Source organism: Phalacrocorax carbo, chromosome 24 (assembly GCF_963921805.1).
Source record: "Phalacrocorax carbo chromosome 24, bPhaCar2.1, whole genome shotgun sequence".
In the NCBI taxonomy this organism is placed as follows: domain Eukaryota; kingdom Metazoa; phylum Chordata; class Aves; order Suliformes; family Phalacrocoracidae; genus Phalacrocorax; species Phalacrocorax carbo.
Window position 1 is genome coordinate 1063683 of NC_087536.1, and position 225791 is coordinate 1289473.

General features: G+C 46.3%; 10 protein-coding genes and 3 long non-coding RNA genes across 24 annotated transcripts; 6 read left to right on the top strand and 7 right to left on the bottom strand.

Annotated features, from left to right (window-relative positions):
- The first annotated feature begins 1437 nt into the window (after window positions 1-1437).
- Window positions 1438-6733, top strand: PRNP (prion protein (Kanno blood group)). Its single transcript, XM_064472608.1, has 2 exons — window positions 1438-1584; window positions 4531-6733. The coding sequence occupies exon 2, from the start codon at window positions 4533-4535 to the stop codon at window positions 5289-5291; it is 759 nt and encodes a 252-aa protein (XP_064328678.1). The 5' UTR covers window positions 1438-1584; window positions 4531-4532; the 3' UTR covers window positions 5292-6733.
- A 6695-nt stretch (window positions 6734-13428) lies between these two features.
- On the bottom strand, window positions 13429-24714 carry RASSF2 (Ras association domain family member 2). Of its 5 annotated transcripts, none has more exons than XM_064472603.1 (12): window positions 24599-24713; window positions 23975-24180; window positions 20735-20822; window positions 19430-19505; window positions 19118-19269; window positions 18260-18348; window positions 16491-16642; window positions 16294-16395; window positions 16071-16122; window positions 15845-15966; window positions 15017-15114; window positions 13429-14797 (listed from the first exon to the last, which is right to left on the bottom strand). In XM_064472603.1, exons 3-12 carry the CDS (start codon window positions 20791-20793, stop codon window positions 14728-14730), a joined length of 972 nt encoding a protein of 323 aa, XP_064328673.1. In that variant the 5' UTR covers window positions 20794-20822; window positions 23975-24180; window positions 24599-24713; the 3' UTR covers window positions 13429-14727. The 5 variants fall into 5 exon arrangements, with proteins under 5 accessions (XP_064328673.1, XP_064328674.1, XP_064328677.1 ...); XM_064472604.1 differs by lacking the exon at window positions 24599-24713 and adding an exon at window positions 24305-24512; XM_064472607.1 differs by lacking the exon at window positions 16294-16395 and having other exon boundaries at window positions 24599-24714.
- A 3578-nt stretch (window positions 24715-28292) lies between these two features.
- On the bottom strand, window positions 28293-86433 carry SLC23A2 (solute carrier family 23 member 2). Of its 3 annotated transcripts, none has more exons than XM_064472862.1 (16): window positions 86309-86433; window positions 61507-61796; window positions 60753-60851; window positions 54932-55048; window positions 53605-53762; window positions 49097-49185; window positions 47537-47607; window positions 46206-46387; window positions 43213-43333; window positions 42356-42512; window positions 40650-40797; window positions 39958-40063; window positions 36813-36942; window positions 36522-36659; window positions 34241-34336; window positions 28293-33700 (listed from the first exon to the last, which is right to left on the bottom strand). In XM_064472862.1, the coding sequence occupies exons 2-16, from the start codon at window positions 61636-61638 to the stop codon at window positions 33468-33470; spliced, it is 1977 nt and encodes a 658-aa protein (XP_064328932.1). In that variant the 5' UTR covers window positions 61639-61796; window positions 86309-86433; the 3' UTR covers window positions 28293-33467. The 3 variants fall into 3 exon arrangements, with proteins under 3 accessions (XP_064328932.1, XP_064328933.1, XP_064328934.1); XM_064472863.1 differs by lacking the exon at window positions 86309-86433 and adding an exon at window positions 71314-71404; XM_064472864.1 differs by lacking the exon at window positions 61507-61796 and having other exon boundaries at window positions 86309-86422.
- On the top strand, window positions 85115-98489 carry LOC135317138 (uncharacterized). Its single transcript, XR_010376244.1, has 3 exons — window positions 85115-85872; window positions 87104-87187; window positions 91138-98489. It is a non-coding gene; the product is annotated as an uncharacterized LOC135317138 (long non-coding RNA).
- Window positions 98490-99584: 1095 nt separating this feature from the next.
- Window positions 99585-104831, bottom strand: TMEM230 (transmembrane protein 230). The gene is made up of 4 exons (XM_064472869.1): window positions 104585-104831; window positions 102241-102368; window positions 101636-101758; window positions 99585-100846 (listed from the first exon to the last, which is right to left on the bottom strand). The coding sequence occupies exons 2-4, from the start codon at window positions 102337-102339 to the stop codon at window positions 100706-100708; spliced, it is 363 nt and encodes a 120-aa protein (XP_064328939.1). The 5' UTR covers window positions 102340-102368; window positions 104585-104831; the 3' UTR covers window positions 99585-100705.
- Window positions 104832-107649: 2818 nt separating this feature from the next.
- PCNA (proliferating cell nuclear antigen) lies at window positions 107650-110972 on the bottom strand. The gene is made up of 6 exons (XM_064472868.1): window positions 110678-110972; window positions 110206-110303; window positions 109165-109232; window positions 108789-108983; window positions 108369-108492; window positions 107650-108215 (listed from the first exon to the last, which is right to left on the bottom strand). Exons 1-6 carry the CDS (start codon window positions 110896-110898, stop codon window positions 108133-108135), a joined length of 789 nt encoding a protein of 262 aa, XP_064328938.1. The 5' UTR covers window positions 110899-110972; the 3' UTR covers window positions 107650-108132.
- Window positions 110973-111221: 249 nt separating this feature from the next.
- On the top strand, window positions 111222-140257 carry CDS2 (CDP-diacylglycerol synthase 2). 2 transcript variants are annotated; one of them, XM_064472867.1, is made up of 13 exons: window positions 111222-111246; window positions 125635-125777; window positions 126792-126888; window positions 127291-127388; window positions 128157-128296; window positions 130019-130077; window positions 130815-130897; window positions 132441-132528; window positions 132862-132930; window positions 133592-133744; window positions 134052-134171; window positions 134753-134856; window positions 135521-140257. In XM_064472867.1, exons 3-13 carry the CDS (start codon window positions 126832-126834, stop codon window positions 135648-135650), a joined length of 1101 nt encoding a protein of 366 aa, XP_064328937.1. In that variant the 5' UTR covers window positions 111222-111246; window positions 125635-125777; window positions 126792-126831; the 3' UTR covers window positions 135651-140257. The 2 variants fall into 2 exon arrangements, with proteins under 2 accessions (XP_064328937.1, XP_064328936.1); XM_064472866.1 differs by lacking the exon at window positions 111222-111246 and adding an exon at window positions 111620-111775.
- Window positions 140258-143185: 2928 nt separating this feature from the next.
- On the top strand, window positions 143186-162090 carry ARHGAP25 (Rho GTPase activating protein 25). 2 transcript variants are annotated; one of them, XM_064472549.1, is made up of 11 exons: window positions 143186-143619; window positions 148972-149165; window positions 151388-151475; window positions 151908-152027; window positions 154699-154906; window positions 157357-157489; window positions 158456-158529; window positions 159108-159229; window positions 159997-160196; window positions 160714-161297; window positions 161880-162090. In XM_064472549.1, the coding sequence occupies exons 1-11, from the start codon at window positions 143559-143561 to the stop codon at window positions 162088-162090; spliced, it is 1995 nt and encodes a 664-aa protein (XP_064328619.1). In that variant the 5' UTR covers window positions 143186-143558. The 2 variants fall into 2 exon arrangements, with proteins under 2 accessions (XP_064328619.1, XP_064328620.1); XM_064472550.1 differs by lacking the exon at window positions 143186-143619 and adding an exon at window positions 148857-148880.
- Window positions 153729-174518, bottom strand: LOC135317025 (uncharacterized). 4 transcript variants are annotated; one of them, XR_010376165.1, is made up of 6 exons: window positions 170091-174518; window positions 168779-168848; window positions 164609-164707; window positions 159038-163550; window positions 157400-157623; window positions 153729-154212 (listed from the first exon to the last, which is right to left on the bottom strand). It is a non-coding gene; the product is annotated as an uncharacterized LOC135317025 (long non-coding RNA). The 4 variants fall into 4 exon arrangements; XR_010376162.1 differs by lacking the exon at window positions 168779-168848; XR_010376163.1 differs by lacking the exons at window positions 159038-163550; window positions 168779-168848 and having other exon boundaries at window positions 153732-154212.
- A 1689-nt stretch (window positions 174519-176207) lies between these two features.
- BMP10 (bone morphogenetic protein 10) lies at window positions 176208-182626 on the bottom strand. Its single transcript, XM_064472583.1, has 2 exons — window positions 182142-182626; window positions 176208-178719 (listed from the first exon to the last, which is right to left on the bottom strand). Exons 1-2 carry the CDS (start codon window positions 182473-182475, stop codon window positions 177776-177778), a joined length of 1278 nt encoding a protein of 425 aa, XP_064328653.1. The 5' UTR covers window positions 182476-182626; the 3' UTR covers window positions 176208-177775.
- Window positions 182627-198768: 16142 nt separating this feature from the next.
- On the bottom strand, window positions 198769-210339 carry GKN2 (gastrokine 2). Its single transcript, XM_064472516.1, has 7 exons — window positions 210310-210339; window positions 206911-206934; window positions 201866-201919; window positions 201237-201368; window positions 200593-200703; window positions 199580-199733; window positions 198769-199008 (listed from the first exon to the last, which is right to left on the bottom strand). The coding sequence occupies exons 1-7, from the start codon at window positions 210337-210339 to the stop codon at window positions 198929-198931; spliced, it is 585 nt and encodes a 194-aa protein (XP_064328586.1). The 3' UTR covers window positions 198769-198928.
- Window positions 210340-213505: 3166 nt separating this feature from the next.
- Window positions 213506-215350, top strand: LOC135317040 (uncharacterized). The gene is made up of 3 exons (XR_010376179.1): window positions 213506-213773; window positions 214639-214698; window positions 215305-215350. It is a non-coding gene; the product is annotated as an uncharacterized LOC135317040 (long non-coding RNA).
- Window positions 215351-215385: 35 nt separating this feature from the next.
- LOC135317005 (gastrokine-1-like) lies at window positions 215386-219744 on the top strand. The gene is made up of 5 exons (XM_064472517.1): window positions 215386-215394; window positions 215715-215849; window positions 216065-216175; window positions 218158-218296; window positions 219480-219744. Exons 1-5 carry the CDS (start codon window positions 215386-215388, stop codon window positions 219572-219574), a joined length of 489 nt encoding a protein of 162 aa, XP_064328587.1. The 3' UTR covers window positions 219575-219744.
- Window positions 219745-225791: the final 6047 nt, after the last annotated feature.

The following is a 225791-nucleotide window of genomic DNA, read 5'->3' on the forward strand; positions in this document are numbered from 1 at the left end:
GCAGCTCTTGGCTTGCTGCCAGCAGAAATTTTACCCTGAGATGCTGAAGAAACTGTGTGGCACACGGCTCCGTTAAATAGATGCTGTGGATATACTGGTTTGGGTGGTTTTAACACTGCTAACTTCCACAATAAATTAAAGATTAATTAAAAGTCAATAGGCTACTCCTGCTTGATTTGCAGCTGGGATTTGACAGTTTCTGTATTCTCCAAACAAGACCAGATCTTCCTCTGAAATATATTATTATGGAAAAATCCTAACTTTTTAGAAGCCACGGATTAATTCATCCCAACCACCCCATTCCTGGAGCTGTATTTCTTTCTTTCCCGGCTTTGGATTTTAGATAGCCCACTGAAGAATATTTAAACCAAAACCAGGGAATCAGGAGCCATCTGCGCATTCACACAAGGAATAAATATGCCTGTGTATTGTAAGAGAGAGCTTCGATGGGCTCACTGACCTTAATCCTGTCCCCGTTATTTAATTTTCTCCTTCAGAAATTGGATGGCTCCCCAGCACAGCCAAAGCACCCAGCACAACCCCTTTCCCTGCCAGACAGAAATTACTAGATGTTGGGGTTTTTTTAACATAATCCAGCCAAACAGATAAACAAGTGTGCGGAGCATCGGGGTGGAAATCCTCTTTACAGCCAGATGTGCTCTGCGGTCTGGGGCGGGCGCACTGCCGGGACGACCATGCCTGGCCCGGCTATTTTGGGCAGCAAAACCTGGGCAGGGTTTGGGCTCTATCACGTGGCCGTGCTGAAATCGGTCTCGGGGCAATTAGTTTCAAGCTTCATTTGCACCTCCCAACCACCATGCAAGCATGCTGGGATGCTCTGCACTCAACCCATTTCTTATAGCCCATCCTAAGCCTAAAGGAGACAAATAACTCCCCATCTGGTCTTTGGGTCTCTATAGCCACACATACCCTTACACTCTGGAAAAGGGTGCCATAAAAGCCCCAGCTTGTCATGAGCATCCCATACAATTATTAATTGCCTTCTGTGGCATTTCCTCCCGTTAAATATTGGTGTACTTCAACGTAAAGCACCACTGCTCTTTTCAGGAGTGAGTTTTACTGCACTGGAGCGAGGCAAACAGAAGACAGATTCATCCTTTCCCCTGTAGGTCTGAGCCTATTTTACTTTCTATCCATCAACCCCCAGAGCATCTCTCTATTTTACAGGAGAATGGATTCGGAGCTGCAGCCAGCAACCGCTAAAAGCATCCTTTCCTCTCCCAGAACCCCAACACTGAGATTTCCAAACCAGCCCCAAACCCTGCCAATCCCATTGATATTTCTTGAATAAACCACCCGAGCGCTTTGATTTTCCGGCCACCCCTTTAGTCACCAGCATCACCTCCCACTCTCGTATCTGTGGGAGGGACTATGTGGGGGTTGAACCTAAATTTTGCGGGGTGTGGGCCACGGTTTTCCCTAAAGGATGATGGATGCTGGCCAGGCTGTGCAGGGCTGGGCTGCGCAGGAGCCAGCTCCTCCCTCTCGCTATTTATTCCTCCCCGTGGCTCTGCGGCCGAGGCTGAATCACCCTGAACCGAGCAAGCAACGGGCTTCCAGCTGGTGAGTGTCAGGGAAAATGGGATGCGGGGGCTTCGGGTGGGATAAATCCAGAGGCGAGGGGGCTTTTAACACCAAGCAGCATCTCAGGGGATGGGGGGGCTGCCTCTTCTCTCCGCCATCGCTGCCTAAAAATAGACGTTTTAGGCTCCTAAGGCGAGCGTCCTCCTTAAAAGACAGAGCTCTGCTTCTCACTGCTGCTTGTTTATTCAGGGCTGACTCAAAGCTGATGCTGGTGGGAAATTCTCCCCTGCTCTGAGCCACCTGGACGGGGGGTTTCCAAAAACTAGGGGTGGCATTTTCAGAAAGCAAGCTGCTAGCCTGCATTGCCCTTCCCCATAGCCCCAGCCCTAATTTTTCAGCCCCCCATGAGCCAGGACCTTCCCAGCACTACTGGGAGGGTCTGGACACCCCCATTCCTGAGCATCTTCTCACCCTCCTTGCTGCATTGCTCCTCCACCTTCCCCTACCCCACCTCCCTTCATTTCTTCTCTCTCCCCGGGCAACATAACAAGGTTATTTCCACAGTTATTTTGGCACCAGGGTGCTGGTTTTCCTCTCCCAACCCGAAGCCGCCTTCTTGCCAGCCCTGCACACGTAATTGCTGCTTGCAATGGCTCCTCACATCCTCCATTTTCTGCTTCCTCCTCTGCCTTTAAGGAGCACCGGGTTTCCTCTGGTTCTCCAACACAGGCGGATATAAATCACTCTGATATAAATCACCTGAATTGATTTCTCATCGCCTACATTTGCCCACGGAGAGGGAAAATGGGGGGAGGAAGGTTAAAAAGAGTGGGGGGAAAAAAATACCTGTGAAGTCATTCAATAACATAATTTGATAATAATATTATGGTCATACCATAAATATTATTTCCAAGCAGAGGGAACCGAGCTCCAAGCCCGAGGAAGCAGCTCCCTGGTCCCCATCACGCACAGGGTGTTTGTGCCAGGGACCGCATTTATTCAGGGCGAAGCTCAGCTGCCCAAGGAGCTCCGTAATTAGCAGCGCAAACACAAATGAGCCTTGTTTATCAGAGCTCCTCTCTGTGAAGGCAATTAGAGGAACAGGTGGGTGCTGCCAGGCTGGAACATCCTCTGGGACTTTGCTGTAACCCGTTTTCATCCAGAGGTTGATTTTTTTCCCCCTTGAAACTCATTGTGGAGGAGAGTCATGCCTTAAAAAAAGAATATTTGTGGCTTTTTTAACCTATTTCTGGTGGTTTTTTTTTGTGTGCGCCGTTTTTTTTTTTGACTGCCCAGGGAGCATTCACCCATCCAAGTTTTTGCCATGTCTTTTGGCTATTTTTAACCCCCTGATCTCATCGTAGCTCCCGGTGGGTGGGTGCTACGGGGCAAGGAAGCAACAAACCTGTTTGAAAGCAGACGGCTTGCACCCGATTTTTTTACAAGATGGTGCGGAGCAGGCAGCCTGAGCCTGGCTTTCCTCCCTGTCACAAGGGACAGGCTCTGCATCTTTCCTGCTCTTTTAATTAAGACTTTTGCTAACGATCCCAGTAAAAAAAAGAAAGACATTAAAAGACCTTAATTCAGACATTTCTGGACATAAGACCAGATTTTTTGAAGGGGAAAGGAGAGAAAGAGCATAATTATCTGAACCCAGAGATTAATGCGCTTTTTATGGGCCGTAAACCCATAGCTAATGTGCAACAGAAGAACCTCTGCCTTAAACAAGGGTTTGCTCTGGCTGTTTGTGCTGTTAAGGGCAATATCTCACAAGAGCCTCTCATCTCTTATCTGCATTAAGCATACCTCTGGGTTGAGTGGTGGCTCTTAAGGAAGCCAGTCCATTAGTTGCTGCAAAAAACCCCACTCGGGACCCAACCCGTAACTGTTTCTTGCTGTAACATGAGCCAGCAAGTGCATCCGAAGCATGCAAGGATGCTGCAAAATGCCCACCCACGCTTTGCCAGGAACGCTTTGCTCTCCCTCCCCAGCACCCTGGCATGCACGGGGGTATTTTGGGGGGTAGCTCAGCCTTGGGCAGGATGGAAAAACCCTTCGCTAGTGCTGGACTCACATATTAAACATGAGGGCAACAGCAATTCAGTGTTTCTTGGTGTTGCGGGGAGGCATCCGAAGGGATCTTGCAGCTTGGGAGGTGTTTTCCAAAGGATTTGTAGACCTGGCGTGTATTATATGAGCTGGGTTATACACAGGAAGAGAAACGGCTTGTTAAAATGGGATTTCCTCCTTGCCAGCCCACCAGCTAACGCAGGCGGCGCCTGGCGTGCCCCTGGGATGCCAACAGCAAAATGCTGAGTAAGCAGATAGCTGCAGACACATTAAACTAGAAAAATGCTGTTCTTCAATTAAGGCCTGTTGCTCATAAACAGGGACTTGGGCAAAACACGCTGAATTTTTTTCTTTGGGGGAAAAAAACCCTCTGGGGCAAGGCTGGGTGCTGCATTCCTGGCAGCCCCAGGTACCCATAAGCTTTGAGATTGGGATGAATCTGTTCATCGCCATCAATCCTTGCACATCACAGATCTAATTTACATCATCTGATTGGCTGGAGCAGGTTTGATAAGTGGATTTTTACCTCCCAACCAAGGGAAACATTTTCCCCAAACGTTTTTATTCCACGACTTAAAATTACCGTTACTAGCAGAGGACCTGCTGGGGAGGTGGGGGATATATATAGATATATGAAAAGAAAGGAAAAATAATATATATATGTTCTGGTTTAAATATAAATATATAAATATTTATACACACACATATATATATATATAAAAGGGGTTTTGGGGGGGATAAATATGCATTTAAGTCCAAAACTATTTATTCTGCAGCTGGATTAAAGCTGGTGTGTGTTTTATATGATGCATAAGTAAGGGAGCCTAAGGCCCGTGGTGCTCGCGGCAGGGCGGGTGCAGGGGCTGCGGGGTCTCTGCCTCCACCTGTAACACTGCCTGTCCTTCTGTCCCGCAGCCATGGCCAGGCTCCTCGTCACCTGCTGCCTGGTGGCCCTGCTCCTCAGCGCCTGGACCGATGTTGCCTTCTCCAAGAAGAGCAAAGGCAAGCCCAGCGGGGGTGGCTGGGGCATGGGGAGCCACCGCCAGCCCAGCTACCCCCGCCAGCCCGGCTACCCGCAAAACCCCGGCTACCCCCATAACCCCGGCTACCCCCACAACCCCGGCTACCCCCACAACCCGGGGTGGGGACAGGGTTACAACCCATCCAGCGGAGGAAGCTACCACAACCAAAAGCCATGGAAACCCCCCAAATCCAAGACCAACTTCAAGCACGTGGCCGGGGCGGCAGCGGCGGGCGCTGTGGTGGGAGGTTTGGGGGGCTACGCCATGGGACGTGTCATGTCGGGGATGCACTATCACTTCGACAGCCCCGATGAGTACCGGTGGTGGAACGCAAATGCGGACCGTTACCCCAACCGGGTTTACTACCGGGATTACAGCAGCCCCGTCACGCAGGACGTCTTCGTCGCCGACTGCTTTAACATCACGGTGACCGAATACAACATCGGACCCGCCGCCAAGAAGAACGTGTCGGAGGCTGGTCAAGCGGTGAACCAGACAGAGACGGAGATGGAGACCAAGGTGGTGACGAAGGTGATCCGGGAGATGTGCGTCCAGCAGTACCGCGAGTACCGCCTGGCCTCCGGCAACCGGCTGCACCTTGCTGACGTCTCCCTCGCCACTGTCCTCCTCCTCACCCTCTTTGCCATGCACTGATGCGCCCTGGATCCCGTGGTTTCGAGATGTCACCCATGTCCCTGCGGGGACCTGCTGAACCCCCCTGTTCTTGCTTGCGGTCGTCTTTGGTGAAGAGCCCTTGGGGCACACAGGCACCAACGCTCCCCATCACCTCCCCGGAGGCTCTGGTTTAGACAACTGGATGAAAATATCCTTCTCCACCCCAAATGCGACCCTGTCGTGGCAGGACAGTGATGGAGCTGGATGTCCAAACAAATGGCCTTCACCACCTCCTTCTCCTCGGGGCCACCCTGAGAGGGACCGGGCAGAGAGGAGCTCTCCCGGTCCTTGGCACCCCTGCAAGAGCATTTCTGAAAATCCTTTTTGCTAACAAGCAGGTTTTTACCTGATCCCCTTAGTCCCACTGCCACCAAACCCCCTTTGCCCAGGACACGCTGTGGCATTGCCCCTGAACACCTATACACCCCCCAGGGGTTTTAGGAGGGTCAGAGATGGGTTTTTCCAGCAACAAGCTGCTGGATTGCAATTTTAACCCTTTAATCCTAAAAGCCACTCTTCCTCATGTCCATGTGGACCTGCCCGCTCCGCACTTTGCATGCTGCAAATACCTCCTGCAGCAATACACAAAAATAAAATGATATTTCTTTTTCCCCTGCAGCAAGGCCGAAGCCCTGGCTGGGTTTCGGTTGACCCCCGCGCCACTTCGCTTTCGGCTCAGCCTCGCTGTCCCTCTTAGCCTGTCTAAAGACAAAAAGTGCTGCTGAATGTCCCCAAAAAACCCCGAAGTGGGAATGCTTGGTGTGTTACAGCTGGAGAAAAGGCTATTTTTGGATGTGCTAGAGGTGACAAGTCATGCTCACACTTCGGCACCTTGACCTAAAGGACGTTAAAATACAGCAAAAAGGATGCCTGGGGCGGGGGGGCAAGCACGTAGCAAGAGACTTATATCACCTAAATTGGACGGTTACAGCAAAAAACATCAGGAAAACCAAGCCTGAGGGATGGGAGATGCTAAAAAGTTCCCCAAACAACCACCCCTTTTGCAAGTAATTTGTAGAAGCAGCAGGTGAAATTCTTGCTTCTTGTGTTTGGGTCGATGCTGGGTTGTCTCTAACCTGCAGCATCTGTAAAGTTGCGCTTGTTGAACCAGTCTCCCCGAGTTATATTTAATATCTCTCGTGTTTTGGTTTTTTTTTGCAAGGCACTGAATGACACTATTCTAAATGATTTTTTGCATTGGTGTAAGCTAAATGAAGATATATATATATATATATATTAAAAAAATAGAGAGAAAAGAAATCTTTCAGGATATTCACTGGAAAAGCAGGGCTTTGGGGTAACCCGTACTTTGTGATACGCGAATGTTTTGTAAAGCCGTAACGGTGCATGCACAAAATTTGCCGTTCCGATACTTTTCTAAGTGTTCGATGTCTGGTACAAATTAAAACGGATAAAGCCAAGATGCACGCCAGCCTCCTTCGTGCAAACAGCTCTCGCCCGTCCCCACAGCGCCGCAGACAGAAGCGGCATTTTTCACCCTGTCTGTCCCTGCTTCCCCAGCCTGTGGGCGCCTTTGTTCCCTTTCAGCACTAAATTTGGCCTAAATCCCACAATTTCAGTTAACCTTTCCTCCTCCCCTGCTCCATCTAACAGTATTGCTACCATCCAACAGATATTTTCTAATAAAGCCAATGTGCTGGCTGGGGCCAGGGATTTCTTCTCCCCACAGAAAGTCAACACTCATTTATACCTTGTATTTACTCCAGCTATTTTTCTGTCTAATAAAAGAGTTTTTACATTTGCTGTTTCAGTGGCGTTAAGCCCGATCACCTTCACGTGAAGCCCCGAGCCCTACTTAATGTTGCCAGCAATCCAAATCTCCCTGGTATCTAAACCAGCATCATCATTAGATGACTTCGACTATACAAAAGGTTAAAAATTACAATTAAAAAGACACAAGAATTTGGTCCCTTCAGCTGGATGGTGCTTTTATTTTAAGCTCAAGACCAAGCCTTGGGCCAGTTTGATCTGCGCCTACGCAGGATGTGATTTATTGTGCTGCAAACGCCCTTGCCCACAAGGATACTAAAGAACTTGGGCTTTAAGTGGTGCTCCAGGTAAACCCCAAATATGACTTTTTATCATACTTTTGGCAGAAAATAAAGGGGAAAAACCTATTCAGCACTAACAGGTGATTATTCCTGTGTGCAAGCAACATGCTCCCAAAGCAGGGATCCTGTAGGTGCTTGAAAAAAGCAAAATAAAAGGTTGGCTACCGGGCATCTCCACGTTATCTCTGAATATTGGCCAGTGGAGCAGCAAAGGGGAGTGGGGCAAAAACATAGGTGGCTGGCAGGGTTCGTTATTGGACCTCGTTTCCGAAATGAGGAAAATGAAAATAAAACGTCACGATCCCATACTTCACATCTTCCCTGTGCAAAAACAATTTAAAAACTGGTGACGGAAAGGAACATTTGGGGAATAAAAAGCCCCTGTATGGTTATTGTGTCTGTCCCAAGCATCCCTACAGCTGCTGCTCACCCTACACCAACTCAGCATCCAACTGCTTAATGCATCCCAAAAGCTCTCCGGCTCCAGACTTTACCGGGACATTTTATTTAAGACATTATTTTGCCCTAAATATTCAAAACTGAATCGCTCAGACTTTTCCCCATGTCATTTAAAGAGGGGTGGGGGAAATAAATGCAAGACCCCCCAAAGCCCCCAGCTCAGCTGCCCTGCACGGAAAACCACTACAGGGGGACCCCATTGATCAGCGCTGCAGGGAGGTAGATACAACAGCTGGAGTTTCTGCTGGGTTTATTATTAATTCTAAGCAAGCACATTAAAAAAAAACCCAAACCCCTCAGTGCCCTATAGGAATAGTTGGATTTTTTTCAACCCAAAAAAAAGGTTTTTTCAAGGCAAAACAAGAGCAATTTCAAACTTAAAGAGGTTTGAATGAAGTTACGGTCCTCCAGTGACGGGCTCGGAGGCCCCATCTCCTAACAGACCTTGCGCTGGCGAGCTGCAGCCCAGCGGCAGGAGGAGGAATCCGTAGCAAGGAAGGAAAAACAAAAAAAAAACCTCAACCGAGAAGGAAATCTCCCCCTGCAAAGAAGGAAAAAAAAGCCCACAAAGGAGGACACCCCTCCCAAAAGGGGAAAAAACCCCAACAAGAAGAGAAAAAAACCTGCCCCACACAAAGGAGAAAAACATCCCACCCCCTCCAACCAAAGGAGGGGAAAAAAACCCAATAAGAAGGAACCCCCTTATTTTCCAAGGTGAGCGCACGGCTGCTGCCGGGAAGGTCTTGGCAGCGCTGGCATGGTAAACTCCGCTGGGGAGGGTTTGACCTCCGCAGGCAGCCGAGCAAGAGGCTGATTTTTAGCCCCCCCCCAAACCCCCCATCTTCTCTGCACTTCACCCCAGCAGGGGGAAGCTGCGCCAACCCGCCAAGCAGAGGGAACCACCAACGTCGGTGACGCTCAAAGCTCAAAACCCCCCTTTTTCCCCCTCTCTGCGCACACAGCACCCAATTTTTTTAGCCAGCATGGGGTCCTGCGCGGGTAATTGGGCTTTACGGTGATTATCGGAGCGGTTTCTGCGCTGCTGTGGGGCCGGTGGGGGATATGGGTGCTTTCCTGGCTCTGGGAGCCCTCGAGCAGGACCCTGGGACATGGTCCGAGACCTCGCGTCCTTTAAGGATGGCGGGATCCAATAACCCTGGAGCCCTTTTGGCCCCTAGGAGCGGTCTGTTAAACTAAATAAACTAATTGATTTGCATTAATTAGCTAAAACTGCAGTGTGAGCAGGAGCCCTGCTGCCAAGCAAGGTCGGGAAGCGTTTCTGGTCATAAATACACTCCAAAATACAAACCCAATCATTTTGGGGGTTGTTTTTTTTACACTCTCTCCCAAATCACCCATCCCACGGCATTTTGCATCCCTCGATTCCACAGATAAGCATCCCCATGCAGGCAGAGCAACTGAATATATTTTTCTTGTCTGAAAAAAACCTGCAAAAAGAGGATTTCTGGTGCACAGCTGGGCAGTTTGCAGAGAGCTGGCGGAGAAGTAGTCTTATCTGGAGGCTTGAAATGCAAAGCAAGTGCCCAAACCTCATCGGCAGCTGATTTTGTTCCTGCCTCTGATCTGGGGGCGGGGGTCGGGAAATTGGAGGAGCCGCATCGCCGAGCAAACAGCACCATCTCCCGTCTGAGCCCAGCACCGACTCCCAGGATCAACCCTGCGGATGCTTTTGCAAAGCTGGGTCTCTCAAAGAACCCTCCAAAGTTAGGCTGAGCTTTGCAGCCGGCAGCCCCGGAGGCTGGCGCTCGCTGGGTTGCTGTTTCAGAGCAAAATGCGTGAAAACGCCTTGACTTTGCCCGCAGCTGCTCACCTAGAAAACACGTCTCCGAGGGATCTCGGCCTCTGGGGCTGCTCAAGAGCAGCCCCGCTCCCCCCTCTGAGCGTGCAACCCCAAAACTCCCCAGCACAAGGTGATGAACGAGGACCTTAATCGCTTTTAAGGCCTTTTCCTGCAGCACAGCCCTTCGCAAGGACTGGAAATTAAATTGGGCGGGGGGAGATCGGAGCACGTCCCCATACATTGCATGACAGCGGGAGGGAAAAAAGCAAGAAAAATGTGGGAACGTGATGTAGGGATTGCGGGATGATCATCCCTGCGGCATTTCTGAGCTCAGGCTGTAAATTAGGGCTGTGAGCGGAAGATGCTTGTCTGGATGCAAAATATATGCTGGGAAAATTTGACCTGTGGCTGGAGTTTCTGCTGGGTTTATTATTAATTCTAAGCAAGCACATTAAAAAAAACCCCAAACCCCTCAGTGCCCTATAGGAATAGTTGGATTTTTTTCAACCTAAAAGCCATCCCCTAAGCCAGGGGAGCGACCACAGCGATTTTGACAGCCGTAACAGCGTTGGCCTCGGGTGCATCCTGTACTCGCTGGCTCCAAAATGCTATTAAACCCCTCAGGATCCAAACAACTTCTGTAAAATTTAAGAAGGTACTGTAAAAAAGCCCAGAAAAATCAACGTACACCAACCAGGGCTCCTTCCACCCCTCGATAGATGCGAGACCCAACTCAACTGCTCTCCCGGGGAGATGGTAAGGATATTCATACCCCCAAAAACCCGACTGATTCCAAGGGGAGAGGACCTGCTCACAGACACAGACCTGCTCAAAAATACTTCGCTGAGGGACTTACCTGCAGGAGGATGGTGACTGCGGCTGCCCACAGGCTTCCTGGCGATCCCCACTATTTCACTTGGCACCTCTTTATTTTCTTTGCTCACAGCAATGGTTGAGCTGCTGCAGCTAAACCAGATTTTAGGGAAGGTTTAACCACCCAAGACAGGGACTAGAGAAGAAAATGCAGATACTGGAGGGGAATGCATCCCTCACGACTCCAAGCTCTTCCCAGGGAGGGTTTGCATCCGCTCTGCCACACACGAAGGACCTGCGGGAGGGTCAGCCCCACAGCTGGGCGTGTTTTGGGCTGGGGGTGCTAAAGACTGGGATGTGTTTGATCATACTGAAGCCAGGGAGGTGGGACGGGGTTTGTCCCTGAGCATTGTGCTCAGTCCCTGCTGCAGCATCATCCCTCCGGCTCTTCCTCAGGTCGCGACCGGTGCTAAATACACTGGATTTGGTTAAAAAAGGAGAGGATGTCTCAAGGCCAAACTTTATTGCAAGGCGTAGGGGTCCCATTTCAAGCCCCGCATCCTCCCCGCACGGAGTCCCAGCACTCTTTTGAGGGGAAAGGAGCATTTTTTGGTAAAGCCGTGTAATGGGAAACCAGAGCCAAGCGCTGGCAGGGCTCATCCAGCACCTCTCTGGGTGCAAATATCCATGTGTCCTTGCAGGGCTGGATTTGCTCACATACGTGCTCTTGCAGACGGGGGTTTGCAGGATCCGGCCGGCTCCCGGGTGGCCCCGTGAGCGTGGGGATGGCTGCCCAGCTCCGGCTGCTGGTGCAGGGTCCCGTCGTGCCAGCGGGGGGAAACTGAGGCAGCGGCGGAGCATCTCTTCCACCGCCCCAAGCCACATCTACTCTCCCAGGAAAGTCATTCACTAAGAAAACCCGGCAGGCTCAGCCAGCCGGCGGGGGTCACCCGGGGTCCCCTCCCTGTGCTCAGCGCTGCAGCCTGTGGCTGACAAAGCAGACAGCGGGTGCCAGCAGCAGAGCGAGGCCGATGCCACCGCACCGGTCCCCAGGGGCTCGGCTGGGGGTTCCTCGCTTGGCACCCATGTCCGGCCAACTTGGGGCATGAAAACCATCCGCCAGTGGGGGCTGCCGGGCTGCCGGGACGCCGTGACCCAGGCGAGATGGTCGCGGGCGCCCCAAAAGCCCCATGCCGTACCCCGCAGCAGCACCGGCCGCGATGGCCCCCGCCACCTTCGAGCCGCGGCCGGGGGTGCCACCGCTGCGGGAGACGGCCCGAAAGCCCCCGCGCAGCCCCCCGCTGCCACCTCCTCGCCCGCTGGTTCTCCCGACGGCACCGCGGCGGCCGCTGGCGACATCGCTGAAGAGGGCGAGCAGCAGCATCGCCACCCAGCACCAGGTGTCGCGGGGCCTCATCCTGCCTGACCTGTGAAAGGGGCACAAGGAGGGGACGGTGAGCACAGGGATCCCGGCTCTGTGCACAGCATGGCCTGCCTGAGGCTCGGGCCAACCTACATTAATATAGTTAATAATTAAATGTATTTACTGTATTTAACGTATTATTGTACTTATTTACCATATTCTATTAATAAATATGGAGGGTGGGCACCACCGGCATGGCGCAGTGCAAACGCTCCTGACTTCCCAAGCAAAGTCGCACCTTCATTTTTCCACCCCAATTTCAAGCACCACAACGTGACTCCCCCCCTGCCACATTCCCCACCCTGCAACCCCCCCAGCCGGTGGCTGAGCAAACAGGCTCATTGTACCGAAGCTGCTGAGCCATCGCGGCCCCAAAATCGTCCCAAAAATAGCAGGAGCCGTGTTGACAAAAGCCTTTTGAAAAAGCAGAGCCCCCCTGGCTGGCCGCCCCGGCCGCAGCATCCCTGTGTCAGCGTTTCCCTCCTGCAGCCCCTGCTAGAAGGTGCCAGGCCTGACCCCCCGCCCCTTTCAAAACCCAGTGCTTTGAAAAAAAAGAAAAAAGGGTTTGATTAATTTAATTTGCCTGTTTCGCTGCCCTGCTCCTCCAACTAATGGGGTTTATTTTAAGGAAAACCCAGAGAAATGCATGTCCCCCTTCCAGGTGTTTGCAGCTGCATCCCCACCACTGGAAGCACTGCAAACCCCATCAAAATCCAGAAATGGGGATGTTTTCCTTCCTATTTGACCCCCTTTATTTTCTCCTGCAGTATCCAAGCTTATGGATCACAACCAGGGGACAAGCCCGGTGCGGAAGCGGCCGGGCAGGGTGCAGTGCCTCCCCGGGCGGCTCTCCCCATCCCAACCTCCAGCTCAGGTGCGTGCCAAAACCCCAACACTTTTCACCTTGCCATCTACCCTATTCCTTCTCTTTTTGTCCCTCAACTCCGTGCCGAGGATGCTGCCCTTACCCGTGCACCTGGGGCCGTGCCAGTGATGGTTCTTCCCGTCTGCACCCGCCGGGCTCGACTCGCATCGGGCTTTTCCCAGTGGTTAAAGCTTTGATAAGCAGAGCCAACGTCACTTGTATCCCCCTCCTGCACGGGGAGGGATAAATGGGCTACAATGGGCTGGATAACGCGGGGCCGGCGGCATCGGGGAGAAAGCAAAGCACGGCTGGGGATAACCTCGGGGATGCAGAGAGCTCAGCCTCGAGGAGGAGAAAAAAAGAATTGATCAGGTTTAAAAATTCAGTGTGTTTAAAACAAGGATGAGCAATGAGAGTTTTTCTTCTAGAGCTGAGTTTTACTTTCTAGAAGAGAAACAGCCAGAGGATGGAGCCCGCTGCCCACGGTGCATGGGGATAAACAGTCTGTAAGGGCTGGATAAACCCTACAACAGCCCCAGAAATCCTCCAGCAACTTAGTCAAGAGTCTCCAAAACTGCAGGGCAGGAGCATTCCTCCTTGGGAAACTTCTCCACCAGGATTCATGCAGGTTTTGCTCTTTTCCCTTGTTGCTCCCAGCCCATGCAAAGCATGTTTCACTAACATTCCTATCTGCAAAGTGCTTTATTTTGAACAAACCAGGCTCTGACTCAGGGGTTTTCATTCTGTATTAAGTTGCTACATATTTTGTTTTCATGTTAATCAATGAAGCAATGCCACAGTCATCCTTCAAATACATAAAAAGCTTTTCTCGCTGTACAATACTTTCCCTAACCTGTGTTAAAGGTGGAAAAGGTACCATCAAAATAAAAAAAAAATTACAAAGATACATTGCAAAAACTCAAGTGAGGGGGAAAGTCAGAGTTTTAGTTCACATCGAGGTATAAAATTGATATTGCTGGTTTAGCCTGGGAGGAAAGAGGTTTTTCCAGGTGTGATGATGCTAATGGAGCCAGTCCTGGTCCAGGTGTGACCAGGACCATGTGCCAGCACCGCTGCAAAACCCATTTTCAAAGGAAACCCCTCTTTATTTCTGCCTCTCCCTCCTCCTGCCGCCCCCCCCCCCCTTTCTGTACAGCATCCCTCAAGGGATGCTCAGCGCCACAAACCATTCCTGCGAGCGCTATTTGGCGTGTTGCGGCTACCAGAGAGGTTTGACATCATGGTGTGGTTTGTTTCTCTTTTTTGAAATCCCTAAAATTAGTGCAAATTAGAAACGGGGGAAGGAGGGAGTTACGCGACCAGATGCAGGTTAAGGGAAGGCGCTGGAAAAAAAGGCGATTTACTCTTTCGCTGTAAATCCAACCCTCGGTCCCCAGGTTTGCTTTTGGCAGCAAAAGTGTTAAAAACCTCCCAATTCTTGATTTACAAAAGCTTCCCATCACCTGCGACGTATTGCAATAGAAATGTGCTTTTTTTTTTTTTTTTTTTAAAAAAAAGAGGAATTATTTGTGCTCTCTTGCCACTGAGCAGTGTGTTCTCCGCTGGGAGCCACGTGCGGGCACCGCTGCCGCGAGCATCTTCAAACAACCCAAGTTCTTGCTGTCGATGTCTCGCAGCCCCCGCTCGGCCCTGTCCTCGGCAGCTTCACCCTGCTCACGGATTTCCTCCTTTTTTTTTTTTTAATCCTTTTTTTTTTTAAATTCCCCTTGTTATTTCCGGGGATTTGGTGTTTTGGCTGAAGCTGCCACTTGGCCAGAACCTTGCTGGGGAAAAAAAAACCCATCTGCAGAGGAGAAACCCCCCGAGGAAGCTGCGCAGATGAAGGCGCGGGAGGATGGGGTTGGCTCAGAGCCGGAGCGATCCGGGCGGACCCCGGGAGCGCTCCAGGCACGACGGGGGTTTGGGATTCCGTACGGTACATCCTGCAGGCAACCGGCTCGTCGAGGCGCCGGTGAGGCATTTCACATCGCCGTCGGACCTTCAGAAATCTCCTCCAGCCTTTGCTCAATCATCAGCCGGAGGATGGAGTATCTGCAGAGGCGAGGGACAAGGAAAAGAGGATTTTTGCAGCACTAAAAGGGACTTTTAACCCAAACTGCCAAGGAAACCCTGGAATAAAGCACAACTCAGTGGCTCACGCATGCGTTAGGGATGCAGGCTGTGTGAATGAATTTTTGGTACCAAAACAATCCCCCAACAATGTCCTTAACTCTCAGCATCTCCCCTCAATGTCACCAAGCCCCGGCGTACTTGCGCATTAGCTTCTTCACTTCGCGATCCTCCTCTTCCTCCAGCTTCTGGATGAAACTCCTGAGGACGGGCATCTCAAATTTAATGTACTGAGCAACCTGGGTGGGAGAGAAATGCCAGGCCAGCTGATGAAGAGGGTGGTGCACTGACCCTGGGAGGCTGAAGGTGACCTCGCAGCATCCTCTCCCCAGATTTAACCAGGGAAACCAAGAACCCCCCCCTGACTTTTGCAACAAACCCGAAAAGAAACCGTGTTCCTTTGGCAGGGCATGAACATCAGCTTGTGCAAACGGGTGCTCGTTAATTACCAGGGGAAAAAATCAACCTAAGGTTCGTTTAATTTTACCCAGTGGCTGCAAGACTTGGCTCCTTCATACCCCTGCGCATCCCTAACGTGTCACTGAGTGCTTTGAGCCCAAATATACCCCAGAGGTGCCTCATCTGTGCTCTGATTTAAGAGCAGGGCAGGGCCGGGGTAGGAGGAAGCCGGCAGATGGCATAAATGAGCCGTCCCCCACCCGCAGCCCTTTCCCCGCCTGGCAAAATACCCGTTACACCGAAGAATGTGCAGCCATTGATCTTCTGCCATCAGATTTGGGATGGCAAAATAGGGCTAGGGGCGTTTGCTCTCGGTTGCGGTTTAAAGATGCTCTTTAAGCACAGAACAAAGGTTTTCCCAGAAGATGGGGACTTTTCGCGGGGAGACACGGGAGCAAAGCCAAGCAGTTCCTGCACCCCCCCAGCACACAGACATCCCCCTGGTTTTCCAGCCTGGCTGCATCCCGAGCCCATCCAAAAGCGACGAGCACCCCGCGCTGGCAAACTCACGTCGTAGGTGACTTCTTCCACCTGGTCCTTCTCCATGAGGAAGACCTTGGAGACCTGCTCGCAGGGGCCCTGCAGGATGCGGGCGATCAGGGGGTAGTCGCTGGCTCGCAGCTTCTGCTTCTCTGCAACGCCAAAAGCACCGGCGTTCGGCCCGGCGGACAACGGGGCTTTGCCGCGGCCGACACGCCGGCTGCGCCGGGGCAGGGGGTGGGTTTTGCAGACTCACCTCCGCTGGTGTGGACGATGTACAGCGCAAACTCCTCCGCCGAGTTTTCGATCTGAACAGAGACACAAATCACGGTAAAAGGTCCATGGTTTTATCCAAGGCTTTCCCAGCAATTAAATAAAAAATCCCATTATTTCACTCTTCCACTGCATTTATATCCGTGGGATATAAATTCCCCATGCAGAGCAAGCCAGGAGCGCGGCGGGCAGAATATCTAACATACCTTGAATTTATTGAGCAGCAGTTTGAGGACCTGGGGCGTCGTCATCGTGCTGTTTATCCGGACATTGGTGACAGAGCCGTAGGCTGGCGTGAACACGGATGTCTGCCGGGCGCAAAGGCCATTCAAACCCCGCCCCGGCTTTCCCCAGCGGTCCATCAGGAGAGGTTCTGGGGGAGCCGGCAAGGTTCAGGGCTCACCTTATGGTTGTAGAAGTGCCCGTTGATGGAGAAGCGGTGACGGCGGATGCGCCGCTGCTCGCTGGGGGTGCGGGAGCTGCCCCGCCGCCGGACGCCCACATCGCTCCGTGTCCGCATCAGCTGCGGCGTCTCCTCCGGCTGCGATTTGGCACCTGGAAAAGAGCCGGTGGGAGGACGGGGCTGAGGACTGGGGGCAAGCGAGAACCCCACGGGGTCCTACCCCAGCATCTTCCTGCTGCAAAATAGCTCCTGGGAGTCCCCCCATGGATGCAGAAGTCCCTGTCCCAGAAATACAGCCCTACAAACTTCCCAGGACAGATTTAATGCACCGGTTTAAACTACGGCAGCTACTGGTTTATTCTCTCCCAGCTCCTGAAGGAGGCTATTAATTCAGAATTAACTGCATAAATCCAGGCTGCTACCTGGATAAAGCCTCTCCTCCCGGGGACTCAAGCATCTTTACTTGCTTTTTCATAATTTAACATTTTTTTTTCCTCCTTTCCTTTAATGAGAACAGGCAAATGAGGCCAGCGCTTCAGATCTCTGCGTGAAAACTGGCCGGGGTCCAGATTATTATAAACTAGCTCTTCATCCATTTTTAATGAACCTCTCGGGCTCAAGCTTGGATGTTTTAATTCAAAGCATGTCTGCAGCAAGAAAAATCTCTGGTGTGCGCCGCTCCAGATGCACGCCACGGGCCATGGTGACTAAGCACTCACGAGGAGCCGTGCACGCATGTTATGCACTGATTTTTATAGGCTTTTGGAGAAATATATAATAAAAGAACTTTCTTATGCGCTGGCAGAGGATTAACATCATATGGCTGGCTGAAATAGCTCCCGGTTATTTCTATGGTGCGACGCGTTGCAGATATTGCCTGGGCAAGCTTTAATTAAGGGGGGGGAAGAAAAAAAGTGTCATGCACGGGGAGATCAAAAAGAGAAAGGGAAAAGCTGGAGGAGCAAGGATGGGCCAAAGGGTTTCATGGATCAATGAGTTTTGCAAGTGCTCAACTCCTCCCCGAGCTGGGAAGTGGATGAGCAGCCCGAAGCCAAAAGGATTAGCTGGTTCTTCTCTGCCTCCAGGGTGTGTTACCATAAACCCACCTCCCCCCCACCCCCCAGAAAAAGCCGGGAACATCTGCAAAATGCCCCAATCGAACAGGAAAAATGCATAAAGCAGGTTTTCCCAGTGGGAATTGCCGGTGGGAATTGCCAGTGGGGCAGTTTGTGTCCTGGTCATTGCTGCCTCGTGCTAAAAACAAGGGATTAACGAAGAGCCGGGCGGAAGAGCTCTTCCCCCTCTCTATGGAGAAAAAAACAGGGAGGGGAAAAAAACTTTGCAGAAATGTTGATTTCTCCATGGCAACGGCACTTCCCAAGCCCGTCTATTCTTCTTCCCTAAAAGTGGAGCCGCCGGAAAGGGGAAGCGTCGACATCCTTTTCCCTACGATCCCACGAGGCTCTTTGCTCCATCCCCCTATTTCTTTCCAAGCGCCTCTTTACCACATCCCACCGTGGCCCCTTCCCCGAGCAAAAGCCCTTAGGATGGGTTTCGAGTCATTGGGACTAAGATTTTTTTCTTGCTGCGATTAAATAAATTAAATGTAGGCGCTTTGGAAATGGCTTTAAGTAACCTGGAGCAAGACGGGGACATCGATTTCTACAGAAAAAAGATGCTTGTTTTATATTTTCTCAAATCAGACTGGAGCATAAGGCAGCTGCTCCCAAGCGCCCGGCCAAATCCAGCCGGATCTGAGCCCGGCTCACCTGCGCCGCTCCCGGGAGCCTCTGCGTTTGGCACGGCCTCCGCAGCCGTAACCTGGATGTCCGGCACGGTGCTGGGCTTCAGCACAGACCTGGCAATAAAAAACCCCAAATGGTGGGTGCTCTGTTAGCAGCTGATAACTGGGATAATTTCCCCTCCCAGCCCCGGTGTTGCTGTTTCCAGGATGGGAAGCAGCCTGTTCTCCCTGTGGAGCTGGCAGATAACCATGCCTGGAGGGTCGCAGCACAGGCTAGTGGCAACATAAATCCTGGATCCCATCCTGTCCCCCTCCCAAAAAACCCTTTGGAGGTTCTTATCCCGGCTGCCCTCTTCCCAGGACCCGACACAGCCTTTTTGCAAGCGCCAGCACGGAACCTGCACAAACAAAGCTGAACCTCTCCCTTTTTTCTCTTCACCGACATCTGAAAAACCATGCAAAAACCAGGCAGACCCCACCACGGCCAGGACAGCCCATGGAAGCTGCAGCCCAGGGTCCTGCGGGGGTTTGCAGAGGGCGGCTGGGAACCGGCTGCGCCGGGGGAATTACTTGGGCCTGGAGCAACATCCAGCACCGAACTTGTATTAAAGTTAAAACCCAGGCTGGTTTTGGAAGGAGCTTCTTGCAGGTAAAGGGGTCTTTGCAAAAATGGGGGGGATCTTTGGAAAAATGGGGGGGATCTTTGGAAAAATGGGGGGGATCTTTGCAAAGTGAAACCAAGCTACTTTATTTCAGACTTGGCTTCTTCAAGGTGTTGCATGCTGGAAAAAAATAAAAGGACCCAGAGAAGGTAGCTGGGGTTGTAACCCAGTAAACACTGCCTTGGGGGGGTGTGGGGGGGACTTCTTTTCCCTCTGCTCACCCATGGGCTCCCAGGTTGCAGCCCGAGTGCCAGGAGGAGGAGGAGGGCGGAGGGCGGATGCGCTGGTTGTCGTCCTGCATCTGCAGGCGGATGGGTCGCCGCAAGCCCCAGGAGATGTTCAGCAGCCCCTCCACGATAAGCTCGCCTTCCTCCTGCGCAAGAGATGGGCAGCTCGGTATCCGAAATACGAGTAAGCGCTGACTGTTAATAAGAGGCATGATTTGGCCCTCACGAGTCTGACTCAAACCCGATTTCCTTGCTTTTTCTCTGCTGCCAGAGAGAAGTTGGGCGCCTGCCCCGGGGGTTTCTTACCTCCCGGTGCCGCAGTTGCAAATTTTGCCCTTCATAGTAGATGTTGTATGTCTTCAAGTGTAAGAGCAGCTCGTTTCTGGAAAAAAAACATGGGAAGGACGCTGAGAAACACGGCGGAGCGAGGGGGGACGTCGCAGGCACCGCTCCATGCCCGGCGTGGTACCCCTGAGCCGGCTGGGGGGGAGGGGGGAATTTGGGGGGATCTGGGAGACAGCGGGAGCTGCTTCCCGGCGCCAGGCTGGGCGATGAACCTGCCACGCTGCTGGGGGATCCAAACCAGGCTCACGCGGGGCAAACTGGGGTCTCTCGCCGCCTCTAGACCTCCCTTGCTGAGATCTGCTGCGGGTTCAGCCCAGGGTTGACCTTCGCAACCATGATTACGTGGGGGACACGAGCTCCCTGCAGCCGTGCCCTCCCTAAGCCGCGCAAAAAGATGTAAGAAAGCCCATCACACCTCGGTGGAGTCAGTCACAAGGCTGGAAAACAAGGATATTTTCAGAGCACCCAAGCCCTTGGGTCATGCTGGAGTCACAAGTTATCACAGGCGAGTTTATCATGTTGGCTCGTCGCTCCGGACCCTGACCTCGAGCTCAAATTAAAAGTCTGAGCCCTGCAGCGGTCAGGGATGAGTAATAAAAGTCAAAATTATAAAAAAGCAAAAATAAAAATAAAAATAACAATATAAAAATAGAAATAAAAATTTAAAAATTTTAAAAAAGATTAAAAAATAAATAAATAAAAAAATAAAAATAAACCAAGCCAGGCTAAGCGCAGCTCTGAATGATGGGGAAGTGATGCCTCTGGCATTAACTCGTAAAGCTTCCTTAATTCAGCTGGCTGACAGTTTTAGGATGCTCGGCACCATCAGACAAGTACAAAGAAGCACAGATCACGGGGATTTGGGGTTATGAGAAAGAAAAAAGGGGAGAAAATATCACATGTATCTTTCCTCCAAAAACCTTCCTTAAGAATCCTTTTACTTCTTTACCAAAGCATAAAAGAGCACTTATTGATTGGGATCTTTTCCAGCAAAACCTACATTCACGGAAGTTTATAGACCATTTGGCCGCGCTCCTAATTAAAAAATTTCAAAATCCCATCAAGAATCTCCTTTTTTTCAAGGAAGTTGCAGTTTCTTGCCCCAGAATGGCTTTTCCCTTCCAAATCCAACCGAACCGAGTTAAACCCCAGGCTCGCTCACCTTCTCCCAGCTGGAAGGCAAAACCCCCCCCGAATATTGCAGGTAACTCCCCAGCTACCAGCACCGACCGTATTTCTGCATTTCAGCCCTGCCCAGCATCTTACTTGGAGATGTATTTGCCTTTTCCGCAGGGGACCAGGTACTCGCAGCCGCCGTAATCCATCCTCCCGCTCTTCTTTCATGGGAGCTGAACTGCAAAGGGGGAGGAGAGAAAAGCATCGGCGTGAACGGCCCCGTTACGGCATCCCTGACACGCACCCCGGGATAGCGGGGAGAAAATACAGCCTGCTTGGATTTGGAAGAGCTCTTGGGAAAAGGCTCCAGCAGCCACAGCAGTGGGTGAAGTTTGATGCGGCTCCTCCGGGAAAACCAATGGAGAGGGAGGGGAAATCAGATAAGGGGAGAAACGCTGTAAACTCACTGAAAATTTAATACCGGCAGAGCTATGCTTTCGCTAACATTTGCATTTCGAGCATCGGCAATGCCAGACCTGGAGGTGGGAGGGTTATAAGCAGGATTTATTTCTTTTCTCCGTTTATTTTACTAGGGTTTTGCTACAAAGCTTCAGACAAGCAGGTCTGGATCTGGCTTGATATTTCCTCATGCCGTCCCAAAACCTGGCGGCGGGCACGGGCGCTGACTTTCACACGCAGTGAGAGACGCCGGGCTCGTTCCTTTATCTTTTTTATTTTACAATGTTGGTTGAATTTTTGTGCGCTCCCTGCAGTGCCAGAACATCTCCATCGCTCTCGTGCAATCGCTCAGAAACTCTCCCCGGATCCCACCTTTGGAGTGGACCCAGCTTAAAGCCCGAGAGTGATTTTTGGATGCTTCAAAGCGGAATTAAAATGAGTTTTAGGGTGAAGCCTCCAGGGCCGCTCGCGGGCTCGGGAGTGCTTTGGAAGTCAGGCATGGGAGAGACCTTGAAGTGCAACGTTGGGGTGGTTTTGAGTGATGAGAAAGGACTTCTTGGGTTGTGCTTTTCCTCGGGCGTTTGTGCAAACTCTCCTACAGAGGAGCTTTCATTTTTCCAGGGTCTCTCCCCTCCCTTCCCTTGCCCAGAAAGAGAAACAGAGGAAGAAAAGTGTATTTGATCCACAAATCGCTGTTTTCTTCCACCTTCTACAATTGCCATGTTCTTCCTCCCAATCCCCAGAGAAACAAACCCTTTTTCCTGTCCGTCCCCCCCTCAAAACACAACCAACATCCAGGCAGATAAATGACTCAACCAAGGCCATGTGGTAAAACCTGTGTCGGAGAACAGACTCGTCCCTAAAACCTCCGCGCAGCTGCAGTCCCCGCTTCTCACCCCACGCATTATGATAAATAAAATATATGCCACAGCAAAAATATCCTGCGTCTTGCCTCAAACCAGAGAAGAGGTTGCAAAAGCAAAGCCTGCCTTTAAGCAGGCAGAAACAGGCAGGGGAAGGGCAGGAAGCCAGCCCGGCCCCCAGGGCTCCAGCTCTGCCTGGAGAAAGCAGAAGAGAAACCCGCCGCCGAAAAATCGCACGTCGCAACGGAAAAGCTGACCAAGCTTCGGGTTTCCTGACGAGGCGTGTGAGCATCCCAGCAAAGACCAGCATCAACCGTCCTCCCGCGGCCGGCAGCGCCCGTCCCGCGCCCATCCATCCTCCCACAGAGAATAAACTCAATAATAATCCTATTTATCCCTCAAAAATAATATTGGGAGAGGATTTTGCAGCTGGCTTCGTAGCTTTGGGATAAATATTGGCGCAGCAGCTGCGTGGCACCTGCTGCAGCGGGGACCCAGACCTGGGGGTTACCAGCTGTGGGATACAGGAACAGTAGAAATAAGCATCTCGCTGCGAGCGTCCCCTGAAAGCAGATGAAAAAGCTGCGGGGCAGTCACCGCTAAGGCATCGCTGCGTGGAGGGAGGATGAAACGACACGGCTGCTCGGCCCATGCAAAAATGTTGCTAAAAATACCAAAGTGGCTGAAAAAAAAAAATCCCCTCCAGCGGCGCAGCCCCGGGTGGAGCCTTTAGTATTGCAGGGAGCTTTGCTCTGCGGCATCGCAGCGATATGAAGGGGTGAAGCCAAAGCCCCGCTTCCCTCGAAGGGGGCACTGGGGCAAACTCCAGCCAAAAAACGTACACGATTTGGGATGGAAGGGGAGCCCTGAAATGCAGGTTCATCCCTCTGCGCCGAGGAGCCCGGTTTCCTGTTTACTGGCCCGGCACTGCCACCTTCGCCTCCGTCATCACATCCCCTTCCGAGCAAGTGAGGGAAGGGGCAAATTCTTCCTTTTTTGGGTCTCAAGAGTGCCAGGCTGTGGGTGGAAGGGAGCGGCAGCTGTCTGGAGCTCCCCAAACAGACCAGCAGCCGCCAGCCCCCTCCTCCCCCCGCCACTTTTCTGCCACAGCTTTAGCAAAAGGCTGGAAATCACCAAAATAAAAGGGCTGGCAACGTGCAAGTTGCCCAATCAGTTGCTCAACCTGGGCAGCTCAGCGCCGTCTTCATTTCCTAGCACGCCCCGCGCCTCAGTTTCCCCACTCGGAGCCAACGGATTTCCTTCGTGCCTGGCGTGGGCTGAGCCTTTGCTGCCGTCTTGCAAAGTGTTTTTTTAAAAAAAACCCATCAGATCAAACCAATTCCCCCTGCACACGCGGCAGGAGGATTTCAACCCTCTGCCTTCTGACACGAACCGTCGGCTGCTCCCGCAGTCGCTTCCAGGCCTCACGGGCCCCAGGCTTATTCCCCTCCCTAAAAACAACCTTCCTAAGACCCTTCCCCGCACCCCTACGGCCCCATCGCCCTGCGATGCAGAGCGAGCCTGGCCACCCTCGCAGCCCCTCGCATGGAGCGGGGACGAGCGCTTGCTTTTGCACAGCTCTTAGGGGGATGCACAGCTCAAACGCAACAACAAAAATAGAAAAAAACAGGAAGAAAACCCCAAAGTCATGTTTTCAGCAGAAAAGGGATTGTCTTCCTGGCTCCTGCAAAGAAAGGAGCATTTTTGGGGCAGGATTTTGCTTTCTCAGTCCCCTCCGGCAGCATGCTTTGGCAGCATCCCCACCGCCGCTTCGGCATCTCCCTGCTCAGGCGGGAGACGTGATTTCGGCACAGCTGATGCTTCCCCCCAGCCGTGCGAGGGATTGTGGGAATATCCCGCTCCCCGGGGAGGCCGCGATGCTCCCTCCTGTGCAAACCCTGCCGCTTCCCCGCAGCCCAGGGCGGCTTTTAACCAGCCCAACGGCGCATCGATCCCGATGCAATCGGTAGCAAAGCATCATCCGGAAGCGACAGTTCCTCCCTTGGAGGCACCGAGAGCCTCGCAAAGCTGCTTTACCCCGCGGTGGGATGCGACCGAGCGCTCTCACCCCGTCCTGGCAGATCCTTTGCTTGACCGACGGTGCTCGGCGGACGGCTCCCACGGGCCGCTGCAGCGATAGCTCCGGCCCAGGCCCTATTTTGAAGCCAGGATTTCTTCCGAGCGTCCGTCCGGCGTCCCTAAGCGCGAAGGTGCGGCAGCTCCATTGTTTTCCAGCGCCGCTATTGTTCACCAGCCCAACTGCTCAGCCCCGTCCTGCAAAGGAGAGCCGAGGGAAGCGGTGAGCGGTGGCAGAACCGCTGTCGGGCGATGCCGTCGGGGTGCCGGCTCGCGTGGGGACAAGTGGGGGGATCCATTGGGCACAGTGAGCACGTCAGACCCTCCGAGCAGAGCCGGTGGCCATCAATGGCTTGTTGTGGGCTATGGGAAAGGAGCCGGTGGGTCCCCACGCAGGGTGCGACGGGGGCTGCAGCAAAGGTGCCGTGACCAGGCTGGGGGGCTGCGGGTGCTCGCCGGTCCCCCCAGCCCGTGAGAGGTGCCAGCCCCAAAAAAGAGGGGCGCTGCTGAGGGTGCTCCTTGGGTGCAGAGGTGACCCCCCCGCCCCGGCATAGGGGCCGGATTCCGCCCCCCCTCCCTGCCCCGGGGGTGGGCGCAGCCTTCGCCTCCTACTCACCGCGGACGGGGCTCCGGGCTGGCTCCGGCTCAGGATGAGGATGAGGATGGGGACGCCCCGTCCCGCCGCGCTCTCCCGAAGCCGCAGCCGGCGCCCCCGTAGGGCCGCCCCTCGGCGGGGCGGGGCGGGGCGGGGCGGGGCGGGGCTGCGGGGCGGGGCGGGGCGGGGCTGCGGGGCGGGGCTGCGGGTACCGCCCCGGGTGCCGGGACTGAAACCCCGAGGGACGCCCCCCTCGCCGGCACCGCCACCCCAAGGGACACCCCGCACCGGGTGCCGGGGTCCCCCAAAGGATGCCCTACCTCGGGCACCCAGTTTGTGCCACACACACACACCCCCCCAGGAGTGGGGTCCCAAAAGATGCTCCATCTCAAAGCCCTGGTTCAGGCTCTGGGACTGGGCTCCCAAGGGACACCCAGGTTGCACCCCAGGACCAGGATCCCAAGGGATGCCCATCCTCTGTGCCAGGACCAGGATCCCAAGGGATGCCCATCCTCTGTGCCAGGACCAGGATCCCAAGGGATGCCCCATCCCATACGCCGGAGCTGGAAACTCTTAGGATCAGCTCCAGCTCCACGCAGGGCGCCCAGAGGGAGCCCCGCAGGCTGCATCGCGCAGGCTAAAGTGGTTATTTCTGCCTTAAAACGCCCCAAACGCTGTGATATTCAGCGCCAGAGTCATGCAAGCGTCGCACTCTGCTCTTTTGCCTTCGGGATGGAGCAACAGGGGCGTGCGCTGGCAGCAAGCAGCTCCCAACCACGGCCATGGGATCCCATTCGGATCCAAAACCGCCCCCGAGAAGGGGATTGAAGAGAAAATAAATAATAATAATTATAATAATAAAATAAACCTGCCTGGAAGCAGATGCCGCAGCTCGGGGTCACGGTTACCTCCAGAACAGCGCTCAGCCCCCCGCCTCTGCTCCCAGGCTGCAGGTCCCACCCTGCCCGTGCACCCCACGTCGCTGCGCGGCGGGTTTGGGGGAGCGCAGAGGTGTTAAGTATTCCAGAAGAGCAGCAGCGTGCGGCCACTTCCCTCCGCCTTTGTCTGCTCCTGACCTTTCCCAGTGCTTTGTGGTTTCTCTGGGCTTTTTTTCTTTTTAAGGAATTCGCCTAGAAACAGCCCACACGAAGGGGGAAAAAAACAACCCCAAAAACAAAGAAATAAGCTAAACAGCTGGTTTAACAAAACAAGTCAGTCTTTACAACCGTGGATTGTAATCGGCCCTTCCCCCCCCTCCTAATTTTTTTTTTATTTGTATGTAAAATATGAGAAGTTCAGGAGGAGCCATCTGGCTTGGGGAAACTGACTCGGCAAAAGCGAGCCGGGATGGGGGTTAGTATTTATATTCCAGCAGCATCTCCGAGGGCTGGCGGAGATGAGAGGCCCTTTGTCGCGGGAAGAGCCCGGCCGCGCCACACAATGGCCCAGAGCTGGCCCCGGCCACGCACGCTGTGCAAGCCCCAGCCCCCAAAACCAGGGATTTAGCCCCAAAGAGAGGGAAAGCCCATGGGGCGGATGCCATCAGAGTAAAAGCAAAAGGGGGAAAAAAACCAGAGGGTTTTGCTGTGGGCACCTGTGTGAGCACAAGGAGTGACTTGGTTGCAAAACTGGGGTTAAATCCTGGTTTTGTGACATCCTGCTTGGTGGATTGAGCCTGGATGGAGGTGTTTGTTTACCAAATAAAAGGATTTTGACCCACCTCTGCAGCCTCTGAGGTTGGGATGTGCTGCCGGCTCCTCCTCAGCTGCAGCGGGGCTGTGAGCACCCACCCCAGAGGAACCGAACCTGTGTGGATGGAAGCCAAAGCTTCTGCCCCGCCAGGGTCCCGGCCAGCCGCTGTGAGCCTGAGCATCCCTCCCGGCTGCCAAAAATTGCCCTGGAAAAGACGCTCCGAAGCCAGAGCCTGCACTTGGCAGCGCGGGGATGTTATGGCACCTGCTTCGCAGGTTAAATCAGCGTTTCTGTGCTAAATACCACGCAGGGAACGCGGTCGATGCCTTTTAAACCATCGCCTTTGACAGATTTACATCTGTTTCCGCTCCCGTAGCTGCGCCTGGAGGTCACGGACCTCAGTCAGACCCAAGCATAAGGCACCAGCTCTAAGATTCTCCAAAATTCAAGTATTTCCCCCTAGACTGACCGAGCATCCAAACTCCCTTCTCTCACACCCTGGCAGCTTCCCATTAGTTCAACTTTAGGACCCCCAAGCTAACTGTCAGTAAATACCAAACAATATTACGCATTTGGATACACGTTAGCTCAGGCGCATCTGTTAGCCGTTAAGCAGCCTCCGGGAACCAGATGGGAAGAGACACGGCTCTTGAAAAGGCCTTTGCTCGTACCTAATATGTGTTTCTTCAAAACACGGCCACCGTCACCGTTTGAGGGTGTTTCAGCCATGCTGAAAATCCTCAGGTTTTGAGATTCGGCCTGGGCTAAAGCCCTTCTTATCAGGTTGATGCAGCTGATGCCGAGTTTTGATTCGGGCAAGACACAAGCAGAAAACTCATTCCCAGAGCTCTGACCTAGTAGCACAAGGGATTAATCAGGATTAAGATCAGAGCTGTTTTCATCACGGACCCGAACCCAGCCCAGCACAGGAATGATTAGAAATCCCCCGCCCTGGCCAGGCAGCTGCTCTGCCAGCGCTGATACCAGATCTGCTTTCACGCCCTCTCGCTGCCAGTTTTAGGTGGCTTTTTGCCATTTTCCTTCCCATTGGACTATACCGTTTTTGGACTAGTTGCGGTGGGCTACGCCTAAGTTAAGAAAGGTTCTTGGGTGTCTTAATTTCCCTTAAAATCAACAGTAGCTCAGATACCTCGAAGGCTGGCAGACATCTGAAGGTGCTGTGTATCCTCAGCCAGACATTTCCAGGTCCTAATTCATCACAGGCAGCTACCGCACATCACTGGTGCTCCAGGCTAGCGGTAGGAATTTCATATTGCAGCTCCAGATAAAACAAACGAGTCCATTAAATGGCCAGGGATGAGGCAAAGTGTGAGTCTCCAAATCTCCAACTACACTGGGCCCTGCGGAGCGCTTCGGGCACGCAGCGGCCCCAACACGGGGCCCAGGAGCCCGCCAAAGGTAGGGCAAAAATTTAGACAACCTCCCAATCCTAAGGCTTGACACTAAACTGGAGGTTATTTCCCCGCTAGTAACTCTTACTGCTCTCATTCTTAACCGGGCAGAATAACTCAAAGCCTCTGGCTCAGTGGAAATTACTACGAGAACTTGAAGGTTGTTTTTTATTTTAGTTCGGAAACTAGTCACTCGAGTTCTGCTGCCTGGCCATTGCTCAGAAACACGTCAGCGCTGACCGTGCACAACTGCTTCTACGGGGAGCTTTGCTGCCCTTGGCTGCCCGAGGGGTTGGGAGCTGCGGGAGGAGAGGGGCGGGTGGCGGAGGGGGGACAGGTCCGGAGCTCCCCGAGGTGCCTCGACAGACAGCAGGGACAGACAGCAAGGGGTACGCGGACAGTAAGCAGTGCCTCATCCAAATAAATCAAGGCCGTGTTACGCCCCTGGCGGGGCTGAGAGCTGGAAGGGTCGGGAAGGCGGCCGGGAGTTGTAGTTTGGGGTGACACTTGCTACAAAGATACGCCTGGTCTTCACATCGCCTGGATTCCCGAACCGTCGACTCTCCTTCAAAGGGGATGTTTAAAAGGAAGTGTAACACCACGCTGCCGAGTTGCATCTATGCCCGCGTTTATTTATACTGAACAGCTTTAAAAATACAGAATAAAATAGCTTTATCTACTATTATTCACAACATCTGGTCCAAATATTACATTTTTAAATATTTAAGTGTTTAATGAAGCAATGTTAGAAAAAAAAATGAAATAAAAAAACCTCCAAAAAAGAATTACACATCTCAGAACAACAACATCAAAAAAAAAAACCCCCAAACCAAAACCAAACCGAAAAAACCTCTTGCTGTTGAGCAAAAAAGTTTTACAGCCAAAGTCAGTCACAAAAAGTCGTGAGAAAAAAATATTTATCCCCACTGCCTAAGAACAGTCAATAGTTTGTTACGCCAAAGGTTGTTATAAACAGACAAAGTACAATAATTTGGACTGGCAGCAAGATGATTTACCTGGAAAGATGTAGGAAATGCCAGATAGTACACAAGGCAGTTCTAAATACCTCTCTCATATCAGTACGTACGGATGACAACGCACAGTCACAGTCAAATTAGAACTAGACAGGAGTATTTTGGGTGGCTCTGAACACAGATCCCCAATACTTAAAAGCAGCCCAGCACTAAGCTGTACAGACTCGTGGGCAGAAGCGAAACACTGGCAAACTCGTGGCCTCCTCCAATACTGCAATGAGCTATCGCAGCGATAGAAGCAGGAGAGCACAGAGCCCTGTCGTCCCGCGGCCACAGAGGCCGCTCGCCTTGAGAAATACTGAGGAACGTGCACCGGGTGGGACATTTTCTGCAAGAATGAGTGACCCACCACTCCCCCCCTGCTTAGAAAAAAAGAAAAAAAGAAAAAAATGTCGCTTTTGGTTTAAGAAGGCCACGTAAAAGAAGCGCCGTAGGTTGTGCTGGTCTGTCACGCATGCATTTTCTACATCGATACACGAATTACGTTAAGCACAGGTTGTTTTAGATCGCGCGTAAGCATCCAATGGCTCGCTCAAACCATCAGAAGCCGGCTGTTTTAAACCACGTGCGCCTGGAGTGCTGTTTATACCACGGATGATGTGATTTCCAACGCTTTTCATTAAGGACGCGCTCACCGATGCTCCTTGTGGTATAAATAGTACTGAGGATTTCAGTTTGCAAGCGCCAATTCTGCACTGGGAGTACCAAGATCTCAGTAGGGAGATGAACAATAAAGAAACCCTTTAGTTTTTGGTAGGAACAGAAACATGGGTAAATAAAGTATACACAACTACTATAGATTCGTCAATGAAGAAATTCTACCATCACATGACATTGTCATGACAATCATACCACTCCCTCCCAGGAAAACCACGATCATTATCCTGAGCGGAAATGTTATTTTTAATATATGGAAATAAAATACTGCAATATTCATGTACAAACCAAGTTGCCATATTTAAAGTCAGCACTAAAAGGCATAAAGCAAATTCTGGGTTTAAAGTTTGAACTTTCTGAGCGAGGTACCTGATCGAGTTCCTCCGCCAACGCACTCTAATATGACAACGTCGATCGGCCATAGCCGTTAGCTATGAAAGCTAAATTTCTATAGGTATAATTTGCAAGTATTTACTTTAGAAAACATGTTTCGACATGTTAGCAAGAAGTCTTAATTTAACCTAAAAAAAAATACAATAGAATATCAAAAGTCCCAAGTTATTTTGTTTTGTATACATTGATACCATCTTTGATATGACAAAATGATATTTCTACTATGAATATTTGCCCTTCTGACTTAAAGTTTGGCTGAAACGTCTCATCGCCTCTTAACTCACCTCTCAGGTGTCGTCGTCCCTGGGTGGTTCTGTTTAGTTCGCTGTTTGAAAGGCAGGCAGTAACATACGTAGGAAATAAAACAGTATTACATCTACAGTCAGATTTCTAGATCCAGGCACCCTTACGCACCGAAGCCTGGATGTAACCAGCGAAGAGGAAGTATTTAAAGGCTTTTCAAAACTGCAAGATAATCCTCCGCAACACATCTGCCAGCAGCCGCTGCACGGCAGCTCAGGCTGCGTGCCGTGCTCCCCCTGGCCATGGCATTTCACAGCGGCCGCTAAAAGCCCGATGCAGAAAAGCGGAGGTGGGAGAAGGATTTGAGATCCACAACCGGCTGCCACGACTGCACAAAATGGGGGGCCATTCAGACTTATCTCCCTCACAAAGAAAAGCAACGCATCTTCTTCGACTGGCAGCTCTGGGATGGTTTCAGGCGCATCGGGAAGAGAAAGGGGAGCTTCTCTTTCCAAGGCACCGGTGCCTCGGCTCCATCCTTTGCTCACCTCTCAGCGCTGGGGAGCCGCACGCTTTGACAGCAACATCCCGGCTGCAGCGGCTGCGTGCCCTGGACGTTGAAGGTACTGCCAACAACTTCATCGTAACCCCTCACCACACGTTACAGGTGCTTCAGCGACCTCCTTTGCAAAACCGAAGCTTATCTTTAACCATTTGTGTTTGTAATAAGATGGAGGGCGTTGTCACACGCACAAGATTGGTTACAAAAATGACTGCTAACTACAACTACTTATTTTAGTGTTACCAAGGTAAGCGGCTAGAAAAGCAAACACGCCAGCTGAACGCTGCTGCACTTCTCAGCCAGCCAACAGAATCGGCACTGTAGGACCCAAAGTTACAAAAAGAATTAAATCCAACAGTTAAACAGAGTAATCAGACTTCACCTACTGGGACAGCCTTTCCTACGCTGCCAGAGAGGAGTGGTGTTCTGCTCCGGGGAGAAGAAAAAAAAATATCCTTGGATGCGTTGCCCTGTAATTTGACTGAAGCGCCTTGGCCATTCTCAAGGGAAGGCAACACAGAACATGCAGAGCTTTACTTCAGCCAGAGGCGAGAGAAGACAAATGCTAGTTCTCGTTGCCTCGTCTCTTGTCTGCATAAGCACTGGAGTTATCAAGAGAATACCTGGGGGGAGAAGTTAGAAAAGCCTGGGGACACAGGTGTCACTGCCGTGCTCCGTGCCCAGCGGCATCACTGGACTTCACATGTCTATGTTTCCGAGGTGGCACTGTTTTAAATAAAACAGTTTTACCTCCCTTTCTCAACATTTACAAGATAACCACCTTTGGCATTTTACGTCATTACAACCACCACACCTAGGCGGCTTTTTTTTTTCCTTTATATATATATATATATATTTATGTATATATATATTTAACTCCCCCACGTCTTTGGTTGCACATAAAGTTGGGAAATTTGGAAGCTTCGTGCCACTGAGTAGAGGTCTCCGCACTCAAACTATCTGCAAGTGGATGTGGAAATCTAACACCTCACTACCCGAAGAGGAAAAATTTTAAAATGCTAAAAATTACAAAAATGACTTTGTTTCACAGGCAAACTAACCTTGTCTACTACACAATAACTCTTCCGACCAGCTTTCGAGACAGTCCAATTGACACCAAGACTGCAAACTACTGAAAGTTCCCTGAAGCAGGAACAAACACATGCTTTGTTATGGAAAAAGCGGTATAAAATAGTTTCTGGAAACAGCCATGGCATGCTGAGAACGATATCAATGGAATCATTCCGACTCTACACTATTCAGTATTGATCCGTTAAGCTCTGTCCTCGCCCTCCCCACCCCAACCCTTCCATGCTTCAATAACCAACAACAAATTCACCTGGAAGTAGACTCAGAGAAAAGAAGAGTTCCTGCGCTCCTGTCCAGTAGTCAAACCTAGATAAATATATTAGTGAATTACAGGATCCACTGTTATGTTTTTTCCAGGAAAACAAAACGCAAGCACCGTAGAGCATACTGGCCTTGAAATTACATTACACTACATTTCCCTGATGATCTCCACAGCTTAAAAATGCTTTTGGGGCCACACCGAAGTCTAAAACTAACTTGCAATAGTAAGAACATTAAACATGAATAAAACTTTTAATTATGGATGTATGATGAGCATGAACACCCACATAACATCAGAGCTGAGACTATTCCAGGGAAAAAAAAACCAAAATATCTGAATGGTGCCCTGACTGGACCCAGTACCCGTTAAACCATCCAGTGGATGAGGACATCAGATGTAGTGTCTCTGCCGTTCAAGATCACCTCCGCAGCAGTAACGAGCTTTTGCAGAAGCCCCACGAAGAGAGAAGGAAACGAGGCAATGCAACGCAAGCCGCCCGTAGGCAGCGTCGGCTCTCGATATCCAATCAAGAAAATTCCGCACACATCCACACCAGCGACTGCCGGTGGCGTTCTGACCGCGTGGCCTTCCCCGCAGGGAAAGCTGCGCGTACACACGTGCTAACCGCTTAAAACCGCTCAAATCAGCGTTTTTGTTCAGGAAGTATCTTGCTGGATACAGGCACAGCACTGTAAAAACTGTTATCGGGTCCTGCCTGGAAGTTAAAAGTTTCCCGTCTCTGTAGAACTCAAGCTATGTGTGTCCCTTTAAAGAAATCCTGCGCCTGGACACTATAATCAGGTGGTTAAATGCCAGGCAGAAAAAGTAAACGTTTTTAAGTGTGAACTGACATGAAACGACCGGTTCCTTCCCCAACACTAAGCTATCAGAAGTCGGACATGGTTTTTGTTGGCAAAGTTACTGCAGAAACTTTTCTGCCATAACGTCGGACATCTGACTGAACGAGCGGTAATTCAAAAACACACCCTCATGATTTGCCAGTATTAACTGAGTCTGGTTTGCAGGGGGCTGAAAATACGGAATGTGCAAATCGGTGAGTAGAAAACAACATATATGGGATTTGACGTGACTAGCAGTAAATTTTTTTTCCTTACCCCGCCCCGGCCCCTTCTCACAGGATTCAAATTTTCAGGCGTAACTAACATTGCCAGCAATGAATGCGCCAAAACCGCCAGCATCAAGGACTTAAATAAAATCACCATAAAAAGTAACGTTTTTCAATAGCACCTACATACTTCCGGAACCCAAGCCCTATTTAAAATAAACAGGCTTCGGTGCGCAGGTGTCTATAGCTTTGGAAAAGCAAACAGAGGAGCCTTTGCAACGTTGACCCAGAGACACTAGATCTGGCCACCACCACCCACAACAGGAAAGCTTTTTTTTTTTTTTTTTTTAAAATCCGTCTCAGCTCTGGTTCCAGAATTTAAATGCAGATATACAAAACATATATTTTAATGCTTCTTAATCAGCAAGAAACTGCAAATACGTCTTTTACTACAACTAGATAATATAATTTCAACTAAGGCTATACTGTAGCTTCTGAGTCTTCATCTGAACTCCTGCAGTTACTGCTTTTCCTGAAGCCTTTCCATGTGTAACCCACGAAGGTAGGGCTGATGGGCAGGAAGCTGAAACACCTGTATTTTTTGATAAAGTTCATGCCAAAAGGCAAATCATATGTTTCCATGCCATCCAGTGACTTGCTTCCTTTACCAACCCCTTTCTTCCATTTCCGTATTCCCCTCTCTTCAGGGCTTCCTAGAAGTCAAAATAAAAGAAAAGGAAAAAACCAAATACATTAATATCTTTATGTAAACACAGACATATATAGTAGAGGTTAAGAGAAGAAAGAAAACCTCAAGTCTCAGACACCATGTTCAGCAAAGTATTGGAAAGATCATCTAGACTCCTCAAGGAAGCAGGAAGAGGGGGGAAAAAGTGTTTCTTGGAAACGGCTATGATATTTGGCAACTGGAAGTCGAGGCAAATTTTTGCTCTTAAACAAATGGAAGCAAGTTTGGATCTTAAAATATTTTTACTCTGTCTCCTGAAGGCGGCTATTCTGGTTTGATTTTTATCAGCTATTTTATGTGTTTAATAGGACGGAGAGCTTAACCTGAAAATGATTCAAAGCGTTCTCAAGGAAACTGAGGCACGTGGGTGTTACGCAGCTGCTCTAGGTGTTAACGTAGTCAACAACAAAAGCAGTAGTCTCTTCCTCATCTCCTGCCTCCACAAAACGCTGTGCTATTCAGAAAGGCAGTTATTTCAGATAAAATGACAAGTTCACATGCTGACCTGGAATGGTATTATCCAAAATAAACGCAACGCAGCCACCGACAAACATAGCTGTAGTGAGAAGAACGTTTAATACTTGATCAATGCCCGCTATTCCTAGGACAGGAGAAAAAAAAAATATTTAGAATGTGAATTTTTATCATACGCATACACATTATGGAATCGCACAGAATCCCAGGCTGGAAGGGACCTCAGGGATCATCTAGTCCAACCTTTCTGGGAAGAGCACAGCCTAGACAAGATGGCCCAGCACCCTGTCCAGGTGACTCTTGAACATGTCCAACGTGGCCGAGCCAACCCCTTCCCTGGGGAGATTATTCCAGTGGTGACTGTCCTCACTGTGAAAAATTTCCCTCTCGTGTCCAATCGGAATCTCCCCAAGAGCAACTTGTGTCCATCCCCCTTGTCCTCTCCATGGGACTCCATGTAAAAAGGGAGTCTCCATCTCCTTTGTAGCTGCCCCTTAAGTACTGGTACACGGTGATGAGATCCCCTCTGAGCCTCCTTTTCTCAAGGCTGAACAAACCCAGCTCTCCCAGCCTATCCTCGTACGGCAGCTTCCCAGTGCTTGGATCATCCTGGTGGCCCTTCTCTGGACCCCTTCCAGCCTGGACACATCCTTCTTGCACAGCGGGGACCAGACCTGCACACAGCGCTCCAGGTGTGGCCTGACAAGCGCTGAGCAGAGCGGGATGATTTCTTTATCTCTGCTGGCAATGCCCTTGTTGATGCAACCCAGCACCCTGTTGGCCTTCTTGGCCGCAGCAGCCACTGTTCGCTCATGTTGAGCTTTCTGTCCGCCAGGACCCCCAGGTCCCTTCCCACAGAGCTGCTCTCCAGCCAGGTGCATCCCAGTCTGTGCTGCACTCTGGGATTATGTTTTCCCAGGTTCAAGACCTTACACTTCTCCTTGTTGAACTCCATAAGGTTCTTGCTGGCCCACTCTTCCAGCCTATCCAGATCTTTCCACAGAATAGCTCTCCCTTCTGGAGTGTCTACTTCCCCGCTCAACTTGGGTGTTGTCCACAAACTTCATCAGGCTACACTTGATGCCGGTATCCAGATCACTTATGAAGATATCGAATAACACTGGGCTCAATATCGATCCCTGGGGGACCCCACTTGTGACAGGTCGCCAGTTTAAAAAAGAGCTATTTACCACCCCCCTTTGGGTGCGGCCCCTCAGCCAGTTCCCCACCCACATTCTACTGATTTACATGCAGGTTAACTGGGAAAACTTGCTACTGAGCTCACCAAGGAATTTGCTCAAATAGAATTCTTTAAACCACATAGGAACAGATGTGGAAGAACCTTCAACTAATGCAGTACACCATGGGGATCTCTTCTTCCTCAAAACGTAACTCTGAACTGTCAGTTGCTTATAAAAAAGTAATGAAGTGCCATTTTATTTTCTACTGCAGACACAACTGCTTAATTGAAACTAAATAGAAAACTACAAAATGAAAAAGGAGAATTGTCCATAATGTAAAATCACGTGGATTGAAATGATTCCTTTTATAAACCATTACTTTTTAAAAGGACAAGACTTAATAGCACCAATTCACAGAAGAATGTTGTACTAATATACCATCACTGAACTCTGCTTGAATGATCTGCTTTTCTGAACAACTTAGTAGGTTAGATATGCTCTTAAATCTTGTTCTGAAGCGATAGCTATAAAAGTTAGTTAATCTTTCCTTTTTTTTTTTCTTCTTTTTAAAAAATCAAGTAGAGAGTCTTCCTTCGATGACATGTGCTGCCATGACCACTACTGAGAATGTTGTATTAAAACAGAAAACCTTCTCCATGAATTCACCAAACTCCACAATTTGGCTAACAGTCTGAAACTGAGTTCATTAAAATTCAGATTCAGAACACGTCTGCAGTGACAAAAAATTTCAAAATCCAAAACAAATTCCTAGCTCCCAAGCTCTGCCTTGCTATTTCCCCATGTTCTTTTAACATCATTTACAACTCAGATTCACCCTTTTAGTCTTTCTTCCAGTTCAACTGGCAGTCACCTCCTTCCACTACTCTACAACCGTACCCTGAGAAAGCAGGACCACTTCAGACGTATCCCACTGAAACATTCAATTCAGGTTTCAGCATCTCAATTTAATCCACCTCTGAACACACCTGCCTTCTTATCTACAGCTTTTACTGTCTCCATAATACTTTGCTTTTTCTCTTATTTACCCTTTACATTACTCTGTACTTGCAGGTACTTTTGCACCGGAGTACAAGGCAGAAGTATGCTTTGTGTAAATAAGCAAACACATACCTGTGACCAGTGGATTTTGTTTGAGATAGCTTGGAAGGACAAGTCCAAAGAAAATGGAAAATCCAAGTACAAACAGGTTACGAGAAGAATTTAAATCTATGAACTGGAGGTTAGACAGACCCACAGCTGTAATCATCCCTAAATAAAAATAAAATAAAAATAAAACAAGTCTCAGCTTTCATATAGCTTTTTTCTTCAAAAAAAGATAGCAACATCCATATGAACACAGCACCAGAGTAAAAAGATATAGCCACACAGGACACAAAGAGGAGCAAAAAAAACACACGTTACCAAAGAGAGTGCAGAAGAGGGCACCAAGCACGGGGTCAGGCAGCGATGCAAAGAGAGCACTGAACTTGCCAACCATCCCAAGCAAGAGCATGAAGGCTGCCCCATACTGAATAACCCTGCGACTTCCAACCTGCAGGAAAACAAAACGGAAAGGACACTAGAAAAAGTCCACGCTCAGTCCAACTCCATGCCTTGCATTTTATTTTATTATTCTCTTTTGCATGTAAAACTTCTTTTCAAGCTTCCCTGCAGTGTTAAAACACAGGCTTTACAGAGCCTTTATATACGTCTTGGAGGGCTCAGCTGTAACATGGCTGCGCTCCAATTCTAACGTAACTTTGTTTGATTTTGTTTTTGTTAACATTAAGTTATCTCTAAAACCATCTGTAACTGCAATAGCCACAATAACTATGAAATGTGGTGTAGTCCCGTCTACAATAAAGAAAACAAATGGACCGTAACTAGGAGAGATGGCAAATGGGTCAACTGCAATGCAAACAGGAAAAAAAATTAAAATCCATGTGTCGCTGCCCTTGTACACAAGAATACATGTATTAGTTACCTACTATGCAGTTCCCCTGAAGGAGATGCAGGCTTTCTAGACAGAGATTATAAACTGATTTTATAACATCCCTCTGAGATCAGAACTGAATTAGCTTCATATGCAAATCATGGCTGTGCTAACACTGTGAAACCAAGTGCCTGCACTTCCTTCCCATTTTTATTTTAAGCATTCAAACTTCAGGGCAGTATTTCTCTGGCACTACATTGTAGTGGTAGTTGGGAAACCTGAATGTTCAATATTTTAATAGTGTTATACTTGCATAAGAGGTGCACCAGGTACAAAGAAACCCCTGTTACACTGGTAAGGTGGTTTCCAGCAAAGCCCTTTGTAGGGGTCCTGTTACAGAGCATTAAGCTTCAAAGCGAAGTAGATATTAATTTGTTAATCATGTGTGACTGAGCTAAATGAGTAAATGAGGAAAAGAGATACAGTAGGCATGTTCAGGGTAAAAGTACTTCTTGCGCCCATATTCTTCACTACCTAACTGTTAGGTAAGAGGTGTTCCCCTACAGACAGAAGCTGGACCAGTAAGTTAGGGTATTCACTGCAGTAACACCACAAGTTAGCCTGCACCTTTCTTTAACTTTGACAGAGACACTAATTTTCTCAGGACCACCAGTATCTTGCTTTAAAATTATCTTCCTGCATGAACTAGGCAGAATCTTTAAAAAATCTGCACGACAGTGACATTTATTTATGCAAATGCTCAATCACTACAAGGCAAACAAATCAAGCTCCTTTTGGAAGCTACTGAAAGCATCCTGGTCAGCATTTAGCTCAGACTGTGTGCTTATTCCCAGGCACTTGTACACACACTTGACGTGATTATTTTGGAGTGTGTGGTATGGTACCTTGTACCTTACTGGAGTATCTACTTCATCACCAATGTTATGGCATAAGCTACCTATAACTTTTGCCCCAACTGATCAGATTAATTGGTTTTCCTCTCATCAGTTAAAACTTGCTCACTGACTAGCCCAAAGACTTTGCACTATTTTCTTCTGGTGGAAGCCTCAAATTTAAATTCTAAGCATAATTATATACTGGTTTTAAGGGAGGTAAATGCCTCTTCAAATGTTGCACCGGCATAACAGGATCACCAGGACTACTAGTCTTCGCTCGTGAGCACTAAAGATTTCCTCTCCCAAACAAACAGCAGAGTATCTACATGCCAAAAATCTATTTTGATATAAATTGAACTTGAAAAACTGTTAGGTTTTTAGGAATGAGAATGCAGAGAGGAAAACAAGACAAAACACTGGAGCACAGCCATCCAGCCGTGCCACTCTGGCTAAGGCACATTCACTCTTCCATCGTGTGCTCTGAACAGACTAACTGTAGTTAACTCTCTTCTCTGTAACAGCTGCCAGTTCAACATTCATTTTTTGCTATTCCAAAGCAAAAATGCACACTCATGTCTGTGGACTGTTAATAAAGAAGTATTGTTAATTTGTATCAGCTCCTATAAAATAACAGAAAGGAAGCAGAACAGAATAAACCTTTCTTTAAGGATTTTTCTAACCAAAAATTCTTCTAGGAAATTTCTATCAGTAACTGAATGGAAGACTTAGACAGCAGATGGTGCTATTAGTATTTAGATTCCACCCTAAAACCAAACAGAATCATCCTTTGTGCAGAAAAAAAATGGCTGAAAATAAATTCATCATCTATATTGGATTAAGTCAGAGGGATGAGTTATTCTAAGTGAAGAGCATACATCTTCTATCTTGTATGCATGAAGGAGATTTATAGCTTCCAAGCAAAACACGCAACAAGATGTACGTATTTACAACATAAATTACTCTTACCAGTTTTGCTGATATTCCTTAACAAGGTTAAATTAACAATATCAAGCAAATCCATCTGCAGTCCAAGGTCTCCCACTTCAGCAAGGCAGTCAAGCACAGATTCAGTCCGCATATGAACAAAGGAGCTCCTCTAGCGCTTAAAAATTTTGCTAACACCCCAAAAAATATATAATCCCCTAAGCACGCTCAGTGCCTTAAAAACCTACCATGATGGAAATAAAGATTTAGGGTACCTTTAACTTTGAAGTTACCTTGACCACAGCTCCTGTTCCAGCTGTGTCAGTGTGACGTCCTAGTACAGACGTAGATAAGACCCAAGGACCTCAAGCTACGTTTCATCAAGTGTTCAAGTGAGACATGAAGAATACTCAGTTCTCTAGTGATGCTCTCAGAGGCTAAAAGAGTATAAATTTCTATACAGTTTACAGCGTTTATGGCTCAGCTCAAAACACCATAGAGCCCTGGAATGCCTTTTTGGTTTTCAAAGGGATAACTTATTTAGCACCATCTGCTTTATGTAGGATTTCACTTTACTCCAACGAAAAATAAGATTTTGGGTTCCTTCTCTAGAATGCATTCCCGTTAGATAATGGCTGGTCCAGAGGCAAGTTATGTAAATTCAGAATGCTGTGTTGAGTTTCTCTGCACAAAATACTACATAGTATAGTTTCTAGGACGAGGATTGTGCTGTGAAACATGCAAATGGTGTAAGCCGTCCACCAGAGGAGATAAATATACTCTAGTCACTGAGCAATCAAGGTAAAGCACATACCTTCGTGATGCCCAGGACACCAATGTTAGGGCTGGAAGAAGTGGATCCATTCCCTGTCCCAAATACTCCATCCAGAACGCAGGAGAGACCCTCAATAAAAATCCCTCTGTAAATCACAGACAGAAAAAAATATTTCAAACTTGTATTAGCATAGACTCCCTTCGGGTGGTGCTTTAGGACTGCATGCTACGTGGGGGTCTGTTAAGGCATCTGTCCCACATGAATTATTATAATTCATGTTTCAAGCTCCAACACACCTGGAAAAACAACTTGAATTCTGTTTTCTATGTCTTAGATACCCACATTCTTAAGCTGAGGAAATTACAAAACGATTCAAGTCAAGCTTAGAGCTGCTCTTTATTTCTAAAATTACATTTCAAGCGAATCTGAAAAGCTACCCTGATTCCAGAACCAATTTAGAGTTCTCTCCCCACAGAAACTGTACTATTAACTTCCAAGGACTCCAGCAGGAACAGGAGTAGGTTTCCAATGCCACATTTGCAACAAAAATAATTCAACATGACAGTTACATCTTATATTTCAGATCCTTGGCCCTTGTGTTTGACCAAATTGTAACGTTTGAACTCAGAACGCATTCCTGTCTTATCCCAAGCAAAAAAAAAAAAAAACCAAACAAGTAGTAAAAAAGTAGCTTAACACACTGAAAAATACTACTTTTTTTTTTGTCATACCTGTTTATTGCATGAATAGGTGGAGGAGGAGCGCAAGACAACCTGGCACAGGCATAGTAATCTCCTATTGATTCAATAATGCTAGCGACAACTGCACTAAGCATTCCTATTACTCCAGCGGCTGAAATTGTTGGCAGTCCCCACTGAACTGTGAAGAAAAGAAAACCGAAATCTCTCGTGCCACAGAAAACAATTTAGATATCAAAACATACAGCAATCTATTCATCTTTAATGGAATCAACAAACTCCCTTCATGGTAATATAGTCTGGCAAGTTCAAGCAGATGAAAAGGAGCAAAGGAAAAACTGCCTAACCAACTGCTTTGATCATGCTTGGAAAAAAACAAAGCAAAACAAAAACCCCTAAACTCCACCAAAAAAATGCCTCCTGTTCAGAAGGAAGGAATTTGAACTACTGCTTGTGAAAAAACAGTTCTGATCAGCGAGGTGAATGCCACTTAATTATTATTGCTCTGAAAACTCGGTCTCTGGTTACAAGGTCAGCCTAGCAAAGAGAACGACCAACAACCAGCTATGATCGCTGCACAAGCACCTTCCAACTCCAAATTTTGTACGAGAGAAAATAAGATTAATTTAAGCCTGCAGAAAAGCTTGGCAGGTTTTCCACAGAAATTGCCTTGATGCTTTTATCTCTTTGAAACAGACGAGCCTCTTGCAACAAAAGGAACTAAGTCACACAAACGTGAATGAACAAGGCTTCACAAATAATAAAGCTTTAATCAGGGTGGAGAAGTTTTCCTCTTCTTCTTTCCCAAAAGCTTCTATTATACATCTTGCAAGCACTGCTTTAGAAGTGGTTTCTTTTAAGAACTAATCAGAACCAAAGCACGTGGAAAACCACAACAAAGTTGCCTCGTTGCAACGTAGAGGTATTCCCAACGATTTCTGTTATTCTGTTCTAGTAGAATATTACTCTATTATTACCCCATTAATTTCTGAGCAGCACAAGGGTGAACTAGTTCTGCAACTCCATCTCATGCCGTAAGAAACAGCCTTTCACAGCTTTAAACATAGAAGTGGCCAGCAAAAGAATACAAACATCCAAGATGTCATGTAAAGTGTTTTGTGTTCTCTCGTTAAAGGACAAAAAAAGTATTTACAAGCATTGACTGGCATTCTCTGGAATTCTCAGCCCAATTCCAGGGCTTGTTTGTGTAGTTGTTAACAGTTGTGCTAATTTAAGAACAGGTCTGTTTGGCATAGGGAAGTGAATTAATCTGGATAAAACTCCACAAACTACTGATTCTTTAGATGATGAGAATCAATGAGTTCAGTAGCTCTACAGGAGTTGTAATAACCCATCCTTATTATTGTATAACATTAACAGCAGCTGACCACAGTATCGACAAGTACGGATAAATCAACCATTCCCTGAAATCCATGTTACATATACAGTCACCCCATGTTATTAGAAGTCAAGAGTTACCTAGATAATCCCTGCAAGTGCCTTCTACAAATTCAAGTTTCAGAGACTCGGTCTTTCTTGGGTGAGACATTAAGGTATCAAATTAAAGAGGAAAACAAGAAAAAACCGCATCATCCCCACCTACAGTGTCTTTAGGTCAGTGCATGTTCAAGTGCATCAGAACAACTACTGAAAAAACCCAGCAATGCTTCAGAAAACAAAGAAATGATACTCACAGGCGTATGATTAGAAAAACAGCCCTTAAAACCAGACATACTTACAAGGGTAAGGAACCTTGAACCACGGAGCTACCAACAGCACTCCTCGTCGGGCGTCTGTGCGAGCGTAGAAGCCGTACTTGGAACTGTCAGGGGGAAAGACGTCTGTCACAGTGAAGATGAAGCAAAGCAGCCACGAGACCAAAATAGCTAAAATAATCTGTGAAAGAGGAGAATAAAAACATGTTTAAAAGAAACTGTCATTGGCAATATTCATCAACAGCAAAAAGTTCCTACACAGAATCTCTTATGTATCTTAGTGTGATCTTAAGTGATATTTTAAGCCTGAACAAGCATTAAACCTGTAATAGATCCGTCAGGTGTTTTCCCCCTGGCCCCTAATGAAGGTGCTATTACAAAAGCTTTAAAATTAGAGCAAGCCTCTTCTCTTCCCTAACAAATGGGAAAGCCTCCAAATGGGCACTTAAACAAACTAGTGAATTACTCTCAACTTTACCAAAGAAATAAAAAGTCTTTCATACAGGGGAACAGAGTATCGCTGTCATAAAACTAGAAGATAATGATCTTGCCATCCCTTTTTGGAGGGCTCAGTTTAGGCTTTCACTGCATGCATAAACACACCTTCTTCTCTACCCCCTTCCCTCCCTCTGTGATCTTCATCACTCCAACGAGTCTTCGTCAGAGACGGATACCAGAACCAGATCTGCCAAGACTACAATACGAGACTATTTCCTGTGGCAAACGAGCCATTCATTTAAGTTACTCATAAGCCCATTGAAGCTTTTATCTCCCCTTTGTGATCTATCATATTAAGAAAAATCAAAACCAAGGGAAAAAACCCTGAAACACTCATTAGTTTTATTTTTTTTGCCAACTGAAGAACAAGTTCAATAACTTACAGGGAACATCTTGAAGAGTTGCAGCCTGTATGCTGTCCATCCTTTCTTGGATTTGTAAATGGGTAAGGGAAATTTGACATTTCTGGCATACTGAGAAAACAACAATACTAGGAAAATAGTCCTGAGAAAAAAGGAGGAGGAGGGAAGGACAAGAGACACACGTCATTAGCACCAAGATGTTAAAAATCCTTCTCAGCACAAACCTGTTCAGGCTCTTCAGACACAGAATATAAATGTACGTTTTAAATTTAGCGCAAGACAAAGCATCATAAGAGAAAATATTTAAAATAAATTCTTATTCCACGGAAGCCAAAACAACGTAATTTGTATTCTAAAGTGCTGCAACAACAGCCAGCAGCAAACAGGTAAATGAATGAGACTAGAGAAAGACCTTCAGAGCTAAGCAGCTATTAGCAGAGAGCTGCGCTGCTTGCTTCTTTTTGACTCAAACCCTGAGTGTCCAGGTCTGCTCTGCGTACGAAGCACAAAGGTTGCTGCTGCAAATGGGAAGAACCAGGAAAACTGGAGGCCGCTATACAGTAATTTTTACATTTCAAAATTTGCATGAACTCCAAAGCACTTCAAACATTTCTGTCAAGGGAAATTCTTTCTTCGATTCTTAAGATCCCATTTTTCTGTGTACATGCATCTTTCACTAAACAGTTGTAAATTGAGCAGAACAGAGCCCCAAAAAATCCAAGAACCCATTCAACTGCAGTTCACCTATAACCTAGTTTATTACAGTTTTTAGGTGCCTCAAGCATTATGCAGCTTTGCCCCGCCCCTCGTCAAAACTGCTAAGCTCCTCTATATGTTAAAAACTAATTCAACTCTACAGCTAAAACAAGTATCCACTGCAAGGAAAAATAAAAAGCCAGAGCAGGCTGCTCGGTTCTGAAAGAGCCAAAACCAGTTTTGCTATAAAAAGGCTACACAAAGAGTCAAGCTATCTGAAGATGCAAAAGCTTTTCTGAAATTTGAGATTACGTTTTTATCAGCTGACTTAAGAAAACCAAAAGGGTGGATTTTAAGCTTCCCTCCCTTTTCTGTCCAAGATCAGTTTCAGTCTGTAAGAAACAAAACAGAGCTTTATTCTCCCTCAGCCTCCAGGAACAAAGAGCCCTGCACAAGAAGGGTGTCATTTATAGCTTTACCCCCGACTAGAGTCGAGTGATAAAGGCACCTTTTCCTTGCATTCAGGAAACATTTTGGCATCTCTCCCAAAGCCCATGAAGGGCTCCACTCCCTAACAGTAGCTACCCTGCCCCGCTAGCCCTGAGGACAGGTGGCTTTGTTTTTTATGTAGTAGAGAGTTGTAAATAATGTAATAATATTATCTTATTGTAAATAATATTATATTGGCTACATGGCAGGGGGGCTTACTGCCATTCTGTAGAACACTACCAGATCTTTAAATGCCCCCAAAACTGGTTTTGTTCACCAGGTATACAGGCAAAGACCCACTCAGGAATAATTTCCCTTTTCACAGATCACGATGCGATGTGTTTTCTAATTAAATTATTTCAGCCTGGCACCCGCAGAACAAGCAAGGTCAGAAACTTATGTCAAATAGCATCTGCAGCCAATAGAGGACAATAGCTCTTACGCAGGTATTCTGTGCTAGGCAGCGACACAGTGTTTTCATCTCATCAGAACAGTCAAGACAATTTCAAGCGCCACATCTTGTAGAGATCAAGAAACTTTTGAGTGGCTCTACACAGCTATGGAGTTATTGTCAACAATCTATTGCACATTTTTGCATGGCAGAAGCCAGAAATACTTATTGACTGGGTAATATTTAAATCCTGTTCCTAAATGGATGTATTTTTTTTTCCATCTGCAAAATGTCAACTTTAATTACGCGTTGCTATGTCCAATTCATCAAAGTTCTGCTTGATCGATTTAACATTAGTCCCAACTTGCACAGAATTTTTTTTTACAGGAAAATAAAACGTTCCTTTGGGTCAGCTGCTTCACGTAATAGCATCACAAAAATATTCATGATGCTAACATCCAAGAGAAAACGAGAACGAAACAGCCCTTTTAATCATAAGCTGCACTTACACAATACTTTACATGTTCCAAGTACTGTGCAAGCCGACTAATCAGACCAGAATCTGACCTCATCAAGTCATTCCTTCCGCTTCCAGAGCCAGCACAAAGTTGGTCGCTATACGTTGCATATAGCAACTGCTTCAGCCAATTTCCTTCACCCTAAAATGTGGTTTCCACCCTTATTTGGCTGGTTATCCACAGCATCTCACAGGAAGCTTTTGTCTTCTCTTCATCTTCATCTCATTTTTCTCAGTTATTCCCTTTCATACCACTTATCTCAATTCTTTAATTTCCCTGACGTCTATACCTACAGAAGCATAAACACCATGCCCTGAAATTCACTCTAAAAGCCTTTTAATCTACTAGAGGGAAATCTGCCTATTTATGCCTCATCGACTGATGGCATTCATGGAAACACACATGCTCTCTGTCGTCATACAAATTTCTCTTGGCTATAGATAAGCAAACCAGTACTAATGACAAATGGAGCACTACTACCGATGGTATTTGCTCGCTTTTGCAGAATAAGAAACATACACAAGAGCACCACAAAAACAGAAATATAAATTATTCATTAATCTCTCTGGTGTTCTCCTAAATCATCTTTGCTATAGCACTGAATTAGACCCAGCCGATGGCTCCCAGACCAACTACTGTTCTATAAAATGCCCTGCTCTCCACACCTCGCTTTCAGCTGTTGTCCTTTCCTCCCTCCTCTTCTGGAGTGGCTGCCATCCTCATTCCCCAGCTGCCAGCTGACCCTACCCAGACCCACACACATGCTTGCACACGGTGCATCTCCATGCTGGGAGCACTGCAGTGCGTGTGCTTTGGCAGCCGAGCAGACTCTGGCTTTTCCCTTGCACTCCAAAATTCCTGCATGACAACTTACCACCTGGGACCCCCGGCCTAAGCCAAGAACACCCAGGAGTACTTACAACATAGCGATACCCCAGTGTTTGCCTGCTCTTTCTCCAGCAGCTTGGAAACCAGAGAGGCCGATGAGCGCAACAGTTGGCGTGATGGTCAGAGGTCCAATGTATCGCAACAGTGCGCCGGGAAGGCCAAGCAAACCGATCACCACTTCTATCAAGGAGGACATGATAATTGCACCTTGGATCTGAACACACAAGAACGGGAAAGAGACAGTTCAGTCAAATCTTAAAAGCAAACCCAAAACGTTTCTTTTTCTGCTCTGGATTACAAACTGCAGTTAAAAGAATTCAGTGACACAGAAGAACTCAGCAAATTTTGCGTCATAAAACAGCTCATTATGTTTAAGTGACTTATTGCTTAAGCATAACACTTATGGCTTTCTCCACAAAACTATTACACAACAGACCAGTGGGCCAGTCTGGTAGCTGTGTGGATAGCACATCACACTGTCAGACAGGAGACCTGGGTTCCAGGCTAACCTTTAAGCTCTCAGATCGAACCGGCAAGGGTTGGTGGCGCCACGGAGGTGATGCTCCTAGCTCCTAGGGGCAGAGTGTATGCTGCATTGTTCACAAGTGCTCCTTAGAAGCTGGTATAGAGCAGCGTTGTGGTCTCAGGAGACTGTCAGCCCTCTTGGCTGCAGGGCTCTTGGCGGGATGTAGCTATGGTTTGAACATGGGGAAGAGAGAGGGGTTGTTTTTAATTAAGAAAAAGTTTGCAGCCCAAAGCAACGGGATGGGAGATAAATTCCATGACACACGCCTTAATTTGGACTACGCTATCTACCGCTCTAGTGTCATGCCTGGGCACAACCCTCATCCTGGGCTCTGCAGAGCATGATGAAGTTCAGACTGCAGTGCTGCGAGTGGAGAAGGAGTTTGATGTATTTCAGCAAGTCTCTTGGGAGAATCAATGTCTTATCAGAATAGTCTCCAACCTCAGACACCTAGTGATGAACAGATTTGCTAACTGCATGTTTACCTTCCACGGGACAGCCTACTGAACAGAGCGACAGCAGGCAAGTGGTCTGGTAGCAGCTGAACTGCTACCAGTGAGCACAAATCACAAAGTGTTACAAGAAAAGTATTCGTCCTGCTTGTGCATTTTACTGCACATCTTATGGAATGTAGTAACTAACTCCTTGTATTTGCTGTCCAGCAATGAACAAGTTGAAAAGATGAAGACTTCCGTGAAATGGGTAAAGGGATATATTCAAATGAAATCGCAGTGAATGAAGAAATTACCAACTTAAAGACAAGAACACACGGATGGTTAGGCGAGAAACTTAACTGGAATTGGACAGATCAACAGCTAAAGGCTACTCCTACATTACCTCTCGTATTCGGGGATACCAGATGTGCTCGGTGTGAAGCAGCTCTGTCGTTCCGTTTGTAACTGTTGTATCTCACAAAAAGAAGACAAGAACAAACACAGGTATTTACTCCTTGGCCACTTTGCCATCGTTTAATACAAAATAATTCTCTCCTTAAGCTGTGTCTGACAAATGAGCCTTCATTTACATGGAAGTTCTGCAATGCTACAAATCAAGTATTAACACGCTTACATTCCCCAAGAGCTAACCACTAATCTTACCCACTGTACCGAAGTGGAAAAAACTTTCAGAAAGAAAGGTCAGTTAGGGATTCTTTTCCCACTCCAGTAAACGGATGAATGGAGAATTAATTACTCAGCTGCACACTAGGAAGCAAGTACTCCAATGTTTGCTGTTCACCAATTTAGGTCACTCACTGAATGATGAATTGACCTAAATGGGTTACAACCCCTTCCGACACCTTTTCAAGGTTAAAAGGTTCAAGAGTGAGATGCAGCAAAGGCTCTTTCTGAAAAGCTGAAGTAGTGGAAAAATTGCTTTGCCAAAGGTTATCAGACAGCATTTTCTTTCAACAAGATGAGTATTAGGATACTGGCACATTTTGGTGCACAGAAATATCCCACGCAGCTAGCACTACTAAAGCACACCAGAGTTTGCCTTTACATCTTGGGCACTGAAACCCACGTCCTATTTCCCTGTAGCTGACACCTGACACCCCCAGTGAGAAAATGTGAATGCTCAAAGCTAATTTTTCTACCCAAAAAAACCATCAGGAAAACTAATTAGATGGTTTTAAGTGAATCAAAAGAGATGTATAAACACATAAACAATACAAATGATTACAGAATCAAAAGGACCCCTGGGAAGAACTTCAGTTAGAAGCAAGCAGCCTGTTTCTCTATGCTGCTGTCCTGCACTGCCCACAGCCTTATGACCGGTCACCACACCCCGTTAAAAAACAAACTGCCAGTGCCGTTTCCACTTCAGTTTTCTAACCTAAGAAAAAGCCCCTTACCCAACCAGTTTTACTGTACATTTTCACTCTAAATAAATTCAAACCATTTCAGGATGATGAAGTTAGCAAAGAACAAGTTAAAATGAACATCCAAATATTGTCAAAGCTTCCTCTGCAAAACCTGTCAGGTGTGAGTTAAAGAGGTAAAAACACTGGTGTTGAGGTGACGCTGAACATTGCTCGACCTGACTACTACTCAACCTAGAAGGACTCGATTGGACCTACTATTTCTAAACACTGGAAAGGAACATTTAAGGAATCCTTCTGCCTTTCTCTACTTTGTTGACAAAAGAATTGTTTTATGCTACTGCTAAATTTCTTTTGTCAACATTTTTTATATTAAAAAACCCCAGAAACAGAACTCCACGAGGGCACTTTTAGGAATCTTCTTCCAATGCATGAAGTTTCAATATTGTTAAAGGAGAGAATTTTTCATATTCCCTGATCATTACTTCCAGTTTCCATACCAAAAGGCTTGGCAGTTGCACTATATGTGATCTGGGCCATTTGTCACTTAAACCTGAACAAGCATAAATGACAATTACCTGTGTTATTACATTTCCACTTCTCCAGGGACAGTATTGCTCTAGCTGGTGCTAAGAATGCAAAAGCACTTGCTTGAAACAAGGGCAACCTGGCGGAAAGGGAAAGAAGAGATGCTGACATTTCTCGGTGTTATGGTACTGTATCAGGATATCAATTGCAGTCAGGTGGTTACTCATCCTCAAAACCACCCTTTATTGGGGTTACTGAAAATGTGAAATATGAAAATTTCTTATTAAAAAGAAGACATAGAAATACTAAGACTTCACAAACCAAAGACCTAACAGAAGACACCACATGCATTAAGTTATTAATGCATCGCCTATAACAGATAATTACCAGATACCAGCACGCAGCTAACCAGCCATTGATTTAAGGTTTTGACTCAGCAGCACACCAAGGACACAGATGCACGTTCTGATGTACGTGCCAGCCAGATTGCTGAACACGCAGCTTTTACCGTCCAGCCACACTAAAAAAGCTCTTTGATAGAGCAGTATGCAGTTCTGCATACTCAATCCCTTCCCTCTGCATGACTTGAGGTACAGTCATTTACACATTCATCTTTAAGTGTACGTGTAAACAACTATTAGGTTGATAAGAGCTGATTAGATGTTCCAGGTGGCTACCAGCAATAAATACAAACACTGCAAGAATTTCAAGATGAGATTCTTAGCACTGGTGTTTACACTTCCCAAAAGTTTTAAGATCTAAAGAGCATCCACCAGCACCAACGATGTATTTATTGAATCAAGCATAGCTTGTATAGTATCACAAATATCCAGATGTTACTTAACTACAGAGAAGATGCACTTTGAACTATTTTATAAATACCATCATTAATGATTGTAATAATATTCTCTTTAATAGCAGATCTCAAACTGTAACACGTGGAGCACAATCGCTCACGCGGCTCTAGCTCCTGCACTGTGTTTATGGCTCTTTTACAGCAGCTGTGAAGTGCCTTGATGCCAGTGCAAACACCAGTAAAGGAAAAAGAACTAACCATAGCACATTCAGATAAAGATCAGAAAAGGCACAAAAAAGGAAAAGAAAGAAGTATCTGTGGGGAAAAAATTCCTGTACACACTTAAACACAATGAAGATCAAACTAGAACCATGTTACTAACAGTAGTTGTGAAGTTCACAGGCAGGAAGTCAGAACAGTTGGACTACCATTGGAAAGGAGATTGGGCCACGAGCAATCTAAAAAGCTGACCCACGTACTACAAACGTTGAAAACTACGTTAGAAAGTCAAACTTCAGAAAATACATGAGCCATCTGAGCGCACCTGACTGGCATGTGATTCCCTTCTCAGTTTCTTCAACCAAAAAAATCACAGCTTCATCTTTGGTGAAGAAACGGTTGGTAGCTACGAGTGAATGATTCACCTTATTTTTCAAGGTTTGTTAAGCAAACTGAGCAAGCTGGTGCCCATGGCAAAATATGCAATACCTGTAACAAGCTGTTACTCCTCTATCCCACCTACACAGTACTCTGTCCCCCCGCTAATGATTTTGTAAATACACATTGCGAACACATTCTCCAGCGATGAAGTCAGTTGTAATGAGACTTGGATCCAGATTGTGAGTTTTGTATCACACAAAATACCCTGCATACATATTGCGTAAATAAGGTCTTAGGACACCTCACTGAGCTATCTGCTCAACCTTTATGTGTGAGACAGTTAACGTGGAATATTCACCAAAAGGGCCAGTAGGCTCACAATATTGCTTCCTCTCCCCTCCCCCAGGCAGAAAGATTGCTTTCCCATTGCTAAGCCAGGCATTCATTACTAGCTGGCTAAAGTACCACCGGTTTATGATCAGGATATCATTTTAATTTCAAATCTAAGTTGTGAAGTTGCTCAATTTTGGCACCAGCCCATATGAAGACAGAGCTTTTTACGCAGTTAAAGTCCTCCAGAAGTGTCTTAATTATCTTAAGATGTGACATAGATATAAGAATGCCTAGACAACATAGTGATGGGCACAGCAACGAACCTAAAATGTTTAGGTACATTAAAGCTGTATATGTTTGTCTCAATCATACTAATTACTCTGAATCCTTGCCAAATCTTTTGGCTTATTACATAACCTAATAAATACCTTGAATTCCCAAAATTAGTATGGGTATCAAATTGACCACAACTTCTCCTTATAATTGAGGTAAATCCGTCTTTAGGGACCTTTAAACCATGGAATTTGACCTTTTGAAACTGTAGTGGCTTTATTTGCTGAAATACTTCGCAGTTGACTTGCCAATAAATACTTTAAAATCTCATTTAGAGAACGTCGCTGCTATATCCCATTCCCACCCTTACATAAAACCAGAATCACATGTTAAATAGTTATAAAACATTCAACCGCAGAACTTTTCTCCTTAAATACAAGTTCGCTTATTTTAAGACCCAAATGCAATTGCCTCTTCGGTATATAAACACGTGCAACTGGAAACCACTGAGAAGTATTAAAAAAAAACCCAACCACCATGGAGGGCAGAGGTGGGATTATACAGAACAGAGCATTTCAAACTGATGGGACCACACCAGTTTCTGGAAGAGCCCAAAAATCACACTATAGTAAGTAATAAAGAGAAAGAGCCCAAGATTAGTCAGGGCAAAAAACCAGAATATGGCAAGCTTTAGTTGTGTGAAGAGATACAAGTCTCAGGAAACAAAAAAGTAAGGTGTTTCTGATAAATTTGAGGCAGAAGAAGAAAGCTGGTAGAAGCACAGGAAAACCAAGCTCCCCTTGGAGTTCATCTCCGTCTGCATCTCCGCACTTCCTACAAAATTGGAAGATTTTAAACTTCAGTAAATCCAGGGAGGAGACACTCAAAGTTGAACAATAAAAGACCTTATCTTCCAGTTCCCACCTAGGTCAAGAAGCCCGCGATTCCCTATATAAAGCATAAATATAGAAGATGGGGGGGGGGGGGAATATATCACTCCCATTAAAAGAGAGGTTCAAAACTCCAAAGGGCTCAACTGTGCTCCTCTGCTGCCTTTCAGACGAGGTACCAGAGGATTTGTGATTACAGCTAAGGCAAGCTACCCTAGGAGCAGAGACAGTCAGGCAGAAAATATGATTGCTAACTGCAGGTAGTCTTGACTAAAAGAAAATACATTGGGGAAAGAAAATTTTCTCTTTCAATAACTTTCATTACAGTGTTCTGTCATCAGAATGACCTTTTCATACAAAACAGCGGAGCAATTTTATAAGTTTAGTAAGCGTAATAAAATAAAGGGAAGGGTTTTTTCAAAGGAAAAAAGACGAGAGCGCTAACTAAAGCTAACTAAAACAGCAACTAAAGATTACATTGGAAAACCTGAAATATTTGGAAAGCTTTTAGATGAAAAGCTGATCTACAGCTGCAAGTGATCTACTGTAGGCTTGCCTTCTGCACCCTATTGAGATAACTCTTCCACCCAAAGATTTGGTTTCTTAGATAAATCTTTAAAAATGTGGGGTTGTTTGCCCTCTTTCTATTGGAACGCAAGATTCACATTGTTCTTAAACTGAACTAAGTGACCCATGAATCATTCAAGTAACCATATGAGAGTATACTCTTCAAGCATGCACTTTTCTTCTGGTTTAACTTATCACTCTTGGTTTATTCAAGAAGATGTAGAAGTAACCCTGCAGGTTTTAGCTATTCCCAGCTCTCACAGGCAGAGTCAACAAAAGTTTAAGTAAACATGTCAAGCACTTCTCTGCAGTGTTTACTGTAGAACACACAATTTTAAAAAAGAATTATCTTCATGTTAATAAAACTTACAACATCCTGCTCTTACCAACATCAGATTTTCACAAGTATTTGCTAACACCTGACTTGGTCTCTTGCATCCTCCTAAGGAGAACAGACCAAAGAAGAGGTAGAGGCATCCCTATACACGTTTCTTCCCAACTCAGGGAAGGATCATTACCTGCAACTCAGAGAAACTAACAAAACCAAATGATTTGTTTATACACAAAGGTACCAGAGACACTCGGTTCAGGAAATAAAAAGTAACCCTCGTCATTTCTCCCAGCCTTTTTAAATTGAAAATCACTTTACAGGAACAAGCACACAATTTGCTGTAGGACTAACGACAACCACCTAAATATTGGCCAGAATATAGTATCATTCAAGAAACTAACAAAAAAAAAAAATAATCAAAACTAGTTCCTTTTTACCAAAGGCATATGAATTTTTCCTTTCCCCCAGAAACAATTCTACCTTCTCTGTCCTCATAGATTTTCATCCTCCTTCTTCTCTCTCCCTGCCCCTGCTGTATTTTCTTACCCTTGGAATGCCTCCTCTGATTTCAGATCCACCTTTTTTTGGGAGCAGCTTTCCAAATGCTTTCCCCAACTGCCCTGTATTTGACATGCTATCTTGTGTTTCATGTTTATCCTTTGAAAATAGACTACCTACCTTGTGGATCTCAGACCGTGTCCTGGAAATCCCAATAGATGTCTAGTCTTACCACCATCTCAACAACTAGAAACAAGTCCCAGATCTTACCTGCACCCAAAAGTTGTTTGTAACAATGTAGTGATGCCCACACAGAAGAAAATGGTCCCGATCAACTGGCTGGTAGCCCACTGGTCAAATCCAACACACATGGCATCAGCTAGCAAAAAGGGCACCGCTATAGTTCCACTGAAACACGTTAAGTAATGCTGCGAAGAGAAAAATAGTTTGTTAATACTACAGTCCATATTAATCAGTACATTCATTACCATCTTTTCTTTTGCATTGGATGTTTTTGCTTTTGAATTATCCAAAGCTCTCACTTCCTGGTCCTAAGCATTCTCCTTCCATGTCGAGCTACCCCTAACCTGTCACTAACAATCGTTATTTTTGTAGGATAAACTAGGTTATTTACAAAGCTGCTCCTCTTGATGAGGAGGTATCTAGGTAACTCACTGAAAACAGCTTCTAACTCAGAAAAGCAGACAAATAACTCCATTCACTTTCAACTGCGTGAAAAACCACTACAATGCTTACAAATGAACTTAGAGCACACAAACTAGGCTGTGAATAAGCTCACAAGTACCAGGAACTAGGTACTCATTAACTCTTTTTCACCCCCAATACATTAAGCAATCAAACAAACAAGAGTCACCATATTCAACAACGCAAGTGGAAATATAATCCCTACAGAACTGCTTGAGGAAAGGCAGAAATAAAAAGGATGCTTTGGAATGTATTTGTTTGGAGATCTCAACATACTTACTTCACAGATATTAACAAATTCTCAGCATTCCTGTGGGACAGATATTACCATTTGAGAAATTACAATTTGAGCTGCTCCACTTCACACAAGCAAGTGGCTGGGCTGGTAGCAGGGTCCACTACAGTCCTATTCATAGCAGGAAGCACACGCTCTCACTCCAAGGAGAGCAGAATTTGCCTGCCCTGGTTATTAGCGAGCCAGCATTGTCCTGGACCTGCGATCAAGCTTGCGGAATTGAAATTACTGCAGTAGCAGCTGTAACATTCAAGATTTCAGGACTAAACCATTATTTCTCTCCACCTTCAATTCCAGAGGCACCAAATGTCACTTTCTGACATTTGCTCACTTATTTAGGAGCAGCATCTTAGAAAACTAAATATTTACATCAATCTCAGAAATGCATAAGCCACCAAACAATAATATAGATCATTATCAACACAGTGATCTTAGTGATCAACTTCAGAAGAAACTATCTTAACACTTTTTCTTCAAACATGTGAGAGTGTGGCAACAATAAAACTATGATATACACAAATGCAAGGAACTGCACAGAAAATGCTAAACAAGGTTTAAAAGTTACAGAGAAAATATTATAGCTGTTTTGAAACATACCTGTAACCCCAAAAATATGCAGAGATACCAAGGAGGAACGTCTTCGATAGTGTAAATCATGTCGGTTCTCTGTGCGTCTAAACTGCCACTGCTGTCCAGTGTCTCTGCCAAAGAGCTCTGGTTTGATAGGGAGGATAGAAAGGTAGGGAGGGTAAAAAAGTGGGGGAGGACACAAAGGCCAACAGTAGGTTAATGCTTCATAGGAATAAGCTGAATTTGAACTATCAGGCAATTCCCAGATGCTCCAAGGCTGGTATAATACTCCCAAGCAATGTTGATATATTACATTTTTAGAGCCTTTTACCTCTGAGGACGAGCTCATCTCCAGCTGTAGCTACTGAACTCCTACCAAACACACTCACTTCTAAAGCTATTTCCTGCTTATTCATACTTACACAACAATTGTTCATTTATGATATAATCGATCTGGCAGCCAAAAGGTGCCCAAAAAATAGGATTATCATGACAGAACTGTTTGTTAAAAAAAAAAAAAAAAAAAAAAGGAAGAATCAGAGCTAAGTAGAAGAGTCAACAATGGCTATTTTCAAAGCAGAATGGCTATCCTTGCATAAGAGACCAAAATCCCAGGCAAGAAAGTTCCTTATTATGGTAATTGCTTCCCCACTTAATTCTTACTCAATTTCAGTCTTGGTTAACCTTTTTTAGCCACAAGATTTATTATTTTTGCTTCCACCCCACATTAAAGCGGTCAAGGAAAATGCTGATCATTACAACTGAATACATCCACGGCCAATTTATATCAGTCAACTGGACTTCCTGCAAACCTACAGGAATTTAAGCAAGACCACATTCCAGCCTACCATGTACCCTAATTTGCAGAGAGCTAACAGACAAGTGACCACACATACGCGGATGAAAATCCCTGCAGATTTTCCATTAAAACCAGGTTCAGCTCAATCATTTCTTCTTTATAACTAAGGGGAATCGTTTCATTCAAACTCTCTGGTTTCGAAACTCCTGAGAACAAACTCACGATGCTCCAAAGCCCAAGTACCAACAACAAAAGTGGGAGGAAGTATCAGATTTTATAATTTCAGCTCAACTAACCCCAAAATACCTTATATAACTACTGTTCTGACCTAATCCACACTAGAACATAACAAACTCATGTGAAGTAGCCTTGCACAAAGACCAGGAACTTTGCCAGACTTGTGACTTTGTCTTGAATGGTCTTTACTTCTTCAAAAAAATCACAAAACATCCCCAGATTATGTTTAGGTAATCACCGAATGATCTCATCAATACCTATAAATATCTGAAGGGCGGGTGTCAGGGGGATGGGGCCGGGCTCTTTTCAGCGGTGCCCAACGCCAGGCCAAGGGGCCACGGGCACAAGCTGGAACACGGGAAGTTCCCCCTGAACGTGAGGACAAACCCCTTCCCTGTGCGGGTGCCAGAGCAGGGGCACAGGCTGCCCAGAGAGGCTGTGGGGTCCCTTCCCTGGAGACATTCACCCCCCGCCTGGACGCGGCCCTGTGCCCCTGCTCTGGGGGTGCCTGCTCCAGCAGGGGTGGGACGGGGTGAGCTCCAGAGGGCCCTTCCAACCCCCGCCAGCCTGTGATTCTGTGAAGCCAAACTGACCCACGGTCCTTCCTTCTTACCTCTGATTTCTGTCGGGAAAACAAATGCCACTGAGTTAATTCAAATTCAGGGAGTGTAAATGACCACACCGCTATGGAAAGGTCAAGGGTATTACAGTGGAAAAGCAAAATACAGAAACACTAATTTCAGAAAACTCTTTTAAACAACGGTAAGCACTGAGCAACCTGCTCGCCAGCGTTAGTATAAATAAGGTACAGGTCCTAAACAGAAGAAAATTGTTCACTGCACAACTCCTCTTGCCAATTTGCAGCACCGATGTAATTTTTTCATTGACTGAAAAATGAGAGTCCCCTTTCCTGACCCGATTCTCTAAAAATGACCAAAAAAATCAGGAAATTGAGTTCTAGAGCTTTGCCTCATACTGGTGAGAGCATGCTGAGCAGCAGTAAACCTGTACATGTCTTGTCTCTAACTGGAACTCAGGAAAAAACATGTACATCCTCATGTCAACGCAATTATGTGTAGATCCAAGGCAGGGCAGAAAGTGGCTGTCGCACAAAGACAGGCAGAAGGAGGAAGACTCCACAGCCAATGTAGTTATGGACAAACAGCAAGACATTTATCATCACTAGAGGCTTCTTCTAAGAACCTGCTCAGGAAAACAAAGATTCACCCAAAGAAGCTCCTGTGATACTTTCTGTTGTTATAAAGCAGTTTTGTTAACCCTTCTCCAGAGACTACACACACACATATATAATGTGTCTGTATGATTACCTCACCTCCCCTCAATTTCACTGCAACATATACTCCACCTGACAACTTCGCTCACCAGTGACACTGCCTGTTTATTCAACAGTTCGACTAAGAGGTCATCATACACTTACAGAGATCATGAAGGAAGAGTAAGAATGGTTACAACATCTGCCCGTGAGGTAGGGATGGAGAGAAGTTAATTGTCTGCTTCATGAATCACGTCAACATTAGCTTGCTGAAGCTGCCCAAACAGCAGCAGAGATTCAGGAGAACAAACTGTGGATAGTTCCCTGACTGCAGCGTGAAAAGATAAAACACCTACCACCGCGCACTCAGCAGCCTGCGTGACTCCTTCCAAGGACTGACAGAAATGGGAGATTGTCAAAGTTCATGATGTTCCCATGCAGGATACCAGATTCTCTAAAAATACAGTAAGTGATTTGTGCAGACTGGTGGCTCTGTTTTGGCCCCTACCTTTTGAAAACCCATCTTCTGGCCCCTCTGCTAGCTTTTCTAACATTGCCAGACCGGTATTGCGTAGCTACCTAACTGTTAGTGCCGAACACAAATTCTTCTTCATAGGACCAATGAGGTTGCATCAAGTACGTTCCTTGACTTTTCCACCTGTATTACATTATATCACCTGCTGTTATGTTACGTTATATTCCGTCTCATCTCTGGGCAGCAAAGATCAGAAACGACCAGAAGACCATGGCACATGTAGCAGGTTTATTAGTCCCTTCTGAGCTTTTCATTTGTGATTACATTTATGCTGACATTTGTCTGCAAAGAACAAGAAGATCAGCAGGCACCAGGCCTAGGAACAAGTCGACTCGTCCACAGCATGTGAAAAGCCATTTTTGGGCGCAGACTGACCAATTTAAGCTCTCCTTTAAGAAGTGAAGTTTATAGGTCTTCTAACAAAAGAATTCCAAACTTTAAGGCATAATTGTCACAGCAATGTCTGACCTACATAGCAAAGCGGTCAGATAAAAAAAATCCAGGATACTCCTCCTTCCTCCCAAAAGCCAGGCTTATTCCGCTGTGGAAGGGAAAGCTTTCACCTTCATCAAACCTTTAGCAGATAATGGCTAAAGGGAACCAACATAAAAGAGACCAAGACCAAATGATGAGGAATTTGAGAACCAGGATGAGGTCTGGCTATCCCGCTGATAAGTCACTGGGTAGTCACTGGCCCTTTCATATCTTGAGCATGTGCCTGCTGGTTTAATACACTGACTACTTGCTGGTGCTTGCCCAGTATGCCATAGTGTGCTGTAAGGAACTGCTGGGAATGAACTGCACCTTTCTGAATGAGATACCGATCGGAGACTAGGGTTTTTTATTTAATTGGCCAAAGTTGAGACAACACAAAAATGAAAAAAACAAACAACAACCAACCAAACAAAAAAACCCACACAATAAGTATAAACGGGGGGAAAAACATGGGACCGAGATAAAGGTGAAGCAAAAATACTGAGGGGGGGAAACACCAACAAACCCACCCCAAGATCCAAAGAAGCAAACACCAGCAACAGTGCAAGATGAAGGCTCTGTTATCGACTACTAGTGGGAAGGACCAGAAGAAACCTGATTAACTGCAGGGAATGAGGCCTTTAGAGAAGTACCTTAAAGAGCCAACAACATGTTCAAATTAATTCTATTAAGCAATATGCAACATAGTATTGTTTATTTTATACGGATGCAGCAAGACAGTTATTTCTCATCTGGGCTAATAGTTTATGTTTCAGCTAACAAATATTGCGAGATAATGTAAGCACTGGGCATCCTCCAGCAATTAAGTACATTTCAGTCCCCTTTGTTAAAGGCTTTTTATTCAATGTCTTTCCTTTGGTTTTTTGGTGAACGATCTTCTCAACAGGAACAGAAAGCCAAGAACAAACATGCTTTATGCACACACTTATTTTAAGTGAAAAGTAGGAGGTTTGCCTAGATTACCAGAAATACGTAATACATGAGGCTGCTAATTGCTGCAGCCCCTCCCTTTCACTGCTCATTCATTGTAAGCCACAGCAAAGCTACAATCCAAGTAGATTTGGTTGATTAAAAGCTCATGGTCTCTTTAAGGTGAATTATCACCCATCATTTACAGTTCTGATCACACAGATCAAGTGTAAGGAAGAAAAATAGACGTTTGGTAAAAACAGGCCATGAAGACATGCTTTAATGTCTACAGATCGCTAATCTTAGTTGCACAATTTCATCCCAACACCTTTTGCTCAAGGCTTTTATCAGATTGTTTCTCTCCACGCTAGTCTGAGCATGCTCCAAAAATCAGCCATCTCAGACACATGCATGTCAACAGTTCCCAGAATTTATCCATTAAAATAACAGCATCGTCAAGATGGTAGTAGGATGTATTTGAGACATACAAGCAGTCTATCTGTAACAGACAGTATACGAAGGCACATCATGGCATTCATAAGATTCTAGTAAAATGTAGAGACCTCTGTCAGAATCACCGCTTTAGGGTACATCTTAAATCTGAAACTTAGAAGTGAATTCTGATGTTCAAGTTAGAAAAACTCAACTACGCCCTTTGGTATCACCTCTTTGCACCAACAGAAGTTACAGCCTCAAATAAATGAGCATCATAATGCTTTTGCTTGGAACCAAGAAAGTTTTGTTCATGTTTCAATTAGGACATTTGAAAAATTTGGTCAAATTGAGGCTTGTCAGAGATAAGGCTTAACCACAAAGCCATTTAGATATAAACATATCAGAAAAAGGTGCTGCTCAGATTTACTGTAATCCTCTTCCTTATTTTAAACAAAACATTAGATTCGCACTGTCTCTTTTTCCAAGATTATTACTGAACAGGCTTGAGGAATTACGGGGTTGAGAAAAAAACCTGGAAAAATCACAGTAAAACTCGTCTCCCCTGATGCCTCAACTGGGTCTTTCTGAATAGCAGAACATCTAATCATTGTTATCCTACGGAAAAATCTTCAGGGGTTTTGATGAAAGAACTGAACTTCGTTCACAAAGCTGTCACTAAATAATAACAAGAAGCCCTTTGCTTGAAAGAAGGATTAGAAAAATTAAGTTTATGATGTTGGAGATAAGAAGAAACTGGGAGAGTGGGAAAGATCCCACTGTTGAAGGTGCTCAACACCACCAGTTTGCTTGACTAAAAGCAGAAGTTAAGAACTGAAGAAGGGAACAGAATGACCTTATCAGGGAAATTGTGCCATAAGCCAATGGAAATGAAGAAATCAAAAAATTGCATATTATGAATTTCGGTGGCAGGTCAAAGTGCATTAACTGCTTCTAACATTTGCTGAGTCATTCCCTGCGTTCTGCAACCAAATGCGTGACCAGAAAAGTCATGAGGACAGAACTCCCCCAAGCCTGATCTGAATCTGCAAGTCAGCACGTTCAATTAGAGAAAGAAAATCTCTCAGACAAGTAAAACTAGTGCAGACAAATAAGAAAACTGTAAAAGCAAGAATGAGTTCTCACCTAGAAGGAAACCACTACATACCTTTTCTGCTATGCCATTTTCTGTAGTATAGATGGCCATCAACTCCGTGTCTTCTGTGTCCTGATCACCACTGGATGTTGCTCCACCGTTTATCACGACCTTAAAAAAAAAAAAAACAAACACAAAGTCTTAAAATAAAGATTTTTCTCTGCAACCGTACCTCATGTCACTCAAGTTTTCTCCCTTGGCACTTGACATCTGCCTTTGACATTTTGTCAGAAAATGCTACAAGCATGGCAAGCAATCATTTCTGTAACAGCAGGTCTAGGAATACACAGAAACTTGAAAGACATCGCATGTATGCTCCTCAAAGCCTAGATGGTGTCAACTGAGGGTGGGGAGACGGAAACCAGCAGCAGACTGACTGCAAGAGTTCTTAAAAGGCAGACGCACCACAGAATGATACAACTGAAAATCTGAGTAGGCAGAAGACAAGCAAATGTTTCCTTGCTGTTGCCTGCTACTCTTAGTCAAGCAACTCAGGACACACAGGGGGCCGGTGCATTCTGCAGCAGGACAGTTTAATTATTCTAATGAACTGCCTGGGGAGTCACATGTCCTGAGAACAGCTCTGCTTTGGAGCGCAGCCCGTGAAATAACTACAGACAACATAATTGACCATGTTTATATATAAACAGTAACAAGTGGCTAACTACTTGTGGAAATAAAGGTTTTGTACAACATGGTTAGAGCAAAGCATTATTCACTGATACACACTGAGCTTGACTATGTAGTACCTGAAGGTGTTACTTACAGGTAGGGTGAAAAAGGTGGGATGTTTCGATTCATCCTCGTATTTGCCTTCTGTTGAGCCTCCCGCCTCCACTGATTTTGAAGTGGTATTCTTACCAATGCCCATCGTTTCCAGAATGTCAAGGACTTGCATACAGTACCCAAGAGGATGCTTATGGGATGACAGGCCAAGCACAGAGGGCAATTTCTTATTTAAATAAGAAACAGCACCTCCAGGAATCACAAAAGAGCTCAGGAATCCAGCCGGGACATTAGGGTTTCTTTTTTAAGTATCGTTAGCATCAATGGCACCTAGAATTGAAGGGACAAATTAATTCTTTCCTGATTACCTAAGATATATGTGCAAACACACAGGCCCTGCAGCCTTGGTTCCCTTTCAGGCTCATGACTCACCAACTCTTGCCATTCCTTTTTGATCTGATAATTAGCAGATTACCATTTAAAGATAAAGCTGACTGTATTTTAAATTCTTTCAGGATGGGAATACTGTGATTATCCTCTCATTCTTCAGGTATTAGTAGTATATAGAATCCTTGCTTTTGTTTCAACGTCAGTTATTTCCATAGGACTTTTTGGAAACAAAGTACTCCTGTACTCCAGCTACGCAGCGATGTAGAAGAGCTTGCTATTGAACACCCATTGCGAACAATACTTGTGTTTCTTTGAAGCGTATTCATTTGTAGACCTACTCATAAGTTCACGTCCATATAGCTAAATCCTTCCTATTAAAGTAACTTATTTTGAAATAAAGAGCATCCAGGAAGATTAGACTAGATAGACAGCAAAGCACACCTGACTTTCAGTGAGCCTATTTCAGACAGACAGAAACAGCCCTTTCTGCTGAACACCCTTTACCCAAAATTATCCCAGTTACGCAAGGCATGTTCAAAATAATCTGCCTGATGATGTTGAGGCAACTGCTTCAGGATAAAACTGTGCATTTTAATTAGTATCACTACTATTTTGGCACAGGAACAGGAAAGATTACAGCTTGCTGGTTCTCTTTTGTTTTCCCAGATGGGTCACTACACTACAGCTTTTCACATTTGCTCCTTAGATCAGACCTACCAGGCCATGGTCATCCACACTTTTGCCATTTTGAAGACTAAGGAACATGTATTAACAGATTTGAACCTAAACTCCCCACAGGACAGCACAGAAAACTCTGCAGGAAACCAAATTTTGCAACCTCTGGTTACTGAGCTTCAAAAAAGAAAGTGCAGCTGCAGACAGCTGCGGATGAAACAAGCTAAGCTACAGATGAAAGTACATGATAGAACCTGAAAAATGGCCTTTTCAAAATCATATCAAGTGAAATTTTCTCCAAAACCAGGAACGCAATCAAGCAGCAAAACCCACTGCACGCTGGCGTTACTTCAAAAGCAAGTTAATGACTTTTTCAACTTAATTGCTAGAGGTGGAAATGCAGCTAACGGACATTCAGAAAACAGTTATGTATCTATTAGAAAGCAAAAAGGTAGCGTTTGGGCTTTTTCTTAAGCCTCCCTTCCAAAATTCTGCTCAGGAAAATGCCAGCAGCTTGAATGTCTACTGCAATTGCAATAATAACACAACTAGACAAAGACCCTTCTGCTAGGGGCAATTTAGGACTGTTTGAAAGATTACAAAGTACTAATATTTTAGAATCTCTTAATAGCTGTTAACTACCCATTTGCCAGAAAGTTCTGGTTATTTCAGGTGAAAGAGATTTATCTTTCAAAGCCGTGTAACTTTTCAAGGAGAAAGTATACATACTGAGAAGTACTACTTGGGCTCTGAGATACCTCTGAAGCGCTCCTAATTAAATCAAAATAAAATGGAAAGTAGTGCCTTCAAATAACGCTTTAATTAAGGCTCATTTCTTAAAGTAAATATTAAGGTAGCATAATTACTTCTCACTTGAACTTAAGACTAGAGGAAAAGACTGGTTCAAGTACTCACTGTCACACCATTCTAAAAAAAAAGGCATTCCCATTTTTACAATAACCACAGACTTCCCCTTCAAAAGTGCAAATCTCCAGACACAAACAGCAACTTTAAATTAGTTTGTCTGCTTCTGAGTTTGTGCATAGATAGCTGGTGATGCCTCCTCAAATCTTTATAGGAACGTTTGTCTCAAAGCTGCCTATGCAGGTCTGAGAGGAAGAAATTGATATTAAAATTTGGGGAGCAGTGGAGGTGTCTGGGGTGGGGCGTGCTTTTTTTGAGGGGTGTCATTTGCTTTTACTGTAGAGGCAGGAGGGGTTTTTTAAGCACACACACAGAAAAAAAGAAAAGAATTTGCCTTTTTCTGTCAATGTAGACATATTTTATTATCCAAGAAAATCAGTGATGGAGACAGGCGTAGTTTACTCTGGCAGCTTTATCACCTCGGATTGGAAAGGAAAAGGGAAAGGGCAGAATTACACCTCCCTGACAAATGCAGCCATGCCAATACAACACCAGTGTAAGAGCTACACCAGCAGGAAACCTGCCATTCAGGAGATCTGGTTTAAGGTATCCTGGCACGATAAGCTTCTTAGTTAGCATTAACTAGCATCTCCAGCAATGCTAAAGAAAAGACCATATAATCCTATTTCACTTCGCATTGCAAAACAGTAAGGCTGCTATCTTCTCAAAGAAGATGTGGTCATTCCTCGGGAATTGTTCTTGTGAATTACATCAGGAGAGCACGCAAATAAGCTGTGCCTTGTATTAATTCGTGAGAGCTGAAACACAATAGCTAGAAGGGTAGTATTTGGATGAGGGTTCCCAGATGATGATGAACAAGCAACTCCAATTAACAGGCAAAGCCAGCCTCATCTGCGATTTTTCCTAGAGAGAGGGAACACATGTTTGTGTACACACACGTGCACACAAGCACCACATGCACATGGCGGGGGGGTGATCCAAGGAAAACAAGAGCAAATTTCCAAACTCTTCTTGCTTCTTCTCAGCAATTAAACTTGCACTTAATGGCACAGATGATAACCAGAGATTTTCAGAATACTTTTATTCTGCAATCAGGAGGATCAAATTGAAACAGAAATCTTTAGGTAGGAGGAGATCAGGTTATCTCAAAGACATTCTTCTTTATCAGACCTCTTATCCTACACACGGAGCATAGCTAAACAAGATGACTCAGACATTTTATAGCCCTCCATAGCAAATCTAACTTATCAGAAGCTGAAAAGTAATGTAAAAAGACATAAAACTCATTCACCATCAGCTGGGTACACACCCTACGATGAATTATCTGCCGCCTTGGATCAAATGGAAAGGCTGGATGTGAAATTTCCACTACGACACTGATTAACATTCATCTCTCTCTATACAAAATTATCTTCAGTGCTCCTACATGATTAACCCAGGAAGGCCAAAAGCTGGCATGGGTTTACAATGCTTTAGATAAGATTAGTATCTAGACAAACAGCCTACTGCAGGGGATAGTTCAGGTGCAAGTTCACAAGAAGAAAACCCTCCTAGCTGGGGAAAGGCCACTCTGCATCCTCACCATGCTTGCCTTCTATCCCTCACGCAAATATTCTTCCAGATTTGGTACCAGCGGGACAGGACACACAACTACAGGAGTGTCTGGTTTGACACAACATGGTAGTTCTTACACTTTGCGTTTTCGTAACTACTAATACCACATTTTCTGTTTTACCAAGGGAGCCTCTATTTTGTTTAAAGATGTTCCAATGCATTTCAAAGTTCACTGAAGGAGAAAAAGATAAAGACCATCAGAGATGGAGATGTACAATGCAAAACTGTAACTAAATGTACTTTTCTCCTCCTTCCTGCAGCTCCTGCCTGCAAGTCATTACTCTGGAACCTCTGCCACAAATAAAACCATTCACTGAAGCATACAACAAAGGTTTTCCTACAGAGAAATCTGCCCATACACAGAGACAGGCTGCACAAAAAGCTTCTATTTCACAAGGTACTGAACTGCGTGCAAGTCTGTCTAAAAAATACTTTGAAAACTCATCTCTTACTAGATTCAACAGTTAACTTGGGCAGGGCAGACAATACAGATATACATTAAGAACTTATTACGATGAAAAGGAAAAATGGACTATGAACCCCATTAAAGGAGTAGGCAATTTTTAACATATGGGTACTCACCCTTGTACGCACTGTTTTCTTCAACAGCAGCATTGTTTGATATAGTTTTTGGCTGAACCACGTTAAAAATGTTCCTAACTTTTTTCGTATTAGTCTGAGAATATCCAGTAACAATTACAAAAGACAAAAAAAAAAAAAATAAATTCAGATTTGCTGTGATGGCATTCATCTCTCCAGTGCTACCATCTGAATCCAGAGCTTGGCAAAGCAAAGATTGGGGAAAACAAAAACAATCTGACCTCCAGATTGCACCATGCTTGGGGCAATAGGTTGTTGGGGCTTTTCTGTTTGTTTGGTAGTTTGGGGTTTTTTTAAACATCCATTAGAAGAGCCAACAATCTGTCAGGCACTGTCAGACTGACAGCACAACTGGGCAGCAATGCTGCGTTCAGGATATACTGTCAATACTATAAAGCTCATCGCCCCACATTTGGTTAACCTAGAGGTTAACCCTTTGGTAGAAGCTTCGTCTGGACCTCAGGTTCCCCCATGATTGTCACGATGACTTTTCACCTTTGAAAATTCCTGGTTTTGCAAAGCGTAAGAATGATGCAGGGTTTTCCCCCCTCCCGAAGCTTTAACAAGGAAGCAGCTCTACATATCTCCTTATTTGCCAGACTCAAAAAAACCCAACTTTCTAAAACCATGAGGGTCTTTCCTAATTCCAACTGGATCTCAAATTCCTATCAACTGAGCCAGGCCCACCATGCAGAGACGTTAGCCAAAATACTTTAGACTTTCCCTATTGATTTGTGCAGCTGCTTTGAGAGGACGTGACACAGCTGACCCAGCATAAAGCTGAGCAGATAAACGTGAGCAACGGGCACAAAGTTTGAACACAACCTAAGCGGCCTGATCTAGTGCTTTGCATAATGGGGCCACAGCATTTAAAACTGGTATGAAGTCTCCTAAAACCACACCCGCAACCAGAAGCTGCTGGACAATTACAAATGTTTTACTGCTCTATTACAAGTGGCAGAACTCTGCAAAGACAAATGGAAATTGGCTACCTTATAGTTGTGGTTTGCTGTACAGCTTTCCCTCAAACAACTGAGTTGTGCTAGAGGAGGTCTAGGACACAAGTAAACCAGCTGCTGAAAAAGTTAAAAGGAGCATCCCAGCTAGTCTGAGAGGTAAGTGTATTCCCTACTATGCTAAGAGATAGGAGATGTGTCAGACTGAATTAACCAGACTGAATTAACCAGACTGAATTAACCAGACTGAATTAACCAGACTGAATTAACCAGACTGAATTAACCAGACTGAATTAACCAGACTGAATTAACCAGACTGAATTAACCAGACTGAATTAACCAGACTGAATTAACCAGACTGAATTAACCAGACTGAATTAACCAGACTGAATTAACCAGACTGAATTAACCAGACTGAATTAACCAGACTGAATTAACCAGACTGAATTAACCAGACTGTGGTCTGCCCCTCTCCACCTCGACCGTGGAAAATCAGGAGCTGACCTACATTCAGCTGCTGTGCAAGGGAAATATTTGTAAATGAAGCACAAAGGTGTGGTTACAAAACAAGCTGGTGATGAAACAGCACATACTTTAGAGCACAGTGATGGAAAAGCTCCCAGGAGCTCTAATGTAGGTATGACACCTGGTAAGCACATGTCGCACTGCCCCGAGGAAGGAGTGATGTCAGATCCAGCCCAGGACTTTCCTGGCTTTTACAGATGGCTGAAGAGCCAAGAGAGCTCAGTCTGTTGCATACACTAAGGAGATGAGAAGCAAATTAAGGTGACAGCTTAATTATAATCTTCAATTTATTGTTTGTAATTAGCTGTCAGACTCATGAATAACAACAACTTTCTCCTGCAAGCAGCGATGAACTTCAGCCAGAAGGTGTCCAACCTTACCTCCACTGAGGTTAGCTTCACCTGCATTTTAAATAAATTCAGAACACTTGAGGCGAATATCCCCAACTGCAGCAGTTCCACCACCTCTAATGGCAGTTTCAAGTGTTTGGCATCTCTGTAACTTAAGCACACTATGTGTTTAAATACAAATCAAGGCATCCTCTACATATCAGATTCTATTTTTGGCAACAGACACACGATAGAGATGTGGAAAGGGACTTGGGCTCCCTGCACGTCAGGAAATTTTATTGTTAAAATGTATCAAGTCTGAGCAAAAGATAAAACCAGTTTTAAAATCCACTTCACTTTCTCACACCCAATATTGTGAGCTGTTTCTGGAAAGAGCACGCTGTAGGCTGCAGCTAAAGATAAATTCTCAGTTCCTGAAGTCTCAAGACAGCTACGAAGCATTTCAGCCAGTAACAAATGCACCACACTTACTTTGTTTAGTTTAAGAAAGTGCATTTAGGCCAAACAGCTAATATTACTATACAGCACTAGGGCCATATTGAAGAGAAACTGCATGCTGCGGGACAGAGCTGCTTACAGTCTGGTTGCCAGCTACGTTCACCAAGAGACACAGAGAAGGGGGACAGGCAGACACACTGTTCGGGTCAGCACAGAGTATCCAGGGAGATGCAGATGGCTGCAAAGGGGGCAGGATGGATGCCAAGAGATCAAGAAAGTTTTGAAAGAAACTCCTTCACCGAAACACTGTACCAAACTGATTAGGGAAACAGGAGTGCTGCTGCGCTTTGAAGATCAGCAATGCTAGACAATTAAGGAATTTTGTGGAGGCTCCAATTAGACAAGTTTACTTACAGGGTACAGCTACCCCCAGCCAGACACACAATTCAACAAAAAAGCAAAGCAATTCCCAGTTAATTGTGGAACAGCAAGCTTTCTCCAGATTGCCATTGGCTCTACTTAAGCCTGTTGCACAAAATTTCTGTACTGATTTTGTGCCATTAAGGTATTAAAAACCACAAGACTCCTCTTCCTCTTGTCAGGCACACCTTGTCTTCTGTGCATCAGATGGGAGCCACAGGCACCGTGGTTGGTTTGTGTTTCTACGTGTCCTCACTTTTACAAGTCCTGAGTTATGCTATTTTTAATACTAGAACCACCTTAGACCAAGATTCCCCCTTTCACCCTCCAGCCTGCCTGCCATAGCTGTTGACATATGCTATTTAGCAGCTTAAATACATTAAGCCTGATAAATCGTTTCTGAGAAAATGTTAAAATTGAAAATATACATTATCAAAGGGTTTTAAAATATTAATGTCTAAATTACAAGCCATCAAAAGAGTAGCAACTTTGCTACTCAAAGCTGTCCAAAAAGCTGTTTGATGTTTTCCTACAAAGAAAAAAGGTCCTCCCCAGTTGAAAGAATTCATCAACAAGTATCTCATCAGTGAGGCCAAGTACTTAACATGATGCAATCAAAGTACTGTCTGCAGACCCGCAGCCACAAGTTCAGTTGCTTCACAGTGCTGGCCACGAGTATTACATCTCCAGATTGGTACTCAGATACGGCGCCTGCAAGGTCCTCTACCCCACAAACTGTTCCAGATATGTAGGTGTGCCCAAAGGGCATTTTTTCAACCTTCCAGGGGATTTTGACCATGTTTCAGATGTGAAAAAGCTGCACAGCATCCACACTTAATCTTCTGTTGCTACATGTAAAAACCATCTTCCCACTTTAGTCTTAATAGAGCTTTTCCTCAGGCTATTTTGAAGCTGCGCCTCTTTGGTCCGAAAAATACTCGTGATCTGTCTTTACCAGGCACCTCTTGCACCCAAAGCTCCTTCCCATGAAATAAAATTGCACTGAAATGCTATTAAGTCCTTAAATGCTATAGAGAAGATTTTTCCCCTCTGCTCAAGAGCAAACTACATCCACGCCTGAAGAAAAGTAGACTTCAAATTCCTAAAGCAACACTTCACAAAAAGACATAATTTCCTTTTACCTGCAGTAGAAGCAGACAAAGTACTGGTATTTTAAATATGCCCAAACTTTCTAACATTTAGGTTTTAAAAAAGAGTTGGCAGGCACTTTAAGAAGTTTTGGTCCTGAGTTAGTTTCTCACTTCAAAGCGCAAGCATATTCTTTCTTTGTAGGCACTAATGAATTTTTAAGTAGTTGGTATTTTGACTGCCATCCAGAATAGTATGTCTTAACAACGGACCAACGTTATTAGGGCATGTCTACACAAAGACACGCAGGAAAGTTATGCCGAGCTCAAACCTTCCGTTGATTTAAAGCACATTAACTAAATCTCATTAACTTCCTGTATGAATGAGCTTGTTGAGAGGAGGACTTCAATCCAACTGAATGAGATGTTTAACAAAGGATCTCACAGCTTTCAAAAACTACATGTTTGGTTACTCAAATTATTAAAGAGAGCTTATTTAGGCTGTGATTCTAAACAAAAATATCTGAAATACAAGTATTTCTAATACGGATCTGTCAACCTGAAGGCACGTTTGGTCAAAAACGTTACTGGTCAAGCCATTCCTTGCTCATCTTTCACCCCATTACTCTCTCATCTTATTGTTCCAATAGCAACAGTTTTGCCAGATGTCCGCGCAGCGTGTGCACCCCCTCCATAGGAGATCCCATCAACGTGTCTACATGGTCTGTGTTAACAGAGTTCTAATGGAGATCAAGAAAGAAGTATGCAGAAGAAGCCATAAGATTATGTTTCAAAGACATGCAGGCAAAATCTAGGAGATAACAATTTTACAGCTTGACATCAAGCAACTGAAATCAAATGACACCTGCAGCATTCTTTAGATAGCAACGATGCTCGCAGTAAATAAAAATGAAATAGCGTATCACTGTTCTTTATAAAACACATCACTACTTTATAGCCTTACTTGCAGCTCAGTACACCTCCCTTGCTGTTTATGGTACACATTAACTTGATTTATAATAGTACACAGTCCTTACAGTCTCCCTGTGGAGCATTAATAATCAAAGAATTCAGATACCTCCACATTATTATGGATGTTAATACACAGTTCATTAAGCTCCTTCAAGGCACTCAGAAAGCAACCTGAGCACACACTGGTTCTTTTCTCAGCTTTCTTTGTACTTCTACTTGGCACTTTGATGAAAGCTACTTTTCTTTCCAAGACCTTAATCACATTAAAACAAAGGTGAAGTTAGAGACTCATCTAAGAAAAATTCCATTTATTAAGCAAATGAGGGTAATCTGCCAATTTTTTCAACTCTGAATACGAAGGTCCTTTCCAAAGGTTTGGGCACTCCTACGCCTACTTTTGAAACAGAAGCTCACTCCTTGCTGAAAGAGAACAATTTTAGTCCAGTAAGCAATATAAAACCAGTAACTGATTACACACTTGAAAAAGTTTATAGTGAGTTGATCTATGGAGGCTTGTCTTGAAATAAATATTTCCCTTCCATTTAACATAACTTAGTCCAAGAAACTTTCAAGAACTAACAAAGATGCAGCATTCTTAAAAATCTCTTTTTACTACATAAATCTCATATAAATTTCTCCCATTTTAAAAACTAAAAAGAAGCCAAAGTTTATAGGTAAACAGGAAAGATGGTAAATACTTCTGAGTCTCCCTTTACAGTGATAACAATTTTTAAATAAAAAATTAAGTCCTCAAATCTTTAATCTAAAGGTAGTTAATTTAATTTAACTACCTTTAATTTAAGGTAGTTAAAGATTTAGTTACTAAAAGCCTGAGTTTGTCAGGTTTAAGTTTTCTCACTTAATAACACCCACGCTAAAGCAGATGGATTTTTTGTAATCACCACCATTAACATCTGAATTCAGAGGCTCTTACCTCCAGAAACCTGTACCAACTTCTAGAGACTGTCTCAGCCAAGTCCTCCTCCACCTTTCTTCCAGCCTGTGCTCAGTGCAACAGCCTGAGTCACAAGCCGCAGCCTGAAAGGATGCAGACATCCCGAAGGAGGATTTTTATAATCTGGTCGGGCTCACTACATTGTATAACTGTACTGCGCCCAATCACAATCTCTGCTCGTTACACAACGGCTGAAATGCGGGAAGACACCACATGGTCATAAACTGTTACTACACGCCTCTGCCATAGTTACAAAAAGTAAGCGAACAGAGAGTCTCTCTGAGTAACAGCAGCGTGTGTACAGATCAACCGGGACAAGGAGGTTCAAGTGTTTTACATAACTTGCAACGCTACGGGAGAAAAGCCAGCCGGGGCCCTCAAAATTCAAGTTGCAGAAATACTTACATGCCCGACTCCAATGGCTGGAATCAGGACTGGGATTTTCTTCACCACTTTAGCATTTCTACAAGCCTCTGTTGTGCAACTTGCATTTTTATTAGCAATTAGCCAGTTTTCAAGAGGTCCTGGATCTCAAAGCTCTGTCCCGTAAGATAAGGTTTAGCAATCCATAACCTCACCAAGACCTGAAAACACACAATATAACTTGTGCTGGGCCCATTCACGTTCCTAATGGAAAATGCTGCGGAACAGTGCTGTTAAGCGCGCAGAGCAAAGTGAGATGGAAAGGCATGCAGGAGGGACTTGAAACAACAAAAATTAATTAACGTGCAGTCCTTCCGCATCAATCTCCTTCTCTTCCTGACCCACTTCTCTTTCTTCAGGACAGCACTGTCTCAAGGCTGCCCTTACACTTCTAAACGTCACTTCATAATTCATCGCATCACAGCTCCTGCCTCAAGTTATTGCTCACCATCGAGTCTGCACACCATCCCCTTACCCCACGAGGGAAGAAACTGCCTCTCCATCACGCGCTCGCACTATTAATGGAACACCATCACTTCTTCTACAGCCAATACTGTAAGTGGTAACTAAAATAAGCCACCAGAAAGTAGCACCCAACTACCAGGCGCTGCCCACATTTATACACAGCGTCTCTGCCACCTGCACGCAGCAGAGAGCCGGCCAAGAGCACAGCACTCGAGGGCAGAATAACGAGCAGCACACTTTACCTGAACCGCACCTTTTGAACCCAAATTTGCGGCGGCAAAAGACAGGCCGATGGCGCCATCTAGCTCCCTTCGCTTAACGAGCGAAGTCAGCGTTATGCAAGTTTAGAAGTTTGTCATACAGCCCCGAAGCTTGCTTAATTGTCAAGACCTGAAAGCCGCGCATCATCATCAGATCAGAAATCGGCATATGCTTGTTCTTGCATCAAAGAACCAACTACCAAACAGGGTGTACTTAATTGAAAGCTGACACTTATTACGTGCAGTGCTCTTTATTCATCACTTACTAAGAATGCACGGAAGAAAGCCAATTATCTCCACTGATTATTTTATGCAACGTGTGCGTATATAAAACCACATTATGTTCCAGCACTTAATCTCCACTGCATAGAGATGTTGAAAAGTTTCCTCCTCCACTTGTTCCTTTTCCAATTGTTAGATTCTTTCCTTTGCTCTTTACTTCTGAATTCCAAATGTTTCACAAACAGAAACATCTTCTAATTTCCATGTGGAGAAAGCTTACGGCCCTTATGCAAGCATCACCATATCTTCAGTTTTAAGACCATCCTGTACATCAGGTCCACAGACTGCCTGTAAGGTTACTCATCTACAATATTTTGAGGATTATGTTGGAAATTAGATGCCTTGAATCTTGATGTACTCAGAGGGAGGTACAGGTACTCACAGGGAGCTACAGGACTAAGCAATCAATGGCAAGGGAAAAACAAAGTTTTGAAAGAAATAAGCCATTTGCTTTTTTTATTCCAATGTCCAGAGTTATTTTTTTGAATAGTTCCATTAGAAATGCCAGGGACTCAAATGCTGCTTGTCCTCAACATCAACGTTCACAGTATAACTGAGTTCAATGCAAGTAAAATTACTTAGGTAGCCAATTAAACAAGACTTGTCTATTTACCTTACAATTAAGACTAATCACTAATCACTCCCAAGTTCATCACTGGTGAGTGGAGAATTTTGTCATTCAAAAGATTTATTTCTGATCACTTAGTATTTACCCTCAATAATTTAGTTCAAATAAACCACCTAATAATCTGGATGCCTCCACTTAAAACCCAGCTTCCATGATCGACAGTCTGGACAGATCTAATCGCAGGTTGTTTGGTTAAAATTCCTTGCAGTGAATAGGTACTTAATCACTGGCACACTTGAGATGAATGTTAATTCATCTCAACTCTTGTGACTGCTCTTTCAAGACAGTGGAATATTTTACAGTGCCTCTTCAAGCTCCATAATACTGTGAAAGACAGGCGGGAGTAAGCAGCTGAGAAGCTCTACGCATTGCTGCACTTTATTGATGGAAGCAAAATCACAGCAGACAATTCATCTTGCTCTTTCCACGCAGGAAGCATTGTCATGATGATCCTACATAGCTAGTCATCATTTTTATTAGCTGCTTAATATCTGAAATTTAAACTGATGGGCGCATTTCTCTTGCTTGCAAATGTTACTTCTAGGAGGAGTTCACTCCTGATTATTATGAGAAAATGCAATTTTTGGGTGCCTTCTCAGACATAAAGTCTTCAGTGTAAGGATGAAACAAACCCTTAAAGGTGCCCTAGTCAAATTGCAAACATTTGCTGTTAGACACACATTGGTAAACCGACTGACAATTTACAGGCAACGGTCTGAGTCTGAATATTTATTCTGAGGCCGTCCTCCCTAGTTTTACAGCTCTCAGAGTCACGACAAAATTCTTCTTTGAAGTCACCTATTTCCACCGTACTGAAAACCATGTCCTGTGTATAGGGATGGCACACAACGGTTATCTCACATGATCAAAACTGATAATAATATGACCCAGTGACCGCAACCACCTGGTAAGTAAACACCTCCCTTGAACCTTCATATATTGCCAGGTAATAACAAGAAAAACAAAACATAAAAAGGAAAGTTTGATGCAGTCACCGAAAAACTGTTAAGAGCTCTGTTCTACAACTTATCTAAAAGGAAAAAAAAAGCCAGCTCCAGCACAGCAGATGCCTCACAAGTACTCAGCTGGGGCAAGGCACCCTTCTCAGAGCAACACTGTCAGAAAAAGGCACATCATCTTTGCAACAACATAGGACATCCTGTTTCATCAGGAGGGTTAGGTGTAGGATGCCTTGTTTATGACGGCTAAGTGAGTCCTCCAACTACAGTTTTGTAGCATTCTCCTAATTTAAATGTTCTTCCTACCCAAGTCATAACAAATATGATGTAATATATATATATCATATGTAATACATAATCTTTTACATCAGTGAAGAGATTTAATTTGTATGGCAGACTCCCATGAATGTCTTCCAGAACACACTTAACATAATACAGCAAACACAAGAAAATAGCATCACATATAAGTAGAATAAATAGATCCGCTTCCACCCACAGCTTGGAATAGCAGAAAGACTAAGCCATTAAGTTTGATCTTACAGAGACATTTATAAATGCATGGAATTATAAATCCCTTGAAAAAACACTTACCAGAAGGTATGCTTTTATATGAAAACATCCACTGTTCTTTTCCCTAATGCTGTATCAAATATACACAAAGAATTACTGAAACTGCTTTCAAAGCTTACCATTTACCTCAAGGAGCAACACATGGTCCTGGGTACCACTTATAAGTACCTGACTCAACCCACTCAAATGCACACCCCTCTCATCCAACAGAAGGGACGCCCAGAGGCAGTCCACCTTAAGTGAATACCCCTTTTCCAGGTAAAGAATGAAATGCTTTGTGCCCAACTTCTTTCCTTCTTAAATCCTGAATTCAGCTGCAGCTTGTATTACAGCATTTCTTAGAACTTTCCCTGCAACTGTGTATTTTTAAACACTTGTAAGAAAAATCCAGGGTCTGAGATATACACCAAAGCAGACCAATGATGGTTCTGTGTAAAGAATTAATTACAAGCCAGAAATGCCTTTAAGAATACCTCTGGCTGATTTCTGGGCGAGAAAAATAATTTTAAAGGAAAAACAACAATAAAAGAGTAGGGAAGCCACAGCCATATACTCCACAGGCACAGATCAAAGCGCTTCAAAAATTAATGGAGAAGGAATGTGCTTTTTGTGACCTGCCATTGTATTCACCGTGTCCATAAACTCAGTCAGACACCTATGTCTTTACTAGACCTCCAGGTATGCTTGTAATTAAAGGCAAAAGCTCAAGCCATTTTTCTTCTAAGAACTGACAAAAGCAAAACCTGTTTATTGGTCAACGTAGCACCACACGAGGTTGTAATCCTTAGAGCACCGTCACCTTCACGTATTCCCAGATGCCGGGGGAAACGCTGTCTACTTTAGCCTAGGCTTAGAAGAGAGTGTATGGCCCAAACTCAAGTATGCAACAACTCAGCCAAGGGAACAACACACAGCTGACCTAATAAATCCGAGTATCTAATAAACCTACACCTAATAAGCTGCAAGCTGGATTTCAACAGCTAGACTTCACTTCTCCAACTTCACTCTTGTCGCTTCTCCAACACCAGACCACAGAGGCGCGCCCTAGGTGTGCTCACAGGTTCTAGCCACGAGGGAAAAAACCACGATCATCCCAACAGCTCCAACCTATTCAATGTGGCAGATCACAAACAGAGTGGATATGCAAATTCATATACTAAGTCTAGACTTGAAACATCTGTTGGCGTTATCTGCTAAAGTTGCAGTTTTGTCATTTTTTGGTATTACTTTGGCATTATTTTGCTGTTACCATTTAGTTATCACACCCATATTTCATCTCTATCTATCTATCTATCTCTATCTTATTTTTGTGACCACAGTTTGAAAAGTGTGGGCTAAATCTCTGTACTTTGCCTGTCTGTTTATTTTTTTTCCCCTCTTCTAAAACCAGCAGACAGATCTTGCTACAGGCTGTGCAAAGAACACGGAAAGTTGTGTCCTTTAGAAAGTGAGAATAACGGCAGCTTCAACTAAAGGCAAACCATGTTTACACAAAAAACATTCATACGGTTTTGAACTCAACACATCATTTGCTCAGATGCCTGAAAATATACCTGCACTAAATAGTGAGCAGCCAGGTTAAAAACTCCAGCTGCAAGACTAAATGTTTTGAAATAGGGGGGAAAAGAGCAGGTAGCCATACTTCTGTTCAGTAATCCTGCTACCTCGTTCACGGTTCAGAAAACAAACGGCAAATGTGGCTTCGCAGTACTTCCCAACTGCTCCAGCAGCCGCAACACTTCCTCCTACCAATCCCAACCTCCTTCATCTGAAATTAAAAAAGCCCTTTTAATCTTCAAAGCATGGCCAAAAGTCAATCTCAAACTTAGCACACTTTTTAATTTTCTTTTTAATTATCCAGTTGGGAGAGTTATGCCCTCCTTGCTCAGTGACCTTTCACTCCTTCAAGATTATTTCACGAAATCTTTCCTGGGAATAATCAGCAAATTCATACCACTTGCAGAGGAAATGTTTCAATGCTTCCAAGCACTGAGGGGGAGAGACAGCATGATTCTTTGCGTGCTTTTGTGCAGGCAGCCTTTGCTGCGTTACACAGCACCCTCAGCTCTGCAGGCCAAGTATCTTCTGGCTTTAGGCTGCTGCAAGCACAACCCTGACACATCTGCTCAAATACCTTCTCAGGAGTAAGTTGTCACTGTCCTGGGTTTTAGAGCCCCTGAGACCTTACGTGGAGCCAACCTCTGAAACGGCAAGAAAATTTCTTTCTGCTGCAACTGGCAAAAGGTAGGGCACAAGCAGATTATCTGTCTGTGCCATAGAGCAGTAATAGATGCTATTATTAATTATATTGACAATAACAGATGCTATTATTACCGCCACCCATAACGGCTGACAAACTGTTTGTCCTGTGAGTTTGGGTCACTAAGCATAGCTTGGTTTCCCATAGATATAGGGAAAAATTAAGTCATTATTGCTATTAATGATTTTTAAGTTAAATCAGCGTTTACTCTCTGCCCACATACTAAACAACTGTATGAAACCCTGTGCTTGATTCCCACACTTTAAGCCAACCAATTACTAATTTATTCATTTCACAACGAGCCTGGAAGTGTTTATAGAGACAGGCTTGTGTTTAACAAGACTTGCTGGTTAGCTTCCCGTACTCAAGTTTCAGGCAGTCTTAGGTGAAAGTGTTTACATGCACAGCGATCACCATCTACTTCCTTATAAATGTGCACTTGTACATCTCGCTCGCAGCTCCAGACGTTAACGTGACGCCACTGGTTCAGACCACAGGGAGAATCAGCAGAGACAGGAGGTAACTAGGACCTGTTGGAACCCAGCTGACATCTAACCTGTACGTCATATAACACGTTACCGCACAGAGTTGCAAGACGTAATTTAGCCCAATAGCTTTGAAAGTTTTTCTCCATGCGTAAGTGGTTAATGAAGAATGCATTAAATACATATTAATGCATTAAATATACCTACAAGCAACCTAACTGTTAAAGAAGGCTAAGTGAATTCTTCTCCAACTGAAGTGACAGAAATGGAACTGTCCACTTAATACTGAACTGATTGCTCAGGAAAAGCACAAAAATTATTATACTTTGGCAGAGTTCACATTACTTACAATAATATTTATGCCAACTATAGTTTGTTGAAGGAAAGCTTTTTCTTTTCAGCAAGACACGCCTTTTACAGAGAAGTATTTTGGCAACATTTAGTAGAATACTTTCTTTTGTGATTTTTGCCAGTAGAACAACCCTTTTTTAGCCAATATACTGGGGTTTCAATATTATACCTTACTGGTTCCTTCACCTTCAGGACTCTCTTGCGGACATCTGTGTAGCACTACTTTAAAAAAAAATCACCATTATTCTTACTTAATTAGCATCGCTTAAAATGTGAGAACTCTTTGCTACTACTATTTGGAGTAATATCATTTAGGCATCCATTTTGCCCTCAAACAAAATTTTCCATTTGAATAATTAAGAGTAGAAAAGACCAATACAGATAGAGCCTCCTTTGAAGGTACCCACATGCTGTGCTGTCTCCATGATAAATCTATTACCTGCCATTCAACAAAACACTGTCTGTCACAACAGCCTCCGGAACAAAAACAGTAATTAGACGTGGATCTTCATACACTTGGGCGCACTGCTCTGCGGTCTATATGCAGCAGGTTTAGAAAGCAAGGAACAGGGCACCTACACAAGATTAAAGACTGGGCTAATGCTGATCACAAAATCTTTACCGAAACCTCACAGCCAAGGAGGAGAGCTCAGCTAATACTTTGGGTTAGGCTCATTTATACTAAGAAACTTAATAGAAGGCTTAATGGACAGCTTTGCTTGATTCGATTGTGCCTTATTAGGCATCTTCATGAAAGGCATTAGATGTGTTTGATCCCTCGCAAAGAAGAGGAGGACTCATTAGCAATAGATGTTTACAAGTACCTAGGGCTCAAGATTACAGGAGTTCTTCCCCTTCTGCAGAAGGGGCTTTTTAGATGTATGGTTTTACGAGAAGGATCGCGCATCATCTCCGAAAGAGCTCAGGCTTCCATCCTTTGCTTCTTCTGACATTTGCAAACAAGACAGACACTGAAAATGTCAGCTTGTTTGAAAGCCTGATTTGTAAGAGCCAACTCTGTTTACAGACCTCAGTACGTAACTAGCAATCCAGGAAAACTCAAGCTGTAGGGCCAGTAGGCAATAAAGATTATTATTTATACCAAGCCAGATTTTCTATGTTCTGAAATCCACTGAAATTTTCAGTTTCCGGCTAGAGCAAATAAATAGATACACTATCTTACTACAACAAAAACACGACACTTGGGTATTTAAAAAAAAAAAAAAAAAGGGCACTCCCTCATCCATAAAATCTTTTTGTTTCAGTTTCAAAAGCACCTACTAGTAAGTTGAAATAAACTACAGGTAACCAAAAAGTGTCTAACAGTCTGAATAAAGCAGAACAGAGCCCCATAAAATTCTGTTGCTAATAACTGTTATGCTCAGGGTAGGCTCCCAAAATTCCACACGCAGAGTTAAGTGGTACCCATGCAAATACATACCTCCAAGATCAGCAAATGACCAATAACTGTTATTGTTCTTTATTTCTGAACACAAATTGTTCACATTGTCATACCGCTCAGTGTCCTTTCATATACAATATTGCAATTGTGTCTTGCAGTCTGATCCTACAGAACAGAGACCTGGAGCTACAATTTCTTTCTTGTCAGTCTGAATCCCAATAATGCCTTTGGTTTGGCCTTTATACAATGAAATGCTTACTAAGAAACTGTACCCTTTAAGCTTTTGTCAAAAACTCTGATCTGTTAAAATGGGACCAAGCAAATGCTTCTTGCATCAGGAACATCTACCTCAACTTTCAGAAACAATTCATTTTGTACAAAAATAAATTTTAAAAGGGGAAAAAAAAAAGCTACTCTAACTTGTGGAGCAGCTGGCGCTTTAGAGTACATCATCTGCAAAAACAAGGATGGGTTTTCTTTGGTCAGGTATGGTAAAAGCCTGAATACAGGATTCTCCGCACAATAACAAACAGAGTAGAAATTGTAGAATTTATGAATTTATCTTCCTGCCAGTGGGATTCAAAGACTCCATGGAAATTCAAACCTTACCACAGCACAGTCCTTTAAGTGGTATTAGCTCTGGGACACTTTCATTTTATTCAGCTCACAAAATAAGGAAGAGGTTACTAACTTGCAGTGACACATTTTCTTTCCATTCCAAGCTTATAAATAAAAAGTGAAAGTTGTGACATGAAGTCACAAGCACATTTTTAAGACATGCTCTATACGGCCTTGAACACTTGTAAGAACATATACACACTTTTTCCCTTAAAAGCACAACAAAGTAGAAACACTAGCTACATGCTTAAATACAAGACAATACAGGTTAACTGATAAAAGGAACAAGGCCTGGAAAAAAGCAAAACTTCAGATCACCACATCTGTGCTAGAAAAGAAAGAGCACTCAAAAAAGATACACTTAATGGTAGACTCCAGCACCCAAAGACTTCCAGCATTTCCTTCCCATTCCTAACACGAGGTCAACCACATACCGAGTGCTGAAAGACTGGGATAAATTCACTAACGGCGCATTAACCGCCTCATCATATAAACACAGCTAAGAGCACGCTTGGTAGAACAAGTGTTTAAGGCACCTTCCTATTAAAGCTTCCAAACTGTGCTTTATTCTCTTAACTTTTACAGTCTTACAAGCGTACTAATAGCCAGCACACCACTAAAATAGGCCTTATTGCCCTAGGCTGCCATTTCACAGCCATGCAAAATAGAAGTAAATCCAATTAAAATGTGTTGCCACATTTAGAGGCCAAACTGCTCAAAGCATCCACACACAAGGTTACTGCCCAGGAACATAAGCACATAAAACCCCCCTGAAGTTGCTTTTTACTCACTTTCCTGCTACACCAGCATTGCTGTCCACCACGCACTCTCAAAATGCTTCAGCCAACTGTTCGAATGACACAGGCACTGCAATAGTTTGATTTAAAAATAAATTCCAACAACAAATTTGGGGGACATGCAGCCATTCAAAATCTGTTCGGTGAGTCACTACATTTCACAACAGTCAAAAACAAAATAATGGTGAGTCAATCTCTCCATCACCACTTATACTAATTTGAGCCCATACTTCAAGCAATTTTAATCTAAAGCAAGTGCAAAGGAAACGGGTGCAGAACTAAACCAGTCCCTTTTATCACAAAGGAGATAACAAGCAAATGCTGCTTAAATCCAAACACACATCAGCAAGTTCAGTTATTCCTTTCATTCCACGCAGAGCCTGAAAGTTCAAAAAAATACTCACAAGTAGCGTGCTGCTCCTTACAGCTCCTCTAATACAATTACAACTGGACTAATCTGCTCCTTTCCGCTCCTAAAAAACACAAACTATCAGACGGAGCTTGTTTTCCCAGGAACTTTGTTGACACAAGTACAAGATCAAAACATCACTCATTCAGAGGAGAAAGATTTATCGGTCTTTTACCATACACAACCTAAAATCCAGCTACACCATCATTCTAAAGTGCACGTGACACACTCATACCAATACGCATCAGTTTGATTAGGTGGTTAGTAACATAGGTTTTGGGGAAAGAATAAAATATCCTGACTGCCTGAATGTGGTGAGAAGAAATTTCCTTTCATCAGAATAGGACAGTTCATTCTCTCCTGAAGCAGGTTTTTTTTAAATTTAAAAAAAAATAATATTTAAGACTAGACACTTGGATGCTAAGTGCATTCCCCCCCCCAACCAGCACTTTCATCTTCCAGCCTGAACACTGAGACACAAGGAGATTTAGATCACTGAATTTCTAAATTATAAACCCATTAAAAGACTAGTTTTACTATTACCTCCAGCACAGCCATTCCTCTGCAAATGACAAAATGGAGCTGTCGGATAGGAACAAGAAGTATTTCAATACGTTACCACTGCGCAGGATGGAGACAACCAAAACGTGCGCTTTGGGACTCCCTCACAACAGCCTGGCCGGGACCTCAGCGGCCAGCTCGTCCTTCCCAAAACCAACCCAGTGTTTTCACAGCCCAGCCGGCACAACTCTACCCTAGGGCCACGGCACAGCCAAGGAGAGTCACAGCTCGCTGCAGACTTAAGGCGAACGATGATTCACTATTTACTAGACAGATGACAACATTCAGTACCAAGAAATAAGTTGATCAAACCTCTGAGAGCACACTGCATTAGAAAGCCATGGGACACGTGTCTTGCATCGCTAGGCGCGCTGTATTTCTGATGCCACACACGGTTTTATTGCTATGTTTGGCAACAGAATTTGCAAGGATTAATGCTGAGTGAGAGGAATAAAACTAGAGCAGGAGACTTCTTAACTAGAAGACTAGTTCTCCCTCCTATTTCCTTTCCCCACCAAGTGCCAGCAATGTTTCAACACCCCAATTCCCTTTCCCAAGGAGGTAGTTCTACTCCTTTCATAGCCAAATTACCATGGCAAGAAATCCACATTTAGATTAATCAGTAATAGAAGAACGTTCAAATAGCAGACGTTTCCTTCCCATAACCTGTAAATGGCCAAATAGCATCAGATTTCTTTTTTGCCTTCAAATAATCATTGTCATAAGATGGCTCATAATAACTAAAAATATTTAGCCATAAAGAAAACATGCTCCCCGGTACTGGTAGAAGTATTACGTGCAGTACCAGGGAGTTAGCACAATGTCTTAATGCACTTCACCCCTGGGAATGGCTAGAGAACACGGCAAATAGCTTTCATTTTAAATGATTTATTTTATTCCTGCCTTATACCGCATCATGATGCATCTCTCTCTACTGATCCCGACTGTCAATATTTTCTTACTGCAGCTTTTAAGTAAAATAAAACATGCTGTAACTGCTGTCAGAGCATTTCATGACCGCTAAGGCTTCATAAATAAGAACACTTGATACAAATAAATTTTTCCAGCAATGCATGAACCATCATCTTCAATGGAAGAAAAACCGTTCTGCACAGCCATCTGCATTTTCTCTTGTAAGGATAAATGCGTAAAGAAGTGCTCAAAAGTGAAATAAATCTATTGAAAAAATGGCCCCACAGAATCTTTTCGGGCTTGAGTTTTCTTACTATTTTTCTTATGTGGTTCACACAAAGACACTGATGGGAACAGCTACAGCCAAACAAGATCTTCCAAAAATCACCTTGCACAGGACAGTGGTTTGTAACCTGCTAGGAACTAGAATAGCTCAGGAGGGCACAGTCAGCTGACTTCTGGTACAAACAAGGATCAGAAGAGGTTAACTGCTGCAGTTCAGATTAGGTCATTGCAGCAGTTTAACAGCCACTTCTGGAGGAATCCATACTGAAGATGCGGAAAGTTTCACCCATTTAGTTTTCAACCAAAGCCACTTCAGAGCACAATAAGAAAGTCCATTATATTGAGGAAGTTGACAGATTTGGCTATACCAGGAAGAAAAAAAAACCCAAACCTATACTGACAGAATCAAAGAAAGAAAACTCAGCTTGGTTGAATTCGAAAACCTTTTAAATAGTAAGTGCATACAAACGCAGTATCTTCTACAGGGTCTTTAAAACAAATGCAGGGAAAATCCACAGTCATAAAGTTTTCTGTTAGGAAAAACAAAAAAAAATCCTCAAAAACTACCACGATTTTAAGCTCCCCCTGAAGAAAATACTCTTCAAACAGATTATATCAACGAAGACACAACTTTTATTTCTCCACTGGAATTCAACTCCCTGTTAGTTTCAGCTACAGAAGACAGAAATTCTCATGTTGGCAGTCTTTAAAAAAAAAACTCCATACATATACATCACTCAGCATGGCTTCAGGGGTGTACCCACAGGTCTACCCATGGCTCAGGGAGGGTGAGGAGCAGGTAAAAATTCTCCAGACAAATCTGGCTTCAGTATAAACCCAAGGCTTTTGTGGGCTAACCCAAAAAAGCTCCCTGACCTCACTACCGAGCAGCCATCCGTACAGGGGTACCAGCACCACCAAGGGGTCACTGCAAGGCTGGGAGCGTGCCGCCCGTGATGGATGGGGGCTGCTTAAGCTGCTGCTGTCACCAAAGGAAACATTCATCAACCCGCAGCCCAAATTATGCTACTATTTGAAAAGCTGTTTTTCCTTCAGATTTGTTTCCATACCGAAGATGCAGAATGAGCAAGAGGCCCGTACTTGGAGAACCTTATTTCCATCCAGCTCCTTACGTCAATGTGAGAGCCAGGTGCCTAGAGAAAGCAGTTCACCAAATCTAAGCCTAGCTAAGAGCAGGGCTTACAGACAAGTGACAGACTGGGATGGATTTTAAACCATATGAATGTGGCCTATTAAGGAACAGCAGGAGCACAACTCACCCTTGAGAACTGCAGTCCCTTACCTCCTTCCCTTATCCCCAGGGCTCTGACATTTTCAACTCCTATTTGCATCTTCACTAATGCCAAAGGCTTGTTTAAATCCATGATAAAAATCTCAGGCCCTGTTTAACCTCATTGGTAGCCCAAGGTTGAATTTCTTCCAGTGCATCTCCATGTTAATACTGCTCTAATTTCAAGCTATCTGGATCATGACTGGAAGCCAGGAGTAGGGTTGTAAAAGTTCATCAATTACTAATCCAATTGCCCTACATATCTCAAGGATTATTTTCCAGTTTACTGACCTGAGTTACTTGTTGCAATACTCTTATCTATAGTGAAATCACTAGGTAGATCAAGGTGGGCAGGGTTCACTCTAGCCCTGGCAGTGTGCGGCACATCAGCAGCTAATCGCTCTAGTATTTATTGTGCTTCTCCGCTAGGTTTTACAGCCTGCATCAAACTCCAGCTGCCAGTAAAACCACTACCCAAAACAGCTTTTTTTTTTTTTAAAGCTTAAACTGGGTAATTTACATCTTGCTCAACTACAACACGGTGCTGCAGTGAGGATATACAAACATATTAAGCTCTCTGTGAAAACAGATCATTTGGTATTTTTATTTCAGCTGGTCAAGTTCAACATCGACAGGGAGCCCAGCATTTACCTGGCACCGAACTCATACTCGGAGAGTCCACTACATAAGACAAATGATAAAATGGAAAATATTAAAAGGCGAGGTCTTTACCTTGTCTTAAGTACATCTCAGGATTTCCCTTTCCTGCCAGAATCTTCTACTGGCTCTGCTGGCAGCTCGCTTTCAGGGTCAGCCCCTGCCTGCACTTACCTGGCAAGGTTAAGGGACACGCTGCATGGGACCCGAAACTGTGTTAAGTGTTCATCTTCCCAGTTTACAGAATGACAATGACGGCCCCAGAATGCAAGGATGGGAACGAAACTGTACAAGCCTCTGCCTGCATTCCCATCTTTTATTAAAAAAGCCAAAGCCACTAACAACAGAAACGCACAACATGGGTAGTTAGTCCTTATCTGTTAAGTAAGGAAACCTAATCGAAGGCTTTCAACAAGCTTTGTTTGGGCATTTTTCTGCCCTACCTACATCAATTATTTCTACCCAAAATGTACGTTAAAACAAAAGAAAATGACACATGATACTGAACGGGGTTCACAAGTCAAAAGCAGAAATGAGAAATATTTACTGACTTGATCTGCACTAAAAAAAAAAAGCCAACCAACAACAACAAAAATCAAACAAATAAAAAGGTGAAGGAAAAACCCCCAAAGCATATCACGAGAACGGGATCAGACAAGAAAGCGAGGCCACCCCTTCATGACCAGGGGAGAATTAACCTGCATGTCTCCATCCCATTTGCAAGCTTACGACTCTGCCACCCATTTTGTTTCAGATTAAAGGAAAAAAAAATTTTAAATAGATGATGTCAATAGAAGAGAAGACAACCCTCCACCCCCAGGGTAGATGCCCTCGGTGTCTCTGCCTCGCAGGGCAGGTGAGCCCGCCGCAGGTGCCCTCCTCAGGCATGTCCCTCTCCCGCCGCCGCCCAGGCCATGCCCCAGGTAGGTGCCTGCGGCCCTTCCCCTCCGCCCAGCACGGGCTGGAGGCGATGCCGAGCCAGAAAACACCGGCACGGAAAACACGGAAGGGTTTAAAATATAAAATAAAAGGGAAAGGAGGAGAGGTACGGACAGCGCAGGAGCCGCGCGGCCAAGGTGAACCACGGTCAGGCAACATGGTGGAGGCTGCCGGGGAGCCCCGACCCACCTCGCCGGGGGGAGGAAGAGGCGAGCCCCGGGTGCCTGGGGATGGAGGGCGGCTCTCAGGCGGCGGCGTGGGGCCGGGATGGAGGTGACAGCAGGCGGGAGGCGAGAGCAGTGACCGCGGCGAGCTAAGGGGAGAGCGCCGCGGGGGAGGCGCCGGCGAGGCTTCTCCCTCAGGGCGGACGGGAGGGCGAGCGGCGGCGCCCTGCCCGCAGGAGAAGGAGGACGGGCTCACCTGCCATAGCGGGCTGAGGGCGGTAATGGCGCTGGGGGTTGCAGCACCCCTCGGCTCCGCTCCGCGCGTTCAGCAGCGGCGAGTGCGGCGGGGCCGGGGCGGCCCCGGCAGGCAGAGCACGGGGCGGGCCGGGCCCCGCTCCGCCCCCGACAAGATGGCGCCCACCACCCTCCCGCCCTTCTCCCCTCAGGGCGCGACCGCCATGGCGGCCCCGGGGTGGCGGGGATGCTGGGGCGGGCCGAGGGGACTCCCGGCCCCGCGACGGGGCTCGGTCCCACCGGCGCGCCTCGTCTGGGGCGGGTGTGTGTGTGTGTGTCTCTCCGTGTCTCTCCCTAGCCCCCGGGAAAATGGCGCTTACCTGGTGTCACCACAGGCTGCGCTCACCCTTGGCCCTTACTGGGGTTTGTGTTGGGTGGGTTTTTTTTTTTAGGAAAAATCCAGCTTTTATAATAGGAGAGTAAGCTTGGTGGGGATGAGGAAGGATAAGGAAGTTGAGCCTCCCCCTCCCCTCCCCCCCACCATCAAAGATGACATCTCCACCCCACACACATCCCTCTTCCTAAAAAATCTCACTTTTCTGAGATTTTCAGTTTTCTGGCTGGGGGACAGATGGGGCAAATCTGACATAATCCCCCCACCCCATGGAACTGGGTGTTTTCAGACATACCACAGACGTTTGCTGCTGCGATACCCCATACCAAAGATGGACAGCTCTCATGTCCTCCACAGAACCTGAAATTCCTAATGGATTTGCATAACCTTAACTCGCTTTAATTTGGCTTCTGCCCTTTCCAGTACACGTAGTTCTTGGACATGCTGAGAACCAGCTGGCTCGTGAAACCTTCTGCTGCCCAATGCTTTTCTGGGAAGCCACCTCTGGTAATTTCTACCTTTTCTGCCCCGCAGTGAAACCATGCTACGAACATCAGCCTGCTAATTTGCAGTAGGTGTCCTTGAGATAATATTGACTGATGCTGAGCTTTCTCCCCCACCAGCCCCGTTCGTTATTTGATTAAGGTGCCTCATAGCTGCAAGTCGATAGGAAAGCCTGTGCTCCCCAGTCCAGTGACACTAATTGTAATCCATTGCATCATTTTACCCAGACCTGCAATTCTCTGTTGATTTTTCAGGTCTTTGCCTTAATAGCTGCTGTTTGTGCAGAGTTTGGCTACCGGGAGTGTTTACCGAGTATTTGTTCGCCAGCTGTCCGAACCCTTCCATCCTGCTGCCCCTATAAAGAGGGTTTCTTCAGATCCCATTAAAACCCAGGAGCTTATTTTAAGACCGTAGACCCTACAGGGCCTCTGGAGCATTTGTGCTTCTTATCCTTGTGCATCATTTTTTCCACATTCACTGCAATACCCTCCCTGTTAAGCTTCTAAAAGGCTTTCAAATCAGCCATATGGAGAACTATATAGGGCATGGATAAGTCACAACGCACCTCTTCTGCTGCTCTAGATTATGAATATCAATACCTTAGCATTATTCAGTACCTGGCCTTATCCCAAACATATACATAGAGTTAGTGCAGCTTTTAAATGTTAATAGCCTTTGTTTGTAGGGTAGAGGAGCATGGAGCCATGAGGTAAGGGACATTTTAGTAATGCAAGATTGATAGAGACTGCTGCAGTTTCACTGTTGACAGGAGTTTGTACAGGAAGATGGATCATATGTGTTCAGTGATGCAGGATCCCTACAAGAACATCCTGTGTTCAGAAATCATTGGCAGAGACATAGCTCCTTTCTTTTTTTTGTTACAATTTTCTAACCTGCGCTCCCCTGGTGGAAGATGGCAGAGTGAAATACAGGTAGTAAGCAAGAGATCCACAAATGGGAAGTTCAGACATATGTATCAGTCTGAAGACTGATAAAGAGACCTGGGGTCATGATAATCCCAGGAACAAGGTGGATTTAGTGCTCCAAGAACTGAATTTGAGATAGCTAGACCCACTGGAACCATGGGCTCAAACCCAGCAAAGCATTTTTCAGGCCTTTGTTCCTCCTAAATAGATAAATTACCTTCCAGGTGGCCTGCCAAGCTGTAAAGTTTCAGAACATACCTCAGTACTTCACTTGTTCAGGGGGCCACAGCCCATTTTATGCTATTGCACTGTCCTGATGTAGAAGTAAAAATAATTTTACTGAGATTATTGGCATATATCATTTCTGGTATTAAAATGTAGTGAAGAACTATGAGGTATTTATAAAAATTTTCAGTGACTTTCTGCCTGAATGATTCACAGGACCATTAAAAAAGTTGGAAGAATCAGAGACAAAGGATGTGCCCATGCATATCCTTCATAACAGTGCTATCAGAAGAAGTTAGCAGTCATTAATCATTTCGTGTGCAGACCTTTGAGATCCTAAAGGAGACACCTTCCTTTTGTTGTTTTCTTTTCTTTGCTACATCTAATCTAGGAGATTATCTGAGCTCCTCAAAACTCACTCAGGGATTTACCTGAACAGGTGAGGTGTGCTGTATCTAGACAATTAGTCACAATAGAAGGCTTATTCCAGTCTTCCCAATTCAACCAGTACCTGTCCATCAAAAATATAGAGCCTGAATTCCTCTTGTAATTGCCCTAACTGGCCTAAATTCCTGTAACGCTGACTGTCTTCAGCTAAGACTACAGTCCTGGAGTCCCAGTTCCTCCCTTTGTTTTTTGTACTAATCAGTCATTATGCTTGCTTTCATAATGCAGGATAAATATTATAGTATTAATGTAATCACAGGAATAACAACTGGAGAGTGCACGAGCAAACAGTGCTTTGTGATATTTGCCAGCCCGAATCACTGCAACACATCCACTACAGCGTGCGAGAAGGGACATGATTTTGTGGTGAGGTTGTGCCCATGTGGAGCTAAAAGTTCTCCATAAGGAGATAGTGTCGTGGGACAGTCAAGCCTTTAGCCCAGGTTGTGTGTCCTTCTCCGCAGCCAGAGAACACAACTATTGCGGTAGCCTGGGCAGCCTGTAACGAGTATGTTCCCCAAGCATGCCAGCGTTGTTTTGTTTCTTCATGGGTCTGTGCAAATAAACTGGTAAGGACAGGACTACAGAAGGTCAGGGTTTTCTCGAGATGCAGCATGTACGTTACCGTCATAAATTTAAATGCTGAAATCTTTTTGGCTGACATCCCTTCTGTTTACTCACAATTTCCATTTTAAACCAAAGTGTTGCCTCAACGGGGATGTGAATCATCGATCTGAGTACAGGATCTCCAAAAGACCAAATCAAAACTTCACATCTAGTTATACCCAGGGATGATGGTTTTGGGTCTGGGATCCATAGCTCATTTCCAATTCCTTGTCTTGTTTTCTTGGTGTGGTTTGGTTTGTTGTGGGTTTTTTTTTTGTTTTGGGTTTTTGTGTTTTGTTTAAACAACATAAAACAAGGAAATAAAAAAAAAGTTTGCCTTATATCAGATGGACAATATTTTATGTGAATCCTACAGATAAGAGTCCAGGAGTGAAGAACAACCCAGCACACATGCATGTGGATAACAGGGAGTATCTTTCACTGGACTACACAAAATAAAAATGAAACCCCTGGTATTTCAACAGCCGCCTAGGAGGTGAAAGAAAGCTCCCCACGAAAAGGCAAAAACCCCCCATGTAACTCACCAGCAGTGATGTTTTTGCTTCTTCCTCTAGAATATGAAATAGTAACTGTAAGGGGAAGAGAGTACTGAACTGGGCAGACTGTAAGTTAGAGAAAGCGAGAGTGAAAAACCCTTCTTAAAAAAATGCTGTCTACCACCACCTAGTGGAAGACACCACTTAAGATTCCTTGACCTACATAAATTTCTAGTTTGTCTTGGGGACAGTCATGACTTGATTGCTCCCCTCCCCCCATTATATGGAAATAGAGTTAACAAAAAAAAATTACTTCTCTTTAAGAACTATTTCTAAAACTGAACGACAAATGACATACTTCCTGGTCTGTCATCTGAGCTAAATACTCAGTTCTGTCATCTGCAAAATGGAGGTAGGAAGACCCAGGAAGAATTTTATGCAGTTTAATTAGTGCAAAGTGCTCTTAATAGCAAATGGGGCTTTTAGTCCAAGGATCACAGACTACTTTGGTCCAAGTACTCAAATTACTGAGGCTTCAGTCAGCAATCCAAGAGGCAGATGCACTGCTGTGCTTGCTATATAGGAAGATAAACAGCAGGGGTTGCAAAGTTACAGTTGCCTGCTTTCACATAATAAATCAATAGGTGAGCAGGAGGAAAATCTGTATAGTTGCAGAATTGTTGGATGCCTGCTGTTTGTATCAAGGTGGTTTTACCTCTGGTAGTTTTTGGACAGAGGAGACCTTCCTTCACCTTTGTCTATGCAAAATACTGTGTAAGTGGAGAGCAGAATCTGGCAGCCAGCACAGTACAAACAACCCAGAACAGCTCCCTGTGCTCCTTGCTGTAGGGCCGCTCAGACCACAGTGGCCACGCGGTATTCATCCAAATGTTATTCCCGTGAAGGTAGGGAAGGAAGAGTAATAAAGAACGCTTACAGTAACACTAACTCAACTGGACAGCTCGTGATTTGGACGAGAAGCTAATTTCATTGATGCTGTTATGTCTGGTCCCTCAGGGGCTGTACCAAAGAGATGAGATTTAATGTGCTGAGTCAGGAGGAAGGCCTGCATTTGGCAGAGGAAGGTGGAGATGGGCTTAGTCACCTCTCTGAGTTCATTCTAGTTTTCTTTTAAAAAGCACAGCTCCTGAAACTAACCACAGGAGAGTCCTTACATCTTGGGAAGAGTGGGAGCAGGAGGGGGCTAGGAAAGCAGCACACATTTATCCTCCCTGTTCTCTTTTTCTGCCAGGTTCCAGCTGCCAATACTGCTGAACCGCTGGAGCCACATCCCTGGGCTCTTGAGATGTTGTGGCAGCAAAAAAGGCACTGCAAGAGCCCGCGGCTGACAGCTCCTGACATTTTTGCTTTGTCCATGCACATTGACACTGGTGTTTCGCTTGCAGCTACCCCTCAGCTGAAGCCTGTCACTTGGAGAGATGGTCCCCAACCAGGGATTTGCCACCTTGCATCAAGTTCATGCACGGCTGTTCAAAGCTGGGGCAATAAAGGGCAGCTTCTGTTGACAGATGTGTACAGGCAGGACCAATCTACTTCCAAAAGGTGGTGGACATGGTGCACAAAATAATTTTTAAATCCATTAGAGGAATTTTGTAGAACAAATAAAACAGGTTTTCTTAAGCCACCTCCACTGGGAGTTCAAATGAAGATCCTTTACTTTGCCAAAGAGCAGGCAGCAGCACCCTTGTGGTTGCTTACTCATATCTCAGCAGAAGTGATAGCAGAGAGAGAACCCCTGTTTTAACCTTCCATTGCCTGAACCCACCTGCAAACAGTTCTGAGAACATCCACAATGTGCTTAAAGGGGGAGGACGGTCATTACTTTCATCCGCTACTTCCCCATGACTCATTTAATGCCTCATGTGAACATACAGTAACAGTGATGTCAGGAATGATAGAAAAACGATTGCTGCAGAATCAACCTCCTCTAGCAAGTGGCAAAAGACAAAATAAATGAGCGTGGTGCTGAGGCACGAGTTAAAGGTCAAAATCGGCAGCACCACAACCAGCCCTTTACAAAGCTGCTTCTCAAATCGAACTGTCCGAATCACGCTGGGCAGACGCCGGGAATTGTCTTTCACACACAGCTAGAAAAAGAACTCCCTGAGGCAGGAGGGAGACCTGGGCCCAAACCAAAGCTGAACAGGCAACTCACGAGCTGGAAACTGTCTGTGGCAATACTTTTCAGTTCCTTCTTCCTCCGACAGCTGTACTAATGCTTGTCACAGGAGTGCAAACCAGGCAATTATAGCAAGCATGGATGCCACAGGGCTGGACAGGCTCACTATTTATAGTTCCCCACTGACAGAGCTTTCCCACTGTGCCGCTGCACACAGGTTAAGGTACAGTCCATGCCTTGAAAGGCTCACAGTCTAAATAAAAATAGAAAGAGGAAGGACTACCAGCCCCTTTTATGATGAAAGCCAAGACTCAGCGATGAAAAGATAAAAAGGAAATCCACGGCAGAGCCTGGAACAATGGACTCCAACTTCTCCCCCAAAAATTGCCCTTTATTTTGTTAACTCCTTCCCTGCCTGAAGTGCCACCTCTCCACTACCCATAATTGGAGCCAAACTGTCCAGCACAGTGTCACTGAAGTGTTCTTCCAAGCTCTGCCCTATCTTGCCATGGTTAAATTATCTTCCCTCCAGCAGAGGTGGGAGAAGGGATGCGCGCCTGCTCCTAACTCCCCGAGAGCTGGGCCCGTGCCCCACTGGGAGGGTGGGGAGCATCGGAGCAGGACAGCACCCTGGTACGCTGACCCTGCTAAAGGGATGATAAACTCCCCGGAGTGGAGCAGGCTGTCAGCTTCAAGCCTTCAGTATCTCAGCCGACTGCGGATGCAAGTCAAAGATAGTCTCCTTTATTTCATAGGAGGGATTAAAACGCGAGCTGTCTCTAAGCTGAACTTTGAAGTGTCTTCTTAGCAATTGGAAATGCAGTCGCTCAACAAAGAGAAACCTTTGCAAATAGAGTTTTTTTTTTTAATTTGAAGTTGGAGACCAACCATTGGCCTATTTTTAGTCATACATTTGAACTGGCCATGTTACAATCCTGCCTCTGTTCTCATGCAATAGAAGGCAAAGAGGATTCACTTGACCTGCAGTGTACAGAGAAAATAAGGCATTTGTCTGGGAAAGAACCACCCAAAATAGCAGTGAAGAAACCACGCTGTGACATGAACTGTTAAGAGTTGAGACAAGAAAAATGAATATTATAGGAGGTGTTAGACTTTTTCGGATGACATTAATGTAAACAATTGCTAGAAATTTATATGGTGATGCTAACTGGTATTTGCAGGTTTAAGGACCTGCTAATCTTTCCCTTTTACACTGAATACACTACATGTATGAGAAGAAGAAATAATCCTTGCTGAGGTGAGCTCTCGGCTTTCTTCAAGGATTCTTTCTACATCTACCTGACTTTACCTTTGCTAAATGTGGCTTTTGGCTCGGAAACTGATGCTCTTGCATGGCCAAACCCTCCCTGGGCAGCGGGGTTTTGGCCAATTGGTTTGACCGCTTGCTTTAGACATGACGCAACACAGTATGACAAATGCAAGCAAACATCAGGATGGAGCGCAATGGAAATGCTGCATCCTATCTGACAGGTCAGTGGGAGGGAGAGGAATTATTTGTCCTGGTAATAGTACATGGAAAAGCACAGAGGCGGGGGGTGGGATGCATTTGCAAACATCTCATGTTCCCTAAACTTTTTACGGCCCCCTCATTAGGTTTTGCAATGTCCTAAAGCAGACAATTATTACTATATCCATTTTCTGTCTTTCCCCTCCTTCAAGCAGCTTTTCAAGCTGGGGAAAGAACGCAGAAGACCTGACTGCGGATGTATTAGCTTCCCGCTATCACGTCAGCGAGACTGTGTGAACCACGCATTTCCCACTGACATGGAAAGAAAGGTTAAAACCTTGCATGACAGGTTAACAGCATGATTTGCAGCAACGGCTTAAATGAATGGTTGCAGGCACGAAAGACTAGCAGGCAGCTAATCTTTTAAAGACTTAAGAGCAGCTACTACTTCAGTCCAAGTAAATATTTCAAAACAAATTTAACTAGTGGCGACTAGAGGATTTTTTCCCCCCTTCAACAACCCAGGCTGAAATGGTGATTCCTCCACAGAACTTATGTTTTCAGTGCCAAAACTGCTATTTCACAGGAGCAGAAAGGGTCCTCTCGTGGAAGATTCATCGCAATTTTGTTCCTTACTGTAATTGCAGCAGGGCTGGAAGAGCTGTCTGTGAATCTCATAGGTCCGTGTTACTGTCAGAGAGGCAAGCTCCAAGAGCAGCCTTGATGCGGCTCCAGGGGTGGAGGACAGCATCCAACAGAGGTACAGCATAGAGGAAGGAAGTGTTTGCTTCCTGATCCTTGTCACGAGTAAACTCTGTCCATGCAGGCCACAAAAAAGACCTCCTAATAATGACCTTACTTCCAATTAAAAGAAGTTTCTTAACACTTTCCTAGACACAGGTGAAAGCATGGAAGGAAAGGCCTCCAGGTAAAATGTACTTAACCAGTACAAATCAAAGTCTGCCTGAGCCTGGAGAAGCAAAACAGTCAATGAAGTGATTTGGAAACAATAATTTCTAATCCACAATTAACCTTTTTTTCCCCCAAGATCTCTCCCCCCTCCCACCTCCTTGACCCTTGGCTCCATCTCGGAACAAAGCCAATTCTCTTGGGAGGGAGGAATCTGTTATGGCTCGCTGAACTGTCTGGGCTATTTTTAGTTAAATCCAGCATTCCTAAAAATCTCCAGCTGCTTGTGTCTTAAGGAAGGAGAAAGGAAACGCTGTGAACGTGCACATCCACATTTCACACGGGGAGCGCAGAGCACAGCACGCCAGCTGCCTCGCAGCACGAGAGCTTAGCTGGGCTGAACACAGAGCTCTAGGAAAAAGGCAAAGACGATTTCTTTTCACCAGGTAGAGAAGGCAGAAAATGAAGGCAGGATTGATGACTTCCCCGAGCTGGAAGAGGCAAACCAAAGGTCTCTGCTAGCAGTAGGGAGGCCAGAGAGATCTGAGGGCCAGGCAATTAGCACTTACCCATTAAACTGATGAGCTGTGGCTCCAGAGTACAGCAACGAGGAGAGCGCCAAGTGGAAAGGCTGGATCAGCCAAGGAGCCCAGGAGGTGCTTTGTAGGTAGAGAGCTTGCTGGGAAGAGCAGGACAAACACCCCAAGGGATGGGCCAGGGCAAGCTGAAGGAGCAGTTTTGGGAGAGGCAGAAGATGCGAGGGGCAGTTGTATGAATGGGCTGATGCTTGGGACTTTTAAGGACTAGGCGTGAGGGGGAGGAGTATGGAGAGAGCACAGAGAAACTTGTTTTAGACCACGGCGTAAGTGGAGCGCAGCACAAATCTGATTAGAAGGGACAAAACTGTTGTGCCGAGTCATTTCTTCCTGCCCTGCAGGGTTTTTACGTTGTCTTTTACGTTAAGCAAAATCCATACTGCTGTAAGAGTAGCAGTACAGCACTGAGCCTCTCAGTGGCAAATGTTGCTGAATTTGGCTAATTGCCGTTGACAGAAAGCAAGCAAACCCCGAGCGCAGGGGCTGGTCTAAGTGTTCCTGCATGACGGGTACCAGAAAAGCACTAGAGATGCTGTTGCAGATTGTGCTGTTTGCTCAAACAAAGCATTTGCTTTATGGCTCTATTTATAGCACGAGGGTCGTAGCCAGTGTGCGCCAAGTGAGTCATCACATTTTCTCCCCCAAATCTCCGCAGATGTTTCACACAACTTCTAAGATATGTTTAAGTAACCTGCTGGCCAGCCCAGCCTCCTTACAAACACCCCACACTGCGGACAAACATCCAGCCAGGCCTCGTGGATGAGGTTATCAAAAGAGGAAAATACAAATCACTGCTGAGAAAAGACAAACAAGGAATTAGAAGTTCGTTTCCTCTTGCTACATCACCATGGGACCAGCAATAGGCCTTGCTCTTCTCCCCATCCCTTGAACCTTCATCAGCACAAGCACATGGAGAATCTCAGAGAGAAGGATCAGCAGGGATGCCAAAAAAAAATATATAGCTCAAGTAAAGTTGCTGCCTGGAGTACTTAACACCTGCTTCCCCAGGGCTGGACCGCAGTGCCTGCAGCTGCGTCCCTATAGAGGAATCATGTCTCTTTACAAGGCTTTTTGTATGGACAGATGCAAAATCATGAGCCCGTAAAAAGCACAACATTGCTGGCTCCATGAGCCTTAAAACAAACAAGAATTGAGAGACCAGGATAGGGTGATAAGCGCTTCAGGGCTGCAGCTTCACTTGGACTCAAAGCTCAGACACCATCTCCAGGCTGGTGAAACACCTCACCACTCCCTTTGTCACTTCAAGCAACCTACAGAAGCACACTTTGAGCCTCTTCAAGGGTTTGAGAGCCATTTGCACAACGCTTTGGATAATTCTGGCTCTTCCTATTGCTCCTTTCCACTGCTGAGTTTATCTCCATCCCTCCTGTTTTTGCCATAAGCCCCTTTCAGGCAGGCATCCTTCTACAGATCTCCCAAAAGGGACGTTAGCCATGACCTTGGAGATGCAGCATCAGATGCGATGCTTGCTGCAAACCCTCGCTGTCCTCAGCCTTATGCAGTGCCCGCGTTGGCAGAGACCATCGCACTGCTTTTAGCAGCATCGCCGGGTGCGATGCCTCTCCTGGGAGCCCCCCGAGGTCCCCCAGCCAGCACGTGGGTAGCAGGTTGACTCCTTAGCTCTCCACTTGAATGTCACCACTCGGTACAAGTCTGCTGCCTGACTTCCCTCCTCGGTGGAAGCTGGCTGTGGGAAGCATTAGAAAAGTAGTTACACATGGCATCTTTGAGCCAGGAGCCAGTGGTGGTCATCTCTCTCTCTCAGCTGGTGGCATTTGCACCACCGACAGTGGTAAGGAGCCTCCTGGGGAGGAAAGGACAGGCCCCATTCTGCCTTGGGGAGCACAAGATGCTATGAAAAGCGAGACCTTGCAAGCAAGGAGCAGAGAAAGAGCCATTTTGGATTTAGCATCAGTTTCCAGGGCTTGTAGTTAGTGTCTGCAGCTACCCAAGGTTGCCTCCACTGCTACCTTGTTTGCTCCCCGCAGTTTGTTCACCTAGATGTTTTGAACAGCTTGTCTACAAAAGGGAAGTTTCCTGTGATGTGAGGATTCTTGGGAACTTCAATTAGCTTTGTTCACTCCAGAGAGTAAAAAAAAAATAAAATGATCAAGATAATTACTTAAAATGAGTTTTTGCTTTTGTAAATTATACACTGTAAATTATTTCTCTGGGACTGCTGGTAGCTCAGGCCAGAGGACTCTAGAATGACATTGCCAAATGTCTTTCCAGCAACTTTATGGTATTAAATTAAGTACATAATTGTACAAATACACCCTACAACAGCAACAGAAGAACATCACCGAGGATACATGAATTTAAGCACTCGTAAATAGAGCAAAGCCTAAAATATGGGCGCCTGTTCTTTCACCAGAGCTTCTGTGCATAATAACACCACATCAAGCTATATAAATGCTGACTATTTTTTTCTCCGAGACAGCTGCCTTGCCGAGTGCCCAGAATGGATGATGCTCAATAAAGGAAATAGCTATTCAATATTATCCTCATTCATCAGCGTTCGGCCAGTGCCTTACTTGTCATGCAAGCCCTGCTCTGGAACCAGAAACTTCTTCACAGCGTTTTCCCATCACCCTCGCCACTGTGGTGAGTCAGTTCTCCCCAAACCCACAACACCCATGATCTTACAGAAGAGGAACTGAGGAGCAGAGCCATTAACGGCAGGGTTTGGCGGGACCAGCTGACACCTGGGGTCAAGGGAAGGATACAGCTACAGAGTCCGGGAGCTCAGGGAAGGCAGCCAAGGCAGCCACGCAAAGCACACGCACAGGTCCACAGGGCGGCAGGGGTGGGATGAAAACTGACGAGATGCTATTGTGATGTACCAGTGCAGAGGGACCGGAACAGCAGTGCAATGGCCACAGCCCCATTTGGGAGGAAAGCTTCAGCCTTCTGTAATGTTTTAGCAAATAAAAGAGCCGTCAGCACTGATTACACTCAAACCTACACCAGAGTGGCACCGCTGCTGCAGTATGGACCAGGCTCAGAAAAGCAAAGCGTTTGCAGTAAATTTTTCCTCTCTCTTGAAATAAATGTAAACTCATGTATTTTGCAAGACAAAATTGAACCCTGGCTATTAGCTACACTACAGCTAAACGATTAATAGACATTTGATTATCTAGAGACTTACACTCTGGAGGAAAACCATGCTTAGAATGAAATATGTCAACCTCAAGAATGTAGTTGTCTCAATCTACATTTTCCCAGAGGTCAACATACCTTTTCTTTCCCAGAAGTGCCTCCTGTTGTCCAAATTAGATATAAAACAATCCCTGTAGAGAGAAAAACTTCCCTGCAGCCATCCCTCACACAGAAAGCCCTACGAGCAGTAGGGCAGTGACTGTTCTTATTTATACACTGTGCTGCCCGAGGACTTTGCTTCTGTCAAATAAAAAATAAATTAACTGCTTGCCTTTCCTCCAGAAATGCCAGCACGTTCTCCTGTCCTCTACATTGACTTATCCCTCTCAGTCAGCCCAGGCTTCCCAACTTTCTGCCTCTTATCGGCCCCACTTGAAAGCATCTTCTCCCTCCCCCTTTTTCCATCTAAACTTCCCTTCCGTTTCCTCTCCCCTTTCCTAAAATCCAAACAAACCCACATTCTTATCCCCTAATAGAGCCCAATTCATGGGTTTTGCGTCAGCAGCCACTCTCCTGGCCAGCCCAGCTTTAATGGACACATTTCAGCTGCTGCCAGGCAGCACGTGACATCTGGGAAGCAGGGCTGCCATCGGCCCAGGGGCCAGCGCGTCGGGGACGCGCGACGGGCAAGGGCCAGCGTGACGCAGCAGAGCGGGAGAGAACACGCGTAGTTGTCGCCCTCAGAGATGGAAGGGGAGATCCTGAAGTCCATCCGAGTGCAACACTGGCACACACACAAGCCAGTTAAGTCAAACAAGGGAAGAGATGGATGTTTAAAAAAAAAAAAAAAAAAATCTTGTTTCAGGCTTTGGGTTTAATCTAGAACAGCGGAGGAGGAAAAAAAAGCAATTTTAAGAGTGCTTTCAGAGCAAGGCCTTCATCCACCCTCTCAACATCTCGTGGACCTGCTCTGCTCCTTTGCCTTTCAAAAACTTCCAGCCACACGAGGCACACCTGACAGTTCTGGAGTATCAGTACCAGCCTGCAAGCCACGTTCCAACAGGCACCGCTCCTGTTATGCTGCACAACAAAAGGAACTGGATATTTGAACCCCAAAACAAAGCAATTTGAAGTCTGGCATCTTTGTACATTTAATAAGGACTGCATGTGAGGTTCAAAAAGCCAATCCTGACCTTCTGAAGAAGCACGTTGTCCAGCTGCACCCAGAATTGCTGCGCTGCAGAGGGTAATCCCAGGTCCCCAGCTCTGCCCAAAGCCAGCCGAGGGTCCTGGAGAGCAGATGGAGCTGTTCCAAAGCTGCTGGCTCAGCACAGCCTAATGCTGATTGGAGTGACTACATTAGCAACTGGAAGCAGTAGGCAACAGCAGATTCAGCTAAAGCCTTAATCTGGTCGCCCAGAACAGTTTAGTGCACACTGAGATCTGTGAATGTGAAAAGGACAAGCTTACACAGAATATAGCGGAGTTTATTTGTATTAACTACATCTACTTCCATCACTACTTGTCACATACTTGTGCTCCAGGACACCGAGTTCATTCCCTTTCAGGGGACAGGCAGTTTTTACTTTACATAAACTAGAGCTACCAGTCTGTTTTCCCCAAATAACCTATCACTGAAGCTAGCAAAACAATACAAACGGGATTTATTCAGTACAAACTATACACAGATCTTCTTTTTACTGGTCTAGGGAGTTATGCACAAGGACAAAATGATTCCAAATATACATACTACAGCGGGAATTCAAGTGTCTCCAATATCCACACTAGTCAAAGCCAAGAGATTTCACATTTAGACACGTGAGTCCTGGTCCGGATTCCAATTCTTCTCCCTGCATCCATTTGGTTTGTTTAAAATAATACGCAAAATCCAACGACAGTCCTTTTAAAGGATAAGCAGATTTTGCCAAAAGTAACAGTGGCACGGGAGACAGCTTGCTTCTGAAGAATGTGTTTGCTGAGTAAATAAGCTTGGTCCGCCTGATCAGGGGAGTTATGTAGGAAACGCACTACGTGCAAGTTATTTCACGCAAGTGCAGTTTCCCCCCTCTTGTGCACATCTGATTTTTGTTACTCTAGACAAGCACGGGACAAGTAGGTCGGAATCATTTCCAATGGACAGAGAGCAACAGGAGAATTTAACTATGGTGTTTGTCTGTGAAGGTAAACGCAATGCTAACTGCAAGCTCACCAAAAACTAAAATAGGCTCTGTAAAACAGTTAGAGAAAGCAAAAAGCTTTGCTGCTGAAACTGGCTCATCTATTTTTGGAAAACTGCTAGAATTGCCTTGCCCAAGAACAGCTTCTTCCAAGCAACCAGAATTATTTAACCAAAAGAGGAAAAAGTACAATAAACCACATGTTCTTCCCACCTAATGTTGCAATCCTTTTGGTCAACTCCCTGTTCAAGTCCCCACACCCCCCAACCGAAGAACCTGTAACACCTCAAAAACCAGGAACTGGCATCTTGTGACTGATGATCTACAACCTCACAGGCCCCCTCTGATGCCTCCAGGGTAACTAACAGCTCTTACCGCCAACCTAATTATAACGCAATTAAATACATTGTTCAATCATCGAAATCTGGGATATCGTCGTAGGAATAGCCCCGGTAGCCTTTGGAAGCGTAGTACGCAATGCGCAGGTGGTAGAAGCCTGGCAGAAACACGAGGATCCCGATGATGAGCACGGGGATAGCACGGTCTGTTCCCTGCAGAGGAGAGAGGTGCAAGCACAGTTAAGAGGAGATCTCTATTGGGGGGTTGTCTGTGTGTGCATCTTTCCTCTTTCCTCAGTCCCTGCCTCGGCTGTTCATCCCTAAGGCCTGGCTAGCTGACAAAAACATTCATCTTAAACCAGAAATATCTCCGTTTTCTTCAGGCTGAGCTCTAAGTCCTCTCCCTGGTATCTCCTCCTTGCTACAGGAAACCCTCAAATGAACTTCAGGGGTGGCTCCTCCTAACGCTAATCACCCTGCAAAACTGGCAGCCACGGGCTGGGCGCTGCGTGCCTGGCTGAGAGCGAGCTCTCTCTGTGCCTGGACCGCTTCCGATACAGCCAAAACGCTGCTGCTTCCACGATAAGCAGCAGCTGCCAACTGCAAAGCAATTCTGTACAGCTCAAGGTAAAAGAAGTGTGCCATGGAGGAGCACCAAGTCAGCTGTGAACAACAGATGCCCCTTCAATGGATCATAAATCCTGTTTTTCCAGGACAGCAAGCTGACCGCTGCAAGGACACAGCGCTGAAATGAAACTTGTACGCCAGAGAAACTCCAATCCAGCTATGAACCTGCACCAACCTCGCCAACTGAAGACATCAGAGGGCTCTGCTGGCAGAGAAACAGGGCTGTCAAACACCAGCCAGGCAGCGGCAGGCATTACTTCCTCGCTTATAGGCCTTTTGCTCTCAATTTCTACACTGAACATGATGGTTCATGGCAGGCTTTGGGGAGCAGGCAAGCAATGTAAAACCCCTAACAAGTGTGATCAAACCACTTACGCCTTTGCTGATGTATCCTGCCAAGAGAAGGGCTCCTATGATGATGAGGAAAGTCCCGATCATGAAGAGCACAACAGCCAGTGCAATTGCCTTGTAGGGGATTTTTGGTGGGCTCTTCTTGAACTGGATGAAAAAAAGTCCCAAATTAACACTTAACAGCTTAACCCAGGGGCACAGCTCTCCTCCCACCGCAGCGGAGATGCAAACCCCGCAGCTGGCAGAGGTGACATGGGATAAGCTGCAGCAGCAGCTCTGCTGCAGGGCTCTGACGGCTGCTCTGCGAGGAGTCCCACCCATGGGGACCCCGCTCTGAGCCAGCGTTTACACCCACCGCTTCCAGGCCTGCTCCGATTTTCACCTCCCTCCAAAGAAACGCATCTGTTCCTGTTAAACAGCCAATCTCGTTTCCAGTTAAGCTCTATGGGCTTTCTGGAGGGGGAGAGCTGAAGCAGCGGCTTGCAGCTCGCTTTGTACCCTTCTGAGCTGAGGCTGCTCTGTGAACACAAAAAAGCAGCCTCCCATGCACATGCAAAGCTATAGCAGCCTTTCCTCGGCGTTCACAGTCAGCGCAGCAGCAGTAAGGGGTTTTATGCCCCACTTTTTACCTGCAGGTCGATATATCCATCATCAGTGCTGGAGAGCTTAGAATATTTGACTTTGCTACTGGGAATCCCAGCACTCAGATTTGTACGTGACGGCATCATTACAAGGAAGCCTGGGCATTAGCTAGAACCTGGAAAACAAAGAATAGCAAGAAAAAAAATCAGAGCAGACTGGATGATAGAGTCTGAGAGACACGGACCAGGTTACTGAAGAGAAACAGAAGTGCCAAGCCTATACTAACCAAAAGGCATCTTTGTTGTTCTTTCAAAAGTTAAACCTTTTTCAAATAAAGCTTTGTATTTCAGCCTAAAGTACCAAAGCATGAATATAGCTGCAACAGGGATTTGCCAATATTTGAAAACAAAGCCAAACTGAGGTAAAACTTGTGTTTAAAATGAGATAGAAAATCCAGAATAACATACAATGTATAAACCAGCTCTCATTTCGCAAGGAGATCACACTTGCAGCAGGGAGGTGTCTGAGGTCCGGCTATTTCTAAACAGGGACAGTAGCAAATAAACCCAAACTAGAACAAACAAAGCAGCTTTTCAACCAGCCGGATATTTTGCAATAGATCTATTTTGCAGAAAAACCCACTGGAAACTAGAATCAAATGGAGCTGTCATTCCCGAGAGCTTGAGTCATGACTCAGAAGGAACATGATGAGGGGACGGAGTGGGTAGCGTATGAGGTAACCAAAAAGCCAGCAAGGAGCTAAAAAGCATAGGTCATTTGTCTGTCTCACTGCGAGGGAGGCAGCAGTCAGGGTAGAGCTTTATTTAGTTACACCAGAGCTCTGCCCTGCAATTTCACCACGCTGTGAAGCCAAGCCCTGTGGTTTTGCTGCCAGAAGTGACAGTCCCGGGGAGAGGGCCAGAGCCAGCTTTCTTCTGCACCTTGGAGCCTGACTTCTCAGGGGTTGAAGCCCGGGTCCGGCCTGCCAAGACAGCCCTGGCTCACCGCAGAGCCGTTTGACAGGGCCCGAAGCTGCTCCCAGCAGGACCTATGTGCTAGGTGTCGGCTGTCCTGCCGCCTTGAACCCGCGCTGCAGCCCAGGGCTACGATTCCCGGGAGCGAGGCAGAAACTGGGCTTCCCACACTTTCCAGCTTCAACAGCTTTTTTTATCTTCTGAGAAAGTACGGAATGAAGAAAACAAAAACACATATTCCAACTGTTCCAACAGGAAGGGACGAAGACGCTTTTTCCATAACACAATTTAGCATCTAAGGTAACAGCATCTCCTCAAAATATTCGTCTCCCCTTGAACCAAAATCCTTTGTCTACCTCTTGCTACTTGCTGGCATTCCCCTGCCGTCAGGGTTGCTCCTCCAGCAGTAAATGTGACTTTTATAAAAAACCCCAACGTGCTCTGACCTTAAACCCCCGCAGCTGTAACTTTAACTTGAACTTTAACTTGCTTTTTTTGTAGCAAAACCCCCAGCACAGACAAAACGCTTCTAGCCCCCGACCATGCGCATCCTCAGCTCCTTACACACCAGTTTTCAGGTCACAGTGCTCAAACACCTGCAAGGCCTCCTACGTGCCCAGTGGGGAGATGTGCAAGAGGGGAAGCAGCCAGAAGAAATCAGCACATCAGAAACGCCTCCAGTTTCCTGATTCTGCCCCGTTTTACTCTCAAGTACCACAGGACTTCTTACTGGCTGTCCCATTGTTTACCAGGCTATTCCTAGCAGCTTCCTAGGAATTATTCCCTATTTACACTTGCCTTTCCTATTACCTCCCTTACCAACAAGAGGCTGTTAAGGGCAAATGCAAAAAAAACAACCCCATGAGGTCTGAGAGAGTGTTTTAAGGGCCAGGTTCAAGTCCACTAAGCTTCACTCCCCTTGTGCTCTACATTGGTACAAGGTCAGAAACAAGCTCTGTGCTGTGCTCTTTAAGAGGCAAATAAATAGTGAATCACGCTTATAATCCAAATTTTCTAGTGTGAGGCACCACATTCCTTTTCCAAACACAGGCAGAACCTGCACTGCCTTGGGGAAGGCTTCCAGGGCAGAGCGCAGGCTCACAAGTGGAGCTCGCCAGTCGATGCAAGCACGGCGCTTCAAGCCAAAATCCTCTTTATCCCCGAAATCAGAGCAATATATTTCCTACCCTCTCTGCCCAGGAGTAAGGAAGGAAGGCGACTGCCATTTCTTGCCCTTTCGGGAGCCCAAACCTTGCCCCTAACACGATAAACACAGCCCCCCCCCCCCCCCCTCCAGACCTGCAATGGTTTCTCTGCTGCTAAACAGGAAGTTCACAACATGTCTGGGAACCCCCCAAAACTGCAGGCCCTGCCTCACGCGGCATCAGAACATTACCGAACACCCAGAGCCGGTTACCTGCCGCTTGTGCTGCTGGGCAAGCCCATCTCTCCCGCTGCCACCTCTCTTCCGCGCTGCCCCGGCAGCGGAACAACCCAGGAAGTTTATTCCTATGACAGCAATTTCCTTCCAGGTTATGGCAGCAGCCTCTTGCTGACTCGGCTCCGCTGGGTGATTTTCAGCCCCGCGCTCCAGGTCAGCGGCTGGCATTACGGCGGGCAGGGACCTCGTCCTGGTCGCCCAGGCCTGCGTCACACGAGACCCACCCGAGCTTCTGCCGTTTCAGGGCTGCGTTTGCAGGTGGTTTATGAAAGAGCACATCCATAGGCACGGCTCCTAGGCTTAAAGTTGATTTTCTAAAGGAAAAACTGGACATAACGAAACTGTCAGTCACAGCAGAGCCCTCCGCCAGGGCTGAGTGTGTGACAGACAAGCTACAGCCAGAAAATTATTTCTAGCACCTGGGACAATATTAACACATCAGATGAAACACAGCTGGGGATCTGCTTCCTCCAGCTCCAAACAAGGCACGGCAGGAATCACCACGGTCCCTGTTCCTGTAAATGAATAAAACACACACTGGATTTAGAGCCTGAAAAGCCTGATCTCCTTACAGTTCCAAGAATTCTCCCTCCCCCTTACTTTTTCTCCTTGGTAAGAAAGTCTAAATATATAAACTTCATAGGCTTACTCAAACATGGGGAAACACACAGAGCATTTACTAAGCCTCCCCAGTTTAGTTTTCTTTTTTTTTTTGAGAAGGGAACACCTTAATTTTGATTATTTGGGTATGGCCCTGGCAGAGTAAACATTCAGCTTCTTGAAGGGCTTGTCCAGAAAGCAGCCGGTACACGAGTCAAGGCACAAGTGCCGAGATACTTATGTTGAAGGGTGTTTCTTACAACATGAGGCTACTCAATTTGGCCATTTCAGTTGCAAAAATGAGCAATTAAACTATTTGGTTTATTTTTACAACGTGTTTATGAGTAGAACAGCACAAATAAAAGGTTGGTAATTCCCACTGCAGCAGGAGATTGCGCCAAAATTATTTCCTTCAATCGCCAGCCCAGCTCTGGGCACATCATGGAAACCCAGAGTCCTTCCCGACTTCAACATGACAAGCTTGATTTTGCTGAAGCACATACTCACTTGCGGGTACCACGATGGCGATCCAGTCTCAGAAGCATCGCATTTGGAGTGAAAAAAGCCTCCTGGTTCTCTAAGGTAGCACCAGTGCTGCGCTGGGGGGTAACTCAGCAATTGCTGAAAAACTTTAGGACGGGTAAAGATTGTGTTGTTGAGATGTTTTCTTAAAGGCACTGACTTAATCAGCAAGTTAAGGAGAATAAGCAGGGTACGCTCTGGAGACATAAGAGCTCAGCATGGGAGCTGAAAACCACGCAGGGAGCTGCCTGCAGCACCGCGGAAGGAAACCACAGCCTAAACCACCTCTGCTAACAAAGCAGCGCTGCTACGGGTGAAGAGTCAAGAGTTAATGCCCCTGCATTAAGAAATCCCGTTCCCCAGGCTTAGAGCAGGGACGAGCTTCTATCACAGAGAAGCCATATCGTTCTGACGCAGCAGAATTTGTTTCTTAATCAGTACTGCCACCTTGTGAGACTCTTCTGATCAGTCGGTTGGGGTTTTCCAGCTTGGGTTTCCAAAACTGTCGTTTGCAGGCAGTTCATGCTCAAGATACTCTTGCAGGGCCGACTGGTGGGAAGTGCACAGCCTCCTCGGAAATAAACGCACCCACAGCTCTTCAGAGCCTAGAAGCGCTGCACCATGTCGCGCTGGTCAAGGCAAAGGAATTGCTTTTCAGTGTTTCTTCGTTCGTGACAAAGCGGGGTCACTCAGGTTCCGATGGAGGGTAAAGGACTTACGGCTGGCTGGTACCAACACAGTAAGTGAAGAAAAAAAGGCAGTAGCTGCCTGAAACTCTTTTCAAATCCTCCTTTTTATGATGATCAAACCTTCAGGGTGAAACATCCTGTGAGCCTTGTATCTTCGTCAAGAGTACGACCACGATCACCAGGCCCCTCGATGAGGAGTGGCTGCGGCACAGGTGAGCGCACTACACGTGGCAGCAGAAGCGCGTAAGGCGCAGGACCACGGACGCAACCTGCGCAGGCCTGTGGAGGAGCAGCTTAACACCATCGAGCCAGACATGGCAGAGCCCAAACCCGGAAGGGTTCCCACAGCTCACCGCCAGACCAAGGCGCTTCCAGTCACTGCTACGCCAGTGTGCCCCGACACCGCCGGAGCTCCGCAAGGGCGGGCGAAGGCTGCAGGAACAGCCCCGGCTTCTGCCAGAGCTGATCATCCACAGGGAAAGCTCTTTCACAAACCTCCCCTGCAAAAAGGGAGCAGCATCATGGCTGTTTTTCACGCTAACCGCACCCCTCCATTTCAGCACATCTCAACAACCAAAGCAGAAGCTGGGAACGCCAGGTGTCATGGTTTTAGCTGGGATAGAGTCAGTTTCCTCCCCTGCAGCTGGTGCAGTGCTGTGGACTTAGTATGAAAACAATGCTGATAACACACCACTGCTTTAGTTGTTGCTGGGCAGTGCTTGTACTAGTCAAGGACTTCTCCAGCCTCCCAGGCTCTGCCGGGAACCCGGGAGGGGAGGGGGCACAGCCAAGAGAGCTGATTCACACCGGCCAAAGGGCCAGGAACACCATGCCCAGTCTGTTCACTGGGAGGAGCTGTCAGCAATCGCAGCACAGGGACAGGCAGCATCAGTCAGTGGATGGTGCACAGTTGTATCATTTGTGGTTTTTTTCCCCCTTTTATTACATTATCACAATAATTATAATCCTTACTATTTAATTTTAATTATAAAACTGTTCCTACCTCAACCCATAAGTTTGGTCATTTTTTTCCCCTTTTGCTCTTCCAAGTCTCTCCCCCATCCCACTGGGGTGGGGGCAGCAAGCAAGCGGCTGCAGGGTGTTTAGTTCACCTGGGGCTGAAGCACAACAGCAGTGCAGGAAAGCACAAGCTCACCTGTCGCAGTCCCTTTGCGAGCAGAGCCAGGGTACACAGTGTAGTTTGACAAAGCACCCATTCATCCATCCGCATTTAAACAGGATAAAACCCCATGAATTATATTCTTTATTTCCATTTTCCAAGTTTCAGTTAGAATAGCTGCTTCAAAAATAAATGAAGTAACAAATAGACTCGTGGTGTAACTGAACAGCAACCCTAGCCAACTACAGCTCCGCAGGCGAAACCTGAGGAAACATCTTTACCCAAGTTAAATATCGCCCTCCTCCTCGAACACAAGGCAAGAGGAGCAGGGTATCTCACCTTAAGACAGCACCTAAGATATTATTGGAAAAAAAGTACAGGGACAGAGTAGAAAAACCAAGATTTCCTATTTCCAATGACACCAGCGTAGCAAAATAGTCAGTTGAGAAATATTTACAGAGATATCTACACAACATGCCTAACAGTGCTCGTTCGATGCTCCAGCGCACTGAAACTGCTAACACTGCCCTGCCTCCCCCGACTCGGTTGTCCCCTCCAGAGCCGACCAGACCTCCCGCTCAGTCCCACTCCGATTAAGAGCCTTCCTGCTGGTCTTCAATCTTTGGAGCCAGGTAGTATTTCAAGTGTCCCATATCAGCGATCTTGTACTCCACAACTGGGGGGGGGAAAGAAACAATTCAGTAGAGTTCAGAAGAGAGACCACTGTTCAGAAGGGTCTTCAGAAAAGCCATTCAGTCAAGAGCTTTTAGTGCCCTTCTAAGGCACCAGCATTCTACAGGGTTTTTCAAGTCGAACGGCTTCTACTTACCCAGAGGAACATCTGCAGACATGCTGAGGGTGACTGTAGGTGACAGGGGAGTGGCTTTGGTAAAGAAGTTCAAGTACCTCAGAGCAAAGGTCAGCTGGACCGGCTCATTCATCTCTATTGTAACCTAGAAAACCATCAGCCAGGTTAGGCCTCCCTAAACGCAGCCTCCTCAAGCAGCGCCTTCCTCAAGCCTCTCAAATTCAGACACCTCAAGCAAAGGCGGTCAGGGCTAGTCCCCACCCTGGTCTGCCGAGCACTGCAGGGCCTACGGTTGGCAGCGATTTGTTGCCTCCAGCCTCTAAACTGGACAAACGCCTGCTCCAACGACCCAGCTTTAGCCCCCACTATGTCAGATATTAGTTATATTAGTAGAAACCTCTACCCCAGAGACACCACAGTAGCCACGAAGGCTTAACTTACAGCTTCTTCCTCTTTATCCACGCTACTGGTCTGTGACAGCTTGATGTTTCCGTTTCCCAGCTCCCCGTTAGCTGAAAACTTCACGCCGTCTTTTGCACAGGAGATGACAACCGCGTCACCGATGTGGCTGAGATCTCTGCAGATGCGTGCGAATTCAGCGGAAGGCATTTTCACTACGCAGCTGTACTCTTGCTCCTGCGAAGGAGGCGTCACAACGAAGCTTTAACAAGCAGCTCGGTGTACTCACCACGCTCGAGTTGGTCTCGTCTTCCCAAAGGAAGCTCTGTTACAGGCTCAGATGCCGACTCTAATGCGAATGTGGGAAACCACCCCTTTCTGAGAGGCAGTGTGGTCACTCTCCCAAACCACCACTTACTGGGATTCCGAGCTGCTCCACGTCGAGATCCATCAGCTTCATCTCATAATCAGAAACTTTTTCCTGATCTAAAGAGACAAGGCATAAATGACCAAGTGTTTCTGAGAAGTTATTTTCCTGAAGTTATTTTTTGCCCCCTTTTTCCCCCCCCACAGGTAAAGCCACCTCAATTCCAACAATAAGATCCACCTTGTTTAATTAGAGCTAGAAATCTGGAAGCGACCCAAGCAGCCTTTTGTAGGCTGTAAGGGGACAGGAACCTGCCAAGGTGTCCTGGTTTCAGCCGGGATAGAGTTAAATTTCTTCGTAGTAGCCAGCATGGGGCTGTGTTCTGGATTTTTGTTGGAAACAGTGGGGATAATGTGGAGATGTTTTAGTTGTTGCTAAGTAGCGCTTACACTGGTCAAGGACCATTTCAGCCCCCTGTGTTCTGCTGGGTGCACAGCTGGGACAGCTGACCCCAACTGACCCACGGGATATGCCGTACCATACAACGCCATGCTCAGGATATAGAGCTGGGGGAAGGAGGAGGAAGGGGGGACACTTGGAGTGATGGTGTTTGTCTCCCCAAGTCACCATTACACGTGATGGAGCCCTGCTGTCCTGCGGATGGCTGAGCACCCGCCTGCCCGTGGGAAGTACTGAATGAATGCCTTGCTTTGCTTCTGCACGCAGCTTTTGCTCTCCCTGTTAAACTGTCTTTATCTCAACTCACGAGTTACCTCACTCTTCCTCTTCTGATTCTCTCCCCCGTCCCACCAGGGGGGAGCGAGCGAGTGGCTGCGTGGTGCCTGGCTGCTGACTGGGGCTAAACCACAACACAAGGGCATCCGCATGCGGCCTAAGGAGTCTTTTTCTTACAAGGAAAGTACTGGCCAAGCTGACACCTCTGGACTGTTTCAAGAGTGTAAGTACCGGGTGACCCCTCCCACTCGTGAAGTGTTTCTTCTCCCTTCTCCGCATCTCGGCATCTCCTTGGCCTGCGAATACTACCCGAGAACACCATCACGGCAGCAAATAGCCCCCAGCTCCATCACTCACTCGGTGCTTCAAACACCAGCGCCAGCGTGTCCGCGTTGTCCTCGGCCCGGAGGGTGATGATGTCTTCGTTCCCGGCGCACTTCAGGATTTTGGACATGCTGCGGGGGGGGAAGAGGCAGGTCGCGGTCACGACTGCAGGCGGACAGAGCAGGAGCGGGTGGACTAGAAGTTTTTTCCGCCGCCATTTCCCGCCGCGCGTTCGGCGCCGGCAGTGACGTCACAAACGCCGGGCCCCCAGCGCGCGCGCGAGGGCCGCGAAAAAAACGGCGCGAGAGCTCTGAGGAGAATGGGGGATGGGCTGAGAAGGGGGGCCCGAAGGGCTCTGAGGGGCTCCCACCCGCCCCGAGAGCCGCTCCCCGAGGACGGCGAGCGCGGCCCCGCGGCCCACACCGCCCCCTCACGCCCCCCTCCCCTGCGCCTGGGGCCCGCTCCTCGCCCGCCGCCGGCGGGACCCCCCCGCCGCCCCCGGCACCTGGAGAGGTTGACGCCCATGGCGATGTTGCGGTCGCAGCGGTAGGTGTCGAAGCCTTCGGAGCGCAGCGTGAGCTGCACCAGGGAGACGTGCGAGGAGTCCATGCTCTGCAGGCTGATGCCGCCCGAGCCCAGGTCCCAGCAGGCCTCGGTGATGAGGTCCTTGAGGGCCTCCAGCACCCGCTTGAGCACCGAGCCCTGCACCAGCCGCGCCTCGAACATCCTGGCGGCAGCAGCGAGGGGCAGCACTACAGCACCGGGAAGCGCCGCTGGCCGCCGACACCCGCGGCCCGCCAAGCGGCCCCTTTTATACCCTACACCCTCCCCGCGCCCCGCCCACCGCCGCGCAGGTGTGCCCCACTCTCCGTCCAATCCCAGCGCCGCTTCTCCCCTTTAATCCTGCCCTCTCGTCCGGCGGGAACCAATCGCATCTCCGGTTACAACCTACCCCCCCCACCGGCCCGTGGCGCCAACCGGCGACCCCCCTCGCCGCGAGGCGGCGGGGCCTGGCGGGATCGGCGGCTCCGGGAGGCCGCTCCCGCCCCGCGCCCCCACGGAGTGTCTGTGTCTGTGAGTGTGTGTGTAGGGTCCCTGGTCCCTGCAGCCCGCCCTCCGCCTGCACCGCGGGGCCTGCCCGTAGGGACAGCTGGACGGCGCTTCTCAGACGCCAGTTCCTGGGAGGAACTCCGGGCCTGAGTGCGAACCAGCGACAGTCGCTTCGTTAAGACAAAACCCGTCACGGTTTTGCCACCGAGCGGGGCTTCTCCCGATCGCGCCACGCCGCCGCCCGCCCTCCCCACCCCTCCGGGGGTGGCGGTGCGCACTTCCGCCCACCCATCATGGCACCGTCGGGCACACATCCGGGTACACCTGGGCGGAGCCAAACTCGGGCGAGCCCCGCCCACGCGCCTATCCCTCGCCGCCGATTGGTCGGTAGCTGGGAGGGGTTGCACTCGCCCGCCCCCTGGTGGCCGCGGTGGAGGCGGCGGCGGCGGCGGCGCGGAGCGGCGGGAGCGGGGCCGGGAGCGGGGCCGGCATGAGCGAGCTGCGGCAGCGGCTCGGCCGGGAGCCCGGCGGGGCGCCGGAGCCTGAGGAGAAGGTGAGGTTCGGGCCGCAGAGCCGAGGCGGGAGGCCGGGGAGCGGGGCGGCGGCGCTGCGCCGGGGGATCGGGGCCGCGGGGCCTGCGGCGGGCCGGCGGCGCGGCCTGCAGCCGGCGGGGGGGACCCTCCGCCGCCTCCCGCCGGGGCCGGGGGCGCCGGCGCCAGCCCCGTCCTACCCCGCACCCTGCGGGGCTCCGCCTGCGCCCCTGCGGCGCCGCCGGGGCCCCCGTCCCTTGGTTTATTTGCCCCAAAACCGGCCCCGAAGGAGCGAAGCCCGGCCCCGGGGGCAGCTCCGCTCCGTGGCTGCGCGACCCCTCCCGGGTCCCGCTTTCCAGCAGCGCGGAGAATCTGGGTGGAAGCTGGCGTTATGGAGCACCTCAAGTGGGGGTTCCAAAACCCGGCGGGTGCCCATCGGCAAGACTTCGGTATCCCCCAGGTCACCCCAAAGCCAAACCCCTTCCCTGCACCGGGGCGCGTGGGCTGCACCGGCACTTCAGTGAGGTTTAACAGTTGTGTTTCTCCAAAGAAGAGCCATGAAAAGAAAACCTGACCGTATTTTCCTGTAGCGTCCCTTGTGTTCCAAACCCAAGCGCAGTTGGATGCTCCAAGCTTGGCGGTTGCTCCGTGAGTCATGTCACCCTTGTCATCTTCACTCCTGCACCTCCCCAAAGAGGAAAGGAACAAGGGGAATAAGTGGTCAAAGAAAAACTTTGTAAATAGTATTTGCGGGGTGACAGAGAGCAAAAACCGGAGGGAAAAGCGGTTCTTCGCTGCGTTGGTGTTTAATGCACGTATCTGGGGAGCGACTCCCTCCTCGTCCGTTTGCCCTTAGCACCGTATTGATGTTTCCTCTGTTAATGCATTAAGTGCACAATTTAGAGAAGCGTGAAATCATCGGGCAAAATGTCTTCTGCAATTTAAACGTCACATTTAATGCTGTTCTGAATTCGAGTTTAACACCTGCTAGGAGCTGCACGGTCAGGTTTGAGGAAGCTTTATTGTTCTGATGTGATTAGAGAGGGAACTGGGACAGAAAGCACTGACGGCGTCGAGAATGGCTCTCTTTGGTATAGATCTGAAGTTTCTGCCTTTTTTGTAGCTCACACGAAGCTGTGTGACGTCCAGATTTACTCATCTCTATTAAGAGAGCAATAAGATGGCTCCTATTTTGTTGTTGTCATGCGGAGGGCAAAGCTGCTATCCTCTAGATAAGTATGTTTGTCTCAGTTGGAATTTACTTTGCAGCAGAAAATCTTCAGGGACTTTTATATTCCCGAACTTTTGTGGGAGTTGGAGGGCGTCCCTCAGCAGCCTGGAAGGACTAGGACTGCTTTACCAGTAGGCGAACAAAGTCCCTCAGCCACGCCGCAATCTTGCTTTAGCTTCTTGTGATGCGTTCTTAAAGAAGGTCAGAGGGCCGCTATTTTGAGGGCAATCTTGTTATCTCCAGGCAAGTATGCTTTTGACATATGACGAGCCTTCTGAAGGGCTCCTCTAATAGTACCTTTGAGCCATGACGTGACTTGTCCGTACTAGAGGGAGGGGATGTGTATGTCACACCCCTCCCCCTAAAGCAGCTCAGTTGTATTGCAAAAGAGAAAAAAACCCAAACAAACAAGGAAAAGATGTTTCCAAGCAGTGAAAAACAGCTCCTCTGAGGTGCTGAATGCGATGTCTCTTAACAACTGAAAGCAGTTACGGGAGGCAGAGCATTTCCCCAAACTGTTAAAACCAAGCCCGGTAGGAGGCTACCTGGTGGCAGGAGCCCTGCCATCAGTGAAATCCTACAGCGTCGCGCTTTCCGCGGCAGCAGACCCCAGCGGCAGATTTTTCTTTCCTCCCCTGAGATCGAGCCGTTGTGTCTCGGCGCTCAGCAAATGCCTGGCAGAGCCAGGCAATAACATCGGGATAACGCCGATGCGGCAAAATTGCTCGCGCGCGTCATGTTTATGAGTGGTTTTTGCCTGCCCAGAGTGCTGTCTGCAGGTACTGCTGTCGAGAGGGGAGATTCCCGTTTCTGCTTTGTCATTCGGTTGGCCTTGCCAAGAACAATAATTTAGCAATGCTTATTGTGTTCTGCAGAAACCCTGGTGTCTTCTGAAAAGAGCTCTCGGCATATTAAAAGAAACGAGTTAAAACGGGATGTAAACATGAAGGCCGGTTTTACGATAAGACCTGGGAAGTTGTATTTTGTACTTGTTCCCACTTTGCTGTTTTGATAATGGAAAAGAGAGGCTGGTTTCACTTTCTGGTCCTCTAACCCTTGCACAGTGTCACAGCTTTGATGTTTTCCTCCCCGCTGGCACAGGGCAATGCTTGTAGCTGAAACTGTGCTGCTTCAGTTGAGACCGTTGTGCCAGAGCGTTTTAAAATTGATTTTTGTTAAAACTGTTGTGCAACACACCGTCTTCGTCTCACAGGGAACAAGGCAGCATCTGTTTACTCTGATCGGTGAGCTCCCTCTGATCTCTCCAGTGAAAAAACAGGGAAACTTGCACTGATGTATTTGTGCTCAGTTCCCATTTTCTTAGCCCAGAGGACTTAGATGCTGCTGACTGTTGCTGTTAATGTGTAGGTATCTGAGATTAGGTGACTGAAACAACTTCTACTTTCTCTTTACCTTACAGATCCCGCTCTCCCTTGGTCTTTGCAGGCTCGTTCTGGTGCTTTGTAGGCTCATTCATTGCCTATAACTGGAGGTCAATGCCTTCTCTCCTGAGTTGTGCATCCCATTAAATCACATTTTCTCTTCCAGCTTCCAAAGAGAACAGAAGTGCAGAAGAACATCGTTTCACGATGAGTGCAGAGCTCCTGAACGCTTCTGCTGGTTTAATGGGATTTTAAAATCGTTTCTCAATAGCGGTTCATACTTCTGTTCTTGACAGTGAGAACAGAGGGTTTTTCCCTTTTGCACTCGTAGTTGTGTGAAATCCAGGGGGAGTCTTAGACATCCCATGGCCTAGTCCCATGGAAGGGGAGGAGGGCAGATCTGTTTAGAGGCAGGCTTATCTGGGCGGCAGATCACACTGCTACGTCATTTGTGGCTTTGTTTACCGACCCCTTTGTTGCTGGCACTGGCAGTCAGTGTCTCGCTGGAAAATACCGTCCCTTTTAAGTGAGGTGGCAGCTGCAAGCGCAAATGGAAGCGGCCCCTGCAGCCGCTGTGCTGGCGGGCGTTTTTGTGCGGTGGCCCGTGCAGGTGCCACCGGGCAGCGTTCAGCACCTCGTTGCACCCACAGCAGCTAGGGATGCTCGTTTCATAGGGGAAAGGGCGTGATGGTGGTTGCAAGAGCGCTGCTTTGCTGATACGAGGCCCTGACGAGCAGGTGTGAAGTGTGCAAGGGTGAAATGTTTCAGTATTTACGAAGGCTTCAGTGATGAGGACTCTTGTTCTTTCTGGCCTGGTTTTGCAGTGCACTGATGATGTGACTTTTTCTCTGGCTTACATCTGTGCCGTGTAGTACAAAAAGTGAAAAACTCTGGCTTCCAAACCTCGTGATTCTTGTGCTTCCAGGCATTTTGCAAGACTTCCCTAGTGATCTGAAATGCTTTGAAGATGCTGAGCTAAGTAAATGCCGGGTGTTTGAACGCTGGTGCTGACAGCTAACTGTCCCTTAGGTCTGCTTGGGAGGGTGAAGGGTAGGTGTGAGCGGCTCCCTGGTGTGCGCTGGAGAGGATGCAGCAGCTCTGATTTTGGTGTCTGACTTGGGAGAGGGTGCAGGATGTAGAGAAACAACAGTGCGGGCGCTCTGAAGGTTTAGGCAATTTCAAATCCTGTTACTTCCCAGCCCACAGGAGAGCTCCTGGTAGTTGGGAGTTTGTGATAACAAGGTGAGGTTCTTGTAGGACCAAAACCAATAAACCACCAGAGTGATGCCTCTCTTCATCCACTCTTAGGAGAGGCAGAAGTACAGGTCTGCTTTCAGACCCACCCCAAAGGCTTATTTTCTTAATAACCCTTAATATTATTTTAGGCTTGATACCAAGCATCAGTTTGCTTGGTTTCTGCTGAAGCAGGAGCCTCATTTTTTGTTGAGAGATGGTAGCAATCTCAGGTCTGATGCGAGAATACATTTCAGCCTTCCTTGCTGTCTGATGCTCAGCTTTACGTCTGCCTGCCAACAAGAGCGCGTTTTTATCTGTTACTGTTAATTTCAGCAATGAGAAATTGGACTGATTGCATTTCTAATGGAGCTCCCTAGAACCAGCTGTCAGATCTAACACCTTCGCCAGCTTCTGGCCTGCCGTGGGGCTGATGAGAGAGCTGCAGGCTGCTCCTCATTTCCTTTGGATGGTGTTTGACTTGACCGCTGCTCCTTTTTGCAAAGTGCTCAGGCTCTCCTTCGAACTGCCCATTTCCTCGCTCATTTGTGGCGATGCCGGAGAAGTTTCATCCCAGGGAGGTTCTTTGTCATTTTAAGGGTTGGATGACTCCGCCTTGGGCTGTGAGGAGGTCCTTTCCTTCCCAGCCTGCACGGAGCTGTGTGCAGCACTCGTGCATGATAGAGCAAGCACAGAGACTCTCAGCGCTCAGGTTAAACCCCCCAAATGCACAGTGCTCTTCTGTTACTCAGCCCTTTGGATAGTTCAGAGCTGGCTTGTTTCCTATCCTTATTTAATGACTGGATGATTTATTTCTGCCTGGTCTGGAGGGCCACATTCCCTAAGCATGTGTCTCTCTTGGCGGTATCTGACAAGTCACCGTTACCTCCAGGCAGATGGCTGACCTGTTTTCCGAAGCGTTCTCCCTGGGTCTTGGTGGGCCTGGGAGGTTCCTGCCGAGTTTCCTCGTGCCGCTCCAGCGGTCTGTCCTCGCTCCCGACCGCCTCTGGTTGTGCTGTGCTGTAAGGGCAGGATGGCGCAGGGTGGCAGAGGGAGGCCGCGGCACGTCCCGTTGCAGGTTGAGGTCAGGGCTCTTGCTCAGCGCTCAGACGAGCCGTTCTACACGCGAACGGCGTCTCTGCTTGCGCTTCCGAAGCCGTGTTCTTGCAGTGATGCGCTGGGGGTGATTCCTGTGAACGGAGGGACGTTTGGTGCTGCGAAGAGGGAAGTTGTGATGAGACACTTGTGCTTCTCTTCCCAGCGGGGAGGAAAGCCAGGGACCGATTGTGCTGTCCATCAACCACATACCACACATTAGGTGGCAAGAAAACCATTTTATACTCCTGCCTGCTTTAAATGAGCAGTGGTGTGTGCCAGGGGTAGACTACCCTTGGAGATAAAACCCTTGGGAAACCAACTGACATGAAGGTGCAGTGTTTCCAAGCAGATCCATATCTCCTTTCTGAAAGAAAAGAATGCTGCCACTTTTCTTTGTATTGTCCAGGACACATCTGCAGGAATTTGGGACAGAAAGTTATCACTGTGCCTGTCAATAGCTCTGTTTTCCCCCAAATTTGGTCTGTGTTAGCATGTGTCCCTCCTGGTGATCTGCTTCACATGAGTTTTCTGTGATTTACGTTTTCCAGCATTATAAAGGACCATGAAGATTCCTAGATCTCTCTTTAGAGCAGGTCGTGTGATATTCTGCAGGTTTATCATGATAGCTGCGACTTCTGAAAACTACTGGTTTGGGTTCATCAGGATTACATCTAAACACACTGCTCCAAGTCCCACATGGCTCCTTTCCTTGATTACTTCAAATAAAACCAACAGGATTGACCAGTAGAGAAATGTGAAAGAGATTGCAGTGCCATCCTGTAGCCAGCAAATTTAATAGGCTGGTAAGACTTTTTCCCAATTAGGTTTTGGAAAAAGAACTCCAGAGGAACTGAGGGTCAGAAGCCATCGGCCTTGGCGTGATGCAAGGTCTCCTTTTGGAGGACAAAACCAGACTTTTCCTGCACTAACCTTCCGATGCGAAGAGTGTACCCATTGCTGCAGAGCTGTTTGTTCTCCTTCTTGTTTCTCACAGCTCTTCTGAATAACAACAGATCGACGTGTCTGTGCCAAGTGGTGCAGATGCAGCACCGAGCTGGGGCAGCCGCTTTCAGACACCGGCTCCAAGAGGCGCCCAGGAGCTTTGCTTCCTTGTTTCTGTACGTGTTTCTCTGTCTCTGCGGGGACAACAAGGTCTGCCGGTTTGGTAAACGCCACGGTAGCAGAGGGCTGCCAGTTAGACCTAGGAGAACCCAGCACTGAAGCCAGTCTCCAAAACATCTCTGTCGCGTGTTTCAGAGGGGGAGGCAGGTTCCTTTCTTAGCAGCAGGAAATTCTGGGGGAATGCCAGAACCAGCAACCTATTTTTGTGCTCTTTTGTATATAATAGCTTTTCGAAAGTGCTTGGAGCCTGATGCATTTACCATCTACCTGGAATAAACAGAGCCCAGAGCGGGTGCTGTGTTGGGGGCCAGGCAGAGGATTAGCTTGTGCCGAGTGAGTCACCAGGATACGCGACTTCGCATGAATCACATTTGCTGACACCGAGGTCAGGCTCTTCTATCAGACTGTTGTTCTGCTAAATGCAAACTGTGCATACCTCCGAACACATCGCACTGGCGGGCCGAGCTCGCTTGTGTTCAAAACAAAGCGGGCAGCCTTGGGAACATGAGATGGCCGTGGGAGTTTTCTTAGTTATATCAGCCACTGTGCAAGCATCTATGCTTTTTGTGATGTTATCTGCTAATGGTCTCCATTTCTAGGCATGCCCTAATTTCTGTGCACGCTTTCAACTGGAATATGTTTTTTCAGGACGGGAAAGGGAGTCTCATGTAAACAGAAATGAAAACTGACCTTTGTTTTTTTGAGACAACAAATTAAGCAGTCACTGCTAGCTGCCAGCGTGGTGGGATAATCTTGATGGAGAGACATGAGAAACTTGATTTTAATTGCCCTGCAGATAACAGCACAGCCAAAGAAGTTCTAGCGCTTTCCCCTAGACCAGCACCAGGACGTGAGCTACTTTGTGCCCGCTTGCAAAAAGCCAGTGCTTTTTTGGGACCTTAGTACAAATCAAGCCTGGACGCTTGTTTGCTTCTTCCTTCAACTGTTAATGGTCTCCAAACTTGTCTCTCTTGTTTCACCTTCTGAGCCTGTAAACCTCTAAAGGAGAATATCCTGTAATTAGGGAGTAGCGGGATGATTTTTTGCCTTGATCAACCTTCTGTGATGGCGTGACAGGCTGGGTGAGTGAAGGGAGAGCAGTGGATGCTGTTTATCTTGACCTCAGCCGGGCATTTGACGCTGTCTCCCATGACACCCTCACGGGCAAGCTTAGGAAGTGTGGGTTGGATGAGAGGACAGTGGGGTGGGTGGAGACCTGGCTGAAGGGCCGAGCCCGGAGGGTCGTGATCAGCGGGGCAGGGTCTGGCTGGAGGCCCGTAACTAGCAGGGTTCCCCAGGGGTCTGTGCTGGGCCCAGCCCTGTTCAACATATTCATCAGTGACCTGGATGATGGGACAGAGCGTCCCCTCAGCAAGTTCGCTGATGGTACCAAGCTGGGAGAAGCGGCTGATGCACCAGAAGGCTGTGCTGGCATCCAGTGAGCCCTGGCCAGGCTGGGGAGCTGGGCCCAGGGGAGCCTCATGGGATTCAGCAAGAGCAAGCGCAAGGTCCTGCCCCTGGGGAGGAACAACTCCCCGCACCAGCACAGGCTGGGGGGGACCTGCTGGAGAGCGGCTCTGCTGGGAAGGCCCTGGGGGTGCTGGGGGGCAGCGAGGTGACCCTGAGCCAGCACCGGGCCCTTGGGGCCAGGAAGGCCAACGGTGTCCTGGGCTGCATTCAAAGGAGCGTGGCCAGGGCAAGGAGGTTATTGTCCCCCTCTGCTCTGCCCCAGTGAGGCCACATCTGGAGTGCTGTGTCCAGTTCTGGGCCCCCCAGTTCAAGAAAGATGGGGAACTACTGGAGAGAGTCCAGCGGAGAGCTATGAAGGTGATCAGGGGCTGGAGCATCCCCCTTGTGAGGAAAGGCTGAGAGACCTGGGCTTGTTCAGCCTGGAGAAGAGAAGGCTGAGGGGGGATCTCATCAGTGCTTATCAATATCTGAAGGGTGGGTGTCAGGGCGATGGGGCCGGGCTCTTTTCAGTGGTGCCCAACGCCAGGCCAAGGGGCCACGGGCACAAGCTGGAACACGGGAGGTTCCCCCTGAACATGAGGACAAACCCCTTCCCTGTGCGGGTGCCAGAGCAGGGGCACAGGCTGCCCAGAGAGGCTGTGGGGTCCCTTCCCTGGAGACATTCACCCCCCACCTGGACGCGGCCCTGTGCCCCTGCTCTGGGGGTGCCTGCTCCAGCAGGGGTGGGACGGGGTGAGCTCCAGAGGGCTCTTCCCACCCACGTCAGTCTGTGGTTCTGTGATGCCACCTTGGTGGGTGTCTTGGAGGTGGCTTTGGCCGCGGCACGGCAGCCGCCGGAGATGGGCAGGTGCTGTGTAGGTAGGGCAGTGAAGAAGGGCAGAGGGGGAGGGAGCAGGCAGTTTTCCCGGACATAGGAAGTTTTTTGAAAAACACTGAGATTTTCATAACTGAGGCTGCTGGGTTTGTATCCATTAGACTAATTAGGTTGGCCTCAGTCTGGCAAATGTGCTCAGAGGTGAGAATAGTAGGGGCTTTAGGACAGTTGATTTCTGTTGTTCTAGCTGCCAATTTTATTGCCTGAAAAAGCAACTACATTTTTCTCTTTAGCAGTGTATTACCATTTTCTGTCACAGCTTTTTGTTGAAATCTGGCAGGAAGTCTAAATAAAAGCGCATTGCTTCAAGAAGGGTGCACAAATAACGGGATTTCTTGAACTAATCTAATCTACCAGCATTGAATACTTAACTGTATCTCTGTATTGGGCAGAAAATTTTTGGCAGGGAGATAACTGACTTGTTTCTATGACAACTGAGATCATGTCATGGATATTTGGGCAAAAAAAAACGGGCGCTCACAGCTTCCGCTGCGAGAAAGCCATTTAAAATGTGAGGGCAAATTTTGTACCACATGCTTGCAGGAGTTAAGTTGTGTAAAGAAAGCTAAGACAGCTCATTTCTCCTTGTATCTTTCTTTAGGGTGATTAAATATTTGTTCGCAAATGTTGCTTAGATCTGCTGATTTCAAAAATATAACAAGCAAGTAGGTATCTGGCTTTTTTCCTCCGTCTGCTCTGGTGCATCAGGCAGGAGAAACAGGTTGCACAGAGATCTGTGGGTTTTACTCTTTCTTCTCATCATGACTTGTGTAGAAATGAATGAGTTAGGATAAAATGTATGTTGTTGTCCTGATTTTATTCTTGCATGACTTATTCCTTTGATTCTTTAAGAAGCCTTCAATATTGAGACGATAAGTGGAAGAAGGAGCACTGGGCTTGCCTGCAGTGCTGGCCAGGCAGATTTGCACAGGAAAGAGCCCTTCAATTTAATAACTCCATGTTGGTAACAAAAGCCAGTAAAAGCTACTGCCTCTGATTATGTTTTAATAGACTTAATGCTTACCCTGTAAAAGAAATGGAAAAATAAAGCCCCATTCCAAGGTAAGTGGAGGAGAAGTTTGTTTTGCTCTTACTAAAGGGTTTTAATTGCTTCCCGTCTCTGCATCGTGCATGTAGATCTCTAACATCCTGGCACACGTTTGCACTGAGTGCTCTGTCCTCCTCCTGCCTGGGAGGAGAGAGGCAGAGGGAATAGCAATGACTGAGCTAACAGGAAAAATTGGTGAGAGAATATGGAATAAATAGAGCTGGCGACAGCTCTGTCCCAGCGCAGGAGCACCAGCGGAAAGTGGTGGCATTGCTGAAAGGTGACGGGGCTGCATTTCCATTTGTCTGGGCAGCATCTGCTTCAATGAGACCCCGGTGCAAGATGGAAGCTTTTCGGTACTGGTGTCATGCTGTGGTAGTTGCTACCTCAAAGTCATAGTTGGTTCAGGCATGATCAGATGTGTGCGAGGATGAGCCTGTGGCTAAAAAGCTTCAATTTTAGCAAGAACATAAACAACAACCAAAAAAGGCAGAAAAAAGGTCCATGGAAGATTAAAGGAGAGAGTACGGTCCAGTGGTTGGGGAAGGAGGCAGAATCCCAGACTGGTGTGGGTTGGAAGAGCCCTCTGGAGACCACCCCATCCAACCCCCTGCTTGAGCAGGCACCCCCAGAGCAGGGGCACAGGACCGCGTCCAGGCGGGGTGTGAATGTCTCCAGGGAAGGGACCCCACAGCCTCCCTGGGCAGCCTGTGCCCCTGCTCTGGCACCCTCAAGACGAGTCACAATTTCTGGGTTCACTTGCTGCATGTCTGAGTCTCTCCAGGCTTTTGTTTCAAGGCAGAAATAGGAGAAAACAGCACTCAGGAGGTATCAGAAACCCGCTGTTTCTTAGGGGAGCAGCAGAATTGGTGGCAGAATGACAGCTATTAGACCCAGCTTCCCTGAAATGCTGCTTGAACTGGCATCGTGGGGCACTCTGCAGTCTGTGGCTTAACACAGCCCAAACCTGCCCCTTGCAGTCACAAGCTCTCTGCAGAAGCACTGACTCCGTAATGAGCTTAAATTTTCACCGGCGATAGCCCTGAGCAGGCATCACCCGCTGTCGTCTGTGCCCGCTCGCACTCTGTGCTTGCTGCTGCAAGCTGCTTTGCAGAAAGCGTTGCTGTCTGCTGATTATCCTTCGGGGATGAGGATCTGTCTGGCTCGGCTGGAGGACTAGCGAGACAGCAGTGGAAACGTGCGGGAGCGTGTTACCAAGGCAATGCCACAGCTGGATTAAGTAGCCCAGACCAGGGTGCATCACGCTCAGGCTTAAACAAGTTATTTAGCACCCTGCTCAGCTGCTTAAACTGGTGATTTGTAGGCTGATGGTTGCAATTTGCATAAAAGGTATAAAAATAGTGTAAATTACTGAGTCCTCCATAGCTGGCACAATGTCCTGTATAATCTCAACGCTCCGTTTCAGAAAGAGATCCAAGTAGGGAGAAGAGCTGATTCGCGACGCTGCTCAGTTGTTTTCAAAATGAAGATGTGAAAATGTGTGTTAGCCCTCACTTTGACTGGCGATTTCTTCCATCAGGGAAAATGTTTTCTTCCACCTCCCATCAGGCTTAAATTGAGCAAGAGAGACATGTGGCAGGAAGGAGTCCTACGTTTAATGTTGAACCCTGACAACATCCATTTATCGTGACAAATCTCTTGGTTGCCTTCTTTGTGCTCTCTGGAAATCATGTGGCAACATTTGGTGGAGCTGTGGATATTGCACGTCCGTTGCACAACCTCTCCCGTCCCACTGCTGAGGATGAAGGGGGGAATAGTGGGATATGTGTGCCGTTGGACTGATCGAGTGAGGCTTTGCTCCTGCTCTTGGAGGCCAAAACGCTTTGCAGCATGCAGTTTGGTTTGGCGTTGCACTGAAATCAGTGGATCAGGTAACTGGTGACGTGGTTTACATCAATTTAGCTGCAGCATCGGTGTCAGTGCAAAAAAATCATCGGCTGGGCTATGGCAGAGATCGGGACTGCCCATTCCAGCAGCTGTTAGATGAGCTTGGTTGCAACATCAAATTCCTCTGTCCCGTGAGCTATGCAGTTGCCTTCATCCTTCATGTTCTTGGCCAGGAGCGGAAGGGAGGAGGGCATCAGTGCTCTTTCCCTTTCTTTTGGTCTCTGAGCCCTTGGCAAAACTTCTGATCCTCTGGGCTGCAGGCAAGGGGTAACGTGCCTGCTCTGCACTGAGCCTCGCAATGTCAGTGCTTCAGGGAATAAAATGCAGGGATGCTGGCATGGATCCGCTTCCCCGTTTCAGTGCCGGCTCCTTTTATCGCGTGGCTGGTGACCCTGGGACTTGCATGAGATGATGGATACTTGGACTGCATTAGAAATCTGCGTGAGGTTTTGGGGCTTAGCCTATACCGGTGACGGTGGTTACCCTGAGGAGCTCAGCACGTCCTTGCCCATTTGAGTTGGATCAGCCACATTAATTTTTCTTTTTTAGAAACGTGCAGCAAGGGAAGGAAAGCCCCCGTTTCCTACAGGCAATCTAGAAGACCAGAAGGAGAAACTGAGTTTGGCCAGGCTGGAGCTGGAGCTTTTCTCTGTTATTTAGATTGCTCACAGGAATTCTTCAGAGAATCCCCTTCTGGGAGAAAGCACAGAGAAGGCGTTGCAACAGGAGACGTAGGCTGTAGCTAGAGTGCACTGATCTCCCAAAGCCTGCTCAGGAAGAGGGCCCCTGACCCGTGCTCTGCTATAGGATGCCAAACTCATGGTCTTTAGGGAGCTTTATCATTTGCAGTCTTTTTGCCTGCTGCCGTTTGCAGCTGCCTTACAGATTTGATCTTGTGTGTGTTCCCAGCTAAATGGCACTAAATCTCTCTGAAGTCCGAGGGACAAGCAGATTTTACAGGTCAGTTAAAAACCAGCTGAAAACCGAGCCAAGCTGCATTTCTTTGCCAGCTCTCCAAACCCACGTGAGTGCTGGCAGAGGTGTTTAGTTTTACTTCCCTCTTCCTCCCCAGTCGATGGGGATGGAAGGAAGCAAGCGCGGCGCAAGGCGAGGAGGGGGCGGCGCAGGGTGTGACTGGTGCCATGGCCTGGGCTTCGCTCGTCCCCGGAAGTCCTCTCTGACAACGCCGTCGTATTTTTAGCTGCCTCCGCCTGATGGTATCTAGCTGTCCTCGTCTGTTTTAAGAACCTGGCCCACAGCCATTGGTACATCACAGCTTGAGGAGTAATTCTTTTTTCCTGCCTTAAATAAGGGAACTACTCAAGTCTTACTGCTCCAGTGAACAGCAAATATCCCTCGATTTGGTTACACCAAACCAGTCCCAGCAGATGCTGGTTTTGGTGGGGGTCCCCCCTCTCCAAGCACGAGGCAGCACTGGAAGCCTAAAGGGATGAAGTTGCTTTGTTTGCAGAGCTCCCGGCATTTGTCACCTTGGCTCCCTCCTGCTTTTCCTCCAGATACGCTCTCTTTTCCAGGAGTTTTAAAATAGCCCATGGTCTGAGGCCAAATACATGGGCTCTGCCTTGCCTGATGCACAATCGCTCCCCAGGGAGTGGTGTTTTCCTTCCTTACTTCAAGGACTGAGGAGCAAAATGAAGCTCTGCTGCTGAAATGAGGGGCAAAACATGGAAATTTGGATTAGTTCTCTTCAGGAGCTGGACAGGGGGAAAAACTGCCTTTGGAGAGGGGGCACGGGACTGCCTGGGAGCCAGGAGGTCGTTTGTAATCCTTTTTCCACCACTGGCCTGTTGCAGATCCTTCTGTAACCTCCTGCCTCGCCTGTATTTATTTACCCTCTAAATACAGGACTTTGCTCTAAGTGCTGGAGCAGTACGAGGGGCGGGGAAAGCGTGTGTACTTCTTTCCAGTCCATCAGGTTTCTTCCGTGGCCAGAGAGGATAGTTGGGCCTGAGCGATAAGCCATGCTCTTCCTCTTCAGCTATTTGAGGATGGGCTCGGTGTTATTTTTAGTGCCCACATGTAAAGTCAGCACTTGAAAAGCCTGTCTGGAAGCCTTGAGCCTGTCTACTTGAAGGCCTTTCTTTCTGTCTAATTTGGGCAATGTTGCATACTTGGAGATCTGCCTGAGGATTGGGAGACGTTGTGAAAATTCCTGCTAACAAGCCCGTGTCCCTTAAGCACTTGCTGCACTTGGAGATACTTATTAATCAACTGCGAGGGGTCGTTAACTGTTCAGAGGGAACAGGTCCTTTGCTGTAGCTGCTGCTGAGACTGATGGAGAGCAAACCCCACCGTACATGTCACCTAAAACGCTTGAGGTTGTTACTCGTGGGTATAACCCCATGTAATGCCCAGAATATTTTCTTCTCCTCTTCCTCTCATTTACGCAGAAAGCGAGTGGTGGTTGGCGTTGCAACCAGTGGGCTGGTCTGAGTTTCTTTAGGGAGTGCCAGCACTGTGTCTAATAAAGCTCTTCGTCTCTCTTTACCTTGCAGGAGTCAGAGTCTGAGAACAAGCTGGATGGAGAGACAGCATCAGACAGCGAAAGCAAATCCGAATTTGGAGGATCACCCCCGGTGCCAACATCGGATGATACTCCAGAGGTCCTGAACAAAGCTCTCTCCCACCTGTCTTCAAGGTAGCACTCACTGGGCATCATTCCCCTCCGCTGCCAGGGCCCCTGCGCCTTCGCTGCGGCTTTCCTAGCTCCAGCAGCGTGGCGGCGGCTGCTGGAACAAGCAGCTCTCGGAAGCGCCGCACTCTCCCTCCCTGGCAGGCAAGCAGGAAGGTGCCCCTGAGGCCACGGGGAACAGAAGATGATGGTGATGCTGGCAGGGCGAGCGGAGTGTAGCGCTCAGGGCTGCTGCGTGTGGGAGAGGACGGGGGGCAGGCGAGCGCTGTGGGAGGGCTGCCTCGCCACGCGCTCGCTCTTGGCAGGTGGAAAGAGGCCTGAGTGGGGCAGAAGACAGTTGCATTTAGCTTTGACAGCAAAGCTGAGAGCTTGAGAGCTCTCTGCAAAGACTAAAACTGCAATGGTTTTTAACCACTAGTGTGACCTACTTCTGCAGGAATGCGTGAGAAAAGCATGCTGATAAGGGCAAGATCTAAGAACAAACCAGGAAGGTTCTCTACAGACTGCTTTGGGGGAAATGCATCTTATTGCTATCGCGGGAGAAAGTGTCTCTCCCGGGTGTGCTGCGAGGGTGGGAGAGGCTCAAGGCAGGATCTCTTGGAGAGTAGCGAGGGTACAACACGCCAGGGCCCATGTCTGCTCTTGGGAAGGAGTGCAGAGAGGGCTAATGGTCCCCAATTTATTTGAACTTATCATGCAGCTCATCCAAGGTGTGGGAAACCTGTAGCGGAACAGGAACAGACACTCTGCTGTCCTGTTTCAGTGCCCTTGGAGATGCTCTGCACCTGTGTTCTGCATTTAGTGATGTTTGTATCGGGGAAGACTGAGCAGAGCTGTAGCCTTGCAGCTGCTGCAACTGGGCCTTCATCAGTAGATCAAGGTCTCTCTACAGCACTGAAAGGAAACTCAAGGGTTCCAGGGCTCAGTTTCCTTCCTGTGATGTGCAAAGGGTAGAAGTGTGATCGTGCTTCCTTGTTTTGATTTGACTTTCTCTAACATCTTTCCTTGCCTATGGCCTAGATGGAAGAATTGGTGGGTAAGAGGCATCCTCACGCTGGCAATGATCACCTTCTTCTTCATCATAATCTACTTGGGACCCATGGTCTTAATGATGATAGTAAGTGCTCCAGAGAAATGCCCTGATGTTCCCAGTGATGGGGGGAAGGTTGCTGGGACTGTTGCTGGGGTGGGCAGCTCAGAGCCTCAGGCTTTAGAGGTCTTTCTTCAGTTCGCTGGATTTCTCTCTCCATAGAGGAAACCTGGAAGGAACCTGTGACTGCCTGCCCCGGCAGTCAGCATTTGGCTGCAATTGAAAGTAATACAAGGGGTTGTTAGAAACCTCCTACAGAGGAAAGGGGAGGGCACAATAACATGGTGTGCTTCCCATGTTGGGTGAGGAGACCCCTGCCAGATAGAGACTGCTAAAGTATCCTTTGCTCTGCCCATGCATGTTTATCTCCTTGAGAAAGGAGATGTTTAACCAACATGTGTTACAGCTTCTGGATGCCTTTTTGTGCAGGTGATGTGTGTCCAGATCAAATGTTTCCACGAGATTATCACTATTGGCTATAACGTATACCATTCATATGACCTGCCCTGGTTCAGGACGCTCAGCTGGTGAGTAAGGGGGCTGCTCCCCTCCCCAGACTTGCGTGCAGCAGGAATGCTTCATCTCACTGCAGACAGGCAGCAAGGGGATCATCTGGCTACCTCCAAACCAGAGACCAGGGGATTGCTGTGTGTTGACCAGTGTCATGTGTTAGCAGCTCCTGTAAAGAAAAAGCCCCCACAACTCGTGATAGATAAATATCTTGAAAGAGCCCGTATTGATAAACTTTGTCCTGTTGTTAATGCGCAGAGATTTGAATCCGATGATCTGTGCAAGGGACAGCATTGACAGGCACCACCCCTTGGAGACGGACACGGTTGCGTGGGTGGGATGGGATATTTTAGGTGGCTGTGAAACCGGGCTGGACACTGGGCCGTAAGGGCTGCGGAGAGGGCAGGAGCAATGCTTTCAGGAAGCACAGAGGGTGTACTTTCAAGATGCGCAAGCTCGCCGAGGCCTGTGGAGGAGTGCCACCTAAAGGCAGAAAGGCCTTGTGCATCAGAAGGCCAAAACTGAACCTGGATGGTGTGATCCGTTGTAAAGTGGAGCTGGGTGACACTTCCTTAATGATTCTATGATTCTATGAGCAATGCAGCCACTAGTTTAAATGAAGGTGACATTTCTAAAACAGGGGAAATAAAGTTCTGGCTGTCACTTGAAGATAGCCTGTTTGCAATGTACTGGACCAATGTAAAGACCTTAGGGATCAGTCGCTTTCTGTGTTTCTCCAGAAGCCTTTTAGGGTTCCTGCTAACGAGCATCTGTATCCTTCACAGGTACTTCCTGCTCTGTGTAAACTACTTTTTCTATGGTGAGACTGTGACAGATTATTTCTTCACCCTGGTTCAGAGAGAAGAGCCCCTGCGAATTCTTAGCAAATACCACCGCTTCATTTCTTTCGCCCTATACTTAACAGGTAAAGATAATTTTTTCTGTTGGTTGATCTTGTCTGGGCTGGAGGGAATAAATCTCCATGAACTAGTCTTGTCCTGAGTGTTATATCCTAGAAGCTGTGCTAAGGCACAGGGAGGAGGACGGGGGTGATCTGAGGCAGCCAGCACAGCTTCCCCAAGGGCAAGTCCCACCTGACCAACCGAGCAGCCTTCTGTGATGGAGTGACTGCACCAGTGGGCAAGGGAAGAGCTATGGCTGTCATCTGCCTGGGCTTCTGTAAGGCCTTTGACGCGGCCCCCCACAGCATCCTTCTCTAAACTGGGGAGATACGGATTCGATGGGTGGCCTGTTCGTGGATGAGGAACTGGCTGGATGGTCGCATCCAGAGGGTCATGGTCAACGGCTCGATGTCCGGATGGAGACTGGTGACGATTGGTGTCCCTCAGGGGTCCATACTGGGACCAGTGCTGTTTAATATCTTCATCAGCGGGACACAGACAGTGGGGTCAAGTGGCCCCTCAGCAAGTTTGCAGGTGACCCCAAGCTGAGCCGGGCAGTTGACGCTCCCGAGGGATGGGATGTCATCCAGAGAGACCTGGACAAGCTTGAGGTGGGCCTGGGAGAACCTGGTGTGGCTCAACAAGGCCAAGTGCAAGGTCCTGCCCCTGGGTCGGGGCAGCCCCCGGTATCAGCACAGGCTGGGGGATGGAGGGATGGAGAGCAGCCCCGCGGAGAAGGACTCGGGGGCGCTGGGGGACGAAAGGCTGGACGTGAGCCGGCAACGTGCGCTCGCAGCCCAGAAGCCAACCGTGCCCTGGGCGGCATCCCCAGCAGCGCGGGCAGCAGGGCGAGGGGGGGGTCCTGCCCCTCTGACCCGCTCTGGGAGACCCCCCTGCAGCGCCGCCTCCAGCTCGGGGCCCCTCACCACGGGACAGACACGGGGCTGTTGGAGCGGGGCCAGAGGGGGCACAGAAATGCTCCGGGGGCTGGAGCCCCTCTGCTGCGAGGCCGGGCTGGGAGAGCTGGGGTTGTTCAGCCTGGAGAAGAGAAGGCTGTGGGGAGACCTTATTGTGGCCTTCCTGTGCTTAAAGGGGGACTCTAGGAAGGATGGGGGCGACCTCTTTAGCCAGGCCTGTTGTGACAGGACGAGGGGTGATGGTTTTAAACTAAAGGAGGGGAGATTTAGACTGGATATAAGGATGAAATTTTTTTACAATGAGGGTGGTGAAACCCTGGCCCAGGTTGCCCAGAGAGGTGGGAGATGCCCCATCCCTGGAGACATCCCAGGTCAGGCTGGACGGGGCCCTGAGCAACCCGATCTGGTTGGGGACGTCCCTGCTCACTGCAGGGGGTTGGACCGGATGGCCTCTAAAGGTCCCTTCCAACCCAAACCGTTCTATGATTGTGTCCAATGCAGTATCCATAGCAAGTTATCTCTGCTCTTCAGAGATGCTGTAACTTGGCTGCATGGTTAGAGTAGTGGTGGCAAATCTCCTACATGAGGCTCTGTAGGAAAAAAACCTCCCTAATCTGTACGGGACAGCCAGGCTTGATGGCTCATCTGTCCAAGTGTTACTTGTAGGCAAAGGTATTTTGTGATTTCCAAAGTAGTGTGTTCCCACTCCACATTGCTGCTTGACTCAAATAAAGAACCTAAGGAGCTGTGCAATGTCATGGAAAAAAAAGTATTTCTTACTGTTGAAGATACATTCCCACCATTTACTTCCCTTCTGTCTCTCATCAGGTTTCTGCATGTTTGTCTTGAGTCTGGTGAAGAAACACTATCGCCTTCAGTTCTACATGGTAAGGTTAAACGCAGGGCCTGGCTGCTCCCAGTTGGAGGCAGAAGAATGAACAGTGTAGGCTGCTTGAAAATGTTGCGTAGAAGAAAATGTGTCAGTAGATGCTTCTGTGCTGGTTGTGCATCGTAACGCTGCCTGGAAGAAACGTTACTGTGAGCAGACTGTATTTTTAGGAAGGTGGCTCTGACTGAATTTCCCTGCAAACATGTATTCTCTTCTCCCTGCCCTTGTGGATGCTATTAAGAAACCTTTTGCAAGCCGAGAGGACTGCACAAGGCTATTGGACTCTTGTACTGGGAGTTACTGGGTAATACTTGTACTGAGGGCCACCAGGGTTAATTGAGTACGTCCCACTTCTCCCAAACATCAGTAAGGCATTGCTTGTGTTTGACTAGTTTTGCTTTCCTGTGTATTCTGCACACAGGGACATGGCTTGTATTCTATCAGTCCTCTGCTACGTATGGGATTGGGGTGGGCTAAAGAGCATTTGGTCCAGCAGAAGTCTTCCCAACAAGGGTCACCGCTGGGCTTGAGCTGAAGAACACGCCCGTAAACTACTACGGGCAATTGTTCCCTGCTCTTCCTGACTCTTGGTATTTGTCATGGTGAAGGTGCATGCTAGGAACGTGCATGAGCCGTCCTCTGTCTGAGGGGTAGCTAACAGCATCTGGCTTCTGCCAGCCGTGCGTATGAGCAGGGTCTCGAGGCAGGCTGACTGCGTGCTGTCTTCTCTTCCAGTTCGGATGGACCCATGTGACGTTGCTAATCGTTGTTACCCAGTCGCACCTCATCATTCACAACCTGTTTGAAGGAATGATATGGTGAGTTGCCGTGTGTTCCGGGTTGCTTTGATTCTTTGATTCAGGCTCTTTTTTCTTTGATTCTTTCATGTTTTGATTCTTTGATTCAGGCTCTGCAGCCTGAAACGAATGACCGTGTTTTGAGTTAAAACTGTTCTTCTAAAAAAAACCCAAATGGCCAAGGAGAAGGTGCTTCCTGTGAGGGACCAACTGTTCAGAACAGAAAAGCAAAAGACTGAGTGATACCTCAGCGACTTGCTTTGTGCTGCTTGAGCAATATAGAGAGTTGTAAAGAAGCATCTGAAAATTGCTGTGGGGTGCGGGGACCTTTCAGGCAGCGTCAGGGCTGTGTAGATGCTTTGTCTTTATACCCACATCTAGCAAGCAAATGGGAAAGTGCTGCTCGGCACTTGCCTGGGGCCAGTGTTCTCAGCGTAATGGTAAAAGCAGTGGTGTGAAAGGAAGGAGATTGCAACCTGCCACCGTACTCGAGCTGCTGTGTGGAGGCGAAGCCCCTTCGGTGCTCTTCCCAAAACCAGCAGGGCCAAGAACTAATTTTGGCCGCTTTAAGACTGCGTGTTCCTCGGTGTGCCACAGCCAGCCCAGAGTGCTTTGGGAGCAGCCTGCTTGCAGCTAAAATGCAGCCTCTTTGGGGGGAAAGGGGGCGACTGTCTAACAGCATGTCATGTGTGGCAAGTGCTTAAACCAGGCCATTCTGGGTACCCAACCTGCTTTTCAGTCCAGAGCACTAGAGTGATCCCTCGGATTTCCCTAGGAGCTTCGAGTGCTCCTTGCATTGCATTGGAGGGGGAGATGTTGAGGTGGTGCCACTGCAAGGCATTTTACGAAGGAACTGCTCGTTTAGTTAAGTCGTGGAGTTTGTCTGATCTTGGCACTTTCCAATGGTTTGGTTCTTCAGTGCGCCCAGGTGGCCAAGGAAGCCACCAGCCCCCGGGCTTGTGTCAGCACTGGTGTGGCCAGCAGGAGCCGGGCAGGGATGGGGCCCCTGTGCTCGGCACTGGGGAGGCCCCACCTCGAGTGCTGGGCTCAGGTTTGGGCCCCTCGGGACAAGAAGGGCCTGGAGGGGCTGGAGCGTGTCCAGAGAAGGGCAGCGGGGCTGGGGCAGGGTCTGGAGCACAAGTGTGCTGGGGGGCAGCTGGGGGGGCTGGGGGGGTTTAGCCTGGAGAAGAGGGGGCTGAGGGGAGCCCTTCTCGCTCTCTGCAGCTGCCTGAAAGGAGGGTGTATCGAGGCGGGGGTCGGACTCTTCTCTCTAGTAACAAGCGATAGGACGAGAGGAAACGGCCTCAGGCTGCGCCAGGGGAAGTTTAGGTTGGAGATTAGGAAAAACTTCTTCACTGAAAGGGTTGTCAAACATTGGCACAGGCTGCCCAGGGAGGTGGTGGAGTCTCCATCCCTGGAGGTATTTAAAAGAAGGGTAGACGTGGTGCTTGAGGAGATGGTTTAGGGCTGGACTTGGCAGTGATAGGTTGGCGGTTGGACTCGATGATCTTAAGGGTCTTTTCCAGCCTTAACCATTCTATGATTCTATGATTCTCCCATCTAGGTTCATTGTTCCAATTTCCTGCGTGATCTGCAATGACATCATGGCGTACATGTTCGGGTTCTTCTTTGGCCGCACCCCACTCATCAAGGTTCGTAGCACTTTGGAGGACAAAACATGCATTTTGCCTTCTTTGGGTCTTACTCCTGTGTTCCCTCATCTCTGGTTTTGTGGCTTTTTGTGCATCTGAAGCAAGCCTGCAAATGAAACTTGGTGCGCGTCCCAATCTTTGAGGCTGTGAAGTGAAATGAACCATTTCAGACCGAGGTGTTAGCGTCAGGTTCTGACCGAACACTTATTTGTTGGTTGGTGGCACCAGTTTTTATTTGCCTCAGCAATTCATGAGCGAAGAGAGGCTGCGTAGGTGTGCAGCGGTGTGCGGAGACGTACGGTTTGTGACCCTCCCTCTCCCTCTCTCTGGCAGCTCTCCCCGAAGAAGACCTGGGAGGGTTTTATCGGAGGATTTTTTGCCACTGTTTTGTTTGGATTGCTGGTAAGTAGCAATCGTGGTGCTTATTTCTTTGGTCTTTTCCATTCATAGGGTGACAGAGTTTTATCTAAAAAATGCAGTCACACTTTAACCTCTCCCAGCTCTTGTCAGAAACTTCCCTTTTTCCTTACTGACCAGGAGCTGAACTGGTCCATGGCTGTGCAGAGCTTGCACCGCTTCGTGCTGTGCACAGATCCTGCAGATGGAGGAAGTTTTTAGTCCCTATTAGACTCTGTGACGTGTTCGTCACGATAATTGTCCTTGAAACTTTCTCCTGCTGCTGTTGGATGAATGCTGTGCATCTTTTCAAGGGCTGTGTGGGGAATTCAGTGCTCTTGAAATATTCTTATCTGTTGTGATGATGATCTCTCTGTCAGCCAAGTGGTGCAGCGTGTCTCAGCCTGTTTGTGCGGGGCTCTCATCGCTGCTTGCTGAACAGATGCTCTTACTAACCAAAAATGCTTACTCTGCCTTTAGCCAATTACTGCTTCTCAGGAAGTAAGAGTAAACTTCTTAATGAAGCTGGGAGTGTGGCTCCCTCCTCGCTGTGTCTCCTTGAGAGGCTCCTCCTCGCCTTTTCCCTTGAGACCGGCTCTCCCACGTTGCTCAGGAAAATACTAATCCTGCTTTCTCTTGCTGCATCCCTTTTTCTCTCTTCTTGAAGCTGTCCTACGTGATGTCTGGGTACCGGTGCTTCACCTGTCCGGTGGAGTTCAACAACGACACCAACAGCTTCACAGTGGACTGTGAGCCTTCCGAGCTGTTCCAGCTACAGGAGTACAACATCCCCTTGGTGCTGCAGTCCGTGGTGGGCTGGGTAGGACTCTCTCTGTGTATTGATCTTATTTATGGGGATAGGAACATCAAGAAAAGAGATCAGGGCTTTATTTTTGACGGTCTTTGAAGGAACCTGACAAGGGATGATAGTCCATCCAGAAAAAGGGGGGATTTGGTGGTGCTCCGCATTGGTTGAAGGCCCAAAGGAGGTGTCCCAAGTCTGGTAGGACATTAACCCACTTGAAAACCAACTAACCTGAAGCCTGGAGAGCACAGAAAGAGGGGCAAGCAGTGGACAGTGCTATTCTTGATGCAGATCCTTCTCTGACATGTTTTTCTTTCTGCAGAAGACAGTCCGGATGTACCCCTTCCAAATCCACAGCATCGCACTGTCTACTTTTGCCTCCCTCATTGGGCCATTCGGAGGCTTCTTCGCTAGTGGATTTAAGAGGGCCTTCAAAATCAAGGTGAGGGTGGTCAAGGTAATTTACATTTTCGAAAGGCTAAATGGTTGCTACCACTCCGAACAGCCCTGGTGCTCCAAGGAGTGGCAGGCTGTGAGCTTTGGGAAGGGAGAGGAGGTTTCTTAAGTCACAGGTAAAATGCTGGAGCAGGATCTAGTTTTTCTGACTGCATGGGGAGAGACGTTAACATTTCAACTGTAATATTCTAAACCCTGCTTTGCTGCAGAACTTGAGGTTGAGGAAGAAAGACCCAGTCAGGAAATTTTGCAATCTGAGGCTTCCCTTGATGTCTTGCAGGCTGGTTTTATGTGTAAACAGTTCGTGTTCAGTTAAGAAGCCTTGAAAGGCAAGACAGCATTGCAAGAGATAAACATTAGCCTTCCTTGACCTTTGAGTGACAGATCTGAGTTAAGCGTTGGTGTCCCTCAGGCACTGGTAGTCTTCGTAAAGGAGAAACTTTTAAAACCAGGGAGAGATTAAACAAAATGTCTTCTTAGTCTGACTTTTGCCTTCTGGGAAGAATTAGAGCAAGGGTATGAGTGTCGCGCATAAACTGCTAAATACAATCCCTCTGCTTTGCACAGGACTTTGCCAACACGATCCCAGGGCACGGGGGTATCATGGACCGCTTTGACTGTCAGTACCTGATGGCTACCTTTGTTAACGTGTACATCGCAAGCTTTATCAGGTATTTATTGCTTCGCGGTGAAGTTCGGGGGCCCTGTCAAACTCAAGTGATGTACAGGCTTGTAATAAGAGGCAGTTGTTATCTCTGTTAGATTAACATCTAAAAATACAAGACAAAGAAAGAGAGAAAATGGAGGCTTGAAGAAGGGAAGCATCTTTTAGCAGGGTCATGCAGAGCTGGAAACACAACCCCCCCTTCCCCAGGTCTGCTATTCCAGTCCCTCTGAAACCCCTCCGCGTCCCTCTGCGTCCCTGTGAATCTTGAGCGGGGTTTCCAGAGCTGAACGAGCAGACAAACCTGATTTTGTAGCATGAGCAAGTATTCTGAGCCAAGCATCAGAGAAAGCCCGTAAGAGCATAAAAGATGTACCGAAGGGGTTGAGGAACTGTCTTTATGTGGCTGCCTTGATTTTTGAGGGGGAGCATCTGCTGATAAGGGAAGATGCACAGCCCTCTTTGGGTTTAGGGTGGGTTTTTTTGTTTACCGTTCAGCATCCTGTGCCTTTGAATCCATTTCCACATCTCAAATGGAGTTAAGCTCCTTGGGTAGAACTGGCGAAGGGATGGGCAACATGGCTCTTTATTTCGATGAAGTTGCACTTGGGTTCCCAGATCACTGAGATTTAGCAGTGTGACTCATTAATAACGATGCTTTTGTGTTTCAGAGGTCCTAACCCAAGCAAACTGATCCAGCAGTTCTTAACCTTGCGGCCAGACCAGCAGCTCCACATCTTCAACACGCTAAAAGCACACCTTGTTGACAAGGGTATGTTAGGTAGTTCGGAGGATGCATAGACAGCCCGGCGATTGGAACAGGACTGAAAACAGACAAGCCTCCTCGAGGAAATTCCTGGCTTGCCTGATTTAAGACAATAACAAGGCCTCATTTCACTGTAACTTTTCTTCCTTTCTTGGTAAATGTTTGCATTTGTGGGGTTTTTTTTTGATAATATATTTATATAGCTTTGGTTCAAATGAGCAAATCTTGGGTTTGTAGCTGAATAGGAGTTAAGGCTTGGAAGGACTGTTGGGTGAAGTAAGAGGGTCCTCGTGGTCCGTTCTTAACCTTCGATGCACGTAGGCAGAGCTGAGTGTTTCCTGTGGGTGTGTTGATGCAGGGAACACACGAAGCGTTGTCCGTACGACCGCCTCTGCGCGTGGGAGCCAGCAGGGAAGGTGAAGCCGCGCAGCCCCCCAGCTGTCGTGCCGGGCCGCGTTCACGATGGCGGCTCTGGGGACCGTCACTTTCTCTGCTGGTAACTGTGAATGCGACGTTAATTTTCCCGCAAAGCCACGTTCACGCCCGTGTGCGGTGCCCTTGCCCACTGCGTGGTGAGCACGCGGCTCTGCTGATTGCGAGGTGATCTTGTACTAATCCAGCCATATTTCCTCTGCCCAGCCAGGCACGTGCATCTGTTTCCACTTGCTGTTTTTTGCAGTGCCTCTCACATCCCCCCCCCTTATGGCTGATACTTTGGCAAATAAGATTTTTATAACCAATTAAACCAGAAATAGACCGGGGACAAGGAGTCAAGAAACTGATTCTTGCTTATGGGAGTGTGGGAGGTTCAAATTGCTTCAAAGCCGAACCAAGTAAATAGGTTTTAAAGAACATTGAAATTTCATTGAGAAATTCCTGCCGAGGAAGACCAACTCTTTAAATAACTTGGTTCGTTTTTCCCCGATCAAGTAACCTTTAAGAAACACTGAACCACACTTTTTTCATTTCTCGGCGGTTGGAAACCCCGCACTGGGATATTTTAACTAATTTGGAGAGCAGTTTCCAACTTGGTTTTCTTCTAAAGTTTGCCGGTTGGGGCTCCAGCACGCCGCTGGTGCTGCCCGCTGGCTAGTTTGTTTTTCTTTCAGGGATCACGTCTATCACCTGTTTGTTACTTGAGTTCTAGATGTTGTGCTGCTGAGTTTGTCATGGTCTGTGTTGCATTTCAGTCTGGGTTCATTTACCAGCAGGCTTCTGTCCTGCTTCGCTTACTAAATCTTGTCAGAAATAGTTTGTATGTAATAGTTGCAAGTTTTATCTAAATACTTTCCTTTATTTTGTCATATTTTTTTATTATTTAAAAATGAGAGCCCTAAAGATTGTAAAACTTTTCTTTTTGTTTTTGTTTTTCTTCTTTTGTGATCAGATAGTGAAAATATCCCTGGTTTACACCTTATGCAATGTTCCCAAACACAAGGTGACTCTGATTTTACTTCTTTCCACAGTTTGTGCATGGGAGAGGGAAACTTTACCTTATTTTAACCTGGGGAACAAGTGACAGGGAAAGACAATACAGAAGTACATTGCTGTTTTCAGACAGTTGTTGATACAAACCTTATACACAGACCCCCCCCGATGATGGATACAAGTACATACTGCAAGCTAGCTGAGCATCGATGGAAAATAAAACACCTGAAAATACTTTGTAGTTTATGCTCCGTGTTCAGATCCTGCCATTGCTTTCATTTACCCTGAGTGAGCCAGAGCGTGTGTACATACATTAACAGATACCAGCCCCTCTTACCTTTCTGTAGGACGCTTTCTGCGTGGTAAGCTCTGCTTCATCTCCCTAACACGAGCCACAGGGCAGAATTTTGTGCCCATTGTACTGCAAATACCGGTATTTGATGGAAAGCATAGATTGCAGACAGGGGTCTGTTTCCACAAAGTATGTTCAGCGGGTGCTGGCAGGCGTCAGGCCTGCTACGGAGCCGGTTCAGGACTGCGTTTGGTTAATGCCATGCGTGTATGTAGAGGCTTTCCTGGACCAGTTGTGGAGACTGTTCCCTTCCAGCCTTGAATTAGGCAGGGATTTATTTTCTGTCGACTTAGAGGATTGGTCCAAGCCCCTAATTTGAAAACTGGGAGGGAGAGTTAAGGTGCTTCGGTCTTGCTTTGCCCAGGGAGGATATTTGGTCTGCATTTCGTGACAATTTGGCTGAGTCCAGCTAGGCAAAGTGAGGGCACCTGCGAGGAGAACCCGGGCTGGGAATAGGTGTGCAAGTGGCAGGGTTTTGTGTAGTCCCTGAAAGGTGGTTTGCCCTGTGGGGTGAGACAAGCTGGTGCTTCTCTGGATTCTCGCTGCCCGCTGCCAGCATCTGCCAAAATCCCTTGTAGCGCACTGCTGGGTCATCAGAAGGAGCTGTAGTTTGCTAAATATTACAAAAGTGTACTGCTCTTTCTATTCGGAATGTTTTCATATGGGTCTTTAGTCTCCTGCTCGTCTTGCTTTAAACCTTTTGTACCTCTTTAGTTGTAATTAGCGGGGCAAAAATGGAACGCGAAGCGTTTCTGCGTGCTTTAGATGTGAAGTAGCATTTGGGCCTTTTGGAAGGGTGTAGTGCTGGATGCGGACACTGGGGGGCAAAGCAGTTGCATTTGGTGGCTTCCCAGAGCTGGGAGAGAGGCAACAGTGCCTGTGGGTGCTTTCCTGGCGAGCTCGCAGCTTTATTCTTGCTTCCTTCCCAGCAGTGCAGTTAGAGGGTGGCCTTCCAAGCCTGTTTTGATCCTGAAGGGTAAAGCTACGTGGAAAGGGTTTAGCATTCTGCACTGAAGTTTAGTAAACTGAATGGGAGCAGCGCGTCCCTTTGAGAAACGGAGGAAGAAGGGAGGGAGCTGGGGGTCATTAAGGTTATTTGCAAGCTGTTCAGCTGATCTTGCTGAGAAATACTGGTGAGCGCTGTAGCGTGTCCTCCACTGGGCTGAGAGCGGTGTCTGGCAAACCCACTTCTACACCGCTGGTAGGAATATGTGTGATAGTACTGCTCGGCTCTCAGCGACAGCGTGCTGTCTGGGGAGCGCTTGGTGGGTTTCCCCCGTCAGCCCAGCCTGTGAGTGGCTTTAGTTTGCTGTACGTACCTCAGCTAAGAAAGTTAGAGGAAATGAAAAGCTGATATTACTGGCTTTGCCTGTCCCTAAAGGAGTTAAGGTTGATGCCAAGGGACGTGTAGCAAGACACGCTGCACCTCTTTTAATTACATTAAGCCTTGCAGGACCTTGGTCGTGCTGCAGCTGTCACAAGAATTCAGGGTTGGAGGGAGGCTGACGTAGCTAGCGCTGCTGGAGAGGCCACGCTGACACCAGGGATGTCTGGATAAGGCAACGCGGGGATGCTCACGTGGAGTTTCCCCAGCTGCAGGGCTCGAGCTCAGCGTTGCACAACAGTTTTTGTTCACAGTGGGCTCCACGACCGGAGAAGTTCCTCCTGCTTGTGCCCAGCAAGAGGGAGGTAACGGTGAGAGCAGGCCAGCAAGGGGCGGGTGCTCTGTCAGCTGGCCTATGTGCTTGGATCGGAAGGAAGAGAAAAGTAGGATTTGGCCGATGTGAAGCTTCGGAGGGTGTTGGTGCGGCCTGGCTGGGTACGGGCTGGGGTGGAAACCACCTGTTCACGAGCGCTCACCGCTCTTCCAGTTGGAGCAGGCAGAGAGGGACATGAGCGTATTTAAGAAGCAAAGGCATGGCACGTGGCTGGAAAGCTGCTTTTGCGTAGCGTGAGAAGCTGGCTCCCCTGGTGAGGCGACTCTAAACCTTCCTGATGTTTGTTTGCTGGTGGGTGATTTGGTGATACGGGTCGGATGCTGGTTTGATCCACAGCCTGAGCAGGCAGGGCTGGGCTAGGTCTGCAAACAAGCTCTTGCCATGCTCTGATAGGAATTTGCTTCTCCAAGTCTGGTTGTAGCCTAAATTAGTTTGTAGATCAGGTGCACAGCCAGACCGTGGCCTGCAGTGCTCAATGAAACATCAAAACCTAGTTTCTGTGTACGGCATCATGTCCTGTGCCGGTCGGCATGTATTATTTATATATTTTTTGGGGTGATGGGCTCAGAAGTCTGCTGACACTGATCTGGGGTTTATGGTACCCTGTGCCGCTCGTGAAGCGGGAAATCGGCTAACACTGGGCACCAGGCCATGAAATGCCGGTACCTTGTATTCCAGGGTGTGTCTCCTGTTTCTGATGTGTGCAGCGAGTTCCCCCAGCCACGGTTGCAGTGGGATCCTGGTCTCTTTTCCTTCCCCCGCCTGCTCTGACCAGCTTTGTACAATATGAGGAGGGCAAAGCTGTGGCAAAAGCATCCGTACGGCCCATCCAGAGCCTCCTGGGGACAGGTGTTTGTCACAAAAAGCATCGCACGGAAGCTGCTGTGGTTTCTGCCCTCTGTAACCAGCCCTGGAGCTGCGTTTCGTACTACTGTAATCTTTGTGCGCTCCGGTTCTCCAGATCTGATGTGTTTCTACCATTTGCTTCTTTCTCTGTGCGTTGTTCTTTTGATTAATGTTTTAGCTACACATGTAGAGTTGCCTTTCTTTGACTGAATGTCCGAATGTTATATATTGTATATTTTAAAGTATTTACCCTATTTATATACTATATGTTACTGTTAAATAAATATAAGTTCCATTATCTGTAGCGGAGTTTATTCATCACTGTCGGCAAGCGGGGGAGAGGCTGAAAACCTTTCTGTGCTCTGTAAAGCAGATCGGTCTGTCTTAAACTCAGGTTCCCCCATCCCCGGCCGCGTGGCTCTCCGTCCTCGGGGGTCTCCCGACAAGCAGAGCTGGTGGTGGCAGAGACGCACGTGAGGGCTGAGCACGCAGGCAGGGCTGGACCTTCCGTGTCTGGCAGGAGGGACGCGAACGGCTGCGTTTCCAGGGTGGTTTGCAGTGGAAGCTCGATCAGATCAGGCGGGCCCGTCTTGGTCAAAGGTGGGGGCAGGTGTTGGCCCCGCTGCGCCCTGCAAATCAGCTCATTTTACCCTAAAGATTTCACTGGGAATGTGGAAAATTGTTGGAATTCCACTTAGCGTACATTATTGCTTCATTTCAGCCATTTCTCCCAACTTGCGTGGGGTTAGGAGAGCAGAATCCTTCTGTTTACCCAGCAAAACATACTATTTTTAGCTCTCGTGTTATTTTGACTGTTTTTGACTTATCAGCTAAGCCAAACCAACCCATCAGCAGCCCTCTTTTTGCTTCCTGTCACACTGTGTGGGTGTTTTCAGACAAATTAATCCTCCAACAACAACAAAACACGATGCCCTCTCTTTATAACCACCTTGCAGAACTACTCTAAAGCCCCAAGTCTCGCATCGCAACACATCATCCTCGGAGGAGTCAGCCAGTTAAGCAGAAAATTGCTGAGCAGCACCGTGCCCTATTCAGCAGTCCTATGAAGCAATTAGACGCCGTTACTGAGAGCTCTTGAAAGATCCCTCGGTGTTAAATCTTTTGGAAAACGGACCAGGAACTCTCTCGGCAGGGTGCTGAGCTGCCCGACAGCGGGGCAGCGTGCCCGCCCGTGCCTTGCAGTGAGTCGGACACGTCATCTGGCAGCCGCTGCAGCCGGGCTATCATCTGCATCGCTGCTTGCATTTCGGCGGTGCAGCTGAAGATCCTTCCTTCTTTTTTCTCCCCATCCTGTGCCAATTGAATTAAATCAAACATAGAAGACTGCAAATTCCCAGTGAAATCCTGGTGCTAGCTGTGCTCTGTGCCTGGAATGACAGTAAGCATCAAACCAAGGCTGCTTCTGCGAGCTGGTCTCATGCAGCGCTCTGTCCCGACACATTTGCCATGAGATCCTGATAGAAGAGGGATGCAAAACCAAGACAAGCAACTTTATGGGCTGAGATCTGTCCTTTTTAAATTCCCCTGGGGCATTCGCTTCAGGAACAGGCTGCCCAGCTTGATTGCTAAAAAAAACCACCCCTTCCCCAATCGTGTGAAGTCCTTTCCCAAACCCAAAGGCAGCCACCAGGTACCTGACAGGAGCAAGCAGGAGGCAGCCGAAACAGCTCTCGGGGCGCTTGCGAAGGGCTGTTTCGGGGTGCCCAAGAGGGCTGAGCTGCTGTAGTGTGGCCACACAGTGTTGGGCTGAATTGCACGATTTTGGGCTTGCTGTTTCCTTTCTCAAGGAGGGGAAAGTGCCATGTGACATCCTGTTCACACAGGCAGGTGGGGAAAGGTGGCTGTTCTCAAGCTGCTGCCGCGCTTTCATTAAAAAAAAAACAGGTTGAAGAGAAAAAAAAAGAATCAAAATGCATGACTCCCTAGAAGTCTATAGCTTCCTGCAGAAATTATTAAGAAGAAGAAAAAATTATGTTAAATTCAGGGCTCATTGAGGGTCCTTTGCTCAGGGTACGGCAGAAACGGAGTTAATCCAGGCAGTTTGGAGCCAAAGCAGGATATCGGGGTTAATCTAGTTCAGGCTTGGGTACGTGCCGGGCTGCTCCGTTGCGATAGCACCACTTTCCAAGCTGTCATGTTCCGTGGGCTTTTGGCTGTGGAATATGTGAGCTGGGGATCTCTGAGCTGTCTCCAGTCACTGCTCAAAGCGATAAATTCCTGTTTCAGCTGCAATTAACTCGAATTAACCCACCAGGGTCCACCCCAGCTGTGCTGCAACCAGGCAGTCAGCGCAGGCTCCCGCTTCTTCCCTGAGAGGCACATCCTCAATTTACGCTATGGCACTAAAAAACAAAGCCTTTGCAAGCAGCTCAGTGCATCCCAGGCATGATGCTGGGCAGCAAATCAGAACGGGAACCGGTGGCCGCGTCCTCTTTCAGCCGCCTGCGCTCCCCACATCACTGTTTCTGCTTCTCTTCTGGGCGATTTCCCTCTCTGCAGGGCCTGGGCTTTGCCAGTGCAGGGGGGAAACGGGGCTGGAGCCCCCCGTTAGCCCCTTGGGACATGTTGCCGCGGCTTGCAGCCGCCCTCACTGCTTTTTGCTCCGTTTGGGTGTTTGTGAATGCAACAACCCTTCCTTGCATTTATCCTGTGCCTCGCGAGCTGCATCTCAGTCTAATTGCATTGCAGCCTGCATTGCGGATGCACAGCGTTTCTTTTGAGGAAAAACAGCATTAAATGATGTGCAAGAGGATACACTCGCTGTTGTGAGCAGGGAAAAGGGCTTTGCTTGATCCGGTGGTCCTGGTGGGGTCCGTGCCCACATCCCCTGGCCCTCATTGCTCTGATATCCACAGCCTTTTCTCCACAAGTAGCCTCATTTCACCCCCATTTCACTCGTATCGCTGTTACAAAGTGGGTGTAAAACCCTTAAATCAGCTGTGGGGACTATTCAGCAGTTGCAATAAGAAAATGCAAAAGATGCCCATGTCGTTCCGGCCGTGCACACAGGGATGCGTTAGGCCGTGCAGAGACACATCCTGCAGCGTTTGGCTGTGGCCACCTGAGCCACAGCCTGCTCTGCTTTGCTGCTGAGCAAAATATTTCCCGAAACTCTGTGCAGGGCCTTGTCCTTCAGCAAGCACTTTTCTAGTGCACCAACGGCACCGAGAAGGACACCCACTTCCTCAAATGCAACGAGCAGCGCGCAGAGAGCAGCCCCGGGCAGCCACATTTCAATGCAGGCTGGGGGCAGGCTGCTGCACCTCCGCATCAGCCAAAGGGGGTAGCAAAAAGGGGAGCAAAGCCAGCAGCATCACCTTGGTGTCGTCGGGGAAGCAAGACAAGAGCTTTGCAGGAAAATAGGGCAGGAAAGTACTTTTATGGGGTTGCTTTATCTGCTCTCAGAGGAGGGAGGAGGAAGTACGTTGGCAAACCAACCCTTGCTGAGCCGTCACTCTTCGTGGTGGGGATTGCACCCCGGGCGCAGAATCCCCACGGGACTATCAGAGCTTCGTTTCAGCCCATCTCCTAAGCAAGCTCCCCTTGAAAAAAAAAAAAAAAGCCCTTCCTGATCCAAAATGTCCCTCAAGCTGCCACGGAACTGGGATTTCAACCTGAAAATGGATGCTGCAAAAATAGGTACCGTGACTGTTTCTTTATGCCCTTCTATTTCTGCTTCAGCCTTTCAGGTGCAAGCCGGGTCTGCGGGGGTGCCTGTGGCCAAGCCCAGCTGCAATTTTGGCTACGGCCCAGACCCGAACCCCCTTCTGGCCTCAGTGGGGGGACCTGGCCCCCAGCTACCGCTTTAGAGACAGCAGATGGTTGGCAAATTATCTGCACAAAGTGATTTGCAAAGTTGTCACCGAGGGATGCTGCGGGAGCGCGGGCAGGGCTGTGGCTCCTGGGGTTGGAGCAGCGGCTCTCTTGGTAGGGTGGGGAATGGGGGGATGGGGCAGCGTGGGGCTGCTGCCCACCCAAAATCCAGGTTTTGGTGGGATTCAAGCCACGTGGGCTCATTCTGCTGGCGCTAACCTTGCTGGACGTGAAGTGCAGGCCAAGAGGCAGACGGAGCGGTGCAGGCTGGAGGAAGCAGTCTTGCTCGTGCTCAGGTTTCTTCGCCCACCCCGACGTCATTGGTTTCCTCTCACCGGTGGTAAAGAGGCCTCTGACGCCCAGGCCGGGCTCTGTGCCATGGGACGGCTTCAATGTGTGATTTCCTGGCTTACCTCCTGCCTCTGCCCATGCTTTGTATCCTCCACCGTGGGATCCATCACCAGCATGAAACCCACTTGAGAATGCCTTTGCGAAGGAGTGAGGGATCCCTGCGGCGGGCTCTGAGCCTGAGGTATCATGGCAGAGCCAATGCCTGCCTTTGGGTCAAGCGGCCAGGGAAGGGATCTGGGAGCGAGGATGATGCGGTCGCGGAAGGGGTGCACAAGCCCAGCCTTGCACATGCACTGAGGCAAAGGCCTCCGTGGACCTGCACTGGTGCCAAAACATGGCCAAGGCACACGCTGGCAACTTGATTTCTCCTTGCGGCAGAGAGATTTGACCAAGCTGGTCTGCGGTGCTGAGCTCTTCTTCCCCGCACCTTGCGCCCGCTTGTAAGGTCATTCTGGCTGCATTTTCTTGCAAAGGCAATTGGGATTTCGGTGTGAAGCGGCTTACATTGGGGTGGCCAAACCATTCGCTTCGCACACGGCCCCAAACAACGCACCGCTGCTCCCCGGTGGCCACCGCTGTGGGTGGGCTTGGCGATGCGCAGGATCCCTGGACCACCCTGGGTGGTTCAGAAGTTTGCAGGTAGACAGAAGAAACAGTGCCCTCACCTGCACTCCTCAGTTTGCAGGACATTAGCGGAGAAATCCCCACCTGGTTATCATAGACGCAGTCTGGATTCATGCCCGTTCTTCGGATGATTAACATTTTTTTGCACAGAGGCTGCAGAGCAGTAAATTTGATCGAAAAAAAAGCTTGGAAAAAAAGGCCAGGGGACACCAAGCCTCCTGGCTGCTGGGAAGGGGAGAGGGTGGAGATGAGACACAGGCTTCAACCTGTGTGGTTACCAGGAATTGCTTTTTTCCAAGAACATCTGCTTGTGATGAAATTTTGGGTGCTTTTTGCAGCTTGCAGCTGCTGTGAGCCCGTGAGACGAGGGCTGCGTGTGTGCAGAGACCTGAGAGCTGGGGCACAGCTCGATGCAGCGACTCTTCTCGTGCTTCGGCGCTCCTGGCTGCGGGGACCAGCAGCTGCCATCTCCAGGGGTGCAGCAGGGATGTGACCTGCTTGTGGAAAATATTTGCAAAGTAGTCACCACCGCTGTTGGTGGCTCCTCCCGGCTTCAGGACACTTCCCCCTCCTTGTCCGCAGCCGTCGCTGTGGCACAAGCAACTTTTGCAAGGCTCAGGACAGTGTCCCGGCTCCTGTGTGCTTCCTCATGCTGAGAAAAACGCAGAGCTATTTATTTCAATGAAGGAGAAAACTGCATTTCCAATTTTCATTGCAAAAGCTATTGTGGCACTTTTGCTTTTACTGTTTTTTACTGCACATACCCGCTATCCCTCCTGCGGGGCCGGAGCAAAGGGGATGGCCGGGAGGGCTCTTGCCCAAGACAAGGATTTGGGGCAGGAGCCAGCGTCCATGTGGACTCCACAGTGGCACCCAACGCAATTTCCCCTGCAAGTCACACTTTGGCAGGGCTTCTCTTTTCGGGGAGCAGGCAGCAGGGCATGGGCACCCTGCTATGTCTGGTCCCCAGGGCTGGAGGAAGAGTGAGGATGTTTTGGAGGAAATATTCGACTTCAGAGGTGGTTACCACAGGAAACGCTTCGGGGGGCACCGCATTTTCTCTTAGTGGCTCTTTCCTGCCCTGCGAGAGTGGCAAGGAGGAGTGGGGCTAAGTGCGGCAGGGATGTGCTGCTGAAGGAGGAGATGATTGCAAATGAACCACCCCGGTGGGAGCCTGGGAAAAAGCTTTGCCCCAGCCCTGCGTAAAATTTTAAGCTGGACATCACACGTGATCTGGGCAACGCACTGGCCACAAAAGGTAGAAATGTAGAAAAGTGGTACGGGAGGGAGCCGCAGCCTTGGTAGTTCTGGTTTTGTGAATGCAGAAAACTTTCCACTGGGCAAAAATAGCCTCGCTGTCTGCAAAGCCAAGCTCCCCACAGGAGCTCCCTCTTCATGCCTCCACATGAGCCCTGCGGTGGGGACTGCGGTAGGGAAGTGCTCACATCGTGGGTACGAAGGGTCCTGCAGGCTGTTGTTTTGGCCTTAAATGAGCCCAAAGTACAGGGAGCGCTGTCTCATGCGGAGGGAAAATACATCTGCACGTTTGCATTGGTGCATGTGTATGTGCATGAACTAAGCCGTGAGTAAGCACAGGCCTCCGGTCGCACCCTGAGTCTGGCATTTCAGAGGGCTGATGCTAAAGGGAGGGGCCCCAAGCGTACCCCTCTGAATGCACAGCCTGGGAAAGGATGCAAAAAGGGAGAGAATAAACCTTATTTCCCAGCAAGGACTGGGCAATTTAAGCTCAAGGCTGAGAGGAGGAACCCCCGGGTAGCGGTGCCCACCGGTCACTTCATTTCCGTGGGGCAGAGCCCTGACGCAGCCGTGACGGGCTTAGAGGGAGATTAGATTCTCTGAGAAAAGGTAGTAAAATATTGCATTTTACATAAAAGACACAATTTCTCGTTCCAAGACTTGTGCCGCTGGAATATCAGCGCTGCTGGGCTGAGCTGAGCTCTTTGAGGAAGGCTGAACACAGAGCTGATGGATGGAGACGCATCCTTGATTTCCACCCGCTTGGGTGTGAGTATGGACCCTGCGGGCTGCATTGCAACAGCTTCCCTTCAGATTAAGCCCTTGTGGTCAAGCCCCTTGGGGCTTGGTACGGAGACCTCACTCTGCAAATTAAACAGAGCGAATATCAGCATCTCTGTTTCATCAAGGGGGAAATGAGGTCCTGTGATCGGCTAGGAGAACACACAGCAAAATTCAGGAAGGCATCAGCACGCTGGTTCGTGGGAGGGCCGCTTTCTGCAGAGCGGGGCCGCTTTGGAGGCAGCCCACTTGGGATTTGCTCTTCGGCAATGGGCTGCGGATTCTGCAGAGCAAAGCCTTCGCAGGAAGCAGGCAGCACCCTGCACCCAGCAGCCTCCATGCGCCCAGTGGCTGCTCCATCCCTGCAGATCATCTTCCAAAAATCCTTCCCCCCCGAGGAGTCGGTGGCAGCCGCAGGACATGAAGAAACATGACTTAGAGAGAGGAGCGATGCTGCTCGTGAGCAGTTTGCTGAGAATCATATTAATATTTATAAGATTTGAGTAACGCAGATGTTTTGGCAAAGAGCAAAGAAGCTGCCCAGAGCTTGAGGTGCAATTTGGAAACCCTGTTTTGGTTTTTGCACCCGGGTAATCCCTGGTACCAGCAATTTTCAAGGGAAGCTGACTGGCAAATCCCTTTCGAAGGTCCTTGCTTACCAACCACATCCTCTGCAGGGGGCATCCCACATCAGCACCCACAAGCAACATCCTCACTGTGTTTTGAAGGCTGCTTTTTGGATCCACAATCCTTTTTGATTTTTGGTAAGGGATTTGCAATCCTGTAACAGGTTTGCAGTGGAGAAGAGAGCTCAGAGTGCCCTACCCCCGCCTGGCTCTGAAGGATGAAGGCAAAAACGCAGCAGGGTTTCTTGCTCCAGGGGATTTCAGAAGGGGAAGCTGGGCACACTCTTGAACTGCATCACCTCTGACCTCCGAAGCAACTGTGAACTGCTCGACACCAAGTGGAAAATATTTTGTAGGCTGATGCTCCCTGTGGGTGTCTGCGTGGTGGGAGCACCCACTCAGGCGTGAGGTGCCCTCCGTCCCAAACATCACAAGGCAGTGGCGGGTGATTTTTAATTTTCTCCTTTTTTAAGCTGGTCCTTTGCCCTCAGGTCCATGCCAGGATTCATCACCACTCACATCTAACGCAGCTTTTGCAGGTCTCTGCTCTGTTGAGCAGCTCGGGGGAAAACGGGCACCTAGAGGCAGAGATACGGGGCTGCCGCAGCTTCTCCCATCCCACAGCACTGCACAATGCCTCCCTCAGGGCCCTGGCTCGGCTTGAATGCCCTCTGCCAGCAAATGCTGTGGGGCTCAGGGCCTGAATCCTGCACCACCCTCACCGCCAGGACCCAACCAGGTGCCATCAGCTCTGCTTTAGCAGGAGAGACATAAGACCTCAGGAAATCACCATGTGCAGAGACCAGCGAAGCTGAATTCCCCTGGAGTCATATAACTGTTTTTGCCCTGCAACCATAAATGCTAACTCCACCCAGCTGGGCTGGCAATGGGCTCCTGCAGTGCCCGGGCCAGAGGCAAATATCCAAGCATCCCTTCTAGAAACGACCCCTCCCAAGGCATTTACTGTCACAGAAGCACTTGGAGATGCCACAGGGCCATGTTGCCAGTCCAGGTCAGTGGCACCAGCAGGATTTGTCTACGTGATGCAAACAGGAGACAGGGGACACTGCTCTGCCCAGCCGGTAAATCCACACTGGCACTTTTTCCCTCCTTGGAGGATTTCCAGCCTCATTGTTTGAGAACTACCCCATTGGAAGCATCAGGCAACATTTTCTCAGAGCAAAACTGCCATTTCCAAACAGTATTTTTCAAGCCAGGCTGGGTCATTCTGCTATCGCCGCTGCAGGCTGTTTGGGGTGGGTATAAAAAACCCCTGCACACTCCCATTATAAAAAAAAAAGCTAATGATTTTCTTCTCACTTGCAAGACAATTACTCCCACGCAGGAAAAAGGAAGCACATACTGACAGATACTGCAGCCACTTCCTTTAAAACCTCTAGCCAGTTTGCTCAGCGCAGGCGGAGGGGCAGAGAGCCGCCCTCGCTGCTGGTAGCTTAAATAAGCCCCGGGGACGCGGGTCTGCTGGCGGCTCGTCTCTGTGCATCCCCTGTGCCAACCCGTCCCTCTCCTTCCTTGGCAGCCCGCTCCAAGAGCGTGATGAGCGGTGAGCCAGCGGGCGGCCGGCCGGCCTCCCCCAACCCACTAGAGCGGCCCCTGAAGATCGGCTGGCTGAAAAAGCAGCGCTCCATCGTCAAGAACTGGCAGCAGCGGTACTTCGTACTTAAGGGCCAGCAGCTTTACTACTACAAGGACGAGGATGATGTCAAACCACAGGTAGGACGAGGCCTCTGGGCTTTGCCAGTCCTCAGCCTCCCCCTTCTTGCAACTTTGCTCATAGGGAAATGGTTTGGGCTCAGTCAGGAGTAGGGTATTAAAGAGGTTTTCTGCCTTCGGGCAGTAACAGAAATGAGATGTCCTGATTGGGATCATCTATGCACTTAAATTTTTAAAGTGCCTGCAAGCCCTGCTGGGGACTCGGTCCCTCTGTGCCCAAGCAATGGGGTCCTGGAAAAAACCCACCCAAACAGTTACCAACTAGAAAGCTGCTATCATTCTCCGAGACAACAGAAACAGGCCGGGGAGAAAAAGAGCTCGGGACACCACCGATTTTGCGATGGCAGCTGCAGCAATGGGCGCGCAAGATGGTGGGAGCTTTGAGAGAGGTGCCAGCCACGCACTTGGTGGGACAGGCGTCCTACAGGATGCTTTTAGGAAAAAATAAGCAGGACTTTCAGCATAGCCTGAGCGTGAGGATCTGCCCAGGACAGACCCCACGGCAGGGCTGTGGGCTGGACAGATGACAGAGAAGGGCCACAGGAGAGGGTAGCTGGAGGGATAAGGAAAGGAGGTCTCTCTCTCCAGCCCCGGGCTTGCATCCCATCATGGCCCAGCCCCATCCTTTGCAGGAGGCTCAGTGGTGCAGATGCAGTTTGTGTTATTTGGCTGCTGCCCTGGTCCACCCTGCACAGGAAACTTGCTCTGCTGCCTTTTCCTCTAAGGGAAAAGGCTCAAAATCTGCTGAGCGCTCTGGTGCATGTCAGTTCTGATGGTTTTTGGGACCCCCAGGACAGCACAATGTGCACCTGGCCCTCTGCACAAACAGGCGTGTGATAGCCTACTTGGGCATGACTTAAACATCCGCGCCGGTGCCTGACGTCCGCAGCCCTCTGGCAGCATCATCCCATCTTCAGCCCCTCCAGCTTGTAACAAGCCCTCTGTCTCACCCATATCAACCATTTCTCAGGGTATGCATTGCAGTACACTTGCCAGGAAGAAATCAGGTTGTTTCCCCAATTTACATTAATAGCTTGTTAGTTTTTCAACCATTTTCTCCATACTGTAACTTAGTTTTTGAATATCCACCATCCTTTTCTTCATTTGAGAAATTTCAGGGAAAGGTCCTCCCTGTTACTGGAAAGGCCTTTATCTGCACCAGTTGTTACTGGTAGCAAAACTAATCTGAAGATAGAAAATGCTTATAAGGGGAAGGTGACCCGTAGGTCCTTGGGGTCGCCCCAGGGCTGAGTCTGGTGGGATCCAGGTCCTATTTCTGGCTTTGCCCCATTCCCGGGGTGACTGGGAAGAGCAGTCTCCCTGGTTGTAAATGGGATGTAGAAACAGAGTGCTGTAAAAAGCTTATTGCTATTCATGGTGCTTTTGGCAACTCTCGCTGTGCTCCTGATGAACCATCCTGGGTCATTTTAACCCTCTCTGATCCCATCAACAATTCTGACTGATATTGCAATTCCCACTCTTGGAGAGCTGAGGGTCCCCGCTGCTCACAGGAGTCCAGTGGCTTTCAGGAGGCTGAAATCGCTGAGAAACTTCATTTCTGTGGCACAGCCTCATTTCCTGCCCAGGGAGGCCTCTGGTGCTGACTCACACGCCTGCTCGGCCCCCACGTGCCTCGGCAGCTCCCCACCCGTCCTCTCCAGCAGGGACCGAGCTGTCCCAGTTCACCATGACAGTTGCGGAAAGGAAGGTCTAGAAGAAATGGCTGTCTTCCACTTTGCATTTTTATTTCTCCTCCCTTTTTCTTCTTTTTCTCTACTCCTCTCCTGCAAACTTTGGGTTTGGATTTTGGTTTTAAGTGACGCTGTGTTAAAGGAACAGTTTCTCCTGTTCTGGTGCAGCAGAAACTGTGTGTTCCAGTGTTTTGCCCATTGTCTTCTCCATTGTACTTTCTTCTTCCACTCCCAACAGGGGTTAAAAAAAACATGAGAAGGGAGGAAATAAAAGAAAGAGTAAACTAACCAGTTTTCTTATTCTGAGAATCACTTCGTCAGAAAAACTGGCATTTAAGAAGCATCCCTTATTGTTTGAAAAGTCATTTTTAGCATATACACACACACACACACATATATATAAAAAGAGGCCACCAGGCCCTGCAATCTGTTTGAAAGAAGGACTTCGATCTTCAGTGCTGGCACATGGCAGTGTCAGCCTCGCAGAGATGGGACACAGGTATTTGCAGCTCCTGCTCTGCTTTGTCCTAGGGCTGCCTGTCTCTCCAGGGAAGCACCATCAAGGAGGTGGCCAGCAACCCAGAGGAAGGAGGGAAATTTATCTTCGAAATCATCCCAGGTAAGGATGCTTCACTCCTCTTCATTGCATACTTTTGGGTTGGACTGTTTACCCCAAATCATTTGGGCAAGTCATTTTGCCGGTCCTTTTGCTCCCACTTCTTTCCAAGGTCCTACAGTGCTGTGTTGCACACGAAAACTAATGTCTTGCTTTCAGTATTCACACGTCAGGGCTGGAGGAGGGCCCTGTGCCTGGACAGAGGAATGCCCAGCCCCGTGCTGAGAAGGCTTGCCAAGCTGCAACGTTAAGTAGTTTCTGTTCCCCTCTTGCAGACCTTCAGCAAGGGTGAAATGTAAGAGCGCGGCTTCGTTTCATGGCCACAAAGACATTAACAGGGACATTTGGAGCCAAAAGCATTTAGCAAAGAAAACAAGAATGTGTCTTTTCTCCTCCAATCCTCTCTGTAAATGATGCATAAGCATTTTTTTTCAGGGGTCTCCGGAGACCAGAACCGGACAGGGCAGGATACCTGCGTGCTCATGGCTAATTCCCAGTCTGAGATGGAGGAATGGGTTAAATCCATCCGACGAGTGCTGGGATCGGGGTCAGGAGGTAATGGGGAGCGGGACGGCTCTTGGAGAGGCAACTTCCTACCACCTCCTCTGCTCAGCAGTACTTTTGTGTGACGATTTCAAAGCTGGGCTCATAAATCCCTGAAACTGGAAAAGGGAGCTGTAATGTGACTGTAACCTGTAATGCCTTAGAAACCTACTTCTAGGCCAGACCCTGCGGAGCTGGGTCTGCTGCAAACAGGGGCAGTGTTAAGGAAATGGCAGCCAAGCATGAATGAAGATTTCTGGGTTTGTTTCAACCTCTTTTGCAAACTTCCTCATTGACTTATTGACCCCAGAAAATGTCGTTCTTGAAAACGACTCATATTCAGGGATAAAGCACTGAAAAATCTTGCCTTTCACCTGCCAATTTCCTTGCTTTGCTTTTCTTCCAGCTTTTCTTGCTCAGCCCAGCCCTTCTGCCCACATTTTTCTCTGCAGAGGCTGCCTTGGCCACGCAATCGTCCTCCCCACACTCGGGCAAGGCTTGCAGCGACAGGATCCTTGCCTCCAGCCCCCTCGGGCATGCTTTTATGCCGTTATAAAACTGTGGTCAGGGAAGTATCAAACACAAATCAATCAGAAAGGAGCACATGCTAAATTTGCCACCACAGGTGAAGCCCGCAAAGGAAGCAGCAAAGGTCACGCTGGCCACTTCTCCTACAAGGATGAACCATCCAGACTTTTCCTATAAGGATGAATTCCTATAAGCAAGATCCACCAATGAACCAGGGCTGGGACTCTCCTCAGCTCTCTTCCAGAAGAGCCCTAACCTGGATGGGCATCCTGAGCCTCCCCTCCCTCCCTCTGTCCTTTGCCCTGACTACTTATATAATTTTTTATAGGGTCCATGCCCTCCAGTGTACAAGAAAATCATGATGGAGTTCTGGTCTCCCATTGCTCCTGTGTTAATATAAATCACAGCAATTCAGAGGCAAGCAGGCGCTGCCAATTTGAGCACTTTCGCTGTGACCCTGCCGTAGGCACAGATAAGCTTCACCTCAGTGATGACACAGCTGGTTTTTGTCTGCAACTCTGATGTTTTCTGCCTCTAAACTGAAACATGCTGTGCCCTGGTGCAGGCAGCATTACTCATCTGGAATGCGGATTGCATGAGCCAGAAATTTTCAGGGCATTGCCCCACCTGGCTCTAATATTTAATAACAACTCCGCATCTGATCCCTGCTTAAGCTTAGGAGGCTGCCAGTTTCTTCCAGCTAGATAAAGTGACCTTACATGGCAGAAAATGTAGGTTTATAGTAGTACAGAGAGCCCTGAGGATAGCAGAGAAGTCAGATACTACGCAGATGCGTTTTATGCCAATGCACAGGTTAAGGGACCCCAAAGCTTCACGCTTTAGAGTTTTGGCTTCAATGCAAGCTGAGGCAACATGTGCTGCAACGCAACCCACTGCACGGTGGAGGTTTTGGCAAGAGCCCACCTGGCAGCAGCCTCATATGACCCAGCTAGTTGTGAGCTTGTTGTACACCAAAAAGCAGAGCAGCTGTAAAGTGTGAAGCAACAGCAAAAGCATCTCCAAAATCTCGGAGGGGTTTTGCAGGTCTGGCTTCCCCCCTACAATGATAGCCACCTGCCGGGTGGGCACCACATTGGCCTTGGGGACGTATCCCCAGATTAACAAATCTGCCAGCTTGCAGTTAAATACGCAATTCATTATCAGCTACCAAAGCAGATGGGGGGGAGTGGGGAGGCAAAAAAAACCCCAAAAAGCTATTTGCCTTTACTGTGCACAATGACAGGTTTATATTCATTATTTAAAAGTGTAAGCAAGTCATAAATGAAAAATCCCCATGATCAGGCAGGTGGAGACAAGCCTCGTTGTTCCAGATGAGAGTGTTTATTTGCATTCTCCTGGTCTGGAAGATACACAGGAATTATTTCAGCCTTCAGAGCATGAGCTGAGCACATCGCAGGCACTGCTGGGGCAAAAATATGGTAGAGGACCATAGGATCCTTTGCCATTAATATCCCAGAGCCAGTCTGAGTTGGGATTTGTCTGCTCTTACCATGCCCCAAGCTCCAAGGAGGAAGAGCTGGGATGCAGGCTGCTGCCTTCCCACATTTGAGCTCTTCTTTTGCTGCGAGTTCAGGAGGAAAAAGCCACTGCTTCGAAGGAAAGGTACCTCCAGCTGCAGAATACTGCTCTTCTTTGCATAGGCGAGTTTCTGGAGGGTGAGAGGAGAGGGGAGGGGGAAGAAAAGCAATTGAATCAGTAAGACTTCCAGCGCCAAATCTCTGTAAGGCCGCTTTTCTTTTTTCTTGGTGGTCTCCCATGCTTTCTATATCTTTCACGTTTGTGTAATGAGCTCGCCTTCTTTCCCTGTGCCCTTGCATCAGCCCTTTTGCTCGTTGTGTCTCCCTCTGTAGCAGTACCCCACTCCAAGGCAGGCAAGCAGCATGGCAAAAACCAAGGCTCACTGCTTGCTTTTAGTCATTTTGAGAACTGTTAATCATCTGGAGGAGAATCAGGGTTTCGTTTTGCTATTATTCTTTGGAAGAAGTGCTGCTTTCCCCCAGTTTACAGACTTCTTGTAGCTCCTGTGCTATCAGAAAAACAGGTACTCCTGTTGTATTTGCATGATGCACTTTGGCAGGTAACATGCCTTTAGCAAAGCTTTGGGGCTCCTCTAACCTCTCTGTCCTTTTCCTAGTGGTGTTCGGACAGCGCTTGGCAGAGACCATGGCCTATGAGCAGAAATTTGGGCAGCACCAGGTCCCCATCCTGGTGCAGAAGTGTGCTGAGTTCATCCGGGAGCACGGCATGAGTGAGGAGGGCATCTTCCGCCTCCCCGGCCAGGACAACCTGGTGAAACAGCTCAGGGATGCGTTCGATGCTGGGGAAAGGCCGTCATTTGACCGGTAATGCTAGATTCCTCCTCTCCTACCGGACTAGGTCTCATACACCCCAAAATCTGGGGAAAAGCAGCCCCAGAGAGCCCAGCAGTGCCCTGCAGGAAACTTGGACCCTCCAGAAGGGCTTGACAAGGAGAGAGGATTCAGCAGAAACCCCCAATGGAGACGAAGGCAGAATCAGAGGGCGCTAGATGAGATCCATGGAAATAAAGGAAAGCATTTAGGAACACCCTGGGCCCATGGAGCAATTATTATTTGCAGGAACAGCCAAGGGAAGAGGCAAAGGGAAGTGCCTACATAACCCATCAGCTAAGAGTAGAGGTTTTGAGGAAGGAGAGCAAGTAGAACATGACAAATAAGCTCTGAGAACACCCTGATGGACACAGTAGAAGTTCTTTCTTTCCCTGCCAGCCCATAGACACATTTTCCTTCTGTTCCTTTTCCCTACAACACCGTATAGGGATGAGAGAGAGATTTTGGCTGCTGCAAGGCTGCATCCTCCTTACTCCCTTCCTCTGCAGAGCTAAGAGGAAACGACAAATTCCCTAAAGCTGAGAGAGGTGCCTGTAGGTCTCAGAGAGGCTTTGGAGAGAGACATTTGCTACTGCTTTGTCTGTCATGCCCTACACAAAACAAGAGAAGAAAGACAAACCCCATGTGCATCCCTTTATAAAGCCCTCCCTTGACAGCTCACAGACGGGCTGCCCCTGCATTATCCTAAAGGTCTCCCACCTGTCCCCACCCCCAAGTCAGAGTTTAACCCCTTGCTTTTGGCCCCAGTTGCGCGAGGCATTGCCCAGCCTCCCCTGCTCACTCGTACAGGCTGCTCTGGGGCTTTACCCGATGGTTTGTACTGGTGAAAGCAATGACCCCTGTGGTGAGATTGGGGAAATGTGGGTCCTGCCTTTCCACAGCACCTAAAGTGAGGTTTTTTGGTTTAATTCCTGCCCTGCCCTGTCCACCCTAATGGAGACAGGGAGTGCCCAGGATGCTGCACGTGTACGAAGGTGTTTGATACCGGCTGTGGTGATGCCCTGTCCGTGCGGACCTGGGGAGCTGCCCTGTAGGGCACCACCTGAGCTCTGAGAGCCGCCGGCAAACGCCGGGGTGCCTGTGGGAGGGGAGCACCCAAACGCAGGAGCTTCCCTGGACTTCTGCGCAAACAGTTTGCCTAAGCGGCATGCAGGGGCATTGTCTCTGTATTCACAGGCCTGTCCCTAACCGCAAAACTTTTCCTATTTTTACCTATCTTTGTCATGAAAAACCGAAGCACTTTTACCTAAATAATCCCTGTGCCGTGCAAGGTAGAACCATGGCTGCTCTGGAGACGTAACCGCCCTGGCTGTTGGTTTTGCAGCTGAATATTTCTTGCTCTCTGAGTGCCAGGGTCCTGCTAGAGCTTTCCTGTTGTAACCTGTATGGGGGTCATAGGAAGGTGAAGCCTTTTTTTTTTCCTTCCAGAACTGTGTTTTGCAGCAGGGCATGGCGAGAGAGTTTGGCCTTTTTCCCAGCACCCTGAGACGTTAACCCTGTGCTGCAGGGTTTGGGCTGAGCATTGCTGCAGGGATCTCAGGGTGACTGCAACCCCCCTGCCCTTCAACCGAAACATTTTCTTAGTGAGGGGTTTCCAGTGACCTGAATGCTTCAAAATGCTGGCTCGACCCTCAGTGGCATCGTCGCAGCCTGTCTGGGTTTGCAAAGGCATTCCTGCATGCACAAGCATGGCAGGATTGACTCGGGAGCGTCAGAAAGCTGCCGTTGCAGCCCAGGCATCCAGGATGGCTAATGGTGTGTATTTATAGGCCCTACAAAAATACAGCTCTGAAAAAATTCCTCTATGGTTATGTGCATTTGTTAAAAATAATAGTATTTTAAAAAACCCAACCAATCCTAAAAATAAATGACCTGGGGGATTTTTGCCAGAAGTTTATAACAGTTTGGGGACTTCAAGGTAGGTCAAATTAGAGGCTTACGATCTTGACAGTGTCCTTTTGACATAATGTAAACTATATGGTATGCAAAGCTGCAAACATCTGTCCCGGCAGAACATCTTCCGTTAATTGCTGTTAATCTTAAAAACCCCAGGCAAGCTTCGCCAGCTCCGCAGAGTGGGGAGTGCCTGCCAAACATGTGAGCACCAGACAATATTTGCATGCAAATCCTCATGAGTCAAATGCAGGCTGGGAAGGCTCAGCCTGGGTATGAACACTGGGGACCTGCCAGCCCCACCATGGGGAAAATCTCCACCAAGCATTTATTTTCCTGCCAGTTGGGGCTGTTCCCTGCCTTGGGGTGCCCTATGGATTCCCCCAGCTTGGTCTGACCTCCCTATTTATCTCTCTCTGTCTCCTGCATCGATACACAGAGCTTAAGTATGATCTCACACTCCTGGAGCGGCGGCGGGTTTGCACCAGCTGGGTGTGAGTTTGACGTGAGTGGCTCTTTGCACATTGCAGGGATACGGACGTGCACACCGTGGCCTCTCTGTTCAAGCTCTACCTGCGGGAGCTCCCTGAGCCAGTTGTTCCCTGGATGCAGTATGAGGATTTCCTGCTGTGTGGTCAGGCGCTGGATGCGGATGAGGGAAAGGTAGAGATGCATTCCTTGCTTTCCTTCTAGCCTTAAAATTAGCTGTGTTTCAGTGCCAGGGCTTTGTGAGCAGAAGATGCCAGGTGCATATATAGCCGTGCGTTATAAGCTGTGTAATTATTGAGTTTTGAAATCTGGAAAAAAAAAGAAGGAAAAAAAATTAAAACAAGGAAATCTCCCAAAGCCAGTGGGGTTTCCCAACTTAACAATGTGGGTTTGTCCATTTTAAAGCTTAAATTTCTGGAGCAGATCTAAGAGCTGCCCAGCACCTCTTTTTTGTGGAGCCCTTGCAGCAAGCAGCGAGTATGAAAACCAAGAGAGGAAGGAAACACAACCTCCTGCAGCCTCCATCAGCCCGAGCTGAGAGTGGAGCTGCAGAGGGCTCTGAGTGAGACCAAGGAAGGAAGTGGGGATTGGGAGAGGGAGGACAGATGGGAACTGTCTTTTCCTAACTACATACTTGGGAGGAAAAGCCCCCCCCCCCAAAGACCCACTCACGGATGCCGTTCCTATGCACAAACAATAAGGCAGATACCCCCAGTAGCAAGAGCCCTGGGAACTGCAGTGTTCAGCCCTCTATTTCAAGGGCAAATGTTTCTTGTAGGTTGTTTCACTTTAGGATCTTTGGGGTTAAAAACGTCCTAAATGTTTATACACAAGAAATGCAAGGAGAGTAGGCATGATCAGCTCTTTCCAAAGAGCTCACCACACACGTGCTGGGCTGGAGGGGAGCCTGCTCTTCCCCTTGCTGCTGTGGCAGCAGCAGTGCTGGGCAACGGGCTGCCTCTTCTGGCTGAGCCCTGTACAAAAACTGCCCCTGCTGGTCTGCCAGAGGGATGTCATTTCCAAGGGGAGCAAACGCCAAGCGGTGAGACCGTACAGGGATGGACGGAGCGACCAAGAGCCGCTCCGGAGTCCGTGTACGTCTGTGAATCTTCAGAGAGCTATTTCGTAACTTGCATTTAGGGCCATCAGGAACTCCTGAAGCAACTGTCCCTCCTTCCCAGAGACAACTACAACCTCCTCAGCTATATCTGCAGGTCAGTCCTCTGCGCAAGGTACAAACAGCTCAGATTCGGTGCTGGTGAGTAGAAATATCATCCCAAAGCTGAGGCTGCTCCTGTAGAGAGAGCCCTCTTAAGCCGTGCTTTGGTTCCCCTCGAGGCACCAGATGCTGACTTTAGTAAAGGGAGAATTGCAGCCATGGGGATAAACAGGTTGATGATGTCTGAGCATAAATGTCTACCCTCAAAACTCACTTATGAATCCCTGAGAATTAAAATCAAATGTAGTTTTTCTAGACAAAGCCTTGTGCAGCAAAACTGCCGGGTTTCCCCCAGCCTGGGTGATTTTTCCATGGTCATTAAATATTAGATGGGTGTTTTCCCTTCCTTTTTGATTTTTTTTTTGGGCGAGCAGCTCATCACATGGTGGTTTTTCTACTGACACCAGTAAGACCCAGCTGTAGTTCACAGTTATAAGGCAACCATATGTTTCTGTCCTTGGGACTTAGAGGAAGAGCTGGATGGATTAATCAGGGTTTCATACCAGTGGGTGTGTAAGGCTTTTTGCAGTCTTCCTTCTCTGACTTGAAATGTTTGCCCTTGGATTCTGGCAGGTTTCTACACGAAATACAGTTGAACTCTAGCGTCAACAAGATGAGTGTGGATAACCTGGCAACAGTGATAGGAGTGAACCTCGTCAGACCCAAGATAGAGGATCCTGCAATTATTATGAGAGGTAAAAGGGACTCCTGGAATAGCTGGCATAGGAGCACCTGATATGCTGAAGTACTCAGCTGCATCCACAATCTTGAAATTAAAATTTTTCTATGGTAGACCCATGGATATAAGCCAGACACGTGCCTGGGCACAGTAGGTACAGCAGGGTAGAGTAAAGCCATGTGTTAGTTCAGCTATAAACGTGTTAATGGTGACAGAACCCCCCTGGGAGTTGCACTGTCTGTTCCCTCCGTAGATTTCAAACTAGTCAGGAATTTGGCAAAGTCACCTTTCTTTTGCTTAGAGCAGGAAAGTGTGAAATTCTTCTCAGAGAAACAAAGGAAACTCAAAGAAATTACTCTTCAGCTGAGCAAAACTGTAATCCTGTGGGCAAGGACAGATGCGGCACAACTAATAGAAGAAATATTTTAAGGCCAAACACTGCTCTGCTCTACAGACATCACATGCAAATGGTGCAGACATTCATACACCTGTTCGTACAACTGGGACCTGCAGTTTGCTTGTCAAGCCAAGGGAGGCCAATCTGTGGCTTGGGGCAGCTGAGCAGACTCCCATCTTCGTTGCTCCATGCTCTACTACTGCTGTTCTGGAATGGTATAAAAATCCCTGCCTTTATTTGGGTTTATGATAGTGTTCCTTGTCTCTCCTTTTACTATGTGCATCTCCATTTTGGACACCAGAAAGGCCAACCAGAAAACACAAGTGTGGGTGGAAGAAAGCCCAGCACATTGGGTTTGCCACTGACAGATCTTGAATTTCTTCCAGGCACGCCACAGATCCAGAAAGTGATGACTGTGATGATAAGTGACCATGCAGACCTCTTTCCCCCGTCGAAGGATGTGCCGCCCTCCCCACCTGCCCAAAAAAATGACAAGAAGAATCCTGTCCCGCGCAGCTCCGTGGGCTGGGACGCTGCAGAGGACCCTGCGGTGCCCAGGGCACACAGCTTGATCCAAAGGCAAATGGTAAGGCTAGGTCCTCAGAGAAATAATAAAACATAAATTTAATAAATGTGCGATTAGTTATTATGGAATCTAACAGGTCGGTGAGCCACTAAGAGCGCTTGCTATTAATAGGGTAAAGAGCTGTAACTGTCAGCCCTGGAATATCTACATCAGGAAAACGATGTAGATAAATTTTCCACTTTCCTGTGGAAAATCTTCTGTTCTGGGAAAAATGAAAACTCCTAAAGTTTTTTAGCCAAAAGGCAGCATAGATGAAACCTTTTCAGTTTGTGCTGGTGAAGTGAAAATATTGAGGTTTAAAGGCTTTTCTCAGAAAGAAGGAATCTCTGCAAAAAGTTCTTCTTAATGGAAAACACGGTGCGACCCAAAATATTTTTTTATGGAGAACTTGTGGCCATTCCTGTTAGCATGTTAAAGCGTGGCTTGCGTAAATACTGCAGCCACAGCGGTCGCTGCAACCTGTCTCTGCTCACAAAGCAGGACGAGGCTGTCCTAATGCCACGGGTCTATTTTACAGAGAGATGACCTGAATTCCAGCAGTGCCCCCAGACCAGCCGTGAGCTCAAGTGCACCCAGAGAAGATAACGGGTCCAAAGATACACTGGGAATGTGGAAAATGCAGTCAAGGAAAAGAACTCAGACTTTACCTAACAGGAAAACTTTCCTGACGGGTGCTGCTCTGGGGGAGAAAGGCAGCAATGACAAAAACGACATATTTGACAGTGACTTTTGGAAGAGCTCCCCCGGGAGCACCACGTGCTCCGTGGCCCCTGATGGGCATAAGAGAACGTTGTCTCATGACCTTTTTAAGCTGCTCGACCTTCACCGGGCTTCGACCTACGATAATGTTCCTGCCTCCCAGGCAGAAGGTGGGGAAGGCAACGGCTCCAGCCCCAGCCCTTCGAGCAGCTGCTCTGACAAGGAATTTCTACCCTGCCCCAGTCTCAGCCATCAGCCAAAGGAAACAGCCAGTCCCACCAGCAGCCCTGCCGAGGTCTCCAAGCCTGATCAGGAGAGCAGGCAGTTCCTGCAAAACATGATCCTTAAGCTGGAAAAAGAAATGGAGGTACAGAAAAAAGACTACGAGGAACAAATTAAAAGGTAACACACTGCACGGTGCTGCTTCCCGGAGAGTATGAAGCCCTCAGCTCGTGTTACTACCACACTGGTGTTGCACAGATTTGTTTGCCGGTAGTACTATACAGTGTGCAACAGTAAAGACTAATGATAAAATATAGTAGCGTAATAGGCTAAAAGTCTCATGTGCTGTACTTTCATGACAGTTGCTCATGTTATATCACTACAATATTAATACTCTATAGTTCTTTTTACATCATTGTAAGGCTCTATAACAATTCTGCAATAATTTCACTGTCACAGTTCTTGTTGTTACTGCAATACTGTGCCGTTACCCTCTCCAGAATTCAGTCGTAGCATTATTACATTATTAGTTGTAACCACGAGTGTTACTATAGCTTCACATATTGTTATCATACTATTATATATCACGTGTATTGATTTATTGCACCGTGTTATGTGGCCATTGAGGGTCAGGGGATCAGCACAGAACCTCTGGCTTATTTTATTGCTTAATAACACAGAGGACAGCCTCCTTAAGAGCCAAATGATGACTTCCCAGCACTCTTCCGATGCAATCCTTTCACACTCCGTTTTTCTTTGCAGTCTCGAGAAGGAAAACTATGAAGTCTGGGCCAAAGTGGTGAGGCTGAATCAGGATATTGAAAGGGAGAAGAAGAAGTCTGAGGAACTGGAGCTGAAACTGATGAATGTGGAGCGCTCACGGGAGGACATGGAGAAGAAAAACAAGATGCTTGAGGAGAAGATAAAAAACTTAGCTAAATCCACGAGCAAAACTGATGCCAAAACCAACTAGGAGAAGACACCTAGCTGTGCACAGACATAAAATGGAGCTGCATTAATCCAGAGGAATTGCCAAGCAGATTCAGAGCCCGGGCCTTGTATCGTCCAGTGTTCTGCTACTGACCCCGGGCTGGTTTGGAGGAAGGAGCCCAGAAGATAGAGGCTGGTTTATGCTCTGAAACAGGAAATTTCAAGAATATTCTTTAGCTTTTTTGGTGTGTTTTCTTCAACTCCTTTTTCAGCTGCTCAAGTTACCTGTGGAACAGGCTAATACTTCTTGCTGCTCAATCAGAATATCTTGGCACTCAGGAGTTCAGGTTAAAGACACATTATGCCTTTACAAAAATAAACCAGCAAGCATCCCTCCTGCCAGCTGGCTGGCTCCTTGCTGGATCCACCCACAGTGCTTCTGAGTGGAACAAAAAGTCCATAAATCCTGGGTCCGGGGACACAGAAAAGCCCCAAGGTCTGCGGTGGCACAGCCCGTCCCACAGTGTGCCTGGATGGTGGGCTGCAGATGCTGTCACCACCACGGCTGAGATGTTCACGTTAACACCTACAGTCTGTTATTGCTCTTATAGAGCAGGAGAAGCCCAGGCAGCGCGGTGGGCCTGCTGAGAAGAGGTCTCATAGAGCATCACTAGCTGCACTGTGCCAGAGTCATCGATATCAAGGCTCCAGGTACAAAATCACAATATCATAAAAAACTCTTCAGTTAAGTGGCTGTTCAGTTATCTTAAACCCCTGGTCCTTATAGCCATGTGTATATAAATCCAGCACAGCCACTGGCGAGGCTTTGGAGAGCACTTTCACGCATCCATACACGGAGCTCTTTGTGCAGAGGGAGTCTGCATCAGCAACTTTACCCAGTACAGAAAATGGGGCTTCTGCATTTTTCACGATGGACAATTTTCAAAGAAAAACATATCAGGACTTACCGCCTCCGCTTTTGTTTCTCATGATTTCATCAGCATAGAACAGGATTTCCTCAGCCACCTTGGTGGCTTGGCGATGATGCTGGGTCTCTCCCTGTCACTTGCTGCCATCAGCATAAAGACTAACCAGACCCACAGGTCTCATGGTGCCAGTGTGGCTATTTGTAAACTTGTCTGCTTTTTTTCCCACTCTCTGCCAGCAAATCGCCCTTCCAGCAGTACCATGATGCTGCTGAAGCTTTTGGTGTAGGAAAGAAAATAGCAGAACTCTGCAAGAAAACCTTTCACTCCTCATTTATGTTAAGAAGGCAGAACAACAACACACAGCCTTAGCCCAGCCTAGAGCCTTCACGGGAACAGAAAAGGGAAAACCACAGAGATCTGCAGGAGTTTTCAAGCAAGATGTCAAGGACCAAATGCTTGCCTCTGTGCCAAGCATGGTGAAGTTAATGCAACACTGGGTTACTGCTACTGAGGACTTGGCTTTGGGGATACGAAAGTTCAGCTCAAGACAGGCTGCAGACCTACTTGGCGGAGCCTGCAAAGAAAAACAAACTGGTGAGAGGAAGGGATACAGAGGAAACTATGTGAAAAAAGGGGAGATGGGAGCAGGACAATGTTATCAGAGAATAAAAGTCAATATTGGCTGTGTCAATTGACAGCACTTGCCGCTGTCAGCCTTGCTGGGGGGGATTTGTCTAGCCCTAAAACCGAGCCCAGACTCCTTAGTCTCAAACTTAGATTCAGTCTGATGTATTGAATCCACCTTTGCTCAGGGTGGAGATAAAGTACAGATAAAGGAAAGGTTTGTGAAAGTTGAGCTGCATTTAAGAATCTGACCCATAAATAGCTCATTCGACCTATAGGCTCTGACTCCAGGTGGTTTTCCTTTCCCGAGGGTCCCCAGAGACTACACAGCTCCTCACTGTCCTGCCCCCAAACCTTCACACCAGGGAATTAATTTTTTCGGGAGGCCTGCACGGGGCTACTGCATGGGGCTACTGCAAAATCACAGTGCCTTCCAGAGGACCCACAGCCAAGGTCCTCTGCTCCTGCAATGATCAAATTTGATTGATTAAAATGCTTCAAATTTGAAACTTGGTAATTTGAAATCTCAGTACTCCTTTGCACTGGCCTAGCAGGCCTGGACCTGCTGGTGCAGAGCTCCGCAGCCCACAGCCTTGCAGAGTGGTGGGCATCGTAGAGAAAACCCCCAAGGAGGGCAGCGCGGCCCCCACCAGGCTTAGCCACCTTCAAAGATGAGCTACCTAAACCTCACCTTCCCCATCACCTGCATGTCCCACACCCGACGGCATCCTGAGGTGGCACATTTCTTGCCTCCTGAAATGTCTTTCAAGCACCACTAACTCCATTGGTGCTGCAAGTCATGGTTCCCACCATGTGCCTATGGGATCCGCATCTTCCTGAGACTCAAATCAAGAGGTTTCCAAAGTGCCTGCGAGATGCATTTTGCCTGCCGTCATTTCAGAGCAACTGTTCCCATCCACGATTCTTTTCTGTGATTTCAGATGACCTTGACTGAGCTGCTTCAGTGTTTATTTAGTTTTTTACCTTTACAAGTAATGCATTACTAACCTGAGCATGAGGTTCAGGAGTCATTTAGGGAGAAAATTCTCCATCAGGTCTAGGAGAAATGTTGTGAACATCTGGGCTGGAAATGCCACATGCTCCTTTCTGCAAAGATCAAGTGTGAAGAGGCAAATAATTCCTTCACAGCCCACAGTAGGCTGTAATGACGTGACAAGGCTTGGCTGAGGCTCAGAAATCTCCACGATTAGGACAAGTGCGTGTTATTTTAGTATAAACTGCACATTCCGCCACTTCCGCTGCAGATAGGCAAAACAACCTCTATCAAAGCAGGACTGTTTCTGAAGATCAGAGTAACTTCTCTGAAGATATCTTCCCATTAAAATTTGGAGTGTTTACAGCAGTCATATTTAAAAGACAGACTTTCCAATAGAGGTCAGGTGGGCTGTAAATTCCTAAGTGCATGGGGGGAGTGAACAGCCTCAGGGAGCGACACGGGCATCTTATGAGCTGGTATTGCTGTTGGGTGCTGTAAGATAAGCAGGGTTTACCTTTTTAAAAAAGCTATTTTTTCCAGAGCCAGAAAAGCATGGATCTGCCCATGCCAGACCTGTAGAAACTTTGTGCCCTTTTCAGCCCCGAGGCTATATCCTCTCGGCTCAGCCACGCAAAGGCTGGAGCTGCACCTGAGTACTGGCAATGCCCAAATACTGCTCTGGATTTAATGCACCTTCAGATCTTCTGTTGGAGACACCAGAAAATGAGATCTCAGAAAACTGACTGATGCAAGACCTACATTTCCCTCCTCCCTCTCTTTTTGCAGCCAAGCCATGAAGCTTTTTGGGGAAGGAGCAGCAGAGAAAGTTTCTCCTGTTCCTGAAGCAGGGGCTGCTGTTCCAGTGTGCTGCAAGGGACATTATAAATGCACGGCGGGTTGTTAGGTGTCTGCTGTTCAGCTCAGCAGGCTTTAAGCATCGACTCTGGATATCCTAGAAAGTGTGAAACCACTACTATCATTTAAAAGTACAACAGATATTCTGATAGAGAATAAAACATAAACTCTGTAGAAAGCTCTTTTTCAACCCTGTCCTGGGCACTGGAGGCTTGGAAACTGCCAAAAAGGCAGTTTTTCACACACATACACACCCTGCCCTTAACCCTCACACTGCACAGCCAGAGGACACAAAAGCATCCTCTTCCAGGTGATGGGAAAGTGCGTAGGATAACCCACAAAACATACTGAGGATCTTCCCCTCCCTTTAAATGTGATATGGTTTTCCAAATTAGAGCAATTAATACCACAGATCTTAATGCATTGAAAACTGTTAAACCATGTGTTATGGGGTGAAAATATGACCTCTTTTAGGCTATAATTTTAGTCCGGCTTTCACTGTCTAGCATTCTTTGCATTAAAGTGAAAAAGCTGTTTTGCTCTTTGTAGGTATTTACTGCATTTAGGAATTCACTTCATTGTATCCAGGCGTTTGGTAGGCGTGAGAGGCAAGAAAGTAAAATTATCCCTCCCACATTATTCTCTTTGGATCTCGAGCCAGTCACGCTTATGCCGACTTATCCCCTCATATTTTATCCAAGTTGCATTTTTGGCATGATAGTAACTTTCCTTTTTTAGCTTGGCTACTGCATAAAATAGCGAGTTGCTGTGGGAGGTGAGGTGGACGTGCAGCAAGTGTCCAGCCATTATTTAGGGTGGCTTATACAAACAGAAGAAAAGCAGTGAGAACATGTTGTTCCCCCCAGGGATTAGAGTAACGCAGTCCAGCCTTCCTCTACAGGGGAGCAGAAAGACACCCTGAAACCGGGCTGCTTTTAAGAAGGAAAGACTGCCAAATTGAGACTTCTTGTATGAATAATTGTTCACCAAGGTGGGGAGAAAAAAAAGTCCCCAGACTTTCAGCCAAACCCTCCCTGGAAGCAGTCCCACTGCCCTGCTTTCTCTGGGTTTTCCTGCCACCTTGCTGCAGCACAGGGATGCTACGAAGCCAGGCTGTCAAACTGGCCTGGAGGAAAAATATCCCGGCAAAAAAGGAGCATCCTGATAAAACAAGAGCCAAGATGGGGGCAGGAGGAAGGAAGATGGGTAGCAGTGACAGGAGCTGTCTGAATAAGCACTCCTTTGGAGAAAACGCTTGACCAATCTAGCACAAAAAAAACCAGTTTAGGGATGCTGCAAGTTTAGGAATTCTGAGTTGTTCAAGGAGATAAATGCCCTAAGCGCTTGCATGGTGAATACTGCGCAGAGGCTCCTGCTGGGAGAACCTCTTCCCTGGATAATTCACATTGCCAACAGCTCACCGCATGCACGGTCTCCACTGAGACTAGTTTACCCTTCTAGCTGCTCTCCTTTACAAGAGTTTTGTCAGTAGGTAATTCCCATGAACAGAAATGCTCAGCAGTTAATTGGGAACTTGCTTTCTTAAGAAATAAGGCTTAACACCCCAGCCCAATACAGCAACCAGGTGAGCGACATGAATTTGGGTGCAATTTTCCTAACTGTAGGGCTGTGGGGCAGAGAGAGACCTTAGTGGTGCTGCCACTGCAAGACTCCAGGGTGTGCTCAACCTTTAGCAAACATCAGAGAATTTACCAAGCTGAAAAATCCAACAGGCAGAGAACTCAGTGAGAAGGAAGCACCCTGTTTACCCCTTGAGTCCATCATGTAAGAAGACTTCACAAAAAGCCATTCACTTTTCCTGCACAACCCTGTCCAAAAGGCCTCCCTGCGCTCCCGTGCCCAGCTGGCCCCGGTGAGTCCGGCGCGGCGGAGGGGAGTGACACTCCCAGCCCCGTCAGCGGCCGCTGGTGTGGCTTGTGAAAATTTGCTTTATCACGCGTAAAAACACGATGTGATATTTCGGCCCTCTTAACACAATGTACCGATAACAGGAACTGGCAACAGGGGAGCGTTCCTTTAATCTCACCAGCTGGCCGAAACGCTGTTTGCAGCATCCAGGGAGCTATTTCCAAATGAGTGCATTTTAAAACCAGCCAACGAGGCAGGGGCCAGGCTTTGACCTCTTATTAATGAAATGATGATAAGCATCAGCTTGGCATCTGCTTCCTGAGCATGTGAGAGGTAATTTTTCCTTTCCCCAGCAGCATTGCCTTCTTTCTTTCCTCGGCCCCCCGATAAGGACCAGCACAGGCTGCCATCCAGCCGGAGAGGCTCCCCTTGCACGCTGCGTGCTCTGGATGAGGTCCACACTCGATCCCTCGGCCAGTGCAGGTTTTGAGTCTTTTCAGTGACACCTTTACCCTGTGTGTCCCTTCTTGGGGCTCAGAGAATGGATTTTCTAATGCTGCCAAGTGTTCCCTGTGCATGCATCCACCTTTCTGATGCCACTAAGAATCCAGTGCTCATTTTAAGTGCTGAACTCTACGGAAATGCCAATCCAACAGGAGTCAGGAGGTCAACCAAGCACCCCAAGGACAGTTGGTCCCAACACAACAGCTAGAGGCAGCACCAAGGAGTGAAAGGTCGAACGCCCACTGGAAACTGGAGTGTTTTCACACCCTGGGAAGGGATGTTTCTGCTGGGGGAGTGGGAACATCCTGCTCCCTTGCTACATTCCTCCTATCCAGTGTAAAGAAGGCTGTATAAAGAAGTCTGAAATGGGGATAAATCACATTTACAGTTTGCAGAAGACCTGGGATACAGGTTTAGAAACTCAGTAGCTCCATAAGACAGGATCTTTCCCCTAGCTGGCAGTGGAAGGGCATTGGCTTAGGGTCAAGGATAGCACAAGAAGTTATGGAAAAGTAACAGCAGATTACATTGCTGTCATCCGCTCTGACCTGCTTCTGCTCACTCAAATATAAAGCCTCACTGATAACGGCAAGCAGGATGGCTTTTAAAAATAAAATTGTAGGAGAGTCTTCCATGCTGTAAGGCTGCTCAGAAATCACATGCAGGAATACCAGCTGGGGCGAAGCACCCTGGCATCCCATCACAACGTGGCAACGGAGCTTTAACGTGTTTTGCATCTTTAGCGGCTTTTTAGGACACTGGTGTAGGGCTCGGATGGTTAGATTGCTTTTTGCCTGACCCACCCCCTGTCTTAGCTCCCCATCTCCTTTTAGCTTCAATACGAGCAAGAAAGGAGCCCATTGCCCATGAAGGTGAGCCTGCACCAGTGCAAGCCTTGCAGTGCCTTGGCCAGCCGAGGCACACGAGCTTGCAGCAGCGTCCTCAGCACTCACCATTCAAGCCAAACTAGTTAGGTCTTCTGTCCCGATGAAAGTCAAGCCACCAAGGTCACAGCTTTTTGCTCTCCAAAACACAAAAGTAATGAAGCCTTTGAAAATGTTTGCAGAGCACATATGAAGCAGAGCCAGGAAAAAACTCAGGAGTCCCGAATTCCAATCTACACTAATTTTTGCGATAATAACTAGATGGCCAGGCCTGCTAGGTAACCCTTCCTTTTATTAACTTCAGGCTAGGAGTTTTAGGCCAGAAGTGTTGACAACATTGGTGTCAGTGATGAAGACACTGGTGTCTTCCCTGAGAAGAATGATGCAAAAATGTGAGAATGATGCAAAAGCGGGATGGTTATTGAGAGAAGAACAGCTGAGAGCAGACACAGAGGTGCAGTTCATTTGCTCACAGAGGTACTGGTGTTTCCCAGTGGCTACCCAGTCTCCCATGTGCGTGCCGACTACGGCGTGCAGCTGGGTCCAGCTTAGCCAACAGCTCTATCTTAAAAGTTACTCCTTTCTCTTGCAGTAAGTGCAGGGGTTAATGCAACTCTGGGGAGCTCACTGAGGCCCTTGTCTAAATTGTTTGCCTGTCCTGGAGCTCATTAGTGTTGCATGCAGTGCCCTGAACAGTGTCACGGAGGAACGCGTGTGGCAGCCCCCATCAGGAAGGACGCATGCCCCATGAAGCACGGCCTGCTCCCTCTGCCATTAGCTTGCTGCTCAGGGCACTTTTCTTATCTCTAATGCACTAATTAGGGCGGACAGAGGAAGCACAAGACGTGCAATCAATATTATTGGGCCAAATTTGCAGCTGGTGTAAGTTGTCGATCGGCAGAGGAGTGCAAAAGAATGAGAAATGATGTGAGCTAGAGAAACCCCAAGCGACAAGGAGGGAGTTCAGCAAGGAAAGCAACTGTGGTTGAGTTTATCCCTGCTTTCCCTGCAAAGATGACTTCAAAACTGGTACAAAGCTATGAGTGAAATTCTGGATAGCAGGTTGTATTTGCATGACGTCATGCTATTTTGCGTCTGCTTCAGCAGCAACCAACTGATGTAAGCCAAAGTCAGATCACTTAAACCGCTTTAGCACTTGGATCAGCCCATTAGTCTCCTAACCATGTGGGTCTCAGTTTCCCGTGGATCCTCCATCTCCTTATAACCCATGGGGGAATTCGGGTTGGGATTTCACAGTGCGGATCTGATGAATAGCAAGCACAGTAAGCAGGAACTGGTGAACAGTTATGCCAGCTACCAGTACTTGTAGCAATGGTAAAAGGGCTCATTTTTCCTACAGCAAGATATTTGCTCTGCTTACAGTTCAGCTGGCTCGTGTTTCAGGCTGCAGGCTTCTCTGTATCAGTATCTTGAGTTGGGCATCTAAAATCTGGTAATGATAAAAGCAAATAGGGCACGTTCAGTATTGTAGGGTAATGGGTTTTGCTTTCCCACTCTCCCAAAGCTTTGCATTGCAACTTTGCCTGATTAGCCAGCGGTGACAGCTCAGGAAATGGATTCCACCAAATCTCGCAACAACTGATCTAAAATGCTCTAATCTCTGGAAAGATAAGGAGTTGCTACAGCAAAGCCAACATAAACCTGAGAGCTATGGAAGGCTGGTCTGTTGTTTAGCTGCTGTTGCTAGTTAGCTACTGCACTTGATTTCAGAGACCACCGTGTATTTAAACCTTCTCACTTAACTCGACACGTATCTTTTCAACACCATCAGAGCTCACATCCTGGATAGTCTCAATCGCACAGAGCTGAAGGACATTGTTTGGGGAGCCCAAGCGCTGCAGTGAGCATCCCCTCATCCTAAAGTCGCTGCAGATACAGCAGGCAGCAGCTGCTGTGAAATCTAGTTATGCTAATATTGAATTAATGGCACTGCAGCTGTCCATTTAAAATAAAATACAATGCATTGTCTTTGTTGGCCATATCTTGGGCCACCACAGAAAATGCAATATTTGGAGGCAGGAAAAAATCCCACCCCCTTTTCAGGAAGCATTACTCTATGTCACGGAAATCCATTCCTTTCATATCATTTCCTTTATTGCAGCCACGTTGATTGCTTTTATCCCTCATATTTCCTTTGTTTACGGTGAAAAAAAAAGCAATCAAAGGTCCCGCTAAGCCCTTGAAATACTGAGCAGGAGGCTGATCAATTTGCGTTGTGAACAGAATCACACTGGGCACGTATCCAACAGCATAAAACAAGTAAGCAAACTTCCTCTTTCCAACGTAAGCTCACTTGTCCTGAGCGGGATATGTTGCAGTACATATGTTAGCAACACTCTCCTATGTTTTCTGGCATTATCCACTCTAAAAAGGAACTCAGTTTGCTGGAATAATGCAGCCCTATCCTCACGAGTTTCACCAGCAACGCTGTGCGGTGAGATGGGGTTGGAAGCAGAAGGTTTCACAGCTAATCACTAGCTCGAATTCTGCTTATTGACATCTGAAGTGACTCGAGAGGCAGGAGAGTAAATTGGCATTTACTAGCATGCATGTGGAAGCAAATGGGCTCAGTTGCTGCAGGAGATGTTACCAAGACCTCAGCAGGGAGAGCTGGACCCCCTTCCACTATTCATCTTCTTGACAAGGGTATCAAAAGGTGGACTTTTCCCTCCGTTTTTATCTGGGAGAAGAAGCAGCGATTCTAACGGCTGCTCCTTCTACTGCTTTCAATAGCCTTGCATTTCCCCAGCGAGCCGCTCCTCCGGGAGAGGGGCAGGCACGCTCCGTGCCTCGAGTCCCGCTCCCTGGGGAACAGCTTGTAGAGACGTGGCCTGACAAAAAGCGTATCTTGCCTGTGTGAAAGCAGATGGAGAGTGATAGAGGGCTGAAGGACAGCAAGGCAGGGGTGAAGGTGTGAAGGAGAGTGAGACGAGATGCCTAGCAGCCAGATTTGTTCCCCAAATGTGCCCAGGGTTCGGAGGTCATTTGAAAGCCTGCCCCTGTAGTGGGATGTGCAAATGAGATGGTAACTCTGATAACCTGCCTGCCCTTTTGAAATTACTGGTTTTATGGTTTACACAAAGAGAGTTTGGTTTTGTTTTTTTTTAATGTATGTCTCTATTTCAGTGGACTGTAGTGCAAAATTTAGTTTTTCCTTCTTACTGAGAAGACGATTTTAAAGTTCATTTGCACAGCAGCAGGCTTGACAGTCTGCTTTCATTAGGAAATGTCCAGGGGTGCTAGGCCATAAACTCTGGTCCTCATTGGGTTACAGCTGTGCCAACTAAATGTGTGACCAGACCTGGCTGCTTTTCACTGCCAGCTAAACCGGCTTACCAACAGGCTGTCGAAAACCTGCCTCATTTTGTCTGGAGGATGGTCAGGGTAGATACGTTTGGGGTGGCCTTCATCTTTCTCATTTAGGCATCTAAACTGTAGAAAATCAAGTGCACACGTGTTGTCCTTTACTTGCAGGTAAGAGAAAGGGGTATCGCCCTGCACTGCCTCTCCCTCTGCAGTGTCAGTGCCAGAGTCACCCTGGGTGATTTCTATGCCACGTCAAGGCTTAGCCTCAAATGTGTCCCTTTTCACACCCAGGGAAATCACACCCTGCCCTGGGCGGGTCAGTACAGGAGAAAAACCACATTATTTCTCCTTAGACTTCAAAGCAGTTTAGAGTAAGATATGGGTCACATTTTGCTGCTGATTGCTGATTTCTGCAACATAGGCACCTCCCGGACCGCTCCTCACTCCCAGTGTTGCTTGTGCTAGAAATACACAGCTCTGGCCAAAACGCCTAGTCCCAGCACTAATATTCAACAATAATACACTCCATATAATAAACCTCTCCTTCCAAGGGGTGCTGATAATAATTTCCATTTTTAGTCGAGGGCAAATGAACCATTCAGCCTTTATTTGTTGCTGTTGCAATTGAAGAAGGAGCAGAAGCTAATTTTTTAACTTTTCCTGTAAATAGTGCATTAATGAAGACAGATGGGTCAGCAGTATAAACAAAAACTCTATCTCAAGCTAGTTTTGTTCTGGCTTTGTTTCCCAATATAGTAAGCAAACCACCACCACTCCGGTTCCCATCCTATTAACAGGGTTTGCACTCCAAATGTTGAACTGGGTTATAAGGAAGTTTAAATTAACACTGGGCTGTAGTTTTTCAAATGCTTGAAGAAGATGTTCAAGTGCCAGGAAATCTTCCTCTATTTTTTTTTTCCTTCCCCTAAAAAATTTATAGATTTTGCTGGGATTTGCCTCAGTGAGTTTCACAGAAAATACTGAACTGAACCTCTCCTATTGCGCTGTAGGTAAGCCAGGCACCAAGCTGCCTGTGGCTGTTAAAAACCACAGGATCTTTTGATATTTCTAGGTTGCTGGAGGTTCTGGCTTGCTTTGCTCTCTGAGCAGTAGAAGAAGGGCAGTGCAGTAGTTGGAGCTTGGGAGAAGATGGACATAGGTTTTGGCTGCTGCTTTGGGTGATGGTTGCTTTGGGAGATGCTTTTTCCTAAGTGACCTCGGTTTTGGGGAGGCAGATCCTCACGCCTCCAGCTCCAGAGCTGCTGCTCGCCTGGCAGGGCCCACTGGCTTTGGAAAGACGTACGTGTCCACACTATTCAGGAATGTTTTTGTTCCCTAACCTCCAAATGGGATCAGCACGAGCCAGCCCCAGGCTGCTGCCATGCAGCAAACAGGCACTGCTAGGGAGAGGGGGTGCCCTGCTTTCCTGCCAGAACAGCGTGGCACTCTGCCCCTTCTGCCCAGGCTCCACAGACTGCCCCAAACAGCCAGTCTGCCCAGAGCAAGGGGGCTGCCAGGGCTGGGGCAGCGGTGGCAGGAAAAGCCAAGCTTTAACGCTCAAAAAGCCAGGAACCTATACCTTCAGCCAGCTCCGCAGGGCACCGCAGAGTGAGCCTGGCCTCCAGGGACCACACCCAAGGAAGGGGTAATGCAAGAAAGGTTTGGAGAGAAATCTATTTGAGGAATTTTAGTCCACGTGCAGAGAGCTAAGAGAGATGGATCATTTAAAGGAACCTCAAACTTCCAAGTGCTTCATGAAATCTGGCATCGGTGCTGAGTGTTTGCGCAGGAGACACAGCTGTCATGATTCCTTCAAAGGCCAAGAAATGAGTAAGATGTCTTGAAGTTCATGCTCTTCTGGAGGCATTGTGTGTGTTGATTTAAGAGCAGCAATCCAAGACTAAAACTCTTCCTGCAACTCCCTCACTGATATGTTATCCAGGCTCTTCCTCTCTTCATATCATTTGTTTCTGCTCCCACCCCCTTGCCTGTCCTGTCTATTCAGACTGCAAGCCCTGCCTGGCATTTCATACAGCCTCCAGCAAAAAAGGGGCTTCACATCTGCTTACGCTTTCTTATACGGATTCTGCTGGAAACAGACAAAAGCAAAAATCCAACTGATATCGATGATTTTGGTGAGGCAGGGTTGCTGCCTCCTTTAGTGGCATGCAATAATTCAGAGATGGATGGATGGATGGATGGATGGATGGATGGATGGATGGATAGATACTTCCATACGGAAGCCATATTCTTCCAAACCTTTCTAAATTCTTTGCGCTTTTAAGTCAAGCATCTGCTAGCATGTTGATATAAAACAGATCAGAAATGAAAGCAAAATCAATGCACAGTACTATTTAATGTGAAAAATCAATTTTTTCAGAAACAGAAGTCACAGTACTAATGTGGATGGATGGATGGAAGGAAGGAAGGAAGGAAGGAAGGAAGGAAGGAAGGAAGGAAGGAAGGAAGGAAGGAAGGAAGGAAGGAAGGAAGGAAGGAAGGAAGGAAGGAAGGAAGGAAGGAAGGAAGGAAGGAAGGAAGGAAGGAAGGAAGGAAGGAAGGAAGGAAGGAAGGAAGGAAGGAAGGAAGGAAGGGAGCAAAGAAACAAAGAAAATCCAAACATGCAGTGGAATATTTTTCAGGGACTTGTCGCTGACATTACCAGCACCTACAGCTCAGGAGCACTGGCTTTTGTCATGCACTCAGCATATTACTTGTGAGTGTCGTATCTGTATGGACAGGTGTATTTAAAGCCAAGCACCTCTGAGTGTGCAGAAACAACCTTAATTTGCCACTTAGGGAAAGCTTTTTATAAAATATCTACCCCCATTTTTTCTGGTGCTATTTTGCCTGATCTCTGCCATCTAATTGCATGAGCACCCAGCAAATGTGTTTGCATAATTATATTCAAAGGTAAGGTAAAAGTTAATGTAAGGTTTTGCTCATAAAGCAGGCATGCAATCCTAACAGACACACATTAATAAATGAAATAGCGTTCTCAGTAGTTCTAGTCCCAGGTTATGAACAGCACAGGTGCAGCTGAAGGATTCAAGAGATGCTCAGGTTTCTCCCAGAATACCTCAATAAGCTACATATCTTGTTTTATGGTTTTTCACCACAAACTCTGGCTGAAATCCTCTTCAATCAGCAGTACAGTCCTTGTTTCTTCTTTATAAAGAAAAACTATTAATATCAAAAGACTGGCTGGCCCCTAATTCTAAAAAGCTATCACTGATATTTTTACTGATCTCGTAAAAATTCACACGTGCAGGTCTACTAACTGATAAAATTACATGCCTACCCGCGTTTGTATTGTACTGTAACACACTGTGTGCTATCTGCTCTACTACAACAACTCTCTGGCAGTGAGAGAGTGTGAAGGCAGCCCCTCGGCTTTGCTACACGGTCACTTGAGAATTTATAGTGATTATGGTGAGTACAGTGGGTTACTTATTGCTTTTAAGGCACAGGCCCTCCTACACGCTGCTCAGAACTGTTGGTACGGTTTAGTAAAGGACAGCGGTGCAAAAAGCGTGCTGGTCAGCTCACTGCCACGGGAACAGTCGCAGAAAAGAGATGATAAAAGCAAATGTCGGATTATCTCCCTAATGCTGGATTATCACTCCTAACAAGGTGAATGGTTTGTCTTGGCAAATGGCTTCATAAGAATTGTGGATAGTTTTGAAAGGGTCTGTGCGGTCACACTTCAACCGTTGGCTGCTGCAGCTCATGTCAGCAGAGCAAAACATCACACCTCTTACAAATTCTTTTAACGTGCCATTAACCACAGACTAAGATTGCAGCGTAGCTCAGGGGAAAGGTCTGTGAGCAGTGTCAGCCACTCACAGGGTGAGATCTGTAGCCGGGATAAAGCAATAGAGCCCACGGCACAGCCCTCTGTCTGCAAACACGCAGCACGAGTGGGGGCTGCGTAACTCTACAATAAGCGACACGGCTGACCACTTAAAGCAGTGATACCCCTGCAAGGGTAGCTGTACATTGGACAAGACCATACGTGCTCCAGAATGCTATTTAAATCATTGCAGTGACTGAACAGTTCTGAAAGCAAGGGAGATAACTGTGGTATACGGTATTTACAAGTATCTAGGGGAGAAAAAAAGATCACCAAGCCCAACCTCTGTGCAGCACAACTCAACAGAAAGATTCCATCTAAAATAGGATGGGTACAAGGTTTTATCCAAGTGGGATTACACACAAGCACAAAAATAAAACATTCTGTATTCTACATTATATTACAAAGGCAGGCAGTCAATAAATAGGTCAATAAATTATGGGAAGCACAGAAGAGTATGTGTGAAAATAGGTGAAACTGGTTTTAGTTGGTGCATGATAAAGTCTTGTGTTCATTCCCATAAAGTGTTAGAGTGATTCTTTCAAAGACCCTTATCACTTCCAGGGAAGATAACTTTCCCTTAAAAGTGTAAAACAGATGCAGGGTCAGTACAGTAGGCTCTGGTACAGGCTAAAAGAGTCAACGTCACTTACACTTTCCCAAGAATCTGACAAATTTGTAGCTTAGTATAAATAAAGTGACGGGTCTATTGTTTCTCAGCTCCAACACCTTCTTATCACCACGATTTGTTGCAGAAGAGTGGCGGAAACATGGCATGTGACTCCATCTTATATAGTTTAAGGGGGGGGGCAATATATGAATCGACAACTTCAGCACATACGTAAAGGAAAGATCCTCTCTATCTAGCTGGCATGGAGGCTGGCTTTTCTGTCTAGCTCTATGCAGACTAAATGCACTACTTGGCCATTTGAACTGGATTACTTTGCTGTGTTGTACGTAATTTACTGGACTGGGTGGGGAACTGGTTTCTTAGCTGGTATAAACTGAACCAATTTCAAGGATTCAGGAAATTTCCTGCACTTATTTCTGCCACCTAAAGCTCAGGCCCTTGAGAGACAACACATGGCCAACACAACAAAGCCAGTGCTGCTTTACACAGGGTGCTTCAGTAACAAACGTGCAGGGGGGAATTTCTTGCCATTGCAGGTCAGAGCACTGCACAAGCCTGGCATTGCTCCTGGGCCCATTCCTTTACTAAGAGAGTCGGGAAAGGGAATGGTTCCCTTCTGCTCCAGATGCCAAATCATCCCTGCCAGTTACCTTTAGCTGAGACAGGGAAAGATTAAAGAAAGGATTAAGAAAAAAGGAAAGAAGTCTAACACCTGGTTGTGCCTTAGTGACATAGGAGTTCGAGAATCATCGGGACTTGAGATCTACAAAGATAAGTTAAAAAAAAAATAATCTGAGCATGTAAAGATCTCTATAAAGATTTTACACAAAACTAAACAATCTAGGTGTGTATTGCCCAGAGTTCACCTGTCTTGAAGAGCTCTGGAAATCCCTATAGATGCCAATCAACATTTATAAAGTACAAAAATATGCCTTTATTTCTGTGAATTTGAATGTGCCTCTTTGGCACAAAGAGCCCTCCCAAATAATCCAGTGATCTGCTCTATGCCCTGATAGGAAGAGACACTCAGTCATAATTCGGACAGCAAAGAACAGCAAGAAGCAAGCAATGGAACAAAATATACATTCCCTACGGTCGTACGACTTGCCCATTCCCCGTAACAGGAAACATACAATTATCTGTACATGCCTCATTAAATAACCTTATTAAATAGGAAATCCAAAATGTACAAATTTACAGACTGAATCATTAAATACTTCCCCTGTGCACTCCCCTGCGCATGCATTTCCTGCTACTATCTGCAGCCACACTCCGATACCACCATGCCTTCGTATTTGAACTTGTAGGTGACCACCCCTGCATCTAAGTAGAGAATAGAGATGGGGTCGAGTTTGGTGGGCACGCAGCAGGCCTTGGAGGCTTTCTGGGGATTCTTCAGGTGAACCAAAGTCTGGACAATGGCATGTTTCGTTGGCGTGACGTGCTCTGTTAAGGGGTAGGCGCACACTCCGTGGCACTCATAAGCTTCATATCCCGCTGGGGCGATGATCCAGGAATCCCAGCCAATCTCTTTGAAATCTATGTAGAGTGGAGTCTTTTTACAGTAGTTGCCTTTTGCGTTCCTCCGGATTCGGGCAGTAGAGTCGTAAATGATGTTGGAGCGCATCTGGAGCAGTGCCTCCTCCCCTGGCTGGCCATGGAAATTGCCGACCTCCAGGTTCTCCAAGTCCAGGAGCTGCTCATGGTCTATCATTTCGTTCAGCTCTTGCTTCTCCTCTTTTTTGTCATTGCTTTGGTCATCAGAGAACACAATCAACAGGGGCACATGCTTCGCCTCAGAGTTGATGTCGATGTCAAGTTTTCCCTCTCCATTCTGCTCCTCCCCTTCCCTGCTCTCTATATGAACTTCCAGCCGGTGCGTGGTCAGCCCTGCCCTTCGCCAGCGCCTGATGGCTTCGGTGACCTCAAAGCTCTCCCACTCGCTGCTCGTGCCATAGATCTGCCTGGATGCCAGCGCCACTGTCTTTCTCTCTTCTCCTACCCCTATACGGTCATTTTCCAGCACTTCAACAATGGTGACCTTCCGGTCAAGCCCATCGTAGAGCATTTGGTCCCGCTCCACCAAGGTGTAGAGCCTAAGCTCTGCCATGGTGATTTCTTCATGGTGAGGGATGGAAACATTGAATAGAAGAGGGTATTTCCGAATTCCTGTGACACCAATAGGGTGGGAAGCCAAGTCTGGAAATGACAGAGATCAAATATTTTAGAAGAGTCAATACATCCAGCAACACATGCACCAAAGTTCATCTGACACGTTTTGCATTGCTTGGTTGCAGTCTGACAGTTCCAGGAGAGTGTTTTTTCACCATTTCCTAAAACCGTACTTGGAAAAAAGTCCAACTTTATTTTAGATGTCTAAGGACAGCAAGATCCCAGCCATGCTAAAGACCGTAAACCTGGATTTATAGATTCTCCTTCTACCCCCATACCTTCCAGGGACTTCCTTCTCACCTGGAAGGATTACATATTAAAAACCTGTCACTTAACACTGAAATACAAATCACTTCTAAGTTGCTGCCCAGCAACTATTTAATAAACAAGGAAAAACATCCATCAGTGTAGGATAGGAAGATGTAAAAGCTGCTGTTAGGAAGAGCAGGTGGTGAACATCCAGTGTGAACCGCCAGTCAACAGAAATCCTGCCCAGACTCAATGGGCTTCAAGTGAGCAGTCACACAGCTGTTCTCAGCCAGGCACTTTTGGCAGCTTTAGTTAATAAAACATATAAGAAGTACATAATATCTGCTTGTCAGTCAGGCTGTCTGTCCTATCTGCATTGTTTGTTTATACATAGGCAATATGCATTTCTTCACACAATGCAGGAATCTTAGCTAATGATCGTGTATTTGTTGCTGAGTTACTGTGCTGTCTACTTGTAACTCAAGAGACAGATTAGGACATAGACACTATGGGTAACATCTCTGCAAAGGCAAACTACTTGCGACCTATTATTGTCTTCATCTCTGACTTCTCCAGTTTTGATATGTTTGTAGAAGAACGACACTGATAAAGCTGCCAGTATTGGCCATGCTCCATCACTGAACTTAAGCAAGCAGTTAACTTCAGCACATGACTTGTCCTACTTCAGTTTGGAGGTTTTGAGGCATCTGCCTGTTTATTTTCTTTTTTTTTTTTTCTTCCATTTTGCAATTCCATCTGATATAAATAAAAAAAGGAGGGGTGATTCTGCTTGTATTCCCCCACCTGTCAACTGAGAAAGCTGGGAGCTGAATATGCTCTGCACAGCGCCAGGGTAGGAGCAGACTGGGAGCTGAAAGACAGTGCTGTTCAAGCTTAGCTATAATCTCCATACTGGAGGTAACCTTTGGGATTTCCTAGACCTTGATATGCTAAAGCAAGTCTGCAGTGACTACACATAATGACAGCGGGAGAAACGTCACCTGACTGTATAGAAGATGAGCACAAGTAATTTGCCAGGAGCAGGGGAAGGCCACACCATGTGTAAGAAGCTGGTGAGCAGTAGCAGGGCATGCAACATGTTCATTCCTAAGTCAGGATGTGACTCTGCTCTTTAGCTAGAAAGTCCATAGGGTGAAGTATCTCCTACTGTTACCAGCCCTAGGAGGCTCAGGAAGGAGGTCTGGAATCCAAAGGAAAAGAAAAAATTCCCTTTTTCCTTTATTCGAGTTTTAAGAACTGATTACAGTCCCACTTACAATGGAGTCGCTACAGTCTATGTGTTAAAACAGAGCTACTTCCAGCCACGCAGCATGCTATATTTCTATATTGTTCTTCTAACAAATTTAATAAAGGATTTAATGGATAATAATGAAACTACCATTACTGCCAATTTTCAGTAGGCAGGTGAACAAAAGAATTCCATGGTACAATCTGTTTTTACTGTCCTGATCATTGCAAGTAATTAATCTCTCTGTCAAAAAAAGCTCTTTAGCATGAAATGGACGGTTCTTACTTATACAGACTTTCAAGACACATAATTAACATTAACTGCATAGTCCCTCTAACTCATGTGTTTATGAAGCTGTGCTAATGTCAGCGGTCTCACTTCGCATCTTGCTGTTTTGGATTGGAAGAGGCGAGAGAAATACTGAAATGATTGAAAGTTAAGCCAAGTTTACTCTATCGGGTGCAGAACTTCTGCAGTGATGAAGTAGGCATCAAACGTCACGGGCACAGAAAGGCACGGAACTGCAAACGGCACACGTGTTACTGGGAAAGGTCAGTCCGTACCATCTGCAATGCTGCAAACCTGAGAGAATTTCGGTTTTGCCCAGGGAAAGATTTCACATTTACGTCACTAAACCACACTGTATTTTATTCCTTAGCATAGTGTACTTGGTAATTTTCACCCCATTTATTTTTTCTGAATAGTGCAAAATGAGAAAAGGACACCACATACTCCTGCATGTGTCTTCATTTACGCTGAGGAGCCGTGGCAGGCATGGCGTTCAGATGAGCAACTGTTCACCAGTCGGCGTAACTGGTTTGCCACCCACCCTTCAATAAGTTTCTCCACACTGGAGAAAAGAACATGTAAAGATTTAAACCACAGTGTAGTGTCTCTTCAAACCAGAAACACGTTGCTGGTGAAGAGTGCCCGGGCGTGGCAGGACAGAGCAGAACAGAGCTTTTGGATTCTCTCCTTGCATCTCACTGCGCTGCAAACTGAACTCACTTGCACGCAGCCTCCCCTTAGAGTTCGTCATTGCGAAACTGCAAATGTTAGAAAAAAGCAATGGCTTCTATACTTCATTAATTAGACTAACAAAGGATGAGACAAGCCCCACGGCAGTTTGAATAGTTGCATGTACCTCTTAGTGGTTAAAAATGAATCAAAGCACTTGCATTTGCCAAGTAGAGTAATCAGTATTTGGAAATGATTAGCTGAACAATGTTTTTAAGATAAAACCTGTATTAGTACAAATTGGTATTGACAAACTATTGAATGATAGCACTGAAACATTATCTTGCCCTTGTTCAACTGAGAGGAAATGCTGAGGCAGAAACGTAGAGGAAACTACCTATGGTCACAATTAGGATTCTTCAACTTTTTTTCTTTTTTAAATAGGAAATATTCTAGTCCTTCAAAGTAGAACCTAAGGGTTGTCCAAAATTCACATATTTCTGTTATTTGCTGGACTATACTCAGTTGCCAAAAGAAGAAAACTTTACAAATCCCATCACGATCAACAGTAAAAGGATATTAACATTAAGCTCATAATAGGAAAATACTGCAACTTGGAACAGAGTAAAAACATTTCTTGCCTTAATTTTGAATATTACTTAAAACCGATCAGGTAATTGCAAACGATGTGTGTCATTATGGGGATAACGAAAATGACGCACCTAAATTGTATTTGGTGCTGCCCAAACATTAAAGAAACCTCTTCCCCAGAACCTCACAGCCTCAAAAGCAAAGGGCAAGTGCTCTGCCTCACAAGAAGTGGGATCTGGGAGCCCTTGTACATGCCGTGTGAGCCACCTATTTCCAGCGCTGTCCTCACTGAAAGGCCTTTTTTTCCCTCGTGCAGTTCATGCTCCATGCCTGGCAAACACATTTCACACTGACTATAAAGACGCTCATTTCTATTTACTTCTCCTAGAGATGCACATCTTACCTTCATTTTTGAAGCTCCTAATAATATTTGCGGACGGCATAGATGTCCTATCAGTGGCAAACCTGTTGTACAGCTCTAGCATGTACTCTGGCGGATCCACCTTGGCCGTTTCATGCAGGGGAATGTCAGAGAGGTTCAACGTCTTCAGAAACTCATTTTTCATATTCTGAAGCAGCGTGTTGAAATCAACACCATCCTGCTCGGAGAGAATCTCATCAAAAAGAGGCACGTCTTCCTCCAAGGAAGAGTGCTCCAAGCTCAGGATGGGACTGCAAGAGGCAAGGTGAACCAAGAGACAGAGGACAGCCCACAGCTGGAGGACCACAGAATCCATGACTTCGCTCGAGCCTCCAACCGCACTCAACAAGCTCTAGCTCTCGTGTGGGCTAAGTGGTGGTTTTATCCCCTGGGTTGTACACGGCTTGTGTCACAGAGAGATGACAAGTTTGGAAGCTCTTGTCTTGAAACTTGTGATCCGTCCTGTCTGCCTCCCCTTCCCCCTCCCCAAAACCGGGTCTCGGTAATTGGATATGGCTTGCTCTCTTCTATGGTCGCCTTGCCTCTCTTATCTCGTGCAGTGTAAGCTGTTCACCAGATTTGTTGCTATCTCGCAATCCCCTTTCCCTTAATGAGCATTTTGTAAACATTCTGCACTAGGACACTCAGAGATAGGGCAAGTTTCTCTTCAGAGAGGAACTGCCCTTTCTTTCTGCCTGACTTCCTTTGCCGCGCGCGAACAACTTTTGTCCATGCGGATTTCAAGCTACCATGTAAATTCTACAGAGCCTCTACCCCAACCTATCAATTTCGCACCAAGGGCAAAGAATAGCTCCCTTAAGGTAACAACTCTGCCCTTCTCAAAACTATTTCAGAGCTAAGTCTTTACATTACACTGACAAAGGAACTTCTTCGGGAAAAGGTCCATTATTCTGTGCCTGTACAGCGCGCAGCACGGGAGAAGAGCTCTGGGTACTGCCGCAAGCCTGGAGTCACAACGCCCCGAATGCAGAGGAGCAGATGAGAAAGGGGAATTTCTCACATTGAAACTATAAAGCTGTGCTTTGCAGGGGCTCTGCTGGAACGAGCGCTTTGAAGAGAGATCGAATCTGAGCCAGAGAGTGTGTCCTGTAAAGCTGGGCCTCGATTTTTTTTATGCAGGCACCATACACCTGCATTGGCACCACATGGTGTGTCATAAGTGACTTTTTTTTTTTCAGTGCTTATTTTCGCTATAAACCACTCTTTCCCGATCTGAACATTAACACTAGCTGAATGCAAGCGCTCAGTGCTGCGTGCCATACAAATGCTCAGAGACAGAGAGGGGACTGGAATATTTGCAAATGGTTCAGAAAATCTTTCCTTCCTTCTTTAACTTATATATGTGACTTTGCAGGGTACAGTTATTCCTGATTTAGTCACAGCACTGCCAAAGCGGCCACCTAAAAATTATTGAAAACACACGAAGGCCAACAGATCGCTCTGGCTGCACCTTCGCATCAATTCAAATAGCTCAGAGGCACAATGGGGGGAACATGGAAATGATTTTGCCAAAAAGATGCGCTAAAATTATTTAGTGGCCCTTTTTGCCTTAGTGTGCAAATTTCACCAAAATGTGAGCATAGGGCATGCAAAAACTGGCCTAGTGCTTATGGAGCATTGCCCGCTCAAATCTCCTTGTTCTTCACAGACATTTTCAAAGTGCCCTTGTTTTGGCAACTGGGCCAGCGCTCAGCTCCTATGCCCGAGTGTTTCAGCACTTGAGATAAAGAGGCATTTCTTCTCATCCTGCAGAGTTTCTCCTTACAGGCACTAAGAACTTGGCCCAAACCCCACCGCTGCTCTGCTGAGTTTTCTGGACTCTGCTTCGCCGTTATGGCTAAGCACACCCACCGATTTGTTACCCCCTCTCTGCAACTTTCTTCTTTCTTCAACAGCCCAAATCTGTCACTGGCACAAATGGCCACAACTTTATGTAAATTACTTTATGTAAGTGGCCAAGCTAACTTAATTAGAACAGTACTCAAGCCACGCCTGTTTTAAATTAATCCTCTATTTTTTTCATAAATATCAGTATCTTTGTGAAAATCACATGCAGCATTGACGTCATGGAACCAGACCAAGGCCTTTTAACCTTGTTTTATTCCACTTTCCTTCTCCTAAACACGGGAAACTTGACAATAAAAGCCAAGTACAAGTTATTGCTACACTACATTAGAAGTAGCTGTTTTTGCTTAGGAAGATTAATTTAGAACTTATGGTGGAGTTCATGGTTATCTCTGCAGGTTTATCTATAAATCCTCTGTGGCCTTGTCAAAGGCTCATCTCTGAATATTGTGGCTTTCCAGAGCTAAGCACAGAAAACTTAGGGAAATTCTGGAGCTGAGTTCAGGTCATTTCTGTTAATTAACTTCAACTGAAAAGCACAATCATCTTTTCATTGGTGATTCACCACCTGACTATGCCGAACTAAGGCCCTTACTGCCATAGGAAGTGAGACTAACATTACACACCACGAGCACAGACTTTGCCTTACCTCTTTCATGCAGCACCATGCTGGCTCTTGTAAAGCAGAACCTTCAGGATGGCTTGCCACAGCCAGCTGTGCAGGTAGGAGATTTGTCATGAGAGCTAGGGTACCTACAGAAGTGGTTTCATTTTTTTGTGTTTAAATATTAATTTCAGAAATGCACTGGTTTCATATCTATAAATGCACATAATGTTAAATGAAAGAGATAAGCACATTGTACAGCTACAGCTTGCTGGAAGGCAGCAGGTGCTGAACCTTCTCAGCACTTCACAGAATATGGCCTTATCCTCAGTCCTCACTCATATCAGGTTTTCCTTCTGAGACAGGAACAAATAATGGCTTGACTGCACAGGCAACAGCACGCAGATATGCCTTGCAGAGCTTGTAAGCACCGGGATCTGCAGTATTACATGGCTCCTTTCTGAGGGTTTGGGGCTTTCTATGATATTTAGAGCTGAAGGTCTGAATTGAAAAGGATTTCTTTAGCATTTGTATAGCTCCAAGGTTTTTAGCTGAGTCTCCTCACTATGAACCAACCGGCTATTTTGTGGACTGCGCCTGGCCAGTGATCAGGCACTGAGTGAAAGTCTTCTCCCTGACACTGTGTTAATCCAGATGGACAATTCTAGAGCCAGAGGAACTTTTCTAGGTTCGCTCCACTTTTAATTCACATTAAAACCTAGTCTGCTGCACAACTCTTGTTTGCTGGGTGAGAAAACGGAACAGCATTACTTTAACGCAGAGCTGACGCTGCCTTGGAGCAGAGGCCGGGCGGGTGACCTCGATAAGCCCTGTTAAGTCCAGACATATATTCTATGAATCTGTAATCTCACACCCTGCAGATATAAATATGTAAAGTAAAAAGTAGTGTGCGCACAGTGATCTGACACGAATTTCCTAACCCTCAAATATGTCATCCTGATTCAGTGGCTCATTAGGGACACAGTTACTGCTCTGACATTCCATCTGTCTTTGCATTTCTGCTCTCGTTTTGATAACTCCTTGAACAATAGCACAGTGAAGGGCAGTGCAGCCTGCTGTGTTACACACAAACCAGCTCTTGCTGAGTTTCCTAGCTTATTCAATGTAGACCCTGCTGGGGATTTGCCAGATGAGGAATACCCATAGAGTACATCCGATATAAAGCAGCTTCCTGTTTCCTTAGGTTGCAGGCTGTTGAATTTAACACATGCGTATTTTTTTTTTTCTGAATTAAATTGTTTAACAGAAGGGCTTTATTTCATGTCATTGAAATTAAGAGGTTTGGCCTTTTTTTCACATGCACTTCAATTTACATGCACAACAAGTATCCTGGAAAGGAAACTGCCCTCAAAAAAAAAATACCTATGCTAAATAGATTAACTGAGGTAAGCGGAAAGGCAACATTAATAAGCATCACTGTATAATTATTATTAAATCTGTAGCATACACAACGACCCCATTTCATTAATGGTGCATCAGGCAGAGTTATAGAAAGGTCTCTTGGCCCTCACTCCGAGGAAGTTTGTGTACATTTCCCCAGTGAATTCGCAGCTGTACATGGGAAAATGTAGGCAGTGAAAACCTCAGCCTCTGCACTGAACCTGACAGAGCCAGGGAACAACATTCAGCGTCGATACAGCTGTCGGAGCTGGCTTCTGGTGGAGGTGGCACTATGGGTTGGACGCTCTTCATTCTTATGCCATGGCAAGAACTAGAGGGGAAAATCAGCCCAGAGAGCAGAGAGGCCTTTCCTACTGACAGAGCTAAGCAGGCTGGGCATGAATACGAGCGCAGTTGACACAGCAGTAGCCGAGGCTATGCAGCAACTCCTGGGAACAGCTCAGCTGTCGAAAGGGTCAGTCCTGAAGATTGTGGGGCTCCAAAATAGACTCTAATCTCAGGCACCCCACAACTTCCTCCAAGCCGATGCCTCCACGGCTTCTTCTGTCAAGAGGCAGCAGAAGAGCACGGGTTTGACTAGGAATGTGTGAAGCAAGCTCGGTGCTGAAAGGCTAGAAAGTGAAGCGGGGCTTTACGAAGTGTCAAGGTCGACGATATACAAGATCGAAAGGGTGTGATGCTCCTCTGGGCAAGAGGAAGTGGGAAAAAAGAATGTGAAGTGTTTTTTAAGCATCCCCATTCTTCCTTAGTCTGATTTTTGGAATGGAGGAACACCTGCTTTCACTAACACATTCAGAGCAGATTGGGATGTGGAACCTTTCCCAGGAGAAAGTGATTAACGGTTACTTGTGTGTCCTGGGCTTTCTGGACATGAATAGTTCCTCAGTGAATAAAAAGAAAGTTTGCCAGTTAGTTATAATGCCACATGTAATTTCTCCAAGTGTAAACTCAGGTGGATTTTGGTTCAGTAGTCCATACTTTAACAAATTTAATTAAGATTTTTAAATGAGATTGTTATTACATACTAGGCTTTTATAAAACACGAAAAAAGTTTCCTGTTTCTTTTTTTTCCCCTTTTTCTCTGATTATTTTTAATGGATTCTATTGAAAGAGTCTCTCAGAAAACACCACCAGGCAAACCCAAAGAGATTAAGGTTTCAGTAGAGGAAAACAGAATTGCTCATGGTTTAAATACAAAAGCATTACTGAAAAGCATATATTCCTTAGAATTCCTGTTTTATTTTTGGAAAATATTTGTAGAGAGCTATTTGATGAAAAAATATTCAATTAAATAATCTATTGGAGGGGGAGAAGATATTAAAATTTTGCCTGTCCTTCTTATGTATGAATCTAAATATCACAGGTAAAACTGTGTCTGGAATGGGGAGGTAAGAGCATTTCAGTTCAGATTTCGCAGGGGAAGGACTCCCATCTGCTACGGGCTTTTGGGGATGTTTCTTACAGATCTTAAAACTGCATTTTCAAATCCTCATATTTAGGGCAGGTGAGACAGGAAACCTAACAAGCATCAAACGTTTCCAGTATCCTCTGATCTGTAAAAGCTTTACAGTTTTCATCGAAGTTTTATGCTTATTTGTCAGCAGCACAGTTAGATGCCTGCGTATGCAGTAGATGAGAAACAAATCCTGTCCCTCAAGAATGCACACTGTATGTAGAGAGACGCACAGGGTAGCAAAGGAAAGCCTCCCTGTTTCATAGGATAAAATTTATTGAACGACTTGCCCAAGGTAGCAGAGGCCATGGATAGGAGAGCCAGCAATCACCTCTCACTTTCCAGAACTCAAAAAGCAATGTCCTGCTTCATCACAAGAAAATATCCTCTCCCATCCTGCTCCTCCAGAGGATTTGCATTATAGCACATGGGAACCTTTGTTTCTGTGCTAAAGCCTTAGAGAAAAAAAAAGTCAAGCCTGAGATTCTTTTCTATGTGACACAGAGAGCGCCATCGTTCTCAGCCACACTAATGCTTTTGCCCATAAGCAATAGAGCACTATAAAGAATAAAACGGTGTGTTTTGATGGAAGAACAGGAGTGCCTCTGGTGACGTTTATCAGCCCTCAGAAACACTGAGATGAGTCTGAAAAAAACCCACGTATTTTTCCACTGCCCAGCATAAGGAGGTGTAAGACACATCTCTGTCACAGCACTTGGATAAATCTCTGTGTCCAAACTGCATCAACAGTCTTGTTGAGAAAATTTTAAAATTCATACTGGGCAAACCTGAAATCCTTTTCAAAAGGTGTGTAAATGCAGGGATTTCAGTTCAAGGCTGCTCTCTAATCAGGATGCCACAGACATATACACCATTTCAGGGAAGCAGGAGAGTGATGCAAGCTAGTGTGCTCTAGCAAGCATCACAGCATGTGATTTGAGGTTTTCCAAAATACAGGGATGAAATTATTAAGAAAAAGCCCCACAATGGTCTCTGTCAGGAGATAGCTGTGGCATGAGGTAACTGTTGGATGTGATATGGGAGATAAAGAGGAGTGTGACACTGACAGTGTGATGAGCTTGCAATGGAATAACTAAAATTAGTTTCCATTCCTGCATCTGCCTAAGTCCTTATTCCTGTATGCCTCGGTCCATGGCTGCTCTGGATTTCCTTTCCATAAATGGGCTGTTCCCAGCAGCTTGCTATTCCGATTTCAGATGTCACTGGAAAACAGAAAGCTGGCATTTAATGAAAGAGTGGGGAAAGAGAAGTGTGGCAATGCATTACTACCACTGCGACTGAGAAAAAGAAAAGAAAACATGGAGAAGAAGGAAAGTCACTGAGCAGCCACAAGGGCAGGGAAGTACCTAAACTCTGTAACACAACCCCTTTCTGACCAGAGGCAACACCGAAATGTGCATCAATAGCTTTATATGGGAAGACAGCGGCACCTCCTCTTCATCAGCTATTTCCAGGCCACTGAAAAGGACAGGGGACACACTAACAAGCAGGGCACCCAAACTACCGGCACTACCGCCGGCAATTCCCTTTCCCTTCTCCTTTTTTCCTGCTGAGGTGGGAAGAGCTCCAGCCTCTAGGACGGGAGTCCGTCAGTGTGCACTTGCTCTAGTGCAACCTGGTCTCAGCAGCGGGTCATTGGCCATGCGGCAGCACAGATAAATAACGATAAGAGATTTTTTTGGGCCAGCGCAAAGCCTGAGCAACTGAAACAGAAAGAAAAGAGCTGGAAATAGCTGGACATCGCCTTCCTGTCAGTGTCCTGTCAGTCACGTGCAGCAATTTCACTGCAAGCTCACAGCCTCATTGTTTCTGTGAGTCCCAGCTCCCTGTATGCTCATTCCCCAAGCAGTTGTTTGGAAAAGTTGCCATTTTCTAGTGTGATCGGGTTGGCTTTGTATTTAATTGGGAAATTTGTAGCATGCACTCAAGTACATAGCTCAGTCCTGCAGTCAGAGAATGGTACACAGATAATTCTTTGATCCTACATGAGGAAGGCAAAGCAGGCCCTTGCTTTTGCACCTGCTTCTGCACATTCCAGCATTTAACCTGTCTTTTTTTCTTGCTAGGCTTCAAAAGGAACTAACACAGGCAATCAAAGTGCTTACATCTAGCACAAGTATTTCCAGGAGCAGTAGGCTAAATATTTGCTTATCACATTTATGGGATGGGAGATTTCTCAAGAAATCTATTGATTTGTCTCCACTCCTATTATCTCAGTATATGTCTCCGTGCAGATTGAGGCCCTAACTAATATCAGAAGGTCTTTTAAAACCTAGTACCCTCAAAGGTCACACAATTTATTAAGTCAATCTGACAATTCGAACCTGGTGAGACACGGTCAAAAATAAATCAATTACTATTTGAGATCTTCACACAGAAAGTGATCGTACTGCAGTGCTAATGAACAGCAGAGTAGGCACGCTGTTTAATACCAGGAGGTTTGACCCTGCAGGCTTCTTATCATACTTGTTTCACAGAACAGTTTAGCAGAGAAAGGTCAAGAGAAAGTTTTAATTTTACATTTTTTAAATTCCTTCTCTCATCATCTAGTTATTTTATGGAGCTTTGGTATTCATGTGGGCGTTAAAACTGCAGGCAACTCTCTGTGCAGCTTCAGTGACGCTGACAAAAGCAAGACTCACGAACAAAACTTTACAGAAATCTCCAAAATTGTACCTCTTTCTTTGTCAGCTAAGTCCAAGCGGGCTGTTTGAGGAATGTCATTCTTTTTCTTAATAAGAACTCCATTTAAACACTCCCACAGCCCTAAAAGAACAAAGTTCTTGGGAACAATTACTAAATGTATCTTGTCCTTGGTTTTTAGAACTATGGATTCTTAATCTTGAACAATAGGTTGGAAGAAAACAGGCTCTGTTCAACAGAAACTATTTTCCTGACAATTTTGATTAATGGCTTGAAATTATTTAATTGGCAGCTTGAGTATTAAGCAGAGACAGAGTATTTTCTGGCAGAGTTAGTCGATGTCTCAGCACGAGATGGTAATTACAAAGCCAACAGCTTGTAATCATATCAACAAAACATGTGGAAAAAATAGACAAGCATGTCTAACATTTGCTCTGTTTATTTGATGTTAGGGTTGGGATCAAAAAGGGAAAGCGTACATAACAGTACGAGAGATTGATGCAGTAAAAAATACTGTTTAAGTACAGCCTTAAAAATTCAAAGATTAAAATGTATTACATTTCAGTTTGTGTAACTTGATGATTGGATTTATACTCGATAAATTAGGGCTGTCAGCAGCCTCTCTCATTTATGTTTGCCATGCAACTGAATATCAAATTTTGTTCTTTCTATCTTATTTTAAGGGAAACCGTATAGATCATCTCATTAATTGTGGCTTCGATTGCAGCAAAAATTCCAAATATGGTCTGGTCCTCTTAGACTGGCTTCTGCAACTTTATTGTTGAGGATGTTCAGAATACTTATGTATTGGTTAGCATTACTGAGGTATTTGATCAAATGCTGTTATTAGCTCACTTCACGAGGCAACTGCTGAATTCTCGTCACCTGAAAATGTCTTACATATACCCAAGACCAACAAATGGAAGGACTAATTGGTGTCCAAATTTAACTGTCACGTCAAAAATGTGACTTTATCTTGGCAGCTTTAAAACAAGAAAATCACAATGGGCAGGGAAAATGAGAGCCCATAGGTAATAGCTCTATGCAAATATCATTACTGCCGGGAAATTTACCTCACCGATACACAGATTGTTTTCTGATCAGCTGTCACATCAGTTTGAGACTATTTTAGTGGTAGCATATGCATACACACAGTACTCTTTCTCCAGGTGCTATTTATACCGTATTAACACTCATGAGGCTCAGGATCATGAAAATACATTTTCACTGGATAATTTTTAATCAATTTCCCACTTTTTAGACTGTAGTACTGCTACCTCCATCATTCTTGTTGTGTCGTAGTTATCTTCTTCACAGCTGTTTAACACCTGTAAGCTATGCACACAGACTCCCCTATCTGAAGGAGCCCACCCCTCTGGCAGTTCCTTGCTTTGATTTAGCAGGACCCCCACATTTAGGATTGTAGCTCGGGGGAGTCTGTAACATGCTTTAAATCACGCTGCACATCTCCCAGTTTTTCTCAGAGCAGCTTGGCAGATAGGAGTGTCTTGTGAAGCGCGGATGGCAGCTTATCTCATTGAGAGCATGGAACAAGCCCCTCGCAGTCCCTGGTGTTAAAGGGCTCGACTTATCTGGAATGAGTGGCAGAGTGTCCTGGCTCAGCTCTCAGTGTATTGCACCCAGGGACATTGCTTAATGTGCTGCTGTCAAACACCTCCCAGTGTGCTCAGGGCAAATTTCAGAATCAGGGCGCTTCTTTAGGTGTAAACAGTCTCTGCTTCCTATCACAGGGGATGGAAAAGGTTATTGGCTACCACTGTTGGCTCAAGCCTTAACATCCTTCTATCTCAATTTAAACATATTTTTAAATGCTTAACAACCCTTACGTGACTATCTGTACCATGGTGCCAGCAGGAGAAAGGGGAAACTCCCGAGCAGGTGGCAGCGTGACTATCGTGGTATATATGGGAAGGGTGGATGTACTGTCTCCTACCTGGGAACAGCTGGGCAGGATTTACAGCCTGCAACAGAGAAAGGCCTTAGCTTCCAGGGCAGCTCAGACTATAAAGGTAGCTATCTGAATTATAAAAACCTCCTCAGAAAAACTTATTGTGCTGCTTTACCCCTCTACCTTACTTTATATCCCCACATCAGCTCTCATCCTAGTACCAGCAATTAAAAAGGATTTTTTTAAGGATGCTTTGTCAGCTCTGAGCATAGCTGCAAAAGGATCAACTTCAGGCTACATCCACTTTTCAATCCAACAAGAAATGGCTGAAGCAACTTGAGGACCCTGTTCAACAGGTCTGAATCACCTTCCTCTCTTTATAAACATCCCCAGAAAGTTGAATAAAGTGGGAACTGCCAAGTCACATGCGTCTGGTTGCCTCTTACTGAGCTGAGAGAAAGAGCAAAGAATAGAACTTGCAGAATAGGGAGAGAGATGCTAAAACCAGCAGAGGATGTGGCTGTGACAAGTGCTAAGAACAGCAGGACCTGCCTGCAAGAAACAGAGACCTGGCTACGAAACTCCAGCCAGACTGCCAGCCCCCTTTCTCCCCTGGTCCCCCCAAACCAAACCAGCCAAGAGCACATAATTCCTCTGTGGGTTATTCATGTCTGAGGGAGGAGCCTGGCTAAACAGGATTGGGCAGGGGCAGAGACAGATGAGGCTGCCTAGATTTTACTTGGTGGCAACAGAGTTGTGATAAGGAAAGGGAGATAAGAAGAAATCAGGAACGTTGGGGCTTCCCCCCTTACCTGTGCTCCTGGTCAGTGTGCCATTAGCGTTTGTCAGATTTATCTTTCATCCATGACTGCATCTCTTTTCTGAAAGGGAAGAGATTTCACTCATTCATATTAGGTCTTATGAATCTTTGCTACTTATATTTCTAGAACACTTTGAAGTCTTTGATAAAGCTTGTGCAAGTGCAATCCCTCATTAGACAATGGAATATGTACACATATATTAAAGAGAGAAAATGATAAATATTAAGGGATTGAAAAAGAGTTCAGTTAGTCACCAAATGGGGCATAATTACACATGAAAACAAATATCCCACTGGTTTGGAAATCTGAAAGAATTCTAATCGCCTGCATCCTGACTCAGCTTTTACTTCCCAGCGATCAGGTCTCAGGTTGACAGGGATTCGTTTTAATTTATTTTTGAGTTCTGGTTTGCTCCTAATCAGTGTTTTTGCTTGCCTAATGACACCAAGATCTCACTTAATAACAAACTTGGATTCAGACTGCAGAAAAACGTAACTGTTGAGATTACTGTAGCAATTTGCCATCTAGTGGTCAATCAAAATCACACTCGGTTCTTAGCTCAAGTAGAAAGCAAACGTACCACCGGGATTGGATTATATGTCTTGGAAAATCAGGTGTGGCTCACTGGCAAAAACATTTAATGATTTTAAACATGTCAACATGCAAAACCCAGCTCATCTCCTCTCCAGACAATAATTTAAACCTGAATATTTAAGATTAGGCACCTGGATTCAAACTGAGCACATACTTTCCCTTTACCGGGATGTGTCGTCTTTTCTTCTTGCACATGGATCTTGCCGTGCTGTTCAGTGCTCAGCCACAGCCATTTGCTCCTGAGTGCTTAGTGGGTAGAGACACACACTCAAGAGGCAAGTTTTTGACTTCTAAAATTAAGAGATTATATTTTTTTTCCTTACAACTATGCATTGTTAGTACAAAGAGGCTGGGAAGACCTAGCAAATGAGGATGCTCATTCACATCTTTGGCCTGCCAGCCCAGACCGTACAAGTTTTGTTTCAAATAGTGGGCTTGATTCTCCAGTCTGACTTCATTTTTCTCTGCTAGGAGAAATTCTGTCCCATAAGGGAAAATTTGCTGAGGTTAATAGCCATCCCTTTTCATTACTTGATGCAAACTGGAAAACTTGTTTTCACATATCAGACAAGATATAAGAAAATCTGTCACTCCTCCTAATTTAAGCAGCCTCTGTCATTTAAATGGTGTTGCTCACCAGGGTAAGAGTTTCTGGGTTAATCTCTGATTTTAAAATGATCACAACTGGCAAAGGTGTCATACCTTGACCTTGGAAAATAGTCTTGTACCCTGGGAAATCTGGGGAGATGGTAGGGGGAGGCTCTCAGTGGAATGGGTTCAGTGGTAAAAAGATCTTGGATTAATGCACAGCACAGGTGACTAGATAAGTTGGTGTCCTTGGCAGTGAGGGCCCATAGAGGCTTCCTGCCCACTGATCCATACGGGGATCAAGAAAGGTTAATTGCACAGAGGTGGAGATGTGACTGGAATGTGTGCTAATTCTGCCCTCCCCAAATGCCTGACATATTTTAGCTGCCTGTCAGTGTGCATCCAATGATACCATTGCTTGGATTCCGGGCATGCCTTTAAACACCTTTCAGGCTTTTTAAAAAAGCTGGGAGAAAATAATCAACATTATTCTGATATCCCAGCCTAGGATAAATATTGCTTTAACTTACAAAAGCTGCCAATGCACACACACACAGATACACACTCAGGCACACCCAGACACACTCCCAGTGTGCTCTCTTCCCCACCTTTTATAGAACAAGCCTAGATGAGAAGCTAGCTAAACTTCCAAAATATGCATATTACTTTGATGGAGAGAAGCTCTTGGAAAGATCAGGTAACTTTCAAGATAATAAGAGTCACAGCCTGATACTCTCTTCCCCTCTAGATGCTTTCTGCCAATATGTCTTTAGGATCAAAGCTTATGCACTGGCTTCTTTCTTCATTTTTGTGATAGATCAGGGTTCCAGTCCTGGTAGGATCACCACAGCCCTGCCCTTCTCCTGATGCAGATGTACAGTTGCCTGTGCTATTTTCAAGGTGTTAATCTTACGCATAAGGCTAGTAAGCCTCACGGACAATTCACTCTGCACATTAACCATAGGCAGTTGTTATTAGGATAAGCACTCTGCTTTGCTGACTGTGAACATAACTCTCTCCCGCTGTTTCTGAAAAGGGTTGCTGGCCGCTCTCCACTGAGGAAGTGGCTGCAATCCTCTGTGGGGCCCTCCCGTGGAAGTCGGGAAATTTTCCATCCATTCCAGTGGGAAATCTCATGGATCACAAGTTAAAAAGATCCTTTCTCAATAGACGACCCATAAAGCTGCTGATACCTACAAGCTCTATGACAGCAGACACTTCATATTATATAGAATACATGTCTAAGTTAAGTCATAAATAAAAGGAAATCTATATATTTACTTCAGATTGTGAACATTCAGGCCAGACCCTTTGCTGAAGACTGTGGATTTAAGATTGAAAACATTTTCAGACTTCAGTTATTTAAGGCAATAGATGGACCATGTCTTCAGGGATACTTTACCTGTTGCTGCTTTTTACTTCCTTGGTGTTTCCCTGTAGTCCAGTAATGACATCCATCACCTTGCAAGATAAGAAAAATAGATGAATTATAGTCTAAGACATGTATGTAAAATATAGCAGAAATAGCACTGGCCGACTACAGCATCAAATACATAAAATATCAACATTCTTTCTCCTGCATACGTCTTTTTCTCTGTTTTTGTTCAGAGGTGGGTGTACATTGCTGTTTGTCCTGTAGTTAGTTACTAAATTCAGAATAAATTTATTTTGCTCTGCAGCCATTTCTAGCATGACCTTTGCAATCAGTGATATGTCGGTGATGCCAACAGGCCTAGCTTCAAGGTCTGGAAATTCAGAGCTGGCACAAGCCCATCCATATGCTCACGTGAAAACAGACCATCCTCTGAAAAAGAGGGGGAGGGAGAAGGTGGGCATATAAATGGGTTGTGTGGTATATGATTTTTCCTGTGCTTCCTCTTCTCTTTGTCGTGAGTTGCACCCCAAAAGGTACAGCAGCATCACAAAAGACGTGCCTCCAGCATGCTCCATTCAGAACAGTTTCCTCTAAGCTGTGCACCCTGGCACTGGAGGTGCTGCAGGAGTACATGGATAGCTGAAGCATTATTCAAACAGTAAACACAGCAGTCAAAACACGAATATATCGCTAACAAGTCTGACTGATACAATGAGACTGTGAACAAAAAGAAAAGCTAGAAACAATCTTCTTCCATGTATGAGTACATGAAGAAGGACAGAAACGCTACCTCCCTAGCTCAAACAAAATTAAGCGGCAGATAATAAGGTATAAGAAAATAGGATATGGTATCAAGACTTGTTTCAGAGTTCTATTTGCTCTAGTAACAAGTGCAAATCTACTGAGCTTGTAACACTGCTTTCAAAATTAGTAGGCAGTATACACTAAAAGCTTATTGGTAAGCTTTTAGATGCATAGGCAGTACTTTCTAAACAAAAAAAAAAAGTAAGAAAGGCCTCAGATATGCTTATAATTTAAATTAAATTCAGTCAGACCACAGAAAGGGATTTTTTTAAACCATCGGTGAAGACTGAAGAGCTGGACTGAGTTCCTGCCTCGGTCAGGGACAATTTCCATCATAGCAGTCAAACCACACAGAGTAGATCGTGCTTCACTCTCCCATTGATAGCATCAAGGCAGCAAAGCACCCCTTATTTTGTCCATTCAGAGTAGTCCTTGTGATCTGTAAGCAACTATGCAAGAGAACAGGACGCTCCTCACATGAGTAACGCTCTTCATCCCTGGGTCAACGGAAAAGTTTAGCCCTGCGTCTTTTATAACCACACATAACCACTCTGTTGTTTTCTTCAGATCTCAGTCGCATCTCAGAACACTGTTCCATTAATAAATGAATGCAGAGGGTTGCTTTAAAGTAACTAATTCTGATTAAAATAGTGGCAACAGGATGAGAGTCTCAAAGAACCCTTATTACACTGCACACAGAGTAAATGTTCAGATTAATCTCTACTGCAGTTGGACAGAAAACCAGATGCATTGACTACTTATTTTAAATAACTTTGAATTAAATAATAGATCTTAGAATAATAAGACTCAGCTTTGTTCGTGCATCTAGTCCACCTCTCTGGAAGCCCTACCAGTTTGTTCCTTTGGGTTCTCCTGCAATCTCTGATCTTCAAACTTTCAGCAGATAGTCAATGTCAGGTCAGCACCCCTAGAGAAAAAATCCGAAGATATATAAAGCCTGAGATAATTAAGGCAGTTATTGTTTAGATTTTTGAAGAGCTTAGCTCACTCGGGGCAGGGGGAAGGGCTTGTCATGACTTCCATGCCCTCTAACAGTGATATCAAAGGGTTAAAACAATCATGATGGTCAGCCTTGAAACCTTGAATAGAAAGAATCTATTTCTCCTTATATGTTCTAGAATATTCTCTTGAATATTCTGTTCTCCTGAAGAGAATTGGAGAGCCCCTAAACCAGAGGTCTGCGAATACCTGCCTTGGGCTAGCCATTGCTCAGGCAGGAGCCACAGCAGGATGTGAGGTGACACCTTAACTCAGTGATACCTGATGGGATGAAGGTATGACCTCTGGTTACCTTAGGTAATTATAACACTAAAAAGCACACCCCTAGGATGTAAATGTGAGCCCACCTTAACATAATGAGCCAAAATAAAAGCAAGACATGCGCGAACAAACTTTTGTACAAGTAACCAATCAGATATTTTAACGTAACTACTTCTTGTTATCGTTTTGTATGAAAGACCCCGTGTGGTTCCAAAAGGCGTGCTGGCTGATGTCAAATGCCCGGCACCCCACTCTGCAGACTGGCAATAAAGACAAATACCTCGACTCAGTGCGTTGACTGGCGTTTTGCACACTGGGTGAAGAACCCTGGTTTAGGGACAACAACAGAAGATACCCAAGGTAACGCTGAAACATGACAGTTGTCACTTGGAAACTAGATCAGGGCTTCCAACTGAGTTTTGAAGGTCTTGAAACAACAGCCTCTCTGGCTACTGCAACCACAAAAGCTTTGAAAGTCACAACCCACTGAGTGCTTTTGCCCAGCAGTGCTCTCAAAGACTGCCTTGAGGTGTTTCACAGCCCCTGTGCATCAGCCAATAACATCACAGCTCCAACTCCTAGCTTCACTTCCCACCAGGGAGCTCCACTTCAAAATACAGTTAGAGAGGCTGTCCTGTATCTTGCACCAATGCTGCCTCATTTTGTATTTTAATCAGCTGCTGCCACAAACTACTCTCCAGCATATGCAGGGCACTCAGCAAGCGGTCACAGCTCGTTTTACAGTGAAAGGATAATTTTATCCCGTGTTAGAAACTTTTTAGGACTGGGACAGCCTCCTGTATCCGCCCAGTACAAAAAGCTCTCTGACTCACCACACCTGTTCAAATTGCTACAAATTTTCACTGGCCTTACAGAATTCAAGCTTCTTTGAAAGGGTTGGTAACATAGATCTGCTCCCTCCCGTTATCTATCCATTCATCTGTTTTCTCCCTCTCTCCAGCAGCCACACATAAGGTGAGTCAGCACCTGAAGAGGCTGGGTGCTGATGCCAAAGGGAAGTTCTCCACTGGAAAAAAACTATTCTGTTACCATTTCTTCATTGGCACGAAGCACATACCTAGCATGAAGCCTAGGTCATGTTGAGGCCTGAGCACAGGAATGCACCAAAGGGAAATGTCTCTCTCCTACAGGAAAACTAGCAAGGCCCATTTTATTTCCGTTCTACTTTTGGATGAAGAAATAAGACAAAGCATTTTAATTACTGCGTAATCTTTATTTGTGTACCATAGGTTTGTTGCACTTGAAGCTTTGGATAGGCAGGCTGGGTCTAACATGGAGTTTTGTTCCAGCTGGAGAACACGGCTACCATCACAAAAGCGTGCAAAGAAACAAGCCCTTTCCATGCAGCAGAATGGACAAGATCCAGCCTAATTGCCTTTTTCACAGATTTTAATGGGCAAAATGCTTGGAATTCCTGCACTGGCACAGCCACGAGCATTTAGTGGTGCTAAAAGAAAGAAGAAAACGAAGATATTATCAGTGACAAGACCCCTGTATCCAGCAAGGAAAAGTCTGTTAAATACACAAATTTCAAATCCCCAATTATGGCCCTATTGGTGGCTCCTGTTGGCCTCAATGGTTATCATGTAAAACTTTTATGCTGTAACTCAAAGGGAGGAAATATCTGTATGGCTTTAGGTCACCTCTGAGCTCCTTCTTTCCCAAAACCCACATGCAGCCGGTAGTGTCTGGCATACGGCAGATGCCTTGTGGGACCACTGATCATCAGGGCATAAACTGGGTACAGCGGCTCACAGTGGCTTCCTCTGCCACCAGGTAACCACTCTGGAACAGCTGGGTCCAGGCGTTTAGAAGCCTCACAATATAAAACAGGGCTTTACCAGATTTTCCAATGTATCCCAAAGCCTTATCCTTTCAATACTGCTGGGTAGCTTACTTCTCTCTGAAACAGGGCAATACATTCCTGCCTCAAAGGTACCACGTAGACTTAGGTTTAAAGGACAGAAAGGCACTTATGCATTGTAACAGAAGCATAATGTTCTGATCTTGCAACTTACGCTGAGTCTTTGCAAGGCGGTAGAGAGGCAGGCCTGCACAGAGTTGTTCAATGGGTCTACCATAGATAAGCCACTCTTTCAGATTCCCAAACCAAGAATGGCCAGATTCAAACTGTACCCACACATTATTTGGAGAGTATATTTTCTTCATAGTCTAAAAAGAAAGTGTTAGACATCATCAGTCCTATAGCTTTGGTTTCATTCTACTGGGACACCCTTTGAGAAAACCCCAAAATCTGAAGTCACCTTCCCTTGCCTCACACAAAGCATTAGCTAAAGCAGCTACATGTTTTTGAAAGAAATATATATTTTCAGTCTATTCAGAAACAAAGTTCACTAGATACTAGTTCTGTCAACACAGCAAAATTGAGCTGTATTACTATCATAATAAGTTTTGTTAATTGGCAGTAAGCTTTGCTGTAAATACACTACTGTTAGGCTGCCATAAGCCAGGCCAGAACTCAAGTTAATCTCCAGGCAATACTTCCAGTCACTGTCATGAAACCTTTGCCTGAGTAAGAAAGTCAAAAGTGAATAGATTTCTAAATTCTGTTCTGCAAAGTTATTTCAAGTTATGTCAAGCTCAAAATGTCAGCGTGATGATAAAAAAAGGAAAAGCCCTCCTGAACTCAAATTGCGATCGTCCCAAAATAGTCAAACTACCCAACTCCCAAGGACACAGGATCTTATAGCACTAGTCACAGTGGCAATCCACTGTCAAACTACATCGTGGGCCATGATTGCTGTGCTCTTCCGAGAAAGGTTGGACTAGATGATCCCTGAGGTCCCTTCCAGCCTGGGACTCTGATTCTGTGATTATCTTAAAATAATGTTCTATATGATACCCCCTTGAAGTTCTGTGATGTCAGATGTGCTTCATCATTGCTAACACAGTAAAAGACATTCCTAAGAACAGATGTTGTCAACGGCAGAATGGAGGACTCCCATCACACCACACAACTCTTACACAGTCGCCTTTCCTCTATACAGTACGTGTTTCCTTACAAAGTCACCTGTCTCTCAAAAGCCTGGCGTCCAATTTCTTGCAGCTCTGGGATGTAGTTCTTATTTATTTTCAGGATAAAGCAGGCCTTTCGTGAAAATAACCTTGTTGCAATATACCCCTGTGATTAAAATATTTAAAAAAATACTGTTAATTAATTAATTTAAAATGGCTACCACTAATATCAGCTGATTCTCCCTACTGTTTGGGACAATCTAGAAGAAACATGAAGTGGCTACTCAGGCTACCATTGCGGAATGACTCTGCGTTTACATCATCAGCTTTGGGGAAAGGAAGCAGCTTGCCCACACTGATGACTATCCGTAAGAGCAGAAGCATCTTTTCTGACAGACTTCTGCTGCACTTGCTGTACACAGGTGATGGCAGCCCATTCTCCACTCTGACCACGGAGAGGTCAGTAACATTCTTCTCACTTTCATTAGCTGCTGCCACAGGTTTCATTACAAGTCTTTTAAACTGCACCATCACATGGGTGAAAAAAAGAGATGGCCTAAGAGGAGGAAAGGTGATGGGAGTCTTCAGAGAAAGTGTTTCAGGACAACTTATGGTGAGAGTATGCTAACATAATTTCGATTTCCAAGTTTAAAAACTTCCTTGGATATTAAATCTAGGCAGATTCTTAGATTTACTTACATGCGAGTAGTCAAAAATGGTATCAGAGGAGTACACGCCTGAACGGACATGGACGTCAACAACCTTGTCCCCATTATGGATAGTCATAGTTCCAGTGACATAGTTATTCTCAGGTTCTTGCAGGAGAAAGGTCTTTGGTAAAAAACACAAAATCATTATTCATCATCTGGCTTGCACCTTTTTCAAGGTGCAATAAAAAACAAATGCTTTCTCTCAAATCAACAGGTATGATTGCTTTGTGTAAACACTAGATCCCTTAACAACCCTCTAGCAGTCTCAGGAGGCCCTTGAGATGGAGATTAATTATGCAAGGGAAAACAACATGGGACATCCCAGTCATCATGGGCGGCAGTGGGGACTGGCAGGAGACTGCAACAGTCTCCAAATTTTAGCACCAGCTAAGGGGATCTATGCCCCACCAAATTTCCTGTTACTCTGCACCTGCACAGAACCGCCTCTTTGGCTGATATGATTGTCACCTTTGACAAATGCTATTTTTCTCTACACTTGGGAATAAGCAGCTTCTTCATTTCTTCTGAGCTTTTCTTATTATTATATTAGCCCCTCGCCCAGGGATCCAATACATTTTAAATGAATACATGCACTGGAAGCCTCATCAGTCTACTCACATCCAACGCAGAAGCCTGAGTCCAAAAGACTCCCAGCAAAATGAGAACTGCAGCCTGTAAAAGGAATAAGCATTCTCACTCCACAGAAGCACCAGGCAGTGCTGTAAAAAAACCCCAGTTCATGAACTGAGGGAAGCAGCTGTAGCATCAGTTAGAAAAATTACCTACTTAACATGTGTATTAGTTGAAAACAATTACGATTCTTCACTGTAAAACTGTTGCTATAAGGCTCTTTTGCCTGTAACTGAACAAGCTGAATGATAACTTAACCATTACATTTTTTGTATTTTTCAAAGGTACCTCCTTGATGGCATGTTACTTCTTGATTTGCCTCTACAACTGTAATTATTAATCCACAACTAAATCCCCCTTCTGAACTGTAAGCAAGTTCTCACTCTTTGCTCAAATGGTGCTTCGGCTGGTTCCAAGGGGATTACTGTACACTCAAGAAATGCAAGTTTCCCACTAAACAACCCCAAGAAATAATACAGAGATCGCATTAGTCCCAGTACCATACAACTTACTTGAGCATCTTCTTCTCTATCCTTATGTTTTTAAAAATAAGGAACTTTTAATAATATAAGTTCAACAAAAATGGATATACTCACGAATCCGTTCATTTTCTCCTTCAGATAGAACAAGAGGCTGCAGAAAGTAAGAATGGAAGAAAATCCCAGAGGCCTTCAACTTTTATATCTTGCTGGAGGTGTGGGAAACACTTGACAGAACTTTTGTTCATGACTTGCACAAGTCCATATCTACATGCCACACTGTGTTAATCCTCATATCTGAATTTTGGGTTGGCACAGATAACCTGACCCGATACGTTAAAAGCACTCTGTAAGTCTGCTTTTGTAAAATTAATCACTCTGCAAATGGCTATTATTTACCAGTTTAAACTTTAGAGGAGTTCCCATTCTTGCTGGTTCCATTGCTTTAAATATTTAACAGGCTATTCTCCCGAATGCAATGACATCAGCAGAACTCTGCTATTCATGCATACAGACTGTGCTTTGTCTTCTGAAATATAATTCCTAACAGCCTGATAGTTTGCAGACAAATCCAGGAAAGAAATACCTATGTCATGGTGGCCTATATGCCAGCCACTGAACAGACCAATTCTTCAGCCATTTCCTCCATCTAATATATGAAAAAACTCTTAACAAGAGGTGCTGCTCGGTTTTGTTCAGTTACCACGGTGCATGTAACACATGCATTGAAATTTGTAACATAATTAGGAATAACAGCTGTGCCTCCCAAAGGCAATTTGGGTAACTTCTAGCCTCCTCAGCATGCAAAAGAATGACCTGAAACTCCAGAGGATGTGTGGTTCACACAAGGTCACAAAACAAAGGGAGCAGGATGGGGATTCCTCCTTTAAAGCTACCACTGCTTTCTGTATTTTATGAAAATGTCTATGGCTGCATGATATTGCCATGAGAAGTATTCCCCTATGACTATGACCTTGCCTGGACTCCTCCTCACCTGCGACTCTGTGTCAGCCAGTGCGGAACCTTAATGAATCACTCTGGTTTCTGCTAGGAAGTCCTAATTGAGGCCTATTCCCTTCTAAACAAAACAAGAACTCAACCTAAGAGCCAACACCTTTCTGTGATCTCAGCCATCGGAAAAAAGGTGAAAGACATTGTAGGAAATCTCTCTCAGCCAACAGACCTCGATGACAAAAAAAAAAGGGAAATTGCATGCGTCTGCTTTATTCCACCTAGCTCCACCTAGAAAACACCATCCCAAGTGTAACAAAGCTGGACTGCTAAGCGATGTATCAGAATATATATAACCAGATATCAAATTGTGACAAGCACAGTTACATTAGACTAATGTTACCCTCCTCTTGAAAGCTGGTTCTGTCCCTTCTTGTTTCTAAGATAACAGATATGTCAGAATTACTCAGAGGAGATTTTAGCAGTCAAATGAGCCCTTCACAGCATTCAAGCACCATAAGCTAAACCAAAAAGCTTTACTAAGTTTTAAATGCTTTTAAAGTAAAGCTTAAATTAACTTTCCATTAGTCATTACGTCTTCACATACTCATTTCTTTGGAGAAACACCCAAGAAGCATGAGCTGTTTCTTTCTTAAGCATCTATATGCTTAGGCACAGATAAGAGCAGAGAAACATGTGAAGTCAACAAGAAGTGGAGAAGAATTACAACAATAGCCACGATCTCATAATTTTCACCTTTCATTGGACTTGTATGGTTGACTTACATGGACTTACGTGATTCACCTTATATTGGACTGACTGAATTTTGCTGCTCTGATCAGACAAGGCCAAAAATCAAAGATTTCTAAATCTAAATATTTCTAAAAATCATCTGATGAATTAACATTATTGTAAGAGAGAACATACTCCTAGTTGTCTCAGGCAAAGCCTAGATATACTTCCAAGAGGAAAGTCTTGCTTTTAGGAGACATCTTCCCCACAGTCAAATCACACATCCCCCAGTAATACACCCAAAATTAGGACGCATGCGCTCAGAGGCCAAAGGGCCCATGACCACACCAGAGTCCTCTAAGCACCCTTAACTATAAGCAACTGACGTAAAGAGCTGCCTAAGAAGGGCTATAACCCTTTTGCCAGTCCTCAGGCAGCGGGAGGTTTAGCTTAAGAAGCCATGACTCAGAACCCCTTGGAGAACACGGAATTTCACAATGATGCCCACATTCTCAAATCTGTCGTCTTCCTTTCAATACTTCTGATCCAAGTGAAGACTCTCAAACTTTCCCCCAAATAAAATCACATTTTCCTCAGCTGCTACCCTTGCGGTCAGGATGGTCATATCAGGGAAGCCTGCAGAAAATGGAATTGCTAGAAGGCTGTGCTGCCATCCAATGAGACCTGGACAGGCTGGAGAGCTGGGCCCAGGGGAACCTCAGGAGATTCAGCAAGAGCAAGCGCAAGGTCCTGCCCCTGGGGAGGAACAACCCCCCGCACCAGCACAGGCTGGGGGGGACCTGCTGGAGAGCGGCTCTGCTGGGAAGGCCCTGGGGGTGCTGGGGGGCAGCGAGGTGACCCTGAGCCAGCACCATACCCTTGGGGCCAAGGGGGCCAACGGTGTCCCGGAGAGCATTCAAAGGAGTGTGGCCAGCAGGGCGAGGGAGGTTATCCTCCCCCTCTACTCTGCCCTAGAGAGACCATATCTGGAGTGCTACATCCAGTTCTGGGCTCTCCAGTTTAAGAAGGACGTGGAACTGCTTGAGCAAGTCCAGCAGAGAGCTACCAAGATGATCGGGGGACTGGAGCATCTCCCTTTCGAGGAAAGGCTGAGAGACCTGGGTTTGGTCAGCCTGGAGAAGAGAAGGCTGAGGGGGGATCTCATCAATGCTTATAAATATCTAAAGGGTGGGTGTCAGAGTGATGGGACTAGGCTCTTTCAGTGGTGCCCAACGCCAGGCCAAGGGGCAACAGGCACAAGCTAGAACACGGGAGGTTCCACCTGGACATGAGGACAAACCCCTTCTCTGTGCGGGTGCCAGAGCAGGGGCACAGGCTGCCCAGAGAGGCTGTGGGGTCCCTTCCCTGGAGACATTCACCCCCCGCCTGGCCGCGGCCCTGTGCCCCTGCTCTGGGGGTGCCTGCTCCAGCAGGGGGTGGGACGGGGTGAGCTCCAGAGGGCCCTTCCAACCCCCACCACTCTGTGATTCTGTGAATTTGAGTAAGTGTTCAGAACAAGTAAAATGCTGTTATAACACAGCAACATTTATTGTTGCAGGAAACTTAATTCTCTGTTACTTTCATAAGGCCAAATATTTTCAAATAAATTGACTTACCCTGATGAAACATGATTAAGCTACAGAATTACTCTTAATCTACGTAAGTAAAACTGCCAGAAGAATTTGATCCATTTTTTGGCACTAAAAATCATTTAAATGACAGAACCTTGAACATTAAATGAGAAGAATAATTGTACAATATCAGTTCAAGTCTGATTACCAAACAGGAATTTTAACACATAAGGGAGATGGATACAATCAAGTTAAGGCGAGATTATGCTATCAAAATAAAATCTCCTGGTGACTCATGGTTTTTTTTCCAGTTAATTTTCCTAAATACTTACTTTATCAGGGAGTGAGCAGGTAGTGGGAGAAAAGTAAAGAATGAAGCAACACCTCAGAAAGTCAACAATGCTTCCATTTGCATTTGGCTGGGCAAGCCACATACTAGATAAATACCAGGTGACACAGCCTAGAAAAATCTATGTGGCACAAGGTCAGATCGAGCAGAATTAATCAGTTAAATCAGGTAGTTAAATAAATCAAGCTTCAAGGATGAATCCAGAAACAATTTCAGCAGTTTTATTCTTGCTAGACAGTAAGGCATAAAAAAGACACATTAAAATGTGTGTGTGCACAAAGTGAAACCCTAATTTAAGAATAGGGTTAAAACTGGACTGGCTCTTAGCTTTGGGAGCTTGCTGCACAGTGGTACAAGAATTTAGTACGGAAACAGAATGCCTTGAGTAGAGCTTTAAAAATGAGACAGAGACAAGCTTGTACTGGAAAAAGAACAGGGTCTTATACAGTAAAAGCACTCCTCCCTGCCCTTTTTCCTGGCTTCTACTATTGTAATTAGTTTCATAAGCTGTTCTTAATGTCAAATGCTCTAGCTGTGTGTTTGCCATACAAACTACTCCAGTAATCAGAAGTTGATGGAAGATTTGGAGATTCAGGCTTCCAAGTGTGACGCATTACTGTAATGGCCAGATTGGCTACGGTTGTTGGAAGAAATGGACAAAACTGCTTTCGAACTCATTGCTAACGACACCACAGGGATTAGCATTACACAGTTCAGTTTCTTGGTGCCTTTTTTGAGGACTAGACGATTAATTAAATTTCCAGAGAGTATGAGAGGATTTTGTGACATACAAAATAAGACTTTTACGTGTATTTTGGATCTCAGAGGCTAAGGACATACTTGCCTCCATTTGGCATCCACAAATCAGTCCGATTAGAAGAACTGTAAATCTTTTCCCCGCATAATTTATTACTTTCATTCAAAGGTTACTATGAAATACACTGAACTTACCACAGCGAGTTTTCTTTCATCTTCCTGTATGCCATGAATTTAGTCAGGCTGGTATCAAAACCTCTTCTTATCAGAGTGCTTTTCCAGGAAACCCATCATGATTCTGTGAACACAGGGCACGTGCCAATAACGTAAACCCATTTTAAGATTTAACTTTGGGATATTGCTGTATAAAGAGAGTCCACATCAGTTACCAGCAGATCTTGCCTCGCCTGCCATCAAAATGAAGTTCCCTGTAAGTATATGTACCACTTTCTCATAAAACTGTTAAGGCTGGAGAGTTTTAAAATTATTTTGAGTCTTTCTTGGCACCTAATGAACTATTACTGATTTATGTAGGGATTAGAGTAAAAATGTCAAATGGGTCAGGACTGCATGGGTGAAACTCCACTTCTGGCAGTGACTTCACTCCATATGCCTTCTCGAAGGCAAAAGAGAGAAGCACTCTGTTACGGGGGTGAGACGCGCATGTAAAATGTTGAAAGGGCAATATTCTTTCATTCACAACTCAGAGGCAAATCAACAGTCTCAGCAAGTTATATAAAGTTATGGCACAGCTGTCTGGTGAGAGCATAGGAGAACCAACATGAAAGACTCCAAGCACATGACTGTGAAGCAAGGGTATTTACAGCACCCTGAAATTGTTGCAGGATAAATTCCAAAGTGTTGGTGTTAAATAGTCTGAGTCACACTTGGATCTTGCTCATAAAAATCCTTCTTTGAAGTAGATGAAATCTATGACCAATTCAATACTAGAGGGATTGTCTCCAAGAGAATAACTGTTGACAATAATTATCACAAAAGATTTTGTCATTGTAAGAATATTAAATTTCTTAAAAATATATCAGTAGTAGTTTTGACAAATCTGAGCAACAACAAGCATGGGAGTCACTGAAATTGTATTATTTTATAAAGGGGTTACAAAGTGTTTAAAATTACATTTTTCTGAACAAAAGTGACTGTGCCTACCCTTATCATATAAACCCTGTGTTGAGCAGTGTAAGATCTACTGTGAGGATGCGCAAGTCTCATTTCTGCTGTGTTCCAAGTGCAGAGCCATACTGGGCACCCACGTTCCAACTCTTCGCAACAGGCACACAAGCACATGGATGTTGCATGGATCTGCTCCCTGGCTGAAATAAAAAGCTCAGGGTGAAAACTTCACTATTTTAAACAAAGTATTTCAGACCACCTTTTCCCGAGGAGTTTACTGAACTGGGGCCGGATATACTGTAAACCCCACTGTGTTTATCTTCTTACCTGTGCAAATTACGCTGCTCAGGTTAAGAGTAACTTACATGAATTGATGATCTGATATAAGGTCATTTAAAAAAAATTCTTCTGCATATTTAAATACTCTTCAGCTAGACCCCACTTCAGAAAAGTGCTGGGTGTGTGCACAAAGTTAAAGAGGAAGTCAAAATCATTTTAAGACAGCAGATAAATTGATTTAAGATAAGCACTCACAATGTTAAAGTGTGGTGAATTCTGAATGTTTGTTTCAGATTGTGATTGCTACTCTTGGAGTTTTCCTGGCTCTAGCTCTTGCTAACAGGGTAAGTAAAGAGCTACCTGCAATTACACACAGCTGCTGTAAGATCCAGCGGTCTCTACCCACAGCCTCTGAAAAATACATTTCTGAAAATAAAGCTGTATTTTAAAGGCTGATACTTAGCAGGAAACTGCATTTTTTTTTAATACCAAAGAAAATACTTTAGTGCTTGATATATAAAGGGAAAAAGGCAGTTGCTAGATATGAAATCAACAGACTGTCTTGAGATTAGCATAAACACTGTGAAAATAACTGTGTGGAGAGAAACAAATATTAGCATGAAGGATCTCACCACAAAATACTGTGAAATACAGTAAATATCCCTCTGCCTGCAAGTTCCTGCTGGGGAATGAACAATAAGGAATTATTTTACTTTTCTTAGAAATTTTTCTTGCAAGTTTGACTCTGAACATTCAGTTTACTGTTTAACTTTAAAGGAAATTCTCCAGTGAAACAATGTCGTCTTTTCCACCCAGTCCAATAGGCATGGTTGGGGGGAACGGAGCCGTAATGTTAAAGCCTGTCTGTCTTCATAAGGTGGATGCACCAGACACATGAAAGCCAGGGCTAAGAAAGCCCGAATGTAAGGTTTGACACAACAGTATAATGGCTTCCCAGCCTCCCCTCTAAGGCCAGAAATTATCTCCCCTTCAATCTGATCTCTAAAAGCAGTAATTTTCCAAAGCACAGTTACTAGGGCTACTTTATCAATTGAAAGACTGCTGGGAATCCACAGACCTAACCCATTACCTACTTTAATCTTTTTCAAAAACCAGAACGGCAAGAAAAACTTTAATGAGCACCACGGTGAAAACTCAGACCACTCTTCCGCTAACGCTGGGGTCAGCACCGACTCAAAGGAATATTCTGAGGCCTGGAAATCTGTCTGGGACATCAAGACTGTAAGTGGCTGCCAATGCGGCACGAAAACATGGAAAATAACCAAAAGGTTTTTTCAAAAACATCTAAGATTCAGCAAAAGTTGACAATATTTTAGAGGAGATGCTTAAAAATGTTCTCATTTAACCTTTTTATTCTATCTGCTGTACTGTATGCTGCACTGATGCTTTCAGCAGTGAATTCCTTCACCGTACTTGGGTGGTGTAACCTATCATACACGTGGCATTACTGGTGAAGGCAGTTCACCTTACCTTTCACCAAAGTCCCTTGTCAGCCTCCAGGACACATTTACCTAGACAATATCATTGAAAAAACAATATTTTCCTTCCCTATGATTATTTGTACTGTGCAAAGCCTCTTTTTTTAACCAGTGCTTCTTCCTGGCAATCCACTTATCTTTACACTGTATATTGTTTGCAACAAAAAGCTTTTTTTTTTATTTTAATAGGGCTACGTTGCAACCAAGGTATTCTCAAAACAAACCTGCATCATTGCCAAAATCAACAAGAGGTTTTTGCTTGATAAACGGTTTCCTGCACCACCTCAGGGATACAAGGTAGGATGGTGAAAGAAAGTGGTGAGAAATCAATTGCCTGCAAAATGTACTCACTCCCTACCCACAAAGAGGAGAAAAGACTCCAAGAACCAAAGACAAGTTTCTCAGAAGGGCCAAGTCACTCAAAGTCTAGTCTTTCAAAAATTGTGTTGCACTTGAATAACCCCTTCTCCACTATCAGAGATGTGCACGCAGATCCTGAACACCATTTTTGGTTTTTCTAAATGCTGTTTTCTGCATTTGTTTCTTTAACACTTAGGGACCTAATCTTCCCCAACTTCCACCCAGAGAGAATCGCTTCATTATCTCAAGAAAAAGACTCCAAAGCTTGCACCCATACGGAAAACGCATTGAAGCTCTGTGCAGAGGAATTCCCTCTTACCTTGCTTACCCTGCTGTTGGTGAGTATACTAGTAACCATGTTTTGTACGCCACAGTAAAGATGAACAAGATTATAAATAAAGATGAAGAAGATTTAAGCGAAGAGGAGCAAGTTGATTATTGAAATTCTGTGGTTTTCCTGATTTTTTATAAATCGGTGAATGTGTACATAAGGAACCAAGAGCAGGTCTGTCACTCTTCTGCATACAATTTGGAGACCAGGCTTTTTCAGGAAGGCTGTGGGCTCTGCTATTGACACAAGTCTGAATGTTTCAAGTAACTCCACGCATATACCTAGCTACCACTCGTCCTGCCACAGCCTGATTTTGAGCTTCAAACCCCTATTTACAGCTTAGATTTGTCTAAAAAGATTGCATTAACAGTTACTTGTAGTACAAGTTTAAAAAGATGCAGCTCAATTTTTAAATAGCATTTCCCGGTGCATTTCCAGCATTAACTCAGAAGAATTTCAGCTACATTGTTCTCTTATTTTCTCAGTCCAGATCTTAAACAGTTTTTTCTTTTCTTTCAGGATCAAACTTCTTAAATCAAGATGTTTAATGTTAGACCAGCAGTTCATTATTCTTAAATCTCTATCACTGTGATTCCTGACACATTTTTGAGGAAGAAAATTCATAGAGCTGTGTACCCATGCACCAGATTTTTCTCCTTGATAATCTTCTCTTGATCACATTTTGAATCTGTCTCTTCTTCTGCCCTGTGTGGAGGCATTTGTGTCTCTATAAAATTTTATAATTAACCTATGATGGTCTGCGCTGTGTTTTTGGTAATCCTTTAGAAATATGGAAGCAATTCCAGAGACAAGTTGCTAAACTACTGTTCTCGCAAAATCCCCATTTTGACATTCAGACCCCATCCCGTACAGTTTCCCCGTAAGATTTCACATGCTGCCTTAAGCAATTATTCGTCACTACTAAAAGGAAATGGTGCTATACCTACTGCATAACCATATTCAAGATCATACAGCTCGAAGTTCAGATTTATAGAAATAAGCATATCTCATTTTTATTTTAACTTCTTATTAACATACTAAGTATTACAATGTTTTATTTTAAAACTAAGCATTGCAATGCAATATGGCCAATTACAAATAGACAGATGCACTACTGGTCCCAACAACCCAGAAATCAAACTGCAAGTAACAGAATTAATAAGTGTATTAAATGCAGTTTAGACCTGAATACAGATGTTACTTAACAATGTTTGATAAATATTTAACATGGGAAGCAAAAAAAAGCATATCCTAACCGATTAAAAGCGCAGCTGGTAATTTGAAAGAATCAAATTATAGCTAGGCCAAAACTAAGGCAAAATGGTTGGGACTAGTTTCTTCATCTAAAGTGACCACTTCAGTAACTCTGCCTGGAAAATACCAGATCTTCACATTCCCTCCTTGCTCTGAGGCCGTTTTGTTGGTGCTTGAAAGCAGTTACTCTAAGAGACACTTTAACCATTCAGGAACAGTCAAGGGTTACTCTAAATAAAGGTTGCAGCAGCCTGTTTGGTTGAGGAAAATGTTTTGGGGGCCTTGAACAGTGAACTGATATTAAAATCAAAGCAAAACGGCACCCAAAAAATATTTTAGCACCTCCAAAGAAAAGCAACCATATGGGTGTAGTATTGAAACAAAGTTCCTACCTGACTTCCCTGGGAGTTTCTGGAGAAAATCTCCTCTCCTTTTCCAACTTTACACTGTATTTCCCGCCCCCCCCCCCCCCCGGAATAAAACTGGCACAGCCCTCTTCACTTACTCAATTACATGTCACGGGGAATTGTCCTTCTAGGGGCCTTCGAGCCCTTGAAGACTATGGGCCAGTCACTGTAAGAGATGATGGTTGGAAGTCCCCCAAGGCAGCAGGGAGGGCAGCAGCCTCGCAGGGAAATAGGGATACCCAGCTCAAACCAGAGAGTCCATCGTCACCTTGGCAGGGAACAGCGGGGCACGGATGCTTCTGGCAAGGGATGATGCCTGCTCCAATACCATCTCATTTAAGGCCAAAACTTCAACTAGACGGCACAAAACATTTGCAACAAGGTCCAGATTCTCGCAAAACTACTTTAACTTCATGCACGTAGGTTCACATTTTTACTGGTCTTACATATTGTGATGCTTAATACACCCCCAAGTTTTTTTTTATTCCGTGACAAGCTTAAATTAACATGTCCTACAGTAATGATTAAAACTTTACAGAATACAGAGAACTACTATGGAATTAATGAAGCGAAGTGTGTGCTTCTTCCAGATTGTAGGAATTTAATTGCAATATTACATTCTGGCAGGTTTCTTGCTCTAATTGGGATGCCATTACATTTCACAGTGTTTGTTATTCAACTTTAAATTGATGCAGGTTTAAACTGATCAGGAAGAGAACAAGACTCAAAAAAGAGATTGCTAAGCAGAGACATGACAGCAAAGAATCTAGTGAACCTGAAGTGACATTAATACTGTGACTCTCAAAATGTCCATATAAGTCCAGAAGTATATAGATATTCTTAATAGCACAGAAAATTGGAGTTGCTTACCTTGCAAGATCCTTCTCAACATGGGTAAGGTCTGAGCTTCATCACTAAACACAGTTGCCATGATCTACAACAATCACTCAGTAACACAAGACTGTCTGGAAAATACCAGATCTTCCCTAATTTCATTAAAATTGTAATTTAAATTCTGAAAACAGCCCATCAGCATGGCACAACAGCATTACAAAGTCACAGGATTTTGTTCTAAATCCTACTGCTCTATTTTTCTCTTATCCCACTGCAGGCAGAATATGAAGATTCAACTGCATTTAAAAACACCTGAAAAGCTGTATTGACGTAAAAAAGTTCAAAAGTGTAACTTGAATATAATTAAAAAGCCATAATATAACCTAATAAATGTCTTTTAAGACAAATGCAGGATGCTGACAGAATCTGATTTGTGAGGGAAATTTTTTTAAACACAAAATTATATATTCTCATTTCAAACACCAACATGTCTAACAATAGTCTTTCAGGGAAAAATACTCCAACAACTATAATTAATAAAGCTGAAAGACACGAACGCGACGGGGCTGCTCCAGCCCCAGCCGCCGCTGCCTCAGCAGGGTTTTCCCGCCGTTTTTCCCGCCCGCTCTGCTACTCCCCCGCCCGGCGCCGCCTCAGCTCTGCTCCTCTCCCGCCCTCCGCCCCACGCCTCCCGCACCTCAGCAAGAAGCAGCTCTTTCGTTCCTTCAGCAAAAGGTTAATTCCTGTCGGGCTGCGTAGGGAGCTTTCGCCACATTTCTGTTCGGCGCTTTTTTTTTTTTCTTTTTATTTATTTTCTCCACTCCCGAGCGGCGGCACAAGCGGACGTCGCTGAGCGCGAGCTGCCCTCAGAGCCCGCGCACAAACCTGCGGGTTTTTTTCACACAAAGTATTACAAGCGCTGCTGCTTGTAAAGAACCAAGAATAACACGACCATTTGGCATAACGGTGTGTATATGTGTGTATATGTATGTATAAAAGGCCCCATTGGACTTACAGACTCAGTGAAACTGAGATCAGATTTAATATCGCACTTGCGGGACTGGTTAGAAGTGATCTTTATATATTAATCCCCTTCCCCTCCCCCCCCCTTTTTTTTTTTTTTTTACAATAATGTACTGGATTCCAGATGAAAAGTAATTTTGAAATCTTTACAGGGATTCCCTGTCACCGACTCGGGTTGCACACGAAATGAAACTGAGCAACTTGACACAAAACCCCAAGCATTCAAACCCCTCCCCAACTGAACGATCACCTCTTTCTGTGACTATTTACATCACCATAGAAAATAAGCTGAGGCAAGATGGAAAAAAGATATTGTTGCCACTTAAAAATAATAAGGCATCCGCAGCCTTGCATATATTTGTAATATTTCAGCTTGAACTGCCTATTCATTGTAAAACAATTTTCCATAGCAATGTTGTATTTGGACCATATATTTTGGTGGGCCCTGTGGTCACACAGTACCTTCTGGAACATGCAAAGGCTCTTATATTGTCTACTGTAAGGCTTTTTTTTTTTTTTTAAACCCTAGGCTATCTCTGGTCTTAAGTTTGATGTGAATTTTCAAAAGTAATTAGTACATTTCAGAAAGTTACTATAAAACATTTAATTCTTCACAGCAAGTGGATTCTTATCTGATAATTATCTGACTCTGGCAGGTCAAAATTTGCAGAAACACAGTCCCCATATCTCTGTAGTAATTACAGCAGGAAATAATTTTCAGTGACATGCAGACAGGGATACAAATTACAAAATAATTTTATTTCAACATTTCACTGTTCCACACCTAATTCTGGAAATGTATATAAAGGTGGACAGTTCATATTGTTCATGCACTAGCATCAGCTCTGCAATCAAGATGAAATTCACAGTGAGTATATGAATGCTTTTTTCTCATTACAAACTAAAACTTTGATTCAAACCATTGCCTTTATGTCTCAGAAGTGCCTATGTCTGTCTATAGCAAAAAGGTATTCTCTGGGGAGATTTTTCTCCTCCAGTGAGTAGCTCAGACCCTATTATGCTAATCAGATGAAAAATAAGGAATTTTTTGTAAAGGTTTAGTAAAGGTTTTATTCAATCTACAGGAAGCCTAATCCATGTCCATTTTTGTCAACGCTTTTCCAAAACCAGAGCAATGCACTAATGGATCACCCACTTTCTTGTAATGCCTAAGCAGAAGTTGTTTCATTTCCTTCTTGTTCATGTAAAATATATGTATATGACAGTACAGGTCTCAGAAGCAACTTCAGATTCAGCTCCTAAAGCAACCTACTCTGTGTCTAGCTTGCATTATTCTAGAGTAGAGCAAGGATGACTCACTTTAGGTGACTATTGTAATTCCAGTATGAAAGCAAAAAAAGGATCCCAGGAGTACACTTAAACACCAGATTAGGAAAAAGGCACTAGGATTCTCATGACCGGATTTGTCAGCCAGACCTACCGTTACACTTCTGTTTCTCAATTTTCATTTCAGATTGTGACTACCGTCCTCCTTGGACTCCTGCTGACTCCAGCCCTTGTGACTACGTGAGTCTAGTAACCAACTTACACATTCATGGCCGCTGTTTCTACATTCCCTGCTTCTTGAACTTTCCTTGCTTCTTTCCCCATCCCTTTGGAGGAAAGGGATCTAAAACGTCTTTCACGCATAAAACTAAACCCACCAGGTTACAGTTGTAAGATACAGAAATGATTCATTGAATCTGTTAAAAGAATTCTTATGGCTACTCCAGAATGCCACAGGCTTAGTTCTTTGTCATTTTGAAAATACTGCAGATACTAAAGGTGCTCCCTGTGGGCCAGCACTTATTTTATTATAGCAGGGATTTCTAAAATGAACTTGAATATGTAAAACTGTTGTTTAATTTTTTTTTCTCATTTCAGAATGGGAAAGCAAGCAAGCAAATCGCCATTACTGGCAGCTACCAAGTTCTGACTGTCAATAAGGAATGGAACGTGGTCACTATTGAGGAAAAGAGCACCCAGGGGGCATGGAAAACCATTTGGAACTACGAAAGGGTGAGTGGCAAGGAGCATGCTTTTTCAAAAAAAAGCTGTAAGACGACTAGCTCCTATAAAGCTGACCAAAATACAGGACTTGCCTCTTTATTCTTAACACTTTGAGTCCAAGTTTTGGGGTAAAAACTATCTGCATTTATTACTTTAATACAGACTTTATTCCAGTCTTAATTATTGAGAAACTGAATTCCTAGTTATCAGTGACTATTTTACAGGGCCTTATTGCAAGCAAAGTGCCAGCAGAGAGAGCTTGCTTCCTTTCCAGAATGGACAGAAAGGAGATGCCCAGCATGGATGCACTTGCCAGACTGGCTGAAGAGAACAGGGTAAGATTAAAAAGGAGTAGTTACTTGTAAAGTTACACAGTAATGCAAAGTAAACTCATGTCAGACATTGCTATTTTCAAAAGCTTTTAAGCCAAGTTACTTTAAAAGCCATTTAGATCCCACCATTTATTATGAAGTTGTCTCAATTTCAATAGCATTTTACATTAACATAATTTGAAACCTTTGGAAAGTTAGAATACCCTGTTTCAGATCCTTGCAGCAGAGGGTTTTCATGGGTTTTTTGATGTTGTAGATCACTTTGATTTTGTTTTAAAAGATTATTCAGACTGGCTGCTTTTTAATACTGTTTTATGTTTAGAGATTTCAGATTTTTGGCATGGTACTCTTCATAACATCACATTCTTGACAGGCTAAAAAATATAATTTTTTTAGGCAGCTCTAGCTGAGGAAGAACAAATAAACCAGTAACAAGGAAAAAAATCTAAAATAAGATTTCAAGCTTTCAAAACTTTTTCAAAAGAACTAAGCACCATATGAGGATGAGTTCCACCCACAGCATTAGCACAGACATTTTAAAAATTGTCTCAGCATTCAGCTGTAGGCACTGGTCTCTTGTATGAAAACTGAGTCCTTCTAAAATCCCTGGCTTTAAAGGGCAGGAAGGCATGGTGGGGAAGAAAAAGGGGAGAGTTACAGGCTTGAGCGAAAACATTCATCTCTAGCTATAGACCCAGGCTTGCTTGTACTGAGGTGTATCTCTGCTCCCTGAAGCTTATCTCACCTCATTGCTTACCAGTAAGAAGGAAGCATATTGGAGTGGGCTTTCAGGAACCTTTGGATAAAATTCCACCATTATTTTGAAAGCCGATGTTAATCCCCGTCATCCCTGCTAAGTGTGTCTTTACCCTGGCATTTATTAAGCTGTTTCTTAGCTGTGCCGCTTCTTTCTTGAGAGGCTGAAATTTTCACAAGTGGTAGGATTGTTTTCCTGAACAGTAACATGGCTTGGGAATTTGCCATGGGGATGGTTTTTCAAAAGAAAAAGCGCAGGTGCCTCATCCCCCTCCCCCCAGCTATGTTTTCTCTGAGGAACTTTAGGTTTGCAGGTTGCTAAGAAGCAGTTTATATTAGGAAACCTTCCAGGGCATTAATTATTTTTGGATAGCAATATCTAAAAATAGTTCTGACTCATTTCAATATGAAGTTGCATTTTTCATTTCAGAACATTGCTTTGCAGATGCTATTGTTCAGGCCTCCATTTTTCTTTAGGGCGTAAGAGAGCATTTCTATGTTCAACAGCCTTTCCTCCATACTAACTGTATGAGCCAGAAGAGGAGTCCTGTGCCAGTAGCTGAACAGTGAGATACACGAACCAGCACAAAGCCCAGGTCATAAGAGAAAATACAGGCATCCAGACACTTTGTCCAGACACAGCACTCAAGTGGGAAAATATATTTGAAATGCCTTTTAAACAAAGCACAGAAAAATTCAGAAAAAAACTGTCCCACTAAAACCAAGTTCTCAAAGAGATCATAACCACTTCTTGCAAATAGTTTTAGTGTAATTATATCTGCCAAGTGTTGCTACTGCCCTCTTTGGTTCCTGTTTTAAAAGGCTGAATAAATAGACTTCTTCCATGCTTCCAAGTTACAACCTGAGTACCCCTAGGGTGAGAGGGTAATGACCGAGGAAATACTTTCGTAGGAGGTCTGTGTTAAAACACTGACTGCACTACTCTTCCCTGTACTATTCAGGGAAGTACTATTCAGCTGTTTAACTGAGTTTCCTGTTCTCTTTCGCCTCCCTCCGCCTTGACTGCCATAAGAAAGGTCTGCCATAGGAGCTGTCTTCAATGCTTGCTAATGGCCCCATAGTCAGAGTGGATCAACACACTGTGCTAACTACACAGTTTTGAGTAAAACACCAAGCACCAAGTCGTCATTCCAGAAAGAGGAATAATATACATAGCCTTAAATGGATCAAGGCACCGATGTTGCTGAATGACGTTACTTGATGTTTAGATCCTGCAAGGTCAAGGACAACCTAAAAAGCAGATGACATTCATCATCAAGAGAACCATCCGTGACGTCAAGTCTTACGGACTAGACATCTTCTCTATGTGCAGAGGACTCACAACCTACATCGCTTACAGAGATCACAGTGAGTGCAAGCAAATGAATGACATCTGTAACTAACCAGGCGATTCTTCCTTGGGGACTAATACACAGTTCTGCTGGTCCAACTAGAGATGGACACAAATCAAGAGCCTCAGGAGTTGCAGAAAGGGTTCAGTATCTCTGCAGATCAGGACTAGAATAGTGTTGAATTACTTCCATAACTTCCATAAATGATCTGAACCAATTCCTTCCTACTCCTTTGAGTAAATTTAAGGTGGCTTAAGTTTTGGCCCAGAATTTTGCAGATTGACCTCATCTAATGCCAGGGTAAAGAAGGGCAGTCCTAAGAACCACTGTCCTTCAGTTCAGAGATTGCTGACGTTTACCGAGGGATCTCACCAACTACTTCTGTTTCACAATACTAAGCCAGGTTGCTTCATTCCCTGCAGGTATTTTTCAGAGGTGGAATGATCACATCGCCTCATAGTTTCATGACCTGCACTCCACAGGATTGCCAATAACGTCAAAGCCTGACAGGGCCTATTAACTAGCACTGGCATAACTGCACTATGCACAGTAATATACACCGACAGTACAGAGGGTGATGGTGTCCCTCTGTGCTGGAATACCAAAAGAATATTAAACAGCATGTCTTTGTGATCATTCCTTTCCAAGTTAAGGATGTGTTTGGTAACTACGAAACAATCTTTCACTCACATGTAAAATATTTCTATTGCAGCAATTATTAAAAACCTTGCTGCTCAGAGCAATAAAAATACACTGATGTAGAATGCCAGCTATTGCTATGGATACTAGCATAAATCAGCTGTCTTGCTGTGGGTGCCACAATCACATTTTGATCACTTGCAATAGTTTTTTGTGTTGTGGGGAAAAAAGAAATTATTTTAAAATATATATAAAGGCAGTTTTACAGAGAAGTTATCCTGAAGCTCTGGCAAAGTACTCTGAGCTGATTGTCTGCAAATCCTGTCATGAGAAAGATGCTGTGCAGATCAGGCATGGGATGTTGCATTCTGACACAGCAGCATTTCCACCTACTGGCTACTTGCTTTGCTAATCGCTTTGGTACTTGAGATGGCTCAATTTGATTAAAAATGCGACTGCAATGTGCCAGGTCTTCAGGGCTGCTGCTGAACGCACAGATCACTCAGCACCATCTTAGGTATTAACTCATGGTAACTTTTTTTCTTTTCTTGCTTTTAAAGGACCCCAGTATAGACCCAGCCAAGAATCATGCACTAGACTTGACGTCCTGCATATTTTGGGCCTTAACTACTGTTACAGCAATAACAGGGCCTGAAAAATCTTACCTTTCTTGCACCAAGTACAGATGCTTGATAGCTGCTGCACGAAGCCAGCCCCGATGCTGCTCTTCCCTGGCGTCTCCTCTTTTGAGAGTTTTCTTGATGATACAGATGCTGAAACAGATCAACTGATGACCACATCTTTCAATTAAAGACCTTTAGCATGCATTAATTCTGGCTAGTTTCTCATTCCTCTACTAACATCTAAAACAACATCCAGAAAAAATATTTTGATCGCACCTCTTCTACCCCATTTGAGCACATTGGGTGCTCTTTTATAAGCCTGCTCTTAACATAGGGCACACCCATAGATGTGGGCAAGCGTCAGTCTGTGCATTACAAATAAGGCATGCAGAGTTAAGGCCTTCCTTTCACTTCTCAAGGAAAGATGCCTCACATTATAAGTCTTGATTCTTGTGGCATGAAAGGTAGAAAGAAAGAAGGAGGACACAATGAGTTTGCCTTTTTTAGGGGAAGAGTAGTTTAATTTGTAGGATTTACAGAGTTGTTCTCTTCCTAAAATAGTGTCTTCCATGTTCTCCAGTGCAAGCATGGATGGACTAGCTAGTGGCATTCCATTGACACTCAGGTGGATGAAGCTTTGCTTCAGAGATGCATACACAATATAAACACCGTTATTTATCCACATAAGGAAATGCAAGATTCCCAGCTGCCTCCTCCCAAATGCCTCTAACTCAGCCTTAAAGGTGCAAAAAAAGCAGGCTTAATCTTCCTTCCTTAATGCAGCAATGGCACTATGAAGGAAGAGGAAAGATTTATTCCATTTATGCTGCCAGGCACGCGTAGAAAGAGTCTTTGTGCTTCCCTGATAGCTAGTCCCGGATTTCTGTATGTCCAGTCTTCCAGTAGCATAAGTCTGACAAGAATCAAGCCAGGAATGCAGTAATGTTTCTGCTGAATTAACAAGGGCATTTGACAAGGTGCTTCCGTCAGATTTGTCGACTCCAGGCCGAAGACAAACAATCCTCTGTCTGCTTTGACCTAGCACGAAGCTTGCTGTTACGAAGTTAAACTTTGGGGTTTTTTTTTTTTTTGAAAAAGTGGGGGTCAGAAGGATGCATTTACCTTCCACTGTTGTCGCCTAACAATAATTTTCCCCTCCCCCACCCTGCAGCGGACACCTAACCCCAAATTTCTTACATGGGCAAGCCACTCTCATAGAGAAGAATCAAAACTTTTGAGAGTAAGAAGCCAATCCCAAACATTTGAAAGTAGAGGGGTTTAGAGGGGAATTAAAGTGCAATTTTTAAAAAAAGAGTAGGGCCATTAAATACTAAAGCTTTAGCAAGGCAAGGTCCCTATTGCTCAAACTTGGAAATCACGATTGGTTATTTCCTCTGTTCTCATAGAAACAGCAAGATGCCCTGGGTCATCCAGGGGACTGCAAGTCTGTATTTAAGAACACCAGCCATGTGGTGTCCCTTGGTTTCTATTACCCTGCCACCAATCCCCAGAGGCTTTATTCTGTAGCAGCTTGAAAAGATATTGAGTTCATGTAGGCACATCTCAGGCAAAAGCATTGGAATCACCTGGATTAGCACACATCACTCCTTGCAGAGGAGAGAGATGCCGTAGTGTGTTGCTGCTAATCTCCTTTTTGGTATTACACAAGTTCTTTTAATTCTTTCACACACCATCAGTTCTCATTTTGCTCAGGCTAAGGCTAAATATGACAGAAAGAGGCAAGAATCAAAGTTTAGGAGGGATTTTGTTTTTTTATTTTAGTCATTATACAGTATCCTAACAGAATGTTTCAGCTCTTGTCATGACCACTTTGCCTTCTTAATGGCATTTCTCTACCTCCCTTTCCAGTAGGGCCCAGAAAGAAACTTCTCAGTAGTAGTAAGTGCATTTTAATGCCAAACGTACATGAGAGGAAGAAAAGGAAGCTTCAGCCACCTAACAAACCAAAGAAACTTCTCAGCAGCAACAAAAATACACCTGTGATGCTCACTGCAAAACTGGAGTACAAGGGACCTGAAGAAACAGAGTTAAGACAAGGCCTCAAATAAACCTGATGCTTCAATGGAAGCTTCGTTTGTTGTCAAGCGGAGCTGTTTTACATCTCGTTACCCCAGCCCAGAGCCTGGGCCTGCCAGCACACCCCCGCAGAACACGTACATGTTTGCTTCACACTGCTGGGATGAGAGTTCTGAAGAGCAAATACAGCAAGAACAGCCTCACTGCAAGTCTTCAGCCCATACCATGATCCAGCACTGCAGAAAATGACTGTAGTCCAGCAGGTGACACTTAACAGCAGAGAGCAGCTCATGGCAAATGCCCGCAAAGCCATTTCCCAGGATCTGGCATGCCATGATTTGGGATTTTAAAAAGCCACAGTTGCACCCTGCATATACCCTTCTGCATTTTGTCCCATAAAAATCTAAAATGTGCTAATGAGTGCAGTAATAAAGTCAGACAATAGTCAGTGAAAGGAGATCTGTAAATGTGATCAGGAGAAGGATAATTTGACAACACAGCACAGGCCGAAGAGGGAGAAGTTCTCCATTTATCACTCCAGTCCAAACTCTGGTTTGGAGCACATGTCAGGATAATTAACCTTTTCCAAAGAAAGTCTTCAAGGAGCAACAGGGTCAGTAAGGATACAATGCCTTACCTCATGGATAAATTGTCACATTCTCTGTTTATAGAACTTTGAAAGGGCAAGTCAGATACCACAAATCCTACTGCATTGTTGGATCTATTTTTAAATCCTGTAGGATTATGTGAAATGTAGTCACTAATCCTAAATCCTTCATTCCGTGCAGCTCTGCTCCCTCCTGCTGGGCATGTGTGCTTATCCTTTTGCCTTAAAACCAGTGGAAACCAAACTGCAGAAGATCCTAACGTTCATTCAAACATAGAATGCTTCATCAGCACTGTTTGCATAGTCACTCGCTCAAATTTAGATGCAAGTTTGTAGATAGTCATTTTTACCTTAGACTTAATTGTTTCAGGATTCATGTACCTTAGTGTCTCCAAAGGGTTCATTAGTGCTGTCCAAATATCTGATCCAATTGAGAGACTCCTAAGGAGAATACTGGGTTTACATCCTCCAGTTGCAGGGGACTGAGAATCTGGACACCTGTGCTGGGTTATGAGACCATTCAGACTTTTAAACTCAGGTTCTTAGAAAATACTTTTAACTGAGCGCTTTCATTTAAGAAGGGAGGTCAAACTCAGCCACCCCGTTTTCAGAAATGCTGAAAACCAGAAACCCCTAATGATTTCCTCAACATTTTCTCCAAACTCTGGATCAGTGGGAACCAGGCTGATCATCTTCATCTAAATTCAAAGATACCACTAATGATAGATGCCCCTTTGAGCAGGCTGGGCTGAATTTTGTCAGTCTGTACGTGGATGTAATAAAGCCATTGGCGGACGTGCTGCGAGGATGCTCTAGCCCTGGCAAAGTGCTTGGAAATGGTCAAGGGCCAACGAAAGCAATATCCGTGCACCACTGAGTAGAGGAGGGAAGGCTGTTGAGAAGCCCTATTACACAGCCCTGTTTCCTACAGCACTAACTAAAGGGACAACAGCTCGCCTGACTGCACCCCCTGCTCCTAGGCAGGCTTCGGCAGAAATTGAAAGACAAGACTTGGAAAGCAACTGCGTGGCCTTCTTAGATTATGGCAGAATTTTTCCTTATACCATATTTTCTCCTATTTTATTTAACACATTACAAGCAATATATTTTCATCTGTATACTTAACCAAATCCTCCTCTTCAGGAAGGATTTACATACACACGCAGAGGTAGCTGCCCATGTTACAAAAGCTAGTGGAACGAACTCTAATCGCCAGAAAAAAATGCAATACAGCCTTAAACGTTACAACAGCAGTAAATGAAATCAAAGCAGGGTAAAGTCAGATAAGAGCAAGAGACCGGGGAGCTGCTGATCCCTTGAAAATTTAGAGCAATCCAGGGAAGGAAAACCCCTCCTTGGCCACTGGGTGTCAGCAAGAGGTGCGTGTTGTACAGCCGGAGTGTAAAGGCACACAACTCCTACCCCGGGGAGTCTGTTGTCCTGCACCATGTAGGACAGGGTAGCTCTGCCCGTAGTAACAGAGCTGTGCTGAACTACACCATTTGAAGATACGGCCAGTGAATTTAAGGACATGTCTACAGTGAAGACAGGAAAGTAATTCCTGTACAGCGTTGATGTAGTTGTGATAATAATATCGGTCAGCATAGGCAATTTGATCCATCTCGGTTATCCATGCAGACTGCTGTAACAGCTTCCTGAAGTGCCATGAAAACCAGGGAACATGCGTTTGAGGTCAAGACAGAAGCCATTACCCACTGAAGAGGTCAGACATCTGTGAGCTGAAGGGAACTGCCCCCACGACACCCCAGTGAGTGCTCACAGAACCCAGGCGATGCTGCCATGGGCTCTCTCTCAGCTGTCAGCAACAGCACTCTTCCCACAAACCAACAGAACCAGCTTATTCCAAGCTGTGAGTTTCAGAAAATGCCCCCATGATACATACAAAGGAGTAGATGATAAAACATGAAAAACTGCAATACTGCTTCCCCCATCTTTTACATATGGAAATTCTATCCACATACTGAGGGCATTAATTAACCATTGAACAGCTATATGCAATTAACACACCTCACTTCTTGTCTCTCACACAAAGAATACAACACACCCAGGCTCTCCAAGAGCTGGCTCCTTCACATAAAGCTATAGCCTTCATAATATCTTTGTTTCTAGCATTTTTAGTGAGGGAGGGCAACCAGGAATTCCAGCCCCCGTCCCGTGCTTTTCTCAGAGTAATGATGCTATTACCTGATCATAAACAAAAAGACACATTCTTAAGATAGGCATATGAAGAAAACTAGCCCCAAAGAAAGTCAGAGTTGCAGCACAGAGCATGGTGTTTCACTTTGTCAGCAGCTCCCTCCATCTCAGAGTGCTCTAAGCTTCAGCTGATGCCTCATTCCTTGGCTTTTCCCCAAGCTTTCCTGGGCCTTCTGTCAGCCTGAATCCACAGCTACACAGAGAATCTGATCTCCGCCTCCATTCCCCCTCCTTTCTCTCTGCTAGCTTCAGGCCAAAGTTATTCTCCTGAGGTACAGCTTTTTCCTTTTTTTCTTTAAAACTACATGTTTGTTCCTCTCTGGGCCAGTCAGAAAAAAAATGAAAGAGGTTGTCATTCTTTAGGCAGACACAAGTCATAAGCAAATGACAAGAAGATGCTTCCCCTGGCTGTGGCAGGACCCCTAGCTGTACCTCAGGTCAGAAGCTGGCCCTAAGTAGTTTTCTGAGGCTTCTCAAAAACAGCACATCAGTCCCCAGAGAGAAAGCTTTTCTACTGCTCTTCCTATTTTTACATCCTCCATCCAGCTCATTTTCTTTTAAAAATATATAACAAAACCACAAATTAGTCTCATCTCCTTCCTTAGGGCAGTATAATAGTCAAATACACACAGAAAACTCCCTGTGCATAATGCCATGATTTATGCAACTCACAAAATAGATTTGTTCCAGAGCACCTATATGAAACTTTAAAACCCCCCAAACCCTAGTCACTTACCTACCACACCTATGCTAGCTGCAGGAACTACAGCTCAGCACTGAGAGCTCCCAGCAGCCTCCTCTCACAGGATTTAAGCACTCAGATAGACAGACTAGCAGGTGGCAGCTCTGCCTCTTTTTCACAACTACCGGAATGAAGCAGCTGCCCTCACATTTTGCCTGTCCAGGGCTGGTGCAGGTGCTCACCGTCAGCTTGGGCAGTATCACAGCTGCCTCAGCAAAAGGCTCTCATACACATTCCTCACACTGTGCCTTGTTTCTGTTTGTTGTAAAAGGCCTGGTACCCTGACACAGGTCTCTTGCCTATGAGTAATGGGCTGCGTTACTAGTTTCCTTTCAGACTAAGAGATAAAAATAAGAGATAACGTGAAAGACACACCCACTCTCTCATCTCCCCTTGAGTTTAGGTATGGAAGCGCCAAATATCCATCTACAAAACACCTGGTTCCGCTCCTGTCTAGCTCTAGAGAAGCTTTTACTTCCAAGGGATCTCCACTTCTTCAGGTCTGGTCAGGATTTGGCAGCAGGACTGAGGAGGGACCATTTGCCCATGTATTATTCACATTGGATGTGATGGAGCTGGTGTGTTTGCCAGGCATAGCCAGGTGTGGGAGGGAGAACATTCCCAAGGTTTTAATCATCAATGCAGC

Excerpts from the sequence above, each read along its gene's own strand:
- PCNA (XM_064472868.1), bottom strand. The coding sequence starts at position 110,898 with ATGTTCGAGGCGCGGCTGGTGCAGGGCTCGGTGCTCAAGCGGGTGCTG. Across the intron at positions 108,984-109,164 it reads TGGAGCAGCTCGGAATCCCA|GAGCAAGAGTACAGCTGCGT; the intron begins GTAAGTGGTGGT and ends CCTCCTTCGCAG. Across the intron at positions 108,216-108,368 it reads GTCTGCAGATGTTCCTCTGG|TTGTGGAGTACAAGATCGCT; the intron begins GTAAGTAGAAGC and ends TCCCCCCCCCAG.
- CDS2 (XM_064472866.1), top strand. The coding sequence starts at position 111,713 with ATGAGCGAGCTGCGGCAGCGGCTCGGCCGGGAGCCCGGCGGGGCGCCG. Across the intron at positions 126,889-127,290 it reads CCATGGTCTTAATGATGATA|GTGATGTGTGTCCAGATCAA; the intron begins GTAAGTGCTCCA and ends CTTTTTGTGCAG. Across the intron at positions 128,297-130,018 it reads TTTCGCCCTATACTTAACAG|GTTTCTGCATGTTTGTCTTG; the intron begins GTAAAGATAATT and ends GTCTCTCATCAG.
- PRNP (XM_064472608.1), top strand. The coding sequence starts at position 4,533 with ATGGCCAGGCTCCTCGTCACCTGCTGCCTGGTGGCCCTGCTCCTCAGC.
- GKN2 (XM_064472516.1), bottom strand. The coding sequence starts at position 210,339 with ATGGTTACTAGTATACTCACCAACAGCAGG. Across the intron at positions 201,920-206,910 it reads ATGAAAGAAAACTCGCTGTG|GCTGCAGTTCTCATTTTGCT; the intron begins GTAAGTTCAGTG and ends TTCCTTTTACAG. Across the intron at positions 199,734-200,592 it reads GCCAGGCTTTTGAGAGACAG|ACTATGAAGAAAATATACTC; the intron begins GTGACTTTGTAA and ends CTTTCTTTTTAG.
- TMEM230 (XM_064472869.1), bottom strand. The coding sequence starts at position 102,339 with ATGATGCCGTCACGTACAAATCTGAGTGCTGGGATTCCCAGTAGCAAA. Across the intron at positions 101,759-102,240 it reads ATGGATATATCGACCTGCAG|TTCAAGAAGAGCCCACCAAA; the intron begins GTAAAAAGTGGG and ends TTTTTCATCCAG. Across the intron at positions 100,847-101,635 it reads CAGGATACATCAGCAAAGGC|GGAACAGACCGTGCTATCCC; the intron begins GTAAGTGGTTTG and ends TCTCCTCTGCAG.
- ARHGAP25 (XM_064472549.1), top strand. The coding sequence starts at position 143,559 with ATGTCCCTCAAGCTGCCACGGAACTGGGATTTCAACCTGAAAATGGAT. Across the intron at positions 158,530-159,107 it reads CTCCTCAGCTATATCTGCAG|GTTTCTACACGAAATACAGT; the intron begins GTCAGTCCTCTG and ends GGATTCTGGCAG. Across the intron at positions 160,197-160,713 it reads GCTTGATCCAAAGGCAAATG|AGAGATGACCTGAATTCCAG; the intron begins GTAAGGCTAGGT and ends TCTATTTTACAG.
- LOC135317005 (XM_064472517.1), top strand. Across the intron at positions 215,850-216,064 it reads CCATTTGGAACTACGAAAGG|GGCCTTATTGCAAGCAAAGT; the intron begins GTGAGTGGCAAG and ends ACTATTTTACAG. Across the intron at positions 216,176-218,157 it reads GACTGGCTGAAGAGAACAGG|ATCCTGCAAGGTCAAGGACA; the intron begins GTAAGATTAAAA and ends CTTGATGTTTAG.
- RASSF2 (XM_064472603.1), bottom strand. The coding sequence starts at position 20,793 with ATGGATTACGGCGGCTGCGAGTACCTGGTCCCCTGCGGAAAAGGCAAA. Across the intron at positions 18,349-19,117 it reads TGCAACCTGGGAGCCCATGG|GTCTGTGCTGAAGCCCAGCA; the intron begins GTGAGCAGAGGG and ends TTTTATTGCCAG. Across the intron at positions 15,967-16,070 it reads CATCGTCCACACCAGCGGAG|AGAAGCAGAAGCTGCGAGCC; the intron begins GTGAGTCTGCAA and ends TTGGCGTTGCAG.
- BMP10 (XM_064472583.1), bottom strand. The coding sequence starts at position 182,475 with ATGGATTCTGTGGTCCTCCAGCTGTGGGCTGTCCTCTGTCTCTTGGTT. Across the intron at positions 178,720-182,141 it reads TAGGAGCTTCAAAAATGAAG|ACTTGGCTTCCCACCCTATT; the intron begins GTAAGATGTGCA and ends TGTCATTTCCAG.
- SLC23A2 (XM_064472862.1), bottom strand. The coding sequence starts at position 61,638 with ATGCAAGTCCTTGACATTCTGGAAACGATGGGCATTGGTAAGAATACC. Across the intron at positions 53,763-54,931 it reads GCATATTTTTGGGGTTACAG|CATTACTTAACGTGTTTCAG; the intron begins GTATGTTTCAAA and ends TTCTCTTCGCAG. Across the intron at positions 33,701-34,240 it reads TTTGGATAATACCATTCCAG|GAAGCCCTGAAGAGAGGGGA; the intron begins GTCAGCATGTGA and ends TTTGACTTCTAG.